Raw genomic sequence first — 288358 nt, 5'->3', positions numbered from 1 at the left:
AGTAGGTAACCTGGTTGCCTTAAAATTTTAAGTTCATTGAACTGGAAAAAGTGAGTTAATACAACGAAGGAGAATGATTTAATCGTCAGAAACTCAAGATTATATGTTATCTGAACTAAATAAATTATTATAAAGTTGATTTGACAAAAGAAAATGTGTTGTGATAACAAATCTTGAAAATATTTTTCACAGTGCAAATCATTGCTTAACATTTACATCTTGATGCTGTGGAACGTTTTCTGGCTCAAATGTTGTTTACAGAGTCACTGACTGACGTGATTGCTTCCATAAAAAGAGTCTTTGCAATATGTTTTATGTTCATGCACGTTCCGGCCGTGTAATATGAACTAATTTAACGGTAAGTGAAGCGGACGGGGAAATCAATTTGGCTGTAGAGGGTCTGATGTGACCATCTATTTCACCGTGAGTAAGAAAGAGAAAAGCTGTTATCCTCCTGCGAAGTGCAACACGTGCTCTCGCGGGATGAAACCCTCTCCTCCCCGCATTAACAGCTATTGCGGGTGTGTTTGTGTGTGTGTGTGTATCTGTATGAATGATGCCGTGCGGGATGGGACGTGCCCCTCCATTCCCGCTGCTCTCTGGGAGGCGCAGGTGCTGTATTAGGATGAAGAGGGTGTCAAACAGGACCAAAACAGAATGAAATAGGAAAGTAAAGGACAAAGGAAAGACAGATAGAGCCATTGAGCTGCACGGTGAATAGTTTTGCTGATGGAAATTGACTTTTGACTCGAAGGTGTTTGTTTCGTTAATTAGAGGTTTTGGATGAACTATTTACAGCTTGGATTAAGCTATTATATTCACTGTAAAAAAATATGTTCATGATTTGTAATCACAACATTTTTCCTTTTGTCAAATCAACTTGGATCATTTATGTAGTTCAGATAACATAATAATATTTTGAGTTTCTGATGGTTAAATTAATCTTCTTCATTGTTTTAACTCAATTTTTCCAGTTCAATGAACTTAAAATTTTAAGGCAACCAGGTTACTTCATTTTTTAAGTTAAACCAACATTTTTTTTTTTTACAGTGAGATCATTTCAAAGATGTTTAAGCTCAATATCAAGCAATTTGGAATGTTATGTGGATATATTTGATTATTTGTCAAGCTATGTGACACACTTTGCTTAATGTCAAAAAAATCTATTTCTTACTGTAAAAAAATAATTTCATGATTTGTAATCACAACATTTTTTCTTGTGTCAAATCAACTTAGATCATTTATGTAGTTCAGATAACATAATATTTTGATCAATCTCCTTCATTTGTACTGTATTAACTCAATTTTTCAATTTCAATGAACTTAAAATTTTAAGGCAGACAGGTTACTTAATTTTTGAAGTTAAACCAACAATATTTTTTTACAGTGAGATCTTTTCAAAGATGTTTAAGCTCAATTAAATATCAAGCTATTATGTGAATGTATTTGATTATTTGCCAAGTTATTTGACATACTTTGCTTAATGTCAAATAAAAAAAAAGAAAAAAAACTGTCTTATTTTTTTAAGTTAAACCAACAATATTTTTTCAGTGTTTTTTTTTATCTCGTAAATTAAAAATTAACACGAAAATATTTTGGATTTTAAATAAAGGGAAAATATTTTTAAGTGGTAAACTCTTAAGGATCTTTGAGTAAAATTGAATCCATTGGTGTCAAGGTGTGTTACTATTTTAAATATGAAAGAGTTATTAGTTATGCTGCTGATATAAATAAAATAAATCCTGAAAATGATCTTTTAGGTATTTTTAACGACGTCCAAAAGCCTAAACCAGGGTTGTATTTGTAGTGTGTTCTTTTGCTGAAAAATGACGACCGCAGGATGAAAAGAAAAGGACCAGTTTCAGCACCAGTATACTGTTTTTTGATGAATCTTTATGATGAAAACTTAACCTTTATGTGGTTGATGAAATAAGGATGACTGATAAAAAAAAAAAGCTCAAATCCAAGAGACGTTTTCAGTCAGTTCCTCTCTCTGTTTCAGTAGATATCAGGATGTCTAAAGCTGTCGATGATGATAAGATGGGGACTGAGTTTCCAGTCGATAGTACAGGTAAATATTATTACTATGAGTAGATGTTAAGCTATTATGTACATTATGAATAGAATCAATATAATTATTGTTATTAAAGTCAAGCAGATTTGTGTGATGATATTTGTGAGAGATGGGTGTGAAACATTGCATGTTTTATCATGTATGATTCATGACTATTCCTAGATGTGTTAGTGTGTGTGAGTGATGAGATTTTGTTTTATCATATTTCTCACATTTTCCACTTGGTCTGAACCACACACAGAACACTTTAGTCAGCCGTGGCCTCAATCTGACACACACACACACACACACTCAGCAGCACACAGTAACCCAGGTTAAACGCTCCATGGTATTCCAATAATGCAATGCCTCTGGCTAACCAGAACACGCTTTTGTTGATGTGAGGGCTGGAGCCTGAGGCACTATTCTGACCTGATGTGTCCTTGCGTGTGTGTGTGTGTGTGTTTACAGACTCTGAGAGGAACAGTCCAGAGGCCAGCGATCAGGTGAGTGAACAACTTTCAGAGAAAATGTTATGTTAGTAGTTCGATCTCAATGAATGTGTGAAATACAAAAAGCAAAAGTGCATCAACATTGAGAGGTTCTCCAAAATCTTGACCATCTACATTAGGGGTGTCAGAGGAGAAATTAAATACAAATATTTTTAGCATGTTTGGGAAAAAGAAATTCTTAAACCATTTATGTAGTTTTATAAAAATCAGTTGATAGAGGGTAGCCAATAAGAAAGCTAATAGATTGTTAAGTAAGAATACATCTTGAAATGCTAGAGCGTTTCTTTTAATTACACGCAGCATTCGTCAGTTGCAAATGTTTGCAGGGACAGTCCCGTAGCTAACATGCTCATTTCGCCACTTTGAAGTTTGCCGCTTACTGCAATAACAATATAGATAAATGCAATGAAAAATATGAGGTTTGAACTTAGCGAACTTGTCAGTTTTCACAGTTGTGCATCAATACTGATATTTAACTAAGAAGCATGACTGTGATTTTATGAACACACTGTAAAACAAAATAATAACAAAGATTATTGTATTATTATAGAGTTTTTCTACTTTTAAAATTGCATGTATAATTCAATGTGTTACTTGCTCTTTCTTTCAAATGAATTGTCAAATTTACTGCCAATTTCCTAAATTAGCCTAAATTTGTTCTGTTTTAGATTTATTAAAGCTAAAGCGATCCAGTTGAGGGCATTTGAGTTTTGTCCCTAATGATTTGCTCCTGTCTCATTCAGATCCAGCCAATGAAAACAAGTCCGTTCTGCCTGTCTCCTGCACCCAGCAACACAAAGGTGTGTGTGTGTGTGTGTGTTCATGCCTAATGCTCTTTAATTTGACCGCGTTCACTAGCATGGATGCCCTCAGGATTTATACGTTAACATTGTAATATGCAAATGTAAATTCTTTAGTCAGTTTTTAACCGCATTCCTAACAAGATGCCAGGCAATTTACAAGAGAGAGAGAGAGCTGTGACGAACGAAACGTGTGATAGGATCCGGATCGATCAGAAGTGAGGTAAAAAGAGAAGTTTCGAGTGATCGCAAGGCAGATGCAGTTAGTAGAGAGACTCTTGATGGATATTTACAGAACTAAACGAGTTGAGCGGCTCCTCTTCTTTTGAATTAGTGAGTAATCAAATGAATAACTGCAAGTGTGTGTGTGTGTGTGTTTACTTATGGAAATGGCCTTGTGTGGTTTTAGTCTGACAATAAAAGACATGAAGTGGTAGTTGGTGTAATCGGTTATTGATATTTAATAGTGGTCTTGTGTATTTTGCATATTAGTTGCAAGCTAGCTGTATGAGATTGTTAATTTAATATAGGTGAATGAATAAAAAATGAGGCTATTTTAGCATTTGGTAATACATTTATGATAATGCACACAAAAAAATGTATGCCGACTTAAAAAGGGTTGGCTTAAGGCATTGTGTGTGAGAACATTGATGTATTATTATTAGTGTTTATGTGTATATGTATTATTAATATTCCATACATGTTTTATAGGTTAAAGCCGAGGAGGCCGTTGAGATGACCAGTGTTCACGCTCCTCCTCCTCCTCCAGTTCAGCCTTCTCTACCACACACACAACTCATGCTGGCAGGCAGTCAGCTCGCAGGGGTATGTGCTTATACACAAACGCAAACACGTTTTATGGGGGCTTTCCATTAGAAATAATGATTTTATACTGTACAAACTGTATATTCAGTGCCCTAACCCCGCCCCTAAATAGAACCCTCACAGAAAAAAAGCATTTTAAATTTACTTAAAAACATAATTTTGCATAATTTATGAGCTGTTTTCCTCATGGGGACTGAAAAATGTTCCCACAACATCAAATATTTCTGGTATTACTATCCTTTTATCCCCGTAGGGAAGACATGAACCACACACACACACACTTACATGATGAGACAAACAGGTACACAAGTGAAGATAATGAAAAATCTTTTGACGAGGAAACAAAACAGCACTTGTTCGCAACTTCGCAAAATCTATGGCTTAAATGATTTACTAATTCAATAAGTAAGCACCTCTGATGTTTTGAAATTGTTATTTTAATAAATTATTTAATTAAAATATATATTTTTTTTAATTTTATTATTTTAAACATTATTTTAACTTATTTTTTAAATAAATATTATTAATACTACATTTAATGAATAATTTAAAAAAAATGTATGATCCAATTAAAATGTTCTTGATTTGTATTCAAATGACTTTTTTATTATATTTTTTTATATAAAGGTCAAGTGTAATATATATATTTTTTTTTTTACCATTTTTTAAATTATACATTTTTTAATATATATAAATATTCAGAGACAATATTATTAAGCCATTTGTAGTTTACTTCCCTCATAAAGCTAAACTCTGACACTTTGTGGCACTTTTATTTCAACCAATGGACCCTTTTCACAGGCTGGGATGGTATCGCTAATCTAGTACAGTTTTTCATATATATATATATATATTAGGGCTGTGCAAAAATTAATTGCGATTAATCGCATCCAAAATAAAAGTCTGTGTTTACATAATATATTTGTGTGTGCTGTATATAATTATTTTGTATATGTAAATACCTATGCATGCATGTTTATATTTAAGAATTATTTGCGCTTAAATTCTGTATATATATAAATTAGGGCCGTGCAAAAGTTAATTGCGATTAATCGCATCCAAAATAAAAGTCTGTGTTTACATATATATTTGTGTGTGCTGTATATAATTATTTTGTATATATAAATACACACACATACATGTATATGTTTAAGAAAATGTGTTATTCCTATATAAAATATTTATATTTATATAATATAGATTATGTATTTATATATATATACAGAATTTAAGAGCAAATAATTCTTAAATATATACATGCATGCATAGGTATTTATATATACAAAATAATTATATACAGCACACTCAAATATATTATGTAAAACAGACTTTTATTTTGGATGCGATTAATCACAATTAATTTTTGCACAACCCTGCAACAAAATTGCTGTCGTCTCCCATTCACCACTATAGAAGTGTACTCAACAATGCCACCTGTGACTTCTGCTTCGTTGAACCCTGGAAATGTGAAAAGGGTCCGTAGCATGAGTTTGGGGCAAAATGATTTGTTAGGAGATCACTTTGGAAATCCTGCTCTGGAAGTAAACATTGCTATATAATAATTAATCTTAATGAATGACAACAAACACAAATATTATATGGATTGCTTTTTTTTCCACTCTCTTTTACTTGTGCTCTATGCTTCTATTAACTAAATGCAACATGCTTTCGGTTGATGTATAACCTTCTTCGCTTAACCATGTCGTGGATGCCATCTCAGGGTCTGCTTGCTTAAGAGAAGGTCCCTCTGCTGCTTGGTGACGCTGTTCTTCTCTCCACCTTTTCTGTCTATCCCTCGCTCCTCCTCTTCCTCCTCTCTTCAGCTGGCCGCTCTCCTCCCTGCACAGCAGCAGCTGTTGTTGCAGCAGGCTCAAGCGCAGCTGTTAGCCGCAGCCGTGCAGCAGTCAAACGCAGCGCATGCGGCCCACGCAGCTGCCGCAGCCAATCAGCAGCAGCACACGCAACAGCAGCAGGCCAATCAGGCCGCAGCACAAGCCCAGTCTCAAGCCAAACATGAGCAAGCTCCGCCTCCTCTTCTATCGCAGCCTATCCAGCTCACTGCCCAGGTACCTTCTGCGGAAAATGCATTTTTGATCAGAGGCTAGATTCCTGTATTTCTATATCCCGGTCAAATATACGATCGTTATTGCAATGTGTCCATTAGTATATAAATACATAAGATTACACTTTTTTTTTTAACCGTACATGCACTTATGTGTACTTACAGTGTGACTACATGGGTTAAGGTTAGGTTTAGGGAGTAGGTTCAGGGTTAGTACCTAGTTATTATATTCTTACACTACTCTTACAATGCAATCCTTTAATACCTCATTTAAATAAATACATAAATAAAATAATTAATGGTCCCATTTTATATTAAGTGGCTTTAATTACTTACATGTACTTACATTGAAAAATAAGTACAATGTACTTAGTGTGTTCAGGTTGTATTGTAAAACTCTTTTGCCGCTATTGGTACAGGTATGGGTAGGTGTAAGGGTAGGGTTAACAGTGTAATTACATATATTAGTTACAGCTGTAATTACATGCAGGTATTTTCAAAATATAAGTAGCCTACAATGTGAAAACATGTATGTACTCAATAAGTCCATTGTATCAAATTATTAATTTCAATGGAAGTAAAGCCACTTAATATAAAGTGGGACCTAATTATAAATAATAATAGAAATATTCATAAATTAATTGAATATTAATACAATATAATTTGTGAACAAATCTTTATTTTAAGTTACTCAACAATTTAGTATGATTCAAATGCATTGAAGTATTTAATGAATGTGTGAAATATGCATATTTTGTTCTTGAAACATTTGGTCAAGTGCAAGGAAATATTTAGTTATATAGTGAGGAATTTAAAAAGAATGTAAAAATGAGATTAGAATTAAAATATCAGGTGAAGGGTTCTTCGATACAATGCAAATTGCCATTTTCTGTAACTTGACTTAGTAACTGGACTTTTTTTACTTATTCCCCATGTCTTGACTCGCTCACTTGTCTTTTTTTCACCCTCATAAGGCTTTCTGTCTCTCTCTGAAGGACATTCAGCAGTTGTTGCAGTTACAGCAGTTGGTACTGATGCCAGGTCATCCTCTACAGTCCCCTGCCCAGTTCCTGCTGCCTCAAGCCCAGGCTCAGCAGGGTCAGCAAGGTAAGATGCGCCTATTCACACATTATTTCATCATAGCAATAACATTTGCGTGCACGTGCAGTGATGTCTTTAATGTGTGATTCCCATTCACGCTCTCTCAGGTTTGCTTTCGACATCAAATTTGATTTCACTACCTCAGCAAAGCCCAGGGAGTCTCCTGACCACCCCACCTAGACTGGGGCTTCAAGCACAGGTATGAACGATGAACAAAAAAGGGTTTCAAACTACATAGTTGTCCCCCTCATGTTGCTTATTCAATTAGCAAATGGTGTCCAGTTATCATCGTGGCGTTTTACTTGAGACAGGATTTGATGCAGTGCGCTCTCATGTATACTGCAAAGTTTGGAAGATTGTATGATTAGACTACAATTCCAAAGTTTGGGGTCAGTAAGAAATTTGAAAGAAGTCTCTAATACTCACCAAGACTGCATTTATTTGATCAATAATACTCTAAAATCAGTAACATTGTGCCATATTATTATAATTTAAAAGAACTGTTTTTTTTTTCTTCTTGATTGTAATACATTTGAAGATATAATTCATTTTTGTGATTTTTCAGCATCATTACTCCAGTTTTCAGTGTCACATGATCCTTAAGAAATCATTCTAATATGCTGATTTGCTGCTCAAGAAAGAGTTTTTATTTTTATAATTATCAATGTTGAAATCAGTTTTGTGCTTAATATTTATATTTATTTAAAATTAACATGATTAATTTTTTTGAGGATTATTTGATGAATTGAAGGTTCAAAGGTTCAAGGTTCAATTTATTTGAATTAAATATTTAAAATATATTAAATATATATATATATATATATATGTAAATAGTTTAGGGTCCAATTCTCACTATTAACGAATTGCTTATTAGTATAGTAAAAGTATTTAATAAAAGGCGCCAAATAATTGTTCCCAATGTGTTTTGGAGAAAACGTTTAATTCATAATGTGATGTTCCCCCCACTTTCAATTCTTTTACTTCAATGACAGGTTAGATTTTTGCTGATTTTCTTTACAAAATATGAAAAAGGATTAACAATGCAGATTTATTTTTTACAGCTATCTTTGATCGTATTTACCTAAATAATTCTGACCAGTATATTACTGGGATATTTGGCTGTTTATTTATACTTATTATCAAGTAATTATTCTTAGAGCTTATTATTAGAGTTTATTGAGGCAAAAGTCATATTTAATAGTGAGACCTGAACCCTAAAGTGTGACCAAAAAAATCGTACTTTTGAACGTTATCGCATACTTATAAAATAATATGAGTTGAATGGTAATATGCTATATAGTCAGTCTAAATGTGGTGCCTTAGAAAGGACATTATGCAAAAATGAAGGGAATCTTTTGGAATGGGTTTGCAATTGAAGGCTCTGTCTCACAGTAGAAACGTGTTTGAGAAAGTAGTGTGTTTTCCCAATCTGTGCTGTAGCGTCATCTTGACGACAGGCTGTGGTCATTGCAGAGGGAGAAGAACGTGGAGAGCATTGTGAGCTCCGCCCCTTCCTCCGCCCCTCCCATGAGCTCCGTTCCCACGGCGACGCCCCATCCCGAGGAGCCCAGCGACTTGGAGGAGCTCGAACAGTTTGCTAGAACCTTCAAACAGAGGCGAATTAAACTTGGGTTCACACAGGTGTGAGACACTTTTCACAGTCACAGTTTGACTTTTTCAAAAAATAGAAATGAAAAGCGATTAAACCTTCTTTCAAGACACTTATTTTTGACATTTTAAGTCAAGTTAGCGCTTTATTCAATAGGGATTGTTATAAAGGAGCCTCACAGTAATAACAGGAGAATTACTGTGATTACTGGAGATTCACTTCAATCATATGCGGTCATATCAATAATATTGTTGGATATTAATTCATATGTACAATGAAACCTATTGAAATAACTTCTTGCCATATACACTGTAAGATTATGTATATAATTAAGGGTGGCCTATGGCATTAATTATAATCACAATGGTCATTCTGAGCAGTTTTAAATCTTTATTTATGTTCATTTTTAAATACCATTTTAATATAACTTTAATGTATGAATGCAACAATCATGTTTTTTTGTAGTTCTATTAAAATTTTACAATATTTACATATATTAATACAATTTTGTGTATGATTAGGGGAGACATTCATTTAATTCACACAATTTAATATTGTAATGCATTATTTGGGATCTGCCTTTCCTTATTTAATTTTCTTTTTAAAGATAGTTGGCAAAAAGTTGTAAAGCAATTACGAAGATGCAACCATTTGGAGAAATTTAGTTGGAGATCATTTGTGTGAAAATAACATGCCACTAACATAATTTTGTGAGGGAAAAAACACTTAAGTTGGTATTGAAATCTAAGGAAGATTGTTTCCTCCACGGAATAAAACTATTTAAAAGATAATTGCGCGTTTGGGATCTTTGGGATGTCGTGGAACGGGAGCTTCGAGCCTTGGATGTGCATCCCACAAATCTCCATCAACTGCAAGATGCTATCCTATCAATATGGGCCAACATTTCTAAAGAATGCTTTCAGGACCTTGTTGAATCAATGGCTTGAAGAAATAAGGCAGTTCTGAAGGCAAAAGGGGGTCAAACACAGTATTAGTATGGTTTTCCTAATAATCCTTTAGGTGAGTGTAGATCAAGCAATTCTGAGAAACTAAGTCAGAATTGTAGAGATAAAAAGTCGCAATTACGCAATTTTTTCTGTGGCGGACACAAGCTTCCAAAGAAATCCCATGGTGTGTGTGAAACATTAACATAACAGTCCTCAAGCTAAACCGGGGATAAAATGATGAAACGAGCGAATGGTAACTCTTCTGCATGTCTTCATGTAGGGGGACGTCGGTATGGCCATGGGGAAACTGTACGGCAATGACTTCAGTCAGACCACCATCTCACGTTTCGAGGCTCTCAACCTCAGCTTCAAGAACATGTGCAAGCTCAAACCCTTGCTGGAGAAATGGCTGAGCGATGCAGGTGTGTGTTTTTCTCACTTTTCTCATTGGTTTTTCATGTTTGGATTCTTTACGATTCGTGCGTGTTTGCGTCACAGAAACCATGGCGATAGACAACATGCTTCCGAGCCCCAGTTCACTGTCTTCACCTCTGCTGGGCTTTGAAGGGTTGCCTGGACGCCGCCGAAAGAAACGCACCAGCATCGAGACCAACGTCCGCATTGCCCTGGAGCGCAACTTCATCTCGGTTAGTCGGACTCGTGAACAACACACACACCATACCACCAAATGCTGCAAGATTTTAATTTCCTGCTTCAGAAATCATATTTCCTTCAAACGACTCATTCATTTAACTCGGTTTATTCCTCCTCAGCTTCATGACCTCCTTTTTGCTGTCTCATGATAAAAAAAATATTGGTTCTCTTTTTGAAAATGCTGAATCCATTTTATCTCTCTCTGGAGAAACAGAAGTCTTCCAGCCAACTAATTTATTGCAATATACTGTATAAGAATTATATCACCACATTAAACCCCATATACTCCTGGCAGGATTATAGGAGCATATTTTTATGCATTATTAAACATATAATATCATAGGCCAGTTTACCTAACAGCCCAGAAGGTTGTCTATAGACACATATAGAAGGTTAGGTTACCAACCAGAAAAAAATAAGATGTGATATTTTTATAAATAAAATAAAAGAAGACAAGAAAAAAAAAGAATTATGCAATATAATATAATAACATATAATATAACGCATAAATGTAAATATATAATTATTCATGTTATTATATCTTATGGTAAATTGCTTGCAATTTTGTTAGTTTGTAAGTGATGAAATAAAATATATACAATTCCAAAATATAACAATATATCATAATAATATGTTTTATATATTTCTTATGATAATTTGCTTGCAATATTCATTTGTAAGTTGCTTCGCATAAAATAACATAACATTTAAATAAAATTAAAATAGTCTTTTTATTAAAATAGGCTTTTTTATCATAATATTGTTTTATTTCTTATGATAATTTGCTAGCAATATTCATTTATAAGTTGCTTTGCATAAAAAACATAACATTTAAATAAAATTAAAATAGACTTTTTATTAAAATACACTTTTTTATCATAATAACATGTTTTATTTCTTATGATAATTTGCTTGCAATATTCATTTGTAAGTTGCTTCGCATAAAAAACATAACATTTAAATAAAATTAAAATAGACTTTTTATTAAAATAGACTTTTTTATCATAATAATAATATTTTTTATTACTTATGATAATTTGCTTGCAATATTCATTTGTAAGTTGCTTCGCATAAAAAACATAACATTTAAATAAAATTAAAATAGACTTTTTATTAAAATACACTTTTTTATAATAATAATAATATTTTTTATTACTTATGATAATTTGCTTGCAATATTCATTTGTAAGTTGCTTCGCATAAAAAACATAACATTTAAATAAAATTAAAATAGACTTTTTATTAAAATAGACTTTTTTATCATAATAACATGTTTTATTTCTTATGATAATTTGCTTGCAATATTCATTTGTAAGTTGCTTCGCATAAAAAAACATAACATTTAAATACAATTAAAATAGACTTTTTATTAAAATAGACTTTTTTATCATAATAACATGTTTTATTTCTTATGATAATTTGCTTGCAATATTCATTTGTAAGTTGCTTCGCATAAAATAACATAAAATTAAAATAGACTTTTTATTGGTTTACAATGATAATTGGAACAACAAGTAGCAATGATAGTAGGAATACAATAAATGACTGTTTATTGGTTTACATGTTAAGTGGACCACCAAGCTGCGATGATAGGTGAATCTAAAAACAAAAAGCAGACAAGACGCAAACTTTCCTAGATCATTCCAATGTTTCATACTAAACGATACAGATTTATTAATCCCCATAAGACAGTTTAGTTTAATGGTTGCACATGAGTCACAAAACCTCCAGTCACACACTTCTCTAGTGTTGTAAGCTTTTTTCCGAGGAAACCCATCCAAGATCAAGTCATGGCAAACAGCCAATACGCTTGAGGCGTCTCATGCTGCTTCTCTCCTTTTCTAAGTAACTCAATCTGCCGGTTGGCGTTACGCTGACAGAAACTTTAATTATAAAACATGTAACCAAAACGGTCCCATTATCAGATAATACAGCAATTATAAAACAACCTATCAAGGGGAGTGGTGATCAAATCAACCTCATGATGAATAATTCGATTTTAGAACAAATTCCTCAATGTAAATTCTCACTCTTAATGATTTCAATAAATCCATGTTTGAGTAGGAATTGCGTCTTTGATTGAAGCATGCTTTTCCTCAAATACTGAAATTGTTTTGGTCTTGGCCTGTCTCATGTACTCATGCATCTCACCTCACCCCCTTTAGAACCAGAAGCCTACCTCTGAAGAGATCCTGCTGATGGCCGAGCAGCTCAACATGGAGAAAGAGGTCATCCGCGTCTGGTTCTGCAACCGACGGCAGAAAGAGAAACGCATCAACCCCTCCAGCGCCACCCCTCCGCTGCCCACTCAGCCCCCAGCACAGACGCACAAGCCCCCCTGCTACAGCCCGCACATGGTACTACACACACTCATGGCTTTAGCGATTGATCTGGCCCGAAGCCATTTCAACTGACAGCTGGTGTTGATATGTTGTTTGGATGAGAATGGGTGCAAACGTGGTATAAAAGAGATGTGTTTGAATAATGTTCTACCATAAAATGAAAATTGGACCTTTGAAAGTAAAGGCAAATATTAAAGAATGTCATTATGAGATGTATGTTTGTTAATTAAAGTCTCTTTCCTTTTTTCTGTAGATGTCCAGTCAGGGACTGGTTCAGGTCGCTACCAGTCTCAGCACAACAGGTGAGAAGAGCAGTTAGAATGAGTAATAGTGTTGTTCGCTTCACAGTTGTGGTTGCAAGGACAGACACTGAATCTCTCTCCTTATGTAGCCGTCAGTCCCACGCCTTCTGTGGCCTGCCCTCTCAACCCCAGTGGACATGGAGCGTTGAGCTCCGCCCCTTCTTCAGTGACTCCGCCTCCTCTCAGCACAGTGAGCCCCACCCCGCCGAGCCTCGGCAGCCCTGGCCTGAACACAGGGTAAGAAGCGGCTTCACGTGTTTAGGGCAGGAAAATGCTCTTTTAAAATAATTATAATTTAAAATAATAATAATTATGAGAATTCCTAACAATTATTAATAATACATATTACATAATTATAAATTATTCTAGACATGTTATTTTAATTAAATTATTATTATTTATAAATTATTCTAGACATGTTATTTTAATTAAATTATTATTATTCTTTAATTAAATGTAATTTTATTTCGATTTGTTTGGTTCAACTAAGAAAGTAATATATTGAGTCAAAATATCATGGATGTTTATTTATTCTTGTTTATTATACTTTTAAACATTAGATATTTGAAACAATATTTGAAAATTTGCACAAATTCAATATCCAATGTTGTACATAAGATAAATGATCTTAAAAAAAGAACATTTAATAATAACAGTAATATTATTTAATAAGTAATTAACCCAGTCAATTATTTGTTTTGGTTGATTTAATCTACTAACAACTATTATTACGATTTATTATTATTATTGTTGTTAATATTAATCCATTATTTGTTTAGGTTTATTTAATCAACTAACAGCTAATAAATTGAGTGATAAATATTGTAATGATCATTTATTCTTATTTATTCTATTTTTTAAACAATGCCTGAAAATTTGCACAAATTCAATATCCAATGTTGAACACAAGGTAAATGATCAAGAACTGGACTATTAAAAATGATGATGATTATTATTATTATTATTATTTTAATTTAACCAGAAATGAATCCAATCAATTATTTAGGTTGATTTAATCAACTAACAAATATTATTATTATTATTATTACTATTATTAATCTATTCTTTGTTTAAGCTGATTTAATCGACTAACAACTAATATATTGAGTGATGAAATATTGTGAATGTTAATTTTTTCTTAATTATTATATTTTGACATTTAAACAATATTTGCACATTTTCACAAATTCACTATCCAATGCTGATCCATCTTATACCGAGATTGTTACAAATTATATATAATAAAAATTATTATTATTTAATCAGAAAGTCGTTTTACCTATATTTGAATCATAAAAAAATTGTGAATGTTCATTTATTATTATTTGATACATCTATAATATTCAAGGATATTTGCATAAATCCAGCATCCATTGTTCTATATTACCTCAAAATTTCACAATCATAACTTTGAAGACGGTGAAAAAACACATCATCATTCTGTCAATAGCTTTCATTATGACTCAGGATTCTGTGCTGTAGTCTTATCATACTTGTTTTCACGATAAAATCTCTGTTCTCGGTTGTGTGTGAACAGCACGCTGAATTTCTTCCTCTTAAGTTTTCTCGTCTTAATGTCATTCTTTCCAGTATGTGTTTAAACAGAACACGAACACAAACTCCACGATGGACATGGTTGTTTTTGACATGTCACTAAAAATGCTTGCTTCTCTCTGCATGTATGAATGGCGTATGTTTGTGGACACGTGTAAATGACACATCACACACATTACAGGAACACAATGATGGGTGTAAGCACAGGAATGAACCAGGCCCTCATCAGCAGCAACCCTCTGGCCACAATGCAAGGTTTGTCATAGATGACGAGAAAATCATTTAAAAGAAGATTCATTCAAAGATATCCATTAAGGAACTTGCCGATGAAACCTCCCATCATTCACCATCAAAAAGCCGTCCTATATTTTCAAGATCAGAGGAATGAAAATCTCTCACCACATATTCATCACATCTTCATCCTCACTTCTTACATATATGTTTGTCTGTGTGTGTGTGTATGAGAAGACCTGCGTTTGTGCACCTTGTCCGTCTCTTTCAAAAGCACTTGCCATATTCATCCTCATCACTTAAAACCCTTTTCCACCAACACCGTACTGGAGCCGACGACACAATCTAGAACCTCTACATTTACCTCAAAGAAAAGGCAACTCAGGGCCAATGAAATGAAATGAATGAAAATACCAGAGAAGGCTTGAAAAACTCGGATAAACCATATATTGTTGCAGTCGTGTGTTTATTAGTCATGTTTAATCAATCGAAGCGTTTCGATCTTGTTTATTCAGCTATAGTCATAGTATGATGGCCATATGGATTTCCTGGAATGACGTGCGTTATCGCACTTTTGCGGCGGGCCATATTTGGACTTTATGTTCGAGTGCGCTCGTTCTTTCTTTCTTAATAATTTTTTTATTGTCCACTCGGTTTACCACTTTTGACCACTTCCACAGATAGTCGAAAACGGATTTGACCAGATTGCTTTCTTCTGATCTTTCGGCTGTCAGAGGAGAAACGAAAGCTGATGCTCTCTGCATGTATTTTTTTAGGGCTGTCAAATGATTAATCGCGATTAATCACATCCAAAATAAAAGTTTGTGTTTACATAATATATGTGGGTGCACTGTGTATAATTATTTGATATATATATATAAATACACACACACGCTTGTATATATTTAAGAAATATTTTCATGTATATACTGTACATAGATATTATATATAAATATAAATATTTTATATATAAATAATATTTTTTTCTTAAAGGGATACTCCACTTTTTTTTGGAAATAGGCTCATTTTACAACTCCTCCAGAGTTAAACAGTTGAGTTTTACCGTTTTCGGATGCATTCAGCCGATTTTCTGATATTTAGAAAACTCTTTCTGGTCTCATTGACTTCCATAGTAGGAAAAAATATATATACTATGGAAGTCAATGAGACCAGAAACTGTCTGGTTACAGATATTCTTCTAAACATAAAAAAATCTGCTGAACGGATTTGAAAACGGTAAAACTCAACTTTTTAACTCTGGGGGAGTTGTAAAATGAGCCTATTTCCCAAAAAAGTGGAGTATCCCTTTAAATATACATGCATGTGTGAGTATTATATATATATACAAAATAATTATACACACAAACTTTTATTTTGAATGCAATTAATCGCGATTAATCGTTTGACAGCCCTAGTTTTTTTGTTTTGTTTTCTCCAGTCGTGTTCATATACATTATAAATTGCGTGAGCTTGTTTTAACCATTAGAGCAAAGATCTAAAATAATTCCATACATTTACCAAACTATAGAGACCCTCCCCTCGAAGAAATCAGGACAAAAGTGGTTGAAAGTGGACAAAAGAGACAGATTAAAATACCAGGAGTATGTGTATAACTTTAGCTCTTTCTTTATTTCTCTCATCTTTTTACAGCCCTAGCTGCCAGTGGTGGCCAGATTCCCATTTCTGCTCTTGAGGGCGGGGGTCAAATGTTCCTGGGTGGAGCTGGATGTCCAGGAGCTGGACTGCGCCAGTCCCTCTTCCTAAACCGCCCCACTTTACTGCCCCTGGCGAGGAGCGCAGGCATGGGTCTGGTGGGCCACCCCAGGGCTTCTCCGCCTTCTGGCGTGAGAGGCGCAAGCCCAGACTCGTGCTCCATCTCCCCCTGCTCAAGCCCCGCCTCCTTCTGCTCATTAGGTGACGCCTCACCACCCCCTCTGGGCGGAGCTATGGCTGAGTGACGCCCACACCAAGCTACTGCACTTGAGGGGAGTCAGAGGGACAGAAGAATGAAGACAAACAAGACTCGCCTTTTCAACCAAAGCCATCTCTCAATCCCTCCATTTCTCTCTTGTGCTCTCTCTCTCATTATGTCTTTGAATGCCAAAAATACAGAGAAATGAGCAGAAGAGAACAGGGATAAGGAGAGAACAGGATAACGGGGGACTTTTTAAACCAAAAAATTGATCTATTCAGTGTGGAGAGGTGGCCTCAATGGAGCTACTGTGGAGAATGTACATTTATTCCTTTCTGAATAGAAAAAGACAAACCTACATGAACAGATTTTTTTGAGGGCAGGGTCGTGAGCCAAAAAAACTTTTACGAAGAAACATCAACAAAGGAAAACGGGTGGCAACGAATGGAACAAAGAAAGGACATTTGACAAGTGTCACTGGATGGTAGAAAGAGAAACCAAAAAATAAACACATGGAAGAAGAATGGAACGACTCACAAAGACAAAAAAAAAATGACGAAAAATACCAAAACCAAAATACCAAAAATCAAAAACCAAAAAATCGGATAGAAAAGCTTTAACGAAGACTTTGAAACCTGAATTGTCCAGGATCAGATTAACTCTACAAAACACCAAACACCTTTAGCTCGGTTTTTCCTTGTTTTTCATGCACCCCATGTAAGGTAAACTCGGTTTTGTTTCTTTTAAACTATTTGTAAATGTATTTCTCAATCTACCTCTGCTATCAACTATTTTGATTTACGCATTCTTTTTCATTCCATTTTCATCCGCTTTTTTTTCCTGTCAAATTTAAGTTGAACAACAGAATGAAAGAAGGGATTTTTTTCAGTATTACACACACATATACACTGAAGTTACTGTGATTCCCTTTCCATCACTGATCATCGCTGGAACCCATGCCTCAATCTTTGACACACTTTTCTTGGATACCAAAGCATTCGTCTGGCCTTTTGCGTCAGCTAAAAAGTGTTCGGACGACAAGACCTCAGACATGTCAAAAAAAAAAACAACAACACACAAAAGGAGAAATTTTAAAAGAAATCCCCCTGAGCCCCCAAACCCCTGCCCTCCATCCTCTCTGGACCCCTCTCCTGTGCCTCGTGTGGTGAAAAAGGCCAAACGGAGAAAACGAACGACAGGAGCAGCGACTGAAGAGGATCCGAGGAAACCTGCAGGGGGAAATCCAACAACCGAGACGCGGAGGGGAGACTCGTTTTATTTTTTTTTTCAACACACGGATTAAACCAAAAATGAAACCAAACCAAAACCAATGGACTAAAACCGAACTTTACTCAATGGAATGAAACCAAATACAAGGAGTGGACCACAGGAGGTGGACAAGGAGGATGTTTTTAGAGTAGCAAAGACGTGAAAAGACTCAACGTGGCTTTGACCAGAAGATCATTCCTTCACCTCCTCCCTCCTTTCCGTTAAGTCGATGCTTTCGCTCTCCTTCCTGGACGGGAGAATATTTATTAACCTCATCGAACTGAACTTCAGAATATATATATATACATATATATTTTGTTTTATTGCTTTTTTCCTCTTGGTCTGTCTGTTTATGCTGTATGACTCGTCTCATTGCTTTATATTTTTGGGATAATGGGGTGACGTATTGCCTATTTTCATATTTCGTGTGTTTCGTCATTTTGAATTGATCGTTCCGGGGGGGTTTCCCTCATCAGGCGGTTTGAAACAATACTGTGAACATGTAGCTTCCAAGTTTTGCTTCGATTGCGAATGTTGTGAAACGATAAGCCAAAAGCGAAGAAATACCAAAAGCGAAAACCTTTTCTTTTTCGACACCAAATAGCAACCTAACCAATGCACAACGCGTGGAGAAAGACCGTATTGGTGCTAGGTCTCTTCGAGGAGAGATAAAGAGTGTGTGAGACGTGTGTGAGTGTGTGAACGTGGAAGCTCATCTCCAGCATGGAAACCAAACCGAAACACGGCCAACTTAACTTTCGCTCGGCCAAACTGTTTTTTGACTATGCGATCTTAGACGCATACAAAAACGCGGCAAACGAGAAATGTAGAGGTTGTGGGGGACGGGGTGGGATGGGGTTTAAAAGCAACTGGAAATCCGGTTGGCGTTACACTTCTAGAGGGAATGTACCTGTTAGTGCTTTGATAGATTTTGTAGGAAAAAAAAAATCTATGTTCAACTGCTTACTATTGCTAATGTAATGTAAAAAAAAAGGCTGTGATAAAAATAGTCCTTATGAAATGTTAATGATGATGATGATGATGATGACTTGATTTTAGACCAAAAGCTTTAAACTGTCTCTCTTCGATTTTTTTTTTTTTCCCTCGAAAATTTGTATTTATTGTGTGTGGGGGGAGGGTGTATCAAGGATTTATATGTTTTCCGACTCTTCGTCTTATTTATTGGCTTATTTATGTATTTATAGCATTTTAATTTATCGATTCTGTCTTTTTTTTAAACTTTGTAAAACCAAACGGGGGAAATGTGGGGTAGCTAAGAAAAAAAAAAGCAAGTGTCAACAAAGTTTTTGAAACCGAACTAGCTACTAAAACTGACTGTTGTTTCTGTGGGTAACTTTTCAAAAAAATCTGCCCACCGCTTTCGAGAGATGAAAAGTTTCCAAACTATGTCTCTATAACTTGATGTAATGTATAGTTATGGGCTAATTTTAAGCATCCACTTTTTTCTTTTTATTTCGATTTTACTTCGTTTTTTTAGATGCGTTGGATGAGGGAAAAAGAGTGAGAGAGATACGCTTCTGCATATACCTCATGTTTGATTAGAAATGCCAAATAGATGGAAAAAAGCTTTAAGAATTTGACAAAGGGGAGCAGAGGAGATGTTGCTCAGGAGAGGGTCTTTGTAGCGTCTTTTTCGCGTGAGTATAATGGTTCACAGACTTCCCCAGATTATCTATCCAATGTCTGGTTCAAATATCCGGCCCAAGAACGGTTGATGGCAGATTTGGTTTTCACATCGGTTTTCTATGTGTACGTTGCTCATGTGATTATTGGTTTTTGTATATATCTCTGTGTGTCGGTGTGTGTGGACGGCTCTGCCGTAGAGGGCCCTGAATGATACCAAAGTTAAACCTCTACCGCAGGACCTCTCACACACTAGACGCGCTCAAATGCATGGACGTTCTTGTAGACATGCACACGCAAAACTGTTCTTCAACCATATACAGCAGGAATGTCCTCGACTGCAGCGTTGTCATTGTGCAGTATGTTCTGTTGTTTTGCATTGCCAAATAGAGGCAAATCTCACATTTAAGCGGCATTGTTCTCCGAATATTCTCAAATTAGAGCTGAACAGTTTTGTTCAGTTATGTTGACAGTTTACGGGGGTGTTTGCCTGTTTTCTTTTGCTTTTCCCTTCAACTACTACAGCTTCAATCCAAAGGTAACTGATTAGGTCAACAAAGGAAGATTTTCTTGCTAAAAACCTCAAGAGTTGAAACCAAAGAGTTCTGCCGTAACATGTTGTCAGGAAACATGCAGATGCTTTTCCTTTTGTTCCCAGGACACATACCCGCTTCTCTTTTTTGACATTTGATGTTGATCATGAGGATTGCTAACTACACTTTCGACTCTGTATCTGCGTTTTTGCGAAGATCCTTTTTCCTCTGTCGGTGTGTGTCTCGCTCTTACCTCAGAAGCTCTTCATGGGATTTGGAATCCGCTCTGGATTTCAATCTGGATTTTGTTCAGAACTGTTGAACTGTCTGTTACTCATCGCTCTCTGTGTGCCTGTTGTATGGGGTGGGAACGGGGTGGGCAAAGACGGGTGGGGGCCAAACAGCCAATAAGTGTTAGGATTAAAGTGCAACTTTAGACCAAAAATGTGTCCATGTCTGGTTCTGTCTTCTCCTTTATCTTGCAAAAAGCTTGTGTGTGTGTCGGGGGGAGGATTTTAATTCTAAAGTCCTTCTGTGGTGAAAATCAAGCTTTTAAAGGGATAGTTCACCCAAAAATGAAAATTAAGTCATTAATTACTCACCCCCATGCTGTACCAACCCCGCAAGACCTTCGTTCGTCTTCGGGACACAAATGAAGATATTTTTGATTAAATTTGAGAGCTGGATCACTACTACATAGGCTCCTAAGGGATCGAAACTTGACGGCCCAGAAAATCATTAAAGAAAATGTTTAAATATCCCAAGTGACTACAGTGGCTCAACTATAAGTTTATCAAGTGACAAGAATACTTTTTGTGCGAAAAAACAAATAAAAATAACGACTTTATTCAACTATTCCTTTTCTTCCTTGTAGGCCTGAGACGAGAGTTCAAGTGATTTCCACGACGCATGCGCGGGAACTGAACTGAATTAGTTGAAGGAGATCGCAATTCTCGCGCATGCGTTGTGGAAATCTCTTGAACTCCCGTTTTGAACTCTGAAATCACACCATTGCTGAGTATTTTCTCCTTAAAACTGCAGTGAACCGAAGACCGTCTCAAAAACGCAGTTTGAAATCGCTGGTGTTTCTGATGTCACAAACTACCTAGTAACCAATCACGTCAACATGTGACCAATGAGTGGCTCTGGGGTGCGTTTCCCGAAAGCATTGTTAGCCAACTATGGTCGCAAGTTCCGTCGTTATCAGCGTAGTTCAACGAGTCGGCGTTTCCCGAAACCATCGTTCCAACGAATATTCGCAAACAGCATCGCAAAGTCGTGTGGTTTGAACGACATCTCTCGACCTGTGGTTAGAGGCTTAGTTTCTATATTGCGTGACATTTGGACGTAATAAATCCTTAACCGGTGCCTTTTATTTAGAATACATACAAATGTAATTTACGTCTTTTAGTTTGTCAAAAGATTGAAAAAGTACCGTGTTTGAAGAGTGGGCATGTGCAAACGTGCTCTACTATGTACTGTAAGAACGAGCCGAATATTGAGCCAATTAAAAATAGTCCTCAGATGACATGTCTGTAATTTATGTTAAAAAATCTAGCGTTAATTGGATCTCAAACAGTTTCATTAAAAGTAGTTATTACTCCACCACGTGCGAAACCAACGTGGTTGAACGATACTTTGCGACAATTGGTTTCGGTAAACAATCGTGACTAGCTAGTTGATTTCTCCAACGATGCATCCTATGTTTGTGAAGCAGCGAGTTACATAGTTGTACGGGAAACGCACTCCTGAGCGTGTGCGAGTGAGTGGAGGCGGGGCTCATTTTCATTTTCATAGAACCACGTGGTACACTAAATAAGGCATGAGTGTAGAGTTATGCAAGCTATTTTAATAACTTTTGCAAGGGTTTTTTTTGCAAGAATTTTTTTTTTTTTTTAAATATGTGATCAAAGGTGAGTTTAAGGGATAAAATGATTTACTACAGGGGGACTTGAACTTTAGATGAATATTTTCAAACCTTGGGTTAAGTAATGTTTCACATGTTTCAGGAATGTTGGGTTAAGTAATGTTTCACACTGTTATGTTAACCTTGGCTCCATGCATTGCTAACATCAAAATTAGTTGTTTAACAACCAATCATGAGATAAACAATGCCTGCCTTATTAAAGGTACAGTAAGGGATTTCTGAGAAACACATTTGAAATCAACCCTAACAAACACACCCCTATTAAGCGAAGGTAACAAATAAACGACAAGGAAGAACATAAAATATACATGCATTACACAAAAAGCAAGAGCGTTTGTGCAGTGTGTATGCGGAGCAGAAGCAGCACGGGCTATTGTGCTCTGTTTTTTTATTTCAAATCAATACTTTTATCAAATAAAATAGAAAAAGTTTCAGCATTCCAATTCTATTTGCATACACAGTAGTTATAGGTCTACACTCTTCACGTTTAAACTCTATACACTTATTCAAAAATTATTATTCAATGGATTACTATATAGATTTACATATTAAGTTGCTCAAGCAAGTGACAAAACATTTAAACATGTAGGCCTTTTTATGTTAACATCGCAAACATTTTAAATCAAAATATACAATTGATAAAAACAGCTCTCTAATACCTTTTCTTTTGGATTTAAATCTTTTTTTTTTTTACAAGAAATATTGTGGGTCACAAAGAACTTGTTTTTCACAATGCAATTAGAAAATTTAGAAAAAGTTTTGCACGAATCTTTAACTGAAACCCGACTAATGACACGCTGTCTTTTTACTATAGAAAACATTACAGCAACAGCATATGAAACATAGCAAAACTAATGTTACTCGTGTATGGAGGAGAAACAACCCAACATCTTCATCCTTTTCCGGCCTTCCCGCTTATTTCTCTCCAGCATTGGAAAGCTTTTCTAATAATAATGCGGGTCCTAAAGATTTTGCCTGATCGTATCCCTTCTTTTTCCATTGATATTCCTCTGACTTTTTCTCTTTTGTAATGTCTCTCAGCCATCTCTCTTTCTACAGTCTTTCTTCAAATCTCGCCTTGCTCACTCTACCTCCTCCCCCATCATGAGTGGACAAGCCCCCCACTGCTGATTGGATAAAAGTGTTTTGTGGCGCTTACTACCTGCTTTCTACTTCTACTTTCGACAGCTTTTCTTAGAAATTGCTTACTGCACCTTTAAATGTTCATGCACAGAAACTCATGCAGTGGGTTTAGTTTCAGCATCTAAGCCTTAAGGGAACCTTTCTTAGGAATCGTGTAAAGTGCAGTGATGCAGTTAAATCAATCAATGCAAGTGTTGTCCTTAAAACAAGTTGCTTTCTTGTTGTCTTGAACTTATCTGCGTTTTTAATTATGTAATTATGCAAATAAGAATGCTAACCCAGAGTTTACATCAAATATACAGTGTGAAATCACAAAATACTGTCCTGGAATTTACAATTTACCTAAGGGTCAAACAGAATGCAATTAGGAAAACTCTAAATTATGTTAACCTAAAATGACCATTCGTTTCAAATGTGAAAATCCCAAATAAAGCCATATATGAAGCAATATAAAAGATAAATGGATAAATTCAAGGTAAAATAAAAGTGAATGGGCCTATAACATAATATATGCATAAATTTACACCAATTTTATGTTTTTTACACTTTAGGTCTTCTGGCTATTATATTGAAATGTTTATAATGGCGATTATACACCTCAAATTCCTTTAAATATTAGAATGCATTGGGAGGAACATTAGGGTTGTAACCATTGTTCAATTGTGACAAACTTTCAGTTAACTATTACATTAACGGTTTATATGTTGATTATTCTTGGACAGCTGTTAGAGATGTTTTTTACAAACTACATTTTTGGGAAAACTGCTTTATTTTCCTTAGCATTAGGTTATTATAATATATAGGCTATTATATGGCAAAGGGCTTATGGGCTAGTTGCACTGTAGGTGAACTGTCCGATTTTCTGAGGGAATTATACCATAATAATTATTTCCCAGAGCCATCATGTAAATCCAGGGGGACTATCCTTCAGTATGTGTCTTCTAAATGATAGGGAACTGACTAAAGTTAATTTATGTTAGCTAAGAAATGGTTAGTTATGAAAGAAAACCTTCATGTCACACCTCCCAACTGTCATGCAATGGAAATCCAGGTCCTTGCGAGAAAAACATTAAGTAGCCTATGGGAATGTAAGGCATTCCCAAACACTTTTAAGTTTTAACACTAATCTTTGCCCCGAGTCTAAGAACCACTCTCTTAAAAGCTAGTTATGATGTGTTTTAAGAAGTCGGTCAAGAACCACATTTTAACTCAAGCAGTTCTTGACCACTTTTACTATTTATGACATCATTGTGCTTTGACTTCTAAACACATGTCATAAATATTTGGACAGTTTGAAATCCCAAACAGCCATTTACCTTCTACCTTTAATGAAGCCCAAGTCCACTTGAAATGGGCCATGGTAGCAACGACTACTAACAGGATACATGCACAGTCAGTGTATTATATTTATATTTTAAAATGTATTTTAGCCTATATTAAAAACATGGTAGTACCATGGTACTCCATTTAGGCCTACTCAATTTCATCTAAAATAAAATATGAGTTTTAAACAAATTACCAACACAATAAATCTAACCGCTTTCAAGCAGATCAAACAGAAACAAAAACATCGATCGTGGTATGACCAGTCGGTTTGTTGCTGGACTTCCTGCTTGATTCATTTCCGGTTAATGAATGAAGAACAGTTAGAAAACAGCACTCTAACATTTTTAGAACACACGAAACTAGTTTAAACTGTTGTTTAGAACGTTAGGAAAACAAGGAGTCACGATTCCCACACGCTTTTCCCGCCTATTTTTCAATCTGACTAGATTACCTTTATGTGCAATACCAATGTTAGCCACTAGATGGACGGCAAACTCCATCTGATTTCACTTTCACACGGCGACCCTCAGTCTCTCACCAAATAGATTTTACTAGACTACGGGAAGATTACCGCCTGCAAAAGTCTCTGCGAAGAGAATTCAAATAACCTCTTGACTGTTAAATTCCCTTTTCGTGACAGAACCCGACGTGACCAGTGAGTTATTTTGAATAACGTTACATATTTGAATGTTTGCTGTGAGTCTGAATAGTGGTTTGAAGCTGCCTGCTGAGCAAGTTTTTTGGGCCTACAAATGCTTTTTAACGTCAGCCAAGCTTCTTTTAGCATATTTAGTTCAATTTAAAAACAGAAATGATTATTGATATTGTGCGAGTTAGCCTAGTGATTTTACAGGGAAATATCCAAATGGTCGATTTTTACCCGTTAATTTAGCATTCATTTTGTCATATATAATCCTATTGTTACTCACATTTTAACATTGGTATGAAGTCTAACATAGGTCTAACTAGTAATGTGGTCCCAAAACAGTCTAATTTTATAGAGCTTCCAAGACAGATTAACATTAGTTGACTTGTTTTGCAGGCAGCTCACCGTTACTATCTAATTGACAAAGCATATAGTTGAATAATGTGATAAAATTTAGCATTTAGCTCTAGACATTGATAAACCTTTCATATCAATGATGAAAATTCAGTGTGCCATGGCAGGCATTCATAATCCCTCGATGAGCATATAATGTTAAACATGCTCGTTTGTATAAAAGCATACAAAAGGGAAGAGATTGTAAGAAATCTCACTCACGCAAATTTACTCATCCATATCCTCCACATTTAAACACAAAGCGAACAGTTCTTACAAACAAGGTAGTTTACAGTCAAGGCCTTGTATTATACATCAGCTGGCCAAACATGTAGGCTGGACGACTTGCAGAGGCAAGAAAACAAAACACAGAAGACATTGACACAATACATGTCAGCTTACAGTTAATGTACAGTCACTCATGCAGTTCAGTGTGGCAGAATCCAAAGCTACATCCACACAGTATCCATCCAATAGAATATCTTAGAATAAGACTCATGTTGTTCCAAACCTGTATGTCAGTATGACATTTTGAAGAATTTTCAACAGTTTTTGTTCTGTTGTATTGACTTTCCTAGTATGAACTAAAAACCATTGGTGTTTAAAGGATGAAAAAGGTTGAGTAAATGACAGATTTTTATTTTATTTTTTGTGATCTATCTCTTTAAGTGGTAGATGTGTTTGACTAAATTTCACTGTATTCAAAAGGTCACATTGCAATTATATAGAGCACAAAAAAAAAGACCTAAGCTTAAAATATAGCTACTTGAATCCTTTGTTCAGTATGCCAAACTGCGACGTAGGCATCACAGTGGCTTGTCATTATAACAGTATTTAATGATTATGTATTATTATCTTGGCTTATATCTCTGTGCGGTTGGAGACTAATGGCCATAGCAACAGACACCGCGAGGTGTTTCTCGACACCCGACGAACGTGATTGAGGTTGGAGCGTTGGCAAGCTGTCGGCACACCACAGTCATCCTGGCACTGGGTACGCAAACACATATTCTCACCCTCTTTCTTTATTTCTCTCCCCCTCACAAACCGACACTGTATTACTCTCACTGCAACACAAATTTCCTCACACACACACACACACACATTTCCTCTGAGTTAAAAGGCAGGGCCGAGACTTCATTGCCAGTGAGGTAATGAGGCCACCGTTGCCACACAGTCTGCAGTGTTCGACAGACTCACCCCGGGCATCGTTTCACACTTTCCGAACCCCGCGCTCCGTCTCACGTTTACTTTATACATCCCGATATTACCCCATCACTTCAGTTCCCTCCCAATTTTTTCTTAAATATAACTCTGAGCTTTGTTGCTTTAATATGAAACGAATTTCAGGGGGACTTTGAGGACGTCTCCAACCAAAACAAAGTGTAGATGTCGGTTTGAAATTTTTCACTCTGCGACTATTTTGGGCCAAAAGAAAGATGGAAAGAGTGCACGTTGGTGCATGGGAGAGGGAGCGCTCCGAAAGGAGGAGAAGGAAGAGTAGGAAGTCGTGAATAGTGCGAATAGGAGTAGGAAGAGATAGTTCCTAGCTGAGATACATGAGACGCTGTCAACACACACATGCCGGACCCGATATAGACAGACACCGTTCTGAACATACCAGCGGCCCTCGCGGCCGCTTATAAACACTACGCTCTCGTAGCTATTTGGTGTCCTCTAACACTTAACCTCGCTCATGTTTCTTGCGGCTAGTGCACGGTGTCTCTGCTCCACAATTTACTTCTGTTCTCACTTTTAATTCCTCACCCTCATTCCAGCGCGCTCTCTCTCTCGCTCTCATAGGCTTGGCACAGCGCTTGGCATAGTGCCTGAAACGGGTCAAATATAACTCTTGCATTCCTCTCCTTCAGTCTCTTTTCCTCCCTGGTTTATGAGGCCTCACACACACATACAAACACAGTCTCCCTCTCTCAGGGATTATAGTTGACTTTATTTACACCTAATCAAGTGGTCGGAGGGCACCTGGTTTTACCACTTTTGAAATATTTACTTTAACCTGTTAAAAACGGACGCCCCCAGTACGGGGCTTAAATAGCTTGAGGGTCCCCATGACGGCCTGTGTATGCATGTGTGTGATATATTAATGCTACTTTGGATTTGCTTTTGGGAAGCGGCAAGTCTGCGTCACTAGCCACAAATGAGTACAGTATCCATCTTCCTTGTGTTTGAAACAAACAAGTTTAATTGAGGTCTGTATTTCTCTTTTCATCACTTTCTCAGTCTATTACATTTCTATTGCTCATACTTGGTGGTAACCCCGAGTATTAAATGTCAGCACTCGCAGCACAGATTTCCGTTGCAGGAGGGATGTGAGCCATATCTAGGGATTGGAAAACAATGCGATTTTTTTTTTTTTTTTTTTTTTTTTGCAAGTTACGAGTTGAATTTATGTTATAAAAATCACATTATGAAATAAACGTTTTAGTCCAAAACACGTTGGCCACAATTATTGGCACCCCTAGAATTTTTTATGAGTAAAATATCAATGAAGTATAGTCCCATTAATATTTACCTTTTTTAGCACACCATGAGGACTAGGAACATGAAATTGTCCAGTCATGACTTTTTGTTTCACAGGAGTTTAAAAATGAGGAAACACAAAGGCCAAATTCCCTTAATCATCCATCACAATGAGGAAAACCAAAGAATTTAGTTCAAAAGATTGTTGAGCTTCACAAAATACAAAGTGGCTGTAAGAAAATTGCTAAAGAATTGAAAATCCCCATTTTGACCATCAGGGCAATAATTAAGAAGTTCCAATCAACTAAAGATGTTTCGAATCTGCCAGGAAGAGGACGTGTGTCTATATTGCCTTAATGAACGATGAGGAGGAGAGTTCAAGTGGCCAAAGACTCTCCAAGGATCACAGATGGAGAAATGGAAGCTTTAGCGTTAACTTCTGCCAGGAAGACTCAATCGTTGCGTCACTATACCTTCTCATCTATCCAATCGTGTCTAATACTTGCAGTATAAAAGACCGGTACTTACACGTTTGAGTTCGCAGATGCTGACGCTTCAGTGACCTCCATCCTCCCCACCACCTCCAAGATGGTTCCTTTCCTTCCATCCTCTCCACCACCACCAGGATGGCCCCTTCCTATACCTCCCAGGGGGTCGGCTACGCCTCTGCCTTCATCTTCAGGCAGGAAATGCAGAGTCCGGACCCTCGGATTGCAAGCTATGGACGGGGCCTACACTCTTAGTGTAAAAAAAGGTTCTATATAGAACCTTAAAAGGTTCTATCAGCGCTATGTATTGGGAACCCCTAAAAGGTTCTATACAATCTTAAAAAAGGGTTCCTCTGGGTTCTATATAGAATCCTGGGGTTCCATACTTGGCCAACAGAACCTTTTACCAAAAAAAATGGTTCTATATAGAACCATTTTGGGGTTCCATATATGAAGCGGGGGATGGAACCATTTCTGGTTCTAAATAGAACCATTTCTTCTAAGAGTGTACGCCAAAGAACTTTATTGCTTGCTGGGCTATCGATTAGATGTATTTATTGTTACAGCATTTATTCTCCCGAGTCTTTCTGGTAGAATTCGAGAGATTAGTTGAGTCTTGGGGTCAGAAGCAACCCCTACATCACCACATGTTGTTTGGGAGGTTTCTTACAGCAAACTACAGCAAATTCAGTCGTCAGACATGATTGGAACAAACGGGATGGGTTCTGTAGTCAGATGAAACTAAAAAAAGTGCTTTTTTGGCAGCAAACACGCTGGATGGGTTTGGTGCACACAAGAACAAAAAGTACCCCATGTGTACAATTTAATAAACCGTAGGATCTTTAATGATGTGGGCATATTTTTCTGATGGAGGTCCTGGACATCTTGTTCAGACACATGGCATTATGGATTCTATCAAATATCAACAGATAAAAAGTCAGAACCTGACGCCTTCTGCTAGAAATCTTAAAATGGGCTGTGGTTGGGTCTTCCATCAGGACAATAATCCAAATCAAACTTCAAAATGTGTTATGGAGCACAAAATGAAGCTTCTGCCATGACCGACCCAGTTCCCTGACCTGATGAGTGGAGTGAACTGAAGAGAAGAAGCACCAACATGGATCTGGAGAGATTCTGTGTGGAGGAATGGTCTCTGGTTTCTTGTCAGGTGTTCTCCAAACTCATCAGGCATTATAGGAGCTGGTATCTTGGAAAAAGGAGATTGCAAAAAGTATTCAGTAAAAGGGTGCCAATAATTGTGGCCAAAGTATTTTAGAGAAAAAACATTAATTTCGTAATGTGATTTCAATTCACTTTCAATTCTTCTACTTCAATGAAAGGTTACATTTTTGATAATTTTTTAATGAAAGACTGTATAGTAATTTATCAAGTGATACTTTTTATGGACATTTTGTGTAGTTTTTCTGCATCTTTTCTGCATCATGTTGTTTTTAACCCAAAATTTGCATAAAAATATGTGAATGGCTACCAGGCTATTGACTCTTCAGGGTGAGCTCTTAAGGCTTAGGCTGGTAAGTAACCACCTAGCAAACATCTTCTGGGCCTAGCAATGTCTTAGAAACCAAAAACAGCATAGTAAGAGCATAACAACACCCTAGCAACCACCCATCTTCACGGCCAACCGACATCCTAGAAACCAAAAACACCATATGAACTACATAGCAGCAGCAACACCCTGGCAACCACTCGGAACACCCTAACAACAGCTTAGTAACCACTCTGAACATCCTAGCGGTGTGTAGTTTTGCATATGCAAGCAGCAACCCCATACATCGCTTTCCCTAACTCGTTACTTTCACCCCATCATCCCTCGTTTACATCTATCTGCTCTTCCCCAAAGTGCAAGTGTGGTAATCCTATTAGAAATGTGTGAATACCAGCTGGGACAAGGAGAAGGAAAGAGTGAGGAGACACTGAACAGAATGAGAGGGAGAGTTTATGTGTACTTGAAAGAGAAAACATGGACGTCAATTTGCATGGTCCACATCAAGAATCCCTTTGAGATACACATGTGCGTTTGAACATGAGATATTGTCTTTGGGATCGGATTCGCAGCACTGTAAAGTGTGTTAAGTCAAAGGTGTGTGTTATGAGGTTAGTGTGGCAGACAGCGGAGAGACAGGCCAAATGTGTTTCCTGAAGAGTTCAAGCGCCAAGAAAATAAACAAGTCTTTTGATCACAAAGAGTCTATTCACATGCTCCTTTACACGCGCACACACAGAGATGTATACATAAACTCTCGCTCTTTTTTTTTCTTTCCCCCGATACCCTTCCCCCTCCATTTTTGGGCTGCTGCTTTTACCCCTTGCACTTTTAGCATTTTAGCCCCGCCCCTTCCTTTCTCTCTCTCCCTGACACTCTTTCCTAATCCCCAATTCCCTTGAGAATTCCTCCCCATTGGTCCCACAGCACTTCTATATCTCTCTCGGCCTCTCTCTCTCTCTGAGAGCCTGGAAGATAAGATGCCGTAGTTTTTTCTTTTCTTTTTTGAAAAATTTGTGAGAAAAAAAAACATAATATATATAACTCGTGCTGGTGACCTTGACACCTTTAAACACCTTCATACCCCCAATTACACATGCGCACACACACGTAAGAACCTTCCATCATTGGTGCACAAAGCTCCCTTTGTGCGTCTGAGCGTGTGTGTTTGGATTCTGCATGCATATGTGGATGTGTATATTGGGCCCCCTTCACGGGGTCAGTGGGGGGTATTTACTACTAGAACTATAGTAGCTCAACATTTGGGAGATGACTAAAAGAGAGGACACTTTTGCCTACACCCATTGCATTATCATTAGATTGCCTTCATCATAGCTCACTTTAGTTTTCTGAAACATTCTGCTTTTCTCAACGGGCTTCCATTTGTTGCTTGGTAAACCTGCCACCTCTACATACATGCGTTGCTTTGATCAGTCCTACGTGACGTTTTAATGGCCGCTCATTAATCAGTACTTTTTGCTGTCAGTGATTAATCTTCCTCAGTTGTTCTGAATACTCGTGTGATCATTGGCGTCAAATGTGTGGGAGATAGGAAGCTAATTGCAGCGATTAAGGGGTTTTGTTTAGACTTGTCAGTGGGTGAGAAGTTGAAGTAAAGGACAACAGGCTGAAGAAACACTTTGATTTGTTATGACATCTATCTGGTCTCTGTGAAAGACAAGTATATAGATTCAACATGACAGGAATTAGGGCTGTGCCATTAGAATGTGGGGATTGGTAGGAGTAAAAAATGGGTAATTGTTTGAATTCAACAGTTATTATAAAATTTAAGGTTGAACTACACTACTGTTAAAAAGTTTGGGGTCAGTAATTTTAAAAAAAAAGAAAGTTTTTTAAAGAAATCTCTCTTGTTCACCGAGGCTACGTTTATTTGATCAAAAATACAGTGTAATATTTAATTATATTTAATATTTATTTATCCAATGTTGTATTGTGTGTGACCCCTTAAAGGGGTCATGAACTGGCTTTTTAAATTTTATTATATTGTTGTCTGAGGTCAACTTCGCTTTGACGTTCGCTTGGTTTTTGCATTCAAAAACATCAAAATAGTTAAGTAATAGGCCTAGTTTTAAGCCCAGCTCGAAAACGCTGGGTTTTTATGGGCATCTCGCACTGAAGACTTGGAAGTAAACGCCCACTGCTGTGAGTTGGATAACAGTTTTGCATATTAAAAATTAAAAATTATTCGCCCATACATGTTCGACCCAGAGTCCGTGTGTTGCACAATTCCTGTCCGATCCAATATAGACGGCACATACCGTTCTTAAATCTTAATCGGTCTGCAAATCCAGTCTTGTTTACAGGACAATCCTCAGTGAAATGAAGCGAACAGACGACGATGTTTTACCCTCATCAGCTGGAACGTCATTAAAAATAAAGTTTATCCATGCAGTCCTATTGGAATCCAGAGGAAGCTTATGCAGCGACTGTCTTCTTCAACAACCAGGCGCTACACAATATTCTGTATCGCTCGGTAGCTCGATCCGGTTTGTCATCATGAGGTAGGCATCTATGTTATTTAGCTATTTGTGTAATGCGTGAATCAGTGGGCGGGGCTAAGCCGTTGATCTTCTTCTGGGGGGGTGGGGTTTTATCCTCTTTGACGTCATAGTTCCCCACTTTGAAAAACGAGTCGTTTTCAGAGGCTGGTGTCAATAAAAGCTTTTATTGGACTAACAAGGACGTTTTCAGTTCTGAAACTTACAGGATATTCTTATAATATGATGACCTCTTAGATGTCAAAAGCTCAAGGAAATTTTGATTTCTCAGTTCATCACCCCATTAATAATAAGATCATTTTAGTGTGTCTTTGATGAATAAAAGTATTTGTAAAATTTGTAAAATACATGATAATGTGCATGTCAGTGTTCAGATTTGGGTTAAATCGCTCCTTGATTCTGAGAATAACCATGGGAAAAAAAAAACAGTACATAAATTACCTATTTCTTCTCCCTACGAATCCATTTTGGAGTAATCTTTATGACGTACTTACACTGCTATGTCCTTCCATCGCTTTGATATTCTTGGATCCCCAAAAAAGGGTTATTTCTGTAGGCGCATGGTTATGGTTTTCATTAAGTTCTAACAATATGTGAATTGGCCATTAGTGCTGCGCTGAAGAAGCACTACAGTTCGTCCTGTGTCGTGTACCAGTTCGCATGTTCCCAAGGCCCATTTGCTTGGGGTATGACTCCTCTTTTTCTCTCCGTCTCTTTTTCTTCCCATCTCTGTCTCTCCCCCTCTCTTTCTCTCCTGCGCGTCTGTCTGTCATTCTGATTAGAGACGGCGGGGTCGTGCCACAAAGGAGAGGAGTGAAAGAAAACATCTCCAAACGAGGCCACAAACCAGATCTCTTTCTGTCTTGCTCGTTTTAAATCATTTGCTTATGCACCAGCAAATGGCTGTATTCAGTGTTTTACACCCAGAGCCTTCTTCAGATCAACATCCATTACTGGTTGATGTCACTTTTTCCTCTAATGTCAATTAGTCTAACGATAGAGGTCGAGCACTATGCGTGAAATGAATCATGGCTAATGAAAGACAAATTTTACCGTGGTTTTTGACTAAGGGTTTGTCGCATTCTCAGTATTCGGAAGTCCCCAAAAATACGGTTCGCACATCATGAGGAGTCGAGGCCTGGCCTATTTGTGCGTGTGCTCGCAAGTACTATTAACGCTGAACTGCTAATTTAGCACTTACACGCAAATGCTTTACAAATGTCATCTACTACCCTTGAGTTTCTTTCCACTGACAACTGCTCCGGCTCTGACAGTGAGAAAGGGAGGCGGTGTAGGAAAAGAATGAGAGATAAGGAAAAGAGAAGGCCACCTACAGACTCACATTCGTTTCTCACTCCAGCCCACATTTAGCACTCTCAATAACAATTGCATTTTTCTGAGTAAACAACCTTGAAGATCATTCTGCCACGTTCGATCCATATGCTGTGACACTGTGACACGTTGCTTCGCACAAATAAGCTGGAATGTCAACATCTGATGGATCCATCCCGTTTTCTTAAAAAGGTTATTGTTCTCTCTATTTATAGCCAGTAGCTTTTAAATTTATTCTTTAATCACTGCCAACAATGCTGGTTGTCGGCAAGTTTATCTTCAAAATAGCATGGGGTGAAGGAACCACTCTTTTTGTTTTTTGAAGAAAATGACAGAATCATAAATATTTCATGATTTATCATAACTTCTCTTTTGTCAAATCAACTTAATTAATGCGGTTCAGATAATACAATATTTTGAGTTTCTATTTATTAAAGGAGTAGTTCACTTTTGAAAAAAACTTTTGCTGATAATTTACTCACCCCCATGTCATCCAAGATGTCCATGTCTTTCTTTCTTCATTCGAAAAGAAATTAAGGTTTTTGATGAAAACATTCCAGCATTTTTCTCCATATAATGGACTTCAGTGCGGGAACCAAATGGTTCAATGTCCAAATGAGAGTTTCAGTTCGAACAGGAGTCACAAACGTGCGTTACAGGACAGAGCAAGGTGAGCATCTGAGCTTATAAAACATAAACTTTGTTATTTATTAATTAAATCAGCGATCATTTCGCTTGATAAGACCCTTATTCATCGTTTGGAATCGTTTAAAGCCCCTTGAACACTTTGCAGTACTGAAACTCTTATTTGAACCTTGAACCATTTGGTTCCCACTAAAGATCATTATATGGAGAAAAATGCTGGAATGTTTTCTTAAAAAACCTTAATTTCTTTTCGACTGAAGAAAGAAAGACATGGACATCTTGGATGACATGGGGGTGAGTACATTATCAGCAAAAGTTTTTCAAAAGTGAACTATACTCCTTTAAACTAATCTCCTTCATTGTATTAACTCACGTTTTTAATTTCAATGAACTTAAAATTAAAGCAACCAGGTAACTTACTTGATTTTTTTAAGTTAAACAAACAAATGGTGTTGTTTTTTTTGTTTTTGTTTTTTACAGTGAAGCATACACTACTTTATGGTGCCTGAACTCCATCCATGTTCGCTGTAAGAACAGAGCAGCTAATATTCTGCTGAACTTCTCAAACAGAGTTCAACTGAAGAAAGAAAGACATTTGGGTTTGGAACAACATGAGGATGAGTAAATAATAACAGATTTTCATTTCTGTGTGAACTATTATTCACTAGCCTAAGTGACACAAACAACCCTCAATACAAAGCTAATTTTTTTGCAGTGTCAACTTTGAGGAACGCGAGACCACCACTGTCGACAGCTTTTATTGGTTTTCAGTCTGTATCTGTGGGACAACATGTCATCGACACCTCGCTATGTTCGGACGGCGTTAGCGGTCTCCGCAGCAACGCTTCAGTCAGTGACGCCAGTCCCGGACAAACGGCGAGGGGGCGTGGCTACGTGGGCTCTCCGCCCTGACCTCCCCCGCTTAGCGTGGGCGGCCCCGTGTGGCTGGAAGAACGAAACACGACACCCAGATAGAAGAGGAGGAGGAGGGGGCAGACGAGAGAGAGAGTTGCACGGAGTGAGTGGAAAAAGAAAAAGTCCGTGGAAAGAGAGGGAGAAAAGTGGATCGGGCATTTCTGCCTTCTCGTTTGTTTTGATTCAGTCTGCTTCGCCTCGTGTTTCAACGTAAAGGCTTGAATATGCAACTTCGAAGCGTGTATGAAGTAATCAGGAGTTCAGCACGGACACGGTCCTCCTCCATCGGCACGACGCGCTCCGATATCTGACCGTAAAAGAGCGAGTGTGTCCGGCCACAAGGCAACAACGTCCTCCACGTTGGGGAGGAAAAACAATACACGAAAACTCCAAACAAACCGGGGGAGGAAGAGCGAAGGGGCTGGATTTGAGAAAGAAAAGTTTACAGGGGAGTTTTGTGTGCGATCCTGAGCTCACCGAGAGGAAGAAGTTCATTTCATCTCTCTCTCTCTCTCTCTATCTTTCTCACTCACTCTCTTTCTCAGTTAGCTCGACTGCTAACGAAGCGGCTATACTCTCCAACATGAAGACCCCGGGCGATACGGGTAAGTTTTCCCACACAACAACAACAACATCAGGTCGATTTAATCCAACTTTAGATTGCTGTAATAAGAAAATCAAAAGGCTAATACCAATTTAAGTGAGTTTCTCTCTGCATAAGTTAACGTTATGCATCCCGCTAATTCTCCTTAGATTAAGTTAGGTGATGTTTGTAATATTCGTATTTAAAACGACTCAAGTTAACTCGGACAAGTGTAGAATTAACGTTTTGTGATACAGTTTTGTTTCGAAAAGCTTGTAAAGTTGAAAGTAACGTAAGCACAACCAGGTTAAGTTACTTAGCTAGTTGATAAAGTTAGTTTTAATGGGGTTTTGATCAGTCGTGTGTTTTGTGTTGGAAACAACGACGTTGTTACATTACAGTTTTCTTCGTCTAGCTGTCATTCAGTCTATTTAGCTTAACTTTACCAGAAAAGGTGCGCATTAGGGATTAAAATCGATATTTGGGAACACACGAGTTTACACAACTTTTGAGCCGTCCCAACTGTGACAGTCTTGGCTGTTTTAGATATGATTCACATAATAAACGTATTTATCAAGCTTCCAGGTGTTTACGCTTTATGGGAAAATGTAATGGTGTTTAAAATGGCTTTATAGCCGCTTGTGTTGATCCAGTATGGCATCCACCATTTGCGAGCAACTTTCAGCCATTTGGCCCTGAGAAAGTGGCATCCCATCACAGCGCCTCTCTGTGTGTGCTGGAGGATTTTACACAAGATATTTCACATTTCTGCTTTGTTTGTGTTTACTGTTGCGTTGTGTTCATTTACAGAGCGTTGTGTGTAAACTTTTAAAGTTAAACTTCATATGAATGCTTTACTTGCCTCCATGTCGGTAAATAAGTACTAATTTTCTTTGTTTACTTTGTATGGGGGCTCGTTTTGGTTAAGCTGACAATGACATTCACTTTTACTTGCTTGATCTGGTTGTTTGAAAAGCTAAAAACACTTTTCTGTAACCCTTAAATAGGCTAGAACATAATCCAAATTTTTATTTTAGGTTTTACAGTATGTAGGCTAATATATAAATAACACGTCTTAGATTTCAGCTCAAGTTACTGTTAGATCCAGATATTGAGTTGATGCCAGTTTTTATACCAACTCATCTGAGTAGCTGTAATACCCTCACTTGCTCATCTGTTGTCTTAAAACTGTAGAATAAAACCGGTTGTGATTAGTCATGCGTTGTAATCTCTGCCCTACCACTTGATTCATAATAATCTGGTTATAATTCATCTGTTTGGATGGAAAAATGCTGCCAGTTCATGTCAGTTCAGCCTCTGTTGAGTGTCTGAGCTCCACCAACGCTGAAGTCGTGGTCTTATGCATTAAACCATTAGCTAATTCTTCCATTCGTCCTCCCCCTCATTTGGTCTGCAGTATAAAGTAACCCTTCTTATGGTATGGTTGAAGTTTTCCATGTTGTGCGTCGTGTCTGGGACGCAAGTCTGCGTTTTCGTGTAGGCGTGCAGAGGTGGGGTTCTGTGCACGCTTACCAACTCAACTCCAAACAGATTGGGATTTTAAAGGTAACACAAAGTATCCAATCTTAGTTGTTTTCATTGATCCAGTTCCTACTAGTGTTTCATGGGTAAAATTCCCAACTTGTAGGTGAGGTACATTAATTCATTCTGACCATCACCCAACCCTTTAGTTTAACATTAGAACGTACTTAAAAAGAGTGTACAAACGGAAATGAGCAGTACGGTTAGTCTTTGTGCCGTATCAATTGGCTCATTTTAGGCACGGTGTTCCCCGCCCAGGTCACCTAGGCTTTGTGTTGGAGCAATGAGATCGGCCCCTTTCTTTTGAATCGCTACTTTGCCACCCAAGGGATTAAGTTGTCACCTAAGCCAGCTATTTTACCTGCCGGTTAATAGTATTGTCATGGTATAAAGTCACTGCCATACTGCTGTGATGAGGTTTGAGTTTAAAAAAACTGTTATTTTTGTATTTTCTGTAACATATTTTGGCCTAGACCACAGAAAAAAAACAGTTTTCTTTGTATTTAAACTTCTGCTGCTAAAGTTCCAATGTGCTTCTCACTAGGGTTTATGCAAAAAGATACACCGTTGCATCAGTTGATTGCACTTTGGCACTCTGTTTGGCGTCAACTCTTGCCCAGCTAAGCACGATATCTGTCTGTCTGCCTTGTAGGCCAATAAGTGGCCTATTTTTGGTGCCTTTTTCCAATTGCGTTATTCATTATATCAACAGTTTGCCACATGTGGGTCTCACATCTGGAACCGGGCTCTCTGTTGTCTCTTTCAGTGTATGAAGTTTAAGGGACCCACATGGGCAATTAGCCAGCGCTTTGGGAGGGTGGCGGTGGGTGCTATTATTTTTTCAAAGGAGGGTCTGGGTCAGGGTGGCTGAGCGTAGGTGTTGGTGTATAATTTCTCTTTCGCTGCAAGGTATGATTCACTGTTCCATTGGCAAGAACATGCCATTGGTGTTTCTTTTTTGTGAGAAACTATTTGGATGTTTTTGCATATAGTTTTTTGCTTTTTTCCCCTCTTTGTTAGTAGTCAGTAGCTATGTTTCTTTCTCCCTGTTTTTATGCGCATTTGAAGTATTGCATCAGAAACGTCAAAATTAAAGAAAAAAAAATATCCCTTGATTCGCAAAAAAAAAAAAGTTTTTCCACTAGCTTGAGATAAGTTTTAACTTGTGGAAAAAGAGTTAATGGTAATAATGGGGGATGGAAACACATTTTCCGAATAAATTCTGACGTAGTGAACAGTAAACCCACGTTACTAATCGGCTGTTTCATCATTATTGGAATTTCGGGTCATTTGGGTAAGTTTAGCAATAAGAGGTAATAAAAAGCAACGTTTAGTTTGAACACTATTGAACATTTCCAAAATGAAACCATTCCAAGCAAATCACACTTAAAACAGAACACATTTAAAAGGTTGTTAAAGGTTGTAATGTTTTTAAAATGCAACCATATTATTGCTACTTACTTGTTTTTTGATCTGATATTAAGGATGATCTTTTCGCCACACTGCTCGACCACACGCACTCCATGCAGTGACTATGTACGTGCGACAAATCGAGGGCGGTGGGGTAATGTATTCACACGTGATTGCACGCACATCAACATAACATTCAGCTAGTGACTACTTGGCCTATTATTCTATGTTGTATTTAGGGCTGGGCAACGATTAATCGCGATTAATCGCATCCAAAATAAAAGTTGGTGTTTACATAATATATATGTGTGTGTAGTATGTATAATTATTTTGCATATATAATATTTGCATGAATATACTGTATATATATTTATACATAATTTATATTAAATATAAATATTAATATTTGATATATTAATAACACATTTTTCTTAAATATATACATGCACGTGTGTGAATTTTTATATACTAAACAATTATACACAGTACACACACATATATTATTTAAATACAAACTTTTATTTTGGATGCGATTAATCGTGATTTAATACACAAAAAGGGAAAAGGCTCTCACAGAGCCGACTTGTTCACAAACGACACACCATTACTGTTTCCGCTGATGGTGTTTTATTTACTGTTCGTTACTAGGTTAACAATACCACGTCATCCGCTTAAACGACTTGATGGAAACGCACATAATTCGGATTTTTTATTATTTTTTTTATTTTTTTGCAAACTTTGAAAAGATTCGCCTCACGTTTGCGTGGAAACCCAGCAGTTATTGCTCTACTAAATTCATCCCAAACCCTTCAGTTTTTAAATACAGCTTTTCCATAACAAACAATCTAGTATGAAGAAACCTTTTCTTTCTCTGTTTCAAATGTTTTGACATGAGAATCTTTGCAGGCCATTGATCTTACTTTTTAAGTTAACATATCATGTAATCAGGCTTGCTTACTTGCATGATATAGACTGTCTAGAGTCACTCAGGAAGTGTGCATGCGATTGGTTAATGTGTTTTATGTGGCTCAGCAGATTGGCTGTGTTTCCTGGCCTGTGTTTTTTCCTGGAAACATGTATAGACAAACCTACAACCAGCTACACAGCGAGACTTGGATACTATGGTTAGCCCTATAGTGGCATATCTTAATTTACTAGTGTTAGATATTAACTACCAGATGATTTGGAGCTTTCTCATTGCGTCTTTAGACCCCCCCCCCCTATTTTTCCATTTGCATAAGAGTGACTTCTGCCAGTGCTAAAGTTAGTTTCATACAAACCTATGTCCTAAAAGTTCTTAAAATATCGTATACTAGAAAAGCTCGTCATCAGCGCCTGTTGTCATAAGAAAATCCCATTGGGTTTGTCCAAGGTATTTTCTGGCATGCAAAGATGGATCCAATCACTGTGACCTGAATCACGTCTCATGTTAGTTCAAAAGGGCTGGATATATCTCTTCTTTTATCTTTTTTAGGGTCAGTCTCGTTTGCTTTCCTGTCTGTAGTCTCAGATCAATAGCTTTCTCAGTCTGATTCAGGCTAGTTTTCTTGAACTATAGGGTTGGATCTTATGATGAGCAATATGGTGTGTGTAATGGTGTGATCAGCTCACATGACGTCGTTTCTGTAAAGATAATGTCATCTAACGGCACACCTTTCTTTAATCTGCATTTCAAAACTCAGGTGACCATGTTTCTTATGCCATGCAGCTGGATCTTTGTGCCAAGCAGGTTGCAACCGAGGTTTGAGCTCAACCAACTTGTGGAGTGTTGTGTCTAGTGGCGACCACGGTTTGGTGGGAACTCTGAGGTTTTGTCGAGACTGCGGCTGACAGTTTTCCCCCCGTGAGTGTTTGTCTGTGTGAGCGTGTGGCTTTGGCCGTCCTTTTGGTGTGTGTGTGTGTGTGTGTGTGGTCACGCTCGTGTAACAATTTGTGAGTTTGTGATGTGTATACTTTCCCTGACATTTTCAAGAGCATTCCCCTTTGGAGTTTGTGCCCAGGCTTATGGTGAGGAATGTTGTGAGGTGTTGGGGAGCATTCAAAAGTTTATTTTCAGTTGTGAACTATCTGAAAAGGAAGAACTAGGCAAAAGAGAAATTGCTGGGTTACTAGGTTGGGAAAATTTGTTGTTGTTGCAGTCAGAAAATGCTGCAAATCTGGTTTTTGTGTCACTTACATTGCACACTGCAGACAAACTATGGCTAATATCAAAGACATTTGTCTAATCTGTCAAAATCCTATTTATTGTAGTAAATCAGTATTTTTGGATTATTAATTTCAATGGACTAGTTACATATGATCCAATTCCTGTGCAAATCCTTGTTTCAAGCTCTTTTACAGAATATTTGTGACTGTTAAAGGAATAGTTCATTAAAAAAATGAAAATTCTGTCATCGTTTACTCACCCTCAAGTTATTTCAAACCTGCATGAATATCTTTCTTCTGCTAAACACAAAGATATTTTGAAGAATGTCAGTAACCAAACAGTTGATGGACCCAGTTGACTTCCATAGTAGAAAAAGATGCTATGGAAGTCAATGGCTGTGTCTGAAATCTCTCACTACTCACTATATGGTGGACTATATAGTGAGCTTGCCATTTTGTAGTGCTGTCCGAATGTATAGTGATGATTATTATACCCTATATAACCCACTCAGTGTATCCCAGAATGCATTTTGAAAAGTAGTAGTGTACAACCGATCGTCACTAACCCTAGCCCTACATACCATCATGCATTGCACTGATCGTAAAAAAGACGGACGGGCGACAGCAATGACGTAATCTGAGAGATGATCGAGTAGTGTCCGAAAGTGGTGTTTCTGTTATGCTGGTGACTGGTGAGGTCACTATATAGTGCTCTACTATATAGAGCGGGTGGGGAATAGTGGTTTGAGTGGAGATTTCGGACACAGACAATGGCTACCGTCAATTGTTTGATTACCAACATTCGTTAAAATATCTTCTTTTATGTTCAATAGAAAAAAGAAAACTCATACAGAGGGATGACACAATTTTAATTTTTGGGTGAACTATGCCTTTAATTTAGAACAGTGTCGTTTTTTTTTCTGCAGAATCTGCCGGAAAAAACGTTTCCCTTTAATTGCTGTAATGTTGCTGTTTCTTCATAGTTTGTAGTAGGGCTGTTGGAATGAATTTCGAAATTCGAATATAATTTTAATATTAAAAAAATCAATACTATTCCAATGCTGAAGTTACTATTCGAAAATTGCTGTTTTATGTATATTTAAAAAAAGTCATCTCTTGTCTTTCTCGCTGCCTTGGCTCACACGCACGTCTGATGAACAATAGTTTTTGAATCGTAACACAAGTTTGCACGTTATCCACGATGTATCATCAACGTTACTATCAAAAATGGTAAATGTTTAAGGATGTAAAAAGCGCCTCCCAAAGCACCCGTGAAGCGAAAAACGCAAATATCTCAACGGATTTGTCGAACACCGTGCTTGAACTGTCTAGTCGAACTGAAAAGAACGATTTAAGTTTCAGAATTTTTGGTGGCGTATTCGCGGAGATATTAGCCGAAAACCATCGGAAGCGCTTCTACCATATTCAGCACGAATAAAATTAAGTTTATTAGATGTCCCTCTATTGGACAGAACGTGTAACAACAACCTCATGCTATATAGTGGCATTGGCAATCCATAAGCCTGTGTAATGTCGTAAATATTAAAAATAGGATGAATTTGAGAATTTAATAAATAAATAATAAGGTATGGAATAAATAAGGTATGGAATTCGAATAGTATTATTGAGGAAGATTGACAGCCCTAGTTTGTAGTGAGCTACGTTTTCCAGAGTTCCAGCTTTTAGTTTGGTCACCGTTTCAAAGCTGCTTCCCCAATCCAGCTTTTGTTATTTTTTGAATTAGTCTTCTATAGATTCTAAAACGTATTTTTGTATGTATGTATTTTTGTCACAAACATAAATCCGTGTGATTTTGTGACAGTGGCGCACCCCTTTCCCGTAATATGGTTGTAATGAAGACAAGTCACGGTTGAAGTGTGGGTTTTGTGTGTGTGTGCAGCACATAGTTTATTAGTGGGGCCCAGACCCCCCACATTCCACTTTAATGGCTGCTGTCTGTGTTGCATTACACACACACACACCAGCCTACGCTCAAGGAGGAGGCACACACAAGTTCCTAATTCTCACAGTTGCGCGCTCTCTCCGTCTCTTGAGCTGCCATCTTTGTGGTGACGCCACTTTGACTCGCTCCCACTTTTATTTTTATGCAACCAATTTATTTTTGCAGGCAGGATCCAGTGCCGGTGCAGTATGGCTAGGAATAGAGACCGAGAGGAAGAGTGACAGTGTTCATGATTGATACTACATACTGCGCAGGATCGGTCTGGGCTCCTGATCTGAGTCACGGAGGTCTGCGTGGAGGAGAGAGTGCTTTCAGAACCTGTCAGTGGGTTTCTGATTCCGTGTAGGCCACTGAATGTGGCGGTGGAACTTTCAGCCACTTTTGCAGAACAGTGGAACAGTGGAGTATTAAAAGGCTAAATTATTTGCGAAATGAACGTTTTCAGTGGCATTCTGAGGTCTCGTGGCGCTTAGGTGATTTCCAGACCCTTAAACCATGCGGTTTCAAGTAGAACGCCCTATAAAGTCGTGCCGGCTTCAACGGGACGTTCAGCCTAATTCTAACTTCGTCGAGAGCTAGTGACTGTGACTGACATGTGGCTATGCATAGTTTGCGGAGGCCTGATGTCTGTGTGCTAATGGAAAGCTTGTAAATGAAAGGCCCATTAGCAGAGAGGGAAAGGATTGGCGAGGGTTTCTGGTGCTGCAGTCTTGGCCCGGGGTGGGAGAGAAAACAAGGAGCGACCGTGGAGACGGCGTTCTAATCCCACAGCTGGAGCCACGCCGTGTGCCGCCAGCAACTGTGTGTGTGCATGTGCGCTCGTCTTTGGAGGAAAATGAAAGTGAAGACTGAGTCTAGAGACCTAACCACAACACAGAACTTGAAAAGAGGCAATCTATTGACTTCTCGTTCTCTGCCCCACACCACCACCTCTTTTTCCACTCCATCATGTGCTTGATCTCTTTTATGATTTTACGTTCTTGCTCGTTCTTAATTCCAGATGGGTGGTATCGGCGTCGAACGCGCGGTGCTCTACAGTCATTGTTGTACTCCTCGAAATAGTGTCTAGGAAACTACGTAATTCTACTCACTGATATGGAGGCGGAAAGTGGAATTAAAGTCAACATGAAATCAAAATCGTATTTACTTTTCTAAATGCGCACTACTGGTCATGATGTGCTTGAATGTTCTGTACACTTTTTTTAAGTTTGGTTTTCTCATCATTTTTTCAACATAAGCTATAAGAGATGGCTAGTCAATTACTGGGGTTGACTAGCTTATCTAGATTTTTTATTTTTAAATTTCACATTTAGAGTTGATTCATGCATCTTCTTTCAAGAACAGACGGCTTTGGTCATTGCAATTGCGTTTTTAAGAATATATTGCATTAAAACACTGTACAAACTTGAATTAAAAGAGCCCAAATGTTTGTAGTGCTCTCACCTAATAATAATACATTTTATTTTTAGGTGCCTTTCATGGCACTCAAGGACATTAAAAGGACAGAAAACATTCAATCCAATACAGCAAGAAACACTAAATCACATATAAGCTTGGCTAAACAGATACGTTCTCAGTTGAGATTTAAAAACTGAGAGACTGTTGTGAACTTAAACCGGAAGGGAGTTGACACCCAAAAATTTAACCTAATTCGACAGAGGAACAGAATGTTTATCTATTTCCATAGAATAATTATTTGACTGACTTATTGTATTTTTAGAACCAACAAGAAGAATTTCTGTTTCACTGCTGTTCAAGTTTAGAAAATGACTCAAAAAACAATTTAATTCACTTAAACACTCAACAAGAACAGAGGAGGGAAACTTTGAAGAAGGTTTAGAAGACGGGTGAAGTTGGGTGTCGTCGGCATAACAATGAAAATGAATATCATATTTCCTAAAAATGCTGCCCCTAGGTAAAAGATGAATAATAAATAAAAGAGGTCCTAAAACAGAACCCTGGGGGAACCTAGATGCTTTTCGAGCAGTTTTGCCCTATTATTTTTTTGAATATTTTGATGGTAAAATTTCATGTTGACTATAAAGTTAAGATGCAAGTCGTTGTCGTTGCCTGCTGTGGTTGGTCGTTAATGGGGGAGGTTGAACGCACCAAACGTTGCCTCCAGGGTCCCCATGGAGATATTCAGACACCTAGTCTCCTGTCTCTCTCACACTCGTTCACTTTTCTTTAGACATTCCACAACACACACACACACGCTTCTCAGCCAGGTCACACACATACAATCTAGAGAATCACCTGGGGCCCAGATGACTGTCTCCAAGTCAGCCATTGGTTTTAATGGTGCTTTCTTGCTGTTGATGTGGACCAATCACAGCTCTCAGCAGGGTGCCAGGGCTTGAAATCAGAAAATCACATTGCCATTTCACTTTATCAGACGTTGCATCATTGGCAAAATGCAAGCTTAGGTTTACTTCAATGCTGGCTCCACCCGCTACTTCAAATACGGCACTCAAGGTTTGAATGATGCCGGTATGACAACTATTTTTTTTAGTATATCTGAGTCAACATTGGGTAACTCAACTGATTTTGCATATCAGTTGAATGCCCATCCCCCAATTGACTGGTAAATCTCACAATAGGGTCATCAACTGAGAATGTCTTCAAACATGTTGCAACAAGCAGCTGAGCTTTGTGTTAAATGCTATCTTTTAGACATTGTTGCTGCAGAATTGTCTTAAATCCTGTTTTCGGCATCTTGGAAATTGCAGGGTTCATCAGCGAATACGCCTCAAAAACTTGCAAGGTTTTGCATTGCTGCAAGGGGTAAGTACGGCATCCATCGCAAGTAGCAGCCACGTGGAAATGCCAGTAATAGAACAATGATCTCCGACAACTGGATGAGGCAGAATCAGAATCGAAGCCCACAACTAGGAGGGAACACCGTAGAGAATTTAGTAAGCTGTCTTCTGAACAGGCCAATAATAGGGAGCGCAGTGAACTGGCGAGACAGACGCAAACCATGTTTATCGCTCAGCTAAGTCAGTTTAAGTTTGTGTTGCTGTTTTCGGCCACTCTTGAGAAGAGTTCCCCTGGTCAGTCCTGCCCAACCCTGTATAATCTGGCATAGGCAGGGTGATGGCAGTTAAAATTAGCTGCTCTGAATGAGCTTTGAGCATCAAGGAGAAAACGCTGAGCTTGATGATTGTAGCCAGATTCAATCTGGCTGACTTCCACCTGCCCTCTAAGACCAGAAGGCTGAGGTTCTCACTTTAACATTACCTTCCACGGGTGTTGCTGGTTTAGAGGGGAGGTCAACCCAGAAATGAAAGTCCTGTCATTAATTACTCGCCCTCTTTTCATTCCAAACCTGTTAGACCTTTTCTTCGGTGGACATATAAAAACGGTCCATACAATAAAAGTCAAACATTCTTCAAAAAGTCTTCCTTTTTTTCTTCAGGTTTGGAATGAAATGAATAAGGGTGAGTAATTGATGACAGATTTTTTGGGTGGACTAAAAAGAACATCCACCTATGTATAGGCAGCATTAAAACCATCTAGGTTGATCTTTGTGGCATAGACGTCTTATCAGGGAGGGAGGGGGGGTGGTCCTTATCCTGAACCGGTATCTGGAACTGGGAAAATCAAGCAGATCTGCACTGGTTTTCCTCTGATTGATCTTTTTTGCCCATGACTAAGTGCGAACAGAAGTGGGGGAAGGAAAAGAAATCGGTTAAAAGTTCATGTAGAAGTGGCTCCCTGCAGGAGATAAATCCAGGATGAAAGCTTCACTGTGATAAGATATTAGAAACCCACGTCTTGCTGATAAAACGTAATGCCACTATCACCCTTGCAACCTCGGCGATCCTAATGACTTTTGCTCGGCTGCCTGAGCGAAGGCCACTGGAGTGTGTGATTTAACACTCTGATGAAGAGAACATGAGGGCTGGGAGACTTTTAAGATTAAATCGTGGAGATTTCGCATTACCAGTGAACTAGAGAGGTTGCTGTTTTCGGCTTTTGCACTAGTAAATCATGTTTTTAATATCTTCCATTGGAGGGTTTTAACTTTTTGTTTTCTTTGAGGAATAATGCGGGTACAACTTAGGTTTCCTATTGATTTATCCTGTACTCTTATATTTTTGATCTCTTAAGAGGTTCCACCAAGCATATAATTGTGTCGTATAATAATGTTTTGAAGCTAAACTCAAATTTCTCACACTGTAAAAAATATTGTTATTACATTTAACAATTAAAAAATAAACTGAAACTAAACTTTGTTTTACTGTGAGGATATCATGTTAACGTGTACAACGGATCAAGCAACAGGCCATAAGCTTTGCACTTTTGTACACTTGAGTATTATTTAAACATCCAAATGAGTGCTTTACTGGCATTGAACTTTTGTACAGCTAAAGTGTTGATTTTATAGGGATGCCATGGGATAACACTGTTCATGTTTCATACCAGCTTAAATATCAAGCAAGTTTTGGAACAGTGCACATGCAGAAAACTGTATCGCAGTCCTCAGAAAAGTAAAAAAATGCAGGTATTATGTTCATTTTGGATATTGAATTGACATGCTTCTCTTCTGAATTTGTGTGTGTGTGTGTGTCATATGAGGTACAAGATGGAGGCTAATGTTCAGAAAGGTTTTTGGTGATTGTCGCTGGCCTGGTTAGTGAGTACATGCGCAGTTCATGAGACCTGCACAGGCCTGTTGGTAAGGATTGTTTGGCAGACGGCCGTCGCAGGCTGCTCCTCATGCTCGGCAGTCCTCACATAGCAGGAAAATTGGCCCAGAAATGCACCCTGCCTGACCATTTATGGTTGATTTAATCATATCCCTACGAGGAACTCCCCTGTGACGCGTCTGGTTTCTGTCTGGGCAGAGTTGGCCGTCGCACTGTGGCGTCCCGGACATCTGGAGCCCTGTCTCCACCGCCGTGTGCCGGTAACTGGAGTTTTGGTCTCTCTGGTGTTGACATGAAGATTGTAGACATGAAAATAACAGCTACTAGATGTTTAGGTTATGGAGCCACAGCTGTGAAAGTATTAGACATGGCTAATAGCTCCTCCTTGACGACGGCGTTTGGGACACAAGGTACTCTTCAGCTTCTGCCTGGGTGGGAAATACCCACATGATGTTACATGGGTGGCTAAATGACCTCGCACTTTGCAGAGGATAACGCGTGTAAATGAAATCAAACACTTGATCCCTTTGCCCTCAGTTCTCTCGTATTTGGGTTAAAGTGTTCCCAAAACACCTGTCCAAGTGCGCAATATCACACACACTTTAGATCAAGGAGACTGATTATCCGTATTGTGACTATAATGTAGACTGTTGGCACAGGGTGCTTGTTGCATTATTTTCATACTGCTGGGTTAGTGTAGTCTACGGTGTTGTGGAAGAATGCAGATGCTTTAACGTTTTTCGTACAGTTTTTACACTAATTCGGTGTTGGTTAGGTATTGTTTGAATTTTAATGGTTCCAATTCTGCTTATCCATTCCTAATTTCGATTCCAATAAGGTAAAAAAAAAATGTAGATGTCATTCACAATTTTTATTGCTTAATATTTCATTGTACCTGAATACCATTTAACGAAAAAATCAACAGGCTAATAAAGAACGCTTACAATTCCAAAATTTAACTGAAAAAGAAAAAAATACCAATCTCTCTAATACAACTGAACATAATAAAATATATATTATATAGTAGGTATAGTACATGTATTCGTCCCGAACTGTACGGTTCAGTAACAGGCCATCAACACTCCAATTCAGAAGGGGGCGCACCATGTAATGCAACTACCAGTAAAAAGCACTGAAGAAGAGAAAGATTTTACATCTCTCAACCAATGTTTCAACTGCGGAACGATACCTATAAAACTTGAGAATAATATCTCATGTAGCATTACATTTACTTCGCCATTTAATGTCGACAGCAGGTTAGTTCGCAAGAGAAATTAACTTTAGAGAGAAGCATTTTGTATATGCACTGTATTAGCCTATTTATATTTACTTGACCTGTTACTAATGTCTTGATTATTTAATGTATGTTTAAATAAAGTTATGACAGCCTCTGTGTAAATGATTCTATTTCAAAAATGAATTGGAGTAGAAAATTAACTGTTTAAAAACATTTGAGTGTTTATTATCTAAAAATAGATTGCAACTGAATTTAATAATTTGGGCTCTGTTTCTTATTTGTAACCTTTAATAGTATAGTAATATGTATTTAAGGGCTCTCATATAGTTTACAGCATTAGCCAAGATGGATTATATTGGCCGATATTTTTTTTTCTTTCAGGAATGCGCAACAAAACATTACCAGATTTCCCTAACATTAGTTATTTGTAGTTATTTATGAGTTTTAACTAAAATAATATGATGATGCATTTTAATAATAAACTTCTTTTATTGTCACAACAGAACAGACTGATGATAGTGGCATTAGCTAGCTTTGAGGTTTACTAGTCCATGATGAGCCAAACTTTAGCAATGGATAACGTCATACTGCAAATTGTAAAACATACATTTTCAGTATAACAGGCCAAGGAGAGATGATACGTCTCATTGCTATAACTGTCACACGGTATTAAAGAAATACTTCAGTCACATTGTCAAAAGTTAAAAGGACAGTCAGTCAACAACGTAACGTAACTACTTACGTAACGTAATTACTAGCTAATTCCGCTTCACTCTCGGCTTATTTAACAGCAGCAAAACTGGACATGAGTCACAAATTTGTCATGCTTATTTGAGTTAAGAGAACTGATGGGGATTTTAATTGTTATTCAAGCAATGCATGTCTCGTGACCAATTCAACGAATGTAGAGTGCCCTCTGTTGGACAAACTATACAACTCCAACACTCATGACATGGTTCAAGTGTGTTTCGTCCATTTTTATTTTATTTTTGAAATATTCATTTATCGGCCATTATAACTGCCAATACCGATAGTTTGGAAAATGCCTAGTATCGGCCAATAATATCGGCCTGGCTCTAATTTCTGCGTGTATTTGTCCATTTCAAGTGCAAAAACATTACTTTTGTCACTTTTTTTGGGAAATTTTTAACACCCACTTAATATAAACAAAAAACAACAACAATTTAATGGCTTTGTTTTATGTTAATGTTTACATTTTAATGTTTTATCTATTTAAAATGCTATTTTAATATTGGCAATTTAGTTTGAGTCTGTCGCGTTACACTGTCAACTCTAAATTAACTCTATTTTATTGTAGAGAGTTGCCGGGCTCTGTGTAAACCCGTTGCTCACGCCATTTCTGTCACTGCTTTTCAATTTCGTTTGCATGTCGCCATGCATCTGTGAACTTCAGCGGTGGCCCTGATGGAAATAGCTTTCTGTGATCAATCAACCTTGATTTATTTACAGTTAAAGTGATGATAATGCCTGTCACTCGAAGCATACAGGAACTTATTATTGTTCAGTCAAATAAGCTAGGTGCGCTGCATGTCAACAAACACATCCTAAATTAAAGCGGTCACAGTGTTTACTTTGCTACCGTAGCGGTTCAGTTTTGAATGCTGTTGAGAATGCTTATTTACTGAACCTGTGCAGTGATATCTGGTGACACATTTGGTGAATTGTTGTAATCAAAAGTGTTTACAGTAAGAAATGGATTTTAAGGTTAGTGTTTAAGCCAGTCTACCTCATTACATATTAAACTTGTGTGCATTTGTGCAATCGTAAACCTTTGCGCTGTGCCCTTTATTAGCATTAACGGAAAATCAATAAAATTCATTTGGAAGCGCCTAAACTAGTTGTAGCAATGAACTAAACCACTGAATGCTTAATTAAATTCAATTGGACTTTTTGAAGTCGATTTTGTAAGCAAATACCATTGTTTTTTTTTCTGAATTTATGTATCATTTATCCACTTTAAGTTAGTCTGACTCTCTGCATCTTGTCAGTGTCCCCAAGAAACTCACACCATTGGCCTGACCCTTCACTAGGTAACAAGAGATTAACCAGCAGAGTATCAGCACACCTTCTCCAGTTAGCACCGCACCGCCAGCTCAAATTAATCCCGAAGGTTTTTTGTTTTTTTTTTGGAGGTGAAAGAGATGAAGCATGGGATTTACGTGCCTGTCTGCTGCCTGTTAGGGGCAACAACCCTGAACCTTTACCATCAGGGTTAGCAAGAGAAGGCATGACTGTGTTGTGGGCAGACAAATACACACACAGCTTGTTATGTAAGAGTGCATGGCGGCGATCATGTGAGGGCTGCAGGCTAGCACTGCACATCTACAGATGACTGGCCAACGCTTTGATCCTCTCTTCTCAACCTGAGTGTTTGTTCTCTCTTTCTGGTAAACTCACTCTCTCCATATACTTGCCTTTCTCTGTCTGTCTGTTGTCCACAGATCACCTTTTTCTGCTTAGTGTGATCACATTTTTCCTGGGTAAAGGTCCATTCACACCAAGAATGAGAACAATACAGGGCTCAATGCTAAAGATCTTTTTCTACTGGTCCAGTCGCAAAAAAAGTAAATGCATAATATTTTTTTTTTGACCCATGTAACCTTGTATTATGCATAAATAAGGTTATGGCACTAACATTACATACCATTTAAAAATTGATAGTCTACCTTAGTGTTGTCACGGTACCAAAATTTCAGTATTCGGTACCAATACCAGTTAAAATTCACGGTTCTCGGTACCAATTTCGGTACCAAAGCTTAGTTTAAATTTACATATATTTAAGTGTTTATCACGGTTACAAGTATGGAAACTGTACATTTGTATTATAAACACTTTAGAAAAAGATTAGATAAAATGACCTAAAATAAACAATAGTATACACTAACACATTTTTAAGTTGTTTGTAAAAGTTTTAATCCATTATTTATTTAATGCACAATGAATTAAGTGAACAAACATGAACAATCAGGTGTTTGTAATAAATAACATTTTCAAACATTAATTAATGCTGTAAAAATATATTGTTCACTCAATGTGTTGATAACTAAGTAATGTTGATGAATGGTATCTTTGTAGCATTACCATAAAACATGTTTTATTTGACTTGACTGTCCTTTTATTTAATCTAAAACTGCATTCATATTTCATTTTAAAAAGGCTTTTTAAACCTGCTGAGTTATAAAGGCAAGAATACGCCTATACTGGCACTGACATTAAATGACAATACTAATACCAGTAGTACTCTGGTGTCGGGTGGATACTACTGTGCTCATGTACTCGTAAAACTACCCCGAAAGCACTTTAGAGGCCGTTCACATGTCGCGCGTGTTTTTTAATTATATTTTTGCGCGTGCTTATTCTTTCCAAAGCGCGTGCTCTCACGCGGCGTCTGTCGTTGCTATGCAACGCCAACGAGTTTTTATTATGAGCGCGCTTGAATCGCGCCTATATTTGAAATTGCGAATTTGCATGTAATCGGCCTCTTATGGCAACGTGACATTACCCTAATCCAAAATATGTCCATATGTGGCTCTTTCCTCCTTTCGTTTCAACAAGTGGATTCAGAGAGAGAGAGCCATATAAGCGTTATAAAGAGGACGCAACTGTGCACGTTTCAGACATCGCGTCTAGAACAGAACTGGATTAACCTGGTACTCGGTACCTAGAAAAGCTGGTACCGTAAATTTTTTTTTTTTTTTTTTTTAGTACCGACTTGGTACCGAAGTACCGAGTTTTTTGACAACACTAGTCTACCTAATATAAATGTAAAATAACACTGCATAGGGGTGTAGCATAAGACCGTCACGGTTCGGTGCATACAGTCAGACGACAAATACAATACTGTTCTCTTGAGTCTTGCGCTTGAATAAGTAATGGAGTAATTTTGTGTTAAAAAAATCATTATGTAAAATAATTTTGAAACCATTCTTCCCTAACTATTTGTTTTTTTAAAATATTTTTGTTGCAAACGAATCAGTGAATTAAAGGGATAGTTTAACCAAAAATGAAAATTCTGTCAGTATTTACTCACCCTCGTGTTGTTCCAACCCCGTAAGACCTTCGTTCATCTTCGGAACACGAATTAAGATATTTTTGATGAAATCTGAGAGCTGAATCACTCCTGCATACTAGTCCAACAATTTAACTATTGTTAAAATAGTCCAAGTGACGACAGTGGCTCAATCTTAAGTTTATCAAACGACGAGAACACTTTTTGAGCACAAAAACAAAACAAAAATAACAACTTTATTTCAAATATTCATTTACTTCTCTCTCTGCCTCGAGTCAGGTTACTAGTTTAACAGCGTATGAGCTGTTGTACGTCACGCGCATCACACACGACCAGCGTCGGCCAATAATAGTGAGCCTACGTGTGACGTAGCTCAATGCAGTTACACTAGTTTAACTGACTAGATGCTCAAAGAGAAGGAAGTGAATTGGTGAAATAAAGTCGTTCTTTATGTTTGTTTTTGCACACAAAAAGTGTTAAAAGATTGAGCCACTGTAGTCACTCGGACTATTTTAACGATGTCTTTAATAACTTTTCGTGGCCGGCAAGTTTCAATCCCTCAAGAAGCCTATGGACTAGTATGGAGCAGTGATTCAGCTCCCAGATTTCATCAAAAATATCTTAATTTGTGTTCCGAAGATGAACGAAGGTCTTACGGGGTTGGAACAACATGAGGGTGAGTAAATACTGACAGAATTTTCATTTTTGGGTGAACTAACCCTTTAAGAACTGATCTCTGAATGAATCGCACTCCTCCAATTGTTTGATTTTTGATTATTGTTTAATCGCTAATTAAATAGCTCTGTCTTGACAATCAGTCTTGATGCGACGAGCAATAGTTTTTGAGCATGAAAATGCTAGTAAAACTATTCCCAAATGTATATTAATTGAACTGCATCGTTACATGGCTGTGAATCACTGAATATGTGCATCTAAACCAAGTAGCTTCCAGGTATCACCCAGATGAGTCGTCTTAACGCAAACATGAAGGTGAGATCTGTTTTGCTTCGAGAGAATGTACACATAAACATGCAGTTTGCAGGGATCTGTTGTATTTTCCATCCGGGGCGTTCTCATTAGTGCAAAACAACACTTAGCCTACTCACTGCGCTAAGCTTGGATCAGTGCGAACAACTGTTGAACATGTGCAGATGGATGCCGAAGTGCCGCGTATCATTCAGCAGTCAATATTTTTCAGAGTGGCAGAGCTATTGTAAGACAAACATTTAGGCTGAGCTGCTCGTGATTCTTTTGTATTACTCATACTGCGCACATTCAAGCTGGCACACACTCTTGCCATTTTTTTTTCCCTGTCGCCACCATCATTAGTAGATGGAGAACGACCTTTTCCTCTGCCTAAATATAGAGCCCACAAAGAATAGGAGGAAGGGAGGGAAGTGGGGGAGAGATGGAGAGAAACAGAACGAATGAGCGCGGGGGCCCTAAACATTTCTGAGCCTTTAAATACAGACCAGAGATGCAGAGGATGGCTTTTTTGTTTTCTTTTTCGTACTTGCGTCACGGCTCGACCATAAAAAGAGCTGCTGCATCTGAGCACTAATCGCAAACAGAGACGACGGCAATAGGTGGTGTTTTTACAGACTTTGCGTACAGAAAGGGCAAAAGAACGAGGCCAAGACGGATGTTGGTGTCCAGTTTCCCCTAGTTTGCGTGTAATGTTCGGTCAGATATTTGTCAGCAGGTTTGTTTTTTTGTGCCGCTACAGTTTGTACAGGTGCTATCATGTAATGCTTATGTCATATTGTTTTTCTAAGTGTGTGTACAGGGCCCTGTCAAGCGAGGGTTTTGTCTGGCGGTCTCCTGACTCCATACCCATTAGTGACAGTAACCGTCAGAGAAACAGCAGTCCCAGCAGAACCCATTGACACCAGGGGACGTGCCTGTTTTAGCTGTTATTGCGCTTTGATTTACCGTGTTTGTGTGCACGGGGTAAGTTGTCTTGTGGGCTTGTGGTCTTGAGTGAAAAAAAAGTGTGTTATGGCACACTGGTTTGTTTGAAAGTACCTCAAAGTGGTTTCTTATAAAGTCATTCCTCGGCCCTCCCAAGAGTCTGCCGTTTAGCCCGCGCCAGGGTTTATTTTATGTCCCTACTTCTTATTAAAGTATGTCAACCTGTTGATCATCACCATGCTGCCAGTGGCTTTCTCATTCACTCTTTGTAAGGCAAACATTACTATTGCTGTTGCTGGTTAGAGAGTAAAAAAAAACAGCCTGGGCTTATGTATGCAAATTTGGCATGTAACTCGTCCTGGTATAGGCAAATTGTGTGGCTTGAGTAGGTTTTTGGTGTTTTTTTTTTGATACAATCAAAATACATGGCAGACTTAGTTTGAAGCAATGCCATAGCAATAAATAGCATTATTAATTAATTAACTTGAAAAAAAAAGTCAAATCTTTCATTTACTCGCTCTCAAAGGTTGTTTCAAACTTGTATGGCTTTCTTCTGCAAAGAGGATATTTTGAAGAACTGTTTTTGCTCATACAGAGAATGTCAATGGTCATACAGGTTTTAAACCAGATATGAAGTTTGAGTAAATTAATTTTCTTTTCTTAGGTGAGCTGCCTTTTTTTAATCTGCCTTTGTGTATTGGAATCAAATGTACTTTGGATATTATAACTAGTATAGCTTTTGCATTTTGATTTCATTAATTGATTAATTGAGTTAAAAAAAATTCTCTGTGCTATACATATATTTATAGCACTAAAGTGTCTTGTTGCTAGGAGATGGTATGGGAGCCAGGGACCCAACGCACGAGAGAGAGAGAGAGAGAGAAAGGTATGAGAGCGGAGGGAAAAGGCGCACTTCTTGTGAAAGCTGAATGACAAATACACTCACGCATACGCCGTGACTCAGTGCTGACGCGCACCCACTGTGGGAAGCTTTGTGTTGCTCTGTGCCCACTCGCTCGGTGGAGGTCTGAGCCCACAAACACACAACTAATCACATATGATCTGTTTAGTGTGACATGTCTTGGTAAAATTGGAATGAATTGTGGGAAATGCATTAAACTTGAGGATCTGGAGACTTTTTAAAGTCTCATTCCTACAAACCTCTTTGTGTAACGGGCTGAAATTACAGGTTATTTGGTGGGGAGTTAAAAAAAAATTGTCAACTGGTAAACAGTATTATTTCCAGGGGGTCCTGCATTGCTGAAACTTGACAGGTTATTTTTTGTGAATCAACAACATGCAGCACTACCAGAGCAGTTCGATTCATGTTTCTTTGGCCCCGTCCACACTACTGTGTTTTCGTTTAAAAACGGAGACCTTTTGCTACGTTTGCACCTCCCGTCCAGACTAGAAAATTGGAAAAACGGAGGACTTCAGAAACGTAGACGCAGAGGCTAACGCTCGGCTCTATGATTGGGTGTTATTAGTCATGACGTATCCTTCCCTGATTCGTCAATCACTGTTTACACCGGCACGCGCATGCCCAGTGTTGGGTGAATGGTCACGTGATCTACGTTTTCAGTCGTTTTACTGTGGACTGAGATCATTTCTAATACACAGATAAAACGCTGGTGTGGACGGAGATCCTATTCGTTTTTAATTCTCCGTTTTTAAACGAAAACGCAGTAGTGTGGACGGGGCCTTAGTGTTGTCTGATTTATTAGTAAGTGACTTTCATAAGCTGGTTTGACAAAGTTGTGACTGAATGAACTTGCTGAGTAGTTAATGAATCAACATTGGTCGCACTACTGAGCTGTTACTTAAAGGGATAGTTCACTTTGAAATTAATTTTTGATATGTTTTAGCTTACCTCAAGGGCATCCAAGATGTATGCTGTTGTCTATCAGTCATATAATGCAGGTTTAGGGGGTCCACCCTTGATACACCTCTTAAGAGCATGCACAGAGAAGTCCAAATTAAACGTGATTTTAATGATTCGTAAATGTAAGTACACACTGATGGCCTGAAAGACACAAAACACGAAACGAGCGGTTTGTGTATTTAAATCGTTTTTACCTCTTGTAACCACAGCCTTGTCCAACTGATCTGAAGGCATGGGCGCTTCGGTCTGCGCATGCGCCGGAAGTGATCACTTGCGCGTCTACGTCACTCTTTGTTTACACAGAGATTTCGGAAGTTTTACCTTTCACTGTAAAGAAATAAACATATTTAAAATCGCAAAATAGAAAGACGATTTCGATATATCAAAATATGTTAAGTGAAAGCTGAAAGGTAAAACTTCCGAAATCTCTGTGTAAACAATGGGTGACGTAGTGATCACTCACTCACTATTAAACCCACTATTGTTTTATGTCTGATCTCTTGACATTTCACACTTTTTCATACATATTTTACAATAATTCATACGAATTTGTACGAGTGCGGTCGTAATATTTAGACACCTCATAAAATGCTTACGAATCGCTGTGGGATCAGATTGATCTATACACAGTATTTAGTATTTACCTCAATTATATCAGAAGTAACTGTAATTAAATTACAGATAAATTAAGAGTAATCCCTTACTTTACATTTTCAAGGGAAAAGTAATTAATTCACAGTAACTAATTACTTAGTAATTAGTTACACCCAACATTGCCCATATGACAATATTAATCACCTCTAGGTTAACCATGCGCTTATATCAAGAAGTCTAACTGATCTGCTTCTTTTCAGTTTTATATCTCCGATTTGCTAGATCTCTCAACCAAACATCTCAGTCATGAGTCAAGCCACATTGCCGACTGTTTAGCAGTTGTCACGGACAGTTAGTACCAGCCCACGATGTCCAAGTCATCCTACCGCCCCCCTGCGCAGCGTGCGTCCCTGCAGCACATGTGTGCGGTTGGCGGTGGCGGTACTGCTGAGCTGTTCTGCATTCGCTACTTAACACTGTGATAGGCTTTATAAGCAGCCAAGCTCTGAACCATCTGAAAGGGGCATTCCACTGAGTACAACAACACTTCGTACGCCAAGACCCTCTCTTTCTCTTTTGTGTGCGAGTGTGGGAATTACGCTGTTATTTTCAGTCGTTCCCACCTGACATGGTGCGCCTAAGAGATATAATCTTGGTTCATTGTTGTGTTCTCTGGTTTATTTTTTTCTTTCCTAATAGGAAATCGTGTCTAATTTAGAGTCAGCAGAATAATTTACTGCACCTCATTCTGAATCTTGTGCATGCAGACTTTGCTTTTTTCATATTTGACCAAGCACGCCAACGGCAAACTCTCAGGCGTTTCTTCAGTGTGTTTGACAGGCTTGTTTCAAAGAGCTTTTCCCCTGTCTCATACCGTCACGTTGACTCAGTGTTGTGCATGAATTTGTAATAGGTCTGTCACTTAGCATGTTGTGTAACCGTCTGTCCATGTTAACGTCCCAAAGCACAAACAGTCTCTGTAATGAGACATGAGATCCTCAAAGTCACGGCCATGTTTTTGTCTCGCCTCCAGCAACCTCCTGCTTATTTTCTTCTTTTTCTGCAAGTATTAAGTCTAAAAGTAGAGAGTGTGTGTGTTTGTTTTGACTACTGCCTCAAGGATTCTTGATCGAAGCGCTTGTTAACTAGACACTATGGAATTCTGACAACTTATTCGGACTCAGAGATGATTGAGAGAAAGGAATTGCATAGAAACTTTTACCAGATCAAAATTCAGGAAAGTTGAGGTTAATTTATACTTCTGTGCCGAATCATAGCTACATCGTAGTGTAGCCTGACGTGTGCCTTTCCAAAAACGCGACAATGCGTCAATTCTACGCGGACCGCGAGCCTTGTGATTGGTCTGTTAGAACCCCTCCCCCAGGTAAAACAAAAATCTTCGATAGCTTCACATTTCCTCCTTTTGCCTTGATACTGTGGGTTGCACCTTAATTATGCCCATGGACACTGCCTACTAGTGGTCTGCGTGTGTAATTACATGTCAACACAGACAACAACGCAGAAGGATAAATGAAATCCGGCGTAGAGGCTACAGCATAGGTCCGGCCGCCTTATGTCATTTAACAGACTGCAGAAGTATTACGTCCCTCTTATTAATCGAGATTAGATGTTGTGAAACTTACTCCCGCCAAACATTGACTAGATTGAGTCGAAGTGGCAAGACTCAAGTGTTTTTGTGTCTGACCTCTAGGGTTTGCCTTCCCAGACTGGGCCTACAAGCCGGAGTCGAGTCCTGGTTCCAGACAGATCCAATTGTGGCACTTCATCCTGGAGCTGCTGCGGAAAGAGGAGTACCATGATGTCATCGCCTGGCAGGGGGATTACGGCGAGTTCGTCATCAAAGACCCGGATGAGGTGGCACGACTGTGGGGCGCCCGCAAGTGCAAGCCCCAGATGAATTATGACAAGCTCAGCCGAGCGCTCAGGTAAAGACTTAATCTGCCTATTAAATCTTTTGTAATTTCAGTTGTGTTTGTACTCTAAACTGTTAAAGGGTAACTAAACCCCTGGTCAGAGCCTGACTCCACCCACTGGCAATATTTGAAAAATGCTGAAAAAGTGGGCGGACCCCAGCGGAGATAGAGGGGACGAAATAGATGCTAAAACACTCTATCCTGATCTTTTTCAATACTCGCCATTCCAACTCCTGACTCGCTACAGTGGTTTTGACGAAACAAGCTGGTTTTTATACAGCCAAGGTGAGCTGAAACGTGCATACGTCACAAAGAACCGCTAACATCCAATAGGAAAATTCAACTGCTGTAGCCACCGTTCAACCTGAAGAGGGCAGCACGAAGACCTTTTTACGCCATATATTGTAGAAATAAAACACTTTATACACAAATGTCAAAAAAGTTACTCGAATCAATGACTGGTATTAATAAAGATCCGTTCTTACAGATCATTAACTAAAAAAAGTTGGTTTACTGTAGTTACTATAAATATGTAACTATAAAATGATAGGATATAATTTTGGCCAAAATCTTGGTCAACCTCAGTTAAAATTTCATCCAAGATGGGGTCAGGAAACCAGTAGATTATACATTTTTGATTATTATACATTTTTGATTATTTAGAGTTATAGGCCTGTTCTCACCAATAATGGTAACTATATTAGGGTCCTATGATCACGGAATTGGCAAATTTACGCAGAATCTAGTGTTAATGTGGAATTTTACATATTTGGTTTGAAATTCTGTTTTTGTGAGGGAGAAGAACCCCCGATGTCTGGTGAAAAGGGGGAATCAAATCAACAACCCCCCCCCCCCCACCCCTTCATTTCAGCTGCAATGACGAAATCCAAACGAAATTTCCACGGCTCTGCTTTCGTCGGCAAAAAGTTAAGAAACTCAACGCTATAAGTCGTCAGTGCCGTGATGAGCAGTTCGCATGTGACTTATGCAGTGTTTCCCACACAGTGACTAATTCGCGGCCACAAAATTAACTCCGGCCGCCACATATTGCATTCGTTAATTTCAATGAGGCCCCAGACTGGACAAAAGCGAAGCGAACTCCGTGAGCGACACTGGGCGAGAGAGACGCAGAGTGTGACTTTATTTAAACTTATATAAACTAATATAATTTATTTTACTGGACAGTTTAAAGCTCAAAATCATATTTTGTTGTTACTTGAAGAGTGCAGTGTTATGTTGCATCATGCAGTGCTTGTCCTGAAAAGGCTACTGAGTAAATGTCTGTTACATCAATACATTTAAGGTCATTCCTATTTTATTTGTATACATTTTAATCATTAACTTTAAAAGCACACTAATTTTACGACTAAAATAACAGTCATGGGTCAAAAAGAATCCCAAAAATTAAAACGGAAAATATGGAATTTGGAAAAAAATATCCACATCCACACCAATGGACAATATTTTGTATATTATAAACGCATTGCAGTTATTGTCGCCTGCTGCTTACTAAAGTTGGGTGGATTCGGATTGAAAGACAATCTTTTTGACATTCATCAGCTGGAAAAAAATCCTTTCAATGATTCCAAATATTTAGTTTCAATGTTTTGTTAACGCTTTAGCTATGAGAGTTAATAAAACTTTAGTCATCATTGCATCCTTATCACTTGTTGCAACATGATTACTTAGCAACATGCAGACACACTCTACTACGCCAATAGATATCAGATATATGTTGCATATTAAATTGTGGTAATTTCTTGTGCTTATTTAATAGACCTAATTTTGAGCTTATCTGAGGACTAACTTACAGTAAAATGTTAACACCAGATTCTATGATATGCTGCATATTTGTTGTTCTTATGTATCGACTGACTGTTATGCTAACAGAGCATGATAGACTAGGATCTTCAGATTATCAACATCAACTGTGAACGTTAGTCAAGTCTCTTGTTGTTCATTTTAGTGTTATTTGTGTGGTATGCCTAAGTGTCCATTAACGGATTTGCTTCACATGAAGAGCATTTCAGATCACTCGCTTATGAGGCCCATTTCAGTTAGGATGCTGCCCATGTAGGTAGGCTAGTAGATGGGAAGGCAGTAACATTTTGTAGCTGTAAACTATAGCTTCTAGCTCAGTCTAGAATGCTTTATTTCTGATGATTTTGTGTTCTTATGTCAACTGACTTTGTGTTCAACAACACTTCTGCGTTGTTTGTCTTTTTTCCGTCCTTTTCTGTCAATTGCAATCTGTCCACTTGCCTGTTTGTCTATCTCTTCGTGTTATTCAGCGCTTTGGACCAGTCGCCATGGCAACCTGCGGATGCCCACTCAAACCTGCTGAACCTGCCTTTACCATCCTAGAATAATCAAGCCCACTTAGCGCTCATCATCCTTCACTTACAGGACTAGTTTGTGTCCTCCACTTCCGACAACTCTTTCATTTCTCAGAGATATGATCATATGAATGGAAGAGGAAGAGAGGGGGCAATAAAGCCAACAGAAAGCTATGTACGGTTCACATGTGAGGCAGAAAGTTCTTCAGCTTCCCAGTAGAGAACTCTGTGAATACTGCTGAGAAACGGAAAGAGCTCGTCTCTGTTCAGCACATGTGGAGGACACAAAACACATCCTCTTAGTTAACTCAAACGCAAAGCAGACAGGCACACACATATTCTCTTTTGACCTGGTTTACTTATACTTATTCTTAAGTTATGCTTAGAGTTTTTCTCAATTGTATGTTTGGCCAGTAAGCAACAGCCTAGCAACCAACTGGAATACACTAGCAACTTCTTAGCAACCATTGTACTTTGGGATATACCAAGAGTACCATATTTATGTTTGGTGATGTGATATTACCATTGTACTTTATTTGAGCGTATATAATTGCATTTTGGACGAGTTTAAAATCAATTTTAATTTAGGATATGGTAATATCTGAACACTTTTGGCTAATTTATTTATGCTTTCAGCTACCAATAACAGTATTTTCAGTTTAGTTTAGCACATTTTAATACAAGTAAATCTATTCTGCAGATCTTAAAATTGTTTTTTAAAAAACATTCAGTGTGGAACTAGTTGTATGGGAAGGAAATGCCTGAAGGCATTCTCTCTCTGCTCACTCTTTTCATCCATACCTAAGAGGTTGCACGTGTTCTTTAAAACTCAAACACCATTCAGACAGACTTTAGGCTGCACAGGCATCCTATTGTTGAGCTGTTGAAAATGAACAGACTTCAGACCAACAGACAATTCAATGTGTACGCATTTGTTGTATTTACCTGTTAACCTGATGCTGCTTGTAGACTGATATAGCCAGAAAGGTAATTTTATGATGGATGTTGTCTGTTTTGCTTGGTGAAAGTTAACAGAAGGCCATTTGGATCAGGATTTTTACTCAACGGCATATGTACTCCATGTATGTGAATGTCTGCACAACACACATGTGCAAAAACACTCTTTTGAAGCAAGTTCAAATGCACTTCAAAGAGCAGGGTTGTGCATGTGTAAGTGTCGTGTTCATGTGTGAGTGCCCTTTTCTGTATCGAGTATATGCCTGTGAACTTTTCAGTGCCCCGATTCACAGATCATTGTATATCATAATCATGTTTTCTCACACATGCACTCTCGGTGACATCTTAATTAAACACATTGAACCCATAAATCATTTTAACATCTGAAGCTTCAGATGGCCACAAAGTCACGTATCTGCTCTGCACATATCTGATTCTGGTTGGCTGAATCCTTTCATGTGTATGAATTTAACATGTGTATGGTATATACAATAACCTTGAGTCACTCCTTAATGATACAGATAATTACATCAGGTTAACGGAAAAGGGTTTGGTTTTTCTCTCTTTGGAAATTCTGGTCTGAAATTTTACGTTCTGACAGCTGCAGTATGAGATTTTTTCACTTCCATGTTTCTTCATTCAGAATACATCTCGCACAGCGTATCAGATAGCCAAGGTGAAAACATTGTAAAACATCATGATCTATAATTTACATTAGAAACTTAATAGTACTGTTACATTTTATATTTATTTTACTGAAATATTGGCTACAGACAAGGTTTTTTTGTGGCTGTTACACAAGCATAAAAAGTGCATGTGATCTGATTCCGTTAAATGAATGTAATTTTTGATGAATCACCTGTTTTAACTGATTATTTCTGTTATTGTAAAGTCACTCCAATTAAAGAAATATAGTGTGAGCACTTTAAAATATATTAATATAATTTATTGGTATTCCGAGTTTTCAGTTGCAGCTAATAAATGTAATTTTCGATGCATCACTTGTTGAAAGTAAAGAGAACTAGAAGTTGATGTGTTATGTGTTGGAAAACTGATCCCCTTATTTTGGAAACCTTTGGAAACATGCAAATTCAATGTTGTAGAACGGACCTTTTCATCTCTAAACTGGTCATTTCCTGTACAAAGTTTGGCAAGTGTGAGAATGTCAAATACATAAAAATGTGCAGCCTTCGACAAATTGTGACTCCTAAAATGGCTTTAATAAGTGCTTAACCATGCCAACACTGTCTCTGCAGATACTATTACAACAAAAGGATCTTGCACAAGACCAAAGGGAAAAGATTCACCTACAAGTTCAACTTCAACAAGCTGGTGCTGGTCAACTATCCGTTCATTGACATGGGCTCTGCAGGTGAAGATCCTTGCTTCTAAATATCTTTCTGAAACTCATTTAGTTTCATATATAGAGTAAAACAAGGCTTCAGCTATTAATTTCTCAACCTTCCCTTCTAGGTTCTGGTGTTCCACAAAGTGCTCCACCTGTCCCATCTGGAGTTAGCACTCATTTCCGCTTCCCTCCATCCACGCCATCGGACGTCCTCTCTCCTAGCGAGGAACTGCGCAGTCCGGGTGTCTTCAGTGCTGTGCCTCGACGCATAGCTCGTGGCTCTGTCTCCGACTGCAGCGATGGCACCTCCACCAACTCGGAGCTTGAAGAAACTGGCATAGCTCCTGGCGATGACCGCCCGGCTGACCGTGCCTTTAGAAATCTGCTCCATCCACGCTTGTCCCACGACTCCTTATTCCGTGTCTACGGTGCACCTCCCAACCCAACTGGGCTCACCAGGAGCGGGCCCCATGTGCCCACTCACAGGGTCCATCCTGATTCCTTGTCCCCATTCCCAGTGTCCCCTCTCCCAGGCCCTGGAGGCTTGCTGGGTCCTGCTCTTTCACCAGCTCTCTCCATGACCCCTACATCTCACATGCCCTACACACCTTCTCCATCCCTTTCACCCATGCTGGGCTCCCACTTCTCGTTCAATCCAGAAGACATGAAGCGCTATCTTCAAGCTCACACTCAGAGTGTCTACAACTATCATCTGAGTCCTCGTGCTTTCTTGCACTACCCCAACATTATCATCCCCCAGCCCCAACGCCCAGACAAGGGACTGGGAGGGCCAGTGGGTGTAGGTCCACACCTGTCAAGTCACCCTCTGCACCACCAGGCTGAGGAGACTCACCTATCTCCTTTCAAGTTTAAGTTACAGCCACCACCACTGGGCCGCAAACAGAGAGAGGGGCCAACCTCAGCTGGAGCCGGACATGCTCTGAATTCTGGAAGTGCTGCTGCTTCTTTCTCATACAGTGGGGAGTCTGGTTCGTCCTCAAACTCTGCCTCATCTGGAATGATGACCAACAATTCAACCCCAGGTGGTCCACCAAAGATCAAGGTATGTTCACCTTAAAATTAATTCTGAAGAACTGTAGCTTCTTAAGCCGTGTTTCCACCGCAGGAACTTTCCCCAGGAACTAGAAACTTTTGGGTGGGTCTCGGTGTCAGGAATCAGGGTCTAAATGAAGTTCCGGGTAAAAATTTCCCCCCCTGAAAGTCCCTGGTGGCGAGGTAGTACTTTTTCAGAGTTCGGGAACTTTCGGGGTGGGACAACCATGCTGATTGGTTCTTACCACTTGTTCTTTCTGCCCGATGACACGCGTTCATCCCATTCATCTCACGGTCAATGTCCGCTGGTAACAAACGTCTACTTTTATATCTAGCATTACGAGCTTTCTGAATACGTGCTTGTCTCTCTTCTGCCGTTTTGTTAATTACCTCGTTAGTAAACCAATCGCACACAAAAGCAGCACAGCTTGAATCTCTTCCATACAAAACTCAAAACAAACGCGCAGACTGGGAGGAGCAGTCGCACACAGTTCAACGTCACTATAATCTTCCCGCCCCGGACCGGTACTTAAATCCGCGGTGTAAACACAGTAAGCAAGCGGTCTGGGGCAAAAAAAAAGTTCCTGGGACAAATAGTTCCTGGTAATTGCAATGGAAACGCGGCTTTAGAGAATTAAATGGCTTTCTGTAACTCCCCATTTGTTTCCTCCTTTAGGTTGAGCCCATCTCAGACATGGAGTCGGAGGAAGAAGTCGAGGTCACCGACATCAGCGAGGAGGAGCATGAAGATGATGAATGTGATGTCTTTTCCCTTCCCCACCCCAACGGTGGCCTTGCCCCTCCACCCAACCATGATCGTATGACAGATGATGACGATCTTGAGGAAGATGTCTTCAAGACCCCAGCTGCCCCTACCTCAGGAGTTGGGCAGAATCTTCTTGGTCTAAAAGCAGAACCCAGGGAGCTGAACCTGGGCCAGGGCGCTCCCATCAGCCCTGGGGGCACACTCTGCATCCCTCTGAAGCTGCGTTTTAAACGCCGCTGGAGTGAGGACCAGCGGATGGAGGCGGGAACTGAAGAGGCTGAGGACAAGAAGAGCAGGGCAGAGAGGGAGGAGCTTAACCAGGAGGTGGGGCCCAAACTAGGGGAGGAAAATGGAGACCGGAGGAGTCCGGAGACTTTAGTTGCACCCCTGGGGACAGGCCAGAGGAGGGTGAGCTCTGAGCTGCAGCGAGCAACGGCACAGTTGTCTTTAGAAAACAATGTTTGCTGAAGAGGACGTGGTCAAACACAAACTTAGCAAAACAGAGCTGTCCTCCTTACAGGCTGAAGGCAACTGTTGCTCTCAGAAGTTACGTGAAGACCATCCGTTCAGCAAGTTCTGATGCCCGAACCATCTTTCAAACTTCTGTACATGCAGGTTCACTCACTTCAAGATGTTGCAACACTAAAAAGTAATACTGACATCTTTTTTTTAATGGATTTTAAGTAACCAGGCCCTTTCCACAAGTTGAGCCAGAGTCCCTTGCTTACTGAACCCATTCCTTTCTGTTCGCTGTGTTAGACTAACACCATCCCTCTAGTCTGATTGAAGTCTTGGACTCTTTTTCCCCCCAAGAAGCTCCCCGTTAGGATCAACTCAATACCTTTTTAAACAAAATCAAGAGATTACAGAAGTGCCTAACCCAGATGTTGATGCACCCCTGTAAAACATCAGTAGAGATGGTGATAATGGATAATTAGATTGTGATAAGTCTTTTTTGGCTTGTCATTCATGCCCATGGAAGGAAAGGTCACGGGCAAGTGGACTTTTTCACTATTAAACAGACATTCTTGGATGAAGTGAATGCAGGAAAGATCCTGCAACTTAACCCCCCCACCTAAAATTTTCTGGATATGGATGCTCTTTCTTTCTTTCTTTCTTTCTTTTTTACATACCAAGATTCAAGCACCAGACTTTTTGCAGAACCAACTTGCCTTTGGCTTTCAAACCAGGACCTTCCTGTCAATGCCTTCAGAGCCATTAATGCTATTGTGCTACCAGCCTTCACTACCGGCTCTGGACACCAACTTTCCCGAGCTCAGGCGACTTAACGGGACCACTCAACAACCTCTTAACGTATCTTAACACCTGTATATAGATTGGGGGATTTATTCTATATATGTGTTAGTCCTTCTTCATGACCACCAGCAGGATGACAAATTATAGATCACATATTATTCCTTCTCCAACTTATTTATTTAATTTGTTTTATAATGCCGTTTTAACCCTGAGGGAATGTTATAGGAATGTTGGGGCAACGTATCAGAGTGTGCTTTGAACTTCATAATCATCCCTAAAACAATTTCTACAATGCGTCTGGAAAGAACACGAACCTTCTTGGTTTTTTTAGGTGTAAATCTCAGGCATACCTCCCCACATGGCTTTCCTCTATCCAGTAGGTTGTCTTTGAATATAAAACTTCAAATGAACAAACATCTGTGCCTTTTTACGGAAGACTGACCGCCCAATGCATTTAAATGGGTTGCTTTATTGACACGTACAAGCTCACATACAGGAGAGGCCTTAGAAACATGACCTCAAACACTGCTTTTATGCCTTATTTAGTTTTGTACCTTAAAAGAAACTATCCTAAATAAGATTTGCATTTAGAGTCCATATATTCTCACTTTATAGACGTATATATTTGATAAAAGAACAAACGCTGGTTTTGATACAAATTATATTTCAGAAGGTAAATCTATATGGAAAATCTATGTAAGGAAGATGTTTAGTTTCAGGGCCCTACAGTGCTTTACTGTGAAAGAAAAGTGTTGTTATAGACGAAGCTAAACACAACTGACCAATCGAACGGCACAGCGGTCCTCGGCCTTATAAGGAACACGTATAGTTTTAACTCGACCCGTCGCTTTCGCGTTCTCCCTCTCAGTCTCTCTGCAGTGTTTTAGTTGTAGGAGGCTGTTTTCTCCACGATGATCAAGATTGAACAGGTATCGCATCCTATTTGGCTTAGCGTTTGGCGACGGCCAGCTCCATTTGTAGCAATATGCAGGGACTTTGTAGTAAATGACATCATGACCATATCCTTGAGAAAGGGACCTCAATTCTGCAAACTGACAGCTAGAAAGTGGACATGCAGCCTCTTAGCCCTCGTCTAAGGAGGAAGTATAGGACCTGACACATTTAACACTCATTTTTTTGCTTCTTTTGTTTTTTTTTACTACTTTTTTTGAGTTTGTTTGGCGGCCTTACACAGGTTCAGTATCTGTATTTCAACTGACTGCTTCCCTATTTGTTAGAAAATACTTTTTCTTTTCGCTCTCTCTTCAATATAAACCATGCTGTTTTATTATACCTTTTTTTGTTTATATTACCATTTATCATTTTTAATGTTGATATTATTGCTGGTATTTCGTTTGTACCCCTTACCTGAATTTTAACCTCTCAAGATGAACATTTTAATAAATCGTACTCCTCTACCCTCTTTGATACCATGATAGTATATTGCTCTGGCTTTGTATTAATGCTGGTTTTTAGTTGCAATTAAGAAAACCAGTCGAAGAGGGAAGAGTGACATAATGCTATCACATTATTTTTATTTTAATGTCTCTCTTTTTTGGTTGTGTACATATATAAATATATATTTTCCATTTTGAGGGGATGATGTAAGAAAAAAGGACAAATATTTCTTTGTGCTCAAGGTCTTTTGCTTCTTTCTTAAAGCTTTCCATCTGTCTCTCAATGGTTATGTAATACTTTGTAAAGAGAGACGAAACTTGACGTTACGAGGAACCGTGTATACTTTAGTTTCTCATGTGGTTTCATTTGCTCTTGTAATTAAAACTGTAATCAGGGTTCATTAAAACAGGTAAAAACGGATCTGGCTTTCTCATCATTTACTCCATGTTTCCTTATTTTATCCTGATTGTGATGGTATCTCTGATTAGTAAACACTTTAAGTTTCAATTAATATTTCCAAAAAATGTCACTATGCTGCCCATTAAACAGCAAACATGTTTAATATAACAAACTAAAATGAACAAATGTAACTTTTTTATTTAAAAACGAATTCAATGAGTACCAGTAATAAGAAGGGTCAATTCACTAATCCTAAAAGGCCATTATAAAACTTAATTTGGCATATCACTACAGTAATAATACCCTAGTAATCCCATGGTGTTTTTTGGGGACCGGTTAGGACAAAAGCTAGGCCTGTACAAGCACGCATAAAGAGTATGTAGTTTTTTCATGAACTTTAGTTATTTTGCTTCTGTTCTGTTTTAAATACAAGGGCTGCTATTCTAGATCCTGTTTGAACTGAAGCAAGATGCAAAATAAACTAGGATTTGCATTCGTAATGAACTAGAAATCCACGCCACACGGAGACCGTTAACACTTAACGTTTCTGCATGAACCAAAGAGCATGGGTTTAACATGAAACAAGAATCATTCGTTTTAGAGAGAGAACCCTGGAATTAAACGTAAACCCATTTAAATACATCAGCCTGACGGAGGAAGAGAACTTCTGAGAACTTGCGAATGTATCAACTTGTATTTATTTGTGAAACAGCGCCCTCTGCTGCTAAAACATCAACATCGTTCACTCTTGTTCACACTCGAGGCTCTTAAAGGCGAAGTGTCTTTTTTGAGGTATGTATAAATTGTATTGTACTTTCATGTACGTAAGCCAATTTTTGCAATTCCGTTCGTTGTTGATAGTGGTGTAGAAACCGGCCATTTTAAAGCTAATGTACATAAATGAAAAGTAAAAATGAAGCTCCTTGTCTTTGTTACCTTTCAGAGCTGTTTGGTCATGATGATGTCGATGTGTTGATCGCTAATTTGCCATAGATTTACGTTATAGGGTTTTTAATCTAACAGTTTCCAAATTTAAACTTTATACTAGGCTATGTAAAGTTTGCAGTTCGATTTCTGATTAAATGTGTTGTCACAAAAGGCTCTTGACATTATAATTAATGCCAACAAACTAATAATATTTTTAGAGACATGCTAGAAATTAACATATTGAAAGCGTTACTGTTCAGGTATTATTAAACATCTTAATTTATAGGTCCTTTAGTGTTACAAAAGCCAAAGTTATATCATTTTTTGTTATGATTTTAGCGTAACAGGCCCATTTGATTATGTATCCTGCAATCACTAAATCACCCAAATATGTATTCAATGCAGGACCCATCAATATGCACAAATCTCTGGGGATTATTTATTCTGTCAAGTTTTTGAGTAACTTTTTTGCAGCTTTGAATTTCTTTCTTCACCCTAAAAAATAATCAAATATTTCACAAAAGCTCATAATTGGATGGGGGTGGAGGAGTTGGGGTCACGCTTTGCTTGATTGACAGGGAAGCCTGGACGCTTGCTGTGAGGGCTCGTTGACCTGTTAAGGGTAGGTCAAAGGGTAGGGTTTGCTGGAAAGTAAGGCACTATGAACCGGTTGCTGGTTGTAACAAGGAGGCCTAATTTGTCTTTGATTGTGTGTTTTGAAGAGGCAGTGTGAATCTGTGGTATTTGACTTTTGATTGATTGACACTTGACTGGCTTTTGACTTTCTCTTTAAATGTGTCTAAATGAAAGAAATAGAGAATACAAAGGAGATAATGCAGTTGTATACATTTGAGAAAAATAATCTCAAGCACAAAATCCATCCTCTTATAAATAACACACAACATGTGATGTATCTCTCTTTGGTGCTCAAGGAAGTTTACTATATTTCTCTGTTGTGCTTCTTGTCTTTAAAGGTTTGTTTATTAGTCAGACGTCAGACCAGAGAACATGTTTGTTTCCTCGTTGTTTGAGTCAAAAACTCAAACAGGCCCCTTCTAAAGCAGAGCCCTCTTCTTATACCCTTTGTACTTCATAATATCCCAATCAAAGTGTTTATCTAGTCAACCTGAAAGTCTCATTATGACTGAATATGCTACATTTTGGCCTCCCTTTCCCTTTCGTTTTCACTTTGTTTTATAGATCAGGATGAAACTGGCCTTTGAGCATTAACTCTAGTTCATCCTTAAATGTTAAGATTACACAAGACACACTGTTCACATATCTAATGAACATCAACCCCTGCCAGGACTTCTCTGGAGCTTTAACAGAACAACAGAGCAGGGTGTGGCATGTTTTGGAGATTACCCTGGATGAGTGTGTGCGTGTGTGTGTGTGTACGAGTTATGCAATTTTCCATTGCATGTCATAATTGCATGCAGAGTGCGTGACAGTCCAGCTGAGCTGTGATGCATGAACTGATCATCTCCATAGTATGCAGTTCCACACACAGCCATTTGCATGTGTTGAAACCACACATTTATTTAAACATGGCTCAGAGGAGGCCACCCACAATGATAAAATCAATCACATTAAACAAATTTGCCATGCAGAAATGTATATCTGCTACACTGTGGCATTGCATATTAAACCCTCATTTAAACTAATGTACTCACAACCCTTCCTGTTTAGTTGCAGTGATGGCAACAGGCATAATGAGCTCATCACATGGCTTGGTCATTGGTCTGAAGACCCCCACAGCTTGACCAATCACAGGTTGATTTGATGACGCTGGCTGTGGAAGGCGGGCTCAAGACACTGGCTGATGAGCTCTACGATTGGCTGGATTAGCTATAGAAAGTGTAAAATGAAACGGAAGTTGTTGTCTGTTTATTTAAAAAAAGTAGCCTATATGGACAGTCTCTATATATATATACATAGAGACTACTTTTTTATATAGCAACGCTAAAATAGCTGAAACATACTCGAACTAGCATTTTTTTCTTTACATAATGATGTCCCTGTTGGAAAATCCCACTCTAAAAAAAAAAAAAAAAAAAAGCTACCAGTTTAAGTGGGATTTTCCAACGAGGATGACATTATGAAAATAAAAGCATACATAACAAACAGGAAGCAAAACAACTCATTTTCAAGTCTAAGTTTGTACTTTCAATATAGAAGATTAAAAAATAAAATAACAAAATAACACCTGTGCTATGCATTATGATTAATCCTCACAATATATATATTGTGGCCAATGAAAATGCTGAGTGACTATAGTGACTTGAAAAACAATAGCCACAGTGGCTGGTAAACAAAAATAAATAAATAAAATTAAAATAAATTAAAATAAAAAATACTGACAATATTCTACTCTAGCACAGTACACGTAGCATGTTTAAAATAAATAATATAATAAATAATAACAATAATAGATAGACAGACAGACAGACAGACAGACAGATAGATAGATAGATAGATAGATAGATAGATAGATAGATAGATAGATAGATAGATAGATAGATAGATAGATAGATAGATAGATAGATAGATAGATAGATAGATAGATAGATAGATAGATAGATAGATAGATAGATAGATAGATAGGAATAGGATAGACTTAGAATAGTATGGGTTGGTTGTCAAGTGTCGACGAAAAAGTTGCGTTTTTCTTAGCCGTTTCTTGAAAAGGCTGCTCGGGTTGAGATAGTCAGGTCATTCCACAAGCGTCCAGGTCAATGTCCATGAAAGGGATTTTTTTTTACTTGAAATTAAATTATTTAGTATGATTAGCTATGATGTTTTGGTCAAATTGATTATTATTTTGAAGTGTTTTAAAATTGCAAATTGTTAATATTCTAGGTTCGCCCATGGATTCGCCCATCCACTAGCTTCAGTTGCCCCGCCCTTTAATTCTCATTGGTTGAAACAATTTCAGGATCGTCCAGCTGTTTCTTGTTTTCCCATAACGCGATTGGTCCCAACGACCTGTCGATCAACGGGACTTTGACAGATGACTCCGCCCTTATCAAGGCTACCCTAATACCGACAGGCTACTGTACCCTTTTGTGAACGCCGATTGGCTGATGGCGCTGGTTGTCAAGGCTTAGTGCTTCATTCACCATTTTGCGACTGTAGAGTACCCTGGAACCTCAACGGCTGGACTTTTTCTCATTTGCGGAAGAAAAACATTCTTTGCAAACCCTTTCTCGGGGATTCCATGGTTTTATAGGCTTGGTTCTCGCATCGACACCATTTCGACGGCACTGTAAATATTCACGGGGTGAGTTGAAACCTTTCATCTGCAGTACTGCAGTGATCTGCCTATATATTTAATGCTGTGCCTTTACGTCGCGGATCTATCTACAATATTTCGCTGTCAGTTTATTTTTTTTCTTAGTGGATTGTATAAAATGGCGGAGTAAGCATTTTAACATACACACACACACACACACATTGAAAGGGAGGGGTGGAGGTGCACAGTCAGCCTAAAAACTTTTTTTCCTGAAAATATCTGTTGTGACACTACATTACAGCTTCAGCAAACTGCTTTTGTCCATTCGTTTACCTTTCAGGGACTGTCACTTCTTATCCATTGTTCTTTACATAAATATAAGGCGATTGTTTTGTTGTTTAAACTTGACTATATTACATTAACATTTTCAGTTGCATTCAGTCCATTTATTTCGGATGTTTCATATTTATAGCCTATAGGCACACATATATGAGAAAGATTGTTTGTTCTTCTTCTCATATTTATTATTATGGCCACCGTCGCCCTCGATTCACAAGCCTGAGGGAGACGGGAAACTGCTCTGCGGCCTTGTGTTATGGAGAAGGCCTACACCACTCGACAGTGTCGTAGGTGGTTGTAAGCGTAGAGTAGGGCACTACAACCAATAAACGCGCTTGACACAGATATGGCGGTGTACTACTCAGCAAAACTTTCGCAAGTCGACGACAGCAGCACCACTGTTGATGGGAAACAGGGCTTTTACTTTGTTTCACGGCATTTGTGTTTACTTGGACTCATTGCTGTTGCATGGGAACATTTATTATTGTGCTGTTGGCTTGTCATTATAAGATTGAGTTGTTAAAATTATTTGAAGGGTCAGTGAGTGCAGTGAGCAAGTTTAGTGCATTGCAAATGAACTTCATTTTTTTTGCCGATTCTAAAAGTTCTACACAGAAATATTTATTTACATTTAATTGATTTTATGTATTTCAAATGTTTCATAAAATGACTTCAGGGTATACATTTGACCAGTGTAAAAAGGGATAATTCTCCTCAAAATGAAATATTTTTCATAAAATAGCCTAGTCAAGTTGTTCCAAACCTGTATGAGTTTCTTTCTTCTGTTGAACACAAAATAAGATATGTTAAAGAATGTAACTGGACAGTTCCATAGAATTTTTTTCCCTTACCATGGAAGTCAGTGGCTACCGTCAACGTTCTTAAAATACATTATTTTGAGGAAAGAAACTCGCAACAACTTGAGGGTGAGTAAAGTTACTATCCCTTTAAATCAAATACCATTGTGTTGCTAGTACCATGATATAGAGTTTGATTTACAAGATCATTAAAGTTATACATGAGATCCCCTACATGACGTGGATCGCAGACTGTGTCAATGATTTCCAGCCCTAAAACTCTCCAAAACCCATCCGAAACATTCACTGCAAAATGAATGTGATGGAATTCTCTTGTCATCACAACCAAGGGTTATAAAGACCATTTACCTCCTAAATAAAAAAATAAATAAATAATGATGATAAAATAAAATCATACAAATTAATGAATTTCCCTGCCAGGAGAACAATACAGCAGGAAAACAGATCAAAACATGGCAAATTCAGTTAAAAAATGTTAAGACATAAACCATCGCACACCATAAAAGCTGAAAATTTGTCATTTGTGTGAACGACAATAATAATAATACGCTTTAACTTCAAAATGAACTACACTACATATTTCTTGAAGTACACATTGTAGAATACAACATAGAATAGTCTTTGCAGTCTTATAAACTGATTCATTGTTGATTCAAACCTCTTACAGCAGCCGTTGGGGACGAGTTTACCAGAGTGCAGTCTGAACCGTGTAAAAGTCACAGATGTCCTAGTCAGGCCAGTGTGCACATGATGATGGACAAGAGTAGTGCCATATTCAATTTCAATTAAGTCATTCAACTGTGCTCTCAGGGGTACAGTTATATTTACAAAGAGCCTTTGAGTCATATACCACAAATGTATTCCACGTTTTGAGAGTTGGGTCACTCTCCCACGCATTACTGTAGCTACAACTTATATTTTTGCCACTTTGGCATAGAGGTCACTTGAATATACACCTACAACCTCAAAATTGGATCCCTTATCGCACTAAAACCTTGTCACTCGGGAATCATCACGCTATTGCTCTTGATTGGCTAAAAGTGCAGGCTTGTTGGCGATGTCAATACCAACACCAGGCCGACTCTACAGTGAGCGTGTGTGTTTAGTAACGTCATGATGACTGATCACAGTGATTAGATGGAGTACAGGCACATTTGGGTTTTGTTTAGCCTATAAAATGTAAATGTTTGAAAACTGCAAAACTGACCCCAAACTAGCCCAATTTTTTTGTGCGTTTTGGCTGTTCATTTACACAAAATCGCCATTTTGGGGGCCTTAAATTGCAAACTTTTGAAGACAGGTTTAAAAGTGCAAGTCCAAGTCCAACCCAAGACCTGTGGCCAGCTGCATAAACTTACCAACTATGTTAAGACTGTGTCTTAAGAACTAGTTTGACCAACTTGCAGTTAACCAAGAAGTGATCAGTATTACATTTTCAATTCCAAATAGAGAGAATGAGTGCAGGGATTTGCTTATTAATAGGGCTGCACGATATTAGAAAAAAACTGACATTGTGATATTAAGCAATATAGGCTATATTGCGATATGAAACCAATTTCACCAGAAGATTTGAATAGCTCTATTTTTTTAACAAATTTAACAATTCTAGGTTGATTGGGGTGGTTTTGTAGTGTAGTACATCTGCGTAGAAAAATAATGTACAAATTTCAAGGATAGATAGGGCAAAGATACAATAAGAAGTGCTTTTTTTCAGGTAGGCCTAAGATACAGTAAATGAATAATCAAATGTAAAATAGCATAGTGCATAGTCTTCTTCACTGTATAAATTAAATAGAATTAATCCGCGAATCACATGTCTTACAAACCGGGCGGCAGCTAGCCCGTATGGATCACAGATCAACTACGATCCATATACTTCACAACGGATCGCAAACATCGTGATATCGATGATAAAATGATATCCCTGCAGCCATACTTTTGAATATTAACAATAATATAAACGTCCTTGTTATTTGAGGTGCAACATAAAGCTGGTGAGCGGCTTTTCTACTTTGAATTGCTTTCCCAAGCATAAAATTGATGTACTGTTGCCAGATAACGATTACAGAAAACAATCTAAATGCAGTTGATGTCAAACTAAGTCTAAACTAAATCAAACTAACGAAAATTAAACCATAACTGTATTTTGATGTTTTTCCTCAGATAAAACAATTTGTGAAAATCCACAGAAAATATTCTCCCACATTTTGACAAATGATAGGTTACATTGTCTGGCAACATGGCTTGAGTCTTGAGTCTAGTTTTCTTGGGTCTGTCTCAGGTCGATTTTTATTTTTTTTTTAAAACTGAATGCTTGTTGGATTTGGGACGATTAGTCAGCTACAGATCTCAGGACCCTAGAAGACCTTGAATGAGTTGAGTAAAAATAAATAAGTAAGTAAGTAAATAAATAAATATCGAGTGGAGTGCTGTCAGTATAAAACCCAATCCAGTCAGTGGATTGGACAGACAAAAACTGAGTGGGCCTTTAAATAGAATCTTACATTATTTACACTTTGTGTTATCTTAAATGCATTGGAATAGTTTAGTGACATAAAACCTATACTGACATACATGCCCAGGCAATATAAGTCTTAACAGGTCTTAATAAAGTGTTTTATGATATAATTTTCTTACTGAAGGTAATGTACTGCATCAGATTTGCATATTGCCTGCAAACTTGTCTTACAGTGCAAATGGCACTGTGGTTACTGTGGGTTCTTCTCACAAGAATGGCACTGCGGACCTGTAATGATCTGTTACATATTTGTCAATTCGAGCATGCACTGGTTCATCAAAAGAGGTCATTCACGTCCTGACCTTTAACCATTAATATAAATTAGATACACATCCTTAATTTAATGAAAACCTGCAGTCAGTCATATTTTATAGTCATAAACCCTGCATGCAGTTTTTGAGATATTCAAAGCTTCAATTAATTCTCATTTGACTACACTGGATTATTTGTAATCTGTATTTAAACTGGGTTGTAGCTCCATCCAAGTGTCTAAATATATTTATGCAAACATTAATGTTGATAAAATATCTCAATTGGGTTTTAAACACAATGCACACTGTGTAAGTTTGGATGATGAAGGAAAGGTGTTTTGGTAGGAGGAAAGAATGTGTAAGTAGTAATGTGTACAGATGGTATTGTACATTGAGATGTTGTAGTGCTGTGACAGGAAGTGAGGACTGTAGGGGTGGATTGCCTTTGTAACGAATATAAAAAGGTCATTTGAAAGAGCGAGCGAGAGAGAGCCTTAGAGTCACAGAAATACCACTGAACAAGGAATTCCCCCGCCTCCTTCGATCCAGCCAAAAAACCAAAGTGTGTGTGACTTGTCTGGGCAAGCATTTTTCTTTGTATTCCGTCTTTGTAAAAGTTTTTAGTATTAAGCTTTGTTATATCTACATTGTAAGGCTATCTTAAGATATTAGATTAGGCACTAAACTTAAAACATTATCTCCTTGCACTAACTTGTTTTTTAATTATGCTGTATTCTATACTCCCTATTCTCTATATGGGGATTGTAATTCTGAATAATAAACTGATCCATCTCATGTGCTGTGTTTTACTACAGGGTTTAATTAAAGAAGGAAAGGATATCAAAAACAGGAAGAGGCTTGTGCAAGAACAGAAGAAAAAGACAGAAAAGGGGCGGGATGCAAGAAGGAAACAGAGTGGAAGATATCGATAGGCTGGGACTTGCAGAAAATTAGGAGGATTAGAGACTCTTTGAGCAAAAAAAAATGAAGCCCATTAAAAAGCAAGGAAGGCGGTCGCCCCCCTCCACTCGTGCCAAGGGAGTTAAGAGGATGATGGTGGAGAGTAGCCCACAGGAAGAAAAGAGAGAAACTGAGGAAATACCCCAAATTTCAACTACCTCTCCCAAGAGACATATCTCCTCAAATTCTGACTCATCACAGGACGGGCCTCTGAGAAGAAGTAGGTCTCCAGAAAAGGAGGGGATCCACAGTGATGGGGTCATCAACATTGCAGTGGATTTCGGGAAGACGGATGAAACCCCCGGGAACTCCAAGTCTGGTGGAACACAGAGTGACAGCAACAGTAGCACGACCAGTGCCAGCAATAGCCCCAACCCTTCCTCTAATCGGAAGACGGCCACTTTTAAGGCCCGCGTGCCCAAGAAGAAGTACACTTCGGAGCACTGTGCCGGACACCATGGCAATGCCAACACTCCCAGCACACCCCCACAGAGCAGCAGCAGCTCTCACAATAGTACTGGTGCTAACCAGGTCCCAGCTGCCTCTGCTGCACACACAGACCTACACAGTCAAAGCCAGCAGGCTGTGGACAGCATCACTGAGTATGGACACAACAACATAAAGGGGCCCACAGGAAGAAGTTCAGATGAGTGCGGAGAGAAGGATGGGAAGAGCCCACAGCGTTGCTCTTCAACCGATACAGCCAGTGAACACTCGGCCGAACTAGACGTAACAGCTTCGGGATGTGATTCTCACTCCAACTCTCAAAAGACACAAGCACATAGCACAACACCATTACAGGAGAGCCTGTCATCTGGGTTAGCCGGAGTCCTCGCTAAAGGTCTTAAGAATCAGAGAGTTCTGGCCCGACAGGGTCCCAGATTAGGAGAGGGCTGGCCTCACGATCGGGGTCGGGGTATGTCAGGAGTGTTTCGCACTGGTGTCGTACGGAGAGTTAGTGAGGCGCATGGGAGTGTGGAGGTGCAGCTAAATGGAGAAAAGACCATATGCAAGTACCCTTTTCGAGTGGCTACTGATTCTGTTGATCTCATCCTAGATGCGCCACCTCCTGGTGTTGCCCCGGTGGCTATAGGCACACAAGTTTGCGTCCCCTTTAAAGGTGATGATGAGGGCAGCGAGGGAGCCCAACAGTGGTACCGAGAAGGTATAATCACTCAAGTAGATCAACATCCAGCTGTTTCTTTCCCATACCGTGTCCAGCTACGGGAGGAACTATCTGAGGAGAGGAGAGCTGAAGAGGATGATGGAAGGGCCATCAGTGCTCAGGCCGTTTGGGTGTCACGACAAAATCTTCGCCTCCTGGTTCCTCCTTGGGACCTAGAGCCACCCCAGCCCGCAGAGCCAGGGATTGATGGGAGGAGGGTAAGAGAACGAGAATGGGAGGAAAGAGAGGACATGGAGGTGTTTCGACTGACGGCGCTTAAAGTTCAGAGTTTGTTGCACCCTGTACCTTTCACCTCATCCCATTCTTCGTCTTCTGCCGTTAACACTGCCATCACGTCTGTATTCAGTGTAGCCCCAAACAGAGACTATGATCATCATCACAGAGAAAAGGATCAGGAGAGAGACCTGCATATGCACTTAGAGAGAGAAAGGGAACAAGATCGAGAAAGGGAGAGGCACAAGCATCATCCTCCTCATCCATCCACCCCAGAGGAGGACATGGAGGTCTACCGAATCAGCAAATCTCTTGGTGTTTCTTCTCAGCATCGGCACATTCTTTCTAAACCAAACTACCTCAGCCCCGGTAGAGGGCTTAGCACCCCAATTGCACCCCATCTGCCCCTTGCTCCTCACCCAAATCACCCCCCAATGCTCCTGGGCCTAGATTCAGCACCAGGTGCTGCAGTCATCTCCTCCACACCCCAGCTGCCTCCGTTGCCTCCAAGCTCTTCTCGAGGCTCCCTGAACAAGACCCCAAGCTCCAACTCGCATGGTGCATCAGGGGGAGGCTCTGGATCCTCGTGCTCCTCGACACGTTCCCGCACACCCCTCACCGCCGCTCAACAGAAGTACAAGAAGGGCGACGTGGTATGCACCCCTACTGGCATCCGCAAGAAGTTCAATGGGAAGCAGTGGCGCAGACTGTGTTCACGTGAAGGCTGCTCAAAGGAGTCACAGCGGCGCGGCTACTGCTCACGGCATCTCTCCATGCGCACCAAGGAGATGGAAGCCGGAGGAGGGGTGGGCCGAGAAAGAAGTGGCGCCAGTAGCACGGGCACTCTCACACCTGACCTTCGATTAGGTGGACGCACCAGCAGCGAGTATGACTGGGACGACAACTCACGAGACAGCAGTGAAGCAAGCAGTCGTGGCGGGGACTCTCGTCCACGTCTGGTGATGACTTCTCTCATACCGCAAGAACTGCCACGTGAACTATCCCGCTTTGACTTCGATGAGTGCGAGGCTGCAAATATGTTGGTTTCACTTGGCAGCTCTCGCTCATGCACGCCCTCATTCTCACCTGTATCCAATCAGTCACCATTCTCCCCTGCACCTTCCCCCTCACCCACACTATTTGGCTTCCGCCCCGCTAATTTTAGCCCCATCACAGCACCTTCAACTCTGACCCCTCGCCGCCATCGTCACCTCAGTGGCACAAAGATGCCGGGCACCCCTGGCACAGAACGTGAGCGCCACATCTCTGGCATTGTGCCCACTTTTCAGACCAACCTCACGTTTACTGTGCCTATGAGCCCTAGTAAACGCAAGTTGGATGCCCCACACCCCCCCCTGCCCAGTGCATCAGACTATGCGAAATCTGATCCCCAACACAATGACCCTAGCATCAGCCTCCATGCAGCATTCAGGGTTCTTTCCCCACAAAGCCAGCCTACCACCCCATTCCCTCGACAGAGGAACATCACAAGTCGACCTTCATCATCTGCTGCCTCCACTCCACCCCCAATGCTGGTTTCTCCCACACCACCATCACCCCTGCCTCAAGATCCACGTCGTATCGTTCCCCTACGCGATTCGCCTGTCATTGTTCGCAACCCAGATGTGCCGTTGGCAAAATTCAGTGATAGTCCCCTGAGCCGTAGAGGAAGCTCACGTTCTAGGGAGCACAGCCAGCCTCCTCACCATGCTGTGGGTCTCCAGGCCCCTGTTCCCATTAACGGCGCTGCCACCAACGGAGCCGTTCTCCTCCGCAATCCTGCTCCCACCTTAGTCCTGGTGACCTCCTCTCAGTCATTGACGCCTGTGGCTCCTGGACATCCCACACATTCAAACTCTTCCACTTTAAATGTGTCCACCTCTAATGCAAACACTGGACCTGTCCTGGCAATATCTGGCCCAGGAAGTAAAGAGCAAGAGAGGAAATCAGGTGGCCATGCAGATGCAGGTGGTGCTCTTCCACAGCCTGTGGCTTGTCATCCTTCACCCACAGCCCTGTTGCCCCTCATCTTGCCAGCCGAGTCCCCTCACCCTGCTCCTCGCAAAGACATCATCATGGGACGACCTGGCACTGGTAAGTGTCATGAAAGATACATTAAAAACAATTAGAACACCAATTATTATTGATAATTACTATTTATTATTGATCACCATAGTCATCCACAGAGTGTTGGTCAAACGGGACTGTTCAACTTTAAGGTAAAATAAGGTGTAACATATATATATTTGGTTGATAAATTAAAGGGGTCATGAACTGCATTTTTTTTTCTCTGAGGTTCACTTATAATGTCATCAAGATTTTTACATCGAAAATAATAATAATTTAGAAGTAATAAGCTATTTTCTATCCTGTTTTTGACCCTCTCTTTCGATCACTCCATTTTGATGGGTGTGCCACACTCAAGACTCGGAAGTAAACGCCCACTGCTATGATTGGGCAACAGTTTTGCATTTTAAAATAAGTAAGTACTTGGAGTTACCCGTTATAACTGACAAAGGATGACTTTGTTTCGTGTAAAAGGAATTCTGAATGAATGTACCATCTTTTATCGCACTGTCGTTCCTATAGGCTATTCATAGTTCATCCTTTACGATAAAGTGAAAAACGTACACATTGTCACTTGCAGTGTCGTGTTCCAAATGATGCGTGTTGTTATGTCTTACTGATGGCATGTAAACACCTCAATCGCATAATTACCACTCTGACCAAAGTGCGCATGTGCTCGAACGTACACGGATCGGATGCAGTGTGTTGCTCACAGAACTTCTTGAATGAACTCTGACATTATTCTAAAGTTTTCTCTTCCAAATCACTAAACTTTCTCAACACGACTCGTTGTCCAGTCTCTGCTCCATGCTTCTAAGCGTGAACAAATGAACAGTGTCTTACTGATGCGATCTGACTGGAACTTCGCTAAAAAGTGCACCCACGCTTTCTTAATGTCAGGGTCACAAGGAAGGCAATGCAAAGACTGTGTTTTTCCACAACTCGGCACTGCAAAGCGTCTTGTAATTTTATTGCTGGAGTAATCCCGTTTGCATCTCTCTCGTATTTATTTATGACTACATGACGTGCTAATCAGTGGGCGTGGCTAAAGAAGCAACTATATAAAAGTAGGTATTAATCTTCTGCAGAGTCAATTTTTTTCTCACATTATGATGTAATAATGTGACAAAATCCGAAACAAGTTGTTTTCTGACCTTGGTTTCAATAAAAGCTGTTTTTGAAACTTGCAGGATACTTTTATAGCACTATGCCTTCTTATATGTTAAAAGATCAAGGACATTTTTATTTCTCAATTCATGACCCCTTTAATACTTGTATTCAGCAATGCATTAAATTGATCAAAAGTGACAAAAATATGTATAATGTTACAAACACATTTCTTTTTCAAATAAATGCTGTTCTGTTGAACTTTCTAAATCCTGAAAACAAATATCATGGTCAAAGTTCTTTCTCTGCCTAATTGTTTTCTCCTGAAAAAGATGCGTGTCTCTAGTTTTTCTGAGAAGATCTCAAAATGTCAACACACTTTGCTCAGATCTCCCAAGATAACAAAGTCAGTTTCAATGTTCTTTCCACACTGATCTTATCTATATTAATTTTCTGCTTGGTTTGTTTATATTTCATTAGTACGAAAGAGAAAAATTAAATAAAGGTTGGATTAATTTGTGCAGGCTAGAATGTGCTGTTTTGTAAGATGGAGGACACCAACAAACTCTTTCTTTTTCCTATTAGACTGGCAAACTGTAAAAATAAGGGGTGCTCAGATCAACTTTGGTATGCTGGTCAGCAGCAGGTGTGTTTGGGTGTGTGTAGTGAAGAATGGTCTGTACTTTCAGGGTCAGTGTTTCGTTAGACAGTTGCAGCATGTCTGAAATGCTGCAGAGGAACTTGCCCAGACATGCACGGCTAAAGGGTGATTGGACCTCCCTGATACCCACGAGTGCTTCATTTGAGATATACATTTCACTGAATGACAGATGCCTAGGACATGTTACACACATTCTTAGTGTCACCATTCATTGATACACAGACATATGTGTATGAATGGCTTTCATTCAAGTTCATTCTGACACAGAGAGGTGCTGTTTCAACAGTTCCCTCTTACGAGAACAGAAATGTAGGTTTTCCACAACAATCATGTGTGTGTGTGTGTGTATATATATAAAAGGTTTCTCTGTTTCTGCATTTAGTTTGGACCAACGTGGAGCCCCGCTCTGTTCCAGTGTTTGCGTGGCATTCATTGGTTCCTTTTCTGGAGACCAGCCAAACAAAAATGTCCACGCAGCCTGCAGATGGCCAAACACTTGTAAATCAGAGCAAAGGTAACATTTGATATAATTTGACATTGCAACATGTTCTTGTACGACTGCATAGAATATTTACAGAATTGCATTCAGAATATACATTGTTTTTAGTTTGAAACTGAATAAACTTGCAGAACCTCGTTGTGGAGTCGCCCTTGTTTCTGAAGGACTTGTTGACCATCCAGCAGCACCAGAGAGAGGTTCCCCATCTTGCCCCCCTCCGTCTGCTGAAGACCCACCCGTGGAGAGAGGAGGCGACAGTGAGACCGAGAGTGATGCTGACGACCTGTAAATATCCGTTTGAATCTACATTTATAATGCATTAATAGACGTGGGCGAAACAATTTTATTTTTTTCAAATAAAATCTTCCCCCATAAAGTATGTATGTTATGATATAATAATTATAACCAATTATTATTTTATTTTTTTAAATGTAATCTGCCTATATCGCCCACACCTATCAGCCGCAGCCAAAAGTATTGGCAGTGTTATATAAATTTTGTGTTTCTATGGGATACTGGGAAATGATGATAAGCACTTCATTAGTATTAAAGGAGTAGTTCACCTTTAAAAAATTTTTTTGCTGATAATTTACTCACCCCCATGTCATCCAAGATATCCACGTCATTCTTTCTTCTGTAGAAAAAATTAAGGTTTTTGATGAAAACATTCCAGGATTTTTCTACAGGACTTCAATGGGAACCAAACGGTTCAAGGTCCAAAAGACAGTTTCAGTGCAAACGAACTCGTTTATCAAAATTTAAAAAAAAAAAAAATTCAAATTTTTTTTTTTTCGTGTCATTTGGTTCATTCAACGAGTTGACTCGGGAAAAGATTCGTTCATTTTGATGAACGAGTTCGAACAGGAGAGTCATGAACACGCATCCCAGAACAGAGCAAGGCGACCATTTGAGCTTATAAAACTTAAACTTTTTTTTTTTTTTTTTTAAATGAGCGATTGTTTTGCTTGATAAGACCCTTATTCATCGTCTTGAATCGTTTAAAGCCCTTTGAACAGTTTGCAGTTCGCACTGAAACTGTCTTTTGGATCTTGAACCGTTTGGTTCCCAATGAAGTCCATTATATGGAGAAAAATCCTGGAATGTTTTCTTAAAAAACCAACTGAAGAAAGAATGACATTGATATCTTGGATGACACGGGGATGAGTAAATTATCAGCAAAGGTTTTTTTTACTGAAAAAACAAAACTTTCAATATATGCAAAGAATCAGTATTTACAGTGTTGACCCTTCTTCATAACCTATGCAATTCTCTCTGGCTGGATATCAGCTTCTGGCCCAAATCCTGACTGATGGCGTTACAAAATTTCAATGTAATGATCTTTTGTGACGTGGTGCTCCATCATGTTGGAAAATGCACAGATTGTCACCAAATTGGGAGAAGTTCCTCTTTCAGGGCGTTTTGATACCATTCTTTATTCGTGGCAGTGTTTTGAGCAGAAGTCTAAGAGAGTTTACTCCTTTAGATGAAAAGCAACCCCACAAATGAATGTTCTCAGGATTCTCACCTTTTCTTCCCCGAACACTTGATTTTTCCAGATTTCCCAAACAGTCGTAAACAAGCTTCATCCATGTTCTATCCTTGTACTTGCTGCTTTTCCTTTTCTTCACACCCACCTGCTGCCAATATTGAGTAAGCTCTGCACTGGTAGTGACATGATTCCAGAGATGAATCATCAGAAGTAGACGGTCCTGACACTGTGGGATGTCCTGAAGTCTTCTGCGGTTGAAGTTCTTGATCCAATAAATTATGCTTTATGTGCAATATTCTTTGCAGCGATTTCCTTACATGTGAGGCCATTTTGATGCAGTGTTGATCGCTGCACATCTTTCTTTGAGGCAACAATTGTATCAATATGATAGTGAATTCACCTGACTAGTACTTGATCACACTTCCCATGTGCTGATGATGTGATTAGTGTTTTCACTGAAAACGGTCATATTTGCGTTTTTGTACTAAAGTTCATTTTGCTTGGCCAATAAAGCTGTTGGCAATGATTTAAAATGTATTTGATCAATCTGCACAACAGTCTAGAAACAATGTGAATCAACACCACAACAAAGCACAAAATGTATGTCACTGCCAACACTTTTGGCTACGGCCATATATATATATATATACAATGTACATAGAATGGCTTTCATTCAAGTTTTTATACGGCATTTTGAGACAAAATTACATCTAATTCTCTTTGCACACTTAATTTTTTTTAATCTTATTCTTTATAATCTTATTTTAAAAATCTTTTTCAGGTTTTTTCCAGTAGCTCAAGACTCTGCTCCATCCATCAGCCCAGTGAAAAGGCGTACACAATCTCTCAGTGCACTCCCAAAAGATGTTGACAAGAAGGTAAGTTTTTGTCTTCTATTCCTGTTGGTGTCTTCATTCTGAGGTTTTGTCCTAGTTGGCAACAATAGTGACATAAAATACGGAAATTTTGTAAGTTGCTTTTAGTGAGGACAGAAAAATAACCCTGGACACTTGTCAAGGGGTTTAAGGATACAATTGTATTTTACTTGTAACCATTAATTTCCCTTTTTATCTTCTGTGCTTCTAATTTCTCCTCTCTTTCTGTCAAACCAACACTAAGAGGGAAAAGGACCATATCAGACGGCCAATGAACGCTTTTATGATCTTCAGTAAGAGGCACCGTGCACTGGTTCATCAGCGGCACCCCAACCAGGACAACCGCACTGTCAGTAAAATACTGGGCGAGTGGTGGTATGCGTTGGGACCCAAAGAGAAGCAGAAGTATCATGATCTTGCCTTCCAGGTACAGTCAGTCAGACTCGTGAAATATTGTACAAGAGGAAAATGTAATGCCAATCGTTTTTTTTTTTTTTTTTTTTTGAACAAATTGATAACATGAAGTTGAAAGATGTTTTTTGCATTTGAATTAGTGGTAGACCGATAAGAGTTTTACTGCAGTCAATATACATTACGTACTGTAGATGCAAATATTTGGAAAGCACTATGGCTGATGACCAGTTTAATGCACTACCGTTCAAAGTTTGACTTGATAAGATTTTTAAAATGTTTTTGAAACATTATGCTTTTGTTTTCTTTTGCTCATTAACAGTTGTATTGCTTAAAGGAGTAGTTCACTTTAAAAAAAACAAAAAACTTTTGCTGATAATTTACTCCCCACCATGTCATCCAAGATGTCCATGTCTCTCTTTCTTCAGTCGAAAAGAAATTAAGGTTTTTGATGAAAACATTCCAGAATTTTCTCCATATAATGGACTTCAATGGGAACCAAATGGTTCAATGTCCAAATGAGAGTTTCAGTGCAGCTTCAAAGGGCTTTAAACGACACCAGACGATGAATAAGGGTCTTATCTAGGACCCTTCGAGTCATGACTCGAAAAAAGATTTGTTCATTTTGATAAACGAGTTCGAACAGGAGAGTCACGAACGCTCATCACAGAACAGAGCAAGGCGAGCATTTGTGCTTATAAAACTTAAACCTTTTTACTTATTTTTGAAACGACCGATTGTTTCGCTTGATAAGTCCCTTAGGCTACGTTCACACTGCAGGGCTTAATGCTCAATTCCGATTTTTTGAAAAAATTCGATTTTTTTGCAAGGCCGTTCACATTTCCAATTAAATGCGACCTTTTGTGATCTCCTGTGTGAACGTGAAATTACCCAGAAGTGACCCGCATGCGCAGAAGAGTAATCAACGGTCCAAGACGTCACTTGTTGTTTGCAGAATAGTTCTTTTTTTTCATATGTTGCGAGCTTTTGTTTTATTATTATTATTCCCACAGCCCATATACAAACACAGACAATAATTATTTTATCGACGGGCAGTTTGCACATAAATGTAAGATTTTTCCGATCCTCACCGACCTCGTCATAAAACCCGTTTAATTGATAGTGCGTGTCCAAGGCGCTCCTTGCTTTGTCGCCGGCGGCCGCGGTGTTGCCAGATTGAGTGGTTATTCGCTACATTTTAAGGCATGTTCACATGTGTTTTAGCCAGGTTTTCGCTTAGAAGGCTCTATATCTGGCACCCTACTGTACAAAGTTATACTGACAGAGAGTGCACGTTCACATACACCAGAATGAACGTGTTCACAGTAATGCTCATCAGGCAGTAATACAGTATGTTTATTTCGGGCGAACGTGAATAATATGATACGCGAAAATCTGAACGCGTTCATGCACTATCGTTCATTAAACGCGTTCAGGCACAACACTGGGGAAGAGACACGTCTGCAGCAGCCCATAACAGTGAGGAAACGCGTTGGAGTTAGCGTGTATTGGCTGGCTACAGGTGCTTGCAATGACGTGCAGGTCGGATATATGTGACCTGGCCGTTCAGATTGAAGTCGCATTTCAAAAGATCGGATACATATCGGATTTAGACCACATACCCAAGTGGCCTGGGTCGCATTTGAAAAGATCGGATCTGTGACGTTCAGACTGTCATGAAAAAATCAGATACAGGTCGCATAGGGGCAAAAAAATCGGAATTAGGTCGTTTCAGCCTGCAGTGTGAACGTAGCCTTAGTCATAGTCTGGCGTCGTTTAAAGCCCTTTGAAGCTGCACTGAAACTCTCATTTGGACCCTGAACTGTTTGGTTCCCATTGAAGTCCATTATATGGAGAAAAATCCTGGAATGTTTTCATCAAAAACCTTAATTTCTTTTCGACTGAAGAAAGAAAGACATGGACATCTGTGATGACATGGGAGTGAGTAAATTATCAGCAAAAGTTTTTTTTAAAGTGAACTACTCCTTTAACATGTTAGTGGAAACTTTCAAAAGAAAAGTTCAAAAGAACAGCATTGTCAAATCTTAACTATCGCTTTCGATCAATTGAATGCATCCTAAATAAAATTATTTTGCTAAGTATGTTTGCTTCTTAAATTTAAAAAAAAAATCGTACTGGTTAACAAACGTTATTATAAAAAAGTAAAACAGTAATGTGTATATACAGTATAATCCTTTATAAGTTAATAATACTATTTAGTGAATTGATGATACATTACTCATTAATCAAATAAAAAAACTGTGCACATTACATTTATGTAAAAATATTCGAAATTAGACTGTGCATGATCTTTATTTCTTCAGCCCGTTACTGTTTTTCTCTTGTTCTCCTTTAGGTGAAGGAGGCTCATTTCCGTGCTCACCCTGATTGGAAATGGTGTAACAAGGACAGGAGGAAGTCCCTGTCTGAGGGCCGGGGAACTCCTGGGGCCAAAGAAGCTCGCGAGCGCAGCGTGTCTGAAAGCACAGGTCCGTGTGGGTGTTTGTTAATATGCGTGGGCGTTTGTTGGTCTTGTGAAACTATGAGTGCACAGTAGTGTGAAACACAGCTGATGTAGAGTTAACCTTCTTTGTCTCTCCAGAGGCCCATTCCACATCTCAAGGGACAGACCACAAAGGAGCAGGGCCTAGCTGGACTTCCCCTCGATCTGACGGTCACAGAGGATCAATGGGCGGGCAGCTTCATCGGCCCCGCGCCTTTTCCCAGAGCGCCGTGCACACTCTGGAGAGGAGGGAGGAGGAGACAGATCTGGAAAGTGCGGGTTTGTTTCAGCCCCGCACCCCTGCTCACTCTCAACAGCCGACTGAGGATGTGACCAGCGATGAAGAGCATATGGTGATCTGTGAAGAGGGGGATGATGATGTCATAGGTAAAGTTACATGCATTATATGCATCTTTGTTAAAGGAGTAGTTCACTTTTAAAAAAAGTTTTGCTGATAATTTACTCACCCCCATGTCTTTCTTCAGTCGAAAAGAAGTTAAGGTTTTTGATGAAAACATTCCAGGATTTTCTCCATATAATGGACTTCAATGGGGTCCAAACGGTTCAAGGTCCAAATGAGAGTTTCTGTGCAGCTTCAAAGGGCTTTAAACGACACCAGACGATGAATAAGTGTCTTATCTAGCGAAACGATCGGTCATTTCAAAAATAAATAACAAAGTTTATGTTTTTTTTTATGTTTATGTTCTGTGATGAGCATTCGTGACTCTCCTGTTCAAATCTTTTTTTCGAGTCATGACTCAAAGGGTCCTAGATAAGACCCTTATTCATCGTCTGGTGTCGTTTAAAGCCCTTTGAAGCTGGACCTTGAACCGTTTGGTTCCCAATGAAGTCCATTATATGGAGAAAATCCTGGAATGTTTTCATCAAAAACCTTAATTTCTTTTCGACTAAAGAAAGAAAGACATGGACATCTTGGATGACATGGTGGTGAGTAAATTATCAGCAAAAGTTTTTTTTAAAAGTGAACTACTCCTTTAATAATATAGCTAGCAACAACTCAGAACAGCATGCAATGCCCTAGCAGAACTCTGTAGCATCTTTATGGCATGTTTTGCATATGCAAGCACCACTAATAGTTTGTTCAGAAAAGGAAAAACGAATCTGTCCGGCGTTTTGACGTCAAATATTAATTTTATTAACCATTTTTTTGGGGATCTGTTGAAAACCCCCTGATGTGTAGATAATGCTGTTACATGTGGAATGTACCCACCATCAGAAAATGATGCTTTTAGCTATTTTGTTTTGATTTTACAAGCGTTTTGCGTTCCATTCTCGTTGTCTCATTATTAGTCAGTCCTGACTGTGTCTCCCACGAGCTCTGTGCTCTCTGATGCACCACCGCCATCAAAACATCATGCATTGAATTTGGAAAGTCAAAATCCCCTCACTGCTCAGCTCTCTCAGTCTCATGAGTGTGAGATATGCCAGCCCCGGTCTCACAGCTAACGTGTGATTCCTTCACAGAAGACTCGTTTGCAGACGGCTCCATTGACCTGAAGTGTAAAGAGAGAGTGACAGACAGCGATGAGGAAAACGACCATGCAGATGAGGCTGACAGCAAGGTAACACTAAAGACATCACATGGGGAGCTGGCATGACAGTCCCACGGTGTTTCATTTATAGCTCAACTAAAACTATTTTAAACATTTTTTTCTGTTTAATTAATATACATGCAGTTTTTTAAATTCATGTTAAATTAATAAACATTACTGACACTTTCCCATTATAGATTTGTGCAACTTGACGTTTGAAAAAATGTCACTGCTGTTTGCCTACTAACCTCATCCAGCTGTGATACGTTGTCTAGTGAACAAAGTTGATGTTTATATTTCATTGGTGAAAGGACTATGGAACACTTGTTAAGGAATATGCTTTAAATTAGATAAGCCTTATTACCATAGCAACAGAAATGATATTTGCTCTCATCTAATTTATAAAAGCAGATTATTTCAGCATCTTTGTTTGTCTGGCAAGTAAGTACTATTTCTTCAGGGTTTACTCGTGAGCTTTTCCATGCCAATGGATATATCCACAAGGCAGCAGATGTCGTTCCTTCTCTTAGATGGTTCACTGACCAAAAATTTGCCTTAAAGGGATACTCCACTTTTTTTTTTGGAAATAGGCTCCTTTTACCACTCCCTCAGAGTTAAACAGTTGAGTTTTACCCATAGAGTGTAAAAAATATGGACAAAGCGTCTGTCACCTCACCCATAGACTTTCTGAAGAACAGGTTTGAGGCTGTTTATGGGGGGTATGGGCAGCAGGCTTGTGCAAAATTCAGAATCTCAGAATTGGCCTCCATTCAATTCATGAATTGGAATTTGAATTGAATTGACTCCGCCCCCCAAGAAGTTGAATTTGAATTTGAATTTGAATGACTGGAAGTGGAATTAAATTCATGGAAATTCAAAGAAATTCCACAGTCACACAACAGAAAGAATGTGTTGAATCTCACACAGGGGAAAGTGGGGCACAACATAACGCTTTTTGACTTTCTCAGTTTGTGCAAATCTATTTATTTTTTTCCCACATTAATTTCCCACATGTCTAGAACAATTATGTGGTTTTGTTTTATTAAAATAGTGTATACTGTTTTCTTGATTTACCCTGAAAGAAATGTTAAATGTGACAACATGCCCCATAGGTGGGGAACATTGTAACATGAGGGGTACATTTTAACATCACCATATAACAGCTTAAAATGCTATCTGATCTAAAAAAAAAATGTACAAGTCAAACCAAAATATTTTCTTAATAAAATAAAATTATTAACTTTTTCATATCAAACAATGGCATTTTTAATAATTCAAAATAATCTAATTTTTGATTTTGACAACAAACACACAGGAAAACACAACAGCATAGTTCAAAACAAAATAATAATTAATCATTTCTGAACATTGGCTTTCAGTCTTGATTTACATGTTTCTCAAGTTTTCTCAATAGAATTAATAAAAGGATAGAATATAATAGCATATTTCTAATAGGGGCACAATGTAACGCAGTGTGAAAACATGCCCCCAACTGCACAACTGGGGCTTAAGAAGCATTAAACTAGTTAGCGAAGCATTAAAGGACTATATTAACTGTTAAAATACAGATTTGAGATTAAAACAAATATCAAATTTGTCTAATTTTAATTAAACACAAAAAATAGAGATGAGACGTATTGCAGTTTTTCGCACTTCCGTGTAGGCTTCATTTTTTTAAATTTGAATGTTGCCGCTTGGTTTTACCGTTTTCGAATGTATTCAGCCGATTTTCTGATATTTAGAAGAATATCAGTAACCAGACAGTTTCTGGTCTCATAGATTTCCATAGTATATTTTTTCCTACTATGGATGTCAATGAGACCAGAAACTGTCTGGTTACTAATATTCTTCTAAATATCAGAAAATCGGCTGAATGGATTCGAAAACGTTAAAACTGAACTATTTAACTCTGTGGGAGTTGTAAAATGAGCCTATTTCCAAAAAAAGTGGAGTAGTTGAAATCAATGAAAATGTTGTCATTGGTTTGGAATGGCAACGGAATGAGAAAATAGTGTTATTTTATTATCCATATTAGTTAGTTATTTTAGTAAATCAAATTAACCCAAAGGAAAATGAGATATGTCGCCTTTCATTACCTTTTCATGCAGCTTTTCCATACATAAATAATATGTAGTGATCACATTTTATCAAAAAAGCACATATAACTATTGCACAACATTCCACTTTGAGCCTTCCTAGAGATAAAACAGTAAAGCATGACCCTAAAAACGACACGGTTATGGGTTCAACTGATAAAATTATTATTGATCAGAATGCAAGTTGCTTTCCATAAAAGCGTCTGCCAAATGCATAAATGTAATGTCAATGTAAATTCCAAGTCCCCTGAAGCCATAAATTAGCTTTGTGTAGGAAGTTAAAGCATTTTTTTCACTTAAATCCTCATATTCTCTATTCCCCACATTTGAATTGTCACATCTCGTAAAGTTAATCAAATCAAAAACCCAGCACAAAAAAGGTAAAGTTACAACACAGTGTCATCAACATCAAATCCAATCAGAACGTGAATGAAAGATCAGTGTAGTCGGATATAACAAATGATCCTTTCCTTTCAGCGCCTCTTCCAACCAGTAGTCCGTTCCCCTTTGGCGCCCTCTCTGGCTGGCACAACTGGCAACAAAGATGAAGAAGGGCGTGAAGAGAACCTGGAGAAGAAGAAAAAGAGAGGGATGGGTGGTGCAGAGCTAAATAACGGGGGGCCCAAAGAAGGGAAAGGAGGAGGTGGAGGAGGGCATGTGCCGTTCCATATTAATTCAGCCTCCGTCAGTAGTGTAAACACCACTTTGCTGCATGATGCGGGGACGTACTATTCACACGGCACTGCAAGGATGGCCCCCACCATAGTGACCAATGTCGTTCGACCCATCACTAGCACCCCTATCCCCATCGCCAGCAAGCCAGTTGATGGGACCCTACCTCCAGACGGGAAGCCCAAGTTACTGATAGGTGCCGGTGGAGCAGGAGGAGGTGGGTACTTTTCCTCCTCTTCTCCCAAACCTAATGGGCAAGGAGGCTTAGTTACTGGCCTAGTCTTGGGAGGAGCCTTCCCAAACCAGCCCACCGTTCAGCTCATCACCCCACCTCATCCGACTCCATGCAACGGAGCCCCTAGTAACAGCGCAGTACCCCTTCCCCTACTTCATCACCAGTTCCTCCCCACTGCCTCTATTACGCCCTCTAGTGGCGGGAAACCTGTAACACAGGTGCAGTACATCCTTCCAACTCTGCCTGCAACTGCCAATCCCAACAGTCCCTCCTCCCAGCAGACCTCCAGCATCCTTGCCCTGCCTAGTGCCACTCCCACCCATGTGACCCTGGCCAATGGTGTACATTCGGGGGCGGGACAAGGGATAAGATATGCTTCAGTCCCAGCAGTGGGAGGAGTCAGCCCAGGAGGTGGAGGTGAGATTTGAGGTTGTGGTGAAATTTAAGTTAAATTCAGGGTTCCCACAGTTTTGAGTTTTTTCAGGCCTGGAAAATTCATGAAAATGAATACAATCTTAAAATGTATACAAATTATTCACTTAATTTTGCTTCGTTTAAAAAATGGTTGGTTTGATTGGAGTACACTACCGTTTAAATGTTTATGGTCGTAATGTTTTTGATAGAAGCCTTTTATGTGCTCACCAAGGCTGCATCAGAAAATAATGATATTGTGAAATAAATATTATTACAATTTTAAATAGTTGTTTTCTATTTGAATATCTTTTGAAATGCAAAGCTGAATTTTCCTCATAATATCCTCATAATATGCTTATTTGAGGAACATTTCTTATTGTTATCAATGTTGAAAACTGTTTTTTTTTTGTTGAAATGGAGAAACTTTTTTTCAGGATTCTTTGATGAATAGAAAGTGAATAGAATAGAATTATATTTGATAGCATTGCAAATATCGTTTACATTCACCTTTGATCAATTTAAAGTGAATAAAAGTATTAGCTTAAATAAAAAAAGCTAATTTTAAGCTAATAAAATTAGCTTTTTTTTATTTATTAGCTTTTTCTCATCATTAGCTTGATGAAATTAGCTTTTTTATTTTTATTTAAGACCCTACCCTAAAACAACCCTAATATTTGTATGTGTCTGCTTTAAAGGTTTAACAAAACAAAACCTCTGGTTTGAATGTGTAAACCAAGCCCAATATTTGATTTGTGAATGAATTGGTTCTTTTCAATAAATCAGTTCACAAATGACTCATTCATGAACAAGTCACTGAAATTCATTTCAAAACATGTGGGAACCCTGTTAATTATGTGATGTGTCCAAATCCAAGTCAGAGTGAGCTTTAGCATGTTTTTATTCATGATTTTGAGAGATTTAATGAGGTTTCTCAAGCTTAGAGGGATCAGGATTATGCACACAGTGTTTGGGAAATTAGGCACTTCATCAAATCTATTCTCGGTCTCTACTATATCAGTCCTTTTCATCTCTCTGCACAGTTCAAGCGCAGTCCCCAGTCTTGCAGAGCAAGATGCTTGTTCCCATGGCAACTGTCGGAACAGGATCTACACCTCCGCAGCCAATTTCCCTGGTTGGCCCACCCCTTCCTGTTCAAAATGGGGCTCAACCAGGAAGTAAGGTAGATTGACTTGAGTTACTTCCCTGCTACACGAACGAGAAGTATTTATTGTACTAACAATTGATGAGTCGGACTCAAGCGCTTCTTTGCTTTTCAGATCATTCAAATTGCACCAATGCCTGTGGTCCAAACAAATGTGCATCCTGGTGGTTCAGTGCATACCGGCAGCTCATTTCCTGTCGCTATGCCAACCGCGACTGTCATGGCCCCAGGGCCCACCCCTTCTCAGACGGTGCTCTTGACGCCACCACCTACAAGGTACTCAAGCGCCCACTGTCTCTTTAAAACTGCTGCCAGACATCTGAGTACTGAAACATAACATAACCTAAGCTTCGGGTGACCGTGCCAAGTAGGACATGTTCCTGGATCAACATCCTTGTTGGTCCTGGGACAACATCCTATAAAGTTTCAGAAAGGGTAGGGTTTGAGCTGGGGTTAGGGGCACCCGATACCAAAATTACTGACAAATATGTTAGTTGACAGTTTTATTTTCGTCAGTGATAATGAAGATGAGACTGAATAAAAAGACGTATACTGTGACAATATTTGAATAATTTTAATGAAAACACAATGTTAAAAACAAAAACATAAAATAACAATGTTTTTTTGAAGGCAATAATTGATTTGTATTTTTTCTTATTAAATTTATAATTAGAGGTGTGCCATGTATATATATATACACACACCACAGTATCTACAATAATGTTGTTTTTGTTGTTTTAACGATGTGCAATCTGACATTATCAAGTACAGTTTGTCCCTCACTTTGCAAAAGCCAAACATAAAAAACAGTGCAGACTACTGTGTGCATGCTCTTAATGCATGATTTACTCTATTAAAATGCAGTAAAAATTTATATAAGGGGTGTAATGGTTCACAAAATTCACGGTTCGGTTCGTTATGAGACACTTGTGTCACAGTTCAGTTCATTTCCGATACAGCAAAAAGAAAGAAATGGCAGAGAAATTTCCTTTTTTTTATTATTTTTAATTTTTTAAAATATAATTAATTAATTATATAATTAATTGTTTAATTATTTTATTAAAACTAACATCATAAAGTATGATTTTTTTTTTTTTTTTTTTTACTTTGAGCAATGATGGAGCTATACTTGACTTTTCTTAGTATAAAAAGTATAAAACAAAACAGCTCCTTGGACAAAATGAAGTGTAATATTGTAGTAGTTATAAACAAAGGTTTATTTTAGTTCAGATTAACATTTGAGGGCAACAATTGTATTCATAATGTCAAAATAATACATTATAGCCTACTTCCATGGTTACAGTTGGTTCGGTTCAAAAATGTGTACCGAAAACTGAACCGAAAGCCTTGTACCAAAAGGTTCAATATGAATACGTGTATCGTTACACCCCTAATATATATATATATATATATATATATATATAAATAATTATAATATATAAATATAATTAATTAATATATATAATGTTGTCCTTTGCAATTTGTTGTTTTCTAAAACTATGTGCCAGTTCAGTCAGTGTAAAACGAACTAACATTTTTCAATATGATGAGAAGAATCAATGACTGCATTTTTGTCAAAACACAAAAGCTTTATCTAAAACTAAACTTAGAAACGGTTTAAAAGTGAATACTTTTATTCCTTTTTTCAGTCGTTCATCCTCTGACTTTAGTTACTTAGTGTAAGACGTTTGCTCCTTTGACAGGATTGTTAAAAAAAGATCCTTTCTGCTGTGCTTTTGTTGTTCAGGATCACATATGTCCAGTCCACTCCTGGAGTAGTTGCGACTCCTTTGCCATTGGGTTCGACACCTGCAGTCTCTTCCACCCAGCAAACCCCGTCACCCGTGGGTCCATCTTTCTTGCAATCTCCAGTGGCGACTCTTGGCTTTACTGCAATTGCCCCAGCAGGTCAGGCCTTGGTTCAGCCTATTGTTGCAAGTAAGTATGTTACGTCCCCTGGCGTCATAAAGGGGTATGGGGCATAACATTAACTGTCGGAGTTTGACCTATGTGTAATATCTGACAGTTCTTTAAACCACCAACACATATTTAAGACTGTATGACAAACATTATCAAATTTCTATCACAGGTCAGCCACCCCTCCTGGCTCAGTGCCCACCCCCGAGCGGATTGTCACAACCTGCACAAGCCTCGACAGCCACCCGTCAACTTATGACCGCCATTTACCCCAGCTTAGCCGGAGGAGTTGTGTCAGTGACAGCCGTGCCACAAAGCACACCAAGTTCCACATCAGTTCCGGCATCATCCTCAACGCCTCAAGCGAAGACCTCCTCAGCCGCGGCTGCGCAACCACACACGCAGACAGATGCGCAGCTGCAGTCTCAGGTAAACATGCAAATGGAAAACGAGAGAGGAGCAGAATCTAGGAAAGAGATGGAGAGACAGAGAGACCTGGTGGTGCCAAAGGATGGACATCAGGCGCCACCTAGTGGTTTGGAGGAATCGGTGCAACCCATCTGTACATCACACAAACATAAAGGTAAAGGTAACATCATAAACTTCAGCTGTACAGTAGTAAAATACTCTTTCTTTTTTTCATTTTAACAGTAATTTCAGTAGTTTAAAAATACTTTGTTATGAATTGTCAGCAAAAACAACTATATTGTGAGACAATTTTATTCAAAAATTTGGGCTCTGTTTTCTAACAAATAATGCTTTAATACACTTTTATTAATACTTTCATTCAACAAGGGCACATTCAATTTATCAAAGATGCCTTGAAGAGTTTTATGATTTTAGACTGTCACCATAATAAGCTTTTAGTTATACCATCCATCGCTGCTTCAAAAGTATATTTTGGCCATATATTTTGTTCAAGCGTTTGTCTCATACAGAATAGCAGTCTCTCAAAGTCAAATTCAAAATGTTCAGCAGGTCAGCATTGCGAAGGGAAGGAGGACGGAAAGAAAGGGAGCAAAACGGAGCGCGAGTATGCGAGAGATGTGGGAGCGGGCCTTTCTCAAACAGAGAGAGTTGAAACAGTGGAAGGGGAGACCGAGACTCAAGCTGAGACCAACAACAAAGACGAGAGTCGAGAAGTAAGATGCTTTTCTCAGCTGTGATCAATTTAAACATACAAAACTTCATTGTGCAAGATTGAATCAACATGTTCTCCATTGATCAAATTGAATTTTTCTTTCAGTCAGGGCGCAGGGAATCCTCTGTTTTGGACCCCCCGCCACCGCCTTTGCAGACTGACACTCCTTCAGCTAAAAAGGCCAAGTTCCGCCCACCTCCACTGAAAAGCACTGCTGATGCTGGTGAAAAGTGAGTGGCTTTGCCCTAGATTACACATTGACTAGACTAGCAGTGTTATTTTATTATTTATATACTATAATAGTATTTATTAAAATGGCCTTTAATGTTTATTAGTTTAAGTTTTAGTCATTTTGACTTTGACTTTAAAGGGATCGTTAACCCAAAAATGAAAAATTCTGTCATTACTCACTCACCCTCATGTCCAAACCCATAAGACTTTCGTTCATCTTCGAAACTAAATATCAAATTAAGATATTTTTACTGTAATCTGAGAGATTTCTGTCCCTCCATGACAGCTACACAACTGAAACTGACGCATCAAAAAGTTCATAAAGAGATCATAAAACTAATCCATATGAATTGAGCTGTTTAGTCAAGATTTTCTGAAATCGCTTTACTTGATGAACAGATTCAATTTCTCATGAATATTCATCAACACATCAGGTATGGTAAACGGAAGCTCAAGCATGTTCGTTTAACGTACGAGAACCAACGTCAACCAACCAAAGTTTTATTCATGTGGGTTAGTTTTACAATCTCTTTATGAACTATTTAAAGTGCCAAAGTGTCAGTTGCATTATATCTGTCAATGGAGGGACAGAAATCATTTGTGTTCCTAAGATGAACAAATGGCTTACGGGTTTGGAATGACGCGAGTAATTAATGACAAAATTTTGGGTGAACTAACCCTTTAAACTGGTTTTATTTCAAGTAGTTGCCTAGAAAATAGTTTTTAATCTATTATGTTTGTTTCATTTTATTTTTTATGTTTCATATGTTTTAATTTATTTAACAATTACAATACTGGTCGAAGCCATTGGCATGAACATTATTAATTGTATCACCGGGTGGCCAAAAACATAATATGCTGTAAATACTTGGCTAGTGAATTGCAAACATGTGGTCCAGTATACATACTTAACGTACATCCTTGCGATACTGTACTATTAACTCCCCTTAGTACTCAAGGGTTCAATAGACCTTCAAATATATGTGCCATTGCCATGTTGACAGTTTACTAACACTTCAAAATTCATTCAAAAGAATATTTGACCTGGAAGGGAAAACTGACTGTTGCAGAATGTTTAAGCCTCTGCATTGTGACACATTTGTTTGCACTTATTTAAAAAAAAAAACGTATTCTTTTCATTTACACCAAAATGGTAGTCATTGGTAGTCATGTCCCTACAGTTCTGCTCACCTCATTGAAGAACTACTGTATATGTGATGTACTGTACATTATTTATATAAAAACTATATTTGCTCTTTCTCAGGACGCTGTTTGGTTCCACTTTTGAAGAGCGTCTTAAAGAGCTGCCGGAGTTCAAGCCAGAAGAGGTGCTGCCCTCTCCCAATCTACAGAGTCTAGCAACTTCCCCTAGAGCCATACTGGGCAGCTACCGCAAGAAGAGGAGGAACTCTACAGGTATTTATTTATTAAGCCATTATTTTAATTGTACTGCTTTTGCTTTTTATGTGATTTTTGATCTTCTCTTTCTTTCTCTTTTCTTCTCTTCCCTAGATCTAGACTCCGCCGACGACCCCAGTTCACCAAGGAGGAAGAGTCGTCGCCTGTCCAGCTGCAGCTCAGAGCCCAACACACCCAAGAGTGCTGCCAAGTGTGAAGGGGACATCTTCACCTTCGATAGGGCTGGTGGGCTCATTTTTATGTATAAACTCACTCTCATTATCCCATACATGATGATATTTATTTCTATATGTTTTCTTGTCTTCTGTGTTTATCAGTTGGAGAGACGGAGAATATTTTAGAGGAGTTGGACCGCGTGCCGCCCTCTTCTCTGCGTCGGATGCTGGACCAGCGGCGTGCACTCGTCATGCAACTCTTCCAGGAGCACGGCTTCTTCCCTTCAGGTAACATCAAGTTAACATATCCCAGTATAATAAACATAAAAGAAATAAATAAATGATGGCGCAGTGGATAAGACACATGCCTTTGGTGTGAGAGACCCGGGTTCGAATCCACTGTAAGACCCCTGAGCAAGACACTTAACCCCTAGTTGCTCCAGAGGCGTGCGACCTCTGACATATACAGCAATTGTAAGTCGCTTTGGATAAAAGCGTCAGCTAAAATGAATAAATGTAAATGAACATCAGAAGGTATGTTGAAAGATACAGTACAACTTACCAATATGCAAGTAGGATGTGATGACGCAGTGGATAAGACACATGCCTTTGGTCTGAGAGACGGGGTTCGAGTCCACTGTAAGACACCAATGTGTCCCTGAGCAAGACACTTAACCCCTAGTTGCTCCAGGGGCGTGCGACCTTTGACATGTATATAGCAATTGCAATTCGCTTTGGATAAAAGCGTCAGCTCAATGAATAAATGTAAATGTAAGTAGCATAAAAATCAGTTAATTTTAATTTTAATTTTTACCGCCCCCTACCGTATAAGATGATGTGCTGATATAGCTGGAAGCGCAAAACTTTCTGTTTACAAGCAGAGGAAGATGCGCGCTGTACATACGCTTTTCAATTAGCGTATTTTCCGCACTATAAGGTGCACTTAAAAGCCTTTAATCTTCTCAAAAAACGACAGTGTTCCTTATAATCCTGAGCGCCTTATATATGGATCATCATTTTATACGGTAGGTGGCGGTAAAACTCCTAAGCGGTGAGCAGCCGGTAACAAGAAGTAGACGAATGAGAACGTCCTCGTCTCAGTTCTCGCGCATGCGCCCATAAGGAACTAACGGAATAGTGGAATAAAGTCGTTATTTATGTTTTTTTTTCCGCACAAAAAGTAGTCTCGTCGCTTGATAAACTTATAATTGAGCCGCTGTAGGCACATGGAATATTTAAACCTTTTCTTTAATGACTTTATGGGCCGTCAAGAGCCAGTCCCTTAGGAAGCCTATGGAAGAGTGATCCAGCCCTCAGATTCAATCAAAAATATCTTTATTTGTGTTCCGAAGATGAACGAAGGTCTTACGGGGTTGGTACAGCATGGGGGTGAGTAATTAATGACTTAATTTTCATTTTTGGGTGAACTAACCCTTTTAATATTAAAGTAATGTACCATCTGGGGTTCTCTGTATAGTTGAGTGATATTTTTTCCTTTTTGCCATGTACGGTACCAGATGGGCTGCAATTAATCAGTATCGAATCGCGAACTTGTGAATCGTAATCGAATAGAGGAATTTGTGTCAATGCCCAGCGCTGGTTTTTACTATATTTTTCAATCAAATAAATGTAGCCTTGGTGAGCATAAGAGACTTCTTTCAAAAGCAGTACAGTATTGTACTTTGTAGAAACATAACCACCACTCAAACCACTCATTTATACATTTATAATTGTAACGTTGTGAACAAATTATTTACATTTCAGTTTATTTTACATTTCAGATTAGTTGTTTTGTCAAATGCAGCAGTCAGTGATATTCATATTTAATTGTTTTTTGTTTTTTGATGCTAACATAGAAAACTTAGCATGCATATTTCATTTTTCTGTTACAGCGCAAGCCACAGCTGCCTTCCAAGCTCGCTACTCGGACACGTTTCCCAACAAGCTGTGCCTGCAGCTGAAGATTCGCGAGGTAAGGCAGAAGATCATGCAGACCGCCGGCAGTTCTGAAATCGTGGGAGGCGTGGCTCTCGCCGGCTCTGACTTCGCCTCCACATCTGGACCATCCAATCCGGCGCCCAGGGAGAATTCCGAGCCAGACGAGAGGACCAGGGCCACGGAAGAGCCAAAGAAAGACGCGGGCGACCCGCAGGAATCGAGATGAAGAACGACTGAGAACGGAAGGATGAAAGATGAACGTAGGGAGGGATGGATTGTAGAAATTTCCGCTGACAGTACAGCACTTCGTTTCTAATCGAACTGATTTCGTTGCCATTGCGTTCACTTCGTTGATGTTCTGTTGTTATGCACAGTTACACACGCACATGTTCACACACGTTATGCAATCACATAACAATATCACTTTCACACATTAATGACTTGCACAAGGAACTATTACAAACAGCGCATGTGGTCGCGCTCATTTGCATATGCCACTGGTGTCGGGGCAGTCATTGGTCCACCTCTGCATTAGGGCGGGCGTCACTCTCTGTCAGAGTTTTAGAGCCCTTCGATGCTGCACCACAGGCAGCACCAAACCAGCCTGTCTGCACATGCTCAGTAAACACCCCCGCATGGGGCTAGCACAGATTTTTATCGAACGGACTGAATGTTTTAGAAGAGAAATTAGACTGTTTGAGGTACCGGTAACTTTCAATTCAAGACGGGGATGGGGTGGGGGGTGGTTAGCGGGGGACAAATGCGCTTGCACTTTCGTTTTTAGAGACCGGGTAAAGCAATAGCCGGGGAGGAGAAGGGTCTTCGTGCAAATGTTACACCCCGCGGCGGGGTACATGCATCGGCTGTTACTGTTCTTCAGCACGGGCTGTAAATTCACAACAGGTTTTAATTTTTTTTTTGTCCCAGAAGCAACAAACTCAAGACTTGTAATCACGTAGACCAGCGGAGCAGAAAACAGAGGCTACAGCGACCACCACAATCGCATAACAACAACAACAACAACAACACAGCACACTCGCAGCGAGAGAGGAAAACTTTGTCCTAACCTCGGACGAATCATACAAAAGAAGACGAAAATGAATAGAGACACTACCCCTCTTTGAGTCAACGTGTAGATATGCTTTGTCGTTTTGTTGTTGTGTCGTAACGGTGGAACTGACTGATATCTCCTTATTTTTTGTATTAGCTTGCGCCTCTCTTCTTCTTATTATTATTATTATTACTATAGTAATATTTTCAGCATGGACTAATCCAGCTATCTAAGTGTTGGAGCAATTACGTTGAAAACGACAAAAAAAAAGACTGTGTTTTAGCCTCTTAGCTGAAGCTCCTCTTCTCTGGCCGCCGACTTAGGCTTTTCCCTGTACACTGTATATATATATAGTATATATATATATATATATATATATAAAAAACGTGATGGCTGGGGAGGGGGGCAGAGGGTGGGCACGAGGCTCTCTCTGTGTTCTTTTCCTCGTTTCTTTCTTTCTTTTTTATATTTCAATCAGGTGTTTGCACAATATATGGTCTTAGACCATGATTTAAATCAGGAAAGTATTTGTTTTTAGATATTTAAAAACTAACCGACGACTTTGTTCCATTGCGTTCGATTCTCCCTTTCCGCGACCCCGTAGGGAAAGTCCTTATTTTTTCATCTCCTTAAGACTTTTAACTGAAGTGTTGATGGAAAGCGCCACTTTAAGCACTGGTCTGGAGTCAGAGCAAGCTTTGTAGCCTGCGAGGACTTTGATTCAGGATTACGCAAGGGAAAGCTGACCCGAGACCAGCGCTGGGGCGGCATTTCTCAGGATCTCCTCTTTCTTACTCTGCCTCTTCTTTCATTGGTGCAATAGGACGTGGGTGGGAATTTTTTTGAAGTAGACGAGTGACCTGTTAGTGCCATAGATTTTCACTGTACAAGCTGTAATAAAATGATATATATGTTGAAAAGAGAGTTGGAAAAAAAATTCAGAGTTTAAAAGCGAGTATCGAGAGAGAAATCCAAACTGAACAAACTAAAATCTGAAGAAAAAAAAGAGAAAAAAATGTAACCTAGCACTTTCTTGCGTCTGGTTTTGCTGAAAGAGAAGGAGTGATGAGTATAAAAATGCTACTCAGTCTTCACTTGAATGTGTGACGATATAAATGTATAAATATATCTATATATTTCTATATGTCCCATGATATACAGATGTCTGTGTGTGTGCGAGCGTATGTGCGTACATTACATGCACTTTGACAAATCGAATTTACTCCCGAGCAAATGCTTATTCATATTTTCCCAGCCAGAAAAGCAGTGGCACTACATCAAAAGACTGTTAGCATATGCTGGCTACTGACCAACACAATTCTTAACTTGACGTATCTGCCCTTTCTTTCCCTCCCCCTAGCAACAGACAAATGCTTGCACACACACACACACACATACCTGCACATGTATGCGTGTACACCTTATGATTGTGTATCCAATAAACTGTCGTTACTTTGGAGAAGGAGTTTTAGAATGAGAAAGGTGAGTGTAAACTCATCAACAGGCATGTTGACCATGTGCAATATTTCTAAACAAGAGATTACTGAAAAAATTAAAGACCTAACACAATGCTTGGTTTTTGTGCAGTTCTTTTGTGGTTGATTTTTTACTAGCAAAGCAGTGGTGTATGATATGATTATGGTTTTGAAATTTTAGATACTCATGTTGTCACTATGTTTTCTGGTCCTGTATGTAAACAGAAACTATATGTCTATAATTATATACAGATTCTTTTTATTGTTACTATTATTATTAACACACACACACACACACACACACAATATATATATATATTTATATTTAATATATATATATATATATATATATATACTGTATATATAGAGAGAGATAAAGCACATTAATACACTGAAGAATTTTTATAATCTGTTTTAATATTTAATATCTTTATCTGTCTTATTTATTAGAGACATTATTTGTTTCTGTTTAATACGAGTTTTAATGTATTTTCATAACGTTTCTTTTTGTTCCTTCTTTTTTATGTCTATAATACACAAATAAATGATTCTGCATGATAAAAGTGAGATGCAGGTAGTGACCCCTCTGCTCAGGTGAATGACACCTGCCGTTTTATTTATATATTTATCAATATAGTGAGGCTACGGTGCGCTCGAACTGCATTCCCCATGAGGCTGCGCGTATTCTCAGCGCGTGAGAGAGTGGGTGAACGCTGAGGGTCGCGGCAAAACGTTTGTCATCTTTTCGTTTTTAACTAAATGTTTCACCCAGCACCAGGCCAAGTCGTCGAGGGAACAGCTGATCATCGCCCCCAAGCCTCGGCAAACTTTCAGTCAGATATGAGCGGCAGCGGGCGGCCCAGGACGAGCTCGTTCGCTGAGCCTCAGGGGGCGTCCGGAGCCGCTGCAGCATCCGCCGGAACCACCGCGGTCGTGGGGAGCAACGCAGGAAAGTCCGGGGTCTCGCAGGCCTCGGCGGATAGTTCATCGGCTTGCTCAAATTTAAAACTAGCTAGTGAGTATATTCGCGAAGTTTTCTCAGTTATGAGTGTTTAATGAATATATCGCTTGTATAATTAAATAACACACCCATGCTTTCTTGATATTGACTGTTATGTGATCTCCACGAAACTAGCCCATGCTAGCCAAGGAAAATTGTCAAAATTCTGAGTTAAGTTATTATAAACGAGAGATATTGACTTGGTCTCAAAACCTTTTGAGGTGTGTAAACAGCCTTTTGGGACATTAACACAAAGTCCTGTTGCGTTACCATGGTACAGTGATGCTAATATCATGGCACTTTGATATAACATGGTACTGATGTCCATATTCATGTGCATTGATATTTACATGGTACGTTACTTGGTAAACCATGGTGTTACCAGAGGGAGAAAATAAATACCATGGCAATACTATGCCCAAAAAACATTGCAGTAGCCTAGTCAGTATTTTGTAGTGCATTGGTCTAAATAGGCTGCACACTAGGATTTAAAACACTGTCATCAACTTGAGAGAATAAATGGTTGACAACCAGTTCAAGTCTGTGTCATTAAAGTGATTTGTTTTTAGATAGGCAACTAACTAACTGTCCCGACACGCCCACTGTCATAATGTCCTGTGTGAAGGACACAGGCAGGACAGGCCCGTATTTAGTTAAATATGTGCCATCTTTCCTTCACAATGACAAATACTCTGTTTTACACTTTGCACAAGGACACATGCACAAGGTTTGTTTCTGTTACTGTCGGGTCCGTAAAGTCAAGAACACACGTGACAATAAATGATTAGGAAATTGAAATTAAAATATGAACCACTACACCCTTAATATTCCAAGTAGGTAGGAATATATTTAGATAATAGCTTTGCTATTTGAATTAATGTAGTTCTGCAAGAACATATTGGCTAATATTTGCTCATTTACATGTACAGGAAGCACCTCAGCTTTGGTTAATCAGATGTCTCAAATGTATTTTAGGAGATAGTGGGAAGGTGACCACAGTGGTTGCCACCCCAGGCCAGGGCCCGGATCGCCCGCAGGAGGTGTCCTATACTGATATCAAGGTGATCGGTAATGGCTCCTTTGGCGTGGTGTATCAGGCACGCCTCATTGACAGTCAGGAGTGGGTGGCCATCAAGAAGGTACTTCAGGATAAGCGGTTTAAGGTACGTTGACCCAATCTGGTTAAAGGATTTGTATTTAATATAATATGGTTACTTTGTACTAAATTACAGATGAAATTGTGACAAAGTATTATAATATTATCTGTGGTTTAAAATGTGATTACTAAAAAAAAGAAGTATATATTAAAGGGGTCATCGGATGCCCATTTCCCTCAAGTTAGTATCATTCTTTAGGGCCTTCATGTAAAGTTTGTAAGATATTTTGGATAAAACTCCTCACTGGTTGTGTAAAACATCACTCTTTTTACCTCCTCAAAACCAGCTCTGTTCACAGCGACCCGTTTCGGTGCATGTCTCTTTAAATGATAATGAGCAACTGCTCACCCCACCCCTCTCTTCCACTGGGGTATCGACACAAGACACGTAAAGTTCTGTATACAAATGGCTGAGGGCGGAAATAAGCTAATACGGGACAGTCCGTCAGTGGTTGTGGGCGGAGCATGAACGACATGACATCATATTGCTCAAATCCAAACGGCTTGATTATTGTTTCGAGTTTAGACTTTTTGAGGATTAAAAAAAGGAGTGAATGGATTTGTTTCATTGTATGGTGGTTGTGTCCACACACTGCAAAGACACATTTATATGCAAACACCATATACAAGTGAATTTTGCATCCGATGACCCCTTTGAACTATGAGTGTTCCTAGTTCTTTGTATGTTACATGACAACAGATGTTTTTCATTCAGAGGTTGGGAGTACAGTAATATTTGTTAAGCAGTCTTGGGTTAAGAGATCTTCTCAGATGCACAGCGATATTCTGATTCGAATATATCACCAGTATATGGTCATTTAGTTGACCAACGCCGCCCTCTTTTAACCTGAAAGTGCTAACTGTTTACATGACCCACTTGTGCTGTCCACTACCAAAGCAAACACAAGGCTCTTAAACCCAGACTGCTCTAGCGTGATTGTACTGTCGTGATTGCTTGCTTGTAAATATTGTGACGTCTCTTATCCCTGAGAGATGCTAACAGTCTTTCTTCTGTGTTTATGAAGAATCGAGAACTACAGATCATGAGAAAACTGGACCACTGCAATATAGTGAGGTTGCGCTATTTCTTCTATTGCAGTGGAGAGAAGGTAAAGACCTGTGATATTTATTGCAAAGCTCTGTTTTATGACCTCAAACCGAATATGTACACTACTTGTAAATGTTTGTGTAATTCTTGAGAATTCCAGCTGAAATGGTTAAAAAAGATAATGGTGACTCTTTTTATTCTGATGGCCTGTTCTGTTGCTCTAGTGTTGTCTAATGGTCTTGTTGTGATTTTAAAGGCTCTATATCTTCTCCATAAGTACACTACATGATAGAATGATGCATAAATATTCATTCACACTAAATGAATCTAGATGCAAGGATTTTCCCAAAATAGTTTTGGCCATGCATGTTTTTTTTTTTTTTGACAGGTTATATTATCTTTCATCATCTACAAATTGAATGTGTATTTATTCCACAGAAGGATGAGGTATACCTCAATCTGGTGTTGGAATACGTGCCCGAGACTGTCTACAGGGTGTCACGACACTTCAGCAAAGCGAAAGCCAATATTCCAATCTTTTATGTGAAGGTAAAGTTGACTGAACAAACATTCTCTAAAACTGAGTCAATTCTTGACTTCTTAAAGGCAAAACAAAATCAAAATTCACATTATTTATTCTTTTAATAAATGCTGATGCCAGCAGCCATATCATCCTGTAGTCCAAGACAGGTTGCCCACTGAAGCTTAGCCTGGTTAGTACCTGGATGGGAGACCTCATGGGAAACCCAGGTTGCTGCTGGAAGAGGTGTTAGTGAGGCCAGCTCATCCTGTGGTCTGTGTGGGTCCTAATTCCCCAATATATAGAGATGGGGGCACTATACTGTCAAAGAGCACCGTCTTTCGGATGAGATGTTAAACTGAGGTCCTAACTCTCTGTGATTATTAAAAATCCAAGGATGTCCTTAAGAAAAAAAGAGTAGGCCAAGTTTGGGCATTGGCCCCAGTCCATCATGGCCTTCTAATCCAGGTGGATGTTGCACATTGGTGGTGGTTGAGGAGATTAATAAATGTCCTTGGTCTTATTGTCCACAATTAATTAGTTTGTCAAACACATGTAGATTTCAGTTTGACTGATATTACTACAATTAGAAGAACTCAATTATTTGGCACAAAAATTATTTTGATCATGATTAATCAATTTAACTGTTTAGAGTTTTTATTGGATTTATTTTATAGTTTTGCTGTTGCCATTATGGGAAAATCACTGTGAGACACAGCTTCTCAAGGCTTATTGCTTTAATAATTACTTTTCACCACTTCTGACATAACCAAAGCCAAATGGACAGGAAATAAATATCAGCTGAGCTGACGATATCATAGCCTACTTTGTTTTATTCAAGATTTGACTGGATTGTGCAAAAAAGTCCCTCAGCCTACCATACATTTCTTGTGTAATAGTCTGTTTTATTTAGAAATGTGTCACAATGTTATAATGTATTCATTCATTGATTTATTATACTGTTAATAATAATACAACAACAAAAATAATAATAATATTATTAATAATACTTTAGTATTTTTATGTATATTATTTTGGCAAAATGGGTTAAAATGTGATGTTTGTTCAGTTTAGCATTTTAAACATTTTTTTTGTTGTTAAAATTTTGGAAAAGATAAAGAAATGCATTACATTTACTTAAATATAGTTTCATGTTGTCATTGAAGATGCTAGTAATAAAACTACACAGAATTACTCATTAATCAGTCTTCATTAAGGAAAGATGGCGACTGATAAAAATCTTTATTTTAAAGACAAAAAAGAAAGATATTTTTGCTTACTTGCTTTTATTTTCTCTTAGGTGTATATGTATCAGCTTTTCCGCAGTTTGGCATACATCCATTCCCAAGGTGTGTGTCACCGAGATATCAAACCACAAAACCTTCTGGTGGACCCAGAAACAGCTGTTCTCAAGCTCTGTGACTTTGGCAGGTCAGTGCTGCGTGTGTGTGAGAGAGAGTGAGTGAGAGAGAGAGCACGAGCGAGTAGGTAGATTTGATGGGTTCTCAAATGTAACCTTATGTCCGCCAGTGAAGATTATGTTTGGTTTTAATGGGTGTTACACTATTACATTCATTTGTATTTTGAGAGTGCACCTCTTTATAAGGATGGGCCTTAGTTGGTTTCTAGATTTGATGTATATAGTCAATGCATTATCTCGCGCTCCCTGCGGCCTTATGTAAGGGATTGTTTCTGATTGGGTTGTTAAATGCGTAAGCAAATGCCATTGTTCATGTTCTCTGTTTGATAAAAGCAATATGCATTGAGAAATTGATGCTGATGGTCAGATTGTCTTTCTGCTTGTCCTCCTTTGCCCCTCTTTTTTGATGGATTCTCATTAAGCTGTTTTTATGAAGAACACTTGAACTATCTGATGGCAGCCCAGGCAGGCAGACATGTTGTTGACCACTGTAATCCAGACCACATTTGTTTAATTAATTGCAATTTCAAGTATTTATTTTTGTGTTTGTTTAAGGCACTAGTTGGCATTCTAGTCATTGCAGTTTCTTTTGTTTCTTTTGAGGGAACATTGAAACAGTGGCTTTTGTGTCTGGAAAAAAAAGTGGACAATTTGACAAGTGAAAAACCTTAAAAATAGTTATTTGTCCGAGCATGCAGCCATGCACATCAGAGTGGAGTAATTGCTTAGTCCGTTTTCCCAGCAGGTCTGTCATATGCCTTTTGTTTAAAATTGCAAATTTGTGTGTGCTGGGATGGAGGGAGATTTTTGACTATTTTTGTCGGGTTGAGCTTGTTTCAGTGTTTGTTTTATTGAGGATGTATAAATCTGTAATTTTTCATTCTGACTGCCTAATTAAAGTTTGTCTCATAATTCAAATCTGTCTCAGTGCAAAGCAGCTGGTGAGGGGTGAGCCTAACGTCTCTTATATCTGCTCACGATACTATCGCGCCCCTGAGCTCATCTTTGGTGCGACAGACTACACCTCCAACATTGACGTCTGGTCGGCTGGATGTGTGCTGGCCGAACTGCTGCTGGGGCAGCCCATCTTCCCTGGAGACAGTGGTGTGGACCAGCTAGTGGAGATCATAAAGGTAAAACTAACCCTTTAATTTTGATCAGTACTTTAATGGCTCGTTTCCATCGTATAGCACAGTAAAAAGGCTGAAAAAGCTTACGATTTTTCTATCAACCAATGTTCTGCGTTTAGCTCCACCCTTTAAGCCTGGTTCAGATTACACGATTTTAGCCAGATTTTGGCACGACCCGTTTGACGTAGGGTGTCGTGGGGATTCGTAAACAACAACGGTTGTCTCAAGATTCGATCGTCTCAAGATTCGATCGTCTTGTATAGTGTGTCATACTTTGCGACAACCTACGTCGTGTCTGCGATGCTTCACGACAAAAAGACTAGCATGTTTAATTTTTTTAACGGTCGCCCACGACGGTTCCGTCACATGTATGAGGTTGACCAATAGGAGCACAGAAGCTTTTCCGTACACAACTTTCAAAAATGGCAAAACGAAAGAGAGACGATGGTGCTAACGTTAAAACTAAAAGTAAAAATATATAAGAAAACAATATTTTACCTCAAGTTCTCTTCGGAGGATTGACCGCCCACACTGTCCTCTTCGAGCAATCCAGGAACGTGTCCATTGTCGGGTTTTCTTTCTTTTTTTACTTTTTTCTGAACACAGGACAGCCAATACAACACTCACCGCTTCATCCATTGTTTGTTTACGTTCGTTTCCGGAAGTCACTCGCTACTAGTTTCGCCTTCTCGATGACATCATGGGCGCCGTTAAAGACTGGTCAGGAAGCAACGTGTAGTCTGACGTGTCTTGTCCATGACACGACAAGATTTTAGGAGACAAAATCGCGTAATCTGACAGCGACTATCGTAACAGACGAAAAAATTGTGTAATCTGAACCAGGTATTAGTCCAAGACTACTGTGCTAGGTACCCCAACGGAAGGGTCCCAAAAAAAGTGAGGTGGTACAGTTTGGAATTAGGGTACCATTCACAACTTCTGTCAAAGGATCTCATTAGATTCAGTTCTACTATACACCATCAAAGGATACGCCTGGCCTTGGGAGCTTTTAGGACCTCTCCAGTTCTTTATACAAATCCAGAGATCCTTCATTCCACAACAGACCAGAAGTGATTCAGCCTTCTTACCAGTCTTTCTACAGGAATATCTTTATTTAGAAGAAGCCAGGCCTGAGTATATTAGACCTTGATGAATGACGATAAAAAGTTTGATTAAAAAAAACTTGGAAGTAAATCTTTAGTATCTTTTTCTGCTGGGTTCCAGGTCATATTGGTTTATCTAGTAACGAGAAAGCAGACATCGCTGCAAAGGAGGCTCTCAACTTGAATATTTCAGTGTCAAATTCAACCCTCTGATCTCAGACCAGAAATAAACTCTTATATTAATAACATTTGGCAGGTGGAATGGGATGAATGCCATGGAAATAAGTTACATGAAATAAATCCAAGTAAAAGAAAGTTTTTTTCACTAATTTCAAATCTAGGTATGATCAAGTTTGTTTTTACATAGAAGACTTACACATGGCTATTTATTAAAAGGTTAAGAACCACCATCATACCTCCTAAAATGAATGTTAAACATATTTTACTGGACTGCACTGTGTTTAATGTAAATAGACAATGGTTTTATTGGTTTTATTTTATGTGAAGTAACGAATTACAAATTACTCTAAGTACTTTTTATCAGAAATGTAGCTTTTTTTGAGTAGTTTAAAAAATGGAAGTGATGTAACGGTACTTTTACTTCGCTATTTTCCCTCTGTCTGTGGTCATTACTCTTTATATCCTTGTTTTATTTATTTTTTTATTCATTAATGTGATCCTTCAAATCAAATTCTGCTTAGAAACTTTAACCCCCAACCGCTTTTAATCATGGCTGCTGTGGAAGTACGTTCTTCAAGCATCAATTCAATCGAAATATGTAGCGTTTTCCTCTAATATGCTAAGGTACATTTCAAATTTATGTGTAGGCTACTAAATGATCTTTATATAGGCTGGCCTATCTACAGGGCCTGACATTTGGTGTGAGGATGGGGGTACTCCGTACAGTGTTGTTAACTCCCTCAAGTGCCACGTTCAAAATGAATGATTGAATGAAACGTTTTTTTTTCAACCCAGCGTTCTTCACAGTGTCTGTCTGTCTGCTCAGGTACTTGGAACACCCACAAGAGAACAGATCCGTGAAATGAACCCGAACTACACTGAGTTCAAATTTCCACAGATCAAAGCACATCCATGGACCAAGGTAAAATCTCACACCCAAATCTGGCTCATATTTACAGCCAAAGCATGTGGTATCTGTTAGCAGTGTTATTAGACTGGCTTATAAATTCTAAAGTAACATCTTTGGACATTTGGCAATTTTACTGCTTGTTCTGGTCAAGAACTGTTCACTTAAACAGGAAAAGACCAAATGACTGACATGTGAGATAAAAGACTATTCTTGAATGCCTTAAAAAGATTTTATACTTGAAATTGGGTACGTAATTTTTTACTAGCGGATTTGAGAGAAACATTTTTCCAGAGAGTAGCTAATGTCAATGAGCAGTCTTTTAACTCTTGTGTTGTTTCCTCTCGTTTCTCATTTCTTTTTTTTAATATAATTCCTCTGCAGGTGTTTAAACCAAGAACTCCTCCTGAGGCAATAGCCCTGTGCTCTCGGCTGTTAGAGTACACACCAGTGACACGACTGTCCCCGCTTCAGGCTTGCGCTCACACCTTCTTTGATGAGCTGCGCCAACCTGGCACCCGTCTGCCCAGCGGTCGAGAGCTGCCTCCGCTTTTCAACTTCACCATGACAGGTGAGTCACATGAGACTTTCATGCGTATACTTTGGATCAAAGTTCTCACTGATTGCATTGATGTCATTCAAGTAATGCATCTCAAAACACATTTCCATAAGACTAGTATCAGTTTTAGCCTGAGGCTCAAACAAGGGTATTTAATCAGCATTTTCTGTAATTCCACCTGTGAGAATCACTTAAAGGGATAGTTCACTTTGAAATAAATTTTTGGTATGTTTTAGCTTACCTCAAGGGCATCCAAGATGTAGGTGTCTTTGTTTCCACAGTAGTTTCAATTTTGATATTTTTAGGTTAAACCGTTCTTGTCTGTCAGTCTTATAATGGAGGTATATGGTCACCACCTCAAAGAGCATGCACAGAGAAGTCCAACTTAAACATGATTTAATGACTCATAAATGTAAGTACACTTTGATGGCCTAAGACATGAAACGAGCGGTTTTTGTGAGAAAACAAACAGTTTTAATATCGTTTTTACCTCTTGTAACCACAGCCACGTCCAAGTGATCTGAAGGCTCTCGCGCGAAAAAAAAAATCAACGTTGTGTGTTGATGTATGGAAATCGTCTTCCATTGCAATTTCCTGTATATCTAAATATGTTTAGATCTTCACAGTGAAGGGTAACACTTCTGAAATCTCTGTAAACAATGAGTGACGTACGCTCACAAGAGATCACTTCCGGGGCTTTCCGGCGCTTGCGCGGAGAGAAGCGCCTTCGCCCTCAGAGTACTTGGACGTGGCTGTGATTACAAGAGGTAAAAACCATATAAGTACTGTTCGTTTTCTCACACAAACTGCTCGTTTCGTGTCTTAGGCCATCAATGTGTACTTACATTTACGAGTCATTAAATCGCATGTTCATGCTCTTTGTATGCTCTTTGAGGTGGTGACCATAGACCTGCATTATATGACTAATAGATGGTTTGACCTAAAAATATCAAAATTGAAGATACTGTTGTTGAAACAAAGACACCTACATCTTGGATGCCCTTGAGGTAAGCTAAAACATCAAAAAATAAACTATCCCTTTAATGCAGACATCAGAAATCACAACAGTGAATCCAGAGCATTTATTAAAATAAGCCACGTTAAAAATCTGTTTACTTTAAAGCATTTTGATCCATTCTGATGAAAGGCAGTATAAATAACACAATACACATATCATGTTCAAACTAATGCAGCATTGGTGAGCATAAGAGAATTATCTCAAAAACATCATACAATTCTACTGACCCCAAACTTTTGAATGGTAGTGTTTTAAAAAGCAAAGGAGGAGTTCTCTGTCATTATTTATTTACTTCCCACCTTGTTTGTGTGCATGATGACATGTATGTGTGCAGATCTGAAGAAGCTTATCAGTAAATGATGATTTAAATGAAGTCTTTCCCTCACACAACAATGTATCGTATGACCAGAAGACTTCAGACTTAATCATGTAGACTACTTTGATATTGTTACGGCCTTTTTGAAGCTTGAAAGCTTAATTTCCCATGGAAATTAATTGCATGGACAAGAGCGCCCAGTTTACAGTGCGTGTAAATTATGGCAGAATTTTCATTTATGGATGAACCATTCCTTTAATTCTAAGGGTTAGAAAGCGGGCAGCAAATGGTCATGCAAAGCTAAATTACAACTAAGTTTGATGCAAGAAACCTTGACTAACATAATTGGACTTCAGGGGAAAAAAATCAAACGCTACAGAATTGATTTAGAAGAGACTAGCTCCACTTTGCTCAGCTCCTACAAAATTATCCTATTGCTTTTCTTGGATTTGGTTTTCTTCGGTATTGCTTAGTGAAACAGTGCTTCCCCATTTTATGGAATAGTGTGTTAATCGTTTCTGTTCCTAAAAGAGCATTTGATATGTTTTCTTAGTAGTTTGTTCCTCTTAGAGATGTCAACAGAGTGTGTTTCTCTTTATTTCAGAGCTGATGATTCAGCCCCAGCTCAATTCCACTCTCATTCCACCTCATGCCCGTGCACAAAGCGTAGCATCCTCCAACGGTAATGCTGTTGTTCTTTTTAGTGATGGTCTGGGAGTGAACGGGGTTAAGCATTTAATTGGGACAACATTTTATGTTAATTAAGTCTTCCTGTTGTTTTTATTGTGCATGATATATCAGTGCGTTTTGTCTAATGAGGAAAATGCTTTCTTTCATTATCTTTCATGGACAATTTTTTTCTGAAATTAGTTTCCAGATGTATTAATGCCTTCACGGCGCATTTAACTCCTGTAACACCAGTGGTTCCCAAACTGGGGGTCACAGAGTTATAAAAAGGGGGCGCCAAGGCCACAATTTTTCTTTTTTTTTGGTACGAATATATTATCTATCTGAGGAATAATCATGCATGGTTGCATGATTATTATGCATTAATTAATTTCACAACATTATAAAATCACACGGACACTCAGTGTTATTTATTGCTGCCTTTTGAAACAGAAATAACACAAATTAAATTATAGTAAAAACAAACAAAAGTCCATCTCTCCCTTTGGAATTAAAGAAAGGTGACCTCTGCTCTGTAAATCCATGTCAATATTTCCCTTTTGAAAATAACAAATGGAAATAGATCACAGAATTATTTAGTGTTTTCAGTTTGTGCATTCTTTCTACATTTCATTTGGACCTGAGGTAGAGAACTTGGATACATGGTGAAAAAAATATCTAACAATAAATAATACTATAACAGGGATAATAAATCAAGTCATTTTCTCTTTGGAATTAAATATAAGCTATATATATTAGCCATGTATTTCCCTTTTAAAGAAAATAAATGAAGTCAAAGGCTGCTTTACCTCTGTGTGAAAGGCTCTTTTGATCAACTACCTTACATATGTAACGTTAAAAGTTTACTGACTGGAGGTCTTTGGAGGACTACATTAGAGACCTTTGTCAAAATGTATTAAGAAAATTAAAAAAAAAAAAAAATTCCCCATTTTGTGAAAGTTGCAACAGTTAAATTCTGTGCAACAGATACGCTCAGCGTAGCGGAGCCTTTACAATTAATTAACCGTGACGTTTTAAAGCGAATAGAAAACCCATTATAATCAGTGATGCTGTCTACACTGGATGTGGGGCGGCTCAACGCGACAACAAATTACCATCAGTAAACCAATCCCCCTTTCTATTTCTGATGTACTCCAAGAGCATCCTGGCACAAAATGACAACTTTTCCACCAAATCAGAATGTACACGCTTAACATCAGCCAATCAAGCATGATAATACGATGATCACTGTTTAATGATAGAACTGTAATTAGAACTAAAACTTGGTAACCATGTATGAATGCATGTTTGTCATTTTAATTCAATTTAGGACTGGTGGTGGGGCTTAAGATATTGTTGGTCATTCAGCGAGTGAATTAACTAAAAATACATAATAGTAATTATTTTTAATATAATAAAACGACTACTAATAACAATATACAACACGCTAAGGATTGATGAGCTGCTGGGTTCATGAATATTAATCACATATTGTCAACTCTCAAGTGCTCAATCAGTGTTCAGCGAGTGAAAATATATCTATGCTATATTTAGATTTTACTTGCCAGAGTGTGTTAAGAATTTATTAGTCAATGGCTAATCATATGCAAGTGATTTACCCGCATTGTAGAGGGTTGTGACAGTACGAGCAAGTTAAGATGCTTAGAGATTTCGCATCATGAACACAAAGAGAAGCCCATTGCAGTTGAGAACTTGTATTATTGTTTTAATTACTATGTTTCAGTTGTGATTTGATGATTCGGGGCAGTTGTGGCCCAATGATTAGAGAGTCGGACTTGTAAACCAAAGGTCGCGGGTTCGAGACTCGGTACTGGCAGGAAATGTAGGTGTGGGGAGTGAATGAACAGTGCTCTCTTCCACTCTTATAACTCACAACTGAGCAAGGCACCTAACCCCCAATCGCTCTCCGGTGCTGCAGAAAAAATGGCTGCCCACTGCTCTGGGAGTGTGTGTGCTAAATATAGAGTGCCGAAGTGATGACGTCACATGGGTTCCCTCTGTCGAAAACGCAAAGCAATGCTTTTTCCCCAAAGACTTTTGGAAAATCGCAAAAAATAAGATCTGTGTTTAACAAAGAGTTGTGACCCTTACACGTTTTGTCTATCAAGATAATTTTTACAAGTTAATCCAAAATGTATACATTTTGAAGCCTGTATAAAGATTTTAAAAAACACAATCAGACACAATAAAGTTTAAAAAACCACAAGCATAGGTTAAAAACGTGAAAATATTTAGAGGCTTTGTTCACCTCAGACTTTATTTCAGGCGATTTAGCAAAAACCCATTAATAAATCCCATAGGCTTTAGAGCGAGGGAGTGCTAAAATGTTAACTCACTTCCGCGTTTTGGCCTACAGAGTGATGTTGTAACTTCGGCATTGTATTCAATGCTGTGTGTTCACTTGGATGGGTGAATACACAAAACACAAAGGGACACAATACTCAGATACACGCCACTTTTTTTTTTTTTACATTTCAAATCAAACAGGGTTATGTCTGAGAGTGTCTTTATGTGGGTGAATGTTGGTGTGGGGCTTGAAATTATTTATCATTTTAATATTTATAATATTATTTTTAAAAATACTGTACAAAATTGGGCCTGGCAGAAAAAGTTTTGGAACCACTTTGTTACACTATCATTCAAAAGTTTTGGGGTTGGTAAGATATATATTATTTTTTTAAGGAGTCTCTTATGCTTGCCGAGGCAACAATATCGCAATCACAAGGTCATTCAGAAATAATTCTAATTGGTGCTCAAGAAATACTTTTTTTTTTTTTATTATCAATGGCGAAAACAGTTGTGCTGCTTAATTTTTGTGGAAACCTGGGATTCTTTGCTGAATAGAAAGTTACTGACCCCCCAAGCTTTTGAAAGGTACTTGGTTGTATTTTGTGAAGTATGAAGCCTTGTGTATGCCGATCATGCTGACAAATGTTATTTTTTCAAAGTCCTCTTTTTGTTTTGTCCTTTCTCTTCTCTGTCAGATGGCTCTGAAGGTTCTGTACAGCCTGGATCTACTCTGACCAACAGCACCTGAGGCTGTGACTCAAAAAAAAAACAAGCTTACACACCACAGCATCTGAGCCACCACAGTGCACATCTCTCCCTCTGACAAACACACACAGTCTTACACCCTCTTTACCTCATAGACGGCTTCGCCTCCCTATAGCTCTAATTCACACATTTACAGACTGATTCAGGTGTCACGCGTTTCAGAATTACCACGGCAGTCTGGATGTTTGCTGACTGTCTACCGAGAACCGTACTGTACGCACACACCGACACACTGCCATGCAACAAACAACAACAAACGGAATTATACTGCTAATATTTGCTTCAGATAATAGAGGTAGTCAATATCGAGCCCGGAACGGCTGCGTAGGCCCGTAGCAAAGCTCACACGCATCCAATAACGCGACACCACACGTGCTTTGGAGGTCAAATGCGATTGGTTCAGTGGCTAGGGGCAGGTCCTCTTTCTAATTTTTATCTTAATTTATTTAAATTAACATTTACAGTGGATGTTTTACCTTGATTTGTTGAGCCGTAGCGCTCGCTCATCCCTCTCAATCTCCCTATCTGAGGTATAATACATTTCGCAGGGAACAAGCAGTCAGTAAATTATGTATCTTCTTGTAAATTTCAAGCAAAAGAGGCGGGACTAAATGTTGTGGTTTTATACAGTTATTTTAATAACTTGCTTTTACCTTCCAGTAAATGTATTTATGGTTTTGGAGGAACTTTTGAGAAAGCATCTGTAGATTATTTGAAGCGAAGAAGAGAGAGTTTGGAAAACCGCTAAACGTTATTCTTGACCATAAAGAAGGGAAAGAATGATCGAAAGACAATAGCATATTCATATTGTTGTACTGAAGTGACTTTATATTCCTGGGCATTATCATTAACTTTTAATGATGCACTGGGTCTAGGCTTTTTAATTTATGCTCGTGAGATTACGGTCTTCATCCGTTCAAAGTCATTTTAGCCCTGGAGACTGAACCATGCATCATAATTCAGTGTTTCAGAACGTTTCCTTTCTGTTTTAGCATTTGAGTCAACATGATTTTTCTGATCAATTAAGCTACTCTTATATTTAAAGGCCTTTGTGGTAGAACAGTTCTATACAATGTTTGTGAAATCTCCATCGTCAAACGTTAAATGGTCTCAGTCAATCGTATCGATCCACAAAATGACCGATATCTTTTCTTTTCTTGAGAACACGTTAACTTCTCAATAAAACCCTGTTCTGAGGCCCATCTGTGATGTTCATGCTATTCTCCTGTTCTGTTTCCTTATTCTTGTTTTGTTGTTCAGAGGGTGTGCTTTGACCAGGTTTGCTCCACCCATCCTTATGTAAATATCCTTTGGTTTTTAAGCCCTGTGCAGGATGTAAATATCAACGCTGTACCACTTTTGTGTTTTTTCATTGATGTCTTTCTCTCTTGGGCTGTCTTCTCTTAGCGTTTGAAGATGTCAGGGTTCATTTTGTTTGTCATTTACAGTATTTATTGTTGTTGGGGCTGAAAGTTTCACTTTTCTGTGAAATAGTAACTCTTATCAGCGTACTGTATGTCAGTTCATAAGCTCAATACGTTTGGGAAGGAAATGGAGTAAAACTTGAGGTGCACGTCCAACAGGGTCATGCTTTGTTCTCGACTTTTTTTGCCGAGGTGCAATGAAGTCATGCTCGTACGGTCTGCTTTTCATGAAAAGGACGCTCTCTGAAGCGAATCAATTGTTTGAAATAATGTGGCGGTTTTGCAAATCTGGCTTCAGGCCTCAAAGACAATGGAATGTGTTTATTCTTTAATCTGACATCTGTGAATCAAGCCCACAGCAACATGTATGTGTGCTCTTAGACAAATGTGATTTTTCTTTTTTTATATATATATATATTCAAATGGGTATTTGGCTTTGAAGTTTATTTTCCTCCCCTTTAAGGCTTGTTAAATGAATTGAGACCAGCCAGCGAAGTCTCTTCCCCTTCATTGCTTCTGTAATCCTGCCCTCCCCCTTGTCTCTGCCTTAAGCCCACCGTACAAACGTTAGCCTGTTATTACCTTTTTTTGTTAATTGTTGGAACTTTCTGCCTCAACGTTTCGGCCCAGGGGAATCGTGTCCTGAGACAAAGAGAGACGAATGGAGAGAGCCTGTCAGAATAAATTGAACTCATTTAATAAAGTGACGAAACTGAGATTTTAGAGGCAGTGCTGGTCTGGTGTGTGTGCTGTGAGTGAATTGTAGCATGCTTTACCTGTTTAACTTTAAATGACCATCTATGTGAATTAATATATGGTAGGATCAAAAGTTTGAGTCCACACTGAACCTTTGTGATTCAAAATCTATTTGTTTTAAAGGTTTAAATATAAGTTTGGGTTCATGAATATTAAAAAAACATTAAGACATTAGTAATGGAAACCATTTGTATTAAAATAGAAAAATTTAAAACAGGAGTAGTTCACTTTTAAAACACTTTTGCTGAAAATTTACTCACCCCCATGTCATCCAAGATGTCCATGTCTTTCTTTCTTCAGTCGAAAAGAAATTTAAGGTTTTTGATGAAAACGTTCCAGGATTTTCTTCATATAATGGACTTCAATGGGAACCAAACGGTTCAAGGTCCAAATGAGAGTTTCAGTGCAGCTTCAAAGGGCTTTAAACGACACCAGATGATGACGAAGGGACTTATCAAGCGAAACGATCGGTCGTTTCAAAAATAAGTAAAAAAGTTTAAGTTTTATAAGCACAAATGCTCGCCTTGCTCTGTTCTGTGATGAGCGTTCGTGACTCTCCTGTTCAAACTCGTTCATCAAAATGAACAAATCTTTTTTCGAGTCATGAATCGAAGGGTCCTTTATTCATCGTCTGGTGTCGCTTAAAGCCCTTTGAAGCTACACTGAAACTTTAATTTTGGACCTTGAACTGTTTGGTTCCCAATGAAGTCTATTATATGGAGTAAAATCCTGGAATGTTTTCATCAAAAACCTTAATTTCTTTTCAACTGAAGAAAGACGTAGACATCTTGGATGACATGGGGGAGAGTAAATTATCAGCAAAAGTTTTTTTTAAAAGTGAACTACTCCTTTAATTTACAGTAGTGGTGTGTAATGTGTAATATGCTGTGAATATGATGTCTGTGTGTTTAGAACAATATATGTGTTTTTATAAAAGTTATTTGTTATTTAGCAGATGCTTTCTTGCCCAAAGCAACCTCTTATACAGGACAGGCAGTCTGGAAGTGACCTGGAGTGAAGGGATATGCTCCGTGGAATAAAAGAAAAAACAGTGAGTACAGTATTATCATATTATGACACAACCTTTTTGAATCCTTGTTCAGTTTGTACCAGCTTGTTGAATATTGTAACAGGCGGTGAGGCCATAAAGTGCTGCAAGGGTGACATCAAAAACCTGGAAGACTAATTCACCGCTGGTTCCTTCAAAATTTTCAAATGGGTTTTTTTAATAATGGTTTATTTTCTCTTCAGTTTATAAATAAAATAAGTTCTCTGGTAAACATAACTTGACCATACCACTATATTTTATTTTTGCATTCTCTGTTCGATTCTAAAACTAATTAAACTATTCTAAACTTCTAAACTACAATTTTTCCTTTTGATTCTAAAATGAACTCCAATGGCACTGATTGATATGATGACCCGTGCTGGAGTTTAAGAGGGATTGGTTCATGACAGTCAAGGGAACACTGTGGTGACTAGTACAGATTACTGGTCTGGATTGGTACAGATTACTAATCTGGTGGGCTCAGATAATCCACGGCACTACTGACTATCCTCAGAAGAATACTGACCGTCATGGGTAATTTTAGTCAAAATAAGATAGACAGATGAGTTTTATAACTGTATTATTTATCTCCTTAAATACCTTATATAACTGCTTTAATTCCCCCTGTTTTTATTTTGTCTATTTTTTTATGTAAAGCTTTGGAATAACTTTTTTTCCTTGCTTTTATTTTGTGATTATTTCCTCTTTGTAAAGCACTTTGAATTGCCATAGTGTATGAAATGTGCTATATAAATAAACTTTCTTAGCCATACTTGAACATTTTGCTCCACAATGTAAATTACACACCCATATCGAAAATGCATTTTTTTTAACCTAATAAGTAGATAAAACAGCTTGGGGTGAGTGTGCAGTTTACATTGTTCAACAAAACGTTCAAGTATCGTCAATTTATGTTTACCACAGGCTTATTTTACTGATAAATTGAAAAACCCCATGGGAAAATCTCGAGGGAACCATTGGTGAATTAGACTTCCAGGTTTTGACATCATACCTGCAGCACTCTTACATCCTAGATAGGTCCTTGTTCCTATATATATTTCTCAAGATTTCTACAAGATTAAAACTCAAAGCAAAAGATGCCTTAAAAGAACTACATACTATTGTTCGCTATATTTTGTTTTAATGTCATAAGAAGGCTTTTTGTAAGACGAAAGCAAATTATAATCTTCATACACCTCCTTTGCATGTTCGAACTATCAAGAAGCAAATCATAAATTAGTGTCTTCAGCACACCAAGCTAATGTGACTTCAGAAGAATTTAAATATAGTTCATGTGTATTTTTCTTAATCGTCTATTTGTAGCAGAATTTCTCATTGAACTATCTCTTTCACAATGCCACCAAATGCATTAATCTTTAGTCATCTAAATAGTCCAATATTGACGAAGCAAGGCCGTCATCTGCTTACAAAGAGTTTAGAAATAGTTGTTTTGCTTTGTGTTTTACCTTCAAGCCTCAATCATTTTCAAACTACATTTTGAAAACCCCCAGTGTTGTGAATGAGCAATAAAAACAAGTGTGCACCAGAGGGCATCATCGCACAAATATACAAAATGACGGGCAATAAACATGCTTCTAAATTCTGTTAATGGAAATGATTTTTGAGGAACCTTGTGAGTCTGAAACCCATCATGTGCCGCTGAACCCATCAAACCTTGGCCTCACGGCATGCATTAGCATGAGACACTGATTATGTTAATAATTTCACCCACCTTTGGCCTTTTCAGATTATCACTGTCTGATGGGTGAGAGCCTTAAGAGATTGTTGCCTGGAAACAACCTGCGCATTAATTGCCAATAATTCTATGTAATCGGTTCAGAAAGATTGACGCTCTGGTGCTCGTCTGGGTGGTGTCAGTTTAATTAAATGGGATCCCAGGAAAAGTTTCACCTTCCTGGGGAAAACAGCCCATTTTCGCATTAGTATCGGCTTTTCTGTCCGTGTTCATGGGTTGTTCGTTGCATAGCCTTCAGGTCATTACTGCTGGTACTGATGCACTTTCAGTCACCCCATGATGTATCTGATTCCTCACATAACTTGTGCATTGCTTGTGTGGGTGTATTGCTTGTGTGAGTATTCCTTATGTCTGCAAAAACATCTAGTGTGATATACACCTTCTAGCAAAATGTGCTGTGTAACGCGAGAATTAACCTTGTTGGTTCTTGCACGTCAAGCGAATATGCTTGAGTTTCTGGAACTGATGTGTTGATGATTTCCATTACACAAGAGTAGATGTTAAAACTTTATGCTGATTTGTAAATTAAGACGTAGCTTTACAGTAAACTATGCTCCTCCATCCATTTACGCTTCTTTCCATATGGTGAAGTGAATCTCCTTCTGTTCGGTGTTAACGGCTGTAGTGTACTTGGTGCATCAGCACACACAACAGCTGCAACCCCACAGTGAGGTCTCCCCAGTGGAGATTGGATCTCCCCATCTGGATTGAGCCTAGTAGGGGACATCTCTAGGGTCTTCAAGTGGGCACCTTCCATCCTCAGTGTTTCCTCGACTAGCCCATGACACCTCAAGAGGGCTCGACAGTGACTCTGGCGTTCCAGAGTCACCCCCCTCCATTACCCAATCAACTCAGCCAAGCTTACTGGCCTTTACATCCCTCCTACTGCTGAGGTTGCTCCTTCCTTGTAGTTCACATGTGAGCTAACCACAATCTCTCCGCAACCCAGCCATATGCGCCAACCCGTTTGTGCCCCACTGTCTTGGTTAAAGTAGGTTCAGTGGCAACGGTTCCGAATGGCCTACTACCTACCTCAAAACACAATATCTGCCCAAACACCACCCCTCACTCACGCAACAGGAACGCAATTACTATGCAAACTATACAAATAACCCTACAGACTCTTCGAGTTTTTCAAGAATTTCACGAAACCGTAGCGTGGCGGCTTGTACATAGCCAGCCAGAATCTTTCGGTCTCAACCACAGCCAGTTCCTGCTCCTCTCTGCTGCTTCAGATAAGTTCTTTACTGTGCGACGCAACTCTTGGCCACTGAATCCGATGTCTCTGAGGAACCGGGTTTTAGAGTGTGCTACACATCCTCGACAACCCACTTCCACTGGATAAACCTGGACTTTCCATCCTCGCTGTTCTGCTTCAGTGCCCAGATGAGCATACCGCAGTTTCTTCCTCTCAAATGCCTACAGCATCCTCCCATGGTACTGTTAACTCTATGAGTTGAACAATGCGTGCTGATCAGATCGCAAAACAATATCCGGGCAGAGGTTAGTGGTGGCAATCTCAGCTGGAAAAAATAAGCCGTTGATCAAGATCAGCCAGCATTTTCAAGTCCCTAGCAGCTTCCAGTTGTCCTGGGCGAGAATTGGTGTTAACACCTTTCCTTGGTGGTTGCTCGCCTGGGCGGAAGAATATTGTCTTCTGTGTGTAACGTTTTGCTAGAACAGGCGGAAACTTATTGGTCATGTTACGCTTGCCTTCCAATGCTAAAGGCAAACATTGCAGTACTTGGTCATGGCGCCAAGTAAACTGACCTTGGCTAAGAGCCACCTTACATCCTGTCAGAATGTGCCTTAATGTGGCAGGTGATGAACACAAAGGACAAGAGTGACCTCTCCTACCCAGAGGTTTAGGTTCTGCGGTGATGGGAGAACATTATATGTTGACCTGATAAGGAAACTGATCCTACTCTCTTCCATTGACCAAAGTCTTGCAGCTCAATGTTACGCCGGAAGTGATCGCTTGCGTGTGGCGTCACTCAATATTTACACTGAGATTTCAGAAGTTTTACCTTTTACTAAACATATTTAGATATACCAAAATAGTCTTCCATTGCGGTTTCCCGTATATCTAAATATGTTTAGTGAAAGGTAAAACTTCTGAAATCTCAGTGTAAATATTGAGTGACGTCACACGCAAGCGATCACTTCCGGCACATGCGCAGACCGAAGCGCCCGTGCCGTCAGATCATTTTGTCATGGCTATGATTACAAGAGGTAAAACGATATAAATACTGTTCGTTTTCTCACACAAACCGCTCGTTTCGTGTCTTAGGCCATTTAATGTGTACTTACATTTACGAGTCATTAAATCATGTTTAATTTTGACTTCTCTGTACATGCTTTTTGGTGGACCCCCTTAGCCTCCAGTGTATGACTGATAGACAACAACGGTTTGACTGAAAAATGTCAAAATTGAAAATACTGTGGAAACAAAGACGCCTACATCTTGGATGCCCTTGAGGTAAGCTAAAACATATAAAAAATTAATTTCAAAGTGAACTATCTCTTTAAGCCCTTGCCTTTCTCACAGCCTGCTCTACCTCATTCCACTTAGGTGCACAGACCTCCATTTGGTATGTTTATGTAGGAATAAAATCCTAAATTCAGTCTGTTCATCACATAAAGCGATCTTGTCTCTTCAGAGAATTTGGACCAAACCGATCAATTCATGTGGATTCGTTTTACGGTCTCTTTATGAACTTTTTGAAGCGTCAAAGTTGTAGTTGTCAGAGAAAGGACCGAAATCGATCAGATTTCATCAAAAGATCTTCATTTGGGTTCGGAAGATGAATGAATGAAAGTCTTAGGGGTCTGGAACGACATGAGGGGGGAGTAATTTTAGTTACTGTTGCTATGTTCGACAAGCCATGCCGCTGTCACGCCACACCATGTTCTCACGCAGTGAAAAATACATTGCGGAGTAAAGAGTCAAATCCACCAACGTTAATCTACTAACTTTCCTGACTGCTCTGTTGGACAAAAATGGTGTATTTGGCAGATGGCGGATTATGATTGGTCAATCTAACTCCCTGCTAACTCTATAAAACTGTACCTAATTTAGCTAAGGCTGTCTCCTGGTTCAAAACCAGGCCATTCTGTTTTTAACTGAGACTATTTATAAAGCTTAGAAACGTGTTTCATTTTTGGCACTGAATCCAAGTTCAATGCTAATGCATGACTTTTCCTCCCACTTAAAATATTCTGAGCCATTTGAAAGAAAAATAGCCAGGTGTCTAGGAAAAAATCTCATGTTTTAGCTTTGATGCAATTGAACATTTGCAAAATGGTAACAAATTCCTAATCCTTTGTTCATTACGATTGAAGAAATTCTGTAATGCTGAATTTGTGCAGTCAGCAACCCTGTTAAAGGTGCATTAGGAACCATTTGTTGAAATTGGAGTTGGAAAGTGTTTTGTGAGAGCGTTCATTCATAATAAAGGGGATCCTTTGTAATTGTTATTTAGAGAAGTAGGAAAATGGCTTTTGCGAGCCGTGTGGGAGTGAGTCATTAATTAACTTTCAGCAGCCTAATGAAAGACCTCTAAGGAAAGAAACACACTAATGAGATTAACAACGGTGTAAATAAATTAACTTCAGCACAGCCCTATCAGTCACCATTGCCGCTGACACCAATTGCTGTTGTTTAGCAAAATCACTTCCCGTCAGTCTGGCTCTTCTATGGTCTGTTATCATTGCCCTTCTTTTGCCCTTTTAATAGAGATTTTAAATAATGAGCAAAAGTACTTGTTTGTAAGGTTTATGATTGCACAGCCATATTCACTGAATAGATGGTAAAATGTACCATGTCTATCATATCACTATGCCTATTTGTACTTGCAAAGCTATCAATAAATTGACATATGTAAGAGTGAGACTTAAATTAAGCAAAATAAACAGGCTTTGTGTGGATTGTCGAAATGTAGGAAAGGCTATAAAGCAGAACACTGGACCGAAATGACATCTTTAAATGGCTCTTGTTTACAGCGACCACAATTTCAGCTTCATTACCACACCTTTTACACCCTAAAATTAGATTATAGAAATGGCAGGACAGAAAATGTGAAGTAAACAATACAGTTTCTAACATTTTGTATAAGTCGCATGTCAAACCTCAAGAAGAAAACAGTGCAAATATTCAGACGAACTCATCGGTTTTAGGCTGCTCACGATTCCCCAATGCGTTTGTTTTGGAATTTAGATACAATTAGAGGATGACATACAAAAGGTTAGGTTCGTCTTTTATATCTAGTGTCCCAAATTGTAGTACATTTAAAAAGGTCAAAGGTGCTTGGATGGCATACCATATTCAGGTGGATTATTCTGCACTTCCTTTTTGGGCTACAACTGGCTTGTTTCATCCAAACATCAAAAATCAGTGCAGTATACTCTTTATAGTTAGTAGTACACTGTAAAAAATATTGATGGTTTAACTTTAAAAAGTAAGTAACCTGGTTGCCTTAAAATTTTAAGTTCATTGAAATGGAAAAAGTGAGTTAATACAATGAAGGAGAATGATTTAATTATCAGAAACTCAAAATTATATGTTATCTGAACTAAATAAATGATTTAAGTTGATTTGACTAAAGAAAAAATGTGATCACTACACTGTAAAAAAATATTGTTGGTTTAACTTAAAAAAGTAAGTAACCTGGGTTGCCTTAAAATTTTAAGTTGATTGAACTGGAAAAAGTGAGTTTATACAATGAAGGCGATTAATTTAATCATCAGAAACTCACAATAATAAGTTATCTCAACTAAATAAATTATTATAAAGTTGATTTGACAAATATGTTGTGATAACAAATCTTGAAAATATTTTTTTACAGTGTAGTAGCATGCAAATTGGTCTTATCTAACATTAGCAGTCCAGAAGGCTGCTGCTTAAACTCCAATATAGTCATTGATTCATGAGTTCAGAGTTGAATGAGTTAACCATCATCAAGTCATTATTGGTGTAGTTCACGTGGACTCTTGGCTCTTCCTAATAAAAATGCCATGCGTGGTTGTATGTCATTTCAAATTCTGCACATTTTCATTCAGAGTAACGCTCTGATCGTGACCCCAGATCGCACCTCGACAATCTGTTCTTGATGAATGAATTTATTGTTGCTGATCTTGTGTCTCTCGCCCATCAGTATTTTATTCTCAATCCACTGAACTCCAGACAGAGAAATGGATATGCATTCGTTATTGTACGCATCAGAGAATATCTTTTAAACATTTCTGTGATAAAGAATAGCATGAATATATCTTGAACATAACGTTGTTTATAACAGTATATTATTTTAGAGCAAATCAGGCAAATTATAAAGACATTGCAGAGAAAAATGTCAGTTTGATGTTTTTTCAGTCAAGACAATTATAGACTGTAAATGACGCTATGACGCTAGAAATGATGCTATCTATGATGAATGTTCATCTTGTAAGTGTTTTAATTTGCTTCACTCTTATGAGTAAGTTCTTGTGGAAACAAAAAGACTGTCTGCAGGATTTCAGATGCACCAGAAAAGACCTGAATGATCATGAGCATTTGTTGTACCCGTTGAATCATCTAATACAGTGGTTCTTAACCTTTTAAAATGCAAAGTAGTCTAAAACAAAATTCAAAGGCTCCATGGGTTAATTAGCAGAAGTTATTACCTCTTACCTGCGCGTGACGTCATTTAACGCCACTCCTGCATTGTTGAACCAATGTGGTTCAAAACGACAAAGGTGCGACCATGTTACTACGGTTTTGGGAAACAATCGTGACTAGTTGGTTCGTTTCTTGAACAATGAATTGCACTATGGTAGATTGTTGTACGGAAATTGGGAAACACACCCCAGGTTGAGAACCACTGGTCTTATGCGTAACACTTAAAATAGTGTTAAAAAAGCTTAAAGTGTAGCTGGTGTACAAGCTTTCAGTGATAAGTCACAGTCTTGTGCTTTTCTGTCTGATGATTTTGTTTACCAAGCAACTATAAACCTTTGGGATTTATCAAGCATTTCGACAAAAAAAAAGTGCCATGGTAACTACATTTTCAGCCAAAAATCCATAGTAACTGCATTTATTTTCATTACTAGAACACCAGGGCTAGTTTTTTTACATTTAAGTTTTACTAAGGTATAATTATGGATGCTTATGTGAATTCAAAGCCCTCCCTAAAGTCTGTAGATATGGATAAAGTTCATCTTTCAAGACAAGGCCAGAAACATGTTAATTAACTTGCTCAAGATTCGGGTTACTCTTTATTTTGAGGTGGCGTAGTTACATTGTAATTACTAAAATAATTATGAAAATGTACTTAAGAGTTAGGGTTTGGTTTAGGGTTAGTTTATTGTAATTATGCATAATTTATCTAAGTACATCACCTTAAAATAAAGTTTTACCAAGATTCTCTTCAAACTATTGCTTTGTCACAAATTTAATTGACCTGATTATAATAAAACCTTAAAGTAGTTCACTTTTCAAAAAACTTTTGCTGATAATTTACTCACCTCCATGTCATCCAAGATGTCCGTGTCTTTCTTTCTTCAGTCGAAAAGAAATTAAGGTTTTTGATAAACATTCCAGAATTTTCCCCATATAATGGACTTCAATAGGAACCAAACGGTTCATGATCCAAATGAGATTTTCAGTGCAGCTTCAAAGGGCTTTAAACGACACCAGACAATGAATAAGGGTCTTATCTGGCGAAACGATCGGTCATTTCAAAAATAAATAAAAAAGTTTGTTAGCACAAATGGTCGCTTTGCTCTGTTCTGTGATGAGCGTTCTGTGTGACTCTCCTGTTCGAACTCGTTCATCAAAATGAACAAATCTTTTTTCGAGTCATGACTCGAAGGGTCCTAGATAAAACCCTTATTCATCGTCTGGTGTCGTTTAAAGCCCTTTGAAGCTGCACTAAAACTCTCATTTGGACCTTGAACCGTTTGGTTCCCAATGAAGTCCATTATATGGAGAAAATCCTGAATGTTTTCATCAAAAACCTTAATTTCTTTTCAACTGAACAAAGAAAAACGTCGACATCTTGGATGACATGGGGGCGAGTAAATTATCAGCAAACGTTTTTTTAAAAGTGAACTACTCCTTTAACGTAAAAAGACCTGTGAAATACGCGCTATAACACTGAGATTTGGTTGTTGAAGTGTTTTGTCATTACGTGAAAATTCATATCCTTAATCCTAACTATGAGCAATGAGGAGATTTAATTCAATTCCATTTTAGAGGTGTCTATCGCCAAGTTAATAATAACAACACTGTTTTTTTTTTATTTGGTGGATGCTATGGTTATAAAGTTTTTTAAAAAATGGTAAAAAGTCATAATATTATGGCAACGTGACGAAGATCAACTGAGATTAAGAAGATTAACTGCACTTTCTTTCTCATTCTCTAGAGATGACAGAGGCTGATGGCAGAAAGAGTAGGAGATGCGTTATCAAGGGTTATCAGGCGATTTGTAAGAACATGCTCCGGTTGTAAAAAAAAAAAAAAAAATCCATCGTTGTTTAAATCAACAAAGCAGTGTCTCAGATATATTTCACTGATATGGGGTTCGAATGCGGAGCTGTGGCTGTGCATTACAGTGGAAAAACTTCAACAAAAGCACTCCTATCTAAGATCTCATATCCTTCGGGATGTTTGTCTTTTGTACGTCGTTCATTAATTTCGTTCACATTGACTGCGGAAATTACACCTGTATCGGTGTCCACGAGGCCTTTCATTTTAAGCTGGCGTTTTCTGCGCGACGGTCGATGGTACGGAACGATATCATCGGCTTAACTTGATCTGATCATTCAATACGAAAGGATTCACAGAGTGAGACTGACAGAAGAACACGCATATTTCTTTGTTTTTATTTTCATTTTGGGTGTCATTGTCTTTGCTGTACATATGCTTGCGGGGGTGTCTAGCGACGTCCAACGCCAGAGTGTTGCGAAATGGCCATCTGTCTACAATGTCTGTCAATACACAGTACACAATCCAATACTAAAGGCAATGTAATTCACAGGAGGCCTTTCACACCTCTAGACTCCAAAGGGATCGACGCAGGTTTGGATCGTGTCACTAAGCCACCATTCATCCCCTCTGAACGTGTGCGCGGCATGATAGCGGGTATTTAGCACTCATAAAACCAATCCTGTTATGTGGATGTGTGTGTTGTTCTGATTCACTCATTATCTCTGTCCCACATTACTTTCATGTTCACTGTACTTGGTTTATTGTTTGTGCTTCTGTTTTTTTTCCAGGTCTGCTGGGATGGGTTGTAGGCTAATTCCTTCTTGTTCCTCACCCTTTTGGCAGCTGTTTGGATCCCTGGAGGAAGTTCACCTGTAAACTCCTGTTACACAGCATCAAATACGGCTCTACAACATCTGCTCAGCCACAATAGTGATTTTAAAGTAGGATTTCAAATAGCAACTGTGAGACATGAGATGCTGCATTTAAATGTTTTTTATAGTTATGAACTAAAGTATCTTAGCCATGATAAAACCACTGTAATGCACAGGCTCAAAAAGCTTCACAGCGATTTACTAAATAGCATTATTATTTACATTTACATCAAATATTTACATAATCTACAAGAAGTATTGTCAATTCATCGCAAAATAATTGTTCATTAGCTGGATGCAATATTAATGTCAAATAGGAACAAAAATCGTTGTCAGTGACAAACCAATAGACTGTCAATTAAATAAAAAATTTTATTAATCAAATTATATTTTCATTGACTTAAATTATATGGCATGTTAGTAATATTAATGGATATGATATGACAAAACAAAATATGAACTAAAGTTGGCACATTTTTAAAAGTTGCCAGCCACCGCCAGTATTTTTGATGATAATAAAAAAAAAATATATCATGGCCCCCTGAAAATATATATGAATATCTGAACATGCAATATATCGAAAGAAAGAACAAAGCATAAAACAAAAAAGCTCATTTTATTCTAGTTTCATGCATGGCATCAAGTTTAATAAAAAAGCAACATTGAAAAAAAACTTGTTTTTCTACACCCAGATCGGATTCAGAAGCCCACAAAGCTTGTACATTTCATTCGGTAACATTAGGTTGTTTTGATTTATATGCTGTATAATGTTGATGATTGCGTTATTACTTATGCTATCGCTTCAATTCAATTCAATTCAATCTTTATTTATATAGCGCCATTACAACACCCAGAAAGGTGCACAAAGCGCTTTCCATAAAATACATAAAAAGATAACAGTATATAAAAATTGCAAGATAAAGCTAATCAAAGCAATCAACAAAATAACTAACACAACCACTAAAAACAAAACAAATGATTACGTGTTAAAAGCCTTCCTGAAAAGAAATGTTTTCAATTGTGATTTAAAAACACTAAACACAGTTATGTTACGTAGGGTAGCAGGTAAGGCATTCCATAAAGTAGGACCCTGGATGGCAAAAGATCGGCCTCCAAACTTTTTGTATCTACACTTGGGGATAATCAAAGAGGTGCTCTGAGAGGAGCGGAGGGTTCTGGCAGGTTGGTATATAGTGAGCAGCTCAGAGAGGTATGCCGGGGCCAGACCATTAATGGCCTTAAAAACAAACATGAGGACCTTATACTCCACCCTATAACGTACCGGGAGCCAATGAAGTGAACAGAGGACGGGGGTGATATGAGTATGTTTATGGACATTTGTAAGGAGACGGGCTGCTGCGTTTTGAACCATCTGAAGACGGTTGAGAAGAGATTGGTTAAGCCCAGTGTAGAGGGCATTACAGTAATCTAGCCTTGAGCTGATAAATGCATGAATGGCTCTTTCTAGATCAGCACGGGACAGGAATGATTTCACCTTACTGAGGAGCCTCAGCTTAATTGTTTCTGCTTCTTTCGTCTGTGTTTTTGATCCTGAGATCTGTTCTCATTCAGAAGGTTTGTAATAGCATTCCCTACCGTACAACAGTGAAAACACAGAAAACTGGAAATTTCCTTCGTTGTCTCATAAATGATGGAAATGAATATTAATGGAAGTCAATGGGGCAAAAACAGCCACGAACAGTAAATGGGGGAGAAAAAGTTAAAATCTGATGCTGCACAAAAACTAACAATGCATCAAAACCAATGTTGTTGTCCAAGACTGTGATAAAAGGTAAAAAAAATCCTGTCCACAATCATATTTTATATTGAAAACAAGTCATTTTGTGTGTTTTTTTCCCCAAATCAGTGACATCATTTATGAATTTGGCAATTAAAGAGTTAAAATCCTGAATTTTTTTGAAACATTTAGTAGTTTTGATCAGGACTGAGGTCGGTTAATAGATTTATGCAAAAAAAAAAATGAATTTTTTTTTTATCTGATACATTTTTACAGCAGTTTTTAGCCACAAATATAACGAAAGGGTAGTGAATTTGCCCAGAGTGTACTGTTGAGTTTAAAAAAAAAAAATATCAAAGCATTTTCCCAAAATATGTGTCAAAATAAGACGTGTCACCAAAAATCATTCCATTTGCTGAAACAAGGAAAAAGTTGTGGCCAAATTAAGACTAAAAAATACCCGATAGTGGCTGAAAAAAGCCATAACAGCACATAAGGGTTAAACTGTTGTACAGTCACATTTAGGTGTTTACTGTAGGTTGGTTTGCTGTTCTTCAGGCAATGCTAACAAAATTTTTAAATAACTGGAAATCAAGCATGCTAGTTAATTTACCAAACTTGCTTTATATTTATGAGCATTGAGTCGTGAAGTGAGATGTAATTGTGAAATTACTGGTTCTTTATTTCACTCTTATGCCATGATCTGGGCAATAAGAGCATTTTTCATCACGATTCCCTGATTACACATCACTTTACACACTCGGGCTGTCATTTTGTCTTGTCATAATAACCGTCTGAGTTTTCCTCTATTTAAGGGCTAGCCTGCATGCTCATAATTTAGCATAAAGTGCAATTCACAGTGATAATTAGCATGTATTTATTTTTAAATTGTGTCCCCAATGAAAGGTGTGGACACAAAGCACACATTTGGCACTTTTTTTTAAGAAACTGAATTAATAAATGAAGATATACATATAGTTTGGCCATAAACAGACAAAATCGTGGCACTATTCAGATGTTGTGTTAAAATAAAGTGACTCCTTTATTCATAACCCAAGTGACTCATCAATGTTAATTTCTTAAGATTCTTGTCTAAGTCTTTGATTTGTTTGTTGCAGGTATAGCTCTGAATACTGTAGTATTAAGGTCCTTCTCGGGTGATCTGATCAGAGGTGGACAGCACGATATAGGCAGGTATGAACGATCACTGAAACCACATTTTGAGTTGAAAACTGTACACAGGAGATGTATGTTACTATCAGGTGTAAACCGAAATCTTTCTCGCCTGACCACTTGTGATCAGACCAGCCGAGGCGGATTTTAATCCCAGGTGTAAACAGGGCACACGGCTTATCTCCATCATCCTCTCATCCGTTACCAGTGTCAGGAGAGCAGGCTCTGTTTGTTTCTGTCCAAGCCTGTCGGAGCACGCATGCTGCAGTTCTTCACAAAGCCATTGCAGGATGTAGGATGTAAGAGAGAGCAGAGAAAATGCTGTGACACAATCACAGCCAATCAGAACATGATTGATGTTTAAGCCGTATTCACATCTTGCCAGGATTACAGGCATGAATAACAGCAGTTATTCTGCTGGTAGGTGCCAAAATTGCCCCATTATGCAGGCAAAAGGCATGTTTTATTAATGACCATTCAAAAGTAGGTCTGTTTGGAGAAAATGCATTGGAATACATGCCTCATGCTCAACAGTAATACTGTATGTGAAATATTATTTAAGAAAAAACTAATATGCTGATTTGATGCTCAAGAAACGTTTACTATTATGCCGAACACAGTTGTGCTGCTTAATATTTTTGTGGAAACTGTGATGCATTTTTTTCAAGAATATTTGATAAATAGAAAGGTCCAAAGAACAGGATTTATTTGAAATATAAATCTTTGCAACATGAATATTAAATCGAACTGTTTTACAGTCACATTCTGGTATTTACTGTAGGTTGGCTTGCTGTTCTTCAGGCAATGCTAACAAACTTGGCTTCTTTGAGTATTTTAAAAGAACTGGAAATCAAGCATGCTAGTTAATTTAATAATATAAATATAAAATGTGATTTTTAAAATTAAATAAAATTATATATAATATAATGTGGCCTTTTTAAATAAAATATACATTTTCGTTACAAAAAAAGAAACGTACTGACCCCAAACCTTTGAACGGTACTGTAAGTCAGTAACAAAGTTATAATAGCAGATATTTCATCAGGGTTTTATTTTAACTGTGAGAAATAGACTTGCATTTTTCACTTTCTGTGGCAAGGAGCCACATATAGTGTGATCAGACTAGTCACATGACATTTATGGCTTTGTAAAAAAAAAAAAAAAGGCCGAAATAATTTTTTCTGGAACAGAGTACGGCGGTAACCGAGCGATTGTTATGAATGTGATGAATGGGAATGCTTAATGGACGATATTTTCCAGGTATATTGAACTCCTCAGAAGAGAGGCTGTCAGAAGTCCAAACAGAAGCCATGTTTGAGGGTCCCACAAGAAGACCACTGAAAACGTCAAGACGTCCATCTTTGTGTCGCCTTACAGTATCTGTTCCAGCCTACAGCCATCTCTTCACTGGTCATGTTTTATGGTCAACATGCAGGCAGGTTTTCGTGCAACGCTTCGAGCTGTGCTACAAGTCATCTCCTGTCATTTGAGATAGGGACCATCCCTGCCATATGCAACAAGCACACTTCATCCAGACAAGCACAGATGCAAAGGATTGTGGAGGAAATACAGGAGTGGACAGAAGGAACAACACTGGCCCATAAGTAAGTGTGCACTCAACATTTAGTTGCCATGACAGCAGTCATTTAACTAATGATTGGAAGTGAAATAAGAGGTTATGATTATGATTAAGGTCACTTCATAACAATATGACAGCGGCGTTACTCACAGGCAGCAGAGAGATCATTTGTTGGCAGAATTGCTTACGGAGTGACCGCTTTGAGTGTCATTTCACATGTATGGAGGTCAGTCAGTAATGTCAATAATGGTCTTGTGTCAGTCACATTATAAATTATACTAATGATAATGCCATTGCTAATGATTAGTTTCTGTGACACAAGCATTATGCAGTCATTTGAGCTGATGCTTGCTGTATATGCAGTGGTGAACAATCTACAAATACTTGATTTTAAAAAATCATTGCGGTACTTTTAAGGGACAATGTGTACTTTATGTATTTTATTATTTTAAATCAATATTTTTATTCATAAATATGTCATCAATGGTGTAAAATTATCTGACTTATCGTAAACGAAGAATTTATGATCTATATATACTGTATATGGGACGGTAGATCCACGGAGGCTTCCATGTAGTTCCGCAATATTGAAAAACTATAATAGGAGAGAGGGACAAAAAGTGCTAGGCTAACGCGTTTCCACAATGCGTTTTAGTTCAGAGCCAGCGTGACTGAAATCAGCAGAGCAGTGAGAGGCGCTTCATGGCACCGGCAAGTTTAAAAGGCTGCATTGCAAATCCTCGTCACCAGAAAGGTCCAAAATACATCGGAAAAGGAAATTACAAAAAACATGAGTTAATGTCGATTTTTTTTTTTTTTTTTTCCAGGTGAGAAAGATTTCAAAAGAGCTTTCTTCTCGACAGGTAGGTCAATGTTAAAGTTTTTTCATTGTTTGGTTGAGTACTTTATTTTATAGACAGATGAATATTTATAGTTAAAAGCTGATGATGATATCTAACAATGCACGTACTTCAGAAAATATAATATATATATATATAATATATATATGTTTTTCACAGTCAGTAATTCATACTGTAACATTCGTTTGTTCATTGTGTCAAGTTGTTGTTTGTTTGAAATAACAAACGTGTTCACCCGAAGAGACACTCGAAGTGCTGTTAGAAGACATCCGTAGCTTTTTGGTACCATAGATGCGACGCACATTTGAAAAAGCGAGGAGCTGGAGAGCACAATTCATTTGAATGCAAAATACACTTTCACCTCTAGATGGAGAAATTCCTACACAGTGTCCCTTTAAGCATACAACAGTATTTACTTTTGAGTAGAGGTAGACCGATTAATCGTTCGCATTTTTTTTTTGTGGCATTTTTTTAACATAATCGATATCGGACAATATCCAGGTATATCAAGCCGATTATTAGGCAAGCACATCTGTGGGCAGCCTAGTGTTGTCGTGGAACACGTGTTTGACGCACGCTGCCGCTAGAGTCATTTTCCAGCCGAGTGAGCGTTCATTGAATGTGTTCAGGCACAACGCTGACCGTTAGTTAGTAGCTGGATTAAACATGGTTAAAATGCTGGCCAAACAGTGTAAAGTGTGACTGTATTTCACTGTAGAATAAAAGGTCCAACAGCGGGATGCCGTTGTCTGCCGTTGTGGTGCATTTAAAGTTTTTGTAAAATATCATTTTCCCATATGGTGGTTGTTTTTGTCGTTCAACAGCAATTAACTAGTGAAATACGTTATTGTTAGAAGTTAAATTAAATAAAATATAATAAATCTTATATATAAAAAATTAAATCATTTAAAGTTTTTTTTCTCCTTTTTTGTGATAATTAGGTTATGTCCATTTGTCTTTGTCCGTCAACAAACAAAACAAACCAAAAATACATGTTTCAGGACATTATTTTAGTAATTATCATTTGTTTTACATTTTATCTTTCAAATAGAGGTTAAAAACCAAGCAAATATCTGCCAAAATAAATCGTATTTCAAAATATCGGCATCGGCGTGAAAAAAACCATATCGGTCGACCTCTACTTTTGAGTGTACTCTGGCGTTCAAAAGTTCGGGGTCTGTGTCTTTAAAAGTGTCTATTATGCTCACCAAGGTTGTTATTTGATAAAAAAAATAAGTAAAACTAGTAATATTGTGAAATATTATTTTCATTTAAAATAACTGCTTTTATTTTAATGTTTATAGATGTAAGCTGTGATGCAAAGCTGAATTTTCAGCATTATTACTTGTCTTCAGTGTCATATGATCCTTCAAAAATTCATTTTAATATAATGATTTGCTACTCAAGAAACATTTCTTATCAATATTGAATAGTTGTGCTGCTTAATATTTTTGTGGAAACCATGATATTTTTTTTCAGGATTCAGGAAGTTCAAAAGAACAGAATTCAATTGAAATAGAAATCTCTTGTAACATTGTATTGTCGTACACTGACACTTTTGATGCATCCTTGCTAGAAGTATTCATTAAACAAAACAACCTTACTGACCCCAAACTTTTGAACAGTAAATTGTGAACAGTATATTTCAATAGTGTTTGAAATAAAATAATCATTTTCTAAAATAAAAATTATAGTGCTAAATAATATATTTTTAATTTATTTTTAGAGTTTTACAGCCATCAACTCCTTTCCTTTGTATTCCATGGACGCAAGAAACTCAAACAGTTTTGGAACAACACAAGGTTGAGTAAACGATGATAATATGACCTATCCCTTTATGAGTTTTGCTCAAGACCGGATATTCGTAATTGCTGATAGCTTGCAATCTTTTGGTTACCAACACGGTATACAAATGCAGTTTAGCACTCGATCAGCATGACTCAAACCTCCTTTGGCCTAGTTACACGGCACTAATAACCTGCAACAGATTTGAGGTCTAATCGAGTTTAAACTTGCTGCTCACCCCACAATGCATCTCCTTCAGCCACCCACACAAACTTCCGCTCATACACACTCAGTTGGCCGCTGCAGATAAACATTGGCAGGGCTAGCTGAACCAGGCTTGCCATGCAGACAAGACTGCAACAGGCCAGGCAAGCGCCCATAAATTAGGGTGTGCAAGCGGAAGTAATAGCGCAAGCAAAACGACTCATTAACTTTGATAGCAGGGGGTTTCTGATTGCACCGGTGCAATACTGCAATCCCGACGCTGGGTGTGCACGTGTCACTGACACCGTGTCCTCTAGCGGATGTGTTTTGAAGGGCAATAAGAGGAGAAAAAAAGGATGAGTGTTGTAATAGAGCCCCTGTCTATGAAATAATGGCAAGCCGCAGGATCGGTCAGGCTGCTCAATGAGAGATAATCCTAACTGGTTTATAGTCAATTTCTTTAGTCGCATTAAATGAGAGAGCCGTAATGAACTCGTGATTAGCTATTAAACAAGTCAGACGCTTTCCTTTCCTAGTCAAAGCTGCTGAATTAGACTGTAAAAGTCCTTTTGCAGCTTTTCCTAAGATGGCAGAATAACTGCTATGGCACAAACCAAATCTTTGTTCTGCTGATGCAAGAGTTTGCAAAAAGATTTAATTATTTACTTTAGCTTCAAGCATTACATATAGTGCAGCGAAAATGACTATTGACACGGTGTGCACGGTGCAAAGTTAAGTGATGTCCTCTCTGTTGGTATGTTTCTATTCGCTCGCTTTTTCTCTCGTTCACTGGGCCTTGAGGGATTTAAACAGCATCTAATGCAATTTTAACATATCTGCAAAAGATGCATGGGTTTGGTGAGCTGTACTCCATTGTTCATTCTAGTTCAGTCTGTGATAAATCTTTCCCTTGCTACAAGCATCTACCGCTTCACTCCCTCTTACGTCAAGGTCAGAAGGAGCATGTTAGTCTGAGGGTAAGATTGAAAGAGAGAGAATTAAAAAATAGTTTGGCCTGATGTCTTAGTCATGAGTCATATACCTTAAAGTGATGGCTCCCCCACAGATGAAAATGGCGTATGATTTTATTTCCACACGGGGACCACAAAAGTAAACGTTTTGAAGATGAATTTCATGCTTGTTTTCATGCAATTACACTGAACAGAAATTGTCAGAGAATAATTAATTTAATTTTAAAGGTACAGTGTGACTATTTTTTCTTCTTCTAATAATTTTAAGGTGCTTCTGTGATCTAAAAGCATGGAAAACAGTCTTTGTGGGACTGAGTGAATAAATGATAATTTTTGGGTGAAATATTCCTGAAAAAGCTTCACCTGGAGGCTGAGGAGATGATTCACTTCCTGTGAATGTAGTTTTGTTTATTTGTTTTTATTCATGTGGGATACGGCACACAAGCTGTGTTCTAAGTTTATATCTGATTTCCTTGTGTGTGTGCGTGCGCCGGTGAGCCGAACTCAATTATTTTATCACTGCTGTTGCTTCACATGTATGTTTATTTCTGAGCCCCTTCTTTCCACCTCCGTGCACATGTTCATAAAGATTCTCTCTGACGACTTATACCCGTCTTTGTGAATTCGTCACATTGACTTTTCTTTTCCACTGAGCTGCTTTTGTCCACATTTGCACCTTAGCTGCTTTTGGCAGAATTGTGTTAATAAACTCAGATCTCCTCTCCTGCTCATCCAAAACCGATGAACACACAGCAGCAGTGGCAGAGGAGGAGATGTAGCGGAGCGTAACGCATCCAGTCGTCCTGTGGCCCGCAGCAACACTCGTCACACTACCCACTGCCAAAGCACATGATGGCTCCTGGAAACCACTCCACTGCCTCTCCCGCTCGTCCTGTTAGCTGCGGCTGTACATCATCTCTGTCCTGCTTTCTTATTGTTATTAAGAAACTTCCGTGTAGGGTGCAGCATTGTTGGGTGTCAAGGATGTCTCAAGTTACTATTATTCCAGTGGATGAAGAGAGACCAATGGACCAATCTGACAGAGGTCATCAAAGTCCACAGACCATCCATCCTCGACAAGTGAAAGTGACGTGAAGGTCAACTATGGCAACCCACACTAGCATGCAGTGGAATTTGTCCTCTGCATTTAACCCATCCAAGTTGGTGCACACATTAGGAGCAGTGAGTAGTTAACACGCACACACCCTTACCCCTTTTCCACCCAAAAAGAACTGGTTCGGAACTGGTGCTGGTTGAAATTTGGTTCGGAGTTGGTTCAACTTGCGAACCCGTTCAGAACCTGTTTGTTTTTCCACTGACTAGAGCGACCAGGGAACTACGTCGTTACGTCACTGTGTGTGTCGCTAGAAACGCTTGCAAGTACATTACTTTGTGATTATTTCTAACTCGTGTACCAAGAAGGCTTTAAAAACAATTGAAATGTGTAAGTCTTTTAATCTTTTCGTTTGATATGTAATCTTTTCTGATAAGTTATGTACCCCTGTCTTGTGTCTTTTTTTTCTTTCCATTTATTTGTTCTATATCGTGACTGTTTTCTTTGCTCATATTTCAAAGAAAAAATAAAAACGCTTGCGCCAACTTCAAGTTTAACAGCAAAGGCTGTTAAACTAGCTTCATGCCTTCTTTTTTTTTAAAAATCAAAACTGAGGCTATGTTTACACGGAAACGATTCTGAAGAGAAAACGCAAAATTGGCGTTGTCATCACTTTTTATTCTGCGTTTAGACGGGCGTTTTGGGTGGGAAATCCGCGTGCATATGGTAACGCAAAAGAGTGTGAAATTCAATGTAGTATGCACTCTAGGTGGCAATGTGGAGCACTGCCACACAACAACACCAAGTCCGCGCGCCTGCGTACGACCTTTACTGTCAAGCAGACTTTTGAGTTTTTACCCTTTACACAGGAACGTGGGTGGTGGAGCGTTTTTAAGATTTCCACTCTGGAGGGTGGTTTCACTTTTTTGCGATTTTAAGCTCCAAAAACGGCGTTGCCGTGCAAACGAAAGGCACATCCGATAAAATATTTGTACGTTTTCACCCGCGAGCGTTCTCGTGTAAACAGGGCCTTAAATGTTGACTGAAAAACTCATTAGGTTGTAAACAGGACAGCGTTCTTTTTCCATGAGGGGGTTTGGCGTCACGGCATCGTTTCCAGGCAGAGCGTTAAAAAACGTAACGTACGTCTCCAAAACATCCTGTAGAATTCAACCAATCAGATGACGACTTTGAAAATCCTGAAATGTTTTCAGTTAAGTGTGCCATATGCATCGGACGTTGAGTCAGTGGTCGTGACGTCTGAAGCCAGGAACGCATAAATGACAGAAAAACAAATTCTGTCAATGGCAATGACAGAGTTAAGTCTTTATAGCTGTCATTTGAAACCTTTTGAAACATTTCTGCTTTCCGAGCATTCAATGAAGTTCAGCCGTAAAAAGCAAGGTCATAGCAGGATAAAAACTCATCTTCATTGCTTGCTGATAAGTAAGGTCGCTTTGTGACCTATATGTGGTCATCGCTGTGTGACTCAAAAAGGAGCTTGACCTTCATTGGTTCTCTCACTCCAGGCTTTAAACTCTATTCTGTGTGTTGCGTATGCCACGCACACAATGCATTGCTTCAAAATCTGCCCTTCAGCAGCACCTACTCACTACGACCCATCATCCTCCACAACCATTGGCATGAATGATTGTGCAAAGCCACATCCATACCACTGCCATTACTGTATAATACTTCCTCACTCAATAGTGTTGAGGACTTAACTAATGTAACCATTTTTTTAGTAGTGTGAAGATAGATAATCTAAGTAGTGTGGTAGTTCGACAAAACGCTATATGGCTGAAAATGACAAATGCTAGTGTGTTTTGTTATATAATTTACAAAGTACTAAATTAAATACTACTGTTCATTACTGTATTCAGTTAAATGAATATATTAAGGTATATTCTAGTTTTTATCATAATTTATTTTAACTGTTCATCAATTTTCTATTCAAATGATCTATTTCAGCATCTATACTTTGTTAATTCGCTGTAAAACCTTATTTTTTGTGTGTCCCAGAAAAATTATTAAATTCTAAATTATATCATCTGATAGTTTTGTATTTAAAATGTTATCGCTCTTAAAGGTTTTGAAAAAACTTTTGCTGATAATTTACTCACTAATTTACTAAGGTTTTTGATGAAAACATTCCAGGATTTTTCTCCATATAATGGACTTCAGTGGGAACCAGATGGTTCAAGTTCCAAAAGAAACTTTAAGTACAAACTGCAAACTTGTTCAAAGGGCTTTAAACGATTCCAGGCGATAAATAAGGGTCTTATCAAGCAAAACGATCGCTCCTTTTATAAATAAATAACAAAGATTACGTTTTATAAGCTCAAACGCTCGCCTTGCTCTGTTCTGTAACGCACTCCTGTTCGAACTAGTTCATCGAAATTAACTAATCTTTTTCCGAGTCATTTGGTTCATTCTGCAAAAGAAACGAACGAATTGATTTGGAAAAAGATTTGTTCATTTTGTTGAACGAGTTCGAACAGGAGAGTCACGAACGTGCACCACGGAACAGAGCAAGGCGAGCATTTGATCTTATAAAACCTACTTTGTTATTTAAAAAAAAAAATGACCGATCGTAACGAATGACCGTTCAAAAGCCCTTTGAACAAGTTTGCAGTTTGTACTGAAAGTTTCTTTTCGAACTTGAACCGATTGGTTCCCATTGAAGTCCATTATATGGAGAAAAATCCTGGAACGTTTTCATTAAAAACCTTAATTTCTTTTCGACTGAAGAAAGAAAGACATGGACACGTTGGATTCAAGATGAGTGGCGTGCTAAATTCCTTTTAAAAAAGTTCAACCTCGGTGCTCTTCGGTCCAAGGTAGGACATCAAGGAAACAGTAGAGAAAAAAAAAAAAAAACTCTGATGACCGAGGCACTCCTTCATTAAAATGTCTTTATTATACAAATGACATGTCCTGAGAACTATGTGAGAGACCTGACCTGGCAATGAATATAGGAGTATAAATGCATGTTATATTAATTGTGATTTGTATTTTAGTGCTGGAAACTATGTGGGGGGTGTGTCTTGGCAATTGTCTGTGGATCTCTAACACTAATTGCCAGCACCTGTGTGTGTACTCCTACTTGTGTGTCTTAGATATTATGAACAGTTTTCTACCTGCTTCACTATGAAGGCTTCATGCCACTACACGTGGGCTTTTTAAATTTGTCCGTTTAGGACATGTCATTTGTATAATAAAGACATTTTAATGAAGGAGTGCCTTGGTCATCAGAGATTTTTTTCTCTCTACTGTTTCCAAAGACATGGACACCTTGGATGACATGGGGGTGAGTAAATTATCAGCAAAAGTTTTTTGAAAAGTGAACTAATCCTTTAAGAGTGTAGCTATTTGCTTCCTTTTTTTTCAAAAACTTTGCAGTAGTTTAACTACTTTAAACTCAGAGTAGCTTGTGGTTTTACAACCATTCAGGGCAACAACACTGTCAGAGTAGAGTTTAAACTTCACATATGGCACTAAATCTGCATTTCCAAAGTTTCCTTTCCAATATTGTTTCTATGCAAATTTCTATTTGCAATTCACACTTACTGTATTTTGACAGTGCCGCTTTTTTCTTTCTTCACCGGTTTCAGTGATTAGTGTGGGAAGCATTTCCAGCAGAACCTTCACTTGCGGAAGTGCAAACCTTCTGGCCTTCTGTATGTAGCATGTGCTGTCACGGGCTGGCAGAGCATTCATGCCCACACAATGGAATGAAACCCCTCCAGTTGCACCTGTGCTAACTGGCCTTCCAGTCAATGTCCAACTTAGGCAAACACAAAACACCAGATGCTGCTGCTTGTGCGGTGTGTTGTCCACTGGGCTGGAAATGGAAGGTCTAGAGTAGTCTCAACTGGTGAGTAGAAGAAGAAGAAGCAGTTTTATTTATATAGCACCTTTCGAGAAACTCAAGGTCACTTTACATTGTATATACAATACATTTAAACACCCACATATACATTGCAGTCACATAGGATATATATATATATATATATATATAATCACATTATCCATTATATAATTGTATGTTGCAATTATTACTTAAACGGTTATTGCATTTCTTATTATTATCAATTTTGAAAACAATTGTGCTGCTCAATTGTTGTGTAAACCATGAATACCAACATAAATGTTTTTTTTACAGGATTTGCTGTCAGTTTGGATCAATTTAATGCATCTCCTTGGTGAATGAAAGTATTGAATATAGTTGGAGCGACTGAATGGCAGACGACGACGTGACAGCCAGTTACCAACTGATGCTCAGCTGATCCGTAACTCCTCCCACTACCAAGTAAGCAAGACATACAAGTTCATCATCACAGACGTGCTTACCCATCCTCCATCCCCAAACCCTCCTTATGCAGGCGCAAAATCGTTTAGTTGCTTGTCCATGGAGATTTTATCCAGCTTATTGTTGGTCAATCTTGTCCCAACTCATTGCAGTACTTGAATTGCTTCCATGTGGGGTTATGTAACTGTTGCTTATACATTTTTGGTTAATTGCCTTCGGGGTGTTCAGACCTCAGCAAGGACAGTCTGAACTCTTCTGAGCAAAGCCTGCCACCACACACACACACACACACACACACACACACACACCACCCTCTATAAATAAAACCCTTGATATTTAAAATCTCTTTTACAAAAGGGTCCTGGCCCAACACAGGCAGCACACTTATTTAAAAATAAAACAAGTACATTAATTTACACATACAAAAATATACACAAATATATGAAGAGTTCAGATGCAAAAGCCTCTAAATGCCATTTGAAATTTTCTTCTTTAATGATGATTTTTATCAAACTTGTATATTTAAGTTCAGTAATTTCACTTAAATAACAATTAATAGGTAATTATCATTGCCATTTAAGTGAAATCACTGAACTTAAATATGCAAGCTTGATAAAAATGATCATTCTAGAAGAAAATTTCAAATGGCACTTAGAGGCTTTTGCATCTGAATTCTTCATATCTCTTTTACAAAAAAAAACAACAAAAAAACCCTTTAATCCATTTAATAATATCATTCAGAATCTCTACAATAATCTTAAGCAAACGGAGTGGTCCTGACCAGTGATGTGCGGGTTGATCCAAAATGACCGGGTGCCTGCGGTCACCCGCGGTTCGGGTTGCGGTCGGTCGGGTCGTTTGAAATAAAGATGCCAATTGACCTTTCGCCGGCCCCTCCCACAAAATGGCCATTGTCCAATCACACATCATAGCAACCGTTACTGTGTGAGCTGTTCCGTCAAACAGTAAGCGGTGCGCCCACGGCGTTAGTAAATCGGACACATGATACCCCGAGAGATTGTCTGGAGAAGTTGTGTTTTTTCCCTTTCCAAAGCCCAAAACACAACGCGAGCGGTGCCTAAGATGTATTAAACAGTGTGGACGCCCCAATTCCAGTTAAATGTGTCGAACATGGTTAACTCGTCTCGCGTGCAGCGTGCGTGCGACTGAGATTAGTCAAAGACGCACGGAGAAAGCAGATCAAGAGGATCCACAAAGGACTGTACATTTTCTAAAGGGTTGTTGTTAACATACCATGATATTCTTTGGGAAAATGAGCAGCAGTCAGCTAAGTTAGCAGTGCAGCACCGTAGACTACAGTTTAGAGGACGTTCGCAACGGGGAAAGCATGAAGCTTACATGACAACATCAGTTCATATATCAATATCGTAACGAATAGAAATAACCTTAAATAACGTATGGTTCTCTGCCTCTTTCCGTCTCTTATGCATAACGTTAGTTACTTTTTAAACACGAAAATCGCATTCAGCATGAGCATGACACGCAATCGGTTGCTGTGGTAATGAACAACCTGCTTGTTAAAGCGAACGTGCTACTCCTGTATCGGAGGCAAAATGAATAAATATGCAGCGCAAGTTATATATTTCGAACTCCAAACAATTAGCCACTGAACCAGTTTATAAAATCTTCAAGGCTGTGCTGGTTGCATTTGAGGTAACTTAGCATGGTCATGGGGTTTTTCTGATTTTTCTTGAGACTGGTAAGCATTCCCAGATAGCAAACTGACATTGAATCAACGTGGAAACAACGTCTCTCATGACATTGGAACAACGTTGATTTTGCTCATCGAATTAACGTTGAACCAACGTCAGACGCGGCATTCTTCAAAGCTAAATGAAAATCGAAAATTGGTTTGCTTTCATAACGTTGAAACAACGCGTTGATTTCAAGTTGATTTTCCGTTAGTTTTGAAAGAATGACGCGTCTGACGTTGGTTCAACGTTAATTCGATGAGCAAAACAATGTCAGATCAACGTTGTTTCGATGTCATATTTCCACGTTGATTCAATGTCAGTTTGCTATCTGGGTTAGCATCAATAGTAGTCGTGTCTCATTCATTTCTTAATTTTATATTTGGAATAAATCCCTCCACCGCATACCGTAACCCCTTTTGCTTCGATCTTGCTTGATATCGCGGAGGTATTGCTCCAAAAAAGGTCACTGACATGCACGGGAATACCCTTTGCCGTCATGGCAATCTGTCGCGCTGCCCGTGTTTGACCATTTGTTTGACGGAGGTAGCAGCAGTAACTAAGGGGGGCGGGGCTCGGCGAAAGGCTAATTAAACCTATGTATATAGTACTAGACACAATTTTCTATAAAATACAAAGGCCTACACTTTATTGGCTGAATTACTGGCACAAAGATGACACACAAGCTCAGTCTCGGTTTTGGACTAAGCACTGACGCAAGACGCGAACTGTTTCGAATGATTCAGTCCGGTTCGACCGGTTCGCTAAAAAGAACCGGTTCAAAAGAACGATTCGTTCATGAACCGGCCATCAGTCTGCAGGGAGAGATGGAGGCGGCAAGTGAAAAGGTGAAGACTGGGGAGTGGAAGCTCCGCAAATAGCTACACAAATCGAAAGAGCAAAGTGTGGGAGACATTTGCCGAAATAATGAAAGATGATGACCAAAGTGCTGGCTTTGTTATGTGTACTTCTTGCAATGCTATTAACACATTTGTGTTAGACGTCTATGGCCCAATGACGCTACGATGAGCATTTAATACTTTTAAAAAATGCAGATCAGGAAGCGGGTCGGGTACAATGTTTTCGTACTTTTTTTGCGGTCCGAGTTGCGGGCGGGTTAGTTGAAAACGTCGGTCGGGTGCGGGTTGTTTATACATTGACCCGCGCAGGTCCTGACTGAATTTCTTAAAGTCCCCAAAATTTCAAACACTACTGTATTACTACAGCAGAATGACATTCCAAGATTCATATTATTTTGTGAAATCAACACTTTAAATTCATCTTTACTTATTGAATAAAATAATTCAATATAATCTTCAGAAAAATAACAGAACAAACATGTAAGTAGCATCCTGCTTTAACGGTCCTTAGCATATAAGTAGGACTATTGGGTAAACGTTACATCACATAATTCATATTCAAGTTCCAGGCTTAGAAGTTCTATAATATTCCCCTCCCTCTTTGCAAAGTGCTGATATGCCCCCATCTCTGAACCAATGCTTAGTGGAACCACTATAGATATGTGTGGTGGGATTAGTATTATGGGATGGCCAAGACAATGGATGTGAACAGTTGGCAGCTGCCCGGGAATGCCAGCCAAACTCTAATGGTGTCAAGTCTTCCAGCATTGTCCTCTTCCTAATGCCCAGCACACTGACCTCTCAGTGTCGTGATACTGGCTCAGGCCTGCCTCCACCACTTAGGCCTGGGTCTGCAATGCAGGGGAAGAAAAGGTGGGAGGGTGAAAGGGCTAGAAAAAAAGCAGCCCGTCAGTTTCCATGCACGCAATGACACTATCAGGATGTCCAAAGGGTCCTTCGACATTTATTGCTGCCTCCACTTTGCAGGCAAATAGTATTATCCTAACGTTAAGAACATTCAGCCAAATTACACTTGCAAAATGATACTCTTGAAACTGATCTGAGATCTGTCCTCAGGGAAAAGGAGTAGGCAGTCACCCTTTGCTACTATCAGCATTTATCAAGAGCAACATTATATTAGGTGCTAACTCCTCAACAGCGCATGTTCTCACGGAAAGCTGATTCTAGCAAATCGCTTACTCGATGGGAGGGTGCGTTTTAATGCCCATTTCATGATAATTCATCACTTCTTGAGCCTCGTGTGTCTGTTTGCAAATGTCTGAGGTGCCTGGGGCATTGTGATAACCTTTGCTAGGGTGGAGTAGGTTCAGAATTGATCTAACATAGGGAACATAAGCATCACGTTTGGTTCATTTTTTGTTTGTTTTGTTTTTATGGTTGAACTTCTGTTCTTCTACAATTCAGAATGGCTGCACAGCTGAAAGGTTTATTTGAGCTGTGCCTTAGCCTGGGGCTTATTTCACTTTTGGTGAGAAAGGGCCTTTACAATTTTCCAAAAATAGATTTTTTTGTTGTTGTCGTTGTGTTAAAAAAATAAACAAGCAAGCCCAGCCTATATACTGATCTATATAAACTAGGGCTGTGCAAAAATTAATTGCGATTAATCGCATCCAAAATAAAAGTCTGTGTTTACATAATATATTTGTGTGTGCTGTGTATAATTATTTTGTATATATAAATACCTATGCATGCATGTATATATTTAAGAATTATTTGCGCTTAAATTCTGTATATATTTATAAATACATAATCTATATTATATAAATATAAATATTTTATATATGAATAACACATTTTCTTAAATATATACATGCATGTGTGTGTATTTATATATACAAAATAATTATATACAGCACACACAAATATTTTATGTAAACACAGACTTTTATTTTGGATGCGATTAATCACAATTAATTTTTGCACAGCCCTAATATAAACACAATAAACCTAACACAAAAATATATTTCTTTATGTACGTAATTATGGAGGAAATATTAAATGGGAACATATATCTGTGTTTAGTTGCAGAAAATGATTTGAATAGCCTTTACAATAAATATTAATATAAGCCTGTTAATATATTGTATACAAGTTTCAAAGTTTACCATCTTGGAAATCAAGCAGTCAACATTATTTGTCTGAATATGTCATGATGTGTATTTTATTTCCTGATATGAGCAACATCTCTTTTACACTCTTAAAGACAGTGCAAATTCGATGGCGTTTTACTAGAATTACAGTTTCCATACGAGTTAAGTGTTTTGTAGGCTATTTGTTGTTGAATAAATTATTAATTTAACAATCATTTAAATCATTAACTGCTTCGAAATTCATGCTGTTAACAAAATCATTGTTGAAACATTTGCAGCTAGCCTACTGTATGAATAAAAAAGTAGTACAACACAACATAAATACATAAGCATAAATCTTTATTCCAATTACAGTTGTAATATACTATATGCTGAAGTGTATCGTCCATCCGCCGAGCTAATGTTGTTACTACTGTAATGAATATGACTGTAATTTTGTAATACGCAGGGGAAATTTCAGACTTTAAACAAATAACCATTTACATGTTTAGGACGTTTGTGTTGTAAGAATGTACAGGGAGACTTAGAATATAAAAACTGACTTGTTTTCTTAGTAAAATCATTTAATTTCCTAATAATTTAATAGAACGAGTGAGCCTACTAAGGAATACCAATATGGTGGCACGGTGGCTTCACTTTTTATGACGTCATGGGCAATTGAGTTCTCTATGTAGATCAGTGGGAGTAACGCAATATTGTAACGCGTTGCTTTCAAAAGTAACTTTCCCAACACTGGGGTTAACCAGGACTTCATTTAGTCCACTTTGACCAGTCACATTGATCTACCTTCATTCAACAACTGAGGCATAGAAACAAGTCCTAGCCTACACCACAACACCCCGGTGAACGTGAGTTCACCAAGTACCACATGTTCCTGGATCAACTTTCCAATCAACCAATCAGACTTGAGAGACAAGTTTACAGTTTTATGTCAAGTTTAGGCATGAAGAACTTAAACATCAGAGTTATTCACCTATCATTACCCTATGATTTTAGGGAAAAGTTATGGGTAGGGATTGAGTAAGGACTACATTTTGGGACAGGAATGTTGATCCGGGATCAACAAAATATGCTGGTCCAGGACCATGTCTTACTTGGCAAAATCATGGTGGCCACCCCATCCCATCATCTGTTTCGCTCAGATGTACGTCACAACACAGAGGAAAATGTGTACTTCCATTTCATCATGAAAATGAAAGCTGAATAACAGTATAATCGTCAGTAAAATTGTCTCTATGCATTTGAAAGCCATTTTGTGTAAGTAACAGACTGGAGTTTAAAGTTTACGTTTTTTGACAATTCAGAGCAACTGAATCACGAATACGGAAAAAAACGCATACGAAAATTTCGGACTCGTATGGGCAAGGGCCTTAAGTCACTGATTACTGAAAGCCTTAAAGTTTCACTAGATCTCTTTGGCACGTTCCTGAGAAAAGTAGAGAAGAATTCATGATCAAATAATTATTTTTAGTCATATCATTTCAATTAATCTTTTGCTCTAGTTCACAAGGTTAGTCTAAATGATTTGTTCATGAATTGAATGACTCTTGGGATAAAACTCATGGCTCATGAATCTTGAATGACTTGGTGTGCTTGCAGTGGTTGACCGCTCAATAATGAGGAACATTATTAGCAAGTAAAAATGTTTGGGGTTTTTCCCCCACACAGAGCTCACACACAAATCATTTGTCTTCCGAATACTTGGGACTATAGCTCACAACTTATTGTTATATTATATTTTTATGATGTTTAAATGGCACTTTTAATTTATACATTTATAATTAATTGTAACTCGAAACGCATTATACAAAAATCTTCCTTTTTTATTCCACAGATCCAAAAAAAAAAAGTCTGGTCGGTTTGGAAAGACATGAGGCTGAGTAAATGACAGGTTTTTTTTTTATTATTATTATTTTTGCATGTACTTCTTAAATAAAAAGGTTAATTTCTGACAGTGGTGTGGAGAAGTTGAAGGTTAACAGGAGAGACGGATCACTTAACCTCACACAGCCCCAGAGGGCAGAGGTGTCATGTGGTACATGGACTACAGTTTAAGTGTCAGGTTAGATGTAGTGACCTTCTATGTAGACAGCGCGTGGGAGTCTTGAATGACAGGAGTGCAATTATTTCCAAATAATTTATTTTTTTTTGCCTCAGAAATGGCTACTTCATTTTTGCAGTGTTGTTTGTGGTGAGAGAATGCAGCGATCAACTTTTCCGCTACTTCATCTAAAGGCAAAAACCATCAATGCACAAAATAAGCCATTGAAGGTTAACAATGGTGGGCTGTTCCATCAGTGACAGTGAAGTGTTGCGGCATTAAAAATGTGATCACCGTAGTCAAATATAAATAAGCAAGAAAGAGAAGTGAGAAACAAACCAATGGCAAAGCTAATCAAGTCTCTGCCTGGGGCACAAGGCTAACAGACAAACTCATAAAGAGTCCTAAAAGCTCTGGAAAATGCACTTCTGCTTAATGGCTTCCATCTTAAAATTTGCCCTTCTTGCTGCTAAGCCCTGCATCGAGCGTTTGATTGCTTCTATCTGATGTATTATTCACATTATGCTGAGAGAAGAAATACTATCTATGTTATGTTGATGTGCACCCTTATCATTTGTGTTGAAACCTCAATTTCACACCGTGTGAGACAGGCATACTGTTGAACGGATGGATTTTAAATTGACTGGAGATTTTGTGATTGTTTATTTGAAGACGAGGAAGATTTCAGTTAGTGTTTAGAATGGTGAAACATTGTGTGCTTTGTGCAACCCATGTTTTTACATTTGCCGCAATTCAACAGTGGAAATTGCCTGTAGTGACCTTTGAGTGCCGAATCTTTCTTGGTTTTTCATTTTTATTATTTGTTATGATACATAATTAATAAGAAGAATAATTACTAATTTAGAACTATTACTATAAATGATTCCACTCATTACCAAAATAGTACTGTGAAAGTACCATGGAATAGAGGGTAATACCATGATACATGTCCAAAAAACCATGGTAGCATGGTACAAATTGGTGGATTGGTGGATCTAATTATACAACATGACATCATGACTTTTGCGTAAACATACAGGCCACTTTCAAGTCAAGTGGCGTATTATCTATACGCATTTTGAGCTATCCACGTGTACTGTATCCGTGTGTATGTCTACGCCATTTAATGTCCGAGTGATTACGCGTGTATGTATGTAAAATGTAGATCTACATCTGGAGAGCGATATTTTTTTTCCTAGGATGGTAGGGGAACACTCATAAATGCTATTAACCCCAGTGACGGGTAGGTTTAGGGACAGCTTTGATGGCACGGCAAAAAATGGAACTACGAATTGGTGTGTCATACATTACACGCGCAATTTCGTGAGATCAGTCTGAATTATATATTTTTGAATCATTTTTATGTGCTTTCATTATAGGTGTAATTAAGAATGAAAAAAAAGAATGAGCTTGAATTTGCTGGGTAAATCGAGTCTCATGGATGGATAATGGGAACATGTGGTAGACCATATTGAAGGATGTAATGTCCACTAAGCTTGTTGCACATATTCCATATGTCGAAAGCGGTGCCGTATTAAATTATGAGCTGGAGACTCACCTTCCCCCACACTGTCCCACAAATCACTGCATGCTTTTGAAGTGAAAGACATTGCATAATTGCAGATGGTTGTCCAGATGGTGATTATGCTCACCTTGAAGATGACCACATGTTTTGGCGAAGCTCACATTGGGCTGCTCTTGTTTCGATTCACCCTTTCAAACGTCATTGAGAAAATTTTGCACACGAGCCCATGTAGATTTCAGCGTTACATTGAGTCTTGAACTTTTGTACTTGTCGGTTTGCACGCTTCATTAATCGCAGTGAGCCTCTGGTGTTGTGTGTTTGGAAGAGCTGCTGTGAGTTGGCGCTCTCTCTGATCATTTTTCCTCCCTCTGATTCGTATCATCACATTGATCACTGCATGTTCCACATTTACAGCAAATGATGGATCCCCGCTGCACACGCCCTCTGCGAAACATCATTCCCTTCTCTCATCCCTCCCTTTCTTCTGCTGTCCATTCTTCGTTTTCATCTAATCCCTTCAATTCGTCTCTTCTTCAATTTATCCCTATTTTTCTTTCAGCTCTTCTTTTACATGCCATCTCTGTCGCCTCATTCTTTCTTGTTCAATCCCATTTCTTTTCTTCATCTCATCCCTCTTTCGTCATCTCTAGCCTCTTTTTTCATGCCATCTCTTTTTTTTTGTTGCATTTGTCTGCTCAATCTTTTCTCTTTTGTATGCGTCACCTTATACATTCTTGTTCCCCCTTTGCTTTTATTTTTGTTATCTTTCATCTCATCCTTTTCATTCCATTTTCTTCTCTCTGTGATCTCATCATCTCATCATTCTCTCATTGCATCTCTTTTTCATGTCTTCAAATTCCCATCTTTCTCTTCTATAGTAGTAGTAGTAGTTCTTTATTGATCCCAGTTGGGGAATTAAAGTGCATTAGCTATACTATAATAAACATACTATATTACACATATAATAAATAAACAAACTGCCATCATCTTGTTTGAAGGATAGACCCCTTTTGGGCCGACGTCACAGTTGCGTCACGGCGCTAGCTGGAGGCAAAACAAAATGAAAACTGGAGGCGGCCAATACAAAACAGCACAGATTCGGCTACATAATAAGGAGCTTAAATAATTGTTACTATTATTAAATGTCATCTTGTTGTGTTGTTTGGTGCAAGAATTGATGAAAAATGAATATGCTGTATCTGGAACTTTTATTCACATCATTAAAATCGCACTGTAATGTCATTCTTTACATTGTCGTGGTCTCTGCGCTGGCTCGGCAGAACTGCGGATCATACACACAAGTCTTGTACAGGACCATATAGGCATCTAAAGATTTATATGCCCTCAGTTTCTATTTACGATCGGTTTCTCTATAAGGTAGGTGTAGAAGTCAGGCCAATCAACCGAGGTAACGTACGTTAATCCTGTCAGATCGTCCATGCATTGAGTGAGCGTATAGGCGGCTACGGGTCGGCCAATCTGGTTCCGTCCGTTAAAAATAACTTTTGGAAATAACAATCGCGGTCCTGGACACTGAGTGACCTTACACATTAAGATAATATCGGATTTTCTCCAGTCATTGTTAAAAAACAAGCTAACAATCCTTGCTAACTAGCGTTAGTGAAGCGGCCAGAGGGATCTTTCTGCCTCCACCCACAAAAAAACGTCAAGGGTCTATAAGAAGGACAATCAACCAGTCCCAATTTGTCATCTCTATTTATCCCATGTCCCTTTTCATTCTCATTTTTTACCTCATGACTCTTTTACTCTTCATCCTTTTCATCTCATCCTTCTTTCTCTGTCATTTTTTCATCTCCAATCTTTCTTTCGCCATGTTCTCTGTTGTCTCATTTTATCCCTCTCTATGTCTGTAACCTCCTCATAGGAAATAAAAACGAATCTCTTTAATACCTTCAATAGATTCAGCCCGCACCAGAGAGCAATGGAGAGCAAATGGAGAGTCATTTGCTGCTTCTCAGAGTTTTCCTCTTGAGAACAAGACCTCAGTAATCTCTTTATATCGTTTTCTTTTCTTTACCTTTCTCCTGTGTTACACACACACACACACACACACACACACACACACACACTCCTCCATATCCTAATATCTCTATCACCGTGGGCTTGCTAAGGTGACTCTACCTGCAGTTTCTCTGCCAGGGGAGTGTATGAGAGAGGGACTTAACTACACATTCATCCTGTGTTCACATCTGCACATGCGTGTGAACCTGTCGGTCCGTGCCCTTCTCTGCTCGCCCTCCTGCCGTCTGTGAGTCCGTATGAGTCAACACGGTGAATGTGCATGAATTTACATGTGTGAAGCCTCACAGGCACCCAGCAGCGTGTGGCATTATCTGTGATGGAGTGTGTGCGCGCATGTGCGCTCGCCATACGTCTTCATCAGTCATGCTTAATGCTTCATCTCCGCATTTGTCAGTATTTTGCATCAACATTCCCTCCCTCTTTCCATCGAACCTGCAGCCCACCCTTCTCCACCTTGTCTCTCTCTCTCTGCATGGCTCACTATCTCTCGCTCTGTCTCACTCACTCATTGATAGTGGAGCTCATGTGACCGGAATGCTGATTGGCTAATCACTATTCCATGGATGAGGTCGTGTTGTGGGATGGAATGGCAATCTGTCTCTCTTTCCATGAACAGAGGGACCACACAGTCAACTCTAGGAGAACAGAACGAGTCTCTCTCTCTCTGTCGTCTTCTCTTTCAGTCCAGCTGACATGTATAGAAGGCAGATAGAGAGCTTGATAACGTTTCATTTAACCTGAATTACTTTTCTTTTTTGGCATGGAGGAGAGTGTGGTAAGCTGTGCCACTTTTCAAGTTCTTCTCTAGTCATGAAGAAACGGGACATTAACTAAAACTAACTCCTATTATCTGTTTAGGAAGTTGTTGAAAGTGGTCCAGTGAGTCAACTTGCCCCACGTTAGGAGTATTGCTGAACCCTTGGGAAATATATGAATGATTTGCATTCAAAATAATTATGTGAACAAATCACATTCCAAACCTTCCAATTAAAGGCGTAATAATCGGAGTAGGGCTGTTGCGTTATCAGATCACTACATTATTATCACAGCCAACGTTTTATTTTTTAACTTGCTTAACTAACTTTGTTTTGTCTTTTTTAGCCAATAAATCACACTGAAAATACAAGAGTAGGGAGGTGGACTGAGACAGTGGTGTCTTGCACACCTTATTTTTATGGAAGCTAACTTTTTTGGATGCTGGTAAAGCGTTTGACTTTCGTCTGTCATCTCCTTGACATGATTTTGTGTGGCAATAGTACAGTAGCTACTAACTCTATTGTTGTCTTATTGTTATATTTAATGATGGGTGGCAGCCAGCATTAAGGTACAAAATCGCCACATGTTTGAGTGTCAATAGCTACTGGTGCTGGATTATTTAGGATATTATCATAACCGTTCAGTATATCTTTTCTTGGGGTTATCATCAATATTGTGACACTCCGAATCTGGATATTTATTGAAACAAATTTCTGCATTTCCATATCCCTGAAGCAAAAGTGATTTAACAAAATTATTTTTTTACATGCCACAAAGACAAACATCAAACATGTTTAAATATGTTGTGCAGTAAGAACGCATTAAGTGACCATGTAAACAGGCCCATTATTACTATTTTTTTACCGTCACTTGATCAATTTTCTGTATCTTTGCTGCAGTATAATTAATTACTTAAAAAAATCTTAACAATACAGATTTATTATATAAAAACAGGGATGAGGTGTGTATCAGAGATGCAAAATCAGACAAGTTAAACTGCAATTCTTAAAAGACTGATATAGATGGACATAAACTATCAGTAGATGTTTTCCGTCTTAAAGTTGTGTTTTTTTTTTTTTGCGTGTTTTGTAATTATTTTCACGTCTTAAACAAATCATCAGTAGATGTTACCAGATCATTTTGGACATGTAAGTACCACTAAGCTTGTGTTTTTATAAACACAAACCTAAATCAAGGCTCTTGTGTAAGTGTTTGCTAAATTAAATTTTATTTACTATTACTTCCTCGATGGTAACTTGCAGCCGATCTTGCTTTTATGTGCTAACAAACACAGCTGATGATGGGTGACCTAACTGTCCACATTTATGTACTTTATTGCTTTTGTTGTGATGTTAAAATGAATGAATGACAGCACCAATCAAGCAGTCTATCAGCGGCTCACATTCATATCTCTGTGTATACGGCAGTACTGGCATGCTGTTTAAAGGGGCTTTTCGGAGTTGGATTGGTCTCCTTGTTTCATCTTCGTATAACTATAAGGCCCCTATATGCACCTGTATGATATTTATGCAAAGTCTACTGTCACCACATGACCCTATAAATGACTTTATACTTCAATCTGATTCCTGCATTTCCCTGATCTGCACTGAGGTGTTCATGCAGCAGGCAGTTGTGCGTGTCTATGAATTTTAAATTCCTTACTAAGTTTTGAATTATGGTCTTGTTCTTGTAGTCATGTGAATGATTTTGCATTTATTTGGGGTCATAAATTCAATTAAACCGTATAAACTGTGTAATGTGCATCTAATAACAGACTGAGCTAGCAAAAATGTAAGGAAGGGTCAAGAAAACTTTTGTCGTTTTCTGGGGATGTTACCAGTTTCTCATTGACTTCTGTAGAGGAACTACATCATATGTAGGCTATACGCACATACAACCAGCACATTTAGCCCAGAACACAGCATTTTTTTTGGATGTTTGGTAAGTCCAGTCACGAGATGTACATAGTAAAAGCTGATTGTATTCCTATACCTTTAGGTTCCGCATCTTTAGGTTTGGTGATAAAAAAAAAAAGCAGACCTGGAAAAAAAAATTTTTTGGTCCAGTCCAAATGAACCAAGCAAACCATACTACAAGTGTCAAATGGTTTAAAAGCGTATACTGACTAGTTGACCTACTGATTTTATCTCGATAGCAAAATGCATCAGTGTTTTTCACTGAACCTTAATGGATTTAGTTTCCCATGCAGCTTATCACTGAACAAAATCGCCTGTGTGAAGCTTTTGATTACTGAGTTTGCTTGTCATGTAGATGCAAATTTCTTCAGTATAATTAAAACATATTTATAATTAATTAATATAAAGTACATCTCACAGTTATCTTGTCTGCCATGTTGTTAACTCCTGACTGTTAGGGTATTTCCTTCTATGTTCTATGCCTGTCATTCTCCCCGATTAATGGTAAATCTATTGCTGATTTCTATGAGAGATTATTCCATAGAAAATGCTTGCTGACTTCATTCAGGTACTACTGTAGTACAAATCAGCAGAAGGAATCTAACCTTTCTAATGTAATATTCAGGGGTCAATAATAGTTTGTGAAGGGAGTTAGCCTTTCATCTCAACGGCCCTTTTGGCATTTTGGTTTTTCTGTGCTCCATGTTCCTTTCTGCAGCTTTAATCTCAGTTGAAAACACAACCATGCATTACATACATCAATAAGTTCCTGCTGCGAGATCTCATTTCCTGCTGTCACCCGTGCGGACCTATGTCCCAGCATTCCCACGGCGAGAGCTGACTCTACTAGAACAGAATGGATGGCTCATGCTAATGATAATAAATCAGCTACGTCATCCAATCAGAACACTGTTTTGCATCTGTTTGTGGTGCGTTCGTTGTCTTTTCTGAATGTCACCGAGAGTATGTTTGATTGTGTGTGCCAGAGGAACTTGTGTGGGTGTGTATGTTACAGAAAGAGAAGGGAAATGAGACAGACAAGGGACTCACAATAACCAATTCCCTACAGGGCATCCCTCTGAGCTGAAGGAAGAGCGAGAGAGAAAAATCTGTGTGTAAATGCATGTGATTGAATGAGACCGTACATAAGAGACTCCTGCAGTGATGAGTTTAAAGCCTCTACCTTATGTTCAAACATGAGATAAGTTATGTGTTTCAATGTGTTTGAGCCCAAAATAATAATAATGGGGCAGTACAGCTAACGTTGAAATGTATTATCATTTTCTTAATCCTACTTTTTATTTTCTCTCCCTGTGTGTGCACACTAAATATAAAATTAATTAATGAACTGATTAAATAATAAAAAATAACATTTTGTAAATTTATATATTTTTTTAAATGTTTTTATTATATTACATTTATATAATGTATAATATAAAATTTTATATATATATAAATATATAAAACTTAAATAGCCGTTTAATAGCCTATTTACATGCAAACTGAATGGTAATTGACGTCTATATGAATGTTGCTTAAAACCGCTAAAACATGCATGTCGTGACTTACTCCTCAGCCGTAACATACATTGTCTCGTGGCTTATTGCTATAGTATTCATGTATGTGCATGTGTATACATCCATTCTTGAAGTCCTCCAGTCACTGAGTGTGACTGATGTGATTTTTTTAGGGTAAAGCCGCGGTTACACTAGACTTTGAGCTCCATTGACTTCTATTCATACCTCATGCAGTTTTGTACACTGTACTACACTCTAAAAAAATGCTGGGTTGTTTTAACCCAATTTTGGGTCAAATATGGACAAACCCAGCCATTGGGTTATGTTTTTAAATTACATTTTTAACCCAATGTTTGAGTTTGTCCATATTTGACCCAAAATTGGGTTAAAACAACCCAGCATTTTTTAGAGTGTAGTACAGTGTTATTAATATTTGTGGTTATTGTTTATTAAAAACAGAGTCCCTAAAGCATGACATCATGTCTAGTTCGTTGTGGTGTGTGAAGTAATATTGAAAAGGTCCTTGGCTTAAGGCTAAAAATACACAATGTAATTAAGGGATAGTGCTTTGTATCACAAAATAAACCTCAACAGAGTGATTGAGAATATGTACCTGATAATATAATATCTTGTATCATCCTGAAAGTTTATTTTGCAATGTCAAGCTAAAAAGTTCATAAAGAGATGAAACTAATCCATATGAATTGAGTGTTTTAGTCCAAAAGACCAAAGAGATATGATGGTTTTATATGATGAACAGATTGAATTAAGGTTTTTATTCACATATAAACATTAATCAACTACTCACACATCAATTGTGGTAAATTGAAGCTCAAGTTCGCTTGAAGTGCAGGAACCAATGAGGTTCATTATTGTGCTTCAGCCAGAACCAATTAATTTTGTTCTCTAAACTTTAATCATAAAATAAACAAACAACAAACACTATAGTGGCAGGGCCTCGGACAACTCCCGCACAAACATAAACAAAACCCAATGTAAAGTCCAGGCCTGATCCTCTCTCATCCTTTTTGTGCATTGCGATTCTCGGAAATGAAAAATGTCATGATTCCTAAATTATTAGTATCGATACTTTTATGAATGACCGCGTTCCAGATTTGTAAGAGACGTATTTCATGTTAGTGTCGCTTCCAGTGTCTTTCTATGGACGTCTGTGTTTTTTCTCCTCATGCACGCAGCAAAGAAGCTGCAGCTGTCATGAGATAAACACTACAGAAGTGATTCTGTGGCCGTCGGTCAGTTTTGGAGTGGCAATCCGGAGTGTCGGGAATTTTCCCGGTGGACCGGTAGTGTTTCGAGGCCGCGAGGGCCGGTCTGACAGTCATACATTACAAGTTCTTAGCAACACTATCCGCTTATCAGCACTCGCGTCACCGGCCTTGCTCCGTTCCCACAGCTCTCTGCCCCACCCTGCGTGCCACAATCTGTTCATCATATAAAGCAATCGAGTAAAACTTTGACTAAAAATTTCAATTCATATGGATTAGCTTTATGATCGCTTTGTGAACTTTTTGAAGTGTCAAAGTGTCAGTTTGCGTAGCTGTCAACGGAGATCAAAAAGATCTTCATTTGTGCTCCAAAGATGAATGAAAGTCTTACGGGCTTGGAATGATTTGAGGGTGAGTAGGCCTAATTAATGACAGTATTTTAATTTTGGGGTGAATCATCCTTTTAAATAAATAGGCCTACTATTCTTTTGAACTTTTTATTCCTCAAGTAATCTTGATCAGTTTTCACAAAAATATTAAGCAGCAAAACTCTTTACATTTGATAATTAATGTTTCTTAAGCACCAAATCAGCATATTGAAGGATCATCATTGTAGACTTTTGAACAGTAATGGTGTCATTTATTATGCGAGTAAAACGTGAGAAACATGAATCTTGTTAGGAAGGACTGTTTATTTTGATTGCCATATGTGCTGTAAATATTTAAATGGTGTTCAACAAATGTACTAGCTTCCTGAAATGTTAAAAAACAGTCTAAACTTTAGTATAGTAACTTAACGAGTTTCCTAATTTATCGTTTTTAGAAAGAATTGTGTAGTACTAAAAGTGGGAATTATCCTTGTCAAGTGATTGTTTTGATGGAGAATAAAGCTCAGGGGATCAGTGTGACTGTGATAAATGTACATTTTGATGTTTATTTTACAGTATTTGTGGGAGTGAGATTAAACATATATGAGTTAGAGAGATGGGGAGAGAGAGAAAGATGTGCTTCTGATTGGATTAGAGGCAGTGCCGAAGAGACAGAGAGAGAGAGAGAGAGAGAGAGAACGAACGAGAGGGCACGAATGCAGTTTACACATTAGCCCAGCTGCCAGAAATTACAGCAAGCTCAATTCTGCCGGACTGGAACAGGGGGCCGTGAAACGGGAGGATGGCAAGGACGCAGAAAATGAAGAGAACCCAGCATTGCATTCTCTTGGGAAATGATCTGAGGTGAATAAACAGAAACCGCAGAAGAGGCTGAGAAAGAGAGAGGCAGAACGGGGGAACCGAGGAGGAGGGGAGAGCCTAGCGTTCTCTGAGGTAGCGCCTGTGGAGCCTGCTCATGTCGCTGCATGTGTGTGTGTGTGAGTGCATGTGTGCTGACATGTTGATTTATAGCTGCATGTGTAATTCTCAAAGCCCTCCCATTAGCAAGTCATTTTGCATTTATGCATATGACCGGGACTGATGCGGGGAGCTACTCGGACACTTGAGCTCATTTGATATTTTTGTTTGATCTTCTTCGTTTTCGCTCTTTTTTTTTTTTGCACACATTCATCATTTCAGTCCTTTTGGCATTCTTTTGAGGTTTGTCTCTTTCTCTCTCTGCCAGTGCAGTAGACTTTCACCGCCTCAACTGAAGGAAAAGAGCCATGGGTGAGTGTGTCATCTGTTCTTCATCCCTTCTTTTTTTGCATGATGCACTCTAAGTTGACTGCAATAATTTTCCTCATCCCTCTTTTTTCCCCCAAGTCCCCCCTTTTTCTGTTGTCCATTAGCCATTTTATCCCCTTTCATCATCTCCTCCTACTCTTTCTTCCTCTCTTTCATTCTTTCCCTCATCTGTCACGGTCCCCATCTGCCCATCCCTCAACAGCCATTAACAACTGTCTGTGTCACAGGAGCACTCAACCTAAACCAATGCGCTCAGGTCAAACACATCCTTCACACATGCTTCGCACAAACACACACGCAGTACTCGGATATCGTCACGGCAGTATATGCGTCTGCCGGTGAACTCTGCTTGTATTTCATTGGTGAGGCAGGGAGCGTCCAGATTTATGATGATTGTGACAGTTTATCCACGATGCTGTGCTTCTTCTGGCTATGCTACCACTGCCTCTATGTGTGTGTGTGTGAAGGTTATTTAACTTAAAGTCCCCGTGAAATCAAAATTGAACCTATTTACTTTGTTAGCGCATATTACTAGTCTAGTGGTGAACAATTAATCCGTGCAAGTAAATATATATTAAAAAAATGTTTTACCTTGGTAATCTTTAATCAAAATCTGAAAAGTTACTTCCGGTCTGGAACGGTTTCTTTTTCTGATGACGTAGGTTTCACAGCTTGGGTGGGGAAACGCTTAACCACTCCCCTCAAACCGTTAGTTTGCTATGAGCGAGAGATGGAGAGGAGGAGCGCTAGAGTAAAACCCTGCCCTCTGTTCAATATTCCGTTTCACTTGGAAATACGTCACAGCACTGGAGAAAAATCGTTTGCAACTTCCGGTTCACGGGGACTTTAAGCACCTGAAAGGAAGGGGAAACATACAACCACAAATATAAACCACTAATTTTGCGTAAAGCAGCTATTATTTTATGGTGTACACACTTGTAACGAAGAAATATCATGAGATCTCTTCAATATCTCAAGAGACTAAATTGAGACCAAACAGAGACTACTCAGAGATTCTCAGAAGTTTAACAAGAGAATCAGTATGAAATCAAATATTTCTCATCAAATTCTAGTTATGCTATCCACATTAATTGAATAGCTGTATATATGTATACATTTTTATTTCCCCAAGTTATCTGAGACCTCCATTAAAACTCCTGAGTGCTGAAAGAGCATCCACTGAGCAACAGGATTCTCTCAGTTGCTAGTCTACAATAATATGAGGATCTCACCTAGGGTTGGGTATCGAGAATCGAGTATCGATTGGAACCGAGACTAACTTTTCGTTTTTCCCGGAATCGTTCAAAAGTTAAAATTTCGATTACTATATTCACAGTCCGCCGAGCGGAAGAAGAAACCGCTGAACAACACCAACGAAGAAGCGTCTACCGGAAGTGTTGGCATAACCGCGCGAGTCGAACATGAGTACCTTACGTCGCCGATCCAAAGTGTGGCTTCACTTTTCTAAAAAAATAACGAAATCTCGGCAAAATGCAGAATTTGTGACAAAAGGAGTATTTTTACAGAAGGAGTATTTCCTTCAGAAAGGCCGTTGGTTAGCAAGGTTAGCTAAACTTTTTTGACCCTGCCTCTTAAAAGAATCGGAATCGAGAATCGTTAGGAACCGGAATCGAAACAAGGAATCGGAATCGGAATCAGAATCGTTCAAATTCAAACGATACCCAACCCTAATCTCACCCCCTCTTGACAAAACAGATATAAGCTCAACCATTCCTAAACAATTGTGAAAGTACAAAAACGATAGCAAAAATATAAATCAGCGATGTTGGGAAAGACGATTTATCAGAACCTGGCTTATCGCCTGCGTGACGCGATTCATAAATTACCCTGAAATAGAGTTGTGTGAGAGTGAAATACCATTGTTGTCTTTACCTCTGTGTAACTGAGATGATGCAAAGCGTTGCATTTATCAGGGAATTCTTCAGAGCTGTGAATCCTTTTCTGAGCCGCTATCTCAGACAGAGAGGGGCAGGAATAGAGGATGACAAAGCAGACCGAATTATGTTTCACTGTACCACATGCGAGAAGTGCAAGAGAAAAACGAATCTCGTTTTCAACCTCTCACCTTCGCTTGGTTTCTTGGCACGATGCTCTGACTCGCTCGGAAGCATTAGATCACACAGAGAAAAGTACAGAATGTGATCCCTGTGCCCTTTGCTGAAGTCTTTGTTAATATGTGTGCTGAAGGTACAGAGTTTGATGTCTGCAAGGGCTCAGACCTATTGATTTAACATGACAGCTTTTAAAATGGTGTAATAGGCCTTTGAGTAGGCAAAAATGGATTGCTTTGGCTCAATGCATGATCAGATAATCCTAAAAAGTGCCTCGATTTACCTGTTACATGGCATGTTTTGCAAGGACAAATGCTCTGGCATGCATTTGAAAAGACCGTGTTTTCCCTAGAGAGTCAAATTTATTTCAAATCTTTCCTGTCACACAGAAACCAGAAAAACAGGATCCAACATCAAGATTAAAAATACATCTTTCTCAAAATAATTGTAAAAGCAATACTTTATATCAGCCAAACAAACCAACACATTCTCATCCCAAGACGTCATCTAACTGACGCTTTTGACCACACGTGAACATCCGACGTTTTAGGGTACCCTTTAACGTCACTTAGGTGACGATCCTAGGGCGCTTTACCTTAGCGTCAGTTAGATGACGCGGGTAGGGTAGGGTTAGGATTAGATAGCGTCATCTAACTGACGTTAAAGGGTACCCTAAAACGACGGATGTTGACGTATGGTCAAAAGCGTCAGTTAGATGACGTCTTGGGATGAACAACCCAACAATTGTGGCCTGTACACACCTAACCCAATACAAATTATATTCGTTTAAATGAGTCCAAACAAATCAAATTTGACTACAGAGCCAAACCATAATGCATTTTAATGGATTAATGTGTTTACAGCGTTAAGCACTCAATTCTCATGCCACGATGTAAAAAGCATCAGCTTGTGAGTGTTCATGTTTAAAAGCACAGTAGATTGACAGATTTAGAAACATGGCAGCCACTTGACCAGTTTCCCCTCTCTCTTTATTCCAGCTATGGCTAACAGGCTTACGTAACGTTCAAGCATACAAGGAGCCAGTGTTTCACTAATATTTATCACAGAACATTTTACATATGGTCCCTCGTAACACCACTTCACTCTGAAAATATAATCACAGCGATTGTTCTCTGCTCATTGGCTTCTCACTTTACCTGAAGGACAATTGGCTGTGATTACTTTTTATATAGTTAAAAACTGAGCTTGAAGCTTTTATCTACAGAAGGATAAGAGGTAAGATTATATCGAAATGTTAGTGACAGAAGAACACAAAACAAATTTTGTGAAAATTGAAAGAAAGGACTTGGGAAAGGTATAGGGAGGAAGAATGTCAATGCAAGGACACCACCATAGAGTAAGAGGTGTGCGGTTGCATGGAAAAAGACCATTGCGCCCCACTCTACATCCCTGGCATTACATCATTATGTCTTTTCCTATTTTAATTATATGTTCCTAATTGTCTGTTCCTTCGGCTCCAGGCTGTTTCCTGCAATGTAAAGGACAATTTCTCCACCCTTGACGCGTCTTAACGCTCCTGCCTGCTGACAGCAAGTACTTCTTCCAAACATCCCCAGACACTCTCAGAATGCACCTACTTTCCTGCCAGTGACAGGATCGCAGAGACTTAAGGATATCTGGTTTTAAAAAGTCGGCTGAGGAAGTAGGACCGAAAAGAAAGAACAAATCCTTGATTAGGATTTTTTTTTTTTAATCACTTGACGTTTACTACTACAAAACCATCCAGCGCTTTAAGTTGGAACGGAACCCTGAGGGGCCAAAGGAATAAGTGTCATCCAATCACACCAAGATCCTTTGATTTCATATCGCACAGAGAGGATCCTAAGCGTACCATTCAATGGGAGATAATTGAACTTCCTGCCTAGCAGGCAGCTGAAAATGGAGAAGTAGAGGTTCAAGTGGGAGATCAAGTTCAAGAACCTCACCACTCAGGATCAGATTGAAGGCCGGTTCTGACGGCGACCTTCCACCGATCACTGCGGTTTTCTTTTTTCCCCCCTGTTTGTCCAGTTCTGAGAAGGGAAAACAGATTTTTGGGATAGTTTTGTGCTAGACCTCAGTCAGATCTCAACTTTTAGACTGACATTCAACAGTTTAACTGTGAAAAAAAATAATAAGAAATTGGATTGAGAAGGCTGTTCACCAGCAATCTGGGGAAAACAAAGGACATTTTATTAAATGGCTTTTATTTCACTATTCAGATTCAGGTAAACTGAAAGACAGAAGGAGAACAAGACCAAAAAAAGCGAAAAGGGGAGGGAGGGGGCCAGATGCCACTGATCGCTGTTAACTCCAACCTTTTGATAAGTTAAGCTTCTTTTTCCATTTTCGTCGTCTTTTCATCTTGAAAATTAGATTTCTTTTGTTCTTTTTTTTTTTTTTCAGATGACCCTTACATCTGTAAGGGAGATCGTAACACATTGCTGTGACTGAGATAAGGTGGGCGGAAAAGGAGGGAGAAGCTTTTTTTTCCCTAGCCGAAAAAGAATGTTCTGCTGCCTTCTCGTTTTTGCAGTTTGGGGTATTTATCTTGTCACTCCATCTCCGTTTTCATCCCCCTCTCCATGCCTCTGGGAGTGCATAGGAGGGAATTGAGTTATTTCATCTCCGCTGGAATTTTTTTATTTGCTTTCCCGACTGATTTTTCTTCTGTACTTCTGTTTGCCCCAGACAAAATGCTGTTGTATCTAAAGTCAAAATCAGGAACCTGATAGTGTTTGGCACAAGATTCCACAAGGAGAGCCAGGCAACACGAACAAGAGACGGAAATCTTCTGAAGCCTAACCTCCGATCTTAAAAAGCGTGAGATCTGCTTCCCTCTCCACCACCACCACCACCCCCTTTCCCGTCCAGTTTCAGACGTGTCCTCGAATATTCCTTCCTTTTTTCCCCCGGAATCTGTCAGCATTCCCGACGGGACGCAGCCAGCTTGTATCCGTGCCAACCCTTTGATATTAGCTCCCGGTGTCGTCTGCTTCATTCTGTGAGTAGATCGCACTCTCTCCTCCTGTCTGTGCTAGTGTGTGCAATCATGTGTGCGTGTGTGTATTTGACTTTGGCTCCATATGGTGTTCAATCCTCTGTGTAGCTTATCTATCATCTGTTTATGTGTGTATGTCTGGGTGGGTGTTTGACTTGAATGTGTACGCTACGCTAACGAAAAAATGAGTCAAGGTTAATGGCACAGGCTTCTGTGCTGGGCACAGTGCACAGCTTGTTTTCCGTATTGGACAAATATATGTTCTGCTGCAGATACAGTGTGTTTGTAGAGGCACGTATATAGCAGGTCTCGCAAGCGTAACGTTCTTGTGCACATGTACCTTGCTGGCTATAGGGTGACAAGACCATGATTAGTTTCCGGAGGTTGTGCGCTAATGAATGCAAATTGGTGTAGATGCGCTCAATGGAAGATAAAAATCATTTTGTGGCGTGTCTCTTTATAAAACAAGCACAGTAGAGTGGCATATTTATTCTCTGCTAGTCAAAACTGCACTAATAGACGTGTCTTCGGCATGAAGTTTTTGTTCAATGGAGAGGTTTATGGAGTAAGCTGTGACGATAGCTATTCATTCGTAATAAATGTGATTGACAATGCTGTTGGGACGAGAGATGATTGTGTTTTTTTTGCTTTGCCCCCCAGATTGAACAGCTGTGGTCTCAGTCTCTTCTCTCAGCCTTTTTTCCATCACTTGCTCAATCAGTGTCTGGACCTCACTTGGGCCCGGCCAATAATTGAAAAGCTATATTGATATTCTGCTCGGGGGAGATGGAGGGGGAAAATACACTTTTATTTACAGTTAATTACATGGAATGGGGTACAAAAAAGTGTTTGTGAAACATAAGTTTGGAGCATCCTGTCCAGTTAATTGTTTCAAAGCTGTTAGCTGGGCTTGAGAAGGTTTTTTTGGTTTACTATGGGCTGACCATGACTTGTTGCCTGGTTGGTAATAAGCTTTGGGGCGATGAAAAATGATGCTGACAGGACAGCAGTCTGGACAAAAATGGGGTTTTTGTGTGGATGGATGAACATCTCAAATGACAGTTGAATTTAAAATATATTAAAAAGGAAACCAATAGTGGTGGTGTACTTTTCAAAGAATCCGTTTTAAGCCAGGGCTTGAGTGATTGATTTACCACACACATTGTTCTTAATCATTTAAAAGGGCAGTTTTGTTCCTAAAGGCAATGTAGTTTTGTAAATGTCTGTATTCTCATTTGCTTTCTGTGGAATGACACCTGTTGGCTGCCTCCTGTTGAAAGTGTGTGGTTGCTAAAGGTATTGCTAGTCTCAGTAAGATTGGGCCCTTTACCAAAACGCCATGTGTTCCTATCTGTAGTCCTGGCACTGTACAGGTCAGCTGCTGCCATACTGGTCAACATCTGTTGCACTCTTGATCATAGCAGGTCCAAGTTATATTGCTTGTGAATTGCAGGTTCATATTTTTCTTATTCATTCCAGAGAACTCTTGCAAAGAACTCTTTGTGCAAAAAGATACTGCAACACATACAGACTGCAATAAAAATCATAAAATAAAGATTTGGAATATCTGCTGTTCTGCCTACAATAACTTTCTAGCAATGCATCTTGGTACATTGACAGATAAGGTGAAAGACTTAGCAGGGCTCTACAGTGCAACCATTTTGCTCGCATATGCCCCTGAAAATCAATACGTGCGAACGGGAAAAATTATTAACGAGCACAATGTGCGAGGACCTAGGCTACAACCTACCATAATTGGAAACGAGATTAACTAATTATAAAAATAGTTTTGAATGACAAAAACTATGACGAAAATCTATTGACTTACGTCAACAAATAAAAACTTGACAAATGTTAGAGACTGACGATTTGGGAAGTAATCCAGTCAGAATTTGTGATGCGCACATTTGAACTGTAATGTGCTGATCTACCCAGCGGCACACGGGTTGACTTGCGCTCATAAAACGTTAAAAAGTGTAAACGTCTGTGAGAATTAGTAGAGCGTGACGACGCAAATAAAAAGAGCTGTATTCGGGTTTCTGTGCGCACACACCCTACCCGAACCGTGCACATGCACATAGACACACAGCGTGCGAGGAATGAACTGACCTCTCTTTTGTGTCTGAATGGACAAATACACAACGTTATGTCGAAATGTCCGATTTGGAGAGTATTCAAGAAAACTGTGTTGGTTATGTCTTAAACGGTTTTGAATGTATCGGATGTGCATCAGTGTAATTGGATCTGCGTGTCATTGGACATGATTTGATGTCTTAAAGTGACAGTGGGTAGTAAACCTAATGCGGTCTGTGTCATAAAGCAACAAAAGAAAAAGAGAATAACATTTACTGCTCATCAACAGCTTTAATAAGGATTGATTATATTTAATTCATAGAAATAAATATGTCTGCTGCTTTAGTAGTCTGTCTTTTTATAATTTAGTAGCATGGAGAACAAGTATATTATATCTATTCTGTTATCCATTAGTGGTGTAATCCGAACATAAAAGTGGTTTACTATTAAACCAGTCATTGTATAATATTACATGCTTGTGTGTAGTCCCTACCACCCATTTATTGCACTTCTTAAAAAGCTATTTCTTTAAAAGAAAACATCCCCATTTGCCTTGAACTTTGTAACTTTGTAGATGTTGTTTAGGCTCAAACGGCAACATTACACACTAAGTAAAGTTAGGAAAATGAAATCATAATCATCCACCCTTTAAACTGCAACAGTTTTAAACAACAAAAACTAACACTAAGACTAATAAAACTAATACTAAACTAATGTAAGTAAAACGTTCTCAAGCTTACTGCAGGCAGAGGCAAGTAAACAGTCTAATTATTAATAATAAGCAAAAGAACAAATAACGGAATTAAACAAAATAGTTTTTCTGATAGGTCTAAGGCTACTACAGAAATATCCTACAGACATTTAATAAAGTAATAAATGTAAAAATTTTCATTAAAAGTGCATTAAATATACAGTGATTAAAGTAAATACATGGCACAGATGATTGGTTGCTGTTGCATCTGCGTCCATCAGCTGATAGCAGTATGCAGCGCGCTTTCAGAAATGCTTTCAGAAACAAGCGGGCTAAATGTTTTTAAATAGCGTCATGTCAACAGTCCAGCAGCAGCGGTCTATTGTATGTCATTGCTGCTTTACTGTTAGCAGGGATATAAAACAGTTAAAGTGATATAAGCATTTGCGATTTAAACTTTGTTTACCGTATTTAGCGGTATAACTTTAATTATGACGCATCCTTTTATTTCCGAAAGCAATGTTTTAATTAGCTATCGTAATGTGTGAGGTTAATTCAGATGCTTGTGTGTTCGGGACACGCTAAAAGAACAATCAATACAGTTAAACTAAGCATGTTTTTAGACATATGGAGGAACTTACTAAGCGTAAGCGTAATGCAGTTGTGTCTATGCAGAAGGAATGGTCTATTGTTTGTTTTTCATGAGTATATGCTGTCTAAGCTATGGATGAAGTTAAAGTATTCACATTCAATGAGAATTATATATATGAAGAGTTCAGATGCAAAAGCCTCTAAGTGCCATTTGAAATTTTCTTCTAGAATGATAATTTTTATCAAGCTTGTATATTTAAGTTCAGTGATTTCACTTAAATGGCAATGATAATTACCTATTAATTGTTATTTAAGTGAAATTACTGAACTTAAATATACAAGTTTGATAAAAATCATCATTAAAGAAGAAAATTTCAAATGGCATTTAGAGGCTTTTGCATCTGAACTCTTCATATATATATATATATATATATATATATATAAATTATATTTCATGGGTAATGTTTCATTTAGCTATTCTTAACATGTTTATGGAGCATCAGAGCACACGGTCATTCATTATCGCTCCTAATGGCTTTTTATTTATCAAATAAGAGTATGGGTTATGCAATTACCAAATGACTTAATTGATGATATTTGCTGGGTTCCCATCTCAATCAGCTTGCAACGTTATATCTATTGTTCACGAGAACACATACCATGCATTTCTAGCATTAAGCCGATAGGCAAGGTAGCCAAGGCACACGTAGCCTTGAGTCACTGGTACTAAGATAGCCAAGGTGTACATAGATAGTAAAACATGCTATATGTACATAAAACAGTACATGTCTTGCTGATAGATCTGTTTTAGGGGGAGTTTTTTCCTATCCCTTCATGTCTCCTGTCTATGTCATTCATTACTTGTATTGTTGTCTATTTCTCCCATTACCTTGTGCAACTGTGTAGGGTGAAAAGTCGCATTACAAATGCGTATCAATAGTCTTTTCAGCTGTGCACAACAGCTTTATTGGCATTGGCTGTACAACTACAAATGATCTGTTTAGATTTGTGTTGAAGAGTACTCTGGTCTCCTGCTTTGATGGGGGGTTAAATCATGTATGTTACATTTGCAGTAGCATGTCTGTCTTGCTCTGTGAATGTATTGGCAGTGCTAGTCTCGGTATTCTAGTCTGCAGCAGTATAGCAGATCTATTCCACCAAGACCAAATACATTAACATGCTAATCTCTAATACCATACAATCTCCTGAGAGTTGTCATGACAGAAGTAATGTTATTCAGTCAAGAGCGGTGTGATGATTTTTTTTTCTTTTTTTCTTTTGGTTGTGTGATTAACGTTAATGACAGACAGACAGCAGCAGGTTTATTAAGCTACTGTCACTACGACCTGGTACACGGATCATATATACTGACACATATGATTTTCTTCCAACTGCTTAGATTCACTTAAGACATAACTTAGAGTAACTGTTAACTGTTTTTAGATCAGAGTCCAAGTCCAAGTAAAAATGCATCCAAATCTTTGACAAGTCAGCTAAAATTTGTACCCCAGCTCTACTTATTTTCTTTGGCAAATGCAAGGTGTTTTTTGTAGAAGATAAAACAAATAAATTGTATCTTTACTGGTATACAACCTCTCAATCCAGCCGCTTATAGCCATTGGCTTACAGTTCAAGATGAAATTTGAGGTTGGAGGTCTAATCCAGGACTTTAGAAGCTGCATTCTAGTGATTTTCATCCTTCTGTCAAAATGTTCACGTAGTCTTCCTAGACTAGCTACAGCACTTTACATTTTGCATGGTAGTGGTCTCATGGTGCTTTGAAATAATTATATGGATAGTTCCTTTTATCTGGCAATTTTCACTAAAAACCAAAAAATAACATCCAATAATATAGCTAATACTTCCCATATAGGGATTTACTCTATTATAGTCTGGGAAAAATGAGTGCAAGCATGGTATGACCACTTGGCCAAAAATGATGTCCGCACAATTTGGTATGTTTCAATGTGTCATGATACAATCCGTTGAACGCGTGCACTTCAGGCACAACTTGAATACTATATATATATATATATATATTATTATTATTATTATTATTATTATTTCCACCAGTCAATTATTCAAATTTGAAACCCTGACATACAAACAGCTACCAACAGTGACAACTGGACAAATAAATCTGTTATCTGTAGCTTGGTGGGACAATTTGGTCAGGTATTCTGATATTGTTGGAAAAGCATAGCTAGGTAAAAAGTGTTCAATTGAGCGAAAACATTTTTTTTTCTGCTGCCTGTCCTCTCCCGTCTCCATTTGCCTTTGCAGCCACCATTCCTTCTATTCTTCAAGTCTCTTTCTCCGTCTGCTTTTTTCTTCCAGTTCATAGAATTCAGGGGTCAGAAATACACATATTCTTGCTGTGGTCACAGACTGTGCCACAGAGAGATGAGAGGGAGAGAAAGAGGGAGGACCAGTGTTTGAGAGCTAATCCATCACTGTAGTCAGGGCCGGGTCCCCTTGCGTTTGTATGAATGAGAGGGAGAGCACAGACACCGTATGAAACAATGCTGTCCAAATACTAAAGCCCTGCTTTAATAAGCTTTGCCTGCACCTCCTGGATTTGTTACAATGGTGATTATAATAGAACATAGAAAAATTCAGTCAGTACTAGTTTTTCCCTCACTTCCTGTTCATTTTCCATCGGCATTGAAGAGTCAATTCACCCCAAAACGGAAACGCTTTATTTTACACAGCCTCATGTTATTCATGACACATATGTCTTTTTCTTTTGCAGAGACAAAGGAACTGCACTTTAACGTACAGGGAAAGCATAGTGAACAACAAGCTGTCAAGCTACAAAATAGTTCAGTGAACCATTTCTTTAACGCAATTCAGTATCCATTTTCAGACCATTACATTTAGAAAATAACATGCATGCTTCAAAGGGTGTTTATTCAGAAGTACATTTTGTAAATACAGTACTTGTGTGCACCACTGTTATAATTTTCTTGTTCAGTTACCTGTATTTAAAAATCTAGTGACAGTGGAAATAATTCAATCAATCAGTTGTCAAAACTTGCCAGTGGAAAAAAAAAAATCAGTGTCCAAAACACAGGGAAAAAGTGTTTGGCTGCAGACTGATCTCATGAAATGGCGTATGTATGACACGCCAATTCGTATTTCCATTATATCAACACGCATATTCGCTTTTCAGCGTATTTATGAACGCCGCTGACTTGATGTTACATTTACAGTATATATAAATCTATGACCTACCCCAACCCCGTCCCTAAACCTACCCGTCACTGGGGTTAATAACATTTATGAGTCTTCCCCTACCATCCTAGGAAAAAAAATATCGCTCAACAGATGTAGATGTACATTTTGCTTTGTTTCGCTCGGACATTTAATGGCGTAGACATTCACGCGGATAGCTCAAATGTGTATAGATAACTAGACTTTCGAGTCGACTTTTTACGCAAAAGTCACGATGTCATGTTGCTCTCTCAAACAGCTGCATTATCTCTTTTTTTATATAGGTATATTTTATATAGCGTTAAATTGCTGTATGAGTGTAATAAAAACATGCTTTACAGTAGTTGTTTTTCACTTGATTTTACTTGTATGTAGAAATTGAAATTAGATATGAAAAACACATATTGACTGTAGGAATACAAAAGTGTTCTGCTAGATATCAAAGTACATTATTAAAAATTAATGCTGCTCTACTGGAACTACATACTGTATAACAAAAATATATGCTTTACTCATAATCACCAGACTTTCACCACTGAGTAATTACCAAAGAGAACATGAGAGGAATTCTTATTTATTGCTAGTTAACACTACATTCAAATTATGCTATTTTTTCCTATTAATGGCAATGAATTTCTTGTCATGATATACTGCATTCTTCTTTTTACTTGCCTTGTTGGAGATGTTGCCTTGTTGATGTGGTTTTTAGAACATAAAGCAAGAGTTTAGATTGTGTTTAGATGATTTAGGAGACCCACAAATACTGAAGGGCTTTAAATAAATCTTGATGTGAGCTGACCTTACCTCTTTCTCTGTACATCCTCTTATTAGCACACATCTTTTATACCTTCCGCCTAGTTCCCCGGCAGGTTGAGTTACCAATTGTCCAAAGTCAACTGGTCTAACGTCAGTTACTTACAACTGATAGATTACAACTGTTATTGATTTTAAAAAAGGCACATCTATAGATTTTCTCCTGACCTTGTCCGGTCTTGATCTTCAAATCTATATTTAGGACCATACATTCTCTACCGCTATCTGAGCCTTCACTTTTCCTCAAATAGCTCAGAGCTAGCATGAATCTTGTTCTTGGCAGTTTTTGGTCCGGTGAATGTACATGTATTTTTCTACAGGACAGGCACTAAGGGGCCATCTCGTTCACTGTGAGGCAAGATGACTCCTGGCTTTAATTACACCCGCAGATCCCAAGGCTAAGGACAGCCAATCACAGGTTCATCAAAACCAGCCTTGGAGCGCAATTCATCTCCATGTGTGGAAAGCAGATGGAGGAAGGAAAATAGAGGTCTTTTGGGATGAGCAGCACAAAAATCAATATGTGCTGTCTAATGTATACACGAGCAAGGAGACCATCCCCACCTACCCAGAGGCTTAAGTTTTAGATCAAAGAACCTAAAGAGACAAATCTTTGCTTCAGCTGGTTGAGGGTAAGATGGGGCTAAGGAAAACAAAGAAGAGCGTACAGCATTAAAGCATGTGGTGTCAAAGAACGTTTAGCATATGGATTAACTTGTTAAACTGCCATTATTGGAGTATGCCACTATTCCAAGATAATTCGATATTTTTTTTATAATGCAAAGATCACAAATTGGTGAAGAATCTATGTTAGCGACGTGCAAAACTTTATATTTTCAACAATGAAATAGCTGTAGGTTGCCTGAACGACTAATGTGGCCATTTGGTACTATGGAAGCCTGTGTAATTACACCGAGTCCGAAATTTCGTCAGCCTAAAAATTCGTCACGCACAGAAACCTTGCACACTGAGTCCGATACGTATTTATTAAACATTCGCGGAAAAAAAACGCACAAAAATATAAAATGGATTCGTCAAGCAGTGAAGATGATTGTGTTGCCCTCTCTTTTATTGAAAAGAGAAGAAAGAGAAAATATTGGGTCCATCCAATTCTGAAATTGCACCATGAGGAAGGAGAGTTCCACCTCGTTATCAAGAAGTTGCAAATTTATCCCGAGCGATTCAAAATTTACTTCAGAATGTCAGTGGAACAGTTTGATGCTTTGCTAGCGATTCTGGAGCCACATATTAAAAAGAAGACCACCAATTTCGGTGAACCGATCGATCCTGAACAGAGACTAGGGTATATATCTAAGGTATACATGGACACACACACGCAAGCGCTGGGCAGACAGAACAGCTGTATAGGCTACAGGTTATATATTCTTCCCAAATAATACATTAGTTGTCGAATTGGCTGCTTAATCACACCTTAATCGATCCGAAATGTCGATCTGATCGAAAGGGGAGGTTTATTCCTTTTCTAATCCGATTGAGAAAACATATAAACATCTGATCGAATTGAAAACCAAAACTGAAAGGACTGCGTGTGTGCGGAACGAGCTCCCCCCGGCCCTGAATTGTCCAAAAACCTCTCAAAATGCTGGTTGTGAATGCGGAAAACGCAGAAAATCGAACCCGGTCCGAATTTTTGGACGAAATGACGGACGAAAGTTTCGGAGCCGGTGTGCAAGCGTGATTGACATAACATGAGGTCAATTTTTATTTTATTTTTTTATTTTTTTACGTGTGAAAATTTCGGATACGAATTTCGGACTGAGACTCAATGGCCTTAAGGCTGAACACATTTCTTAGGGGGCATTTTTACAAGGACTGTAACCAAATGGAAAAATATGCTGGGGTCTCTAGAGGCAGTTTGACTATTCTTAACTGCCACACCATCTTAAAGATGCAATGCTTATGGCAGGGTGCTTGAGAGAGTTTTACTGTGCACAGTAAAACCACACAGTCATCATGCTAATTGAAGCACCACTGCTGTCATAACTAAGAAATACTGTATCTAAGATTTAAATATCAGAGCAAAAAGAATATGCTTTGCCTGCTCAAATCATGCTTTCATAATTCTTTTTATCCACTACATTGGATATTAACAGCATCCTTCAGGCAAATGAGTTTCTGCGTTGATGTTTGGCATTTGGTTGCGCATACGTTCCTGTGAAATGAAGTTTAGCTTACAATCTAAACAATTGGCCTATAAACTACCTAATGGAAATAATTTGCTTTTAAAACCTGCAGGGAATCAAATCCTATTATTAGACTGTTAGGGTATTAGTCTGCTATACCCTAAGCATGTTCGGCGGACAATATCATCATCGCTACACCACAAAGTAAAGAACCTCATTATAAAACATCATAATGGGTCTTCTCACGTCTATCAGCAATTTTCTAGTGTAAATGAATGCCTTCGGTGGGAAACACACACAATATTGCTGGTCTTTGATCATCATAAAGTAAACCGTGTGTAGCACTTTTTCCATATTATGTCTGTGTAAAAAAAAAAAGGCTTACATTATTTTAATTAACCTTCTGCATACATTAAACCTTCTTCTCATTATAAACCTATTTCTATAGGTCGCATCCAATATACTGTACATGTGCACAATAAAATCCCATTTGCGCACAGATATATTGAAAGTGCCTGCTGTTAGCGCAGATATAAAGAGATTGAGTTCTCCCCAGTGACACCAGAGTAATTTGGGACGCAGATCTGAAGGATGAGGGATTCAGACCCGAGTCCTCCTGGATGGTAGTCCCTGGAGCCCCATCTCTTCCTCAGTCTCAGCCACCTGAGGTTTCCCATGTGCATTTGTACAATTTGAAAAATATAATAGGGGTTGCTAGTTAATCTTTTGTTTCATATTTTCTCATCTCTAGCTTTAGACTCATAAAGTAGAGCTTGCTCTGACAGCCCGTGGCATGCAGCTCTAATCTGGGGAGGTTATTCCAAGGATGCTCAGTACCAAGCAAATTTCCCAGTGGCCGCAGACCTCTTTAAGCCGGGGCCTGGCGGAGCCATGATGGCACCCAATCAAAACGCATCGATCCGCTGTCAGCTTGAGGTATGAGTTGGAAAATAAGTAGAAGCACAGGCCTGGGCACAGATTTAGCTTTGCTTCAGACTTGAGGAAGGCATGATTAAATACCAGAGAGACTGTTCTCAGGTCAGGAGAAAGGGTCAGCCTTAAGCATGGGACTTTAAGTGCCTCCTCTCTTAACTTTATAGACTATCTACCGTACAACAACAATGGTACTTTAGAAACATAGTATGGCTAGTATGATTACATACAGACAAAAAAAAAAAACTACTCTGTGAAATAAAAATGTCAGTACATTGACAGTTCTTTCATGTAATCGTGCTCTTTAAGAGCTTTGACTAAAAAAGGTCTGTCTGCTGTGTAGAAATGGTACACCATGACATCTCTTTGAATATGATATCGTTGTTCAACAATGTTTTTAGAGCTTAAATCAATGTCATAATTGTGCAACAGTCTTTTTCTGACAATGAATTCATACACTACTGTTCAAACGTTTGGTGTTGGTAAGATTTTTAAATTTCTTGTATGCTCACCAAGACTTTTCGATTTTATTAAACAACAGCAATATTATAAAAATTTACAAATTTTAAAACATTAAACGCTTTTCTAAATGTAACACTTTTGTAATGTACATTTAAAATGTAATTTATTCCTGAAGTGTCAAAGCTGAAATTTCAGCATCATTACTCCAGTCTTTAGTTTCACATGATCCTTCCGAATTCATTCTAATATCCTGATTTGCTGATCAAGAAACATTTCTAACTATTATGCTATCTACACAGCTGCTTAATACAGTATTTCTGTAGAAACATTCAATAGAACATTCAAAAGAACAGCATTAATGAACAAAACTTTTACATTAATGCTGCTCTCATATTATTGTAGCAGAATTTGTGGTGAATACAATGTAACCACATGACTTTATGCCATGATAATGTAATATGTAAAGGAAAGAAGCACAAATATCAGGGCCCAGAAAACACCCCAGACCCCAGAGGGTTAAAGGAATCAAAATGGTTACAATTCCAGTCCACAAATGTTAGAGCACTAGAGGGCTAGTATTTTTCTATGCTTTTAAGTGAATCAGTACAATTTGTAAAGGAACTAAATGTTCTTATTAATTTCCAGATCACATTATATTACCAGGTCACTGACATCAGGCTTTGGTAAACAAGCATACAACTTTAGTTGCCCAAGATAGCATGTGGTTAATATGCATAAACAATTTAATGCATTAACATTTGCAAACGTTTTTTTTTTTTACACAGAAATGTAAATTAAGACAAAGTAATGCAACAGTTTAGTATGCGTAAACAAACCCTTTACATTAATGTGCTACACAGTTAGCTTATTTGCCAAGGTAATTGATTTGGTTAATGATGATGTTTACCTCTAATGAGCCACTGACATTTCATACTTGCTCAGTGTTAGTTTTATATTCCCTTCAGTCTATTCACTTTTTACCTTTGGGCTTAGCTGAAAGTGTACCCAGTCTCTCAATATCAATCATATTTCTCAGCATAATGTCTAAAATTGCACTATAGATCACGCCTGACGAATAGATCTGGAAGAAAATCCAGTGTTGCTTTGCAGGGTGATAAAATGCTTAATTTCTTTCTTGGTTATATCATTAATGTGGGCTAAAAGTTATTTTGAAGCAAATTTACAAACTGTTACATGACCGCATATCTGGCCAGAGCATCTGTGATAGTTTGGCAGGCATAGTGTGGTTTGCTAAATATAATGCAATATTGGTTGTGCACATTTTTAGGTTGTGTTCTGTGTAATGACTTTTGGGTTGAATTTAAGTTTATACGAGTTCTTTCTATATAGTTCATAAGTATGAAACAATCCAATTAAATTATTTTGAAGAGGCTGTGTAAACGCACAAGAGTGAAATTGTAATGTTGAATGGATAATGTAAACATTGCCTAGATCATTTGGTACAAAGGTACGTCTCAACAGGCAGTTCAGTCTACACCACAAGATATTTTATAGCTTCCGTAGTTTTAATTTCTAGTGTTGTACAGTATTTTACTTATGTGCTGTTGGCTGCAACATTTTTGACAGTTTTAAAGCGCATTTACTAGTGTGGGTGGCAGAGACCGTGTAAAGAGACAGCCAGTTGGCTCAGTGGGTTTCAGACTTGTTTGTACGTAACAGGCACAGGGAGGACATCTTGAGAATTTTTTTGACTGGACTGTTCTTTGATGTGCTCAACGTTGGGGTCTTATACATAAACATGACCCATGTTTGCTTTTGGCGTAGAAGCAGCTCAAACCAGGGGGTTTAAGTGCTTGTGGAGGTTGTATACATCAGTGTTTTTTGGGCTAAAACTAGATTTGGCATTACCCTCTGGGGTCTAAGGTGTTTTTTGGGGTCCTTGAGATGTCTTGCCAGTTTTTCAGTTGCTTATAAACATATTAATGGCAAAGGAGTAATAACCCTAACCCTAAAGTGTAATTACACTCTATTTCGCACAAACATTGCTACCATAATATGTGAGCAACATGTATTTAGGTGTTTGTATTTTTGAGAGAATAATGTTTATGCATGAGCCTTTCATTCAGTTGTGTCACTGGGTAACACTAGAAAGAATGTAAGGACTTATTTTGTACATATTGTATGCATCATGTATCATGTATTTATCATGTACATTTTTCAAAGATAAGGAATCATTAGTTTGAGTATTGGAACAAACACTATAAAAACATCGGTAACGCTTCCTTTTACAGTCCAGTTACCCATGTAAATACTATGTACTTTTTTACAATTACTGGGTAATAACTAGTACTAACCCTGAATCTACCCCTAAACCTACCCCTGTTACCCCTAAACCTACCCCTGGCTAGTAGGCTATTGAGTGTGAGGATGTTGGAGGTGGAGATTTATAGTCCCTTAAAACTCATCTTTGAGTTTCGACTTCCGGTGGAGAGTACGCTGGCGCATGTTGGCTGCCGCTTCTCTGTCCATTTTTATTTTATTTTTTAAATTCAATTAGTGCTTTGGATTTTAGAAAAGCGCAATATAAATACAATTTATTATTATTATTATTATAGTCTTTTCTCACAGCACTTGATATAATTAAACTTATCAATTTGATGGCGGATCCAGAAAGGTTCAAACAACAATAACCAGTGACAACTGGAGATTCACCCAGTGTAAAATGCAAAAGACTTTGTTCGGACTTCAGATTGGCCAGACTGATCTCATGAAGTAGCGTGTGTATGACAGGCCAATTCGTATTTCCATTTTTGGCGTGCTTTCAAGACGCATAATCGCCTTTCAGCGTGTTTATGAACGCCGTTGACTTAACGTTATATAAATATATGACTTACCTCAACCCCGTCCCTAAACCTAACCGTCACTGGGGTTAATGGCATTTATGACTGTTCCCTTACCATCCTAGGCAAAAAAAAGATATGACTTACCTCAACCCCATCCCTAAACCTAACCGTCACTGGGGTTAATGGCATTTATGCCTGGAGATTTGACTGCGTGTTCGGACACGCGGAATGACGCGGACGTTAATGGTGTAGACATATACGCATACACGCGGACACACGCGGATAGCACAAAATGCGTAGAGATAACACGCCACCTGACTCGAAAGTGACGTATATGTTTACGCAAAAGTCATGATGTCATGTTGGATTGGCTACAAAAAAAAAGAGACTGCAAACGGACCCATGCGAAAACAAGGATAATATCGGAAGGACATTACAGGTAGTCACACAATGCTGATGATGTTAACATTAACAATTTGAGAACAAAGTATAATTTGCACGGTTTGACGTGATTTGATAAGCTATTTTTTAATTTAATCAGCGCGATATACTGCAATGTCAGAACCAGAACAAAAGTGGATGTTACTTGTTTACATTTTCCGATTACATTTTCCGGTGAACATTTTTATGGTGGTCATGTTTCCAAAAAGAATAATCTGTGATTCTGAATGCTAGTATCCACACCGGCACAGTGACTGACAGCCTCACAGTCTCCTCAAACATTGCGTTCATCCGCGCTGTTTCGTGTTTCGGACAACTCGCGTAAAGATGATAATTCCGCGAAGTGCAATTGCAGATTTTGAAGAGAGATGGCGACAAAGAGGAAAAACTGCGGACTGCAGCTTTAAGAATAAAGAACTTACTATTCCACCTCAGCTGGATCTGTTGCTCCTCAAAATGAAACTAAACCAGCACTTCAAGGTAAATTTTCCAGGATTATTATTACGCATCATGTTTAATTTTCTTTAAAACAGCATGTTAAATTACCTTGTTTTTAACTCATTTAACTGTTGTTTTCCCCGCCATTGACGGCATTTTACGTTTTTCCTTGTTTTATACGGTAGGGAACACTATTACACATCTTCTGTAACAGGACAGAATCTATGGATCAAAAACACTGCTTACATCTGCTATTGCTTGTTTCTGCTGATGCATATGTAAGCTATCGCAATCATCAAATATAAAATGGCAGATGCATCAAAACTGCCTATTGTTACTGAACTAAATATCGACCCAGAACGAGGTATAGGACTGTAAAACTTTGTGTTGATTGAATCTACCCCAACTGTTTTGATCATCTTTCTGAATCCAATCCCTTGGACAAAAATATGATTTTCTCAGCTTTTTGTTCAAAATGTTGCTTTTTTATGACACTTGCCTACTTTCCAGTATTGATTAAAAAAGAATGCAGGAATCTAGAATTAAATTTACTAGAATTAAAGGGTAACACTTTACAATAAGGTTTAACATTAGTTAACCTGAACTAATAATGAACTGCACGTATACAGCATTTATTAATCTTTGTTAATGTTTTAATTCTTTGTTAACTCTTTTGTGAAAGATAAAAAGATTCTGATGGTGGCTGGCAACTTAAAAAAGCTGGAGGTTGGAAAAGATGAGGAAAGAGTTAAGAAATCAAGCATAAGTATTTAAAATGCCTTTTAATCAATTAATCATTTTCTGCAAGCTAGGCTGATGAGAGCTAACTGCTAATCATCAGACTTTAGTCGATGGATATAAGATCTTTACAAGATCATCTCATCTGCCTCACATGAGCTCAACTCATCCATGTGATGGTCAGATCAATGAGCATGTGTAGTGGCCGTTCTGCATTGATTCTGTTCAGTGGAGGAGCTTTTAGTGGCCTTTACAAACTGATGAGTTGAGTGGTTCATTGCACAGCCAAGAGCAGAGTCAAGTCGTATCCCCACCATCACTAATATCTTCTATAATGAAACTCTGACCTCACCTCGAATGCTGGGGATCAAGTGTCTCGAGTTTAGTTTCTCTAAAGTGAAGATTCTGTTATTTTTTTATTTATTTTTTTATTCCTGAAAGCTTAGTGATTTACGATGTTCCATTTCTGTTATGGTTGATTGGATCAATGTGAGGGGCAAAGCTGAGATCTAGCTACGGGATACCCTTTATTTATTGCCATTAAAAGGGGGACTAGAAAAGTTGTACTAGGTGTTGTGATCCTATATTTTTCTTGATCCAGAGTTCTATCACATTTAGGGTGTGTAGTTTGGTTCGCTTGGTCTGGACCAAAACAAACAAAAAAAAACTTTAGTCCTGGTCTGGTTAGCGTTCACATTTTAACACTGAACCTAAAGACATGGGGATATGTTCACAACCTGATTGGTCTGCTTTTATTTTGTACATTTCGTGACTGGACTTACCGAACATCCAAAACAATGCTGTGTACTGGGCTAAATGCACTGGTTGTATGTGCGTAGCTTAAATGTGATGTGGCTCGTGAAGAGCTTATAAAATGCGTAAAGGAGTCAAAACAGCAACATCCGAGGAAAAATGGGTATGCTTGAGCATTCTGTCCTTTTTTAGGGTCGCATCTTGTGACATGTCCTGTTTTTGGTTTGCTTACATGTCTTTGGTCCGTGTTGTGTTCATATTTATTGAGTTCATTTGGTAGCGGACTGAGAGCCATCTTTTCAGCGGTCTCGGCTAGCTTGTTCGATGCACACCAGGGTTTGTATGGCGGCGTTCACACTTGTTCAAATGAACCGCACTAACACAATAATCGCACCAGGGTTTGTTTTAATCGAACCAAATATGCCAAGTGTAACACACCAAAAAAGAGTGGCAAAGCTCACTAAAAAGCAAGTTTTAGACATAACTCACTGGAAATCCAGTGACCTTGTCAACATAACTCAGAAAGGAGGGGGTTCAAGTTCTGTCGATGGGTCTCCAGCATCTGCAGTTGCCATGCTATCTTTTGAATGGCAGTAGCTAAGTTAGTGAAGGTTGACCATAGACTCACAGCACTTCAACACGCGTTTTTTTTTTTCGCTCGGCAAGCCAAACGAACGTGGCAGCATCGACGATTGTGAATTCATTGCGATCGATTTTAATTTTAATTTCGATCACCCTTACTGGATTAATTTATAATGTATCATTTTTGCGTGATATTTGTGTCAATAATCGTCAAGCTCAGGTGGCTCCGTGTAGTGGGAGGGGCACCCAAATCAAATTCTGCTTAGGGCTCCCAAAAGGCTCGGGCCGGGTCTGCTCTTGCTGTTTGACAAATCTGTTACGCATGTACTATACATGCATTCATTTGACTACAAAAGAGGTAGAGCTGAAATAATTTTTCATAATTAGGTTTTTTGCAAGGAGATCAGCTCATAAGTCTGCTTTTAATACCGTGGGGGCGTCAGATGTCAGTCATTGCTTTTAGACATTGCAGATCTCTTAAAGAGAAAATAAAAATGTCATTTGCAATGCATTTAACTACATATTGTGACAGAATTTTTAGCATGAAATAATTTAGGGCGATTTCATTTTATTATAAGAACTGATTGGGTCCCCACACGAATAAAAAATTTGCTTCAGATATGGAGGAAATTAAATTATTAAGAAAGATTGTCCTTATGGTAACATACAAGCTATATTTAACTTGCATATTATAATGTGTGTGTGTGTGTGTATATATATTGTCTATGATAAAGCACATCTATGAACAACACTCTACTGAACAGATCTATCACTATGCAACACCCTCAGCAACATAAACATGTTATAGGAATATTGTTATTCTTGTTGCATTTGTATAGCCTATCTATACGACAAAACTGAGCTAGTTGCGGGAACCAGCAGTGGAGAGAATTGTTTGAGATGATATAGCATCCATTGCAGCAAGAATTCATTAACTGCACAATACTGTCTGTCACACACTGTTTTTGAATTATTTCTTTACATGCTGTGTACAATATCCAATTTCCAATATAATCTGCTGTGGCCTGCAGACCAAAAAAAAAACAGCTGTTGTTTCGAAGCAAAGTTCAGATCTCACAATGTTCAAATGTTTCAAAATGCTGTCAAGATAAAAAACCCTGAGAGTGAAGACGCAGGATATGACCGGTTGGCTGTAGATAGTTTTTCTCTTTTTGTCACTTTATTTTGTGAGCTAGATTCCTCACGGCAGTTTTACCAGATTAATTGGTTGTGACATGACAAGCCACACTGAGACTCAATTTCAAGACAAGGAGAACATTATGAATCCTCTAAAGCCTGAGATCTGATCTATGTGCAAAGCAGTTTTTATGGGCTGCAGAATGTGAATTAACTGGATTTTTCACATTTTCTGAAACCACGAGTGGTGCTAACCAAGTGAATGGTAACTATGCATGGTTCTATGAGTGTTATTTGATTCTTATGATATTCTTGCTGGTTTCTAGGGTGTTTTAGGAGATTGTCAGGGTTGCTATGGTGTTTTTAGATGGATGTTACAATGTCCCAGCTGGTTACTGGGGTGTTTTTAGGTGGATGCTTGGTGGCTGTTTACTGGCACATGTTGAAAGAGTCCACCCTCAAGTCTCTATGATATTCTGGTGACCAGATGTGGCTCAGTACAGATTGTGTCGCCTGTTTTATAATTCACTAAGTGGAAATTAATTCTGATTTATCAGTGTAGCAATACTTGTTGTTTGTTTTTTGTTTTACAATCCCTAAAACTAAGTTCAAGAAATAGTATTAGTGATGCTCGCACTATTGTTAAAGTAATGTGTGTAATGTGTTTCTAAAGTTTAAAGACCGTATCTGGCCAAAAAGTTCAAGCGTGATGAATATGATTTTCTTCTCTCTCGTAAAGATCAAATAACATTTTTGTGGACATCGTCCCAGTCTTTACCAGCAGGAACAGCTTGGGGTTTTTACCACACAAATGATTGACAGACGCAATAGCTGTGAGCAGAACATTTTTCAGAGATTTGTTGGCAGACTGGCATAAAGTGTTTGTGTGTGTGTGCGTGTGTGTATACTGTATGTGTGCACACAGGTCTAAAACGAGTTCGTTTTTGACAGTGGTGACATGCAGCTTGTTGTTCTGGAGATATCTATTATAAGTGAGAGACAAGCTAAATTTGTTATCTGACTGATCAACACTAGAGAGAGAGGGAGAGAGAACAGAAGAGAGGGCTTAACTCTGAATCCTTTGGGGACAGAAATAAAAAATAAAAGAGAAGCCACATAAACGGATGTGAAAGAGAGAAATCAATGAGAGTAAACTATGATAAAGTAACCGAATGGAACAATTCTGGGAGAGCAGATGGGGCAAACTTGTAAATAAGAACAAAAAATATGTACTTGAACAAGTTTTTTGACGGACTTTTGTGCTACCCATGTCGTAATGTTTACTAAAAAGACCCCATTTGAACAATATAGTGTTGTTGCATTCCCACTGGCTTTTTCTTCTGACAGTGGATGCACATGGCACACATCAGGTCTAATTTACAGTAATGAGCAGGCGTATTTGGATTCCCGAGAATTGTTTGCTTGCATTGCTAATGCTTGTTTGTTGTGCTTGTATCATGTAGATGTTGCTCATAACAGCCAAATTGGAAAGGAAATCAAAGATACGCACAGAGAGAAGGCCAGGAACTTCAGCTTTAAAAAGGACATACCAGTAAAGTGCAAACATACCAGTTGTGCAAAACAACGTGGTTTCTTTTGATTAATGTGTGTAGTAACAGGCTGCTTCTCTTTTGCTGCAGTCAAAGGAAAACATTGGAAATATTTGACCCCCAGTGGCAAGGAGAAGAAAAATAAGAGAGCGTCTACGATCGATCGTCCTTACGAAAATGTCACGCTTTGAAACACTGTCTACTGATTGATGCATTTAAGAAAGAGAGTGCTCTACCCGACTGAGGGTCTTTTTACACATATAAACACATTGGCGGAGGCTTATTAAAAATCACACTGCTGTTTGCTGTCAGTCACGAATTCAATGATTAATTTGTTTCATATTTCTCTTTCATATTCATTTACTGACATTTTTGTATTCACTTTGAATCATATATATATATATATATATATATACATGTATATATTACTTAACCACTGTTTTATAGTAATTAACCACTGTTTTATTAACTCATTTTCACACTTTTTCAGTTATTTAGTGACTATTAAATATTCTTTAGTAATCTACTCTCATGCAATTTACAGAATCCCTCATTTGCATTATACTGTTCTTAATCACTCTTTTTGTTTTATTGCTATATTATGCTCATTCATTTCAATATTTTTTTTTACATATTCACTCTTGTTCATTCATTTAATCTTTTTATTTATTTGATTTACTTTGATTTTATTATTCCATTATTCATTTAGTTATACAGATATTAATCCACTTACTGTTTTCTGCCTTTCATGTCGATTCACTTGTTTAGTCATGACTGATATTCACTCACTCATTCTTTTTCACTCGGTCACCTATTTACTTGCATCTTCATGTTCTTTTGTCCCCTTCGCTACAATCTGTTCCCTCTTTTTTCCCCTCTCTCTCACTCTGTGACTGCTGCCGTGGCAACAGCAGACCAGAAGCTAGAGAGATGAGATTGGTGTCAGGGCTTGGCAGCTGTGTGTGTGTGTGTGTGTGTGTGAGTGGGAGAGAGAGAGAGAGAGAGAGAAGGGTGCAGCTGGGTTGTGGCAAATGTGTTTTTAGGGTGTGTGTGTGTGTGTCTCTATCCAGCGTAATTTGGTACATTTTGACCTCTCTGCTCTGTTTGTGTGATTGTGTGTTTTTAAGCGAACCTGTTGAATTAAGACCAAAGCTATAAATGGCCATCATCTACATCACTACAGTCTGAATTCAAAGACGATGCTATTGGAAAACACGCGCACACACTGCCTGCGTCTGAAATTGCATTGCCCCCTATAACCCTTAAATAGGGTACTATTTGAGGGACAGCCATTTGTAGTGTTGTCCAAAACCATAGTGGACGTTATCGAGTGCACTTATTCAAACCCACAATACACTGCAATAACTGTAAAACCAATGTACACTCAATGGCTGGAGAGGACGCCATAAAAGGCAGGTGTTCTCTATCTCAATGGCTAGAGAAGACCCACCCGCAGCAGAATCAACCATTTTCCCAAACCGCTGGTCCAATGTGGGTACAGTGTAATATCATACAGGTATTTAGTTTATTAATAAATTGTTTAAAATGTTTATACATGCTAGTTTCCATGACAAAGCTAAAGGAGCTCACTGAAGTTTCAAATAATTATTACTAAACGGCAAAACAAACAATGCAAAAGCGGCAGCCCTTCTGGCTCTGTGTTTACTCACTCGTTTTTATTCACCGTAGTAACTCAGGGAAAAGTGAATCAGGGTATAGGGGTTATTTCGAACACATAACTATAACGTCTTATTTTCATTGGCTAATTAGTGATGCTACAGATATCGTACAAAAAAAAAAAAGTCATTTATTTAGTCTCATGTCGTCCAAACTTCTGCACTATGTTCCAAGTCTCTCAAAGACATAATCTACCTTTGTCTGAGGAACAGACCAACATTTTAGTCTCTATTTCCAGAAAATTAGCTGTAACTCTCAAATCTTTTGTGTGGATTTAAATCTAGTCAATTAGCATGGGTTGAGCAAGGTTTAATGGCATCAATCAATGTCAGGATGAATTTGTAAACCTCCAACTGAGATTTGCTACAGGAGAGATTTTCAGATTTATTTAGTCAGTTTGTCACACAAAGCCTTCATGACTTCAGAAGAAATATGTACTTTTAAGGTGTGTTTTTTTTCTCTCTTGTTGCCACCATCTCTTGTTGTGTTAGACCGTTTTTGTATGAAGTCTCTTATGCTCACTTTTGATCAATTAAATGGGACCAAATGTGTGTACCCTGTCTGTCTTTTGTGATCTAGGCATTTTTGTCACATATAGGTTGTATTTGAAGTGAGTTCCAAACCTAGACGGCATATTTGAACATTCAAACGTGCCCAAGTTGCCCAAAAAGACTGTCAGGGAGGCAGCTCACTACGTTTTGAAATACAGCCATATATTCTTGGAGATCAAGGCTTTGTTGCGACACTCGGATTAGCCGAGGTGTTGCGGTGTGGATCTATGTGTTTGAGTAAGATCCATGTTTGGGTGTCCTTATTTATTGATCCATTTGCTTTTAAAATGCACTGTTCTCTGGCTGCTCTGCCTGAGTAAGTGTATTAAAGTGAGTTAGAGAAAGAGGTTGGTCATCAGCCAATGCAGGTTTGTCCTACAGAAGTGTCCTACTTTATGCATGATTTGACAAAAGGTGTCACATGGGAGTATATTTTTGCAGCCATGTATTTGTGCGCGTGTATGTGTGCGCACGTGTTCAACACAGAATATCAGTGAGCCGTCTGACGCCTCTACTGCTGTGTGTCTGTGATTCAGCACTTCTCACAAACCTCCATCCACACATATACGCATCTTGGCAAAGACTGTCTCTGGGGACGTCTCCCAAGGACCCCCTCCCTGTTTGTTCAGAGGTGCGTAATATGGATCCTGCCAGAACACTAGATGCAGCACAGAGGCCAGATCCTCACATGAAAGTAAGATAATGAGCAGGGGTGTGGGAAGTAGGAGTTTTCTTTCATATATCATTTAGCAATTTATTCGTAATAAACACTTTCAATGTAAATTGTAAGTGGCTATAAAATAGGATTCGTTTTACATGTGATATTTTATTTCAATGCATTCTCATCCTAGGGCGTCATATAGTGACGCTTTTGAAATTTCATCTAAATCCAACGTCCATGGCACCAATGATGTTTTCTTCAGTGATGACGATAACGAAACGATTTAGTTGACGCACCGTTTTTTTATGACGATAACGTGACGATGACTTGCTAAATATGACTCTAAGGTGACTAAAACATGACGAGACGTTTTCGAGTTTTCGTTGATGTGATGAGACGGAACGAAAACGAAAATGATTATAAGTCTGACGTTCATAATGCATGTCATTTCTGCCTGTTTTGCATGAAATCTGTCTATATTGAGCTAAAAAAAAAAGTATCAGCATTAATATTGGTAACATTTCCTATCGGGTTCGTCTAGCACCGGCCGCAACAACAACAACACAGGTTTTACCATAGTTTTTGTACCAAGTCAAGTCAATGGAGTTGGACAAAAACTAGGATAAAACCTGTTAGAAAGCATATTTTGCATTGATTTTTGTGTGAGCATATCAGTGAACATCCCTCACCACTTGGTGAGTTAGTCTTTGTAAACTCAAGTTTAATGCGTTTTATGAATGATTGTTCTAGGTGGGCGGTGCTTACACACAAACTTAAAATTCTCGGGACAAATTTCCATCTTAACCGTTCTATTTCATCAGAAACGATCTTAAAAACAGGGCTTTAAGTGTAAAATACCGAACAAATCAAGACCGAATACAGTGTTTACAGTATTCAGGGATTGTCTTATTCATTTTTATGTTCAACACACTCTTATGTTTGTTTCATACTTTATATTGAAGTATGCATTCCTAACAACCTATGTTCACCTCAGTATAAGATATTTATTTTATTATTTTGTTTTAGAATGTTTGCATCTTTGCAGTTTGCACAAGTTAAAAATAGACAGGGTTGTATAATGTAATGTTCATTGCACTTTAGCAATTTCTCAAATAAAGCCACAATTGCCAAAGTAAGAATCTTTTTATTCCTGGCTTTTTTGGAGTAAAACATTCCATTGTTACCACTTTATCACTTTGTGTAATGTTCTAGTAGCTCAAAGTTTGTTTTTTTTTGCTGTTTAAACTTTAAACCATTCCTTTATTACTGTGATAACTGGTGAATAGCATTTAATATTCAGGGAAAAACTATAACTTGAAATATGGGGATAAAAAGTTTCTGCCCAATGTGACAATGAAGTACAGCTTGGCAATGGCAGCACTGCATCTCCATCAATGAGAAACTATAGTTTATTATGTAAAGGTTTTAAGGTTAGCTGTTGTTTTATGAATTGCAACACTTGCTAAACCTGTCAAACCTAAGCCCATTTCGAGTGCTTTTTAACCTAAATTAATTTGTTAAAGACTACTTTTTTCCCTTTTACTAAAATTGACTAAAACTTGACTAAAACCTTTTTGTTTTCGTTGACTAAAACTATTAAGTTTATAAGTGACTAAAACTTAAAAGCATTTTAATCCAAAAGACTAAGACTAAAACTAAGAGGGCTGCCAAAAACACAACGCAAGGCACCCTGTAGCGTCAATATAACACGCACAGAGCTTTGTTCGGTTATGGTAGGTTTAGGTCTGGGGCAGGGTTAGGGTTAGACCACTAGAAGGCGCCTTCTGGCCCATATATATTGACGCTATTGCATATTGACGCTAAAGGGTGCCATGTGCGTTGGATGTAGATGAAATGTCAAAAGCGTCAGTATATGACGCCGGATGAGAACGAGCTGTTTATTTCTTGAAACGGGACAATCCAATCATAATCTTTCCTCTTGAATCTTAATGCACCCACGACTGAAGATTTTGTGTTCATTTTTATTTCCTGCTGCAGTGCAGGCTCTTTTATTGTATATGACAGTGTAAACAACGGCTCAATAACCCTTTTATTTAAAGAGCCCATTCTATTATGATTGCAAGTATTATTGATATCAAAAATGTGATGTGCATTCAAATGTCCTGGTGTGTATGCTGTTTAAACAAGTGTTTTTCTCACCGAAAAGCTTGTTGTACTTTGTGAAGTTTTGACATGTTTTATAGACTCAATACACACTTTTTTTTAGTGTTAAGTGTCCAAATACCTATTAGAATCACAATACGGGAGAAAATCATATAAAAGACTGACAGTGTAGGAAAGTATTTCATAAATGCATGCAGTAATATTGTGAAATAGATTTACAATTTAAACATTTAAAGAGTCATGAAGACCAACTTGAACGATTGGATATAATGCTACAAAGACAGTCAGTAAGGTTAGTAAGTCATTCTGTCATGTTTAAGTCATCTATGATGAGTTTTAAATATTTTATTATATCCACGTGTACTTTTATTGTGCCTTAACGTAATCCCTGAAATACTATCTAAATGATTTGTACTGAAACCAGAACAAGGGCTTTGTTGTGTTTTCAACAAATTTCGTTGCATGGGTTTGTAAAGTGACAAGAGGATTGGAAAACATTCTTTTAATTATGTCCTGATATTTTATTTAGAATTGATTAAAAGGACTAGAGTGGCCTTTTGTTCAACCAATGTCAGTGTTTAAACGGATTGAAGTGACCCGACAGTTTGTGCATCATATGTCTGATTGAAGGACAGCAAAACTAATTACATCATGGCTGTAAGTCTAATAATGGATGCTCAGTCACTGGCCTTTTGAGACACCAGTCCACGAGATATTTCACTGCAAGAGTTCTGAATGCAGGGATTGAAGTTTTCACCGCTATGACAGATTTCCATCAATTGGACTGCAGAGAGGCTATGTATGAGATCGCAACATGGCAACATGACTTTTGCGTAAACATACACGCCACTTTCAAGTCAAGTGGCGTGTTATCTATACGCATTTTGAGCTATCCGGGTGTATGTCCGAGTGATTCCGCGTATACAGTGGTATGAATAAGTTTTGGCACCCATGCTAAAGTTGCCTAAAAATCTCTAGGTGTGGTGGAAGGTGTGTGATGATGTGGGGATATTTTAATTTCAAAGGCCAAGGGAACTTTATCAGGATGCATATTATCCTGGATCCATGAAATAACTGGCCTTTAAAAATAAAAATCTGCCTGACTCTATGGGAATTTAACATAGGGGTGTCCTGACTTATGCACCCTGTATTTTAAGGAAAAACATTTATTTATTTATGATACATTATTCATTCACAAAGAAAATTGGCGTCCTTAAAGGTTGGAGTTTTCCTCATTTTTTCTAATTAAGGCATTAAGATCAATATCCAAAAGATGATTTTTTTATTCCTCTTTTTAGGCAACTTTAGCATGGGTGCCAAAACTTATTCATACCACTGTATGTACAGTACATCTGGGGAGCGATATTTTTTTTCCTAGGATGGTAGGGGAAGACTCATAAATGGTATTAACCCCAGTGACGGGTAAGTTTAGGGACGGGATTGGGGTAGGTCGTATATTTATATATACAGTAATGTAACGTTAAGTCAGCAGCGTTCATAAATACGCTGAAAAGCGATTATGCGTGTTGATAGCACGCCAAAAATGGAAATACGAATTGGCGTGTCATACATACGCCATTTCATGAGACCAGTCTGGAGATCAGGTCAGAAATGAATGGGCTTGGGACAAAAATGCCCCCCAATTTCAAGATACAAGATGTTTGATTATTTGTATGACAAGTACTTAAAAAAGGAATATGCCATAGCCTAACTTCAGTCACAAGGTGTTTTTTTTTATTCTTTCTTTAATCCATCCGCTTGTATAATCTTGTTGCAAAAGTCTGACCTATGATGTGTCATGATTAACCCCTCAAGATAGAAATCAGTGCATTGAGGATGTTGAAGGCCACTGTCAGTATTCACTCACTATGTTCTACAATCTAATATAATGGCTCTTTGGTATATTGTTTTTTATGCACCATTGTTGAAATCTCCACAACAGCTACAGTACCAGCATCAAATTCAATACACGGTTTCAGTCTTTCTACTTTGTAACCAGACACCACAAGCCATGATCAAACTACATAGCCTATCTCTACATTATCATTCAGCAGGATTCTATTTTCCAGGGACATATCACATAACCTACCTAAACTATAAAGTAATAGTTAGAGCTCACCATCCTCCCTCTATTTCTCTTTTATCTTCTCAGGGATATCTGGCGATTTTGGAAAGGAAAAAATGGTTGTGGCTCACGTACAAAATCGCAATGAGGCAATATGCTCTCACTCAAGAGTAATAAAGCCGCATAGTTCATATGTACTCATTCCGAGTAATGATCTTCTTCATTATAACTTTGTAATCAACAAAGGGCTTTATGAGAGATAATAAAAAGACAGAAGCATTCCTTGCATTAATATTATTCAATACAAGGCTAAAAAAAATGAAGGCATTTAAGGAACACTTATCAAAACAATCTCAAAATAAAAGGCATTTATTTAAAAAAAATACATTTTTGAAGCAAAAGTATTTTTATTTTAAATGATAAAACCAGTTATATTGTTTGAAAATATGGGGGTTTTCCCACTGGCCATGTTTGCTGCAGTCTGAATCCGATTGAGATTGTTCCGTCATCACAAACATGGGTCGATACATTGTGTTATTAATTTGGTGCCATTATGTGCAGCAGAGTGAATGACACTTGTGTCTACGGTATGCGTGTTGCATGAAGGTGGTTTTCTGCTGCTTGCAAAAGGACCTTTTTGAGGAGATGCTGATTGGGAGCCTTTTATTTGCCACTAAGATTGCACACACTATGCAGGATTACGCTGTACGCTCACACTCGCTTACATCCTCACTGCGGTTATCTCCTACAGTACAGTACATGTGTTTTGATGAACTAATAACGTCATCATCATCATCATCTAAAGCACATGTGCATGTTACTTTACTAACTGAACAAGTTCGGGCCGAGTCAGAGATCCTTTCACATTCGTGCAAAAATCGCGCCACAGTTCCATTGCAACCGAGCTCAGACCACCTTCTCGAGTTCAGTACCACGATGCACTCCTGGGTCCGCATGACGGTTTTAACATGAACAATTTTCCATTCAAGCTGTGCCCTGTTTCGAATTAAACTACCAGTGTTAAAGCCCCCTAAGACCAAAGGTGTTTAATATGTGCTGTTGGATATATACTTATCTAAGTTGATTGGAAAATGAAAGTGTTCGCGGGGCGCCTCCAAACTCCGCACACACACTTGGATATTGGTGAAAATCGAGTGTTTATTTATGATAATCTTAGCCCTATTATTATTATTGTCCAACCTGTACTATGAATGAGAGGTGACGAATTGCTTTGTTCCTTTTTTTGGATAATAGCGTCTTCTACATATGTAGTCTAATAAATATTATAATAGGCTAATGATGATAATTATTATTATTTGCGGACACGGACCTAAAACATACTCCGTCTTCTAAGTCAGGTGACTGTAAATGCGCAAAACCCGTTTCCATTGCAGTTTTGCGAAAAAAAATACCTTTTCGAATTGCCTGAAAAACCTCCTCATGCGAGAGTAAAAACTTTTTTGCGAAATTGACGTGTTTCCATTTAGCGTATTTTCATTTCGCAATTTCAATTTGCGCAAATTGAAGGGTAATGGAAACGCAGCTACTGTCACATCAAAGACTTACTTGTGAGGTAAATCTGATGTAGGGCTGCACGATTAATCGAAAAAAAATCACGATCTCGATTCAAACAAATCAATCATGCGGACGTTTCATCAGGGAATGTCTAAATTAAAGTTGTTGCACGTGAGCAGCGCATATTTTTTTGGGGGCTTGCATGTTAATCAAAGTATTCACCGGGAGCAGGGGCAGCGCGTGAGCAGCAGTGAAACGCGCGCTCAATTAAAGTGAAAGCACACTTTTGAGGGACAAAATTAATATGATTTCACTCAAAAAGTAGTTTCACACAATGTCTAGTAAGTTTTAACAAGAACTAAAGTACCTTAAAACTTATATAAAAATAATAGCCGAGTCCCATAGACGCCTGTATCTTTTACACGCCTGTGTGGCTGCAGGTTTGGGTAAATAAAAGCTTGTCTCAAATAGGGCGGGTCTGTTTTTTAATTTCGGTTTGTTAATCTTCTAAAACCGTCAGATCGTCTGCTTTTTGGAGGCCGCTTAAGCACATATTAGTCCCGCCAAAGCCTAGTTTGATCGGTGAGTGATGATGTAGAATAGAAACTGCTGCGCTTGAAAGGGCAGAGAGAGAGAGAGAGAGAGAAAGAGAGAGAGAGGTCTTCAAACAACACGAAAGTTTGGAAGACCGCAGTTTCACATAGAGCATTTTGGAGAGTTTTAGATATGAAGACTCAAATATTTAGAAGATTTAGGCTACCTATTTAAACTTGTTTGTAATTATTCAGTTTGGGTGAAAGTGTGATGTCTGATTCTAAAAAAAGCTATAGTAAACTAGCCAGAAAATATTAAATAGCCTACACTTACTTTTAGTTCATGACAGTAATACACAGACAGCTACATTTTTTTTTTTTACTTGAGTGCAATACATTTTGGATGGAAAAAAAGAGAATCGTGTAAGAGAATCGAGATCTCAATTCATGGAGAAAAATCGTGATTCACATTTTAGCAAGAATCATGCAGCCCTAATCTGATGTATGTCTATTGTAAAGAGTGGATCAGGATGGCCATACGTCTGTATCACTTGTTGACTAAGCAGTGTGCTGTATGAGTCATTTGCCTCCTTGGCTTTAGGCATTAGCTAATTAGTCAGATCAAATGTTGTGTTGCATGGGTGGAATGAATAATATGCCGAACCCTTTGCCCTTACAGGACTGAGTTTAGTAGCCCCATTTTAAGACATAAAACATCTTGGGGTCATTTGTGTCAGCCAGGAGGATCAAATTAGCATAAATTAGTTCAGTGAAAAATGTCTCTGGTAATAATATTAATAATATTATCTTTAAAGTCAACATGCAGCTGTATTCGCAACCCATTTTATTTACAACCCAGTAAAACATATAAATAAAGTCAGTTTTGATTTCATGTTGACCGTAATAATTCCGAGCAGACCTGAAAGTATCAATCAAAACCCCATCTGGTACTATAGAGGTCTGAAATGACCTCATCTTTCTGTGCAGACTGAGCATATATAGAAAAAAATAATAATGCTTTACTGAAATGTATCACCAGCATCACAGGTTAAAATGAATTTCAGGCTTTGTGCTGCCACTGCAGCATTTTGAAACTTTCAGTATTTTTTTCTGCTAGGCATTTTTAATGCAGGTTTTGCTTTGGCTGTTGACATATCATCTTCATAAAATTCATGCTACAAGTGTAGTGTTGAGATAATATAATACTAACAAAAAATATTTCTATCTGCTGTGTGTTAGTACATGTTAGAAGAGATGTTTTATGCCACATCTTTAGTGCTAGCATCTGACATTTAGAGTAAAAGCCTCAGGGACACATGCATCGATCAGTATATTAACCCTATTTAACCTCTTTGCTGAAGGCACGTGCAGGTGGGTGCTCAAAGCTGTCGACTGTCTCTTTCTTATTCCTCTAATGGTCAAATGTTACAGGCAATTAGGAACACTGGTGTATATCAGGTGCGGCACCACTCGTTGCTACTGGAGACAGGATGACTGCGAGTTAGCATGAAAAAGTCAGTTATTTGCTCGGTTTAAGAATCTAATGAGCTACTGTTTTGCTGGTAAGCAGCATTTTAAGGCTTAATACTGTGCGGAGGCTGTTCAGAAAAAAGGCAATAGTTTGTCCATTTCAAATCACTAGTTTCAAATGAATTTTAAATGAATGAAAACATGAAATGAATGAAAATATTTAGAATTATATTTTATCTCTCTCTCTCTCTCTCGCCACTTTATTAGGTACATCTGATCAACTACTCTTAAAAAGTACAATATGTAAGATTGTATTGTATGTATTGTATCAAAATATCCACACAAAAAAAACACTTGCGCAGTGTTATACATCTCTTTCAATTGTGTACTTACTGTACACTAAAATCCCGATAAAAAAAATATTTTTTAAATAAGTGAGTTTTCGTACATTTTGAAACTTTCAGGTTTATAAATGGGGGTCATCTTTTAAGGATGAACCAATAATGATTTGGTCATCACATTAAAAATAACATTTAAATATATATTTTATTTATATAGTATTTGAGTTTTGAAGTGCTGGAAAAAGATGTGTAAAGTACTTGAAAGCATTTCACTATTCCATCCAAACTGGTTACAGTTAGTGTTACTATATTAAATCCATGGTGAATGTTGCTGGTCTGTGGTTGTAAAGTACTAGTTCATTCACGGCACAAAGTTTCTCCTGGTTTCCATGACAGCGCTGTTTGATCTAATAGAGATCTATGGTTAATAACAGAGAAATGTGAATGCTTCTCACTAGATTTTGCAGCGATGTTATTACTTAAGTGGCGAATTCAAATGTTTTCTTTACTGAATCTCTTAGCGCTGTGTAGTGCGCAACAGGCTCGCGTTGCACCGATGTTGCTGTCTGAACTGATAAACGATCCGTGAAGCACATAACGAGTAGCGCAGTTTTGTTCCACTTTCATTATGCTTGTCATTTGCTTTTGCGCAACGTTGTGGTGGCTGCGCCAGCGCGAATTTTGTCGGCAGGAAAAATGGTCCAAGGAATCGTTCGGTTTGTATGCGTACCGAACCGGAAGCCTCGAACCGAAACTTACATGTACCGTTACACCCCTAGTACTTACATTATCCTAAATGTTTTCAAGAATTTGTAAATTTAGAGAGGTTCACAAATTTTAAATAGTGTCCCTTCTCGCCTGTCAATGATGTAATATCCGCTTTTCCCTGGTTTACGCTTGTACTGCCATAGTAACCATGGCGACAGACGTCAACAACTGCGTCTAGCGTCACGCTGTTGTTGTCTCATTCAAACATTATGGACCATGGTTAGCAGACATTGTAGAGACATTGTAAGAGGTTAGCAACCCCTAGCAGCATTTTATATACATACATATATATATATATATATATATATAGTAAATGTAATGCAAATTGTTAAAAAAAAAACATTTCAGATTTCAGCTGCGACATTATGATGGTAGGGTCAGAATTAGGTGTAAACAACATGAAAGCATGGATCTATCCTGCCTTGTATCAACGTTTTCAGATCACTTTGAGCCTCTTAGTACCAATTGAGCATCATTTTCATGCCACAGCCTATAATTATTGTTGCTGACCATGTCAATCCCTTTATGATCACAGTGTATCCATATTCTGATGGCTACTTCCAGCAGGAAAATGTGCCATGTCACAAAGCTCAGATAATCTCAAACTGGTTTCTTGAATGGGTTGACAATGGGTTCACTATACTCAAATGGCCTCCTCAGTCGCCAGATCAATAGAGCAGCTTTAGGATGTGGTGGTACGGAAGATTCGCATCCGACAAATCTGCAGCAACTGTGTGATGCTCATACCAAAATCTCTAAAGTAATGTTTCCAGCACCTTCCAGAAACTATGCAACAAAGAATTCAGTTCTGAGGGCAAAAGGGGGTCCAAACTGGTAGCAAGGTGAACCCAATAAAGTGGGCTTTACTGGTGTGTGGGTGTGTATGTGCTGTTAGACATGAGGCAACATGTTGAAATCTATGTTGAAAGACACAGATGTTCAGTGAATAATTTAAAGCATTGTTAATGATAATCACTACAATAAACAAGTCTTCCGCTAATATAGTTTACCATGCTATCTGCAGAAAGTTGCCAATCAACTGTATGATGGCTTCAAGTAGGGCTCATCCAATCAGATTTTAGAATGGAAACTGACCGTTTTATAATTTGCAATTAGCTACAAAGCCTTCATCACAGCAGAGAGTAATAAAGGCATAGTCAATTATACAGCTTTGCCTCTGGAGTACACGCAAAGCTATTTTCTGAAGAGCAAAAACATTTAGATAAGTATAGTATGATAGGGAGAAGGGTTTGACTCCAGGCGTATAGAAGCTCGTCAGCGCCACTGTCAAAGTGACAAGTGAAAATAGCTGTGCAGGACAGAGCTAGATACAGTGCAGACAATTTTCAAAAGAACTGCACTGATTGCCTGGCAGTTTAGTGCTTATTGGTGCAGTGCTCAGAAAATCAGAGTAGACGCACAAAATACTCCAATCTTCAATACATTATTTAGATAGAACACCTACCGGTGATATGCACTTGAAAACGTTCAGTTTTTGAAAAGGCAGACACTGAAGACTCAATCCAATAGCACAACAAGCATATCTAAATACTAACCAGAGGGTTTGTTTAGCATCGAGTAAGATTTTAAACTGTAGCCATTTCAAAGAGGTGAGTGACGTAAGCCACACAGACACAGCAGGCTCACTAAGGCAGAAGTTATCAGCAGACAACATCGGACCTCGACACCACCTGCTCCCAAGAAACCATATCGACAGTGTCTCGGCTGGCCTGTGTGACCTCCTCTTGTCACTGCTTCCCCCCCAGAGCACCATTTTCACACCTTTAACACCATTCTAAGAGACAGAGAGAGAGAGGAGACAACTGGGGAACAGCACAGGTGAGAGGACTGAGAGGCTAATTTTAATCCGTCTAGCAGGAGTTTTGGTCCAAAATCTACTTTTGAATGCTAGTGGGTGTGTGTGTATATGTACACTCACCTAATGGATTATTAGGAACACCACACTAATACTGTTTGAACCCCTTTCACCTTTAGAACTGCCTTAAATTTACATAGCATTGATTCAACAAGGTGCTGAAAGCAGTCTTTAGAAATGTTGGCCCATATTGATAGGATAGCATCTTGCAGTTGATGGAGATTTGTGGGATGCACATCAGGGCACGAAGCTCCTGTTCCACCACATCCCAAAGATGCTCTATTGGGTTGAGATCTGGTGACTGTGGGGGCCATTTTAGTACAGTGAACTCATTGTCATGTTCGAGAAACCAATTTAAAATGATTCGAGCTTTGTGACATGGTGCATTATCCTGCTGGAGGATGTGTACATAGTGGCAATAAAGGGATGGACATGGTCAGAAACAATGCTCAGGTGGCATTTAAACGATGCCCAATTGGCTCTAAGGGGCTTAAAGCGGGTCAAGAAAACATCCCCCACACCATTACACCACCGCCACCAGCCTGCACAGTGGTAACAAGGTATGATGGATCCATGTTCTCATTCTGTTTACAACAAATTCTGACTCTACCATCTGAATGTCTCAACAGAAATGGAGACACATCAGACCAGGCAACATTTTTCTGTCTTTAACTGTCCAATTTTGGTGAGCTCTAGTAAATTGTAGCCTCTTTTGAGTGGTACTGGGGTCTTCTGCTGTTGTAGCCCATCCGCCTCAAGGTCGTGCGTGTTGTGGCTTCACAAATGCTTTGCTGCATACCTCGGTTGTAACGAGTGGTTATTTCAGTCAAAGTTGCTCTTCTATCGGCTTGAATCAGTCGGCCCATTCTCCTCTGACCTCGAGCATCAACAAGGCATTTTCTCCCACAGGACTGCTGCATATTGGAGGTTTTTCCCTTTTCACACCATTCTTTGTAAACCCTAGAAATGGTTGTGCATGAAAATCCCAGTAACTGAGCAGATTGTGAAATACTCAGACCGCCCGTCTGGCACCAACAAGCATTCCACGCTTAAAATTGCTTAAATCACCTTTCTTTCCAATTCTGACATTCAGTTTGGAGTCCAAGAGATTGTCTTGATCAGGACACACCCATAAATGCATTGACGCAACTGTCATGTGATTGGTTGATTAGATAATTGCATTAATGAGAAATTGAACAGGTGTTCCTAATAATCCTTTAGGTGAGTGTATACACCAAGTCCTGAAAAATGAAGCCAAAACGTCTAGATTACCCCCCGGTGGTCGGTCCTAGTAAAGGTCAAACCCAGCCCCCCGATGTTATTCAACGGCAGGTGAGACAACTAAACAATTAAATTACACTTCAAATATCGTTTTTCCAAAGATGGTTTCCATCATTTACTGTAGTTTTTAATCACTCTGATGTAATTTCAATTGAGTTTGTTTTTAGTTAGTTATTTGATGCGGTGGTGGTGACGTCATGATTGACAGGTTCTCTGAGCGAAGAGATTGGATCGAAATTTCTATAATTCATTTATAAAAAGCGCAGGAGCGTATTCTTGTGATTGATTCAGCGAGAGTAAGGCCGGAGCCTTGATTTTGCGGCTTTACTTCCTGCTCACTACTGTGCAGGTCTGTTGTCAAAATCGCTTCTGCGCAGACTCAAGTTCCAAGATGTCAGCGCCATATCATGATACTTGCGGCTTCATTTCTGACCAATGAAAGAGAGCGAAGGGGCGTCGTCCATCTGTTTTTACAGTTTATGGTATACATTCACAAATTTCTTAATGAGTACATATATATGTATTTAAAAAGGTTTAACAACTGAGACATAAAGTGATGACTTAACACACATTTCTAAATAGAAGTGGAATAATCAGAGTCCCTGAACAGAGCGGGGGTCAATATCAAAAGTAATATCACCAGCTGCTATACGTTCTACAGTGCATCTTATCTTCATTGACTGCAGCAGTTTTGCCAGATCTTGCTGTGAGATGTTACTCCACTGTTCTTCCAAGGCACTTGCAATTTCTCGCACGTCTTGGTTACATATGGTTACCCGTGGTTTGGCACTGCAAGGCGATCAGCTGTCCTGCCTGTCTCCTTAGAGAGTCTCAGGCAACAGAAATCACAGTTTATTGCTCTGTCCATGCCTCCCTGCAGCAGGACTATGGCATGTTCCCACAGGTGATCATGGACCCTAGGCATCTTTTTCTGTTTTTCAGAGTCAGTTGAAAGCTCATGTGATAAGTTATTAGAACTGCGACTTTAATTGTCTACTGTCTGTAAGCGGTTACGCTGTGTTTGAAATCCAATATTGTCTACTATATAGTTTGTAAAAAAACGGTACGCCAATGTTCGAATTCATAGTATTCGAAAAACAGTAGGCAAAAAGTCCCAGAATGCCCTACTCCAGAAAGATTCTGAAGTGTGCATACAATAAACATTTTACTATCCCATGAGCCCATGAGAGAGAATTTGTGAATAGAGGTGGTAAGATGCTGGTAAGTCACATGATTGTTTTATTTTTATTTTTGGTTATTGAGTTTAAACAACACATTCTCACCCCAAGGCGTCACCTTTTGACCATGCTTCAATATTTGACGCTTTAGGCGCCCTTTAGTGACCGTTACATGACCCGATCCTATGGCGTCATCTAACTGACGCTAAAGGAAAAGCGTTAGTTAGATGACGCGGGTGAGTTTAGGTCTGAGGTAGGGGTAGGGTTACACGCGATCCTAGGGCGTCATCTAACTGACGCTAAAGGGCGCCTAAAGCGTCAGATATTGAAGCATGGTCAAAATGCTTCCCAAGGCATCAGTTAGGTGACGTCTTGGGGGTGAGAATGGGCTGGTTTAAATGTATTCTTTTGAAAATGTAGTGCTTTTAATTTCTCTTTAAGAAAAGAAATTAAGAATCAAATGTCTAAGGAATGAATTTCTGTTTTGGAACTTTTTTTTTTTTTAGACTTAGTTTAGAGGACAAAGAAGAATTTACAGGAAAAGGCGAGGAGAACACAGTGAGGTTCCTAATGATGACAGAAAATGAGAAGAACATCCTCTCAACAACCAGAGCAGGCCAGATCCAGCCCTGTATAAAGATATTAAATTCCAGAGATTTGAATGAGGCAAGATCATAGAAGCAGAAAATATGAGTTGACCAGTTTGTAAAGATTAAAAAATGGTACTGAAATACTACCGTGGTCTCTCTGTATACTTACAGTTTGAGTTCGGAAATGTTTAAAGCTAGTCTCACGGATCGTTGACTATGATAAGGTGCCACTTTAATAAGATTTTACTGCTTAAAACTCTGAACAGTTACCAATATTTAGAAGGGGAAAAATCCTGGTAATGCTTCCTTTTACAGTTCAGTACTTGCGTGTACTTACAGTGTACTTACCTAAAGTACTGGCTAATATAAGGTAAGTACATGGGGCAGGGGTACAGTAGGTTCAGGGTTAGTACCTAGTTATTAGCCAGTAATTGTAATTACTATACTAAGTACATAGTATGTACATGGGTAACAGAACTGTAAAAAGGAAGCATTTCCAAAATCCCGAAGGAACCTGAAAAAGAAAAAAGATCGCCATCTGTTCCAGAGGTTTTACAGCCGAGTCACCTGATCTCAGCAGGTGCCCTACTGCCCTTTGGAGTTTGTGCAAAAAGGTCCTGGGAGGATTATACAATGCAAATAAGAATATTAGAATTAATATTATGAATTGAAACCTCTCTAACTGAAGGAAATGTCAGGAAATGCCCTGAATGTAACAGCAACACATCAACTTTATTGGTCAATGGTCAATCGATAGAGTTTTTCAAGCGTGAGTGTGTCCTTCACCGGTATTACTCAACTAAAGTAGAGCGCCAGGATGAAGGTAGTAGAAGTATTCAAATTATGAATAAACCAAATCCATTGCTTTCCACCGCCAAACAAAAATGATAAAAGTGTTAGGTAGATTTCACAGAGCTTGCAATGAAACCACCTCTTGGAAATGTATTTATTTATTTCCCCTAGCTAGTAATCAGGCTTAATGTCGCCACCTCGGCTTTATGTTTCGTAATCTGGCTTTACGCTTGGAATCCGGCTTTGTTACCTGGGACCCGCTGATACACGTGTAATCCACAATCATGTCGCTTATCTACTGTAGGTGTCGTAATCTTGAATCCTACACCTGAAGTCTTGGCAGTGTGACTGCTAAGAGTTAGTGCTTCTGTATCGCGCTATCATTACCATCTGCTTCTATCGACTTCAGGAAAATGAGCCATCACACCAGATCAGCCATGTGGTGTGGCTGTAAGCCATACTTTAAAGAGTTGATATGGAGGGGGTGCTTATAACAAATCCTGCTGCAGCATAAAACCCATGGATTGATTTCCCACCAAAAAGTCTCCAGATCTGATAAATTATTATTTATTATTAAAAGGATATTTCACCCAAAAATGAAATTCTGTCTTCATTTACTCGCATTGTTGTTTTGGACCCCATTGACTTTCGTTGTTTGGACAAAAACCTTTTGTGTTACACATAGTAAAGAAAATATGACATGGGTGTGAGTAAACAAAGACAAAATTATATATTTTTTAATGCTGAACTATACTATTAATGTAATGTAGATATTATACAGCCTTGGGTTAAATATGATGTTATGTGCTTATTTTACATCCCTACACAATTTCTAGAACAAAGCATGTGGCTAGCAACACCAATGCCATTGGTTCAATTCCCGGGAAACTGATAAAATGCATAGTTTGAGTGCAGTGTAATTCGATTTGGATAAAAGTGTCTGCCAAATTCATGAATGTAATTACATTTTATCTGTTTTCTCTCCCGATTAATGTACTGTATCACTCTGTTAATAGTCACATATTTGCCTAACTTCAGGTTCAACAACATTAATTGCAAGCAGAGTCGATCGCAGTTATAAACATCGCCTGTTTCAATGACGGGAAGAGAAAGGGAAACAATCTTTATCTATTTAGTATTTTACGGATGACTTGTGCACCAAAGCTTGACTTTAAAGGACATTTGTGTTTCATAATTGCAGCAACAATGATTAAATGCACAGTTAGCATTTTGCAGCAATATTTGACTGTTTTGGCAAATTGAATTCTCACAGGAAGCAGAGGCAGGACATTATTGCTTGGTGGGAGGTTGAATGCTTTTCTTTCTAGTCTCCTCTGCTAAATTTGGTCTCATCAGCATCCTCATGACTTTGCTCAAATGAGGGAGGCTGCTCATTTAAAAACTTGAAACGGGGGCTCCCACTAAGAATTTTTAATCATCCATCCACCTTAGGGATTATTAATTGTTTGGGTGGAGAAGCTCGCTGGAGGAGCACTTTCTAGAAATAAAGAAGCAAAATAACAAGTTGGACATGCTTTAATGCTATCCATTAATGCTTTCAGCACTATCAGAGATGAGCTTCATTGTCTAATCATGTCATCATTTATGATAGTGGGGTTGAAACAACCCATTATTTTCCCGAGGGAAAGTTAATTAAAAGAAAAGGATGTCCTTGGCACCCCGGTGGTTGTCGTTCCCAGAACCACTAATTGCCTCTGAATGTAAATATTTAATGTTGAGCAGCTCATAAAATGGTATGACAACAACAATGTTGAACACAGCATCATGGCCTCAAGTGCTTCATGTTGTCTGTTCTTTGTCTCCACAAATCCTTGAATACTCTTGTTCTGAAATGTTCCTCTTGCCCTCCTGCTCACCCTATTCTTTCGCAATTTCTGTACATTTCTTTACATCACAACGCATTGGGTCAGCTAGCCAATCAGAACACTCTGAGCTTTTTGGAGGGAGGGACTTTGTAGAAATCAGCACGTTTCAGACAGACGGGGAATGGAAGAGCTGCAACAATGTAAAAAGAATGAATGAACAATGAAAAAAAGTTTATGTATGAAAGTACATTTTAACTTTTAAAATAGCATCATGAGACTTGATTTTGAGATTCACTTGAGGTGTGGGGACGTGAAACACATTACTACTAAATAACAGTGGAAATTATGTACTAAATTTTGGTTTACTTGGGCTTCATGAATTTTTGGAGAGGTGTAGAGGTGATTTATGTGTTTTGAGAGAACAGTTTCATTTTGGATCACATTGTTTGTGTCTCTTGGTTGGAAAGTGTCATTTTATATGCATTTACTAGAGTGGTTTCAATGGAAACATGGCAGAGATGGTCTAACTGTACATGCATAAATGTGAGAAATTGTAATGCTTAATGTAGTGGCTATCATTAAACTTGAATTGAATTTAAGCAGCACAATTTACAATACTATTGTTGTTCGATTTTATTCTGGATTTATGAAATATGTTAACTGAAGCACAATTTTGACAGGCACATAGATTTCAATCTAAATGTAGGTGCTGTACTTGAATGTAAGAATTTTAAGAATCAATCTTACCGATATTTTACGAATATGGCTGTGAACCGGAGTGAATATGGAGATATGGAGTGAACCAACTTGTTTTAAAGAGACTCATGTAATACAAATTTATTAGCGTTTGTACATTTAAATGAACTCATGCTTTATTTTCAGGTATTTTTTGTACAGTAGGTTATATATTTATCTAGGATAAATTGAGTAGAAAATGCCAGTGCTTGCTTGCACTTTATTATTTTATAGGTTTGCTGTTGAAGTTGTAGTTTTGAAATGCCATTAATTTTTTTTTAATTTGTCAGAGCTCTGCCGCAGTAGGTATAGGACACAGTTTGGATGCAGTTTAGAAGCCGATCTCCTTCACGTCTTGCTTCTAGTTAAAAGGCCAGAGCTCATCTGTGGAATTAAGATAATACAAGATAAAAACAGCCAGTCTCTGCAACAGAGGATAGTTAGTTAGCTGCATGCGCCCTGTGTTTATTTTTAGCTTCTCTTATAATAGGCAAAGCATCTGGAGGGGGTTTGTTTGCAAGAAAGCGCATGGCACGGGTAGCCTTGGGCTGACAATTTGTGAAGGTGACAAGGAAAAGGTCTGCAGAGAAACAGTGGTTGAGAGTGAAGTAGTACGGTGAAGTCACTATCGTTTTGAGTTGGGACAGATGATGCCTCCTTTCACAACCAGAGATGATGGTCACGAAGCCTGAGGGACTGACCAAAGACGCACAGTCTGTCTGCACAGACTGCAGACCTCTGCTGAAACATGAGCAGGGTCTAAATCTACCTGTTGAGGTCACTGACAAACTTATTCTTTGACTTACTTTGTCTATATTTGCTGCGAAAAATAAGCATGTCTGGTGTTTAGTGTTTAACAAGAACTGGAGTAGCCTATGTCAGAAAAGAAAACGAAGACTCAAAAATATTTATAGAAAATGTACCCATTTAAACTTGTAATTATTAATTTGGGGTGTAAGTATGGTGTATGTGAGCGAATGTTTCACTTCTTTTTAACTATTTACTGAAAACAATCTTCGATTGTTCGATTGATATTCGAGTCGATTAGAACAAAAGCAAATGTTTACACAATTTATTATGTCAGGTAAATCATGCTAATTATATAATCAGTTCAAAAATAATCAATATGAAAATTATTCACATTAAACTATATAGATTCTTGGGTGAATTTCAGGTGATCTCAGCATGAAAAAGAGAGAGTGGGGGAAGTGGGAAAGTCGATTCTCAGGTGAGACTTGCGTCTCGAATGGTGATGCTGCATTCACAAGAGTGAGGCCATCCTTAAAAATATTTTGGTTTGCAGTAACAGCAATTTTTTTTAAAAAAAGGGTCGGTAGGTAGGTCTATATATTTTTTTTTTCAAGATTCAGTGTAAAAAAAAAGTACAATTTTGGTCATGGTGATCGTGAATTTAAAAAAAAAAAAATGCATATTGTGACGTCACTGACTGGGTCTTCAAAGTGTGCATCCACCGCTAGGTGTTAATTTTAGGCCAGTCACAAAATGTATAAAATATCTATTTGTTGTGCATATATACATGAGATAGGCAAAAACAAGTACAAACACATGGTCAAACAAAGAATACAATTAAACAAAGATACAAATTAGCCTATATACACAGTGCTTTAATTTCAGGAAGGTCTAAAATTAGCTACTTTTCAGTGAAGTCTGTTGCTCTGTCTGAAAAGAAATTTAATTTATTAATCAAATGTAAAATGACACTGCATAGTTTATCATAGTTAGATTAATGCTTATTAAAGTTTAAGATATTCATTTAAGAGCTGTGAGTGATTTTTATCAGCCTTTTGTTGTTTGATTCGCATTAGGCTACTGGCTCAATCGTCACGTTTATTAGACTACTGCCCCTTTAAGACCGAATGCAGAACTCTACTGTAATAGATGCACCATCATTTTCTCCCAACTATTTACGTCCAATTAAGACATAAACTGTGTTTAAATGAATCTCAGAGCAGGTCATTTTATATTTTATGCATATTTGATAGTTTAGATGTGCACATGAAGCCCAAAATGAGGCTATAGCCTACTTTTCTTGTCTCGTTTTAGTGCATTTCGGAGCGCGCGTCGCGCGTCGTGAACAGCGTCTCTTGCGCAGACTTTTGTGCTTTTAATAGCTCTTTTAATGATTGAACGCGTCCGCAGTTTAGCAACAGTACAGAGTGCACCGATCGTGCTGATTCTGACGGTACGTTTGGGTTTTAGGAAGAAATGACAGCGCAACGCTGTGAAGGGAAGGAAGTTGCGCTAGACAGAATGCGTCTGTAATGGTTTCATCTCAAATATCATCTTTTTATAATCTTTGAAAGCGGAAATCTAAAATACAATTAGAATAATATCCCAGATCTAAAGTGTAGGTAACCACGTTCTGTCCTCATTGTCACTCATTAAGCAGGGCTGTCGTGCTGCGCGCGCTGTGGCTCCGAGTGAGAGATCGCTCTCTCTTCTGGACTGCGAATAGCAAAATGCATCACAGACAAATTGTTTAATATTATTATTATTATATATATATATTCAGCCCCGTTGCCCTTTTAATACCGGGTACCAAGCGGGAACACTGAATGAAACGAGCAAACGTACAAGCCATAGTGTGACACGCGTAACGTTAAACCAATGGTGTAAACATAATCGGACGACTATGACGCCACGGGTTTTTATTTAAAAGAAAGAACGTAGCCTACGTTTGTAGGCTATGTAGACACAAGCAACTTTCACAATACTAACTAAAATATAATTAATATTATTTTATTGAATTTGAATTAGTAGTTTGAAGAGTTAAAAAAAAAATCGGTCGGTCTGAACGCAGGTTACAACCGGCAAGTCGGTCGGACTAAAAGGAAAAAAAAAAAATAATTGGGTCGGCCCTAAATTGACAGGGTCGGTCGGGTTACGGCAAACAAGAATATTTTTAAGGGTGGCCTGAGTTCAAATGCTTTGTCCTCTCAGAGCCCTCTCTTTCAGTTTTTCCAGTCTTACAGTGTATTATATATATATATATATATATATATATATATATATATATATATATATATATATATATATATATATATAAACTAATAAACTAGCCAGAAAATATGATATATATATATACAACGTTGTGCCTATCGTTTATTGAACGCGTTCATATTTTGGGCGAACGTGAACTGAACATACTGTATTACTGCCTGATGAACGTTGCTGTGAAAGTGTTCATTCCTGTCTATGTGAACACGCGCTCTCTCAGTTTAACTTCATACAATAGGGTGCGTGCCAGATTTCTATCGAGCCTTCCAGGCGAAAACCCGGCTAAAACACACGTAAACAGGCCTTAATATGTAGCAAAAAAACACCCAATTTGGCAACACAAGACACCAGTGTCGCCCCGCTGTCGACAAAGCAGCGAGCGAGGACAAGGAGGCATCGTATGTTCATTTAAACGGATTTTATGACGAGGTCGGTGAGGATGGGAAAAATCTTACATTTCTATGCAAACTTTGCCCGTCGATAAAATAATTGTTGTTTGTGGTTGTATATGGGCTGTGGCAAAAAAAATAAAAATAAATCGCAACATATGGAAAAAAAGAACTATGAATGAACTAGTTCATTTTAAAATGTGTGAAATGAACTTTGAACTAGTTCATGTAGAAAGTGAACTTTACCAACACTGTGTGTATATATTATATATATATATATATATATATATATATATATATAGTATTTAGGCTTTCTTTTAGTTTATGTAATACACAGACAGGTTTTTGTAATGCATTTTTTTTTATGTTTGCTGTCTTGAAAACATATTGAAGTACAGAATGAATTACAAGATCAGAGCTGTTTTCTTTGATGTTTTTGTTGAACTTCAAGACTATCAAGTTTATTAATGACCAACTTCTAAAAACAAATTTATAGTTGTCTTTGTAAAGAAATGCTTGCTTAGGCCTACATGAAGCCTTGGAGCCGCTGCTGTGACGCTGTATAAACGCTTCCCGTGTGAATACTCGCACGAGTCTGCAGCTGCAGTGAGATTAATAAATGCTGTAGAATTATTGCTCATTTTTGTTCATGTTAACTAAAGTTGTTAACTAATTAAACTTTATTGTAAAGTGTTACTGAAATAGCTAATCCAGAATTTATATATTTCAGGCTGTTTCTCACACAGAGCACAAGTTGTACGGACTGCTTTATTAGTCCATCTTTTTTAAGCTTGAAAGCCTCAGACTTTTTTTACATCACCCCTTTCATTCTACACGCCATCCACCCTCCGTCCAGATGACGCTGTGAGTTTCTCTTTTTCTGTCACGCGTCCAAAAACATCCCAAGCTGCTCATAGTTACCCCTTCATCCTGATAGTGTTTAATGTTTATTCTGCTGCTGTGTAATGCACTGTTATACACGCACACCTCACCCATCACAAAAACAGAGCAAAATAAATCCCGTCTGTGGCTAAATGAGAGGATTATCCCTTCATTATAGTATCTGAGGTAGCAGAGATGCCATGCCACAGCTGCCTCTGAGGCAAACAAACCTTTTTACTTGCCTCAACCTCACAGGATGAGCCGCACTAATGTCCCAAACACAGAGACGCATTACAGTCAGTGACAGGCATATTAGGAACACTGTTTTACCTTTTTTCCCCCAATCTTCTTCTTATTCTAACAGCCTGTGGAGAAGGATCATAGCCAGTTGGCTCAGAGTGGCTATTCCATAGTAAATCCGAATGAAACCGCAGGACAGCGTTTGCGGTGTGATGTGAGAATTAGGATATTGGATTTGACAGCATGGGAGCAGTGTCTGGCTGGAATATTTTCTGTGGTTTAGTCAAAAACGATCTTCTTCAATACCTGACAATGTTTGTAGTTATATTTTGTTTGAGTCTCTTGGTACTTAAGACTCGCAAAAGCCCTAAAAGCATAGTCTTAAGTGCTATCTTTGCTTTCGATCAAAAACTCAGCAAGGTCAGAGCCTTTCATTCTTCATAATTTTCAAAAAAGCATTTAGAGGCGGCACTAAAACGACTTTCTTTAAGGTCAATTATAGTAGATGTATGCAATAGATTATGCTTTATCACTGGCCTGATGCTTAGCATTTGTCACACACCCGTTTAAGAACGGGATTGGTATGGTTTCTAGGCATGTGTGCACTGTACTAGATGGGTTGCTGAAGTAAAAATGTGATTCAAATGACATGGAGATTTAATGGTTATAAAAAAAATGATACATGCTTTAATAGTGAGCGTATTCAATGGCAGAATTGAAGCTCATGTCTTAATGCTATAGTGAGATCCACCAATCTAAGACGCTGCTACTCCCATGGACATGTGAACGGGCTGAGTTTTTACAGGTTCGTTAATATGGGATGTTGTAGTGTTGAAGGGTGAATGACAGTATAGCGGTGTTATACACACACACACCATTATGTAATTAAATGCCATTGTATAGTTGAAATTAGGGTTAAAGGAGAACTCCGGTCAATTTTAACATTTACCCCTTTTCCACCGAAAAAAGAACTGGTTCGGAGCTGGTGCTGGTTCAAAGTTGGTTCAACTTGCGAACCCGTTCAGAACCTGTTTGTTTTTCCACTGACTAGAGCGACCAGGGAACAACGTTGTTACGTCACTGTGCACGTCGCTAGAAACGCTTGCAAGTAAGTTACATTGCTTTGGGATTATCTCGAACTCGTGTACCAAGAAAACTTTAAAAACAATTGAAATATGCAAGTCTTTTAATCTTTTCGTTTGATATGTAATCTTTTCTGATAAGTTATGTACCCCTGTCTTGTGTCTTTTTTTCTTTCCATTTATTTGTTCTATATCGTGACTGTTTTCTTCTTTGCTTATGTTTAAAAAAATATAAAAAATAAAAACGCTTGTGTGTTTCTGCAGTTTCTCCTGGCTTTGCAATGGTCAGAAAATATGTTTAGAACACATCTAATCCCGGCCCAGCCCCCGACGTAAACATGACGTGCTAAAAATACGGTTCTAGTCCAGCAAAGAGTTGGTGCTGCTTTGGAACCAGTTTTCCCGGCTGCGAACCGGTTCTTTGGCTGTCGAAACACAAAGAACTGGTTCGCGTGCAGGCATCGGCTCCGAACCGGCTCTCAAAATGCTTTGGTGGAAAAGGGGCTATTGAGTAGCCAATTGTCGATCTCACACGCGCAATCATTCACAAACCTACCACTATGTGGTGTTCTGAGAATATCAGGTCAAATGGATAGTTCATCCGAATCAGATGTAGGACACACGGAGAAGGTTTGACATGATATTCACAAATGATCGCATGCGTGAGATCGACAATCGACTACTGTGGGCTTCGACCGAAAACAGGAAGCAAATAGAGGTATGTGAGCTGGCTGAATCATTTTTATTCATATCTTTCACATCTACTGCAGTCAAATTGACCGTGGTCACTCTTACACCACTCACGTGGCTGTGCACTTGTAATGACAAATCAAGGATGTTAAGAGAACATGCCCCATTGAAGTCAACAGGGTGCGAATGTTAAAGAGACGACAACACGGTGTAGGCAACACCGAATTTTGTCATTTTTGTCTGTACTGACAGCACTCCAAATGTACAAAAAAATTAGCTCAATGTTAAGATTGAATGGATGTTTAAACTATGTTTAAAGTCCTGCCACAACAGCTAGTGTGATAATTTAAAAAAAGAAAAGCAACTTCGGGAACCCAGGCCACTGAGAGAGACCTGTAAGGTTGTGAATGCTCATGCATCCGTCTTAGGATGTGTTAAACGCATTATATATTGTTATTAGAGAGAGAAAGCAGAAGTCCATTGATTAAACAAGCCTGCGGGCGGTTACATTGACTGTTAAATTCAATGCTGGCGTACAGGAAAGCTAAGAGTTAAATAACTGAAACAGCCAAGCTTGAATTTCTGCCCATTCAGCATGCTGTCACCTTATGTGGTGTTTACTTGTGTGTGTGTTAATACTTTCTTTTTCTACTCTCTCCCCTCACCATCTTTCTCGGTTTACTTTCATCTTTCCCTCCACGCTATTTCTGCTTTCTCTCGCATGCCATCTCATCCCAGCTGTCTTTCTTCTGTCCTCTCCTCCCTTCTTGGTTCGCTCACTTCATTTTGGTTCCATTCAGACTTCAATTTGAATGCATTCAAAGGGCCTTATTGGCAGGAAAGATAAACATTTACTTCACGGAGCTGGGGAAGGCCAATACAAATCAAGCTGTTGACAAACTCAAACACAGGCAGTCCAGGATTGACGGCGGCTTTAGGGATGAGGCTCTTGATCTTTAGCTTGACTTGTGTCTCTGTTTTGTGCGGCCCATGTACACACACACACACACACACACACACCGGAGTCTTTTCAGCTCTATTATGCTGCATTCGTCAAGCGTTCAATCTTTCTCGCTCTCTTCTTTGTCTCCCAAAGCCATTTCTGAGTCTGTTTCTTCTGGCTGCATTCAATTCTCTCTGCTTCTCTGTATTATGTTGTAGGTTTTCTTTTGGTGAATTGTTTTATAATGCCGCATGCGGCACGTCCAGAGGTTGCACTACAAATAATCATTATACGTCATTTTGACAGACTAGGTAGACAAATTTCTGTCATGGTCTGTTTTTGTACATTTTTGATTCCCCTGGTAATTCATTTATTGTTCCATTTGTGTACATGCCCCTTTTTCCACACATTCACCTCTTCTGGGACTGCTATATCTGCAAGTTGCATATGTGAATTAACCCATCACATGTTATGCTATTCATGTGATATAGCGGCAATAATTCAGGCTTATATCAGTCCTGTTCAGCCCTATAGTGACATGAACACATTTAATTTGAAAGGTCAATAAGCTCTCCTCATTCCCTGAAAAGTTTTGGAAAACCACCCATAAGCTGATGTTATTGTTTAGTCAACTATATAGTATGCCATAATTACTATGTGAATCAATGTTTCTAGTGCAGAAACACAATGGATCAGAGTCCTTAATATTTCGTCCTCAATAAGTCACTGCAATTGATATGTTTTTAGGTGCTGATAAACAGCAACATACACTTTTGCAATGGTCCTGAATATTTTTTCACATTATAGCCAAAGCATCTTTTGTCTGGCTCATATTATACCACTGGGACAAAACAAGCCATCTTATGCGTGTGGGTATCCTCTTTCTCAATGTGTGGATGGGAATATATGCCTGTGCTTGTGTGTGTGTGTGTGTGTGTGTGTGTATGTGTGTGTATGTGTGTGTAAGTGAAAAGCATTAGGGAAAAAACAGGCATATCATGTTTAAAAGTGGCATGTTTGTGCTACTTGCAAACCAAAATGTTCAATGCTGAACCCTTTAATAGCTTAAGTGGATGATGTAACACATGGACAGAGTGGTGTGGACAACAGCGAAGTTAAACTGAATCTAGGGCTATGTTTGGAATAGAATAATAGCATGCTGCTTACTGCACATTGTGCATTATATACTCTATACGAAATGCATTTTTAATTTATTTAAAGTCCCTGTAAAGGCAGTTCTACAAAAAAATTGTAAACACATTACAAATGTATTGCTACAACATATTACAAAGTCTGTGAACTGTGAAGTACTGAATTGTGGAGTTAGACCGTTAAACAGTTTTACACCATTGCCATTTTCCAGGTTTTTGGGGCTAAAACAGGGCACAAAACACATTCGCATCAGTTCGGTGCGAGTTACTGTCAGTACTATTAGTTACTACAACCTACAGTTTTCTAGCTAACTACCTCTTCGACACGGAAACGCGTGGGCTACTACCTGGATGCGATCATGTACAAAACAGATCGGTGTTTTTATTTAAATATCCTAAAAACGATCACATCAAGAAGAGGTGGATTAATTTTGTGGAGAGCCACCTTGATGAAGAGCTGAGGATCACCGCCAACATCCGCTTCTGTAGTGATCATTTTACACGGGATAGTTTTAAAAACTTTCATCGGACACAAATAGGATTCACTAATAATCCTCTGTTACTGGTGAACGGAGCCGAACCGACTATCTCCCGCCTCAGCCTTCATCCTCCCGTCCCGAAAGCAGTATCAGCTAATAACACCGTCGACAGCTTTCCCACGAGTGGGCGTGGTTTCAGCGCAGCCAGCAGACACGCCCCCAGCGTTTGATAGCAAGATTTTGATAGCTTATTTTATGTACTTGCCGGCTTTTTTATCATTCATATTTGGCTGAGTGGCTAATAACTCATTTTTCTGTGGTGTGACAAACTCAGAACGCATACTTAATTTTGACTTTACAGGGACTTAAAATAGTATGCTATTACTTGATGCCAAACTTTTCAAAAACAGTAGGCTACCTTGCATCATTGTTTTCACATGACCTCATTGTGTTGCATTTTTAAAGTGAATAATGTTAAAATGTTGCATGTTAAATTAAACTTCCAGCATCTAGTTATCTTGGTGGTTATTTTGTGTTTTTTTTAATCCACTTTTGTGTAAAAAATGTACACTGCACATTTAGGATAATATAGGTGATCCGAGTATTTAACGCATACAAAGAAATGGACATACTGTATTGTGCACAGTATACATACTACAAAAACAAAGTTCTTATGTGTACTTTTGTACCTGTCCTCTAGGTGGCGGTGCAGGCAGCCAGACGACCTTTCTCCATGAGGAGCAGTGGAAGATGCCGGCTCTGCCAGCGCTGCTGCTGTCGATTCACCTCCTCTTCCTCCTCCTGCTGTTGCTGCTGCTGACCATGGCCCCGTCCTCTCACAGCCAGGCGCCCGCTCTCGCAGCTGTCAGGATGGGTGAGACGCCACGGACCACTTCCTGTTAGACGACACACAAAAGTGCATCTTCACATTATCTCCCGGGTACTAGGGTGTTGGTGGTTGCTTATGATCCAAGTCAAAACACTGGCCTGTTTTATCATGCACCAAGGCAAAATATTACATTGCTGAGGAAGTCTCTTCAAAAAAAAGTCACATAATTGGAGTTATCACCCATGTCTGTAGCACAAATAGTGTGAGAAAAGGTTAGTACTTCATGTCAGGGGTAATAGTGCTGCTGGCCTACGCTACTAGTCCATCAAGAGTTCTAATTCTGCCTCTGTTTTTCCAGCTTTATCTACAGAGTCTTTGTGAAAAAATACAACTTTTTTTAATTGGGATGAGAAAATCGGCTGCACTGTTACTGTCTCCAGAAAACCCAAATGCTTTACTTGTAAAGGAGGCAGCAAGCATCAACACTCTCAGGAAAAAAGGTACAAAAGCCGTCACTAGGGCTGTACCTTTTCAAAAGGGAACACTTTTGTCCATTTTAGGTACTAATATGTATATTTTAGGTGCTAATATGGACATTTAGGTGCTAATATGTACATTTTAGGTGCTAATATGGACATTTAGGTGCTAATATGTACATTTTAGGTGCTAATATGGACATTTTAGGTGCTATTATGTACATTTTAGGTACTATTATGTACTTTTTGGGTGCTAATATGGACATTTAGGAGCTAATATGTACATTTTAGGTGCTAATATGTATATTTTAGGTGCTAATATGGACATTTAGGTGCTAATATGTACATTTTAGGTGCTAATATGGACATTTTAGGTGCTATTATGTACATTTTAGGTACTATTATGTACTTTTTGGGTGCTAATATGGACATTTAGGAGCTAATATGTACATTTTAGGTGCTAATATGGACATTTAAGGTGCTATTATGGACATTTTAGGTGCTATTATGGACATTTTAGGTGCTGTTATGTACATTTCAGGTGCTAGTACGTACGTTTTAGGTGCTATTATGTATACATTTTAGGTGCTATTATGTACATTTTAGGTACCAATATGCACCCTTTAGATACTTTTGAAAAGGTACAGCCCCAGTGACAGCTTTTGTACCTTTTTCTCTGAGAGTGAATGTGAAGCCCACATTTAAAGTGACTACAAAGCTTGTTCTTGATTTAATATTTAAATACATCTTCTGAAGTACTGACCTATTACTAGGCTTATAATCTTTTTTAACTAAACACCTGTTACATGGATGAGAGAGTGTGAAGCGATAATCTCAGATATGCAGTGTTGTTTAGTTTTTTTGGTCGATTTATAAAAACTAAAATTAAACCATTAGATTAAACCACTGACTTTAGAGCAGAGTTCAGGCAAAATTAAGCAATATTATCGGATTCAAACAGGAGCTTTTTTCAAAGTCGCTTATACTAGGCTGTTACTTCACAGCATGTGACTGATTGCTTCAAGCATCAGCATGTTCATCTTGATTATTGCCAACAACAAAGCATCAATTAATCTCTGGAAAGCCTCCAAATGAAATGCGCTCAATAGAACAATCTAATCTATTAACATCACAACATGCGACATTCGTTGCAAACTTGTTTCTGTTCAATCTAGATGAGTAACTCCATCTTCTTGCAATAACAAATGAAACTTCAATCCTCAACATCAAAAACTCAATTAAATTCAGAGGTTTTTTTTGTTGCTCTTCAGCTGCTATTTTGGATGATCAGTCAGCATGTGGACGCGGCGAGCGGTTGGCATTGGCTCTGGCCCGAGAGAACATCAACAGTGAGATGGAGGGTTCGTCACGAGCTCGCGTTGAGGTCGACATCTTTGAGCTGCAGAGAGACTCTCAATACGAGACTACAGACACAAGTGAGTCTAACTAAATGACATGAAACCTCATTCACAATTTTACTTCTGTAATGTGATGTATTTTGACTGAAACTTCAACATCTTGAATGAAAATTCAACAAGAACAAATTATAGGGTCGGGAATGTTTTTATTAGAATTTGATTGGGTTATGAAAAATGGGCGTTTTGAATGGAAAGTCACCAGAGATCTCTTTCAAATGGATTGACATTTATATTATATTATCAGATAGAGCTGCACAATTCTGGATAAATTGAGAATCGCACTTTTGGTTTTCCCACTTTTCAAAATGTACTTTTCCCACTTTTGTAACAGAAATATTGATACTGTGTAGATGAAAAGCTGTTTCATACCTATACATAACAACTGCTCTCTCTGGGTCAGCGATGAGATGTTTGAATATTCGCTGTGACCATTTGTAAAAGATTTAATAGACATGGCAGAATCATTTGTCATTTGGGAATAAGATTGCGACCTTTCGATGATTAATCGTGTGGTTCTATTATCAGTATTAAACTAACTATTGGCAAGGTTTAGAGCTGAATTACCAAGAACAGTAGTTTAATTTTCTTTTTTTAATCTTCATTAGAAATGTATTGGATTATAATAACAGAATGGAGTTTACAGGATGCTTTTTAATAGAAAGTTAAAGGTCAAGTTTGAGTGATTACTTTTTTTTTATGTTTTACTATATTATATTAAATTAAACCATTATTGTTACCCAAAATTGAATTAACTTACGGCAAGCAGTTTTTAATCAAGTAGTAATTTTTGTAAGTCATTTGACCGCTGGTTAACTATTTTCAGTGGAGACAGTTGATGAAAGACATGTCAACATTAGAATAATGTGCACAAGAATAAAAAGGAAAAGAAAAAAGAGGTTCACTTTAACCACTGGACTGAAATGGACTGATAACACACACTCACCACATGTGAATATAACAGGAGGATAAAAGATTTTCATTTGTCGCAAAATGAATTACATACCCTTGTCACACATGCACAGTGCCCTGAACATTTCAATGCAACAGTTCAAAAGCAAGCAAGAAAAAAATCTTTTCATCTAAATATACACCCTGTGCTCTCTCTCTCTCTCCCCTCCTCGTTCTTCTGTAGAATTAGAGCAGCAATCTTCTGTAGGCAGAGCATAAATCTGTGTTGTGCTTATTGATGTAATTAATCAAAAAGAGCTTTACATTGACTCCTAATTTGATATATCATCTAGGAACAGGACACAGAACTGGACGGCATCCAAGATGTTGGCTTTTCTCTGCTCACTGCAATGTCTGTCTCTCTCTCTCTCTCTCTCTCAATCCAGTCCCTCTCTCATTCAGTCACTGTCTTGCTCTATCACCCTGTTCTCTAGCTCTCTCATGGTAGATCTATTTATCTGTCTCTTTCTAATAATATATCTTTACCCCTCCAAGTGTGTCAGATCTTGCCAAAGGGAGTGGTGTCTGTCATTGGTCCTGCCTCTAGTCCTGCTTCTGGATCCACTGTCAGTCATATATGTGGGGAAAAAGAGGTGAGAATGAAAGGAAGTGCATTTGCCTATGTGTCTGTGAGAGCATTTCCTGAGATGATAAATTTACACTGCTCCTCAGCCACAGGCCATTATTTCCTGTGTGCCTTTGCTTTGCTGCTTGAAAAGCATCTCTCCCCCTGACCTAATTTCCCATATTTTTTCTCTCTTTTCTTCCTTCCTTACGGTTCGAGAGAATGATATATCAGCCAGGATGATTAATTGGCCGATATCTGGCCGTTTTGGTGCCCACTCAGCCAATTAACAATTTAATTCTACGTAAAATGAACGTGCTTTTCATTTCAGTCATTTTTTTTTTTGCACACCTAATTTACTATCATTAAATTGTATTATATTTATACACAGTGAGGTCTGCATTTTTACTCCCAGATTTTCAATATAAATTTAAACCTGGAAATTACTACATAAAAAATAAATTAAACAATGCTGGCTTTTTAGATAGCGCTTAAAAAAAGGAGACTATCATCCAATAGTTTATCTGTCGTTCTATCGCTCTGTCTGTAAGGCCAATAAACACCAAGGCTTTTTAAGCAGTCAAAGCTTAAGAAAGTTTAAAAAATAAAGTTAATTTTGCACGTCAACATTCTGACTGCTCAATTCAGTTCAATTCTGAATAGCGCACAACCATATTTTCATTGCTGCAAGTGAAATGCCATTGAAATAATTATTTGTAACATTATAATTGTTTACTTAAAAATAATTACATAATTACTTTCAAAAACATATTTCAATATGAAAATGTAAATCTTTGGTAGTATACAGTATATACACACATCTCTCCATGGCCTGTTATATTGAAAATGTATGTTTTACAATTTGCAGTATGACGTTATCCATTGCTAAATTATGGCTCATCATAGACTAGATAACCACAAAGCTAGCTAATGCCACTATCATTAGTCTGTTCTGTTGTGACAATAAAAGAAACAAGTTTTTTTTAAAAATGCATTATCATTTTATTTTAGTTAAAACTCTTAAATAACTACAAATAACTAATGTTAAAGAATTCTGTTAATGTTTTGTTGCGCATTTCTGAAAAAAATAAATCAATCAAAATATCGGCCGATATATCGGAATATCGGATTTTAAAACCAAAAAAAATATTTGTATTGGTATCAGCCTTCAAAATCCTTTATCGGTCGGGCTCTATTTCTTTAAAAAAAAAATTAAACCTGTCTCTTGCTCAACAAAGCTGTATTAATCTGATCTTAAAATAAAATCTATTTTATTATATTAATATTTCTATTTTTATATATTAAAGTAGAATTTTCAGCAGGAATTACTACCTTTAGAAATCGTTTTAATATGCTTATTCCGTGCGCAAGATTCATGTGTTATTATTAATCTTAATTTCTTTGATGAATAAAAAATTCTGCACATTTTATCTCTCTCTTATCTGACAAGCTCAGTTTGCTGCATTCATGGCATGTCGTAATTACCGTAATTAAAAACCTGTAACTTTCTACTCTGAGCTACTCATCCTCAGAATTATGTGTTTCAATAGCAACACTACCAACGGCAGAATAAATCTGCAACGGTCAGGTGGTTCAAAGGTCACATGATACTAGTCTGAGCGCTCCGAAAAGTTGTAATTATAAGTTCTACGAGGACGTGAACACTTTTTTTTTTACAAGTGGGAATCTCATAATTACGGTAATTCCAACAACAAGGCATGAATACACCTTTACCTCATGGAGCTCCTTTCTAACGAGCTACTGATTTGAATCAGGTGTGATAAATAAGGGAGACATAAAAAAGTGGCTGTGCAGTGCTGTGGGTACCCAGGAGCAAGATTGAAACCCGCTGCTTTAGATATTGGCATCAGCCAATGAAAAACCCACGTGCGTCAATCACACAATCTATTCTTCTAAATTGTCCTCTTTATTTTGTCTGTTCCTCCCAGATCCCTCACATCAAGATCGGTCCAGAGGAGACTCCACGCTTGCCATATTTGCGCTTTGCCTCAGTGACGCTGTATCCTAGCAACGAGGACTTAAGCTTGGCGATCGGTGCCATTCTGCACTCTTTCAGTTACCCAACGGCCAGTCTGATCTGTGCCAAAGCAGAGTGTGAGTCTGCAGGGAAAGTGTTGGCACTATCAACTTTGAACGGACCATTCTTTCATTCAGCTGTCATACTGTAGATCAAGCTGAATTGTTCATTGTTCACATGACATTTTCCCATTCATTTCACAGTGTCCGATTCACAATGCAATTCATTTTATTTTTAACATAAGTGCATTATCCTTAGGCTTGGTGCCTATTATATTAAGTTATTAACGACGATGCCACTGCTTCAGAAAATTACTTCTTTTTAAACGATTAAACCTTTGGATTTGGATGGATTCTTTTTTTCTGCATGATGATGATAATGACATTATATTCAGTAAAAATGTTGGTCGCTGTGGCCTAGCAGTTAGCACACATGCATTTGTTCATACACTAGTACAAGTTCAAATCTGGATTTAACATTTTAACATTAACAATAGAACTCGTTCTATATCCCACTTTCCCTAAAAAGGAGCATTAAGGCCAAAGTAACATTATAAAACTGTACGGTACAATGCGGCTAAAGGAGCACGAGGGGAAACGGAGCATTTCACTTTATTCTCTTTTAAACCAGATGGCAAAGAAATTCACCTCAGCACTTTTCTAAACAACCGCATTTTTGATGATGCACATGGAAATTTGGCTGATCCCTGACGAGATCGCCGACAGCAACACAAAGCTGATTCTGCGCTAATTTTATCTAACGTTTTCTGTTTTTTTAAATGTTGTAGATTTATGTAGCCAATGAGAATTGACAAAAATTCATATCTATATTTTGAGACAAAGGACTTGTTAATGATTTTCAGTTTTGTTCAAAGTAATTAAAGCAACAGTTTTTCAAAACCTTCATGAACCCGATACGTCATCAGTCGTAGACGATGGCTTTGACGTTATGGAAACGACGAGTCTTTACAGGATTTCTCCATGACAATGACTGACAATGAGTGTCACTCTGGGGAAACATGATAATTATAGCGTTCCTTCTTAATTTAAATGATTATATTATCATTATAATGTAAATAAAGTGCATGGTGGTGTCATCTGGGGCTAAATTTGCGAAGCTGGTGATTCGCGATGGATTCTGGGAACTTTCTCTTAGCCCTCTGTTCAGAGTATGCCTCTGAAAAATCTCAGTTTTGAGGGTTATGTAGCCCGTACCCCTCTATCGCAACAAGAATCGGGACACCCTACCCCTAGACGTGAACGCACGAAACTAGTTTAATACATGAATAAAAAAAAAATGTTGATCAAAGAAGAGTTTTAAGGGAAAAAGTTATTGACTACAAATTTGTCTTAGGGTGTGCCTTTAGCCCAGTTGTACCAAATTTTACCTTATTTAATACATTTAACTGTTAATATAGGCACAATTGGAGGCTCAATTAAAAAAGCACACCTGGCTTAGATGATCTTCACCGATACGATACATAAAAAAATACTGCACCAATGTTTTTCGTCCACATTGACTCTGATGTGAAGGATATATCGCATTGAGAATTGTGTAATCATGCAGACAAACAAGAAGCAATCTTAATTGTATTTGTTACTTTGTTGACTAAGCTTAATGAGTAGTAGTTGGTGCACTAGAGTGAGACGCATGTGAGCTGTTACGATGCTGACAGCAAGTTGATCTCTCGTAACTTGCTGATGCGAGCAGCTCTCACTTGATTGGTATGGTCTGGGTAATGGTGCTACAGTTTAATGCACCACTGTTTACTGCTGTTTGCATATCTGCGCTTATCCATATAATTACTGCAGCCTGTGCTCCTGTTCAAGTGTTTGTCTGTTTAAGATGCAGGCAGTTGTGTTTGAGTTCTCTGTGCACATTAGCATGCATGGATGTGCTCATCTACACATTGGTTTCTTACTTATGTGGATGTTTGAGAGAGCATGGATACCACCACAGAGAGGTGGGGTAATTTCTGTTTGTTTTTGTGAGAAAGCACTCTTTCATCACTTCACCCTGCTGTTATCGTTAGCTGTGCATCTTGTTGACTGCAGTCCAAAATCGATGAATTCACCATATAGATTTTGTGGTGGCTTAGAGTACAAATTTATGTACATACAGAATTAACTTTATTGGCTCTCAAAGTCACTTAATTCGATAGTCACTGACTTTAATATGGAGGAGTAGGGTGGAAAGTAAGGTGAAGTTTACTGCAACTGACAGTTTATGAAAGTTGTTAAAAGGTTTTAGATGGTTACATGACATTTATTTTAATGTGTCGACGTAACATTTACTGTATGAACGGCCATTCTGATATACTAAGAATTTTAAGATTTGTGAGAGCTTTACTTATTTTTCACAAATATATGTATTGTTTTATATTGTGAATATTGAGAATGTTTCAATAAAATGCCTATTTTTGGGGTTTTATGCTCTTTCCTCAGGCCTGCTGCGATTGGAGGAGCTTGTGCGTCACTTCCTCATATCCCGGGAAACACTCTCAGTCAGAATGCTCGATGAAAACTTGGACCCCACCCCCCTGCTCAAGGAAATCCGTGATGACAAAGTTGCGACTATTATCATTGATGCTAATGCATCAGTGTCTATACTAATATTAAAGAAGGTATGTGTGCTTATTTATGGGGTCCATAAATCAGAGGCCACTAATGCAAATGACTGCATTTTACTTTTTCCTATGAATTAATTTAAGAATATTTGACTTTTTCCGGTACTTTTTTAAACACAATTTGATGAGTTGCATTGAAAAATGTTCTTTCATATTTACAGTATAATATACAGTATATATATTTATTTACTATCTTATATCATCATTTTTATCTTTGTTTTACATTTTTTGAAATACTTTTAAATGGGATTTTTCAGACAGACAGACATAAAAACCTGACATGACTCAACTGTGCAAATGTAGAATGATTATCTCTTGCTGTTTCTCCCTTTCTCTAGGCCTCAGAATTAGGCATGACATCAGCCTTCTACAAGTATATTCTCACCACAATGGTAAACAACCCCCTTTTTTCACTTTGAACAATGACACACTACCCTTTCTCCCCTTAACCCACTTTCATTCACTAACAGCGATGGCAGGCCTGGCCATTGACCAGCTCATCACAGATTCAAAGCGCATCAATGCCGTTTATCATTATCATCGTGGATGACGTGGATTATGTCCTTGTTTTGAGGTTGCATATGCTTCTGTTGTGAGCTTAGGATTTTAATACCACTGTTACAAGTTAAAGGCCTGGTTTCACAGACAGGGCTTAGATTAAGCCAGGATTAGGCCTGAGTAGCTTTAGTATCTTGTATAAACGTGCCTTAGAAAAAAAAAAAACGTCCTCATGTGAATCTTGAGACCAATCAATGGCACTGACATATGTTAACATATGTCAGTGCAAGTTGCTTTCAGTTAAGACAGCTCAAACATGCATTTTAGTCTGGTACTAGGCCTAAGGAAAGTAAGGAACGCTAAAGCATTTGACCTTGAGAGGCAAATTGAATTGTGGAAGATAAAATTTGAGACTGTCCAAACATGGCCTTATTAAATGGCAATTTTTTAATATGTAAAGCGTTTAGAGATTACATTTCTTAACATGCATTTTTTATGGAATTTTTATTAATTTTCGTATTTGGGAGGAAGCCAGAGCTCACTCTGCAGTAGGGCAGCAATTTTGCTAAGAGCATGCCAACTGAAAAAGGTCTAAATATACATGAATAGGAGTGTGAAAGAAGATGAGTTGAATTATATTTTAGTGTGATTTTTTTTTTTTTTTTTAATTTAGTGTTGTCATTGGCATTATAAATATTTTTTGATGTACATAAAGTGTAATTCAATTAAATTCAGTCTTTTTCTTCTCTTTATAAAACAGCTCATTTGAACGTTCAAGTTTAAACTTAGCCTTTTATTAATTTGACTTTGGCAAGCTTTTCCCCAAGATCAGGCACAAATACATACAACCACAAGGCAATATTGCAGTTGTATGCTATTTGATGGCTGTTGATTCTGAATGATGGCTTTCAGTAAATAAAATTAAGTCTGTGTCTTGAATAAGGTCATCATCTTGTCAGATTCACATTGTCTGCAATCTAATTGAGAGCAAACAAAAGATGAAAGACACTTGCCATTATCAACCCCGACTTTCGTACCTTCATTTATAAACTGTACGAAGAGCATCCTCAAAAGGAATGTAATGCTGCTGAAGGAGTCAATGACAGAAGAACATTTTACGGCTTCACTTGAAATGCACCTGACTTGAGGAGATTTTAGAGTCTTGCAGAAGAAGCTTTTTATGAAAAACTGAATGGGTGTCTTCATAGGCGGAGTTAGATCCTCCTTCAGCTGCCATATAGAAAGCAAATGTTTTGTGACAAATAATCTAAAATCAATTGATGGATCCACCAAGAGCTTTCCCACTGCATCTACACAGCTATAGAAAACGTATTTGTTGACTGTGCCATTGACAAACATACTGTACCTCTTGGGATTATCCACTTGCCCGTAGGTGAGAAAGCACAAAGGCTGATTGATTTGGTAGACAAGGTGAAAGCTATGATATTTGAGCCAATGTTTTCCTTGAACGTTCCCAAAGGGCACCACTTATGTCGAGAGGAATTCTAGCTGGGTTGAATATTGCCTTTCAGTAAATTACTATTTATTTATGGATGAGGGTTTTACCAAACCCATAGGGAGCAGCATTTATTTGCAAAAAACTGGCCAAGAAAATTTTCTGAATAATATGTAAATATTGCATTTGAGTTAAGCACAAATTTACCAAATCAAGATAAATGTGTGATGTTGTGTTGCCTCCATTGTAATATAGTTTTATACTGTAAAATGATTTCATTCATGGTCCTTTCATTAAGATTTTCTCAGAGTTCATCAGTATTTAAATTATTGCAGTTAAATAAAGTGGTTTGATTTTACTTAATATGTATTAATCCTATCTTTAAGTTTGCAATCTCATAGGATTGAAATTCTGTATAGGCCACTATATAGTAGAGGTCCCACTACTACATCATTATAAGCCGAGATCAAAACGAAACCCTGGGAAAATGCAGTGAATGATGGCATTATAAATAAATCAAACATCCATTTACATTTTACTTTTATGAACTAACTACTTACCCAGATTTAATGTGCTGTAGTTTTAATATTCTGAATCCATAAATGGCTAATATTCAATGGTATCGTTCTTATGTTTTCACCAGGTTTGTCTAAACGTCAGTAACGTTATGCCTAAATATAAAATAAAATTATATTCTTACGAATAACTATTACAGCACCTTAACTATATTAATAATACTTTTAAATAATATACACACCCAGTTTTTTTTTTTTTTTTTTTGGGGGGGGGGGGGGGGGTCTTTTTGTAAAATTGTCCATTTAAAACATTTATACCGTTAAAGCAGTGCTATTGCCAACAACAAGGTGCTAGAGTGAATTCTGTCAGACTCACCTTTGCTCACGGTACAGCGGCCAAACTGGGCTGCCTTGCGGTACTTTTTAACTGTTAGATAGAAAAAAACACTTTATTCTAAATACTGTGTGGAAAAAATTAGTATTTTGCATGTTTAAATGTTAAATACTTGCTTTCGCGGCGCCGTTGAACATCGCGCCAGTTTTCAATAACGAGGAAAAGAACACGCGCATGCGCATTAAACGCCTTCGCGTGTACAACATACTGTCTATGGTAACTCTACTGTCAGTGCAACGGCAGCGATGTTTAGCGATGTTCAGTTAAATACCAAGAATTGGCGTTTTTCCTAGATGGCATTTAAAGTAATTAAAGTGTTTTTTAGCGCCAAAACCACAATAGTGTATATACCCACGGTACTTTTTAAGTAAATAGTTCTCTATCGATCTCTCTCTTTCAGGATTTCCCTTTGTTGAGGTTGGATGACGTGGTAGATGATCAGTCAAATATCGTTGGCTTCTCCATGTTGAACAGCAGTCATCCGTTTTACCTGGAGTTCATTAGAAGTCTAAACCTGTCATGGAGGGAAGGTTGTGACCTCAGTCCCTACCCTGGTCCAGCGGTGAGCTTACAATCTTACCATTGCTAATAGGCTACAAGAGAAACATTACAACTCACAAATTACTCAGTGTCAGGGACAATTCAATTCAACCTGTCCGGTAAGGGTGCAGACTCTTACTTTAAGTGTCAGATGTTATTATTTCGTTAACAAATTTTAAATCAAACAATTAAAACCACATCTGTCAGGTTGTGTTAGCATCTAAAAAATGCTTTTTAGATTCCAAGAGCTTATTTCAATAAGTTGATTGACATTTCACTGCATTATATTTTGCTGAGATTTGCTTAAATGGAAAAAGAAAAGTAAACCGTAGTAATACTAACTCAATGGAGTAATGAGATGTTTTTCTGCCAGAAGGTTTTTTCAAATGTGTCCATATAGGATGTGCGCCACACAACATAATTTAGGAGGAAGACAGTTGCTGTAGGCCCCCTAACAGACGTGAAGTCTCCTTGTCCCCCTAATGACCTCATTTGCTGTCTTTCTCAATTCTACATTCCTTTATTCTCTTTTTCCTTCTTCTTTCTCCACCATCTTTCTGTCTTGGCTTCGGCATATCTCTCTTCTCGTTTCATTCATGTTCTCTCTCCACCTACAGTTGTCATCTGCGCTGATGTTCGATGCAGTTCATGTGGTGGTCGGAGCAGTGCGAGAGCTGAACCGCAGTCAGGAGATCGGAGTGAAGCCTCTGAGTTGCACTTCCTCGCTCATCTGGCAGCACGGCACCAGTCTCATGAACTACCTGCGCATGGTACTTGTCACCCCGTTGGCAGCCATTTTCCGATGCATTTGATGACTTTAGTGATTAGTCTTTACGGCGGTTGCTACTGTCTTCTCTGATGAGCTGTGGAAGCCCGTTTTAATCTGGTTGATGTTGATGGGAATCTGCATGCAACTGCTTATTGGCTTTAATAGGCTAACATGAAATTTAAATTGAGCATACATTCTCAACATATGTTCTGGTCACGTTGTGCACAATTCATCAGTGCATGTTATTCCATGGAACAGCGTCTTTGTAATCTTTCCCCTTGGCGCCGTCGATATATACAAGACACAAACAGTTTGTGATGGATGCTTTTCAATTTACCCCGCAATACATTTAAACCTTGACTAATGCATTATTGTTCATTGAGTATCGTTGTGCATCATTTAACACCATCAAGAAACATTCACCACTGTTGTAGCACTGTGAAACTACGCAGAAAACAGCAATAACAGTAAATGAACCAAATTAAATGTTAAAATCTAAATATATACACAACCGCCCGGTCAAAAGTTTTAGATCGGTAAGATTTTAAATGCTTTTATATGAAGTCTCTTCTGCTCACCAAGGCTGCTTTATTTGATGGAAAAAAATGACAAACAGTGATATTTTGAAATATTATGACAATTTAAAATGACTGTTTTCTATTTTAATATATTTTAAAATGTAATTTGAAAGCTGAATTTTCAACAACATTACTGTTGCTGATTACACATCAGGTTTCAGTGTCATAAATTATAACACTGATTAAAAAAATCAATGTTGAAAACAGTCACGTACCATTTTTGAATAGAAAGTTCAAAAGAACAGCATTTATTTAAAACATTATAAATGTCTTTACTGTAACTTTTGATCAATTTAACTCATCCTTGATGAATAAAAGTATTTTCAAATTTCTTTCCCCCAAAAATAAAAAAATAAATTCTTACTGACCCCAAACTTTTGAATGGTAGTGATTAATGTTACAAAAGCTTTCCATTTCAGATCAATTCTGTTCTCCTAAAATAAATCCTGAAATAAAAATGTAAAAAAAAAAACTGTTTTCAACATGGATAATAATCATAAATGTTTCTTGAGCATCATATTATAATAATTTCAGGACACTCAAGACTGGAGTAATGATGCTGTAAATTCAGCTTTGATCACAGGAATAAATTACACTTCACTATATATTCACATAGAAAACCGCTGTTTTAAATTGTAATAATATTTCACAATATTACTGGGGTTTTTTTTTTTGTATTTTTTGATCAAATAATTGCAACCTTGGTGAGCAGAAGAGACTTCGATCTAAAACTTTTGACCGGTAGTGTATATATATAAAATAGTTATAAATAATTGAACGAAATAAAAAAAAAAATGCTAGATGAGACAAAATGCTAATAAACTTATTATAAAAAATCTTTTTAAATAATGGCATTATTTGACTCAATTCACAGACCCGTGGACTAACTCCAAAACGTAATTTAATTTATGCCCGAAATAAATGTCAATTTCCAAATAAATGTATTTTTTGTCCCCACAAGTAGCTTGAGTCCTATCTTCAATAATGTGCCGCCCTTGTCACAGTGACCGGGACAATATTCCTGGTTGTCCCCTCCATCGTCGGCCATCAGGTGACCAACGCAGTATGACTTTTACGTCCTCTGTTATGATTATACTCAGCCATAGTAATTTTACAACAGCCATTAGTTTCAGAGCAATTATAACTGTGCCCTTAACACCAGATGTCCATTGTTTATTACAACCTGTCTGTATTTTATCATTTTAATGCAGCTATTAGAAACTGTGAGATCCTAGATTATGTTTGTGTTGTCTAGGCACAAGTGCGTTCTTTCATTGATTGTGTCCCTCCATCTGTTTTGCAGTTTGCCCATCACTCCATCATTACACCACTCCATTTGGCACCATCTCCACACCTCCTCTCGTCCTCCGTTATCGGTTTGTCTCCATAACTCCGAGTGTTTACTTCACTTGCCAATAATGATGAAAACAGTCATTATTTTGCAATTGCAATTGGTGGAGCAGAAATGACACTTCACCTTAACTTTCTTAATCATCTCAAAGTTTTCCTCTCACTTGTCCTCTGGCTGTCTCTATGTCTTTCTCCGCCTGTGCCTTAATATTGTAGGTCAGAATGAATGCTATTCGTCATTCTTGTTTGTTACCCACCCTTGGTTTAAATTTTCCCTCTCTCTTTTTCATTTTAGGTAGAGTACGATGGCCTAACAGGCCGCGTGGAGTTTAACAGCAAAGGCCAGAGGACCAATTACACGCTGCGTATTCTTGAGAAATTCAGGGGGGGTCACAAAGAGGTAATGCACACACACACAAACAAACACACTCTCATGAACACTAGCTTGGGATTTTATCCGGAATCACGAGAGAGGTTGTGAGGTCTAATGAATGGGTGGTAGCTGGAGTAATCACCACTTCACTCCTCTCTTATTGATCATAGTATTGATCCCTCGCTTCATGCTCTTTTATCTCTCCTTCATCCCCTCGTCTTATTCACTGAACTTGTTTATTCCTGCCTGTTTCCCCCTTGCGAGATCAAACATGTTTTCAAAATGGTCACAAATGATTTTACGTTATTTAGTTCATTTAACACAGATTTGTTCATGCAAGTAGTTCTAACTGAGCATAATATTTGTAGTAAAGCATCTTCAATTCAATTCAATCTTTATTTATATAGCGCCATTACAACACCCAGAAAGGTGCACAAAGCGCTTTCCATAAAATACATAAAAAGACAACAGTATATAAAAATTGCAAGATAAAGCTAATCAAAGCAGTTAACAAAATAACTAACACAACCACTAAAAACAAAACAAATGATTACGTGTTGAAAGCCTTCCTGAAAAAATCTTCTAAAAACCTTTTTACTTTACATATGCAGATTGGTGTCTGGTACTCCAATAACACGTTGGCTATGAACTCCACATCTTTGGACATCAACGCATCTGTGACGTTAGCCAATAAGACACTCACAGTCACCACAATACTGGTAAGAACGGCTCCAGTTATGATGCTCAGGGCTTTGTGGGTTTGGCAGCACGTGAATAAAGGACTTTTGAGCATTTAAGACCACAGTATGTAAGAGATAATTGGGCTTTTACAGATTTGCCACTCACTGGTACAAGCATTGCAGATTCAAGTCTGCTTAAACAGCACTTCTTCAAAACCAATGCGTCTTAAATATTATTATGGACGCTACAAATATTTGTAAGATTCAAAGTAGAGAAAAAGCCTTGCTTGCTTACACGGAGCTTATACAGTATAATAATGTCGTTTTATTGAGTTTGTAATTGTAAGAAGAGTAATTTGACGATCACAAAACGTAAATTGATTCAGACTAGACTCATTTTTGCCATCAGAAATTGGCCTAACAGTTTAAGCAAAACTGCATTCCTCTGTTGAATGCAATTATGAATGTAATTTTAAAGTCAACATCTAATCAATATGGATTTAATTCATTTTCTAAATGCACTTTCCCACTCTTACTGTGGAAAAATCATCAGTGCACATTGTTGTAGCTCACACTATAGGACGATTTCACCCAAGATGATGTTAAAAAGCATTGTTTTTAGCAACAATTTCTACACTAGCTTCGATTCTGGTGTAGAATGCCTAATTTCATGTTTCAGTCAATTTTAGATTGATAACATAAAGAACATTGCTACATTTTTTTTTCATTGAATGTAACGATACCCTCATGTCACGATTCGATACATACCACGATTCTGAATATCACGATACGATATTATTGCGATACACTAAGAAATATGATAAAAGGTTAACAAAAAATGCACTGTTGATTAAAATTCTCACTTTGGTATTACATTGTGGGTTTAAATGAATAGGTTTGGACTTGGTGCTGGTAACCCAAGGACAATAGAGACACTAGAATAACAATATTCATGATTCTGAAGCTGAAAATACAGAATTATTTTAGACAAATATGCTTGATCTTGACTAGATACATTTAAAATAAATATAGGCCACTTTTTACTGGTAACATAAGATATTTGGCATTATCAGGACCCACAAATATTCCCCCATTGCATTATTATACATTATAATCAACATTATATATAGTATTTTAATGTAGTACTGACACTAACACTCTGAAAACTTTTTCTCACAGTCATTTTTATTTTGGGGGAACTATCCACGATACATATTGTTGCATTTTTGTATTGTGATATATTGTGGCACGATATTTTGTTACACCCCTAGTGTACACTGTCCCATTATGAAAGTATAGTGTATAAAAAGTATATACTAGTTGCAATATTTTAGATAGCACCTTCATTGTTTGCATCATTATTCATTCCAATTTTGTACAATTTTGCTTCCAGGCAACAAACATGTTTAAGCAAATTCTTATTACATAAACATGTATCTGACTCTAATTGTTGTAAAATAACTTACTGCTTGTATTTGTTCTGTAAAAAAAAAAAAAAAAAAAGTTAAAATTCAAAACAACCACAAGTCATCCCTTCATTATTAATAATCTTATTTGCATCATGTGCTTGCATAAATAAGAAAATAGGTTTGCTATCCACAGGCCACATTTTACTGATGTAATACATTCAAAATGCATAATACATTCAAACCTAGGAGCAGCAGCCAAAAAGTACTTTCACATGTCAAGGCTAAGGAATCACCGTTTCACTGGATTTTACTGCCATTTCATGGCTAAGCACCAATCAAAATGCCACTTCCACTATAAGGCTATTGACTTTCATTGAGTTTATGGTGCTTCACTGTATGGAAATTTAGAGTGGAATATTACAGCGTTAAATGTTACCTTCATCCTGTTTTATAGGAGAATCCATACGTGATGCGCAAGGCAAACTACCAGAATCTTCATGGTAATGATCAGTATGAGGGATTCTGTGTGGATATGTTACGGGAGCTGGCAGACATACTGAAGTTTTCGTTCCGGATCAAGCTGGTGGATGACGGCCTGTATGGAGCTCCGGAACCAAATGGGTCATGGACTGGCATGGTGGGGGAATTAATCAACAGGGTATGCATGCCTGCACACACGTTCATAATTAAGCTCTGTGAATACGTTGTGTGAATTCAGAGACGCTTTCTAGTCTCACTGAACCTCAATGAAACAATTGGGCGTTTTAACAGTACACTCTAAAAAATGCTGGGTTGTTTTAACCCAACTTTGGGTCAAATATGGACTAACCCAGCCGTTGGGTTAAATTTTTACATTACATTTTTAATCCAACATTTCGGGTTTGTCCATATTTGACCCAAAATTGGGTTAAAACAACCCAGCATTTTTTAGAGTGTAGTGTAATTGTTCGTTTATTCATCAGAACATTATTAAAACATCATGTTCAATATAAAATTTAATCATTTTTAATAATTTTGTTCACCTGATAATTGATTTTAGATCTTCTAGAGCATTGTCTTTGAAAATGTGCTTTTGTTAAAATTTGTAAGAGCTTTTATATGCTTGCATGTTTGTATGGAGCAGGATTTCAACACTGGACCATTGCCAGCTGATGTTTCCATTAGAGTAACGATTACAGATATTAGCACTATTCACACTAATGCAAAAAATAATGGCGGCGGTAATAAGAACGGTAATGTCATTCTATTAACCCCAGTGTGGGAAGGTCTCAGCAAAGTCCTTTTGAACACACACACACACACACACATACTAATCAGTGTCTAATTATTCCGTGACACTATACCATTACAGCTGCTGAAGCCAGTCACATGTTGGCGTATTGTGTATGTAAACTGTGTGCGCACACATCTTTCTCTCCATGGACCCACACTATAGCTCTTCCTTGACACCAGCGTTTGATGACACCCTTTGAATGTGGTTTAGAAAGCTATCTCTCAGTAATCAATTAGGGAGTAATTAAAGCAGATTGAGAGATATCTGGGGTACACTTGGGTTTTTTGAGAAGAATGAACTGCTATTGATCACCCCTAGTGTTAGGGAAATTACTTTGCCTGACAAACTACTCGTGATTTTAAATCGTTCAGGTTGACTATTATCTTTTAATACAATGTAGCTAATTACATTAAAGCTTTTTTTTGGTAATTAACAATGTTTTTTATAGGGGCATTACATAGATTTTTAAAAAATATATATATTTTTGATATGTTCCTTGAGGTTCACTTATAATGTTTATTAAGTTTTTGTTGCAAACACACACACAAACATCTATTTATATATGAAGAGTTCAGATGCAAAAGCCTCTAAGTGCCATTTGAAATTTTCTTCTAGAATTATGATTTTTATCAAGCTTGTATATTTAAGTTCAGTGATTTCACTTAAATGGCAATCATGATTACCTATTAATTGTTATTTAAGTGAAATTACTGAACTTAAATATACAAGTTTGATAAAAATCATCATTCAAGAAGAAAATTTCAAATGGCATTTAGAGGCTTTTGCATCTGAACTCTTCATATATATATAATTTGTCAAAAAATATATCAGTCATATATCTTTGTCAAAAAAAGATCAGTTTTTAAAGGGATACTTTTTTTGGAAATAGGCTCATTTTACAACTCCCTCACAGTTAAACAGTTGAGTTTTATCGTTTTCAAATCTATTCAGGCGATTTTCTGATATTTAGAAGAATATCAGTAACCAGACAGTTTCTGGTCTCATTGACTACCATAATATATATTTTTTCCTACTATGGAAGTCAATGAGACCAAAAAATGTCTAGTTACTGATAGTCTTCTAAATATCAGAAAATCGTCTGAATGGATTCGAAAACGGTAAAACTCAAAACTAAAAATATAGCTGCGAGCAGCGATGGCGGGCCCAAGCCGGTGGCACCGCAACCCCGGTTCCTTTAGTTACCTAAAGGCACCCGGGTAGCGGTGCCGAAGGCTTTGGCCCTTTTATGATTAAATGTTAAAACGGCTTGCCATACTCTGTCATTTCGACTAGTCACAATTATGTTACAGATGTCTTAAATGATAATACAAACTATCCAAAATGTAATTACGAATAGACAGAAAGACGTTGTTGATATCTACAATGTTAATTCCGGACAGGCAAACTTAGCTTTTAAATGTTAAAAGGGCTTGCCATACAGGGACGTAGGCTCAGAGAGAGGCTCACCATATTCAAACCAAAATATCTGACTTCCTCTTGGTCCGAGCTAATGACTATGTATTAGAAAGTTGTCCGGCTTGAGGAGTACAATGTATATACCGATTTTTGTAACTGTAGATAAAACTAACAACCCCACTTTTGTCAAAAGGTGGCGCTATTTAGTCCTTGCACATTGCCCGTTTCTGAAACTTTGCACGTCTACTGGCTAATAAATGTGATGTATCTGTTGAGTTTCAAGCAATTTCAATTTCAATTTGACTGTTGAAAAGAAGTGCGCCGATTAGATACTCAGGATCGGTATCGGCTCTGACACTGCCATCTTTGACGAGGCTGATTCAAATTCTATATTGTGCATATACTATTCTGTTAGGCACAAAGGCACAAAAACTTTCTAAAGTACCATAAAGATTTTGTGTACTGTATTATTAGTGTTCTGAAGCTATTATGTGATATAGAAATTAATATTTAAGTCATTAAATTCAAGAACACAAACTTTTCCCTCTCTGCGCCTGTCAGTCATTCTCCATTCAGCATTCAAACAGCACGTCACATTCGGTTACAGTCAATGATGAAACGATCTTCAATGATTCAATGTTAATCCTATTATACTGGATCTTTAAGATAAAGGTCTAAAGGTCTATATTTTCGAATGAAGAAACTTTTTCTTGCTGGACTTTATTGCTGTAACTTAATCGTGTTACTTTCTACCGGGTGTCGGACGCTGTCGGTTAGATCACAACACTAGAGTCAGAGCACTATAATTGTTCTTCACGCACACAGTAACTGAAATTTAAAACCTTTAAAAGAAAAGGCTCAATAAACTATTGCATAGATAGATAATGTATAATACACTGTTCATAAATATGTATTTCCTTTGTGCTTTGAACTTTTCAATACGGACTCAATGCGCTGTAACTTCATGTGGCTTCAAGCACATCATTCTCCGCTCGGGATGCACATAAGTGCTTTGTGCTGCACCGTATTGGAGCCGTAATATCATAATGCAGTGACGTAATGACAGATTATTAATTGCCTTTCAATTATATGTTGCTTTATAGCAGCCATGGCTATATTTTTTTTTAATGATTTTTGTTATCTTGTTTTTCATGAATGTATTTTTCAAAAATAAGAGCAATGTGTATTATCTATTATTAATATGGTTTATAATAGCATTTTTGTCATAGATTATGACAAAGTAATCATATGATCCACCAGCGAGGAACCAGCAGAACAGAGTGAACATTCTTTCTGTTTAGTTCAATCCTACTTAATAGGAATTTATTTAAAATGCTCGCTCTACTCCACACCATTAATGTCTTGTGCGGACATCCGTATTTTGACTTTCGGTTTTAAGTAAGCGATTTAAAAGCTCCCAAGTCCCAGCGGAGTCACACGTTGATTAACCGGTGGGAATATACACAATAGGCCTACCTGATATTGAACACAAGAGGGCAGTATAGCACTACGTATGACTCAGATTATTATTTTTTTATGAATTTTACAACAATTCTGGCTGTTTTTGAACGTAAACACAATTCTTAAATGAAAAAAAAGGAAAAATTGGGGAAGTTATAATATTTGTATAATTTAATTTAGAAACAAATGATGTATAATTACAATTTTAGAAGATATGAGGCTTTTAGTGTTTACTTTTTTGACATTACTTTAATCTTTTGCCATAGTTGCACATGTCTATTGGCTAATAAATGTGATGTATCTGTTGAGTTTCAAGCAATTTCAAGCATGCTAAGAGTCCCAAAAGCATCAAAAAATAATGTTAAAGTTTGTTTCGTTGCCACGGCATTTTGAAAGTGACACACTTCCTGCTGCCAGTTGGTGGCGCTATAACTTTGACTCACAATAGTCACATCCATGTGATCGGTCTCTTACAGCGAAAACACTGCTGAAGTTTCATCAAGATCAGTTAATGTATGCTGAAGTTATAACACACATCCTGTTCCATGTTTCTCGCCATAATTTCGTTTCCTCGCCACGGCCAAACCGTTCGAGATATCAAAAATCCCGTGGCACTTTTTCATCCTTAATGTCTTGACTTCACGCTGATCGAGTTTCGTCGAATTTGGTTCAGTGCTCTAGGAGCAATAATTTAAATTACATTGCATGTGTTTTAAACACAACCCTAAATAGCCAACTTCCTGTTGGGCTGGGGTAAAAAGTAAGAGTGTGAAGTATATATGAAACGATGAGATCTATATGTGTACCAAGTTTCATATTATTACATGCAAGTGTGTTTGATTTATGGACCAAATTTTCAGACCAAGTTTATTGACCAAGTTAATCTGATTAATAAACTAATTATATAAAACTATTGTCAATTCACTACAATTAAACTAGTTATATGCCTTTACTTATAAAAAATAAAAATAAAAACTTATTTAAAAAATACCAGGCTTGAGAAATGTATTTTCTTTATGCAGGTCATACACACAGCAGTGAAATGGTTAAGCCCCCTCCCCCTGCACACACACACACACACACACACACACACACACACACACACACACACACAGACAGCCAGCCAGCCAGCCAGCCAGCCAGCCAAAGGCTCAGAGTGGCCATATTCAAACAAAAATATCTGACTTTCTGTGGGTCCTAGCTAATAAGTGTCAATTAGAAAGTTGTCCGGCTCGAGGAGTACAATATACATACCAATTTTTGTAACTGTAGTTAAAACTAACCACCCCACTTTTGTCAAAAGGTGGCGCTACTGAGCCCTCACCACGCCCGTTTCTGCAACTTTGCACATGTCTACTGGCTAATAAATGTGATGTGTCTGTCGAGTTTCATGCAATTTGAAGCATGCTAAGGGTCTCAAAAGCATCCTAAAAGCATCCTAAAAGAAGGGTAAAGTTTGATGCGTCGCCACGGCAACAGTTTCAAAGATATCAAAATTCCATTCACAGGTCTACATCTGCCGTATGTTTACATTATACATATGAAGTTTGAAGCAAATCGGGTAAAAATAAAAGGGTGATATCTAAGCATTTTGAAAGTGACACACTTCCTGCTGACAGTTGGTGGCGCTATAACTTTGACTCACAATAGTCACATCCATGTGATCGTCCTCTTACAGCGAACACACTGCTGAAGTTTCATCAAGATCAGTTAATGTATGCTGAAGTTATAACACACTTCCTGTTTCACGTTTCTCGCCATGATTTCGTTTCCTCGCCACGGACAAACCGTTCGAGATATAAAAAATCCCCTCGCAAACTTTCATCCTCAATGTCTTGACTTCACGCTGACCGAGTTTCGTCGAATGTGGATCAAAGCTCTAGGAGGAGTATTTGACATTCCATTGCGAGCGTTTTACAAACAAACCTCAATAGCCAAATTCCTGTTGGGCTGGGGTAAAAAGTAAGAGCGCGAGGTATAGATGAAACGATGAGATCAACATGTGTACCGAGTTTCATATTATTACATACAAGCGTGTTTGAGTTATGGACCAAGTGTTCGGACCCCGTTCCAGGGGGCGCTGACGAGCTGCCCTGCCACGCCCGGGTACCATCTTCAGCCCGGCTCTGATGGCCGCGGGTTCTGACCCGTGTGCAAAGTTTCAAGAGTTTTCGAGCACGTTAAGGGCCCCAAAAGTGCCCAAAAGGTAGCAAAATAATAATAATACTAAAGAATAATAATCCCAAGGAAAACAATAGGGCCTTCGCCCTTTCAGGGCTTGGGCCCTAATGAGCCTATTTCCAAAAAAAAGTGGAGTATCCCTTTAAGGGATCGGCTCCTTTAAGGCTTGTCAGTAATAGGCCACCGTTATGATTGGCTAACGTCATTGCATACTGTAGGAAAAAGTGTCAACGCCCACTTGCTATTGCACATTTTGAAAACATCAACTATATGAAACCATAATTTACAGACAATGCATTATGAAATAATTTACTCACAGTTTTGGATGCAATACAATTTGCTGCTTCATCTTTGCAAACTCTCCATTACAAGGGGGCCTTATTTACAAAATAAAATCCACTTGTATCCAACGCTAGGATTCTTGAGTCTGTACAGATACGTTCTTTCACTCTTCCATTTGTCCTGTTGTCGACAGACTCAAGTGCGTGGAGTACGTCAGAAACTGAATTTGCATCTGAATACTATATCCAGTGTAGACAGCGTTAGTGATTATAATGGTGTAACGAGGTATGTTGATAAAGAGGAGGCGGGAACCTGCGAACATTTAACACTTTTATAAATAAACACAAAATGTAACATAAATAGTCCAGGCCTAGTCCTCTCTCATCCTTCACTGTCGTCGCTCATTAATCACTTCACTTGCCCTGCTTGCCACAAATGGGCTCCATTAACTTTTGACGCAACGCTCACATCAATTGTAGGCAAATGTCAGCCTTTAAAGGACAAGTTTGGTATTTTACACTTAAAGCCCTGTTTTAAGGTTGTTTCTAATGAAATCGAATGGTTAAGATTCAAATTTGGACACATTCAAGTTCAGTAATTTCACTTAAATGACAATTAATAGGTAATCTTCATTGCCATTTAAGTGAAATAACTGAACTTAAATATACAAGTTTGATAAAAATCATCATTAAAGATGAAAATTTCAAATGGCATTTAGAGGCTTTTGCATCTGAACTCTTCATATACAAGCTTGATAAAAATGATCATTCTAGAAGAAAATTTCAAATGGCACTTAGAGGCTTTTGCATCTGAACTCTTCATATATATATATATATATATATATATATATATATAAATACAAAAAACAGTAATATTGTGAAATATTATTACAATTTAAAACAGCAGTTTTCTATGTGAATATATAGTGAAGTGTAATTTATTCCTGTGATCAAAGCTGAATTTACAGCATCATTACTCCAGTCTTCAGTGTCACATGATCCTACACTTTTTGAGCATAAAATCAGCATATTAGAATGATTTCTGAAGGATCATGTGACACTGAAAACTGATGTGTGTAATCAGCAACAGTAATGATGTTGAAAATTCAGCTTTCAAATTACACTTTAAAAATATTAAAATAGAAAACAGTCATTTTAAATTGTCATAATATTTCACAATATTACTGTTTGTCATTTTTTTTCCATCAAATTTTTCCCGACTTCATTTAAAAACATAAAAAATCTTAGAAAAATATAAAAAACATAAAAAAATATTTAAACATAAATTTTTAGAAAAATTTTAAAAACATAAAAAAAAAACATAAAAAATCTTAGAAAAACATTAAAAAAATCATCTTTTGACCGGTAGTGTATGTGTGTGTGTATATATATATATATATTTATATATATCATCAAATAATATATCAATTGTATATATAATATGCTGAGCTGTCGCACTACTGAAAAATGTAGTTAAGTTTAGTAGTCACTACTGTTACAATAGTTTCTCCCTTGCACTGTCACCGCCTCCTCCCTCGAGGAGGAAGGAAAATAGAAAGGCCAAAATAATGCCACAGCCACACCGAGGTTTTTAATTCATTATCGCTCATTTCCTTCCTCAGGAACTTTCACTCTTGTACTTTTATATTCTCTTTCTCATTTTTCATTCCGTATCCCTCGTTCCCTTCATCTCACAAGGGCACAATATTCCCTGTGTCCTCGCTGGAAGCCTTCTCTTTACCAACTCTCTGTTCTTAACCATTCCTCATCACCCCTTCCCCTGCAAGTATCTGTTTTTTCTCTCAAGGACCGTCACTCTATTTCTCCCCCTCTCTTTTTTCTGTTTTCCACCCTTTAGCCCTGTTTTTCTATCTCTCTCCATCCCTGTAATAAATAAATCTCTTTCCTTTTACCCAAGGACTCTCATATCAAATTCTTCCATCAACCCAGTGCACTTACATCCCTTTATTATCCGTCCATTCATCCATCCGGCTGTCCAGCCTTGACTTTCCCTTTTTCAATTCTGTGCTGATTCTCCTTGTGCTAAATATCCTTTTTTATTTCCTCTGCCACTCCTTGTCTTTATCAGTGAACCTCAGATAATGTCAAACTCTTTTCTTCTCGAGTGCTTCTTGAAACCAAGGTCAATGTTTAGCAGGGAACCACACGTGGAGCACAAACAACATGCAACGAAATGGCATGCCTGGTGCGAGTCAAACACTGTACAACTGACACAGCGGTATGCTAATGAGCACTTAGAAACATCACTGAATTATCACCACAACCGAGGGGGATGGTAGTTAGTGTCTGTCTGTAAAGCTCCTACAAGTTACAGTATGTTATAGAAACCTTGTAGCTATACCAGAAGACGATTCAAGGTCTTTTTTTGTGCATTAGGTCTTCAAAAATTTCAGCAGTGACTGAACTTGTCTGTTTGAGATCATCTACACTGTATTTGCTGTTCATTGTCTCAATAAACTCCCTGTTTTTGGAAATCATGAGTGACTCATACCTCTTGATTGTAATTTTGTTGCATCGATCTAATTCTCTCTCTTTCTCTATTTATTGCAGAAAGCAGATCTGGCAGTGGCTGGATTTACAATCACATCAGAGAGGGAAAAGGTCATAGATTTCTCCAAACCTTTCATGAACCTTGGAATCAGTATCCTGTACCGCGTCCACATAGTAAGATGCGTTTATAATGCACTGAATTGAGATTGTATATATCAGAAATTGTGTTACTATCATTGACTGTAATATTCTTGCGTGAATCTCACAAAACCTTTCAAAAATATGTATAATGATAATAATGCATTATTATTATTAATTATTGTTGTTATTAGGGGTGTAACAATATATCGTGCCACAATACATCGCAATACAAAAATGCATTGATGCGTATCGTGGATTACTGAGTAAAAATTACTGTGTGAGGAAAAAAAAAAAGATGTTTTCAGAGTTTTCATGCAAGTACTACATTAAACTAATGTTGATTATAATGTATACTAATGCAATGGGGCAATATTTGTGGGTCCTGATAATGCCAAATGTCTGACGTTAACAGTAAAAAGCGGCTGACATTATTTGAAATATATCTAGTCGGTGAAAGCGTCCAAGCATCTACAATAACTCAATTGTTATTCTGGTATCTCTATTGTCCTATATTGGGTTACAAGCACCAAGTCGAAGCCTATTCATTTAAACCTAGAATGTAATATCAAAGTTAGCATTTTAAATCAACAGTACTTTTTTCAGTATATCGCAATAATATCGTATCGTGATATGTATCGAATCGTGACATGAGGGTATCGTTACACCCCTAGTTGTTCTATTATTCAGGCAGCGCTTAGATTTTGTATAGGTGGATTATGTCACATTTAACAATCTTGCATTCGTATAGCTAAAACATCAAAGCATGGTGCAAAAGTGTAAGGCGGTCAGTTGCTTTCGAAGACATGAATTGATCAAATACACATCTTTAATGCATTGTGCGTTGCTTCGGATGAAAGCACCTGCCTGATGCATAATGCATAAGTAAAAAATTGCGTATAATGATTTGTCTGCATCAATAACAAACTTTTAGCGAATCTCTGCATATGAAAAGGTGAACTAAACCAAACAAAACCAAACAGCAATTGTATCAGAAAAAGCTTTCGGCTGTTTTGAGATTCTGTAGGAGTGGTGAAAGCATTGTTTGTATTGTTTATGTGCTTTCTACAGGGCAGGAAGCCAGGTTATTTCTCCTTCTTGGATCCGTTTTCGCCAGCTGTCTGGCTCTTTATGCTTTTAGCCTATCTGGCTGTTAGCTGTGTACTCTTCCTGGCTGCCAGGTGCCACACTGCCACTCAAAACACACAGATCTATTGCGATTCGCGAATATCATTAAATTCACAGTCCAGCATTCTTCTTGAGGTAACGGTAGTCTTTCCCGGTTTGTTTGTTTGTCTGTTTCTCTCCCGCCACCAGGCTGAGTCCATATGAGTGGTACAACCCCTTCCCGTGTTGGCGGGACCGCAAGGACCTCCTGGAGAATCAGTACACGCTAGGGAACAGCCTGTGGTTTCCGATCGGTGGTTTCATGCAGCAGGGCTCAGAGATCATGCCCCGGGCCCTGTCCACACGCTGTGTCAGTGGTGTTTGGTAAGTGGAGATGATTCACACTTCCTTTGAGGTGTAAGAGACCATGCAGTAAGTGTGAATGTGCATCTGTGAGCATTACATCTGTGACCTGAACGCTCACATTACTTGCGGTACAGTGTTGTTATTTTTCACTAAAATTATCACTATATTATTAAAGGATTAGTTCACTTTTGAAAAAACTTTTGCTGATAATTTACTCACCCCCATGTCATCCAAGATGTCCATGTCTTTCTTTCCTCAGTCGAAAAGAAATTTAGGTTTTTGATGAAAACATTCCAGGATTTTTCTCCATATAATGGACTTCAATGGGAACAGAATGGTTCAAGGTCCAAAAGACAGTTAATAACTGTTTCAGATGCAGCTTCAAATGTCTTTAAACGATATCAGTCTTATCATGCGAAACGATCGGTTATTTCAAAACTTATTGCAAAAATGTAACTTTTCTAAGGACAAATGCTAGCCTTGCTCTATTCTGTGAGGCGCGTTTGCAACGTCACGTATTACGTAATTACTAATTACGTTCAAAAGGTCACGGGCGACGTAGCCGAAAGTACAGAGTCAGTGTTTACAAGTTGAACGCATAGGTTGAACGTGCAAACTAACTCAAACGCCGTTTACAAAAAAAGGAATTAAAAGGAAAAACAACGATGTCGGACGATTTTGATTCTGTACTTCCGGCTACGTCGCCCGTGACCTTTTGAACGTAATTACGTATTACGTGACGTTACAAATGCGCCTCAGAGAATATAGCAAGGCTAGCATTTGTCCTTAGAAAAGTTACATTTTTGGAATAAGTTTTAAAATAACCGATCGTTTCGCATGATAAGACCCTTATTCATCGTCTGGTGTCGTTTAAAGACATTTGAAGCTGCATCTGAAACTGTTATTAACACTATCTTTTGGACCTTGAACCATCCGGTTCCCATTGAAGTCCATTATATGGAGAAAAATCCTGGAATGTTTTCATCAAAAACCTAAATTTCTTTTCGACTGAGGAAAGAAAGACATGGACATCTTGGATGACATGGGGGTGAGTAAATTGTCAGCAAAAGTTTTTTCAAAAGTGAACTAATCCTTTAACTGTATTTGGTAAATGAAATGAACTATAAATATTAAATGAAAAACCTAAACTTAAAATAACTAAAATGAGAAATGTTGCCTTGTGAAGTACCTGAAATAAATATGTTTAAGATCTAAAAGTATTAAAGGGGTCATGAACTGGCTTTTTAAAATGTATTATATTGTTGTCTGAGGTCAACTTATGACGTTCGCTTGGTTTTTGCATTCAAAAACATCAAAATGAAGAAGTAATAGGCTATTTTCTACCCTAGTTTTGAGCCTAGCTGAAAAACGCTCGGTTTTTATGGGCGTCTCGCACTGAAGACTTGGAAGTAAACGCCCACTGCTGTGAGTGGATAACAGTTTTGCATATTATAATGAGTTTCAACTCACTCGTCGATGCACTTGGGGGAAATTGTTTTGAAAACGTCCAATGTTGTAAAATGGCAACCGGAATGATTCGCCCATACATGTTCGACCCAGAGTCCGTGTGTTGCACAATTCCTGTGAGAGCCAATATAGACGGCACAGCAACGTTCTTTACTCTTAATCGGTCTGCAAATCCAGTCTTGTTTACAAAACAATCCTCAGTGAAATGAAGCGAACAGACGGACGATGTTTTACCCTCATCAGCTGGAACGTCATTAAAAATAAAGTTTATCCATGCAGTCCTATTGGAATCCAGAGGAAGCTTATGCAGCGACTATCTTCTTCAACAACCAGGCGCTTCACAATATTCTGTATTGCTCGGTAGATCGATCCGGTTTGTCATCACGAGATAGGCATCTATGTTATTTAGCTATGCGTGTAATGCGCGGGACTAAACCGGCCGTGTTGAAGTAGGCGTTGATCTTCTGCGGGGGGGGGTTATCCTCTTTGTCATCATAGTTCCCCACTTTGAAAAACGAGTCGTTTGCTGAGGCTGGTGTCAATAAAAGCTTTTATTGGACTAACAAGGACGTTTTCAGTTCTGAAACTTACAGGATATTCTTATAATATGATAACCTCTTAGATGTCAAAAGCTCAAGGAAAATTTGATTTCTCAGTTCATCACCCCTTTAAAACTATGTATATTTTTCTGTACCCAATGAGGATTTTAAAGATTTTGTTAATGCAATCCTAGATAGATTATAATAGCTTTAAACTTTGGATTGTTTCTCTTTAATTACTTTTTCTAGTGTTTTAATAGGATTGTTAAATGGTTAATCTTCCAGAATTTCTCTATTTTATGCTTTTGTCCCAACCCAGACTTTATAACTCCCCCTTTATAATAAATACATAAAAAGAGAATTATACTGCATAATTATAATGAACCTAAAACATATTTCCAGTCCATTACTTTGTGTGTTTTTTTTTTAATAACGAAGAGTCAGTGTCACCAATATTACCATTGCACCAATTGTTTTTGAGAAGTGAGAAGAGGGACAGATAAAAAAGGTCTTTTTATTTAAATATCTATTCATATTTAAATGTAAAATAATTATTTAATTTATATAAATTTTCATATTTTCATTGACTGCTGCCTAACTTGGTGGTGTGAGCAACACTACCATTATATTACCAAAATCTACTTGAAAGAGTTTTTTAAGATTTCATGTAAATCACTCGGTAATGGTTGTTCTTGTTTTTTGTGTGTGTGTTTTTTTTTTTCTTTTTTTTTCTGGCCAAGTAAACAAGAACAAATTGACCTACTTGGTGTAAACATTTTCTGTTGGGTAGATTTTCACACATGGGGATGCGTTATTTCAATTTAACATGCACTGAAAATCTGTACTCTGTGTGAAGAGACCATTAAGAGTGTGTCTTTTCTTTTATTGAAAGCGTAAAGTGTATGGGGATGTTTGTTTTGTGTGCAGACATGTATTGTGCGCTTCGCTCTTTTGTAGTGTAGTGTATTTCCAGATTAGTCTCCCACCTCTGTTCATTTTGCTATATCAAGTCAAGCTGTCTTGTGTTCCATCTCTTCAATTTCAGTCTTGCGCTTTGCTGTTGAGGTCATTTTAAGCTGAACAACCACTTTCAGAAAAACTAACAACGGCGTTGAAATGATTTGATCTGTGCATGCAGTGGAAGCCAAATGTTTAATCATCTGTGGTGCGAATAAACACAATAGATGCAACTTTAATCCCACACAGGGGTGACCCAGAATCCAGTGAGCTCCCGTCTATCTCCACTGTGTCCCTCAGCACAACGCTAAACTCTGCAATGCTCTTGGGGACGCGTGTCTGCAATTGGTGCACTTTAATTTTTGATAAAGAGCTTTTACTAAATAACAAGTTACTAATCTGCCTGTTTGTGCATTTTCAGAGGCCAGTCTCTTTAGAAAAGTTTTAGATGCTTCACCGGTCTCACGAAAGCTCTTTTTTTGAATCTGAGTTTGCAAACACAATTCATTGATCTTTTTTTTTTAGCTTTCTGTTTTGCATTTGATCAAACCAGGTTCATCTGGTTGACATAGCAGCTGTGGGTGTCTTTCAATATTTCATTGAGTGATGTTTTTATGTAAACATATCTGCAAACACCGGTGTCTAATGTAAACATCTGTCTCTAATATACGTGCATTTATATTTCTGTTGACAAAAGACGCTGTGTTTCTGTGTGTACGGGACAGGTGGGCATTCACGCTGATCATCATTTCCTCCTACACGGCAAACCTTGCAGCTTTTCTGACGGTCCAGAGAATGGAGGTGCCAATCGAATCTGCTGATGACTTGGCAGATCAGACGAACATCCAGTACGGGACTATTCAAGGAGGAAGTACTATGACCTTCTTCATGGTACGCAGGTCTTTGTTTGTGCAAACATGTGTTTGTGTGAAATTTGAGTGTGTGATTTGTTTCACTGGGCTTCCATGTGTGCACATGTGATGCCACAATGCATCACTTCCTGTTTATGGTGGTAACTGGACTAGTGACACATACAGGCCCACACGTAATCTGTGCTAACAGAACTTCAGTAACGCAGAAAGCTTCAGATTTCCACAAATTGAAATGCCCTTCATTCACAAAATTCCACCTTTTGCATCTACAGTGAAATTATGAATTAATATATAATTTTTAATAATACTGACAATATTTATACAGTACTATTCAAAAGTTTTGGGTCAGCAAAGTGTTTTAATGTTTTTGAAAGAAGTCTTATTTATTTCTGGGATCGCAAAGCTGAATGTTCAGCATTATTACTCCAATCTTCATAGTCACATGATCCTTCAGAAATCATTCTAATATGCTGATTTAATGATCCAGTATTGCTAACATGGCTTAATGCTCATAAAAGTAGTCGACTAGTGTGCGTGTTAGTGTTTACCTTGTGTAAATCGTTTAAAATACTGGATGAAAAAAACAAAACAAGTGGAGATAAAATCAATCAAATGGATCCAATGATTTAAATAGCAGTAGAGCTAATCGACTAGTTTGTGCATGTGGTTTAAATGACGTTATAATGCATCATGTCCTGTTTATGGCAGCAAACAGTTGGCTTAGTGACTCAGTGCCACATTTATATTCACACTGGAGGCCAAGTTCACTTCCCCTATTACATTAATAATGTATTATCCATCTTTCTTTCCCTTACATTTTCACTTTCCTTCAATATGTTGCCTTAATCGAGTTCACTTTCAATGTCTGCCAATAAAATGTCTCTTTATTCATTCACCTGTCCTCATGTCACCGCAAATATAATTTCTCTTTGATTTTTCTCCGCCTTTCAATAGTAAGTCTGTTTCACCTCTCTTTTCTCTCTCTGTCTTTCCCAATGACTTTCATCTGTGATGACAAACCCGCTCTCAGAACTCGCGCTATCAGACGTACCAGCGCATGTGGAATTACATGTACTCCAAGCAGCCTAGTGTGTTCGTGAAGAGCACGGAGGAGGGCATAGCACGGGTTTTAAACTCCAAATACGCCTTTCTTCTGGAGAGCACTATGAACGAGTACTACCGACGCCTCAACTGCAACCTCACACAGATAGGAGGCCTGTTGGACACCAAGGGCTATGGCATCGGCATGCCTCTGGGTGAGTAGAGCGGAAGTGAAAGGCTTCAGGTGGGATTTAAAGGTTTATGAGAAATCAAAGTCTGATTTTAACCTTGTTATACAGGTAGACTAGAAATACTTTACTGTCTAGGTCGGAGGTCTGTTATACAATATCTGAAGACAGCCAGGCGTTAACTTTAAGTGGTTCAAGCAGCAAACTTGGGAAAATGTGTTTTTTTTTTCACACTGTGACTTTATTTCTTATTTTGAACTTCATCTCACAAACAACTGCTTGCTTTAATTTTTACTCCGAGGTGGCAACAGGCTTCCACGTATGATGCGATTCAGTTATTTCAGGGGAAAGCGGCCATTGCATACTGAGTACGAAATTTTCGTGTTCGTCAGCCTAAAAATTCGCCACGCACAGAAACCTTGCACACTGAGTCCGATGCGTATTTATTAAACCTTTGCGGGAAAAAACGCAAAAATACAAAATGGATTCGTCAAGCAGTGATGATTTTGTTGTCCTCTCTCTAATTGAAAAGAGAAGAAAGAGAAAACATTGCGTCCATCCAATCCTGAAATTGCGCAGAGAGGAAGCACCTCGTTATCAAGGAGTTGCGAATTTATACTGAGCGATTTTTAAAATTTACCTCAGAATGTCAGTGGGACAGTTTCAGCTTTGCTTGCGATTCTGGAGCCACATATTAAAAACAAGACCACCAATTTCCGTGAACCAATCGATTATGAACTGAGACTGTCAGTATGTTTAAGGTATTATGGGTCCCAAATAATACATTAGTTATCGAATTGGCTGCTCAATCACACATTAAACGATCCGAAATTTCAAACTGATTGAAAGGGGAGGTTATTCCTTTCATAATCCGTTCGAGAGAAGAGAACTTGATCGAATTGAAAACTGAAACTGAAAGCACTGCGCATATGTGCAATGATGTGCGGAAAGAGCTCCCCCCTGCCCTGAATTGTCAAAAAAAAACTCTCCAAATGCTGGCTGTGGATGCGAAAAACGCAGAAAATCGATCCCGATCCGAATTTTTTTATGACGGACGAAAGTTTCGGAGGAGGTGTGCAAGCGTGATTTACTTAACGTGAGGTCGAATTTTTTTTTTAACGTGCGAAAATTTCGGATGCGAATTTCGGACTCTGTGTGCAATGGCCTTAACACTTTAATTTTTTACATGCGTACAAATTTCAGTGCGGCTCTGTTCACAGTAAAGGCCATTGCACACTGAGTACGGAATTTTCGTATGCGTTTTTTCGTGTTCGTCAGCCTAAAAATTCGTCACACACAGAAACCTTGCACACTGAGTCCGATGCGATGGAAAAAGCGCAAAAATACAAAATGGATTCGTCAAGCAGTGATGATTTTGTTGTCCTCTCTCTAATTGAAAAGAGAAGAAAGAGAAAACATTGCGTCCATCCAATCCTGAAATTGCGCAGAGAGGAAGCACCTCGTTATCAAGGAGTTGCGAATTTCTACCGAGCGATTCAAAATTTACCTCAGAATGTCAGTGGAACAGTTTGATGCTTTGCTTGCGATTTTGGAGCCACATATTAAAAAGAATTTTTTTACCAATTTATTTATTTCTTTGGCAATAAATATGCCTAGTAAATATACAAATAATATACATTAGCATTTATTTGTTTATTTATTATGTAAAATTTCTGTTTTAGTTCTGTAAGATGTGACTTTTAGCACCCAAACTGACATGTTGCTCGAGTGAACGGCGTAAAGTGGCAAAAGTATCAAAACATTTATTTTTTTTGTTCTATCCATTATCCCTCTGGAAAAAAAAACCAAACAAATCCAAAAGTAAAATAAAAACCATTTTAGTTCTGAAAGAACATCAGACAGACAAGATGTCACAATGATAGCATCTCTTCACGCTCTGATATTGCACATTTCTATCTAATGTTTCTCCTGGATAGATGGCTTGGCACTTTCCGTAAAGCTTGATAAATAGCATTTCTGACTTTGTCTTTGACATTTGGCATTTCCAGCAATTATTCATTGACAGACAGAGATATGAGGGAGGGAAACGAAACAATTTATGGAATATGTGTTTTGCTTTGAGGGCTTTAATACTCACTATTGGGTTTTACAATGATAAAGGCAGGAAAAGAGAAAACATGGGGTCTTAAAGGATTGGGCTGGGTGAGATAATGGCCACCACTGAGCCACTGTATTCACTGAAATAATGTAGAAGGGTTTTCTGGACTTGAGTGCAAAGGGGCTTGTCAAGTCAAAATTTAAGAAGCTTACATCCAGCTGTGAAAGTGAAATAGGCCGTAAAAGTGTTATTGGCGTCATGTGGTGATTTCGCACAGTAGGCCTACTACTCCAATTCCCAAAGACTTCGAAGCAAGCTAATAGTTCTGGTATACTTTTCAACATTCTTTTGAAGTTGGTGGTCAGCAGATGGCTGAAATGCAAAATGTCTTTAGTTCAGCTCCAGTGTTGTTCGACAATTCATCAAAAGGCTGCAAATATTTAGCAACTGTATTGCTTTTTGTCCTGGAATTTTGATCCGTACGTTTTAGAACGGAGACTGGAGCTTAAAATGTGAATGCTGTGGACTCTAATAAAATCTATCATTGGTAGATTATGAAAATAAAAACTTTGAATAGTATAGTATAGATTTTCCACTATTTATACATTTCTAAAGTTTTGCCTAATAACAGCCTCACCTCATGTGTGGCATCTTTTCTAGCTATTTCATTATAGTGTGTTTAGTGTCGGTTATATTTATGAGGAGGAAAAAGAGCAAAAATAAAAAAATCTAAAAGGTTCTCTTTTATGAAGTCTTGGCTTGGTTTGAACAGTCACCAAATGCTCTTGGCAACAATACATGACAAGTTTCATGTCAATATCTCAAAGAATTGCAAAGATATGACCTTACTTCCTGTTTAGTGTCTTTGATGTGTTGCTTTGAGCAGTGTAGTGTATCAGAAACCTTTTAATAGCTATTTACTGACATGGTCTGTGAGATTTCTGATGAAATTTGGGGAGGATTTTGTGAAACCTCAAGGAGGATTAACAATTTTGTAAATCTAATGGGACAGGAATTGAAAACACTGGAAGCAATAAAATACATGGGAATGACATGTCCTGTTATTTTTTTGTATTCTTTATATTTTAGCAATTTTACTTTAAATTCAGTTAGTAATTTTGTTATGAGCTTTTGTCTTTTATATATATTTCATTTAGCTTTAATTTATTTTTATTTATTCAGTATATTTATATTCTAATATTTATATTTTATTTTCCGTTTCAGCTTTATTTCATTTCAATAATACGTTTTTTGAATAGTTTAAGTTAACAACAACACTGTCCAAATCATTCTATCTCAAAATCAGTGGCGCACAGTGTGTTCTGAATTGTGGAGGCAAAGTCCTCTCCATTTTTATTATATATCGAGTATATATTATCGAGTCGAGTATATATACATACACTAGGGCTGTCAAACGATTAATCGTGATTAATCGCATCCAAAATAAAAGTTTGTGTTTACATAATATATGTGGGTGCACTGTGTATAATTATTTTATATATATTATATAAATGCACACACATGCTTGTATATATTTAAGAAATATTTCATGTATAATACTATATTATACTGTATATAGATTTATATATAATTCATATTATATATAAATATTTTATATATGAATAATATTTTTTTCTTAAATATACAGTACATGCATGTGTGTGTATTTTTTATATCTACATATATATTATGTAAACACAGACTTTTATTTTGGATATATATATATATATATATATATATATATATATATATATATAAATCCATGTGCCAGTTACACTTAATGTTATCACATATTTCTGGTTAAATAAACATTACATAAATAAAGAGAATAATAGAATAGAAAATAGGAAAAAAAAACAATTCTATTGAATGTTTTACATTAACTTTGTAATTATTGTTCCATGCATTAAAGTCGAGTATATATTATGTATAAAGCTCATCAATTTAGTTATAAGCATTTTTAAATCTAATTCAAAATAATTACTGAAGGCTTAACAATTTAAATAATACATTTTATTTGTATACTGATGTTCAGCTGCTCTCTTATCACATGGCCCCATCATATCCTGTTAAAACTCAATGGACTCAGGAGGCAGGCAAGAGAGACGTGCTGTAACTTTACCTGTGGGTGTCGCCATTGGACAGGGACATTGGACTTTAGAAAAACAAGTGATTTATACAAATTTTTAATGTCACATTTTGTAATATTTGGTGGTTTTATTTTTGTAATTTTTATTATTTTTTTGTCTAATTTTTGGGACAGAGGAATCGCCCCAACTGAAAGCGGCCCAATCTGTGTGCTGTAGACTCCCATTATGCATGAAGTAGAATTAAAGCCTTTCGTGTTTGGTCCCAGTAAAAGATATGTTGGCTCCAAAAATTGAAGAAATTATGAGTATAGTCTTGTTTTAGCAGATAAGATTACGAAAATAAGAGAGAGGACATATGAAGGAGGGATGCTTATGAATACTCACAAACAAGTGGGTAACTTGGATGCGGTGAGGAAATTACCAGTGCTGCTTGCCGTTTTTGATCTTCTGTCCTCCAGGAAGATCAGTCCAACAACCTTATGACCACTAGGCTAAACTGTCCTCCAAAGTATCACTCATAATCGCATGAACCCGTAACTAGATTTCAAATGAGAACCTGCAGGAGCAGCATCCGTCTTCAAAGTCTATCTCCAGGTCATAGAATGTCTTCAAACATTCATTCCCTCCTCCCAGTTCCAACACATCTCTTCAGGTCGCCTTCCAAAATTCTGGTGCCAAGTGATAAAATCCTCTCATCCACTCATTCATGAAGAGGTTGGTCACCATGGACACCCTCCATCTGCTTCCATAGCTACCTGGAGTGCAGATGATGTCATCACAGCGTCCTTAGACTGGGTTTAGGTCGGTACACACCAACATCAGAGAACTAGTGGAACTAGTAGGCTCACGTCGACTTTGTCTGGACAAAAAAGTTGCATTTGAACACCACAAAAACTACAGCCTATGGCTAAGCATGTATGTTCTGCGCATGCATGAGTCTTCCATGATAACTGTCCACAACAGCAGATGACAATAACCTATATTTGTCATTCAAAAAAGGGAATGTGAACTAGCAATTTGAATAAACAAAGCATTTTGAAAATGAATCATGCTGATGAGTTTATCTTCACAGTTATATTGATTAAGCTACATACGGCCATGTTGTTATTCGCGTTTTGGAATGCTCCAAAAAAGACAAAGAAGCCGACGCACATGCCACCCTTTAGCGTAATATGAGACGTAATATTAGCATTCAATATGAGACGCAGCTATACATGGGCCAGAAGGCGCCTCCTAGTGGTCTAACCCTAAAACTACCCCAGACCTAAACCTACCCATTACCGAAGTGTGTTATAGTGACGCTAAAGGGTGCCATGTGCGTCGGAATTAGACGCAATGTCAAAAGCATTACCTATATGTCGCCCTAGGATGAGAATGCGTTATTATAAGTGCCTAATTTGTATATAACTGTACACAATGCAAAAATTTGCTCACAGACTGGCCTACATTGGTCGACAGCCACCCATCGGCTTGGTGAGTCCCGGCCCTTAGACTGTAAAACATGGAAGGACCATTGTTTTGAGCAACTAGTAGTTAATTACTTTTTTTTCTTCTGTAACATCAATAGGCATTTATTGATCTAGCATACAATTATTTTCGAATATATATATTAAAGGTGCAGTAAGCGATTTCTTAGAAACACTATTGATATTTGAAATCACCCAAACAAACACACCCCTACCAAAAAGAATCACATCCCTCTATCTTTATAGCCCCGCCCCCAAATTTAAGAACATGCTAGGCAACACGGACCCCTTCCCCTATCATGAGAGGACACGCCCCTTACTGCTGATTGGCTACAAGTGTGTTTTGGTGCTCGGTCCGATCCACTTTCAACAGCGTTTCTCAGAAAACCTGCACCTTTAATTCATATTAGTTCATATTAAATAAAGTTGAAAAATATAAATAATAGGGCTGTGCAAAAGATTAATTGCGATTAATCGCATCCAAAATAAGAGTTTATGTTTACTTAATATTTTTGTGTGTGCTGTGTATAATAATTTTGTATATATATAAATACACACACATCCATGTATATATTTTAAGAAAATGTATTATTCATATATAACATTTATATATATAATAAATATTTACATGGATGCATGTATTTATGAAAACAGTTATATGACTGATAGACAAGAACGGTTTGACCTAAAAATATCAAAATTGAAACTACTGCAGAAACAAAGACACCTACATATTGGATGCCCTTGAGGTAAGCTAAAACATACCAAAAATTAATTTCAAAGTGAACTATCCCTTTAATGTATTTATATGTTTGTGGTAAATATTCAGGTTCAAAAGTGATGTTCAATCAGGTCGTTTTGATAATGAAACCACAAATATTTAAACTTCTCTGAATATTTCAGTGTCAGAAGATGAAAAACAATTTTTCATAACCTGAGATAACAAGAATGTCATTAAAATCCAAGCAATGCAATATGTGGTTGGTGAGCTTTCAAACCTCTGCTGTTTGAAATACCAGAATTATTCTCTTGATAATAAATATAGGAAGGCCATTTTGAAACTATTTTATAAGATATAAAACAATAATGTTAGATACTTGGAAAAACCTGCCTCTACCTACAATCTTGTAAAACTCCAAAAACGTACTTATACATACAATTAATTTAAGGTTTAGGGAAGGGTTGGTACATTCATTTTAAAATGCGATAAGCAATAAGCGCCACTCATATTCTGTTTAATTTCCTGCTGCAATACGTGTAACAAACCACGTAATAAAACATTGCTAGATTCACTTTTATCTGTTTCTGATAAAACAATGCACTTTTAGCCCCACTCACTTGACGTTTCACTTAGTTTGAAAAATATTGTGAAACGTGCAAGGAGCAACGTAATTTGTATCATTAACTATTAATTTGTAGAAATATATTTTTCTAATATATTTAGAAAAATATGGTTTGCATATTGTGGTGCAAAAACATGCTCCTGCATGATACTTGGCTTTCACAGCCTTTGAATGAATAATAAAATGGCATCCGGTGGCAGCTGAGCTGATCTATTCCAGTGCAGATCTGCAGTGTCTCATTTACATTAACATCTATTAATTTGATGAACACATCCTTTCACGTCACATTGTTATTAGCGGGACATGATTAGCTGTGATACAGTAATGTCTAATGAAGGATGACGTTATTCTAACAAGTCAAATAATTTGGAATTAACCTATCATAACATTAATTTTCATTCTGACACACTAGCTAATGTAACTCATTTGCACAACATCAGTTGACTTAAGATATTCAGAGTGATGTCTTAGCAGTTAGCTTATGTGTTTTGGCACGTTGAACCTTAGTGCTAATGAGGCCAACACCAGTTTGGGTCATTTCCTATCACTGTCCCTGTCAGTAGAACTGTATAAAAGGCCAACAATTGTTTACTGTGTAGCATTGCTGGTCTTAAAGGGATACTCCACTTTTTTTGGAAATAGGCTCATTTTACAACTCCCCCAGAGTTAAATAGTTGAGTTTTACCGTTTTCGAATCCATTCAGTCGATTTTTCTCATATTTACAAGAATATCAGTAACCAGACAGTTTCTGGTCTCATTGACTTCCATAGTATATTTTCTTTCCAACTATGGAAGTCAATGAGACCAGAAACTCTCTGGTTACTGATATTTTTCTAAATATCAGAAAATCGTCTGAAAGGATTCAAAAACGGTAAAACTCAACTGTTTAACTCTGGGGGAGTGGTAAAATGAGCCTATTTCCAAAAAAAGTGGAGTATTCCTTTAACATGCTTGTTGCATTGCTAGCCTTAGCCTGTGTTCACTTCTCAGCCCGTTCTCATCCCAAGGCGTCATATACTGACGCTTTTGCCAGTACGTAGACACCCAACACACATGGCACCCTTTAGCGTCAATATGAGACGAGATATATATGACCCAGAAGGCGCCTCCTAGTGGTCTAACCCTAACCCTACCCCAGACCTAAACCTACCATAACCGAACCGTGTTATATTGAAGCTAAAGGGTGCCATGTGCGTTGGATGTATACGCATTGGCAAAAGCATCAGTATATGATCCCTTGGGATGAGAATGCGTTAGAAAGTTTCCCAGCATTGCCAAGGTTTTACAGTAGATGGTTGTCAGCTGGTATCTCTGAGAGTAACTAGCTAAACTAGCTAATTTCACTCTCTCTCTTGCAGGTTCACCATTCAGAGATGAGATCACGTTAGGTGTGCTGCAGCTCCAAGAAAACAACAGATTAGAAATCCTAAAGCGTCGTTGGTGGGATGGGGGAAAGTGTCTTAAAGAAGAAGACCATCGAGCCAAAGGTGAGCACTGTTATTATACTCATTAGCACTTCACCGTAATGTACTGTTCTGTTGCTTTACGTCTTGATGCCGACTTTAATAGGGTCTGGTACAACCTTGGATGTTTATAATCTCAAGTACGTATGAATTTATTGAGCTATTCTCACAAAATGTTTTATCCTTTTAACCTACGAAAAGAGATTTAATTATATCATATATTATGTCTAAGAATACCAATAGATGTGTTTTTGGATCAGGGCTGGATAGATAGACAAATTTCTATATATATATATATATATATAAAGTTCATTTTTTTTTTCTAAGTTGGTGAGTGTGGTCTCAAATAAGTGTAAAAAGGGAGTTTTATAAATATTGATATAAATTATGGAAATGTATTGTTCAAATGAGGGTGAAAAAGGTACTTTGCCTTCCCAAGTATATATATTGCTCTTCAACAAACACCTGTTTGTGTTCAATGAAAATTATATATACTTTTGCTCAAATCACCCAAACATGTCGTTCTCTATATTGTTGTAATATTGGATATAGGATGTACTTCATCCATCGGTTTCAAATGACAGATGCTTCACAGTTCTGCCAAGTCTGTGACTGTTTATTTATGTGGTCTGGTGATATTTGCATTGTGTGTGTTGTAGACTCACACTGGCCCTGGGGGAATGGAGGGAATATGGTAGCTATTAGTTGCGAAAGGCATGTACACGTGTGTGCCTATGAGTGTAATTCCTCTAGAGTGGTTTGCATTCGCAAAGCTTGTATTTTTACCAGATAGTGACATTTACAGTCTCTCAAGGTTATTTACAGATCTACAAGAAAATGTCAAATAATATGAGTTCAAAATAATATGAATCTGGTACTTTCTGGTCTGTTCCTGTTTATTCTAAACTGTTTTTGCTTCAAGATTAAACTTGTAATGGTCACCCTACACAGAACAAACATTGATTATTCAAAAATTAAACAATGACTTTTATTTCTAATATTATATAATTAAGAAGATATTTCTCCTCTTCTTATACTCCCAATGGCTCCTGGCTCATTTTAGGCTCATATATTTTTTTTCTCTAGGTGTCATAATGCAGTATATTCTTCCTAATATCATAAAAAAACATAAATCTCAAAACATCAGAATACAGATGTTACTTCCGTTGCTCAAATGAAACTTGAGTAATGCAAAAGGACCACTGCATTGTTTTGTTTTTTTACCAATTCATTAAAACAAATTCGTTCAGTCTTGATAACTCCGCTGATAACTCTTAGGAATGCCGCCCACACCCACCTACATCTCAGAAATGTAGATTAATAGGATCCTAATCAGATAAACAGTGTGTTTGTAAAGGACAATTCTGTGTGTTGCTCACATTGCCATGTTTTTCCTCCAGGTCTAGGTATGGAGAATATCGGCGGGATATTCGTGGTGCTGATTTGTGGGCTCATAATAGCTGTTTTTGTAGCCATTATGGAGTTTGTGTGGTCCACGCGCCGGTCAGCCGAGACAGATGAGGTACGCCCCCACTCCCGTACTGGGTACTGCCCTGCCCGAAACCACAGACATGCACGAGTAGGTCACAACGCCAACCAGTCACGCCGTCTGTGTTCGCAATGTTACTGTTTTATAGCTTTCTATTTAGCGTTGCTCAAAGGGTGAGCGTAGTGCTAGCAGAACAAGGTCATTGGTTCGATTCCCAGAATATGCATCTTTAAAAAGTATATACCTTGGATAAAAGCATATGCCAGATTCATGTATATAAATATAGGGACAGGTTGCTTGAGTATGAATGAATGCTACTGTAGACCATTTTAGCATGTTCATTTAATTCAAATTTTTAGAAGAAAATGCTTGCCCAGCATAATAGTGAATCACAGCCTTTGAGTTTCACAATATTTGAAAACATATTATATTCATTTCATTTTAGACTAATGGGAAAGTAAAGACATGGTTGTTCTTGCTCTGAAAACTTTACTTTGCATACATCATTCAATGCAGGATATTTCTGTCGCAGGTCAAGTGGCAAAGCATGTCACTAGTAACGCCAAGGTCATAGGTTATGTTTCCCTATTAGCACATTTACTGACATCATATCTAAAATGCATTTTCGTCGCTTTCAATAAAATCATCTTCCAAATGCATATATTTAAATTTGTGGGATTTTTTTTTTTTTTTACATTTTATTTATTAGTCCACCTGTTGGAGAACCCCCTAACTCGGTGGTTCTTAACCAGGGGCCTACTATGATGCCTCAGGAAATTTCCAAACGCGCCTCAAATGACTTAAAATGATTAAAAAAAAAAAAAAAAAAAAAACGGCATTAGAAAAAAATGGGGCTTTCGAATAATGTTGTGGACAATGGGAGGATTGGTTTGAGGTTGAGAACGACTGCCCTAATTCCTGGTTAGCCCGATTTTGGCACGATCCATTTGACGTAGGGTGTCGTGGGGATTTGTAAACGACAAAGATTCGATCGTATCATCTCGTTTAGTGTGTCATAGTGGGCGACAACCTACAACGCGTCTGCGATGCTTCATGACATCATGACAAAAAGACTAGCATGTTTAATTTTTTTAACGGCCGTCCACAACGGTTCCGTCACATGTACTGTATGAGGTTGACCAATAGGAGCACAGAAGCTTTTCCGTACACAACTTTCAAAAATGGCGAAACGAAAGAGAGAAGATGGTGCTAACGTTAAAACTAAAAGTAAAAATATATAAGAAAACAATATTTTACCTCAAGTTCTCTTCGGAGGATTGACCGCCCACACTGTCCTCTTCGAGCAATTCAGGAACGTGTCCATTATCGGGTTTTCTCTCATTTTGTACTTTTTTCTGAACACAGGACAGCCAATACAACACTCACCGCGTCATCCATTGTTTGTTTACGTTCGTTTCCTAGTTTCGCCTTCTCGATGACATCACGCTCGCCATTAAAAACGGCATGCGATGACTGGTCAGGAAGCAACGTGTAGTCTGACGTCTCTTGTCAACGACACGACAAGATTTTAGGAGTCAAAATCGCGTAATCTGACACAGCGACTATCGTAACAGACGAAAAAATTGTGAACCAGGCATGACTCTCACTACGAGATGTAGTAATAGTGATTCCCACTTTAGGTAAATGAGAAAATTGTTCTTTTTTCATTTTACTCCTGTCCCGTCATTTTACATTTCCTTCCTGACTCTCTTTTCACTCTTCCTCCTCACTAAGGTGTCAGTATGTCAGGAAATGATGACCGAATTCAGGAACGTCATCTCCTGTAAAAAGAACTCTCGTTCGCGGCGGCGGCGGCCCCTCTCGTCCCAGGGTGTTCTTCGGCACCCAGCACGTCTCCCTTTAGGAGTTCCCCGGCCCGTACGCCTTGTGCGGGAGATGCGTCTTAGCAACGGCAAGCTCTACAGTGGGACGGGGCCGTTAACCGGTGCTGCAGCGGGACCAGGACCCGGTGGGGGTGCCGCGGAAATGGGCCCGGGGCCTCAGCGACTGCTGGAGGACCCTCTCAGCGCCAGTGTCCCGAGCAGCACACCGGCTCTGCTCCCCACAGCGGCGCCCCGCGGCTGCACACACGTACGGGTGTGCCAGGAGTGCCGGCGGATCCAGAGCCTTCGCTCCACGTCCTCTTGTTCGCGCATCTCGCCACTGGCCTCCGCCACGTCATCTCTCCCGCGTTTGCCGCCGCCACCGCCCACCTCCAATACAAACACCGACAGTGAGAGTAGCCCACGCAGGGCCAAACCCACACCCCCTCCGAGACCAATCCCGCCCACTAAAACCCCCTCCACTGATCTCCTCTGCAAGCAGGACTGAGGCCGCCCTTTCATCTGGACAGTAAATTAATGTAAATGAGTGCTGGAGGACAGATGGAATGACTCTGTCCACATCTCCAGTCAAAGTGACCTCTGGGATACTGCAAATAAAGGCAATTTTTTGGATGCAAAATTACATTAATGGACACTGAGAGTGAGAGATGATTCAGCCAACCGCTTCCTGTCCAAGTGTTTGGTTTAACGCCACGTCATTCAGTGGAGGTTTGGCACGCTGTTGAGACTACATAATGCATATCCCGTGGAAGTATGCTATGCAACATGTCATAAAGGGAAACACGGAAGGAAACTATAAGGACGACTATCAGTTTCGCGTTGAAGTACGAATCTTCTCCATGATTTGTGTACTCCTGTGAGAGGACGATGGAGTCTGTTCCTAAAATGTGTGCACGTTGAACTGAACGGACTTTGGTGCAATTCTTTTCTTTCTTTCCTTAACCAAGGGGGAAGGGTTACAATTAATTTTTAATCCTGGATGTCACTTGGTTGTTTTCCTTTCCAGCTTTTTCTTTGGTTTCGTTCTTTTAAAATACCTGTTTTTCCCCTCTTGTTAATTACCCTGAGGACAAAGTATATAGATTTTTTAGGGGAAGTTTTATGGTTCTTCAACCTCTAAGATTACTCACCTGGTTTCAATCTCTTATCTTCTGTTTTATTTAATTAAAACACCAGCTGTTAAAGGTTAAAATCAACATGAAACGGAATTTAAAAAAGTTTACTAGGATATTCAAGAATGAAAATGTAGAGTGGGACTTGATTTATTCATCAGGAATTGATCGGATCGCGCAAAGTGAGCGTTCCAGACCTGAATGTCAGTGGAATGTCAAGGTCGAGTTCATCCTTGAGACCATCGCAGCAAATCCCGGTCTTTTCAAATCTATTATAATTTAATATGTTTGCCATAACTTTTATTGTATTAACATAACCCAGGATTCATTTACTGTGTTGGCAAGATTTTAGAAAGGCTGCATTATTGTACCTAATAAAGTAGTCTACAATAATGCCAATTTGACTATTAGTTAACATTAACTAATAGCATGCACAGATGCTGTCAGCCAATCAGGAAAGTCTTTTTAGAAGTGGGAAAGTTACATTTTTATGAAACGTTATAGTATTCAAGCACTCCCCCCCCCCCCCCCCCCTTTGGAGTAACGTGCACTGGTGAATCGTTCACAATAAGACCAAGAATTAGTTTTGATTTTATGTAGATTTTAACAAGCTGTCCATCAATATTTGCAACTCGTAAGTACACAGAGAAATACTTCTCATCCCCGGAAAACAAGACGAGACAAAACCCCCTTTGTGAACCTGAAGGGGTATTTATCTGATTATGTGAGAGGACAATTAATGATGTTTTTCATTATATAACTAAATGAGCCTCTGTCATGAATGGTTTGTTGAAGTGCACTAGAAGTTGCTGTCTGGGTGCTTGTGAGATGCCAATATCCATTTATATCCAAAGTGTAAACATAGCAGCCCTGTTTAGAATCTGCAGCGTTCTAGCGTTCGTGTGTGCGCGCGCGCGTGCGTCAAAGAGAGATGGAAATGTAATCGTCATTTTTTAATTCAAAGCTGATTCTTTTTTTATTTCTCATTCATTTTCAAAGATTTCTATACCAGTGCTTGACGAATCACACCCACAATTAAGAAAATGAGGCAAATGATTCAGATTATATTGTTATTAATATTCCAATAAAACTGTGGGGTTATGTAGGAGGGCTGTGTTACCCTCTTTCGTTAAATATATAGACACATGTTTTGAATAAAACAGAGTGATTGAAACTGTGACTTTTTCCCTTGATGGATGTTTCTTGTAATTTGGTCATTTAGAAAAAAATCTTTAACACTATATTATTTATCATGCGTGGAATACTTTAAAGTCCCCTAGTGGTTAAAATCAAGCTTTTAATGTTTTTTTATATGGCTATGTGGTGTTTTTAATATGCTTTAAGACAAATTATGTTCAAATTCATAAGTCAACACCATTGCAGAGTATTTTCAGAGTATTTTCTCTTCAAAACTGCAATGAACGAAAGACCGTCTCAAAAACGCGGTTTGAAATTGCTGGCGTTTCTGATGTCGCAAACTACCTTGTAACCAATCACGTCAACGTGTGGTCGTCAATGAGTGGATCGCTGAGCTGGTGTGAGTGAGTGGAGGCGGGACTAATTTGCATATTCTTAGAAGCGCCAATGAGGCAAGGGTGTAGAGTTACATTCATGCCCTACCTCTAGATCAAAATAAGAATTGGTATTGCCCTTAGTCTCAAGTGAACTTGCAAAACTACGGGGAAGGGGTAAGACAGAGAATTGGGATTTAGCCTAAATCCTCACACTGACTCCTAACTGGGTATGACACAATAAGTTAATTAGTTCTGCTATTAATGCTTTGAACTTAATAAATCAGAGCGATAAACAAAAGTACATTGTATCGGCCATTTGGTTTCTATGCGTTTAATAAAGAAGGCTGCTGTATTATTGTTATAATTCAATTAATGATTTAACTATGTTCATAAAAACAACCACTCTCTCCTCTCAGATGATCCCTTTCCACCAACCACCATACTTTCACACCACACAACCAATCCCTGTCCAGTCCTGGTGTATGGCCCCGCCCATAGTGAAATCTCATTGGTCCAAAATCCCACTCCAAATATCCATATAACGTAACTTCTTCTTCACAACATTGAATCCTTTGTAAGATAGATCTAAACATTTAATATTTAATTACAAAGTATTATAGTAGATGTAGATGTTTTAATAGTGCTTGGTTTTTAAAAAAAAAAAACTCTCTTAAAGGGATACTCCACCGATGAATATGTATATAAAATGGGTCATTTATGTAGAAAAAATGTGAAATTATTTTTGAAATTGGAGCTTTCTAGACTGAGAAAAGCCATGTGGATGAAAGACAACAACTCCCAGAATGCACTTGCTTCGCTGCCCTAGGAAGCCACACCTACCGGTAACAGAGCGCAGTAGTTAAACAACAAGTCTAAGCTACTAGTGAGTCTCCATGACGAGTCTGCCCGAAAATGTGTTTCGAGATCGCCCAAAATGTCCGGGATTCGGCTTTTGCGCTCTACAGTCGCCATTCATCATGTTTACTGTGGTGAGCGGGACGAGTGACGGCCGCGGGAGAACAACGCAAGGCCGGTGACGTAATTACAATGTGCGACACCTGTGAGACGCACCGGTCTCGTATCTCTCACGGAGGAGCGGGAATTTTCTTAGCAATGTTAAAACGCGCATCAACCGATCACTCGTTTAGCGTTCATGTAAACACTACTTTCAGATTCACCAATCAGAATGTATTCAGTTAGATTGAATCATAAGGTATGCACGTAAACAATGAATGGCGACTCCAGAAAGCAAAAGCTGAATCCCGGACATCGACGGCCGGACAAAAAAGGATGGTAACATCTTCTACTCAGCTTTCTCCACAGAACAAGAGCCTGCTAGCTTAGCTTCCAAAAAAAAGATGGCTGACACCATTGTGTTCATTCTGTGAGTGAGATGCTCCCTCTATGGGCGGGTTGAGGACATGCGGGACAGACCCTACTACTGACTGTAGTCTTTAGCCTCTGGCCAAAAAATCCTCCAATGAGGCAAAATGGCGATTTTTGCGTCATCGGACGATTTTTTTCCATACAAAAAATACATAAATCTCTCATCTCAGGGGTATATGAGGGTGGAAAGCATGGTAATTCGAAAATACCGCAGGTTTTCTAGTGATACAAAGCTTAATAAATCCTGAAGTATCCCTTTAAAAGACGTGAAAAGACGAGCCTCGTGCCCCTGGTAGTTGCTAATGAGGTTTTTAATTTTTTTTAACATGCCGTGAAAGCAGCTTAAACATCAGACATTTTCTGATTGCCCATGTTTGTGTCATGCAGGGCTCCATTTTCACTTTCATTGTGATTCACAAATTACTTGCATCACGCCTGGTTAGGGCACACTTGTTGCATCACTGTGATCGAAGGTATCCATTATGGTAACAATTAAATGTTTATGCATTCTTAGAAGAACAGGCACATGAAAGTCAAGGTGAGTCACACTACACTACACTTCACACGTTATTTAACCAAATATATACACATGCCAGATGTCACCAACCTGTTCAACCTGTTCAGATGTCCACAGGAAAGATGATATTAAAGCATTTCCACATATTTTAAAGGATACTTGACATTTGGCTGCCCTTATGAATTACATAAGGGCAGCCAAGGGGATATGATAAGATGACTAAACGGAGCAGATGTCCTGATTTGGGCTTTTATATGCAACTGAGAGAGAAAGGTTGAAATAATTGTTCAAAACTGCCTTCCAGTGGTAGACAGAAGCATTGCCCCGCTGATAATGCTTTCATTGAGATGTTCTCAGGCTAATGCAGCGCTCCTACGTGATGTTCTGGATGTCTCAGTTCAGATGAGGACTGCTAAATGAGAGGACATGGGAAGGAGCACAGGCTGTGAGTTCAAGTGAAATGAGCAATGCTGACTTAAAGAAAAATACAAAAAACAAAATGAGTCTATTTTTAAAAATGTCTTCTAGTCCTCATGGAAGAGACAGAAAAGTATTTAGAGAGATGCTGAGCATGCTTTTAAAAATGCGTCATGCCCCTAATGAGATCCCTAACATTTCCATCAAGGGGATTTTAAATGAAAATTTGGTCACACTTAGGGTCAAGTTCTCACTATTAACTACGACTTTTGCCTCAATAAACTCCTAATTACTGCTTATCAATAGTAAATTGTTAAGCTTAGGGATGTAGAATATGGTTATACAGAATAATGCATTATAGGGATAGTTCACTTTGAAATTAATTTTTGATATGTTTTAGCTTACCTCAAGGGCATCCAAGATGTAGGTGTCTTTGCTTCCGCAGTATTTTCATTTTTGATATTTTTAGGTCAAACCGTTGGTGTCTGTCAGTCATATAATGGAGGTCTATGGGGTCCACCTCAAAGAGCATGCACAGAGAAGTCCAAATTAAACATGATTCAATGACTCATAAATGTAAGTTTTCATTGATGGCCTAAGACTAGAACGAGCGGTTTGTGTGAGAAAACGAACAGTTTTTATATAGATTTTACCACAGCCACGTTCAAGTAATCTGAGGGCGCGGGCGCTTTGTGGCTCGGAATAATGATCCTGAATAAAAAGCGAAATCAAAACTGATTCTTGAGACCTGGACGAAACATTTCTCATAAATTGTCCCAAAATGATGCCTATGCATACTATCCCTCTTCAAATGATAGTAAAATGAATTAAAATAAATAATATAGACAATTTTCAGCTGGACAAGAATTTTACCACAGACAAAATGATCCACTACTGACAGCTTCCAACTGTAACACATCTCAAAATATGTATTATTAACTTGATTTGTTTTACCCTGAAGGGTAAAAAATGTCTAATTTGGTGCCATGTACTAGGTAGGAAAACATGTGACGGCAAGTCAATTCTCTCAGATCCCATATGCAACACCCTTGGGCAGCTATTAGCTGGGGGTATACATAAATCAGAAAGTGGTAGAAAAATGTGTTATCTTAAAGTAATTGTTTTCAGTGAAGCGTACACTTGAGCAGACCAACTGCCAGCAGTGTTGTTCCACTGTCATCCAGCTCTCCAGGGGAATGTTGTAAGAAGCATGAACACCTGTAAACCTTTATAGATGATCATGTATTTCACAGGAATCTGTCTCTGTAAGGTGTTCTTGCAGAAGTACTACCGTGTCCTTTGACTGCATGAGGAAGAACCACAGCATATGGCAGGTGGGCAGACACTAAATTCACAGAGAAACCCTCAAATGTTCCTACTCAAAGACTAAAAAAATGTTTAAAATGCTAGTTTACCCATTAATGAAAATTCTGTCGTCATTTGCACCCTCAAGTTGTTCCAAACCTGTAAGAGTTTCTTTCTTATCTGTTGAACACAAAAGAAGATAATTTGAAGAATGTTTGTAACCAAATAGTTGATGGACCCCATTTACTTCCATTTTTTCCCCAGGTTGAAGTAATAGGGCCCATTAAGGTTACTGACATTCGGTCACACTTTAGATTTGGGTCCTATTCTCACTATTATCTACTACTGTATTGTCTCAATAATCTTCCAATTACTGTTTATTAATTGTATGTGGTATAGTTGTTAAAATTGGATTAGGGATAGAATAGGCAGAATAAGGCATTAATATGTATTTTATAAGTAGGCTACTAATAAACTATCCTTGTAATATGCATGCTATAAGCAACTAGTCAGTAGCCTAGTGAGAATTGGACCCTAAAGTAAAGTTTTGCCTGACATTTCTAAAAATTTCGTTTGTGTTCAGCAGAAGAAAGAAATTCTTACAGGTTTGGAACAACGTGTGGGTGAGTATAGGACTAAATGACAAAGTTTTTAATCGTGGGTGAAGTCCCAAAGCTTGGAGAGCATGTTCAAAGAGACCACTTTCTCTCACGATGCTAAGTAAGAGAGAATATAAATACACTGATCAAAGAGATCTACAGAAACCACTATATTTGTTAAACTGCCTACCTATTGCAAATTGCTAACTCTATTCCATATGGCCGATGTTTTTTTGTTTTTTTGTTTGTTTGTTTGTTTGTTAGTAACGCACATGCGCAAGCATGAAATGTCTTATTTTGACGCTAGGCGTCAGTAGAAGCTAGAAGTAGGCTACATCCTCAGCCTCTCTCTCTCTCTCTCTCTCTCTCTCTCAATTCAATTCAATTCAATTCAAATTGCTTTATTGGCATGACTGTACATATTACAATATTGCCAAAGCTTGTAACACATAGTATAGAAGCTTTGTAACACAAGCTTTGTAACACAAAAAAAAGCTTTGTAACTTTGTAACACATACAAGCTTTGTAACACAAAGCTTGTAACACATCTCTCTCTCTCTTCTCTCTCTCTCTCTCTCTCTCTCTCTCTCTCTCTCTCTCTCTCTCTCTCAAACTTCAATTTTAATATAACAGCCAAAAACGTGCCTTTGTATTGGAGAAGTAACATGCTCCGAAACTTACTGTACCTCAACATTACCATCATTTAATAGTAAATAAAACAATTTATATAAACAATATGTTTACGTAAATAGTCTAATTGTTATGAAGTATTTTATGCCCAGAGGCAACATGCTGCGTGTTGTTAAGAAATAAAAATGTCCTTGAAATGAGGGAGGGTATAAGTTTCAGTCGTATAGGTATGACATCAGAAGAGAGTATAACTTACAGGTTGAACGGGGCGTGTTTTCAGATAAAATGGTTGGGTGTGTCCGCGTGAATTTTCTCAAGTTTTTTCTTACAGAGAAGTCACATCGTCTCACATTCCTCTCTGTCTCTCCAGGGACTCGCATCTTTCCATATGGATTTCTATAACTTTAGGGTTCCTTTGCTCATCTTGGCAGCTCTCGGTAAGTTAAAAAATTAAAGACAAACGTTTTATTTATTTATTTGTATTTCAAAATGTAAAATTGCGAATGTAATTCTCTCATGTTAAGTCTTACTTTAAAGAAGTATCCTACGCCGGGACATAATGTGTAGGTTAACCCTTTATTTCACCTGTGTCCTGACTTAAATATCGTTCCTCTTGTAGGAGGATGCTGTTCCCAAAACAGTCCGCTTCTGAACGACAAAACTAATGGCGTTGTAGGTGAGTCTGTCTGTGTGTGTGTGTGTGTGTGTGTGTGTACTGCGATATCATATACCTTACCCCTGTTAATGCCTACATATGTTTTCGATAAAATGTAACATATCTAGGTAGTGTAAGTGTCTGAAGAGCTTAAATGTTATCACAGTTTGGTAAATTATAAGTTTTCCATTTTTATTGTTTCTAAAACGTTATTAATTTAAAAAAAAATGTCTGCCAAATCAAAGTCAGTGGCATAACTAAGCCATTTTGTTGTCACTTGACAAACATGTTGTGTATTTACAGGTATTCTTGGTGCAATGATAGATGCTTGCACCATCATCCTTTAATTAAATCAAATGTCTTTAACTCTGAATATTTGTTATTTTGGTATGAAACCATGAATGAAATGTTTAGATACATGTCTAAAAATGTAATTTAAACTAGAATTTCTCTTCATCACTTTGAACCAGGTAAAAACGTAACCTTCCGAACAACAATCACCTCAAGATTGGATTTTATGACCATATCATGGAGTTTCAGCAAGGATCAAAAGATTTCATCAATTATCACACACGCACCAATGAGTAACAACACAAGAATCGATCAGAATTACGCCAGCAGAATCAGCTATAATGCGACAACATGCGAGATTCAGCTCAGATCGCTGACGAAGGACGATGAAGGGGAATATACGCTCCAAATAATCACTTCTGATTTAACCCAACTGACAGGACAGGTTTATCTTACGGTTCTTGGTAAGTATTGAATATCAACTGCAATCTTCAGGTATTTAAAGAAACATTTAATAACTGGTAGTGAAGACAAGTGGTTGAATATCTTACTAGAAGGTTGAATAGTTGTAGGTAAGTCCTGCACAAGTATGTTAAAAGCATTACTGAATACTTAAAATTAACTTTAGCAATTTTTAAAGACCATTGCCAACAACGTTGCACTGAATAACACAAAAAAACTGTTAATCCCACAAACAATCAGTGATTAATAGGGTGGATAATATGGAGTTTGCATTGGGTTTTATAGAAATACACAACCTTTGTGAATAGTGAGTCATTTTGAGTCAACTTTTGATTGTAATATGACTAACTTTTAAAGACATTCATCTAGTGACTGGAAATCAAGATTTAGATGTTAAAATGTATGTTGTCAAATCTCAGGGTTGGTTATCTAAAAGTTGTTGGTTGGCTCTCCCAAGAAGCAAGTCAGGACCTGTTACAGTACTATTATGCCTTGAGCAAGACACTTAACCCCAGGTTTCTTGAAGGTTTCATTACTTTGGAAACTCTAAGCAAGAGCAAAAGATGTTTCTAAATGGTTGTCTTCTCTTCTCTCCAGAGCCTGTAACTGACGTCAAGATTTCGTCCAATCTCCCTGAAGCTGTAGAGTACAACAGCACCGTGGTTCTGAACTGCTCTGCCAAAGGCTCCTTTACTTACAAATGGTTCAATAATTCGGTCCCTTTGGTGGTGGATGGCACGCACATGAAGCTGAACCCAACCGGCAATGAGCTAACTATTACCGAAGTTCGCCGTACTGATCTAAAAGGACCCATCATCTGCATAGCAAAGAATGCATTGGAGTCAGGGGAGAGCGCTCCCTTCAATCTCACTGTGAGCTGTACGTACCTGATCACACCCACACATGCATAGTCTGACACATAAATACACTTTACCTTAAAGGAACAGTTCACCCAAAAATGTCATGATTTACTCACCCTCACAATATTCCAAACCCATATGATGTATTTTAAAACCCACTTTATGCGGTAAAGACCCGGCCATGACTGCTATTGTGTAAGTTCAGAAGTTTATTGTTCAGAAACTTTAAAAATTCTTAAAACATTTATTTTAATAGTGTCAATTTTTTTTTTTTTTGGGGGGGGGGGGGGGGGCTGAACTGTTCTATTTAGACAGTATGATGGAATTGTGTTTTTAACACAAACATTCACACATTTTTGCACATACAATTACTCTCACTAAAGCAGCAAAACCAACAGCCGTACTGCATCTACTGAAGATAAGTTTAGATAAGTTTACTGCAGTCTTTGTATCTGCAGATGGTGTGCACTAGAAAGCACACAGATCTGAAGAGACTTTCTAGTTTAGACAGGTTCTGGTGCAGGTGTTGGGAAAAATGCAGGATGAGATTAGATAATATATAGTTGTGAATGAATGAGCCAGTGACCAGGAGGACGATGGTAAATGTCTTTAAAATAGTGTTTTTTAAAAACCTTTTTTAAAACCTTTGCGAGTGCATGGTTTGGCACTGCAGCCCACTCTCTATCATCACTTTTTTCAATTATTTTGGAAATGGAATGGGAGGTTTTAAGACTTTAATCTTAAGTGTATCAAAAATCCTAAAAGCATAGCTGCCTTTATAGCTCTTTACTCGACCTTCTTTTCATCATCTCCTTTTGTCCTTGTGTGTCTAGATGGCCCTGAGAAAATGAAGCAGACTCCAACTGATCCATTCCTTAAGAAAGGCTCTAACTTAACCCTCACATGCTCTGCCGATTCTGACCCTCCCGCTCAGCTCAAGTGGATGTTTAATGGGAAAGATCTGCTTCAGCAGGCCGACATCACCATCAGCAATTTAGACGAAAGTCACAGTGGCAACTATAGCTGTGTTGCCAACAACGTGAAGACCAACCGCAACGTTGTCTCACCTGTTGCCATGGTGACTGTTCTGGGTAAGTCAAAAGCCTAAAGACACCTAATATACGACACGTACCGATGCTTTGAAGTTCCATCAAGTGTATGTTGTATTTCTAGCGCTGCTAATATTACAGCAGTTTTAATATATTCAAAAACATATGTATCCGTATCCGTTGAAAAGCGAAGACATCCGTTGAAATCTGTTGATTAGCAGTGGAGCAGCACAGAGATAGACATGCTTTGCCATGGTGACTTCATTGCCAAGAAGAGCGATAAGGATTAAAAAAAATGTTTTGCTCTCGAAGAAAAGGAGCAAATACCTTTGCCTTGAAGGACAATGGAAAGAAAACTGAAAAGAGTCTTGATTTCTGTGTTAAAAGTTGAAGGATTAGTTTCTTCAGAACTGACATCATTTACTCGCCCTCATGTTTATTCCAAACTCGTATAACTACATTTCTTCCATGGAACACAAATAGGTGAATTGCTGCTGGTTGCACTTTTCCAATGAAATCACAATGAGTGGGAACTGAGACTTTCAAACTTCAGAAAGGGCATACAAGTGTCATAAGACTCATTCGGTGTATTCCAAGTCTTCTGAAATGAATGATAGCTTTAAGGGAGAATCAGATATAAATGTATGCTGTTATCTCTCCTAAGTGCGTTCAATAGACAATTTCAATGAATCAATTGATCTGATTCACAAAACCAATTTGTTTTAATCACTAAATCAGTGAATGATATTTACATATCAGTCTTCTATTATATGGCTTCAGAAGACTTAGAATATAATATTAGTAAAGCTTGAAATCTTTTGTCCCCATTAATTGCAACTGCATGGAAAAGAACAGCCGTTTTTTTACTTTTACATATTCATTTAGCTGACGCTTTTATCCAAAGCGACTTACGATTGCTATATATGTCAGAGGTCGCACGCCTCTGGAGCAACTAGGGATTAAAGGAGTAGTTCACTTTTAAAAAGACTTTTGCTGATAATTTACTCACCCCCATGTCATCCAAGATATCCATGTCATTCTTTCTTCAGTCGAAAAGAAATTAAGGTTTTTGATTAAAACATTCCAGGATTTTTCTCCATATAATGGACTTCAGTGGGAACCAAACGGTTCAAGGTCCTAAAGACAGTTTCAGTGCAAATCAGGGCTTTAAACGATTCCAGACGATGAATAAGGGTCTTATCAAGCAAAACGATCGCTAATTTAATAAATAAATAACAAAGTTTAAGATTTATAAGCTCAAATGGTCGCCTTGCTCTGTTCTGTGATGCGCGTTCGTGACTCTCCTATTTGAACTTGTTTATCAAAATGTTTGTCATTTGGTTCATTCAACAAACTAAATGAACGAGTTGACTCTGGAAAAGATTCGTTCATTTGATGAGAGTCACGAACGGGCATCACAGAACAGAGCAAGGCGACCATTTGAGCTTATAAAACTTAAACGTTGTTTTTTTTTTTTTAAATGTGCGATCGTTTCGCTTGATAAGACCCTTATTCATCGCCTGGAATCATTTAAAGCCCTTTGCAGTTTGTACTGAAGCTGTCTTTTGGACCTTGAACCATTTGGTTCCCAATGAAGTCCATTATATGGAGAAAAATCCTGGAATGTTTTCATCAAAAACCTTAATTTCTTTTCGACTGAAGAAGAATGACATGGATATCTTGGATGACATGGGGGTGAGTAAATTATCAGCAAAAGCTTTTTTAAAAGTGAACTACTCCTTTAAGTGTCTTGCTCAGGGACACATTGGTGTCTCACAGTGGATTCGAACCCGGGTCTCTCACACCAAAGGCACGTGTCTTATCCAATGCGTCATCACCACCCACAAACCACCGCGTTTTTCGTTTGTTTTTTACACTAAAGGCATCCCATTAATTTTACATTGCCACTGCTGTATGTCTGTCTGCTGCCTTTATTCAAAATGGCTTCCTAACTCACAAGTGCTTTTAAAAGATGAACCTGTTCCTCTGCTTTACTAGGAGTCTCGGTTCATGTTAGTGGGTAGAAGTTTCAGGCATGTTCTGCTTTCTTTGACTGAGGGCAGGCTGATTGTACACGGCTTACATGTCTTCCCCTGAGGTGTTTCCATGTGTGTGAAACTAGCACACTAAAGAAAGCAGAATACAAACTGTCTGACGTCACATAGGTTTTGGGGTAGGCACCACTTGGCTAAGGTTTCAGTCGCAGAATACCGACTTCTGCTTGGAGGCTGGTCTTAAAGGTGTAACTGTAATGCATTTTTTGTCATTCATTTTGAATAAGATTTAAATTCTGAACGGTTCATGTAAAAAAGCTCAAACAGCTTTAATGAGATGAATGCGAGATGCGTTCCTCAAAGTTTACTCGAGATGAATTGAGAGAGTGCATTTGCAGATGTTACATGCGTCTTTCTTAGCCGAAACTAAAAACACTGGCGTGAGGAGGAAAACAAACTGTGTTGTCAGGTATTTGGTGAATGCAATGAGTCTGATTCAGACTGGTGCATTCCACAGTAATGATGTCTGCACAAACAAGAGAAGAAAAAGGAATGGTCAAAGTGCTGTGGTGAATGAAGTTGGTGTGAGAGATTATCTTATATGGTTAGATTGACATATTATCTGGTCCACTTTGCAGCTTTTTTCTAGCCAAGAATCGCCCTTTTAGACGGTAAACTACTGTCCGACCAATCACAAATCAGATTGATCTGTACCATTTACACTACCTATTAAAAGTTTGGGGTCAGTTTTCTTTTTCTTTTTTTAAAAACTTTCTATTCATCAAAGAATTCTGAAAAAAGTATCAGTTTACACAAAATTATATTATTATTGTGTTTTCAGCATTGATTATAGGTAGAAACATTTCTTGAGCACCAAATCAGCATATTTAAATTATTTCTGAAGGATCACTAATGATGCTGAAAATTCAGCTTTGCATCACAGGAATTAATTACATTTATAAAAAAAAGTCAAAAGTCAAAGTCAAATTAAGGCAGTCTTGGTGAGACTTATTTCAACACATAAAGAAATCTTACTAAATGTTTTCAACGTTGTTCTCACCTTATAATTGATATTATGTCTGTCATTGGGGTCCATATTCTGATGATTTGTCTTCTCTTTTGCTGTGTTCTTGTAGAGGGCTTATCCGGGACAAAAATCTCCAGCTCCGCATCACTTCTCATCGCTGGCAACAGCACAGTCAACCTCACCTGCTCGGCAGCCGCTGGGAAAGCTGAAACCGTGGAATGGCTGAAGGACGGCAAACCTCTGACTCCTGGTGACCGTGTCGCCCTTTCAGGCGACAAGAAATCTCTGACGATTGTTCGAGTTGTTAAAGAGGACATGGGCGAGTACAAGTGCCTACTGAAGAACAAAGTGAACCAAGATGAAGCCAGCTATAAGATGGTGATCAACTGTAAGTGTCCAAGAGAGGATAGTTTCATTGAAATACTGTCTATGTGGTCAGTAAATATATTCTTACATAAATTAAGTGAACTTGGGGACCAGTAAAAAACACTGGGCGTTCAGCACCTCGTTACGCTCATGGCGTTTAAAACATGGCATCTTCTGTGGCATTGCTGTGAAAAGCCCCTTTTTAAACCCAAGAATGCGTAAAAAGGGGTCAAAATTACCAAATTATTAAAATTTTATATGCATATATTTATGTAATTAATGTAATTAATATTTAGTTTTATATTCCCAGTTTCACAGACAAAACTCCCTGACTAAAAGGCATCTTAAAATATGTCAGAGCCATTATTTTGTCTCAAGATGCACTAGTAATGTTTATAAAAGTTACTTAAATGTCCGAATTGAACTTTTAATTTAAGCCTGGTCTATGAATCTTTTATATTCTTTTTCCATTACTTCATCTCCTTGATAAAACAATCCACCTGTTATATACATTGTTGAAAATCAAACATGACACGCGTGTCATTTCTACTCTGGACACGGTGATTTGTGTATCACTTCTCTGTTGTTGTCATGTCTAAACATTAGCCTATCTTGTTTGCAAATGGTGGTGTTCTGCTTGAATTGTTACCGACAGTTTGTTTGCTTTACTCTAATGTAAATGTAACCCGCCTAACTGAGCCAATTTGTCCGATATCTCTCAGACGGTCCAGAGAACGTGATGATGAAAGGAAAGAATGCGGTGAAGTTCGAAGAGGCTACAGTGATTTCCTGCTCTGCGGAGTCTGTTCCTCCCAGTATTTATGCATGGAAACTCAACGATACAGTGATGAACTTTACTCGGCCAAACTATGCGATTGAGAAGGCCAAAGCTACGGACAGTGGCACGTACACCTGCGAGGCACTCAACCCAATCACGGGAATAAGGGAAAAAACTACGCACAAACTCGCAGTGACAGGTAAACGAGCCTCAGCATTTTGTTATTCAAGTATTTATTCCCGTTTTCACCTCACATATAGGCCATTATGCCAATTAATGCTAATTTTGGGTTGTAATTTACAATGCAAGATGATTATTTTAAAATAATAAGTTAATATTCATATTTCAAATTAGGTTGTATTATATTGTAATAATTTAATTATATTGTTATATATAACATGATCTATATTGTATAATATTATACAAGTAATATTTATTCAATCTTTTGCAATTTTGACGTTACTGGCATTCTGCCATTTAGAATTAGACTCGTATACCAGTCAGGCTGATTATTCGGCTGACCTTTATCTATTTTATAACTTATAATGTGCCAGATTAACAGAATTATTAAAACGGTTATATTATTATTTCAGTGCCAAATCTATGAAATGTTGAACTGTTTTATTTGTAGCAAATATCAAGTACAATTTCAAATTCATATTTAAAAAATTCAAATAATTCCAATAACTTTGTATTCAATCAATTTGCTGCTAAATTGTTGTCTCTCTCTCTTTCTCTCTCTCTCTCTCTCTCTCTCTCTCTCTCTCTCTCTCTCTCTCTCTATATCTATATATATATATATATATATTTATGTTACGCTAAACACCTCATCATGTTTTGCAGAGGTCGGTACAGTAGACGAGGGCCTATCTGGAGGAGCCATTGCTGGAATTGTAATTGCTGTGCTTCTGGCTGTGATCATCATCGGTTGCATTATAAAATGCAACAGAAAATCCGGCACAGAGTGAGTCTAAAATTCATTCCTCTCCCCTCTTGTCACATTCAGGAAATTGAGTATCTGAAACATGCATGGATAATGTGTTTGTTAGCTGCAAAGGTTTAAAGCAATTGTTTTTGTCCTTTGAATATGGGTGTGATCTGGCCAGTAATGTTTTGGGCTCAGTTAAAAGAGTTAGTTCACCCAAAAATGAAAATTTGCTCACCCTCAAGTTGTTCCAAACCTGTATGAGTTTCTTTCTTCTGCTGAACACAAAAGAAGTACTTTTGAAGAAGATGGGTAATCAAACAGTTGCTAGGCAAAAAAAAGGGGTCCATCAAATGTTTGTTTACCTACATTCTTCAAAAGTTTTTCTTTTGTGTTCAGCTGAAGAAAGAAACTCATACAGGTTTGGAACAACTTGAGGGTGAAGAAATGATGACAGAATTTAAATTTTTGGGTGAACTATCCTTTAACATAATAATCCAAAAATAACCCACAAAAGTCACATGTAAAGAGTAGCAAGTTTACAATGCATGTAAACTGGCCTAGAGTTTGGAGTTAGCATGTTGCTAAGCTAACGATGTCATGTCCCAGACAGCAAACTGACATTGAATCAACGTGGAAACGACGTCTCTCATGACATTGAAACAACGTTGATTTGCTCATCGAATTAACGTTGAACCAACGTCAGACGCGGCATTCTTCAAAGCTAAATGAAATCGAAAATTGGTTTGCTTTCATAACGTTGAAACAACGCGTTGATTTCAAGTTGATTTTCCGTTAGTTTTGAAAGAATGACGCATCTGACGTTGGTTCAACGTTAATTCGATGAGCAAAACAATGTCAGATCAACGTTGTTTCAATGTCATATTTCCACGTTGATTCAATGTCAGTTTGCTATCTGGGGTCATACTCTAGCATGAAACCATAGCAAATAAATTAAATAATCGAATTTCATTTGTATGTAATCCTTTAACATAATAGTCCAAAAATCTACTACAAAAGTCACATGTGAAGAGTAGCAAGTTTACATGTAGCAAGGTTAGCATGTTGCTAAGCTAACGATGTCACAGTCTAGCATGAAACCATAGCAAATAAATTAAATAATCGAATTTTATTAGGGTATAATATATAAATATAGCTTTTAAAAATAATTTTGAATGGGAATCAACATTTCTCAACTATTTTTTCAGTATCCTCATAAACCTAATCATTAGGTAATGACAGTTCTTGATTGCACAATGCAAATAACTTCACCAACTTAGCATTTTGACCTCACAGGAAATGGGGGTGGTTTTAGTAACATGAGGCGTGACATGATGACTATGTCAATCAGTAGACCTTCAGTCAACCCAAGTGTGTTGTAAGACTTGACTGTCAGAGAGGATATGATGCGCTCTGTCAATTCCCGATTCCTGTCCATTCACTGTGATTTGCCAAAGGGGCACTTTAACATAAAAGGAATTCATTTTTCGTTCTTTTGTAACCTCAGTTCAGTCTTTTATAGAGTGATGTTAGTGTGGTGGTGAGACATCACTTAAAATGTGGCAATATTGTTCAGTCTTATCCATGGAATGAAAATTAAAGCTTAGTTTAGCACTTGTATTTGATAATGTAATCACAAACGTCAGTTAAACCTTTTAATTTTTTTTTAATAACAATTCTCTTATGCTCACCAATACCACATTTATTTGATCAAAATACTGTTAAAACAGTGATATTGTGAAATATTGTTACAATTTAAAATATTTTAAAATATGTGCAACATTTTTTTAAAAGGAAGTCTTTTGTAATATATAAATTGTTTTTACATTTTTTTACAAAAAATCTTACTGAACCGAAACCTTTGAATGGTAGTGCATGTTGTTAAAGTAGTATGAAAAATAAAATTTAAATGCAATTATTTATTTTTTTTACTCATTCCACTCATTCCAAAAAATATTCCATATCTGAAAGTTCTAATAATTTTGAACAATCTTCATATTCAGAATGTTTGGAATAATGTTGGGCTAAATAATGTAATAATCATCATTTTTGGGTTAACTGTTCCATTATGGACCATTTTCTATCTCTTCTCTTCTCTTCTTCCATTTTACCGCCAAATTCTCAAAGGAGTGAGTGTTTGCCAAGCCTGTAATCTTTCACTGAATGCAGACAACAACATGAAATTCTACTTCATGAAAAGAGATTGATAAACTAGAGGGCAGAGTTTTTTTTTTTTTTTTTAATTTATTTTGGAAAACATTTGACATTGATTTAATCAGATAGATGATACTACACAGAAAGTGTCTTGTTTAGACAAAAATCTGATAGCTAAACGAAGTAAAAAAAAAAGCTTCAAGGCTGATAATTTCATTGAAGGCCTAAATGTTCCTAGCTAAATGGATTTTGATAACACATATATCATATGAAAAGGACAAGAAATACTGGAAATGCAAAACAAAGCTTTGAGGGATATGATATGCAAATGCAAACGCAACTGATAGGTTTAACAGAGATGTTTATTTGATAAGAAGCTACCACACACTCACAGAAATACAAACACACACACACTGCATGCAAACATACCAGGTATAGGTGTTATTTAACCCCCATACATTGGAATTATTTCTGCCAATTCTACGTTACCTTCAAATGTTTGAAATTCAAAGTTTGTGTAAAGAGTCTTACTTGCAAAACGGATCAGATCTAAAACTGAAAGTAGTAACTTAAATGTTCCACCTGTGACTAATGCATCCTGGGAGGGAGTGAAGCCTGACTCTGCTCCATTTGTTTTCAGATGTCGGTCATAGATAACGTTCCACCTTAGTTCATTTCCTCTTAGACCACCTGGAAATGTTGTCTTTATTAGATATTTTCATTAATAGGTAATTTTGTGTGATAATAGAGACAGTTCACACATTTGTAAAGAACATCTCTTTCTTTTCCTCACCATTAGTTTTCCTTTCACCCTGTCAATCTCTATTAATGTTTATTTTCTGTTCAGGTAAATGAAATTGATGATGAAATGACATAATTACCTACATTTATCCAGTGTATAATTATTGTTTAATCCGAATCTCTCTTGAAGCTCGATGAAAGAATCAGAAAGAGAATTAAAAGGAGATAATTTTGGAATATAGTTGGAATGTTAGTCATGTCCACACATGTCTGCCTCTGTCTCACTTCTTCCCCTCGTGAATATTTCTGCTGCAGTTTCAGCCTTGCACAACCGTCTGACTGTTGCTTGCTAATTTTGCTCAGTCGTGCATGTCAATGAAGTCTCTCAAACGCCATGAGCGTTTGACCTATTTGTCATAGCGTGAATTGTTGAGATTTTTTTTTTGGTCTCTGGAACAGAAATATATGGTTCATCGTATAATTACATCACCAGAGAAGATAATGTTAAAGGGATAGTTCACTTTGAAATAAATTTTTGGTGTGTTTTAGCTTACCTCAAGGGCATCCAAGATGTTGGTGTCTTTGTTTTCCGCAGTAGTTTCAATTTTGTTATTTTTAGGTTATTTTTTGTTATATAATGCAGGTCTATGGTCACCACCTCAAAGAGCATGCACAGAGAAGTCCAAATTAAACATGATTTAATGACTCGTAAATGTAAGTACACATTGATGGCCTAAGACACGAAACGAGCGGTTTGTGTGAGAAAACGAACAATATTTATATCATTTTTACCTCTTGTAACCACAGCCACGTCCAAGTGATCTGAGGGCGCGGGCGCTTTGTGGCTGTTAAAAACGATATAAAAACCGCTCGTTTCGTGTCTTAGACCATCAATGTGTACTTACATTTACGAGTCATTAAATCATGTTTAAGTTGGACTTCTCTGTCCATGCTCTTTGAGGTGGTGACCATAGACCTCCATTATATGACTGACAGACAAGAACGGTTTGACCTAAAAATATCAAAATTGAAACTACTGTAGAAACAAAGACACCTACATCTTGGATTCCCTTCAGGTAAGCTAAAACATATCAAAAAATTATTTCAAAGTGAACTATCCGTTAAATTTGTTTGTAACGAACATATCTTTAATTCTTGTGCAACCACCTATGTAAGCGAATAACATTGGTACCAGACTGTGATATACAGTATCTTTATGCTTCTTGGCATAAAGTAGTGAGTAAAGTCAAGTCATTGAGAGTCATTGTTTCCATGTTTACCGATTCTGACTACACCCCATTCTTACCTCATCATGTGATGTAATTATATCCTTCTATTAATGATTCATTCCCCCCCCCCCCCCCCCTTTTGTTTTAGTATTCCATCTCCATATTAAAGCAAGACCTGGCAGTAAGGTGACCCGGTAAGTCTTCCTCCAGTGGTGCATAGCATCTTTTGTTTTCCGTGCAGCAGGCTAACGTTATTTACTTGGCTATTATTCTTTGCATTGACTTCAGGCTATTGACACTAGCGTTTCTCTAACCTGCATGATACGTCCGAGCTGACTTTCAAAAAGCCTCCTTATCACATTTCAGTGTCTGTTTTGGCAGCATGCGTTGATTGTCTTGCTTCACTCTGCACACTTGCGCTAAGATATGCTTGACTTTTTCTTGAAAAGAAAGGAGGGACATGCTTCAATCTGAAGAACTAACAAAGGAGTGGCTGTTGCAAGAAAACTAGTTTTCCTGTCTGTTTGCTGGGTGTGGGAAGCTTTCTGCAATGGGAGCCTGTTTGACTCCCTGCGTCATGTTATTTTAATGGCAAATGCTGAATATTAAGCGTTTGAATGCCATCGGTGTGCTGAACGTATTCTCAGTTTGTTTGCCCTCTCATTACGTTGATAACCAGAAATCATGTACATCTCTTCCCCAGACTTGACTTCAAGACCAACCCTTCAGCCATTTGTCTTTTTTAATCTGCAAAAGCTCTCAAGGCAACTGGAAAAACTGCCCTCACAACTGACTTACACCTGCAGGTTTGGCCTTTTCAGGAGCTCAACGTGTTTTAAAATGTCCATTGTTTTTTTTTTATATCCTTTTACCCTGTGCAAACGTACCCCAGTCTTAAAGACACGATAGAGGACGGCGGTTAAACAGCGAGACTGTTTACCTTTATCTGCATCGCTTCCTTCCCTTGGCTGAAGTGGACAGCTTCCTTTGTTCCTCAAGAAACATGATACAGCCTCCATCACCCTCTCATTCCTTCATCTGACCCTTAACCGACAGGTCGGTCGTCCTGGCTTGACGTCTCAGAGGTCATTTTGAAAGAGCTGTAACGAAATCCACCCTGAAATGCACTGAGGGGCGACGAGACGGTCACGTGTTTGAGATCTCAAAACACCCACAAGGCACTGAAACTTTGAGATTTTAAGACCTGTCCAACATGATCGGAAGTCCCAAGGGCCGAAGGCACCGTTGAGTCGTGGCTGGAAGGTCATTCGTGGCAAAGCGTGCCTTGGAGATCAGATCATGTCTTTAAGCTTCTTAACGCCTTTTTTAAACCCTCGTCTTTTTTCTCTCTTTGTGAGCCATACTCGTTTTATTTGTAAAAGTAAGGCAAGCTCCCACATGCTTGAACTGAGGAGCGGGAAGAAAAAAAACTGCATTTCTGCGGACAACGACATACCACAGTTTTGCAGCGAAATTGCTACTCTGTCCTCGGGCGTCCCCACAAAGATTCGTCCTGCATAATCAGGATTCCTCTGGATTCATGGTCTAAAAAAATCACCTTTCGTTGACACAGGAACATCTGAAGTTTAAAACTGCAAAGTATTTGTGTTAATACGTTTAAGTTGCTTATTGAGTTCCAGTATGTGTGAAATCTTTTTCTTCTTATCAACAGATATCTGATCCTAATCCTTTTAAAGTTTCGTTTGTAACGGTGTTGCTCTTCGACCAAAGCAGTGATCTGATCTGGATGATCGTTTTGATTTTGATCAGATCTCTCTAGATAGAGATTCCCATTCATTTGTAGAAATTTCTAAGGTGATCCCCTTGCTTTATTTTAAGAGATACGGTTACTGAAACGTGCAAAAAAGCCTCTGCTCATAGATATATTCAAATATATTTTGAAATGTATTTCAAAATATACAAAAAAATGGCTAAATTAAATAAAATGCTGATAAATATAGTTAATTTTAGCTTTTATTTTGAGCCATTTTTGTATATCGTCAGTCTCAATATATTTATATTGTCCTATACATTATATATTTGGACCCTTGAAATACATTTTATGATATATTTTATCTCAAGTTTGATAAATATATTTCATTAATCCATATTTGAAATAAATATTGGCCAGAATGTTTAGCGCCCACTTCAGCAAAGACTATTAGGTGTACAATTTACAGTATGTACTTTTCCAACCCTATATGTATGTAAGTGCCAGCCAAAGCAATCTTAACGTATATGTATGTGCAAGTCGACAGCAAAAATACACTAACACACATTTATTACATATATTTGTACTCCATTTTAGCATTAAAACACAACTATCATAACATTCTGAGCTTTATAACTCCTTGCAAACCTGTAGACGGTTTTATCTCCGTATGTTTTAGCGGTTTGGGCTGTTTGCATGGAGAGACCGGTAATCATACGAGTCTGACCACAGATACACTGAATTAACGTTTTTGTACTGTCACAGTGTGGAGACAGGATTAGATGGAAACGTCTTATCCATGTGTTCTTTGTTACAGATATGTTTTCATATAGACTAGATAGAATTTAAAATTAAATTGGATAATGGCAAATATTGTTGTTGTGCAGGACCGTTTTTGTTCAGTGCTTTAAAGTTATTTGAAGTTACCAATATTTTTTTTTTTTTTTGAGGTGACGCACTGGATATTTGTGAGTAAAACACAATGCACATGCAGTGGTGCATTCCAATCAATATATTCTCAGGTTTTGTTTACAGGGTGTTTATATTCTCTCAAAATGACCATCAGTCATGTTTTGTATTTTCTCAATGTTGCTTTGAATATAATTTATTTTCAAATGTTTTGCTTTTATGTACTGTAACTGTTATATATATGTTTAAAAAAAGATTGTTTTAACTGCCCCACTTTTTCTTGCCATTCACTGAATAATAAGAAAAATAATTATTGTAAAACTTATTGTAATTAAATTTGACGTTTTCTACACCCATTTTCGTTAGCTTTCTTTGAGGCCTCCAGAAATAAATGATTCCTTGAACGTGTTAAATTTGTGCACATTTTATATGCACGGTTTCCTGTGCTCTTTGATATGTATAAAACTAATTATTGAAAATTATTAAAGGAGTAGTTCACTTTTCAAAAAACTTATGCTGATAATTTACTCACCCCCATGTCATCCAAGATGTCCATGTCTTTCTTTCTTCAGTCGAAAAGAAATTAAGATTTTTGATGAAAACATTCCAGGATTTTTCTCCATGTAATGGACTTCAATGGGAACCAAACGGTTCAAGGTCTAAAAGACAGTTTCAGTGCAAACTGCAAACTGGTCAAAGGGCTTTAAACAATTCCAGAAGATGAATAAGGGTCTTATCAAGCAAAACGATCAGTCATTAAAAAAAAAAAAGTTTAAGTTTTATAAGCTCAAATGGTGGCCTTGCTCTGTTCTGTGATGCGCGTTCGTGACTCTCCTGTTCGAACTCGTTCATCAAAATTAACGAATCTTTTCCCCAGTCAACTCGTTCATTTCGTTCGTTGAATGAACCAAATGACACGAAAAAAGTTTCCTTTTGCAGTTCGCACTGAAACTGTTTTTGGACCTTGAACCGTTTGGTTCCCATTGAAGTCCATTATATGGACAAAAATCCTGGAATGTTTTCATCAAAAACCTTAATTTCTTTTCAACTGAAGAAAGAATGACATGGACATCTTGGATGACATGGGGGTGTGTAAATTAACAGCAATAGTTTTTTTTAAAGTGAACTACTCCTTTAATAAAATGACTGGAAATCATGAATTGTCAGTTCCAGATTTGGCAAGGTACATTCTTGAGAGCATATGATTGGACAAAAATCTGTGTAGTAAAGGGCGAGTCATCTACACTGTAAAAAAATTAGATGATCAGTAAGTTATGACTAATCAAAATAAGTTGAGCAATTTCAACTTTTTTATGAATGACTTAAACATCCAAGTTGATTGTGTATAGGCTATTTTGTGTATGTGTATATGGACAAAAAAGACTGATTTTGATCCATGGGGTTAATAACAGTGTCAATGTTTTGAGCTGTTCTTTTTTATTCTATTGATGACAGTGGATGTTGATATCACTATTCTTGGGCAGGTGTGAAGGAACTGCATTCAAATGTGACCAGTTGAGCTGGTTCATTGGCCTTGAGTCAACAGAAAGATCCTTAAAGCTAAGAGCTGGTGGGTGAACTTAATACCTTCACTGTGGAAGGCTCGACTTGAATGTGTGCACCCATTCAATAAAAGTAATTGTCAAAAAAGGAAACAAATGTGTTTAGTCACTGTCAGGCCATTCTGAATTTCGAATGCCACGCCTGGCGTATAGTGGAGGCTTCTCCAGCGCTCCCTGACTGATTGATTGAATGTGTGGTGCATGACTGGTTTCTCACTGGTCATGAAGTGCAATTTATCATCTCCTGAGATGTATAATCCAGTTTGACAGTGTATGTTTGTACAGTATATTGCATGGATAGACTTTTTTCATTCTGACTAGTGAAAAGAATTACCATGGAAACAATAGTTTATGCCAAAACAAAAACTGTTGCCTTTGCCATAAAATATCATCCCCAAAGGGTAAAAAAAAGAAAATTACTAGCACTCTCTAAGTGAAAATTGTCATACACCAGCATTGTATTTTATTTGCAGTAATCAAATACTATGATACTTTTTTTTTTTTTTTTTTTTGCCAAGGGTGTTGTCTGCACTTGAAGACTGTCTGCATGTCCATGAATGAGTTTAGAGGCATTCACTGATCCAATATAATTAAATCACAAATCACATTCATGGTAGTCAGGAACCAGGAATGACGAGATGGTCTCACTTAAGTCCTGTATGCTGTAGTTTGCCCACGGGGGTCTGTCCCAGGCCTGATCGTACAGGCAAAACCTGATTTCACCAAGTGTTTCAACATGCTCCTGGATCAACATCTTTGTTGCCAGTCAACCAATCAGAATTGAGGGACGAGTTTACAGTTTATGTCAAGTGTTGGCTCACAACCAGGGTTAGGTGCTTCTATCAGTGTTATTCACCGTTAATTTTCAGACAGGAATGTTGTTCCAGGAACGCGACTAACTAAACAAAAGCTGGACATGCCTACTTTTGGTTCATGCGGGTGTTTTTTGGTCACCATATTTTAACATCCCCACTATTGATTCAGTAAACAGCCCGAGGCTTCAGAATGAAGTATTTCAGGTTTTTATCTTCTTGCCCCCTCTCTTGTCCTCAGCTTTTTACAATAGCTCCCCTCCCCTGACACGCTCTCATTGTGTCCCTGTGGTATCAGTCTCTCTGCTGTCCGAGTCAAGCTTTTACGGGAGGAGGTTTTCCCTGATTTAGTTACAAACCTGTTTGTCTGCTGTGCTCTGTGTGAATACTAACCAGTAATTTACCTGTAGTGGTTCCTTCGCATGCATGTGTGAGAAACAGAGAGGAGGAGGAGGTGGATGACGCTGTTGTTGTGTGTTTTTTGAATTCCGCTGTCGAAACATTTCCCCAACTTGCTTGTGCAAGCCCCAAAGGCTGTCATTACCTTTGGTGAATGCCAAAGGTACATTTTCTTAGTAACCACATTATTTGTTGAATTCTGAATTAGCCATTTATTCTTTTATTAAGCACTGGATAAGAATTAGTAAAACTAATAGCACTCAAAGTCTTAATAATGTTGGCTAGATGACAGATGTTTAGAGATTATTAAAGGCGTAGTTCACTTTAAAAAAAATGTTTGCTGATGATTTACTCACCCCCATGTCATCCAAGATGTCCACGTCTTTCTTTCTTCAGTCAAAAAGAAATTAAGGTTTTTGATGAAAACATTCCAGGATTTTCTCCATATAATAGATTTCAATGGGAACCAAACGGGTCAAGGTCCAAATGAGAGTTTCAGTGCAGCTTAAAAGGGCTTTAAACGACACCAGATGATGAATAAAAATTTGTTTAGATCGAAAAAAGATTTGTTCATTTTGATGAACGAGTTTGAACAGGAGAGTCACGAACGCTCATCACAGAACAGAGCAAGGCGAGCATTTGTGCTTATAAAACTTAAACTTTTTTACTTATTTTTTAAACGACCAATCGTTTCGCTTGATAAGACCCTTATTCATCGCCTGGTGTCGTTTAAAGCCCTTTGAAGCTGCACTGAAACTCCCATTTGGACCTTGAACCGTTTGGTTCCCATTGAAGTCCATTATATGGAGAAAATCCTGGAATGTTTTCATCAAAAACCTTAAATTCTTTTCGACTGAAGAAAGAATGACATGGACATCTTGGATGACATGGGGGTGAGTAAATCATCAGCAAACATTTTTTTTAAAGTGAACTACTCCTTTAATTGAAAATGTTAAAAAGAGCTGACCTTAAAATGTAGAAATCTATTGTCATTACTAAACCTTTATGTCTTTCCTGTATGACTTTTGTGGAACACAAAACAGATGTTTTGAACATCAATATTGGTATTAAGTTAAACCCCACTGACTTTCAAAAGTATGATAATCCAGAGAAATGTGTAATTGCCAGAATAACTCGTATAAATTAATTTCAGGTTTGCTCACTTAACTGAGGGGACAGCATATTTCCTTTTAAAAGCTTAGGCGGGTTTGTACGAGTGCACGCGCTCCTTATATGTCTTTGTTCAGTTTATGCTATACGGCTGTACAATTTGTTTGAACATGCATTAACATCCTGTCTCTTTCGGGAGTGTTACTGAACAAGAGAACGGCGGAGTGATCTAGATCGAGACATGCATGTTCACTTTTACAACAGTCTTTCAGTAAGCAGGTCGGACAGGACTGAAAAATCCTCAGCACGCCTGTGTTGAAATTGTTTGTGTGCTTGTGTGATTTTAAAAATCAGTTAGCCCCGCCCCTAGACACACACTATTGGTGGTTGTGTTGGGTTGGTTGAGATGTTCAAATACACAGCAGTGTTTACATATGAATTTTTTACTTATAGCTGGCTGGGATAAGGGAATGTGTAATG

At 38.1% G+C, this 288358-nt stretch overlaps 6 protein-coding genes and 1 long non-coding RNA gene across 21 annotated transcripts in view; all 7 read left to right on the top strand.

Moving 5' to 3' along the window:
* pou2f2a (POU class 2 homeobox 2a) overlaps window positions 1–18190 on the top strand; it is a 51860-nt gene extending 33670 nt beyond the window's left edge. The window contains exons 2-16 of one of the 6 annotated variants that reach the window (XM_089122676.1): window positions 2006–2071; window positions 2525–2559; window positions 3309–3365; window positions 4077–4190; window positions 6014–6256; window positions 7227–7359; window positions 7461–7552; window positions 8794–8994; window positions 10190–10331; window positions 10408–10556; window positions 12729–12920; window positions 13159–13207; window positions 13297–13444; window positions 14943–15016; window positions 16643–18190. In XM_089122676.1, the coding sequence (XP_088978802.1) occupies window positions 2006–2071; window positions 2525–2559; window positions 3309–3365; window positions 4077–4190; window positions 6014–6256; window positions 7227–7359; window positions 7461–7552; window positions 8794–8994; window positions 10190–10331; window positions 10408–10556; window positions 12729–12920; window positions 13159–13207; window positions 13297–13444; window positions 14943–15016; window positions 16643–16950 (2003 nt within the window). In that variant the 3' untranslated portion in view covers window positions 16951–18190. Of the gene's footprint in view, window positions 1–2002; window positions 2072–2524; window positions 2560–3308; window positions 3366–4076; window positions 4191–6013; window positions 6257–7226; window positions 7360–7460; window positions 7553–8793; window positions 8995–10189; window positions 10332–10407; window positions 10557–12728; window positions 12921–13158; window positions 13208–13296; window positions 13445–14942; window positions 15017–16642 lie in introns of those variants that run through there. The other 5 variants (XM_089122675.1, XM_089122677.1, XM_089122674.1 and 2 more) reach the window with 5 other exon arrangements.
* A 17509-nt stretch (window positions 18191–35699) lies between these two features.
* On the top strand, window positions 35700–69087 carry erf (Ets2 repressor factor). 2 transcript variants are annotated; one of them, XM_039681432.2, is made up of 5 exons: window positions 35700–36274; window positions 59345–59564; window positions 64102–64217; window positions 64319–65256; window positions 65923–69087. In XM_039681432.2, exons 1-5 carry the CDS (start codon window positions 36253–36255, stop codon window positions 66478–66480), a joined length of 1854 nt encoding a protein of 617 aa, XP_039537366.1. In that variant the 5' UTR covers window positions 35700–36252; the 3' UTR covers window positions 66481–69087. The 2 variants fall into 2 exon arrangements, with proteins under 2 accessions (XP_039537366.1, XP_039537365.1); XM_039681431.2 differs by having other exon boundaries at window positions 35701–36274; window positions 59330–59564.
* Window positions 69088–73059: 3972 nt separating this feature from the next.
* Window positions 73060–104675, top strand: cica (capicua transcriptional repressor a). Of its 2 annotated transcripts, none has more exons than XM_039681394.2 (20): window positions 73060–73273; window positions 77967–81604; window positions 83728–83859; window positions 83976–84129; window positions 86115–86211; window positions 86453–86635; window positions 88976–89108; window positions 89222–89509; window positions 90608–90705; window positions 93249–94095; window positions 95133–95272; window positions 95370–95530; window positions 97002–97192; window positions 97344–97754; window positions 98150–98313; window positions 98418–98542; window positions 99808–99959; window positions 100056–100187; window positions 100280–100405; window positions 102010–104675. In XM_039681394.2, exons 2-20 carry the CDS (start codon window positions 78136–78138, stop codon window positions 102279–102281), a joined length of 7275 nt encoding a protein of 2424 aa, XP_039537328.2. In that variant the 5' UTR covers window positions 73060–73273; window positions 77967–78135; the 3' UTR covers window positions 102282–104675. The 2 variants fall into 2 exon arrangements, with proteins under 2 accessions (XP_039537328.2, XP_039537327.2); XM_039681393.2 differs by having other exon boundaries at window positions 98147–98313.
* Window positions 104676–105221: 546 nt separating this feature from the next.
* On the top strand, window positions 105222–120819 carry gsk3aa (glycogen synthase kinase 3 alpha a). 2 transcript variants are annotated; one of them, XM_039681436.2, is made up of 10 exons: window positions 105223–105596; window positions 106557–106744; window positions 107763–107846; window positions 108224–108334; window positions 109606–109736; window positions 110654–110858; window positions 112965–113060; window positions 113430–113616; window positions 115543–115620; window positions 118610–120819. In XM_039681436.2, exons 1-10 carry the CDS (start codon window positions 105341–105343, stop codon window positions 118660–118662), a joined length of 1389 nt encoding a protein of 462 aa, XP_039537370.1. In that variant the 5' UTR covers window positions 105223–105340; the 3' UTR covers window positions 118663–120819. The 2 variants fall into 2 exon arrangements, with proteins under 2 accessions (XP_039537371.1, XP_039537370.1); XM_039681437.2 differs by lacking the exon at window positions 115543–115620 and having other exon boundaries at window positions 105222–105596.
* A 343-nt stretch (window positions 120820–121162) lies between these two features.
* On the top strand, window positions 121163–136562 carry LOC120485623 (uncharacterized). The gene is made up of 5 exons (XR_005623946.2): window positions 121163–121910; window positions 131676–131779; window positions 131914–132066; window positions 134854–134929; window positions 136169–136562. It is a non-coding gene; the product is annotated as an uncharacterized LOC120485623 (long non-coding RNA).
* A 7968-nt stretch (window positions 136563–144530) lies between these two features.
* On the top strand, window positions 144531–263669 carry LOC120485639 (glutamate receptor ionotropic, kainate 5). 7 transcript variants are annotated; one of them, XM_089122521.1, is made up of 24 exons: window positions 144531–144671; window positions 144976–145238; window positions 145527–145673; window positions 162995–163038; window positions 166610–168132; window positions 217050–217223; window positions 218926–219090; window positions 220516–220613; window positions 222535–222700; window positions 225068–225246; window positions 225588–225641; window positions 228513–228674; window positions 229270–229422; window positions 231645–231749; window positions 232334–232441; window positions 234266–234469; window positions 242995–243108; window positions 244144–244253; window positions 244390–244563; window positions 248234–248399; window positions 249411–249636; window positions 257927–258055; window positions 259432–259610; window positions 261255–263669. In XM_089122521.1, the coding sequence occupies exons 6-24, from the start codon at window positions 217100–217102 to the stop codon at window positions 261849–261851; spliced, it is 3213 nt and encodes a 1070-aa protein (XP_088978647.1). In that variant the 5' UTR covers window positions 144531–144671; window positions 144976–145238; window positions 145527–145673; window positions 162995–163038; window positions 166610–168132; window positions 217050–217099; the 3' UTR covers window positions 261852–263669. The 7 variants fall into 7 exon arrangements, with proteins under 7 accessions (XP_088978647.1, XP_039537397.2, XP_039537395.2 ...); XM_039681463.2 differs by lacking the exons at window positions 144531–144671; window positions 144976–145238; window positions 145527–145673 and adding an exon at window positions 162430–162702 and having other exon boundaries at window positions 166610–167670; window positions 167820–168132; XM_039681461.2 differs by lacking the exons at window positions 144531–144671; window positions 144976–145238; window positions 145527–145673 and adding an exon at window positions 162430–162702 and having other exon boundaries at window positions 163000–163038.
* A 5472-nt stretch (window positions 263670–269141) lies between these two features.
* Window positions 269142–282116, top strand: LOC120485654 (cell adhesion molecule CEACAM5). Its single transcript, XM_039681498.2, has 10 exons — window positions 269142–269281; window positions 269464–269520; window positions 269970–270254; window positions 270850–271131; window positions 271946–272203; window positions 275292–275570; window positions 276271–276525; window positions 277170–277290; window positions 281524–281569; window positions 282079–282116. The coding sequence occupies exons 1-9, from the start codon at window positions 269233–269235 to the stop codon at window positions 281540–281542; spliced, it is 1605 nt and encodes a 534-aa protein (XP_039537432.2). The 5' UTR covers window positions 269142–269232; the 3' UTR covers window positions 281543–281569; window positions 282079–282116.
* The last annotated feature ends 6242 nt before the right edge of the window (window positions 282117–288358 follow it).

This window comes from Pimephales promelas, chromosome 18 (assembly GCF_988280905.1).
Source record: "Pimephales promelas chromosome 18, fPimPro1.hap1.1, whole genome shotgun sequence".
NCBI lineage: Eukaryota > Metazoa > Chordata > Actinopteri > Cypriniformes > Leuciscidae > Pimephales > Pimephales promelas.
Note: the sequence above shows the minus strand (reverse complement) of the source record. Positions and strands in the feature narration are given on the sequence as shown.

Excerpts from the sequence above, each read along its gene's own strand:
- erf (XM_039681431.2), top strand. The coding sequence starts at position 36,253 with ATGAAGACCCCGGGCGATACGG. Across the intron at positions 59,565-64,101 it reads AAGCTCAGCCGAGCGCTCAG|ATACTATTACAACAAAAGGA; the intron begins GTAAAGACTTAA and ends CTGTCTCTGCAG. Across the intron at positions 65,257-65,922 it reads GTGGTCCACCAAAGATCAAG|GTTGAGCCCATCTCAGACAT; the intron begins GTATGTTCACCT and ends TTCCTCCTTTAG.
- LOC120485639 (XM_089122521.1), top strand. The coding sequence starts at position 217,100 with ATGCCGGCTCTGCCAGCGCTGCTGCTGTCGATTCACCTCCTCTTCCTC. Across the intron at positions 228,675-229,269 it reads GTCCCTACCCTGGTCCAGCG|TTGTCATCTGCGCTGATGTT; the intron begins GTGAGCTTACAA and ends CTCCACCTACAG. Across the intron at positions 231,750-232,333 it reads TCAGGGGGGGTCACAAAGAG|ATTGGTGTCTGGTACTCCAA; the intron begins GTAATGCACACA and ends TTACATATGCAG.
- gsk3aa (XM_039681436.2), top strand. The coding sequence starts at position 105,341 with ATGTTTCACCCAGCACCAGGCCAAGTCGTCGAGGGAACAGCTGATCAT. Across the intron at positions 109,737-110,653 it reads AAGCTCTGTGACTTTGGCAG|TGCAAAGCAGCTGGTGAGGG; the intron begins GTCAGTGCTGCG and ends AATCTGTCTCAG. Across the intron at positions 113,617-115,542 it reads TTTCAACTTCACCATGACAG|AGCTGATGATTCAGCCCCAG; the intron begins GTGAGTCACATG and ends TCTTTATTTCAG.
- LOC120485654 (XM_039681498.2), top strand. The coding sequence starts at position 269,233 with ATGGATTTCTATAACTTTAGGGTTCCTTTGCTCATCTTGGCAGCTCTC. Across the intron at positions 270,255-270,849 it reads GGTTTATCTTACGGTTCTTG|AGCCTGTAACTGACGTCAAG; the intron begins GTAAGTATTGAA and ends TCTTCTCTCCAG. Across the intron at positions 271,132-271,945 it reads CTTCAATCTCACTGTGAGCT|ATGGCCCTGAGAAAATGAAG; the intron begins GTACGTACCTGA and ends TTGTGTGTCTAG.
- cica (XM_039681393.2), top strand. The coding sequence starts at position 78,136 with ATGAAGCCCATTAAAAAGCAAGGAAGGCGGTCGCCCCCCTCCACTCGT. Across the intron at positions 86,636-88,975 it reads ATCATGATCTTGCCTTCCAG|GTGAAGGAGGCTCATTTCCG; the intron begins GTACAGTCAGTC and ends GTTCTCCTTTAG. Across the intron at positions 89,510-90,607 it reads GGGGGATGATGATGTCATAG|AAGACTCGTTTGCAGACGGC; the intron begins GTAAAGTTACAT and ends ATTCCTTCACAG.